The sequence below is a fragment of the Molossus molossus genome, unplaced genomic scaffold, assembly GCF_014108415.1.
Source record: "Molossus molossus isolate mMolMol1 unplaced genomic scaffold, mMolMol1.p scaffold_m16_p_21, whole genome shotgun sequence".
Classification (NCBI taxonomy): Eukaryota; Metazoa; Chordata; class Mammalia; order Chiroptera; family Molossidae; genus Molossus; species Molossus molossus.
In genome coordinates, this window is record NW_023425357.1 from 13,646,560 (window position 1) to 13,890,711 (window position 244,152).

The window sequence follows — 244,152 nt, forward strand, 5'->3', positions numbered from 1 at the left end:
TGGAAAGGTCACTGACTCCATTCCCAGTCAAGACATATACCCAGTGTATAGTAAATAGAAACAGGGACCCCTTCCCATACTCCAACTCCCCTTCCCATCCTGTAGGAAATATAGTGTAGGCCATCTGTAAGCGGACTATGAGACTTTGGGAACCCGATCAGAAGAAAGAACAAAGAGAAACTGCTTCTAGATGTGAACTTGGATTATAAACAGCTGGCGTTTTGATCTCATGCTCATCCCTGCACGCCCTGTTTTCCGTACTCTTTAAAAACCTTGTCTGGGAAAGTCTGGGTGGCAGTGAAACAACAGCACTGACTGGCCATCCCGGATGGGACTTAGCGGTTCGGCTCCACCAGTGGCAGCCAGTGCAGTGGTAAACTTCACTGGTTGCCCACCACCCATGTGCATGAAAGTCCTAATAAACCCATAAACCCATGTCTTTCACAACCAGTCCTCCAGGTTATTTCTTTGGAAGCCAAGAACAATATACTGAGGTTTTTGGGGACCTCAGCACTTGGTACAACACCCAGGTTGTGAGCTCAATCCCTGGTTGGGGTGTGTAACAGAGACAACCAATTGATGTTTCTCTCTCACATCAATGTTTCTTTCTCTCTCTCTCTCTCTCTCTCTCTCTCTCTCTCTCTCTCTGCCTTTCCCTTCCTCTCTCTAAAATCAATAAAACCATTAAAAAGAAAAAACCAGATAGATGGCAAGGTGGGTGGTGCCTGGGCACAGTGTACAAACCCATTAAACAAAATTGCCCTCTGCTTCCTAGCATTGATAAAGAACAAGGATTCACCCCACAGCACTGATTAATGGATTCAGCCAGTGTCCCCCTCCCCAGGGGGATCATCCATAAGCTGGCTAAACCCTAGGAGACGAAAGTTCAAACCCAAACTTCCCCCAGGGCTGTCCCAGCTCCTCTGTTAAAGGTCTTGGCATTTTCCGCCCTAGCTCAGCTTCAAGAGGTTATTATAAGAAGCGAGGCAGAAATGATTCCTTCAAAATACTGTACAAAGCAATTCAATTTTATTGAGGTCTTTATGTTCCAGAAACTGACCACATAGAGGCATAAGGCATGGTCCCTGCCCTTGAGGAGCTCACAGTCTAGTAAGACAGCAGCTGAAACAATTCCCACAAAGATGGAGGGGCAGGCCCAGCAGCCATCAGAGGAAGGAACCATTATTCACTCCGCCCACCATGTTCCAGGTTAGCTATGAGAAAGCTTATCATTGTCTCTCCCACCATCCCCGTGACAATTCTAACTACTCTGAAACCTAGTCACCAAAAGGACAAGGGAGAGACGATGAGGGGGATATTGCTGCCTCAAAAAGTTAGAACCCAGAAGGATATATACAATGGTAACTTTATTTCCCTAGGCCGCAAACCAGCGCAGCAGAAGAAGCTGGGGGTTCTGAGGTAAATTGGAAGAACGGGCTGGGCCAGCCCAGTCCAGTGGTGGGAAAGGGAGAAGAGGGTACCCAGGGCCAGGGAAGGAGGGCAGTAGGGAGGTTTCCAGGTGGAGAAGCTCATAGTAGGAAACCAGCAGCCACAGCCAACACAAGAGCCGCCAACCCAGCTGACGGAGCTGCAGAGCCTTTACTAGGGGTCCAGATTTTTGTGGGGTACTGCTCCTTATTACTACGGTCCTGGTGGCCAGCAGCACCTCCAGCCGAACTAGATTCCTCTTTTCTGGAGGTCTTGGGTTCTACTTCCTTTGGAAGAGTCTGGCTGGCGGAGGCTGGGGTGGATTTGGTAGTAGAGACAGGCGTGGTTGGGGCTTGGGTGGAAGTAGTAACACTGGTAGTTGGAGCCAGAGTGGTAGGCTGAGCGGCGGGCAGCAGAACAAGGGGCGGAATTCGAGGGGAGAAGTAGGTCTTGTTGCGGAGGTCTGAGTTACAGCGGGACCCCTTGCAACAGGAGCCACTGAGTGTGAACCCCGGGCCTGTCACCGCATCCCGGGTGCAGAACTCATTCTGGACGCAGCCCCGGACAGGCAAGGACACAGTCACATTAGCTGAAGGAGGAAGACACAGATAGGTCGGTGATTGAAGCCGGTGGGGGGTAGGCACAGCCCGAATGAAATTTGGAGGTTAAGAACCCTCAAAACAAGGGACAGAAGGGCTCTGGTTCCACTGATCCAAAGTCTCAACTCAGGCCCCACTTTGAGAAACACTGTCCAGGTCTTTGGCATATGATGGCTCACATTTCCCATAGTAGTTTGACAGGCTGAACTACAAGTCCAACAATGCCTTTGAAGAAAGGTTTGGACAGGGATACAACACCCTCACATGACCAAAGAAAACATCAAACGTCCCCTCCCTCCCTCCAGTCATTTACCACAGACCTCTCCCCCTAACATTACAAATATTTAGTCTGAGTCAGAACTACATCTCCCATAATACACCTGGCAAAGGATGGCGTTTGAAGAACTTCATCTCCCATGATTCCTTGAGGCAGAGGCCAGAAGGCTGAACCTCATCTCTAGTTTAGGAGGGCACCCTAACCCCTTGAGTTTTAAAGAGTTAGAAATAGATACCCCGCAATGCCCGGGTAGAAACTTGAGGGTTTAACTACATTTCCCATTAAACATGCCTGCATTCTGCACTTAGGCCTCTGTGGAAATGTATTTCCCCAAAAAACTAGGACAAAAAGCATCCCTCATCCCTATTCCCATGCTATGCTGGAGCTAGGACTGCATTTCTCACAACGCTCTAGAAACCAAGACAAGCACCTAGGCCCACAGCTCCCAGAATGCGCTGGAGGTGGGGAACCCTTTAGGGAAAGGGCTACCGTCGCCTAGGAGGCCTCAGAAAGGTTACAGCCCCGCGCTCCCGGGCGCGCTCACCTGCCGTCAGGGTGACGTTGCCATCGAAACAGCCGTTGTAGAAGCGGTCGCTGGCGTTGTAGCAGCTCACGACAGGCGGCGCCGTGCCCTGGCACTCCTCGCGGCTCAGCCCCACGCAGCTGTAGCACTCGGCCCCGTTGGGCTCGTACGCACTCTCATTACCTGCGAGGGGGCGGGTTGGAACGAAGGGGTCGAGAAGGTTCGGAAAGCGCACCTCCACCTGAGTTGGCTCCAGCCCATGTCTCCGCCCCTCGACCGACGCTAGTTCAGCCTCCAGCTCCGCCCACCCTGTGAACCCGCCCCTAGCGTCCAACCTCACAGGTGCCCACCGCAGTGAAGCCCCGCCCATTGCATCCTGGCCCCGCCCCAGAGCGTGGCCCCGCCCCCAGCCTTTCGCGTTTTCTCTGGTTCCAGCTGGAAAGTGGCTCAGGCCCCACACGGCTCCACCCCTGGGACTAGGGCTCCGCTCCCACCGACCTACGGGGATGAGCGCTCGTGTGGTGAGGTTGAGCTTGGCGTTGCAGCGGTCCTGGGAGCATTGCTGCAGCTGGATGAAAGCCAGAAGCCCGTAAAGGTCCAGTCCGCGGTCATTCTTGCCCGGGAGTCCCGAACCGCAGCCGCGCACTGCCACGGAGAATTGCCCGTGGACTGCGGAGAGGGAAGGGAGGGAGGTGAGAGGAGGTTAGGCCCTCAGAAAGAGCCGATCCGGAGGAAAGAATGACAAACGGAGGGGTGGAACTTCAAAATGCCCCATCCAAGGGGCTGCCAGGCTGACAGACACTGAACAGAATCGAGGGGGAGGGCTATAAGATGGGCGGAACCGCTGAAGGCAACCTCAGAAGGAACTGAGAGACTGCCAAAAAGGCACAGCATCGAAGGGGTGGGGCCTCCTGGGATCTGTGGCCTCAGACGGGTGGGATGTGGGTCAAAGCGTCGGAGACTCCGCCTAGGGAACCTAACAGACCTCTACAGAAATCTCCATCATCAAGCGCCCCACTGGATAGGGGAGGCTGAGTTGGGGAGGAAAACATTCTGGCAGGGACAGAAATGGATAGGGAGAGCTCAGGGTGGAGCAGAAATGGATAGAGTGTGCCCTGGAAGGGGACGAGGTCCCAGATCCCACCCTTCCTAGTTCACCCCATCCAGTTCTCAACTCTCAGCCCTTCACCCCTCTAAGCCTAACGTGTGTTGGTGTTGAAGGGTCTGGACCAGTCTGAAAGGGACGGATGGGGCTGCTTAGAGGGGTGTGACCAAGTTCAGAGGGAGGGGCGGAACTATAAGGAGGCGGGGCCTGACTGGAGGAGCTTAAAGGAGTGGGTACATGGATCAGGGCGCCCCACTCACTGGTCTCCAACGCCCCCACAGCCTCCGTGCAGACTTCTACGCCTGGTGCGCACTTCACGATCTTGGTCTTCTCCTTAGAGCATCCGTCATCTGCTCTCTGCACGCAGCTGTAGCACTCCAGGGCCTGAGCTCCTGGGGATGCAGAGCGGAGTAGAATAAGCAACCCCTGCTTAAGCCTTCCCACGAAGGAGAAACAGTCCTTCCCACGTCCTCTCTCCCCAGAACGCGACAGTCCTATTGCACATCCTTTGCCAGCGCAGGAATAAAGAAAATCTTCCCACAAATCTGGGATGGGATACATTGTCTTCCTTTCCTTCAAGACCCCCTGTGCCTACAGTGGGAGCATCTTTCCCACAGCGCCATATGCCAAGGTGGGGGAATCCCTGACCTGAAGCTCTGGGAGAACTCTGCCAAGGATGGGGAGTACCTTCCCACACCTCTCCGCTCAGGATAGGAGAATTTTCCCCACAGATGAGTAAGCTCATTGAGGCATCCCTTCCCACAAGCCCCCTCTAATCAGAGCAGGGGACCTTCCCACAGTCCCCCTCTACTCAGGTTGGAAGAGCTCCCACAGCCCCCCAGGGCAGGAATCTTTCCCACCGCCCCCTCTGTAGGGAGTGAGGGGACCTTCCTCCCTAGAGCCCCCACTCTGTCCACTTTGCTCCTCCATTCCCTCCCCACAGCAGACCCACCTTCTTCTTTTTTGTTTTTTAAGAGAGAGAGAGAGAAACATTGATTTCTTGATCTACTTATTTATGCATTCATTGGTTGATTCTTGTCTATGCCCTGACTGGGGATGGAACCCACAACCTTGGCATATGGGGACAACACTCTAACCAACTGAGCTACCCAGACCCACCTTGAAGCAGCAGCAGCAGCAGCCAACCTGTAGTCCAGATCACGGCCTGGGAGCTTGCTCTCCTGGCGGGGTCCATGATTCGATCCTGCTCCCTCGGCGTCCCCCCTCAGTGTGCCACCTCCCAACCCAGGTCCTCTTACCTGAGCTCAGGATGAGTAACCTCCCCCCAGGCAACCTTGCCCTTGCCCAACCAGGCCAAATCAGCGTCCGCTGTAGGGCGGGACACCCGCCCCTGGGTGCCTCACCCATAGTTGCCAAGGAGGGAAATGGCGGGAGTCCAGGTTTCCTCACAGTTCCCAGAAGAAAGTTTGTGTTTGGGGGTAGAAGAGAGAATGCTGAGGTTCACAGAGGGGTCTACTCAACACTTGGTACTCACTAAATATTTAATGAGTACCTACAGTGTGCCGGCTCTGGTCTGGGTGGCCTGGAGATTAAGACAGAAACACTGCCTGTTCTTACAGAGCTTGCAGTCTAATGGGGGAGACAGATATTCATCAAATAATCATACAAATAGTCATTCACCACGAGGACAATAAAGGAAGAAGTGGAGAAAGCTACAAGGAGGCATGGAGTCTAGAAGTGGAGGCCAGTCAGTGAAGCTTCCCTGAAGATGTCATTTGAGCTGTGGCCTCAAAGATATGGAGGATTTGGTTCATGAAGCAGGTCAGTATGGGGACAGAGAACATCGCAAAACAGAGGGAGCAGCAGATGCAAAGACCTAGAGGTGGGAAGTAGCATGAGCCATTCAGACTCAGAGGAGAGCAGTGCACCTGGAGCTCAGGGCATGAGGGAGAAGGGTAGACAGTGAGGCAGAAGCACCAGGCAGGGGCCAGGTCATTTAGGGCATTACAGGCCTTGAGAAGGGATTTGAATTAATTCTGAGAAAGGTGGAGAACTGTTGACAGGGTCTCAGTCAGCTGGGGACACAATCAGATTTACTTTCTAATATGATCAATCTGGGAAATAATGCAAATATTCAAGAAGTGAATGGAAAAAGAAAGAGTGGTTCACGAATCCTGTGGAATACTACACAGCAATGAAAAAGCCAATGAATGGCCTCAGCAACTTGGATGAATCTCAAAAACTTCACGTTGAGCTCAAGAAGCCTTAAACAAATAAAAAAAACATACCTTGTAACTTCATTTATATGAAGTTCTAGAACAGAAAAAACTAATAAGTGGTGAGAGAAATCACAGTAGGAGCTACCTTTGGCTGGGCATTGCCCCAAAATAAAATGGTGAGAAGCCACTACAATCTTCATCTGAGTGGTAGTTACACATGTGTATAACTATGTAAAGGATCACCAAGCTGTTTACTTACGCACTTCACTAAATGTAGATTATTATTAAAGAAAGAAAGGAAAAATGTTTCTGTGACTTCTGTGTAAAAAAGGAAAAGACTCTAGAAGCAGATAAAGAGAGGACCAGGGATCCAGTGAGAGAACTGGGCAGTTTTCCATAGAAGAAAGAGAAAGGCAGCTCCTGACAGCTGGTTAGGAGTTGGGTTGGTACTCACAGTGAGGTCATGGTGTTCTGTGACACACCAACCCAGACCACTGCCATCAGACAGGGCCACACTGACTGGAATGGAGCGAGACACAATCAGGACCATTGCTTCCCCGTGTCTGAACACAGAAACTAACGAGCACTAGCAAACCACAAAATGACTAAGCATCCCCATATGCTGGCTAATATATGTGACTGTTTATATATTATATGATATTATATCATATTATTTATTATATTATACTATACTATATTATATTATGTAATATGTTAAAGTTACAGCTTTACTCCTGCTTTCTCTTGGCTCATAGATAAGATTAATCTATAGCGGTAAAAATAGCAGCTGTGTTCATAAGATATTTTCTGTTCCCCAGATGTCTTTGGGCACCCCCATTCCCGACAATGACTAACACCTTAGTCACATAGGTTGGGTCATTTGGCATCATGCTGACAGAGAAAGTGAATGACTGCTTGTGGGGTCATTCAGCATTGGCCCCCATCTCTCTGCCTCCCAGACTTGGAATCCCAACCCCACTTATGGTTTGCTGTGTGACCCTGTGTTAAGTGTCTTCACCTCTCTGAGCCTCAGGTGTCTGTTTTATAATAAAGGAAGGAGTGTCTTTCATGGTGAAGTGAGGCAGTGGGCAAAGTATGAAGTCTGGAGTTTTAATCCTGCCTCTGCTATCCTCCTGCTGTGTGACCTCAAACAACTGTGTCTCCTTCCCTGAACTTCGGCTGCCTCCTTTGCCAATAGGTAAAAACCCCTATCTCTTGAGGAGTTCAGGGAGGCCAGCTGGTGATACTATAGTGTGCTCAGAAGCCGGAGGCCCTGCAGGCCCTAGCCGCGTGGGAGAGTTTCAGGGAGGAACCCCAACTGGCTGGACCAGAAGAACTAGAGTCTTGGGAGGGAATGGGACCCAGGGTGGGGAGCCTCTCTTGCTCAGGCCTGCCCAGATTCTGGGCGCTGACCCCCACCTGGTCCCAGACCAGAAAGCAGAGGGAGATTTGGATGTGGGGCCTCTGCTCAAACTGATCAGTGACTCTTCCCAGCTTTTCTCCTCAGAGCTCACTGCAGAGCTCACTGGATTTAGAATCCAGTTCCCGATGGATGCACAGAGGGTCAGTGTGGAGGCGGTCCCCAGCCCTGGAGGTCACTCCAGGGCCACAGACAAGCCTGGGGCCATATCCACTACAGTTTCCTGTCCCCTGGGACAGGGCAGGCACTGAGCCCAGTGACATTCCCTGCCTCAGACCCACTCCCTTTGGGATGTACTGTCTGGAATGTGTCAGAGAAGGGGTGGAGTCAGAGCTCAGTGCAAAATGAAAATATGGGGATCCAGTTCAAAAAATCAGGAATAAGTGCCATTATAAGCACTAAAATTAGAAATGCTTTCTTTTTATTTAATGTGATTTATTTATTTATTTATTTATTTATTTATGTTTAATCCTCACCCAAGGATATTTTTTTACATTTATTTTCTCAAACAGCAGGAAGGAGAGGAGGAAGAGAGAGAGAGAGAAACATTGTTATGAGAGACACATCAATTGGTTGCCACCCGCACAACCCCAACCGGCGCGGGGACGAACCACAACCGAGGTACCTGCCCTTGGTGGGAAGCAAACCCAGGACTCCTTGCTTCACAGGCCGACACTCTACCACTGAGCCATCATGGCCAGGGCTAGAAATGCTTTCTTCCACCATCTCTCCCCACCCCTCATGGTGTTTAATGTCATGTTCTGTTGGGTATAGGGATACTTGTGAGGTGAGCACAGACCCTCACAGGTGTCTAGAGACCCTGCCCCACACCTAGAGTGGCCTAGTGGTGGGTCCCCCTTCCACAGGTGTCCATTGCCATGTCCCACCCTGAGATGCCATAAGGCACAAGTGCCTGACTGTACATTCAGGCCCTGCTGAAGCTGAAGAGTGGCAGTGGTCACAGGGAGGGGAAAGCAGACTGAACCCACCCCCGGGAGGTAGGAGGTGGAGACTTGTCTCCAACACCCCCAACTTGTTCTACATATCCCTTCAGACTTCACTTACAAAACACAAATTCAAATACAAAGTTAAGACTTTCCAGACAGCAACCACAGAGCATTAATCCTGAGAGGGCTCTTTTGAGCACAAGAACATGTCAACTAATTACACTGGTCACATGCCATGAAGTTGACCCAGTAAGTGCCCAGTCTGCAGAGGGGCTGAATTGATCCAAGAATGCAGATGTCTTTCACCTGGAGGTGGGGGTCAAGGGGCACCTGAGGTCACTGAGGGCCTGGGATTAGAGTGTCGGCATTTCTGAAACTCAGAATTACCAATTCTGGATCCTCAAGGAATCCTGGGACAGGACAAACAGAGGGAGTCAGAGGGGCTGAATGCCTCATTCTAGAGAGCTGGGGGTAGGGGAGACCGTCTCCACACAGCGACAGCCTAGAGTAGTCACTGTGGGGAAACCCAGGGGACTGTGGAAGCCCAGAATAGACCCCTGGCACAGCCTAGGGAGCAGGGAGAGCTTCTTGAAGGAGGGACACCTTGGGTCAGACCTAAAGGATAACGTTATGTCTGCCTTGTTCACCATTGTCCCCAGTCTCAGCATCATTCTGACCAATTTATTCAACTATTAGATATTTCCTAAACACCTAGTTTGCACTAGGCCCTGTCCTGTGCGTGGAGGACTCAAGAGTGACCAAAACAGCCACAGTCCTTGCCTTCTGGGGTTCCCATCCAGCACGGAGACAGACTCCTCAGCAGTGATGTCCCAGAGCAGTCAAAGTTGTGATGAGTGATCAGAGCTGCAATAGGAAGCCCAGAGGAAACATCTAACTCAGCCACGAGAATCAGGGAAGGCTTTCTGGAGAAGGAAATAGCTGAGCTAAAACCCAAATGATGAGTAGAAATTGGATGGAGTGAGGAAAGGTGTCTAAGCAAGGGAACAGTATATACAAAGAACAAGAGGTGAGGTGAAAGGAAGTTTTGTGGTTTTTTTTTCACTTTCACAGAATGAAATGTGCCTTATGGTACTGGGGACCAGGACAGCCAGCCCTGGCTCTGCCCTCATGGAACTCCCAGTCTATAAGGACAAAATCCATCACCAGTGATAATGTAGGTGTTCAGGAATGGGACAGAGAGGAGACAGAGAGCTCAAAGGGGTGCCTGACCCGGCCTGGGCAGTCAGGAAGGGCTTCCCAACTAAGGCCTGAAGAATGAGGAGCTAGCTGGTTAAGGGCAGAGCAGAGGGCATAACGTGCCAAGGTCTGGAGGGCAGGAGCCCAGGAGCTCTAGTAATTGCTGAGAGCCCAGTCAAATAAAAAAGGGTGGAAGCAGGTGGTTCCACAAACTTTAAAAAAAAAATGTCAAAGGTTAAGGACGCGTGCTTCTTTCTCCACACCCCTCTCCCAGCCGTGGCCTTATTGTTGAAAGTCTCAACTTTCAAAGAGGGGAGAACCGGCTGTGGGACACTCGGCTCTCAGAGATACCTAGGTTCTGCCTAGGGGGCCCAGGGGCCCGAACGCCTGGGTTGGAAAAAAACCACCACCAGTTTTTCCTCCATGTTTAATTCGGTATCACAGGAGCGCCAATAAATAGTTCCTTCCCGCCCCCGCAATCTTCTTCCTGCCTCGGACAGGGCCCGGGGCTGGCTTCCCGGTGGGGGAAGGCACCTGCAGCCCAGAAAACACTGCGGCTCAGGCCAGCAGAGCCGCGGCACCTGCAGAGTTCCCGGTTGAGTTCCAAAGGGGCCGGCCCGGGATTCCCGGAAGTGGGCGTGGCCTCACAGGTCGTCCCCACCCCCAAGAGGGTGGGGCCGCTCAGGGCACATGGTTCTCGTCAGCTGCGGTCACGATGACGTCCATCCAAATGCGCATGGCCTCGGGGCTGGGTGCCACCATGTAGAAAAGGCGTTCATAGGTTTTGACGCAAAACGTCAGGCGAGGGTTGGGGCTCTGGGATAAGTGGGGGAGTGGAGGTGGTTAAGAGGGCACAGACGTTGGAACCCCAGCCTTGCTGCGTACACAAGCTGTATGGCATTGGACAAGTTACTGAGACTCTCTGAATCTGTTTCCCCACCTGCCTTCCTAAACAATGCTACCTACCTCACTGGGCTCTAAAGATTAAATGAATTAACACAAGAAGGGGCTTAGAATTTAGGGAGAGAGGACTTTAAAAGGAGGACCCATGTTTGTTTCTCCCTGCCTACTTTTTCCTATATCCGAAATGTAAGAATTCAAATTTCCTCCCTCCAAAATGTAGGTCTCCCTGGTTTGTAACTGGGGAAAGCTAGTGTGTTCTACAACCCATTTACTGAGTACTTCTTGCCAAACCCAAATTCAGTAAATCTCTTACATCCATTATCTGTCTTTAACCTTCTCACCTCTGAGGAAATGGGTTGAAGTGCGCCCATTCTGCAGGTAAGAAAACTAAGGCTGACTAAAGGAAGTCACTTCCCTGATGTCCCATCTGGGTGCTTTCCACACTATTTCTAAACATTGTACCAGTTGCCAACATTTACATTTCTGGCACTGCACTGTAATAAAAGTTCAAATTCCTAAGTCCTCTAGGGGACTCCTAGGTGTGACATGGGGTGCATTCCTATTTCGCAACTCTGGGCAGTAGCTGGAACCAGTCTCTCCTCTAGATGCTCCCAGGCTGCCCCAGCCCTCACCCACTTCATTCATCTCCAGCTTTGCCAAATTTTCACTCTAAATCTTTTACTCCAACAAAAGTAAAAGTGGCTGAGAGCCACAGACTGCACTCTTAATTTTTGGTCCCTGCAGTGAAATAACCTGTTGATACCCTGACAGTGGGGGCTGTGGGTGGTCATTCCTGGGAACTAGCTACGGCTTGACTGCAGGGACTCAGACCAGGACAGGGCAGGACTAAGCGGGGACTTCACCTTGAAAGCACAGCGTAGGTGGTCATAATAGACTTCCTCGATGGCCTGGAAGTAGATGACGCCTTTGAGCTTGGACTCTTCCTTATCTGACAGAGGAAATGGGGGAGAAACAAACTGTTGTCCATGTTACTAAGGCAAGCTTTCCACAGGAGGAAGCGGGTGAAGATCTGGACTCCTGGGTCCCAGGGAAAAAGGGAGCTGGGAGCCCAGAGACGTGGGTGTGTGTGTGGCAGGGTGGGGGTCACTGGGCCCAAGTCCTAAGATTGGGGTTGGAGTGAGGAACATGGTGACATTCTGAAGGCCCCTCAAGTACTGTGGTTGAAAGGCGAATGAATGGTGATGCTAAATGGGAAGCTGGTGTGGAGTCTGGACGAGACTAGAGAATGGGGTTGGATTCCCAGGTCCCTGAATGCCTTGGTCACTGACAAGGGAAGAGACTCAGGAGAGGTCAGACTCATTGATTCCCCTAGAGAAAAAGCAAGAGCGGCCCAGACTCCTGGGTGCTGGAGGTGGGGGAGGGCACTGAAAATGTGGGTTCTGGCTCCCCCTGGGTATCTTAGGACAATAGGTCTGGGGAGCCAGAACTGTACAAAACTGTTGTCCATGTTACTAAGGCAAGCTTTCCACAGGAGGAAGCGGGTGGAGATCTGGACTCCTGGGTCCCGGGGAAAAAGGGAGCTGGGAGCCCAGAGTGGGTTAGGAAGGAATAGGGGACCAAACTCCTGGACCCTGGGGGACGTGGAAAGTGGGAGCCTAGACTCCTGAGTCCTGGGGATCCAGATCCATGGGCCTAAGAGAGAAGGGGGTGGGGTCGGGACTCCTAGGTGTCTGGGGAGAAGGCCGCGGAGTGGACTCTCCCAGGGGTGTGGGGGCCCACAGCGGCCAGGCTGAGTGTACCTGCGTAGTAGGCCAGCCGGCGGGCCTGGCGGTCAAAGCAGAACCACCGCTTCCTCCAGGTCTTGATGCGGCCGCCCATCTTCACCAGGGGCCCACGGCAGCAGCCCCCAGACACCTGGACATGTGGGCAGCTTTCGGGGTTGTGGCCCCAGCGTTCCAGATGCTGCCTGAGATCCAAGACCCGCAGGCCAGGAGGGCGGGGTGGGAGTGTGGGCGGGGCCTGGGAGAGAAGAGAAGGGGCAGCTGACTACAGGGAGTCAGGAGGGCGTCCTGAAGCCTGGAGCCCGCAGGGTAGCTGGTCAGGGCAGCTCACATGCGAGGCCTGCTACAGCTTTTAAACAGTTATATTAACAATGAGGAGCCCTGGCTCTGGCTGGTTTGGCTCAGCGGTTGGAGCGTGGGCCTGTGGACTAAAGAATCACAGGTTCCATTCCTGGTCAACGGCACATACCTGGGTAAGGTTAGGTCTGGCCCTGTTCGGGTTGTGCGGGAGGCAACCAATGGATGTGTCTCTCTGTCTCTCTTCCTCTCACTCTATCTGAAGATAGATGGAAACATGTCCTCGGGTGAAGATTTAAAAAAATAATAATACAGTGAGGAGCCCTCGCCAGGTAGTTCAGTTGGTTAGAGCTTGGCCCCCATATGCCAAGGTAGCTGGTTTGATCCCCCCTCAGGGCACATACAAGAATCGACAAATGAATGCCTAAATAACTGGAACAACAAATGGATGTTTCCCTCTCTCTCTCTCTCTCTCTCTCTCTCCCCCTTCCTCTCTCTAAAACCAATCATCAATACAAATATATGTATATTTTTAAATGACGACCATGGAGATGAACCTGATAGCTTCATCTATTGACTATGAAACTGTCTGAGCTTTACCAGCATCAACTCCTTGACTCCCCACTGCCATCCCTGGAACAGGGTTACTATGAGCCCCATATTACAGATGAGCAAACTGAGGTACAAAAGATGAAGTAATCCACCTGAAGTCACCCAGAGCTTAGATGGCAGAGATGGGACTGTAACCCAGGGCTCCTTGACCTAAGAGCTCACCCTGAAACACCCGAGGTATGTCAGAGAGGTGAGGAACCCCTAGGACTGGGTCCCCAAAGTGGGACCCTCATGTACTGCCTCTGTAAAACAGGGACCAAATAGTAAGTGATCAGTAAATGAGAGCACCATTTCCATTATTGTTGTGATGAAATTAATGACTATTACCTGTGCTAAGCACTTGATAGGTATAATGGCTCTGCCCACTCAAACCCTCTTGGGGACTAAGTACATTATTATCCCCTTTTTTTTTTTTTTTTTTTTTTTTGATAGAGAGGAAGAGAAACACAAACTTGTTGTTCCTCTTATTTATGCATTCATTGGTTGATTCTTGTATGTGCCCTGACCAGGGATCAAACCCACAACCTTGGTGCATCGGGATGATGCTCTAACCAACTGAGCTACCCAGCCAGGGCCATTATCCCCATTTGAAAGATGTAGAAACCAGACTCAGAGAGGCTATCACTAAGCCCAAGTCATACAGCCAGAGCTGACCAGGACAGGACTCCCAGGCAGTGTCATCCTAGGTGGCCATGAAGGGGAGAATTAAATTAAGGCCATGAACGTGTCTACTGTTACTAGGCTCAGCTTGATCGTACCCACTCTTCCCGAATAATCCCTGCAAAAAATGGTCTGACCCCGTAGTCATGAGGCTCAGGGCATGCCTGAGGCCAGCGTGCAAGCAGACCCCCTGGGCGTCTGTTAAAATGCAAACTCAGATTCAGTCATTCCAGGTGGGGCCTCGGGTGGGGTGAGGCTCTGCAGTCTAACAAGCCCCAGGAACACTGATGCTGTTGGTCCACAGACCACACTTCGAGTATCGAGGGCTGAGAAGACTGAAGCGATGCCAGAGCCAGAAGGGATGAGAAACAAATGAGACTCATAGGATGGAGAGTGAACAGGACAAGAAGGGGGATGAGGAGGAGCAGGTGGAATGCACAAGAGGGGCAGAGACTGGGGCCTGGAAGCATGTGGGTCATATCACCAAATCCACACAGTAATACTACAGATCACCAACATGTAGGGAAGGTCCCCCAGTGCATCTGGCACTGTGCCAAGTGATCACAGTGATCACCTTGTTTCTTCTTCCAAACCACCCATATTGTCCCCCATTTGACAGATGAGGAAACTGAGGCTTTAGAGAAGTGGTGACTCACCCAGGTCACCCAGGTAGGACATGGTAGAGTCAACCCTGATCCAGGAGAGCAGGAAGAGCTTGAGACTCTCAGCTCCAACCCTGCCCACCCGTGTCACCTCCACGTGACCCCTACCCCACTCAGAGCCTCAGTTTCCTGCACTCGTCCTCAGGGGGGTGCTTCAAGGATGAGCTCCCTACTGTCAGTGTCTCCAACCCGGTGATTCTACATTTAGCACAAACCCAGAGATCCTAGTTAATAAATGATGCTGTTATGAAGCAGGGTGCTTCATTTTTAATGAGCTGATGACCCGAAGGTCTGCCACCGCTCCAGTTCTTTTACCTCCTGGCTCTCATCAGCACCTGACACGCACCTTATCTTACTGACTGATGCAGCTTTTTGTCTGTCCCCCGCCCCCCCCCCCAATAAATGCCAGCTTCCCGGAGGGCAGGGGTTGTCATTTTGGTCACTGCTGCCACTCAGGAGCCACTGCACCAGGGACACCCCATAAATATAGGTTGAAATGAATAATGAAAGCAGCAGTGGTCGGGAAAACAAAAAGCAGGTTGGGAATGATGTGCTCATTTTCAAGAAAAAGAAATTTACAAAATATGGTTTGATCAGTGTATATAAAAAAGTGTAAGAAGTCCAGCCAGTGTGGCTCAGTGGTTGAGCGTTGACCCCTGCACCAGGAGGTCGCCGGTTCAATTCCTGGTCAGGGCACATGCCCAGGTTGAGGACCAGATCCTCAGTGAGGGACATGCAGGAGGCGGTCAATCAATATTCTCTCTCATCATTGTTTCTGTCTCTCTCCCTCTCCCTTCCTCTCTCTCTAAAATCAATAAAGGGGGGAAAAAAGTGTAAGAAGATTTGAAGACTTTTTAACAAGAGAAAACATCTGCACCTCCAGAGGTGTGAAAGGGAGGAGGGCTCAAAGGTGACCTTCAGCCCTGGCCAGTTTGGCTCAGTGGTTGGAACGTCGGCCCACAGACCAGAGAGGCCCAAGTTCAGTTCCCGCTAAGGGCATGTACCTCAGTTGAAATTTGTCCCCAACCCCAGTTGGGGTCATGTGGGTGGCAACCAATTGATGTGTCTCTCTCACGTCAATGTTCCTTCCTCTCTCTTCTTCCTTCTCTCCCTCCTGCTCTATCTGAAGATAAATGCAAAAACATCCTCAGGTGAGGATAAAAAAAAAATTTTTTAAGGTGACCTTCACTTTCCCCACAGTGACATGTTCTTTGTAACACAAATGTATTCATGCTATTAACAGAGGTAAAAATAACATTTTAATATGGAGCCTGCCAGCTAAATCCAGAATGTGAGAAACTATACAGGGTAAAGAACTCAATTTCTTTCCATGAAAAAATTACATTAAAAAAAAAAAGTGGGGCCCTGGCCAAGTGGCTCAGTTGGTTGAAGCATTGTCCCATATACCAAAAGGTTGTGGGTTCGATCCCTGGTCAGGGCACACGCCTAGGTTTCGGGTTCAATCTCTGGTCTGGGCGTGTGCAGGAGGCAACAGATCAATGTCTCTCTCACTCTCCGCCCCCTTCCTCTTCCTCTCAAATCAATAAAAACATATCCTTGAGTGAGAATTAAAAAACAAAAACAGTGGAGAAAGAGGACTCTTAATCTGAAAGATTTGAGACATTTTTAAAAATGCATTGTGGCCCGGCTGGTGTGGCTCAGTGGTTGAGCGTCGACCCATGCACCAAGAGATCGCCTGTTTGATTCCCGGTCAGGGCACATGCCCAGGTTGTGGGCCCTATCTCCAATGTGGGGCAGGCAGGAGGTGGCCAATCGATGTTCTCTCTCATCAATGTTTCTATCTCTCTCTTCCTCTCTCTCTAAAAATCAATAAAAAGAAAAGAACCAAAAATAAACATATAAAACATTTTAAATAATGTTTTAAAGCCCCAGGATGTAGTTGCCCTCATTTTGCAGGAACTGCTGACATCGTCATCCACTTATAGAGGAGGAAACTGAGGCACAGAGAAGTGGAGCATGTTACCCAAGGACATGCTGTGTGGGTACAATCACAATGGGAACGGAAGCTACATCTTTTTAGTTCCCCTTCCCTTGCCAAGCCCAGGACACTTTTCTGTGCCACTGGAGAGAAAAGGGTGAGACAAGAAAGAGCAGAGGCCAGGAGGTGAAAAGGTGCAGGGGAAAGGGGGTGAGAGCAGGAGACTGACCATAATGGCAGGAACAGCGGGACCTGAGGAACCTTCTGTGCTCCTTCTCGTTCCTTCCTGTGGGTTCAGGATGGAGTCAGTGAAGATACTAACCAATAAGATCTGGGAGAAAAATGTACTGGACTCCCGGGCCTGAGGGAGGAGGGGCTAGGGGCCCGGACTCCCGGGCCTGAGGGCGAGGGGCTGGGGGCCCGGACTCCGGGGTCTGAGGGAGGAAGGGCTGGGGGCCCGGACTCCCGGGTCTGAGGGAGGAAGGGCTGGGGGCCCGGACTCCGGGGTCTGAGGGAGAAGGGGCTGGGGGCCTGGACTCCCAGGTCTGAGGGAGGAGGTGGGGCTGGATCTCCTGATCCTAACAGGAGGGCCTGGGGTCTCACCCTGGCCTTGAGCAGCCGCTCCCGCTCTGCCACGGCCTGCTGCAGGAGCCGCTCCATGCGGGCGATGTCTGGGTATAGTGCCCCACAGCTAGGAGGAGGGAACAGAGGCCAGGACAGGTTACAATGGCCCTGCCTCTTCCCCCCATCTTACCCCCTTCTCCCTGATGTCTCACCTGTTCCCAGAGCCACAGTTCAGCAGCTGATAGAGTGGGTGTCTCCCAGAGTCACTGGCTGCTGGTGGGAGGGCTGAGGCCTCCAGGGGTCCTGGGAGAGAAGAAGTGGGGTTAGGAGGCTGGGATTCTCCCTTGTCCAAGCTTTTTCCACCTCTCCCCCAACTGACATCCATGCCAAGTTCTTCTCTTCTGCACTGCAGGAAGGGGGGGGGGTGAGTGGGGATGGAGGTCCTCACCAGTACAATGGAGGGACAGAGGCCGGGACCCCCTCTGGCTCATTCTCTCTCCCCTCTTCCGGGACAGGCTTCCATTTCTCTGGAGGCCGATGGAGCCCTGAAAACACACAAGATGCTCAATCTCAACCAGAAGTCAGAGGACTGACTGACAAGTAAAACCACCATCTAACCGACACAGATCCAAAAGCTATATCCACATGATGCCGAGTGAGAGCTACCAGTCACAGGGGACCAGAGTTTCATGTTCAGAATGGGCAAATCCATAGAGACAGGAAGTAGATTAGTGGTTGCCGGGGTCCTGGGGGAAAGAGGAAACTGAGGGGTGATGGCTAAAGGGTACTGGGTTTCTTTGGGGGTAATGGACATGTCCTAAAGTTGTGATGGTTGCACAACTTTGTGAATATACTAAAAGCCACTGAATTATAGTCCTTAACTGGTGAAGTATATGGTGTGTGAATTATATTTTGATAAAACTATAAAGCAAAAACCCAGTGTGGAGATCATGTGGGAAACCCAGACACTCTCCCACAAATTAGGGGTCGGGGGTCTATTGGAACAACCTTAATGGAGGCCAGTTGGCTTTTTTAATTTAATTTTATTTTTTTTATTTTTTTATCCTCACCCGAGGATATTTTTCCATTTTTTTGTACAGATAGAGTGGGAGGAAGAGAGAGGAAGGGAGAGACAGAAACATCGACGTGAAGGGACACATCGAGTGGCTGCCACCCGCACAACCAACCAGGGCCGGGGACAAACTGCAACCAAAGTACATGCCCTTAGCGGGAACCGAACCCGGGTCTCTCCGGACCGTAGGCCGATGCTCTAACCGCTGAGCCAAACCGGCCAGGGCAATTTTATTTTATTTTTTAAACAAATGCATAAATCTTTGAGCCCTGGTTCCACTTGTAGGACTATATCCTATGGATAGACTCATACATGTGCAACATGACCTGAGGTCAAGGTTATTCTCCCAGAAGCCTGGAGACCACCATAGTACACATAGAAGGGGGCAGGGTAAATACACCAGGGACCTTCGACACCGTAAAAAATTCTGCAGCATATACAGTAAAGGGAGGGGATGCTCTCTATCCAGAGAGAAAAGAATCTTCAAGAAAAAAGCAAGTACGGAGCAATGTGAAGATGACGTGTCTATGCATGAAGAGAGGGAGAGTATAGACAGGACAGAATGTGTAAACACAAAATACCTCCAAGAAGTTACAAGAAATTGGTTCCCCTGGCCGCCCCCAGCAGACGATCTGAATGGATGGAAATAATAGTGGAGGAGCCTTTTCTCTGAAGACCCTCCCATGCCCTTTGAACTTTGAACAAGGGAAATGCTAGCTTTAAAAATATAAACATGGCCCTGGCCAGCTTGGCTCAGCGGTTAGAGTGTCGGCCTGCGGTCCAGAGAGACCCGGGTTCGGTTCCTGCTAAGGGCATGTACCTCGGTTGCAGTTTGTCCCCGGCCCTGGTTGGTCGTGCGGGTGGCAGCCACTCGATGTGTCCCTTTCATGTCGATGTTTCTCTCTCTTTCTCTCTGTTCCTTTCTCTCCCTCCCACTCTACCTGAACAAAAAATGGAAAAATGTCCTCGGGTGAGGATAAAAAAAAATAAAAAAAATATAAACATGACAATTGAATGCAACCTGTGTTTCTGGAGCAGAATACAAATGTTTTCTTTGGTTTTTGCTAGGAAAAAAAATTAGTAAGACAACTAACAAAATATGAGTAAGATCTGGGGGTTTTAATTGTATCATCTCAATGTTAGTTTCCTGAATTTGATCACTCTACTGCAGTTATGTATAAGAATGGCCTTGCCCTGGCCAGTTTGGCTCAGCAATTAGAGCATCGGCCTACAGACCAGAGTCCCGGGTTCAATTTTGGCCAGGGACATGTACCTCAGTTGCGGTTAGTCCCCAGGCCTAGTTAGGGTCGTGCGGGTGGCAACCAATTGGTGTCTCTCTCTCACATTGATGTTTCTTTCTCTCTCTCTCTCTCTCTCTCTCTCTCCCCCCCCCCCCCCAACTCTGTCTGAAGATAAATGTAAAAATATCCTCAGGTGAGGATTAAAGAAAAAAAGAAGAAAGAATGGCCTTGCCCTGGCAGGTTTTCTCAGTGATTAGAGCATTGGCACATGGACCCATGAGTCGCGGGTTCAATTCTGGTCAAGGGCACATACCTCAGTTCCGGTTTGTCCCTGGCCCTGGTCAGGTTGTGCGGGAGGCAACCAGGCAATGTGGCTCTATCACATCGATGTTTCTCTCTCTCCCTCCCTTCCATTCTATCTGATAATAAGTAGAAAAATATCCTCAGGTGAGGAATTAAAAAACAAAACAAAAAAAAGGAATGGCTTTGACCTGAGGTAATAATACAGAAGTATTTAGGTATAAAGGGAATCACACTTGAGAAAAGACTAAATTGTGTGTGTGTGCATGTGTGTGTGTGTGTAGAGACAGAGAAAGAATAATAAAGCAGATGTCAAATGTGGTAAAATGTTAATTACAGAATCTGAATGACAGCTACACAAGAATTCTTTCTACTATTTCTGTAATTTTTCTGTAACTCTTAAATTATTTCAAAATAAAACATTACCAAAAAGTAGCAATAAACATATATGAGGGCAATCAAGCTAAAAATCATTTTTTAAAGGCAAAAAATAGCAACAGCTCTGTAAGGATAATAAAGAATAAAAAGTTGCATAATTTGAGCACCAATAAGGATACTCACTGCTATAGATTGTAACTTATCAAATATATTTAATCCATAGTAGATGGATTAATAATAACAGTAAAGGAAAATCAACTTGGTTACTTTGGGAGGATGCAAGAGAACAACTTGATTTTGAAGACAGGTGAATAAAGTGAAACCAACAAGCATTTTCCTACAAAAATCCTACCCCTGGGTAACAAAATAGTAAATGAAGGTAAGCTCCTCTTTATAGAATTGTTTCAGTCATACAAATAAATGTATCATCAGAAATTGCTGGGAGCGAAGAGAATAGAGAATTATAAAAGAGGGTCACCTTCTGCCCAGCCAGGTGGCTCAGTTGGTTGGAGTGTTGTCCCAGTACATGAAAAAAAGGTTGTGGCCCTGGCCGGTTTGGCTCAGCGGTTAGAGCATCTGCCTGCGGACCAGAGAGGCCTGGGTTCGGTTCCCGCTAAGGGCACGTACCTCCGTTGCAGTTTTGTCCCCGGCCCCAGCTGGGGTCGTGTGGGTGGCGATCACTCAATGTGTCTCTCTCACATTGATGTCTCTCTCTCTCTTCTTCCCTCTCTCCCTCCCGCTCTATCTGAAAATAAATGCAAAAAAAGTGTCCTCGGGTGAGGATAAAAAAGAAAAAAAAAGGTTGTGGGTTCGATCCCTGGTAGGATTAAGTACAGAAGGCAACCAATCCATGTTTCTTTATTTCTTTCTCTCTCTCTCATCAATAAACATATCCTTGGGTGAGGATTAAAAGAGAGTCACCTTCCAACCAGGGACAGCCTTCTGAAGGACACTGACCCAAGGTCCACAGATAACAGTTGGCCAGGGAAGACTGAGTGAAGAGTGTTCCAGGTAGAAGAATCAGCAAGTGCAAAAGTCCTGAGACAGGAACAAGAATGGAGTATTGGCTGGTCATTGCTCTTGCACCTGAGCAGAATATTGGGGAGAGTGGTGGGAGGTGGACGGGGGCCAGATCATGCAGGGGCTGGTAGGTCATGGTGAGGAGGCCCAGAGGGCCACTGAAGGCCTTTTTTTATTATTATTCCTCACCTGAGAATATTTTTCTACTTATTATCAGATAGAGTGGGAGGGAGGGAGAGAGACAGAGGGTAACACTGAGAAACATCGATGTGATAGAGCCACATCAACTGATTGCCTCCTGCACCACCCGACCAGGGCCAGAGACCAACCGCAACCAAGGTACATGCCCCTGACCAGAGTCAAACCCGTGACTCTTTGGTCTGTAGGCTGACACTCTAACTGCTGAGCCAGACCGGCCAGGGCCACTGAAGGCTTTTAATGGGGAGGACTGAAGTAGGAGGGCTGTTGTGTGAGGAATAAATTGTTGGGAGACAAAAAACAAGATGAAGACATCAGTGAGAAAGCCAGTATAGGGTCACAAAAACCAGAAGTGGATAGAAGGATGCCCATAATTTTAATACCACTAATAATTGTAACCGTCATCAGAGTACCAGCAGCCCACATTCACTGAGCATCTTACTACGTGCCAGGCACCACACTAAGCCTTTAACCATTAACCAGTGGATGCTGTTATTATTCCCATTTTGCAGTGAAATAAACTGAGGCACAGATATGTATCACGGCTACTTGGATTCTGAAGGATATCTAGAAACCCTAGACTCCTAAAAGGTACAAGCCATGGAAACAGACAGATTTAGTTCAAACCTAGCTCTGCCACTTACTGGGTGTGACCTTGGCAGGCCATTTCTCTTCTCAGGCTAGACTTCCCTCTGTAAAGTAGGCGATGGCCCACTGCCCTGCCGTGGTTGATGCAAGGATTAAATGAGTGACCTCATGCAAAGTACGTGCAAGAGTGCCTGGGCAGCCCCCCACGTGACACCCAGGTGCCAGGTGGGTATGAGATCCACATCAGCAGATACAGGGTCCACCTGGCTTCATGTCCACAGGTGCCAATAACTCAGGAAACAACTCCATAGGAATGGACACAGCTTTCCACCTAGTATTTATAGATATGCAACTTATTTATAAGGGTCATATTTACTCTAAGTCGGTTGCCTGGCAACCCAGCTGATACTCCACCCTTATCAGGCTTCCAGGGAAACCAGATAGAAAGTTGATTTCTCAGACATTATCTCCTCACCCTTTACCCAGTTGCTAGGACCTACTTTTGGGGGTTCTTCTGAGCAAACAATGAAATGGTATGTTTTTACATATATAATTTCATGAATATATATTATATATAATATGTCAAGTTGCCAATACTTGACTATTTTTCACCTCCAAATAATTGCAATTCCATATGGTTTAAAGTAACTAAAAAAAGGTTTCAAGCCCTGGCCAGTTTGGCTCAGCGGTTGCATGTCGGCCTGCGGACCAGAGAGTCCTGGGTTCGGTTCCCGCTAGGGGCATGTACCACACACAAAAAAATAGGTTTCAAGTAGACCCCAGCCTACATTAATCTCTCAAAAGTGATTATTATTAATATTAATTAATAAGAAAGAACATAATACATTGTATATTATATTATGTGACATATATATTAGACACTATGATAATAATTAAGATTAATTAATGTTATCATTGTGTGTACAAAGACATACACACACACATGGATCTTTATAACAGCATTGCTAAAACTGCAAAAACTCAAATCACCATCCACAGAGGGAGGGTGGCTCAATTCCCCCATGTAGAATTGTGTCCAGGTCCTGGCCAGGCAGCTCAGTTGATAAGAGCTTGTCCCAATACACCAAGGATGTGAGTTCGATCCCTGGTCAGAGCACATACAAGAATCAACCAATGAATGTATACATAAGTAGAATAACGGATCAATGTTTCTCTCTGTCCCTTCCACTCTCTCTCTCTCTAAAATCAAATTTAAAAAAAGAAAAAGACAGCCCCGGCAGCATTACTCAGTTGATTGGAGCATCATCCTGTGCACCAAAGGGTTGTGGGTTCAATTCCCAGTCAGGGCACACGCCTGGATTGCAGGTTCATCCCCGGTTGGAGTGTGTAAGGGGGGCAGCTGATAGGTGTTTCTCTCTCTCTAAAATCATTTTAAAAATATCCTCAGATGAGGATTAAAAAAAAAAGACATAGCCCTGGCCGGTTTTGCTCAGTGGTTAGAGCATCGGCTGCAGTCCAGAGAGACCTGGGTTCGGTTCCCGCTAAGGGCATGTACCTCGGTTGCAGTTTGTCCCCGGCCCTGGTTGGGTCATGTGGGTGGCAACCACTCGATGTGTCCCTTTCACGTCGATGTTTCTCTCTCTCTCTCTCCCTCCCACTCTATCTGAACAAAATATCAAAAAATGTCCTCATGTGAGGATTAAAAAAAAAAAAAGACATAACAGAATCGTGTCCTCACGGAAGTCCAGAGTAGATAAGAGCATAGGCTCTGAAAACAGAGTGCCTGGGTTCAAATCCTAGCTCTGCCACATACTAGCTAGTTAAGTAACTTCACCTCTCTGCCTCAGTTTCTCTGCCTATAAAATGGAGACAAGAACCTGGTTCACAGAGTTTTTGCAAGACCAAATCAGTGAATCATATGAAGCATTTAAAACAGTGTCTGGCACACAATACAGACTCAGCAAATATCAACTGTCATTAGTATGGCTGTCACTATTCACGTTGTTATTATTAGTCATTCACAATGATGAATCAACTCTAAATGCATTGGTGCAAAGCAATCTCCACAATAGAGTAGTAAATTATAAAATAAAAGCCAACTCACAGCTCATATACACTTTTTTGCAAAAACAGTTTCATGATATAACAAGACCTACCAATTTCTAAGCGCTTACCACACAACTGAAACAAAACTTGTGGCCTGGCTTTCACCCCGCCGCAGGCACCACACTCCGCCACGGTCTACTCTACTTCGTTGAAAACAATCAGTAGCAACCTATTCAAAAACCTTTGTCCCATTAATAAGTGGGGACTCCCATGTGTTAGAAAATCTGGAAAGAAGGATCCTCAAGAAACAAGAAGTTGTGCTGCTTCTGGGGAGGAAGCTGTGGGCCGGTGGAGCGAGGAGAGGAGGTCTTCTTATCAATATGCCCTGTTTGTTTGTTTGTTTGTTTATTTATTTTAAATTTTTTATTAATTTATTTTTGTTACAGATGTTTCTCCTTTTTTTCCCCATTGACACCCTCCTCCCCATCCCCCCCACCCCATCCCCGGCTTTGTTGTCCGTGTCCATCGGTTATGCGTACATGCATATAAGTTCTGTGGTTTCTCTCTCCCCTCCCCCCACCACCCCCTCTTCTGAGGGTTGTCAGTCTGTACCCTACCTCCACGTCTCTGGGTCTACCCAATTCCCCAGACTGTTCTGTTCGTTATATTCCACAATTAAGTGAGATCACCTGATATTTCTTGCCCTGTATGTTTTAAAATTTACTCCTGCGCGCACATGTTCCCATTTCTCTAGGGGAGGGGTGGGGTGTTAGGCAGAAGGAAAAACATAACGCTGGAGACTGATAACACCAAAAATACCCCTTGATCAACCTTCCCTGTCCCCCATGGCAGAGAAAGCCACAGTGGGGGTTCTGGAGAAGCAGTGACCAGTGGGACGGGGTGGGGGTGGGGGCCCACCTGCAGGGAGCTGTGAACCGAGAAGAGGCAGGAAGAGGCGGAGGCGGCAGCATGCGCAGTGGGGTCCTGGAGCACCAGCAACTGGCGGTCTGTCTTCTGCGTGAACAGCAGCTACGGGAGAGGGTGGCAGTAATAGGGGCTGGAGAGACTGCAGAGGACCCATCAGTTCCAGGAGGCTCCGGCCAATGTCTGCAGTGCCAGCCCATTTCTCAGATGGAAAACAACAAAGGCCCAGAGTCACAAGAGGGCTGGACTGTGATTTTACTGACCAACCTCCCAGCATGAGTGAGGACTGTGGGCAGAGACTGCCTGTTCCCTGAGGAGGAGGAGGTGGGGTCCCCAACTCCCGAGTCCAAGGCCAAAAGGATTAGAGGCTGGGAATCCTGGATCCCAAGGGAGGAGTGTCTAAGCACCTGCATGAAATCCCCATACCTTAGTGAGGGCCTGGTTGGGCTCAGAGAAGTCTCCGCCAGGGCTTCCCTGAAGGCAATTAAGCTCGAGCAGTCGGCTCCGCTCCTAGGGGAAAGCAAGACATCACAGACTGCCACACCTCCGAGTGGGAATGGGCCACCCCAGCACGGAGAGGAGATGGGATGCCATGGGGCAAGTAGGACAGTAGGGCTGGAAGCCACTTACCTGTGTCAGGGCCTGAAGGGCCTCCTCCTTCTTCCGGCTCAGCCCCCGGCTCTCAGCTGCCATCTGCTCCCCTAGTGACTTCAGCTGCTCCTCCAACACCTGGATCCGGCGCTGCAGGGCATCCCCAGTGTCCTCATTACTCAGCTGCCACAGGGTCCCCAGCTGGCTCCCACAAAAGCAGCCTGGGGTTTGCTCCACCCCATAACAGAGACCCTGGGACCGGGGTGCCTGGGAGGGGCTGGTGGGGCTGAGAGTTAAGCTCCCTTCTTCCTTTGGGGGTCCAGAAGAGGGGATGGAGGATTCGATATATAGACAGAGACCAAGGGACACAGAGACCCAGAGGGAGTCACCAGAGAGAGAGAGAGAGAGAGAGAGAGGGAGAAAGGGATAGACAGAGAAACAAACCAGAATAGATACAAAAAAGAAGGATCCAGACAGGATCCCAAGATGACAGAGATGCAGAGAAAGAAGACAAGGCAGAAGCAGAGATGGACAGAAGCTGTGTGAGACAGAGGAAAGGCCTGGGGGCAGCATCTTTTTGGCCCAGGGTTTGACAGGCATAGAGTGTAGTGGTGAAGACTGAGTAGGTTCAGAGCTCCAGCCTTTACAAACTAAGTGACCTCGGAAAAGATGATGTGAATATCCTGACCTTCAGTTTCTCCATTTATAAAATGGGAAGAAATCAGATTGCCTCCTAGGATTGCTGTCAGGATTCCATGACTAAATACCCATGAAATGTTGCTGTGTGTCTGGCACACAGTAAGTGCTCAATAAATGCCAGCTAGTGTTGTTACTATTATGAAGAACATGACATGGGTAGGAAACAGAGAAAGGGCCAGACACGGAGTGGAAAAGACATAGGGTGATGTGAGGGACGCAGGCTTGTCTAGCCCAGCTTACTTTGTGCTGTGCCACACTGGCCTGAAGCTCCTGGACCTTGGAGTCCAGCACCCATGCTCCAGGGCTGTCCCGATGATCCTCCTCCTCCTGTCGGCTCTCCCGCTCCAATTGCTGGAACTCCAGGTCCTCATAGGCACGCTGGGCCGCATCCAGCTGTTCCCTAATCTGTTGGCAGAAATGCAACAGAACTGGAAGCCTGGAACCCTAGGGCTCAGGAGAGGAAGGGGCTGAGCCAGGACTCCTGGTCAAAGAGGGAAGAGGCACTGAGGGGCTAGACTTGAGTCCTGGGGGTTAGGGGACTCTGGGGATGAGGGGATTAAAGCCCTGTACTTCTGGGTCTTGATGGGGAAGGGACCTGGACACCGGGTCCCTGAGAGGGTCCACAGGGCCCTTACCTCCTGCACGCCCTGCAGAAGCCGCTCGTGCTGGTCTTCTGGCTGTGAGTCGAGCTGTCTCTGGGCCTCCTGTAGTCTCTGACGAAGGCCTTCCACGCGATCCCGCTCCTGGCTCAGCCGCCTCTGCTCCTGAAAGAAAAGCCAGGCTTTTAGCCTTCCCCTGAGCACAAAGGATGGACACAGAGGCCAGCAAGGGCCAGGCCTTGGGTTAGCTCCGTGAGGGCAGGGACCCCATGTGTCTGGTTCACTCTTGTACTGGCCTACCCAGAGAAGGCATCGTATAAACAGTTATTCAAGAAATGAATGAATGCAAAACATATCCATGCTGGATGACTGATACTGGGACCCAGAGTAGGGGCTGGGGGCGGGGCGGGTGGTTAGACATGGTCCCTGGGTTCCAGGGCAGAACACAGACAGTTACAGCCTGGGACAATCAAAGCAATGAAATGCAGAGACTATAAGAACCCAGAGTGGGGAGCAACTTCTATTGGGGTAATTCAAGGTTTCCTGGATGTAAGGATTTTAAGGTGACCCTCAAAAATCAGAGAGCATTTAGACCTAGGGAGATGAGGGGGCTGGAAGGGCATTTTGGACAGAGGGAATGGCATGTTGCAAATGCACCAAGAAGTTGAACAGTATGGGAAGTTTAGAGACAAACTCTGGTCAGGCAGGAAGAAGACGTGGTGGAGGGAAAGGGCAGTGGAAAGGCAGGCGCAGCTCATGTGGGTTTGGTCAACCAGGCTAAGGACCCCTTATCCTGGAGCAATGGGGAGCCATGGAAGGATTGAAAGGATGAAGTAGAACCTAGGTGTGGAATCATCCCTCTGGGAGATGGATTCTAGGGGTTGACACCAGCTCCTTCATGAGTCCTCCAAGTAATGAGGATGAGACCTACACTGGGCCTGGGGTGCAGGGTTGCAAAGGAGATAGACTCGAGACAGAGGATCAGGGAACAGAAAGGACAGGACAAGTTGATTGACAGGCTTGGGTGTGAAGGATAGGGAGGTGTGCAGAGCAAGGTCCAGGACTCTGGCCTGGTGACGGAAGGGAGAGCAAGATAGGGACAGTGTAGAAAAGGGAGCTGCTGAGATCAGCTTTGGTTATTGTGACAGAAGGGCCTGGACTCCTGGGTCTGAGGAAGGAAGAACTGGGGGGCCTGGACTCCTAGGTCTGAAGGAAGAGGAGGCTGGGGGCCTGGATTCCTGGGTCTGAGGAAGGAGGGGCTGGGAGCCTGGGTTTCTGGGTCTGAGGGAGGAGGGACTGGGGGCCTGGACTCCTGGGTCTGAGGGAGGAGGGGCTGGGAGCCTGGGTTTCTGGGTCTGAGGGAGGAGGGGCTGGGGGCCCAGACTCCTGGGTCCTGGGGGAGGAAGGTGCATCTAGGAACCAGTACATTAAGAAACAGGACACAGAGGTCTAGATTACAGGAGTGAAATCAGGGCTGGTAGAAATTAAGGCTTTTTGAAGGTGAACAAGGACCCAGGACCCAAACCAAGGAAGTTACAACATACAAGGAAAGGGCAAAGAGAAAAGCTGATAGAATTACAAAGTTACCATTTTCTAAGCTATAATGTTAACTGATCCAAGCAATGACCACCAATGGGTGGATGTTAAAGCCTTTAGGTAAGCGATTATTACGAAGGGATCAGAGTGACCTCACTGTGATCTTGACCACCAGAGATAACATCTCCCTGACCCAGTGCACTGGAAGCACTAAGCACATCTGAATCTGATCCAGCCTGTACTTCTAACCCACCACCTGCCGCAGGAAGAGGAACACAGCAAAGGAACACGGCCCACATCCTGACCATGGGCCAGAGGACTTGGTTTCTCTAGCACATAGTATGGAAAACAATAGGAGGTAGGGGCTATTAGAAATAAAACAACACACATAGGGCATTTCAACCCTTTTGGGGACCTGATTCAAACAGCCAACTGTTAAGTGGCTGTCAGGTGGCATTTTTGAGACAATCTGGAAACATGAAAACTGGAAATAAGACAATATTAAGAACTTCCTAATTCTTAAGGGATGATGATGATATGGTGATAATGTTTTTTAAAAGGGGTTCTTATTTAAAAGTAATAGGATGCCTGAGCTTTCAAAACTAGGGATAGGGACGCAAACTGAGGGACATGAAACAGGAATGGAAGTTAAGCACTGCTGAAGCTAGTGAATGCCACATGGCAGCCATCTGACTCTTCTATTTTTGTTGACTTCATGTTTTTCACGATATGACCTTAAAAGAGCAAAGAGAGCCCTGGCTGGTTTGGCTCAGCAGTTAGAGCGTCAGCCGGCGGACCAGAGAGTTCTCGGTTTGGTTCCCATGAAGGGCATGTACCTCAGTTGCAGTTTGTCCCCGGCCCTGGTTGGGGTTGTGTGGGTGGCAGCCAGTGGATGTGTCTCTCTCAGGTGGATGTTTCTCTCTATCTCTTCCCCTCCTCTCTCCCTCCCACTCTATCTGAAGATAAATGCAAAAATGTCCTCAGTGAAAAGAAAGAAGAAAGAAGAGAAGAAAGAAAGAAAAGAAAGAAGAAAGGAAGGAAAGGAAAGGAAAGAAGGAAGAGGAAGGAAGGAAGGAAGGAAGGAAGGAGGAAGAGAAAGAGAGAGAAGGAAGGGAGAAGAGAAGAGAAAGAGAAAGAGAGAGAGAGAAGAGAAGGGAGAGAGAGGGAAGAGGAGAAGAAAGAAAGAAAGAAAGAAAGAGAAAGAAAGAAAGAAAGAAGAAAGAAAGAAAGAAAGAAAGAAAGAAAGAAAGAAAGAAAAAGAAAAGAAAGAAAGAAAGTTAGTTTAACAAAGAGAGAGGGGCAAAGGAAGAGGCACCAGTGATTCAGGCCCCAAAATCATGGTCAGGGAGGCAGGAGGGAAATAAGGAGATGCACCTCTCCATCACCACCTCCCATCCCAGCCCAAGTATCCCCATTAAGGAAATAGGGGTAACCCTAATCCTAGGAGCCCCTGGTCCCAGGAGCCCCACCAGGAATATTCCTCCCACAAGAAAGGAAACTGATGATGAAGACCCAGCAGGACAAACAGACCTGTTCCCGCTGCTCCCGGCAGCACTGCCCCGTGTCCACCTGTTGCTGCTCCAGGAGCTCCCGGAGCTGCTCCTCCTCCCGCCGGGCGGCCACTCGCTCCCCAGCCAGCTCACCCCGCAGCAGGGCCACCTCCACCTCCATCTGCGGAGAGAATGCAAGGGCTGGGGCCTGGAGGTCTGGGGGAGGAGGCGGCTGGAATTGGATCCCGTAGGAGGAAAGGGCTTGGAGACTTCCCATGAGGTCTGCAGCCTCACCTCGATCCTCAGCTCCTTCCTCTGGCGCTGTAGCTCCTTCACTCGCTGCTCCATCAGGGCCACTCGAGTCAGTGCCTCCAGCTTCTGCCCTCGAAGCCGCTGCGCGGCGCCTCGTACCCCTTCCTTAGATTGGGAGGGTGTGTGGGGCGTGGCCGGGATCTGTACTGGAGGCGGGGCCTCCCCCTGAGATAAGAGAGGGTGTAGTCAGCTGTGGCCAGTTTGGCTCAGCGGTAGAGCTTCGGCCCACGGATCAATGGGCCACGGGTTCGATTCTGACCAAGGGCATGTACCTCGGTTGTGGTTCGTCCCAGCCCTCGTCGGGGTCGGGCGGGGTCGTGCAGGCGGCAACCAGTTGATGTGTCCCTCTCACCTCGATATTTTTCTCTCTCTCTCCCTGTCTTTCCCTCTCTTTCCCTCCTACTCTATCAGAAGATAAACAGAAAAATATCCTCAGGTGAAGATAAATAGAAAAATATCCTCGGGTGAGGATTAAAAAAAGAGAGAGGGTGTAGTCAAGTGGAGAGGCCTCACCTCTTGCAGTCACTAAATAGATCTGTTCCACCGGGCCTGTGTGGCTCAGTGGTTGAACACTGACCCATGCACCAAGAAGTCACCAGTTCGATTCCTGGTCAGGGCACATGCCCAGGTTGTGGGCCAAATCTACAGTGGAGGCATGTAGGAGGAGGCCAACTGATGTTCTCTCTCATTGATGTTCTCTCTCCCTCTCCCTTCCTCTCTCTCTAAAATAAATAAAAAAAAAATTTTTTGTTTTTATATAAATTTTTTGTTTTTATATAGATTTTTTGTCTGTTCCCCACCTCATACCCCCCTCAGTGGATCTTAATCAGCCTAACTCAACCACTGTGCTTTTATTCAAGGGAGAGTGTATGTCTGGTGACCACCCAAGAGGAGGCCCCAGGGTTTCGCAGTCCTGGGAGGGGATAAAGGAAGGTGTTTCTTTTTCTCTAACCAGGTCTTATCTCTGAGCGTCAAGTCCTGGTAGGCCCTGGATCTCCCCCTCTTTCTCCCCAGGTCTCTCTGAGTCTTTCCCCGTTTCTCTGGGCTTCGTCTCTCCCACTGAGTACCTGTCTTCTGTCTCTCATTTGCTACTTCTCTTTCTTCCTCGGAGTATCTCCCTCTCTCAAGGTTTCTGTCTCTATTTTTTGTTTCTCTGAGCATCCCTGCCCTGTTTCTGGGTTTCTGTCTCTAGATCAAGCTCTCTGAGTCTCTATCTCTGGGTCACTCTCTCTCTGGTCTTCCTGTGTCTCTTTCCCTTTTGAGTCTTTGCCTCTCGGTCTCCCTGCCTCTGGGATTCTGTCCATCTGGTCTCTATACCGGTCCTCCAGGTGTCTCTGTCTTTCACTGGGTCTGAGTCTCCCTGGCTCTGTGTCCGGGTCTTTGTTTCTCAGAAGTTTCCATATCTCTGGGGCTCTCTCCCTGTCTCCGGATCTCTATCTGATCTCTCCATGCCTGTCTCTCGCTGTCTCTGTCACCTGCTCTGGGATCCCCGGTGGCTCCCGCCCTCCTGGTCCCTCACCGCGTCGCGGCTGCTCTCAGTGCTGCTGCCTTCTCCCACTTCTTCCTCTTCTTCCGCCTGCTGCTCAGCTCCTCGGCCGCTCGGAAGCTCCGCCGGGACCTCGGAAGTCTCCTGCTGGCGGGGGTACTCGGGGTGCTCCCGGGGCTGGGAGGCCCCTTGGGGTTGAATCTTCTCATTGCATTCTGGGACCTGAGGCGGCGGGGTCCCCTCATCGGGGCTGCTAGGTGTCCCCATGACGGCGGCGCGCTCCTGCAAGGGGGGCGGGGCCCGGCGTTCCGGGGGCGGGGCCTGGCCGCGTGGGGGCGGGGCCCAAGAGGCCTTGGAGCTCCGCGGGACTGCTCCAAGGAGGCGAGGCCTACGAGTTCAAAGGATGGGACTGAGCGTTCCGGGAGGGCGTCCTGAGTTTTAAGAGGCAGGATTCGAGGGCTCCTAGGAGCCACGCCCCCGGAGGCGAGACCGAAATTTGAGTCCGGAGTCCTAGCACGCCCCCTATTGGTTTCTTGCTTCTATCCAGGTGTGGCGACTTGTACTCTCCCGGCAGCCCCCTCCACGATCCCTGAACCACCTTACAGCGACCCCGTCTCCTTCCCCCTCGGGGAGTCAGGAGTCCGGGCTCCCGCCCCCTGCTCTCCGAGCCTGGTAGACTTGGCTCTGACCCCAATGTAGGGAGCGGCACACCTGCCACCTCATCCAGGGACCCAGGAGTCGGGACTCCTAGTCTCCCAAGACAAACCAGGAGTCTGAGCCCTCAGCTCCTCCCGGGAACCAGATTCCCGAACTCCAGCCTCCTCCACCCCTGCAGACCCAGGAGGTCAAGTCTCCAGCTCCCTGCTGCCCGGCAGCCCGGATCCCCTCACCCGCTCAGGATTCGGCGCGCTCCGCTCTGCACTCTGGGCGCTGTCGTTTCTGCCTCCGAAACAGGTGGCTGGGGAAGAGGGAGGAGAGAGGCGGCTCTGTCCCCCTCCCCAGCAGCCCGGAAGTGGAGGGGGGAACACAACAGGTCCAACAGCTCCCGAGGGAGGAGGGAGCGACCAGCTTGCCCCGCCCGCGGCCTCTGCATCCGGGCATCCCGGCCCCACCGGCTCCACCCTCGGAAAACCCAGCCTTGCGACCCCTCACTCTGCCTCCAGCGCCCCCATCCCTGCCCCATGGAGGGCCAGGTGTCTTGAGCACATTTGTATAAACGCCTCTCTAATGCCCAGACCCTGGGAATACTTGAAAGGAAGAAGGGAATGCAGATAGGGGCCTCTCCCCTCTAATGAGCCCTTTAGAAGGGCCCCGACCGGTTCGGGGAGCTGGGCAAGGGGAGGGGGTGCCCTGAGCTGAGTCAGAGACCCGCCCAGAGACGGGGGAAGTGTGTTCCCCCCACTTTGCTATGGGGTGGAGGAGAGGTTAAAGGTGTGTCTGCCAGACCCTTTCCTCTCTGGGCAAAAACAGGAAAATAACTGGTGCATGAGAAACTATTATTGGATGTCAGGGGCTGTGCTAAAACTTTACACACGTTAATTTTAATTGCATTCTCACAGCAGTCTAGCGAGGAAAGGATGTCTATCTCCACTTTATAGTTGGGGAAACTGAGGCTGAGAGTGACAAGTGTGTCCAAAGTCTATCCATGTTATTGTCAGCATCCGATATGTTCTCTGGAAAGTCTAGGTTCTTAACCATTAGGCATACTGTCACTCCCAAGTCAGGAAGTGCCTGAAAGAGGGTTCCAAATGACAGCGACAGTAATAGTTAACATTCATCCTCATCTCCCAAGACTTTATGCTGTATCTATTACGGAAACTACTTTGGAGGCCACGCTGGTAGATGTTGTGGGTATGGGGGCTTAGGGTGTGGCTATCACTGGGACTTTGGGACAAATCAATGAGTATGATGATTAGGGTGGGCAGTGACATGGCTGCTGTCATTCACTGTGCTGACAAACGTTCTATGGCTTCTACTGAAAACCTTGACTGCTTAAAACAATTCCTCAGAGTCTCATCAGCTCAATTTCAAATGATAAGAAATCCTCTTCTTTTCACCCATAGTTTATAATGGATGATCACTTCTCCATTGCTGAGGAACCCTCCACTGCTTGTCACTATAGATACAGGGGTCAGTCTATGTCCATCACACATATCAGATTTCCTGGGCATCTTAAATAGCTGAGCGCTTGAATTGCAGAGGTCAATTCCCCATGTGGTTCCTCTTGCCAAATTTATTTTTAAGTCTAATATCAACTATTTCTCCTGTACCCCATCTTACAAGGCTAACAGTTTCACTTTTTCAATTTAAAAAATTTTAATCTTCCTTTAAAAAAAAAAAAAAAAGTGGTTAACACTGATGCCAAGCACCTCACACATATAGACTCATTTTATAGATAAGAAAATCGAGGCCTGGAGAAAAGAATGACCTTATCCTGGGTCTCATGGGGGGAAATGGCTCAAACTCAACATGGTGTTCTAATCTAAGGCACTGAGAAGCCCTGCCCCAGACATCTGTTCGTTTCTGCTCTTTTGAGTTAGAATATCTCCTCCTTTGGGCTCTCTGGCTCTGCACCTTGTCCCACTCTCTGGCCTCTCCAGGGACTAGAACTAACCCCCAGGCACCTCAGCCCAGAAGCCCAGCTGTTTCCCCAGAAAACAGACAGAAGTCAGATTCAGAGCAAGAAAAAATTTTTTTTTATTTAAGAAGCTTGAGGGCAGGTGAGGGAGGGGAAGAGAAGAGAGGTTCCAGTGGTAGTACTTTTCCCCTCACCCCACCTAGTGCATTTTTAATGGATATGAGCACCTGACAGAGATAATGTCAGGAAGGGGGGGTCTGGACCCCACAGCGCATGTTAGCTGGAACAGCCACATCTGAAAGTAAGAAACCAATGGTAAAACCAATGTGCCCCAGCAGGTGCCCTCTCCCCAAGCTTAAATGGAACCCAGAAATCCTAAGAGCTGTCTTCTTTGGGAAACTAGAGTTCTGGCCCTGAGCCTCCTCCTCCCTCAGACCCAGGGGTCCTGGCCCCCAGCTCTTCCTCCCTCAGACCCAGGAGTCCAGGCCCCCAGACCCTCTTCCCTCAGACCCAGGGGTCCAGGCTCCCAACTGCTCACCTATCTGCTGAGGCTTGGGCAAGTTCAGGTTGTCCATGACCTTGATGAACTCCTCACAGCTGAGGGTGAGCCGAGGGTTCAAAGTCTTCTCCTCCTCCACAGTGGACACTGTGAGCCCTAGAGGCCGAGAGGGGGAGGAATGTCCATCCTTCGGTGTCTCAGGCCTCCCAGGACTACATTTCCCAAGAGGCTTTGGGGTTCCTGGGAAGAATAAGCTTTTCCCAGAATGTTCCTGAAATTGCTTTCTCTCCTAAACGGGCAATCTGGGAAATGTAGTTTCTCACAGTTCCCTGGACTATAAATAGGTCCCAGGAAAATCTATGCCCTCCGGAATTCTAGGAATTGTGGTTTCTACATCCACACTCAGTACACATAAGCACTTGATTGTTTTGGCCAGAGGAATTTCTGGGAATTGTAGGCCCATGCCCCATGAGGATTACAGCAGTTTGGTGCTCCCTGTCAAATAGTAGTAAATTATTCCCATACCTCCTCTAGGAAGCCCTCACCATGGTAATCATGAGCAGGGTAGATCAGACAGTCTCCTGGGAGCGTAAAGATCTTTTCGTGGACCGAGCGGTACAAGGTCCTAGCACAGCCTGGGGAGGAAAAACTCAGAGATCAGACTGTTTTGGGAGTGGATACAGAGGAAAATAGGCGCCTCAGAGAGAAAAAGACAGAGAGAGATGGAGAGATAAGGGGAGAGGAAAGAGGAAGTAAGAGGCAGCCTGGGGACCTGGTTACCACTGCCAGCTCAACATGCCACGTCTTTCCCCTCCTCCAGTCTTGCTCTCCTCCCACAAGGCAGCTAATTCTTTCCAGTCTAGCCCTGGCCGGTTTTGCTCAGTGGTTAGGACATCAGCCCAAGGACCAAAGGGTCACAGGTTCAATTCCAGTCAAGGGCATGTACTTTGGTTGAGGTTCGTCCCCCGCCCTGGTTGGGTTAGTATGGGAAAACAACCAGTCGATGTGTCTCTCTCACATGGATGTTTCTCTCTCTCCCTCCCTCCCACTCTATCTGAAGATAGATGGAAAAGTATCCTTAGGTGAGGATTAAAAAAAAAATCTTATCAATCTACTGTCAACCTCACATTCACACACACACACACGCACGCACTCATTCAAAAGTCAGCAAAACCCTGAGATTCTGACTCTTCCTTCCCACAGCGAAACTCCAGCAGCTAAACCCCAAATGTAACACGGACCCCAAGCAATCAAAACACTGACTCTAACAATTTCCTAGCAGTCAAACTCCTGAATCTAACTCCACTTGCCCCCCACAGACACCTCCAGCAGCTAAACCCCTTATTGGGTTTTAAAATATGTCCACAAACTGACACTCCTCAAAATATAACACCAATTCCCTTGACCTTGACTTAGTGGTCTGGATTAAGGGAGTATCTAAAAAATAAGATATTGCAGAAATGACAGAGTTTAATTTAAGAAACTAGGTATTAAAAGAAATTAGGGCCCTGGCCAGTTTGGCTCAGCGGTTGAGCATCGTCCTGCGGACCAGAGAGTCTCGGGTTCGGTTCCCTCTAGGGGCACGTACGACAAAAAAAAGAAATTAGGGCTCTGGTTAGAGTGTCAGCCCTCAACCAGAGTCAAGGGTTCGATTCTGGTCAAAGGCATGTACCTGGGTTGCAGTTCAGTCCCTGGCCCTGGTCGGGGTTGTGTGGAACCTGTCTGTCTCTCTGTCTCTCTGTCTGTTTCTCTCTCTCCCTCTCTCCCCCACTCTGTCTGAATATAAATGGGAAAATATCCTTGGGTGAGGATTTATAAAAAAAAAATTAGGTCTCCTGCCCTGGCCGGTTTGGCTCAGCCATTAGAGCGTCAGTCTGTGGTCCGGAGAGACCCGGGTTCGGTTCCTGCTAAGGGCATGTACCTCGGTTGCAGTTTGTCCCCGGCCCTGGTTGGTCGTGTGGGTGGCAGCCACTCAATGTGTCCCTTTCACGTCGATGTTTCTCTCTCTCTATCTTTCTCTCACTCTACCTGAACAAAAAAGTGGAAAAATGTCCTCAGGTGAGGATAAAAAAAAAAAAATTAGGTCTCCTGATTGGGGAGAATCCAGCTGCCATGTTGTGACGACACTTGGCCCCACAAAGAGGTCCACGTGGACAGAGGTCCACGTGGGAAGGAACGGAGGCCTCCTGCCCACAGCCAGGGCCAGCTTGCCAGCCATGTGAGTGAGCCTCCAGGGAAATGGATCCCCCAGGCCCAGGCAACCCTTCAGATGACTGCAGCCCAGGCCCACAGCTTGACTGCAACCTCATGCAAGACCCTGAGTCAAAACCACCCAGCTATGCTGCTCCCAGAGTCCAGGCTCTCAGAAACTGTGTGAGATAATAAATGTTAATCATTGTTTTAAGCCACTCAGTTATGGGGTAATTTATTTCACAGCAATAGATAATTAACACACCCCTGAAGCTAACTGTCCCCTAACAGCTAAATTCCTCAATCTAACTGTTCTCTCATTAGCTAACCCTTGAATCTAACTCTCCCCCCAACTTCAGCAGCTAAACCTCCTAAAAGTTTAACACTCATTCATTCATTCTTGCAACTGATACTTAAAACCCTGACACACACATAACTATACTAAGATCTTGGGCTGAGGAAAGGGGCCTGTGACCTTGCTGGAAGTCCGTTCGCCCACACCCTCGGATGAGCAGGGCATCTCCAGTGAATGCCATGCTATGATCATTCAGGACGAAGGTGACACAGCCCGGGGTGTGGCCGGGGCTGGCCCGGGTCTCCAAGGCCTGGCAGGGAAAGAAAGTACAGACAGTCACCAAGAAGCCAATGGCTCTGCCCTTGTGGTGAAATTGATCCCAGGAGCCCCCACCTGACCCCAGGGTCACACCTAGATAACCTATTTTGTAAACAATTGAGTTAGATTTCCAGGCTCAAACTCCAAATGAATTAAAGGCAAGAAAATAAAACCATAAAACTGTGAGAGCTGCAAAAGTACAAATGAATCTATGCCCTCTGGTTAGGGTATAACATTCAAGTGTAATCCCTAAAAGTTGTAAATCATTAAGGAAAAGATCAATGGTTTGACTTTAAATCAATGTGAAGTTCTGCAATGTCAAAAACATCATAAACAAAACTTAAAAGGAACAAACAAGCTGAGGAATATATTTGTAACACATATACCACATGGTGGTCAGTATACTTCATATACAAACAGATCTTGCAAATCAATAAGAAAAAGAAAAGCATACTAATATAAATATAGAATATTAATCAATCATTAAGATAAAAGTTAATGATGATAGCCCTGGCCGGTTTGGCTCAGCGGTTAGAGTATCAGCCTGAGGACCAATGAGTTGCGGGTTCGATTCTGGTCAAGGGCATGTACCTCGGTTGTGGTGCGTCCCCGGCGCTGGTGGGGTGGAGGCAACCAGTCGATGTGTCTCTATCACATTGATGTTTCTCTCTCTCTCTCCCTCCCTCCCACTCTATCTGATAATAATTAGAAAAATATCCTTGGGTGAGCAATAAAAAAAAAAAAGTTAATGATGATATAAACAAATAATTACATGAAAAGATGTTTAATATCCAGTAAGTGCAAAAAGCAGGTTTCAAAGACACTTATATAGTGTCATCTTATTTAAGAATGTATTTATTAACTCTAAATATATATTTTGGAGGGACTTCCGGTCAAGACAGCGGCGTAGGTGAACGTGGTATCGCGTCCTCCCACAACCACATCAAAGTTACAACTAAACTACAGAACAACCATCATTCAAAACCGCCTGAAATCAAGCTGAATGGAAGTCCTACAACTACGGAATTAAATCAGCAGCCACATCCAGACTGGTAGGAGGGGCGGCGGCTCGACTGGCTGGTCCCACACCCACGTGTGGCGGATAAAAATCAGGAGGCTCCCTCAGCTGGGAAGGTCCTCCCTGAGGACTGAGGGGTCCCCGTCCCACACCAGGTGCCCCGCTCAGGGTTCCAGTGCCAGGAAGAGAAGTCCCCATAACTTCTGGCTGGAAAAACCAGCGAGAACTGAGGCTCAGGGAGGCTGAGGCGCTGGAGCCCCAGGCAGTTCCTTAAAGGGCCCGCGCACGGACTTATCGGACTCTCTCCCTCTAAGCTTGGAGGGGAGGCAGCTCGAGGGGCACCAGAGACACACAGGGAAGAACTGAGCTGTTTGGCACTGGAGCGAGGGCTGGAGAGGGGGCTTTCTCAGGGACAAACGTGCTGTCAGAGGCCTTTGTTCCTTTGGTGAGCCCTTCCCGGGGGCAGCAGACAGTCTCCATACCTGGGACTCCAGCAACTTGACTCACACTGGTAGCCCCACCCTGCTGACTCCCTGAGGCCCCGCCCCGCCCAACTTTCAGGCCCACCCAACTTTCAGGCCCACCCAACTTTCAGGCCCACCCAAGTGATGCCACTTGCTTAACCATAGGATGGGCTGGTCTTGGATCCTGCTTCAGGTTTTTCCTAAATTCTTTCAAACGAGCAGCATCTGGTCTCAGCGAGCCCCATACCTCTCGTTAAGTAATACACAGAAACAAACACAGGGAGGCAGCCAAAATGAGGAGACAAAGAAACAGGTCCCAAATGAAAGAACAGAACAAAACCCCAATAAAAGAACTAAGCGAAATGGAGATAAGCAACCTAACAGATACTGAGTTCAAAATACTGCTTATAAGGATGCTCAATGAACTTAGTGAGAACCTTAGTGAACTTAGGGAGGGCCTCAAGAGCATAAAAAAGGACCAGTTAGAAATCATGGATACACAGTTAGAATTGAAGGAGGCATTAACTGAAATAAAGAATAATTTACATACACAGCTTCAATAATAGAGTATGTAAGTCCAAGGAGCAAACCATCGATTTGGAATATAAGGAAGCAAAAAATCCCCAATCAGAACAGCAAAAAGAAAAAAGAATCCAAAAAAATGAGGATAGTGTAAGGAGCCTCTGGGACAACTTCAAGCATGCCAACATTCCCATCTTGGGGGTGCCAGAAGGAGAAGAGCGAGAACAAGAAATCGAAAACCTGTTTGAAACAATAATGGCAGAAAACTTTCCTAACTTGGAAACAGACATACAAGTCCAGGAAGCACAGAGAGTCCCAAACAAGATGAACCCCAATAGGCCCACACCAAGACACATCATCATCAAAATGCAAAAGGTTCAAGACAAAGAGAGAATCTTAAAAGCAGCAAGAGAAAGGCAGCTAGTTACCTACAAGGGGGTTCCCATTAGGCTGTCAGCTGATTTCTCAAAAGAAACTTTGCAGGCCAGAAGGGAGTGGCAAGAAATATTCAGAGTGATGAAAACCAAGAACCTACAACCAAAATTACTCTATCCTGCAAAGCTGTCCTTTAGAATCGATGGACATATAAAAACTTTCCCAGACAAGAGAAAGTTAAAGGAGTTCATCACTACCAAACCGTTATTATATGAAATGATGAAGGGTCTTTTTGAAGAAAAAGATAAAATGTATGAACAAACAAAATGGCAATGAATACATATCTATCAACAATGGAATCTACAAACATAATGAACAGGTAGAACAGAAACATTCTCATAGATACAGAGAACATTTTGTTGGTTGCCAGTTGGGAGGGGGGTTGGGGGAATGGGTGAAAAAGGTGAAGGGATTAAGAAGCACAAATTCATTGCTAGACTGACAAACCTCAAAGGGAAAGGGGCTGGGGGGGGGGGGGAATAAACCAAAGAACTTATATGCATAACCAATGGACACAGACAATAGTGTGGGAAAAGGTGGGAGGGGGGCGGGAGTGGGGAGGAGGGGTCAATGGGGGAAAAATGTGGAACATCTGTAATACATTTTACATCCAACAATAAAGATTTGGAAAAAAAAAATTTAAAAAAAAATAAAAGACATTAAACTCAAAAAAATATATATATATATATTTTGTTCTTTAGGCTTTTCCTATATTATCCTTTTTTATTTTTTTATTTATTGATTTGAGAGAGAGACAGAAACATCTATTTGTTATTCCATTTATTTATATGTTCATTGGTTGATCCTTGCATGTGTCCTGACCGGGGATCAAACCCACAACCTTGGCGTGTTGTGACGACACTAAACAATTAAGCTACCCAGCCAGTGCTTATATGAACCATTAAAAAAAAAAAAAGGGAACATATAACTTTATCATTAAAAATAAAACATAAAATTCGGATACACTAAGATCAACATCAAAAAACATTAAAATTCTGTAAATAAATATGGAAGGAGATTGTGTGTGTGTGTGTGTGTGTGTGTGTGTGTGTGTGTGTGTGTATAGTCTTGGGGTAGGAGTCCTGGCCAGTGTGGCTCAGTGGCTAGGGCATCGGCCCACGTACCGAAGGGCCACGGGTTCAATTCCCAGTCAAGGGCATGTACCTGGGTTACAGATTCGATCTGCGGTGTGTGCAGTTGGGGCACATGCAGGGGCAACCAACAACTTGAGACACATCAGTGTTTCTCGCCCCCACCCTTTCATGCTCTCTAAAAAAAATCAGTGGAAAAAATATGCATGGCCCCTGGACACAGACAATAGTGTGGTGAAGAGGGAGTAGGGTGAAGGGGGTCAATGGGGTAAAAAAGTGGGGATATTTGTAATACATTCAACATTAAAGATAAAAAAATTTTTTTATTTTTATTTTTATCCTCACCCGAGGACATTTTTCCATTTTTTGTTCAGGTAGAGTGGGGGGGGAGAGAGAGGAACAGAGAGAGAGAGAAACATCGATGTGAAAGGGACACATCGAGTGGCTGCCACCCACACAATCGACCAGGGCCGGGGACAAACTGCAACCGAGGTACATGCCCTTAGCGGGAACCGAACCCGGGTCTCTCAGGACCGCAGGCCGACGCTCCAACCGCTGAGCCAAACCGGCCAGGGCAAAGATAAAATTTTTTAAAAAATCAATGAAAACAATATCCTCAGGTGAGGATTAACAAATAATTAATTGATTAATTAATCTTGAGGTAGGAAAGGTTTTTCTAAGCACAATAGGAAATTCAGAGGCCATAAGGAAAAATAGTGACATATGTGGTCACATAGTTTATTTAACTTTACTATAGAAAAGAACAAAATCAGTTAAAAACCAAAAAAGAACCTCAGACACAAAATTAATTAGCAGCATGTATAAGAAAGTATAAAGTGTGAATAGCCATAATACATAAACAGCTCCCAAGTATCGATAAGAATCCCCAAAAGAAAATGGGCAAAAGAAAAAACAGGTAATTCATGGGAGAGAAAACAAATAGTCAAAACACATCTGAAAACCCTGGCTGGTGTTGGCTGAGTGTCAATTCCCAGTCAGGGCACATGCTCAGGTTTCAGGTGAGCCCTGGTAGGGGCTCTGCAGGAGGTAGCCAATTGATGTTTCTCACACTGATGTTCTCTCTCTCTCTCTCTCTCTCTCTCTCTCTCTCTCTCTCTCTCTCCCTCCCTTCCTTTCCTCTCTCTCTAAAATCAATAAAAACATATTTTAGAAAAATAAAACATCTAGCCTAGCCTGGACACTCAGTGGTTGAGCATCGACCCATGCACCAAGAGGTCACCAGTTCGATTCCCGGTCAGGGCACATGCCCAGGTTGTGGGCCAAATCCCCAGTGAGGGGCATGCAGGAGGCGGCCAGTCGATGTTTCTTTCTCTCTCTCCTCTGTTACTCTCTCTCTAAAATCAATAAAGAAAAATAAAACATCTAAAAAGATATTTGATTTCCCTTCAATGGGAGGGAGAGAGTTAAATCATAAAACCTTTATATTTACTTACCAGATTGGCAACTGTCAGTTACTTAGGGTGTTTGAGTAAAGCCCTTACATTTTCTGGGATGTGGGTACAACTCATTTGGCCATATTAGAGGGCAATTTAGCAGTGTCTATCATCTCAAAAGTGCATGCCTTCTGATCTCCCAAAGCCATTTCTAAGACTGACATGCAGAAATCCCCACACTCAATTCAGGGAAGCAATTGTCAGAGAAGAATTATTACCCTAATGATCTAATTTCTGAAACTACCTCCATAAGCTAAAGCCCATTCTTAAAAGGGATCTGTGCAAGCCCACAGCTCACTCACCTCGCAGTTCCCACGGCCCACACTGCCCCCTGGTGGCAAGTAAGTTCTCAGCTTCTTTTCTCTTGGTCCCTAAGTGTCTTCTTTTGCTCCATTCTTCAAAAGGATTTGATCTTGATATAATCATGCATTTTTATCTATGCTCTCTCAACTCAAAAACCCAAAACATCATTTTCCATTATAGTTAAATACTCTGAGCCTCCAACAGCTAAAACTTTTTAATAGATTTTTTTTTTTGAGAGAGAGAAAGGAAGAAAGGGAGAGAGAAAAAAGAATTGATGTGAAAGAGATACATTGATGGTTGCCTCTCGTTTGCGTCCAGACCAGGGATCAAACCCCCAACCTAGGTATGTGCCCTGACAAGAAATTGAACCCACGACCTTCTTGTGCACAGGACGATGCTCTAACCAACTGAGCCACACTGGCCGAGGCTAAATCTTCTTTCTTTTGTAGAAACAAAATAAGATGAAGTGATGGATGGATAGAGATGTAAGCTGTAAAATTTTTTTCAACTTGTCTGTATGCTTGAAATTTTTCATAAAATAGTAGGGGATAGAAGACTTGTTCCACATTCAAATATTTAATTCCAAATAAGAGGAAGCATGGAAATCCTTATGTGGACCATATGACGATCACCCGATTCCCTCTCTGTCCCAAATGACTAAATCAGAATCACAAAAGTGGGACCTGGGAAATCATTGTCTTGAGCAGCACCCCTCTCAATCAACACATTTAACAGGAAAGGCTAACTTTCTGAATCTACCACCTCTCATGGGAGATAAAATGTTCAAGTCTCAATAACTGCTTATTAAAACAGAAAATTCATTCTACAATGAAACCATCCAAAATTGGCCCCAAATGAGTGTAATATGTACAACCAAGTAAATAAAACTATTGGGCAGTTTCTACTAAAGTTAAACATACGTCAGTTCTGAGACCCAGCAAGTCCATTCCTTGGAACTGAGGGCAATGTCGACCAAGAGATTTGTACAAGAATCTTCAAAGCAGCACTATTCATAATAGCCCAAAACTGAAATCAGCCATCAAAAGGAAAATGGATAGATTGTCATAAATTCACACAATGAAATGCTCTACATCAGGTTTGGTGACCTATGGCTAGTGCACTAAATTGGGCCTGCCACCTGCTTTTGTAAGGTCTGAAAGCTAAGAATGGTTGTTACACTTTTTCATGGTTGAAAAAAAAAATTAAAGTAAGAATGATTATTTCATGACATGTGAAAATTATTGAAATTAAAATTGCAGTGGCCACAAATAGTTTTATTGGAACACAGCCATGCTTATTCATCTATGCATCGTCTATGGCTGCTTTCATACCAACAGGAGATTTGAGGAGTTACAACAGAGATCATGTGACCTGCAAATGGAAAATACTTACTATCTGGTCCTTTACAGAAAATGTCTGTCAACCCCTGCTATATAGCAACAGAAGGAAAGGGTCACACCCATATTCAACATTATGTACAGTGAAAAAAAGCCAGGCACAAAAGAGTACACACTGTACGATTCCTGGATAGAAGGTCCAGAACAAGCAGAACTAATGTAGAATTAAGACAGAAGAATGATCCTTTGGCGGGGTGTCAATGATCAGAAAGAGGAACAAGGAAGACTTCTGGGGTGCTGGACATGTTTTGTATCTGAATCTGGGAGGAGGATACTCAAGTGTAAACATGTAAAAATTTATCAGGCTGCACAGGTAAATATGTGCACTATGTACTATATTATATGTATGTTACAATTCAATTCTACAAAGTAGTAGGAGGAAAATAAGGGAGAGAAAAAACTGTGCCCATCTCCAAATGTGTACGAAGAACTCAGGTGAGCCCGGCAGGTGTGACTCAGCCCGTGGATTGAGCGTCATCTCGTGCACCAGAAGACTGCTGACTCAGTTCCTGATGCACATGATTGGTGCTTCTCTCTCTTCTCCCTTTCCCTTCCTCTCTCTCTAAAATCAATTAAAACACTTTTTTTTTTTTAATCCTCACCCGAGGACATTTTTCCATTCTTTATTCAGACAGAGCAGGAGGGAGAGAGAAACATCGACGTGAAAGGAACACATCGAGTGGTTGCCACCCGCATGACCCAACCAGGGCCGGGGACAAACTGCAACCGAAGTACATGCCCCTATCGGGAACCAAACCCAGGTCTCTCTGGACCACAGGCCGATGCCCTAACCGCTGAGCCAAACTGGCCAGGGCTAAAAACAAATTTTTTTAAAAAAGAACTTAGGTGAAAACCAAACAAAATGCTGAATATTCATAACGACAAATAACAACAGGTGTTGGCAAGGATATGGAGGAACTGGAACTCATTCACTGCTGGTGGGAACATAAAATGGTACAGACATGTTGGATAACAGTCTGGCATTTCCTCAAACTTTAAATATAGAGTTATCATATGATCCAGCAGTTCCATCCTAGGTATATACCCAAAGAAAGTGAAAACACACATCCAAACAAAAACTTGTATATGAATATTCCGAGCAGCATTATTGAAAATAGCCAAAAAATGGAAGTAACTAAAATGTCTATCAACTAATGAAAGGATATATAAAATGTGGTATATCCATACAATGAAATATTATTTAGCAATAAAAAGAAACGAGCCCTGGCCAGTGTGACTCAGTTGGTGGGAGCATCATTCTGTATACCGAATAGTTTGGGGTTCAGTTCCCAGTTAGGACACATACCTAGGTTGCAGGTTCAATCCCTGGTTGGCACATGTATGGAAGGCAATCAATCAATGTTCTCTCTCACATCAATACTCCCCCTCTTCCTTCTCCTCTCTATAAAATCAATAAGCATATCCTCAATGAGGATTAAAAAAAAGAAAAGAAATGAAACGCCGATATATGCTACATGTTTGTTTGTTTTTTAATCCTCACCTGAGGACATGCTTTTATTGATTTTTAGAGAGAAATGTAGGGAGAGGGAGAGAGAAACATCAGTCAGTCACCTCCTATACATACTCCTACTTGGGATAATACTCGAAACTTGGGTATGTGCCCTGACCAAGAATCCAACAGGTGACCTTTTTGTGCACAGGATGACACTCAACCAACTGAGCCACACTGGCCAGGGCTATGCTACAACATTGGTGAATCTTAAAAACATTATGATCAGCCCTAGGTGGTTTGGCTCAGCGGTTAGAGCGTCGGCCCATGGACCAATGAGTCGCGGGTTCGATTCCAGTCAAGGGCATGTACCTTGGTTGCAGTTTATCCCCGGCCCTGGTCAGGTCGTGTGGGAGGCAACCAGTTGATGTGATAGAGCCACATCCATGTTTCTCTCTGTCTCTCTCTCCCTCCCTCCCACTCTATATCCTCAGGTGAGGAATTAAAAAAAAAGTTTAAAAAAATAAACATTATAGCCCTGGCCAGTTTGGCTCAGCAGTTGGAGCATCGGCCTGTGGTACAGAGAGGCCCGGGTTCGGTTCCCGCTATGGGCACGTACCTCAGTTGCAGTTTGTCCCCGGCCCTGGTTGGTCGTGTGGGTGGTAGCCACTCGATGTGTCCCTTCACATCGATGTTTCTCTCTCTCTCTCTTCCTCTTTCTCCCTCCCGCTCTATCTGAACAAAAAATGGAAAAATGTCCTCGGGTGAGGATAAAAAAAATAAAATAAAAACAATAGTTCTTGCCCTGGCCAGTTTGGCTTAGCGTTTGAGCCTCAGCCTGCAGACCAGAGAGTCCCGGGTTCGGTTCCCACTAGGGACACGTACCACAAAAAAAAACATTATAATTAGTGACAGAAGCCAGTCACAAAAGGCCACATATTGTATGATTCCATTTCTACGAAATGTCCAAAATAGGTAAATCTATAGACAGAAAGTAGATTAGTGGTTGCCTAAGGCTATAGGAATGAAAGAGGGAAGAGACTGGGTTGACAGCTACTGGGTATGGGGTTTCTTTTTGGAGTGATGATGAGCTTAACAACAGGCTCATCTGGACTCAAAATCTGACCATTTCTAACTCTTCTAAACCCAAGAAATGCATTTTAGCACCTGACTCCTGTGTAGAGTTTACATAAATGTACAATGCATTTTTTTTATTTTTTATTTTTATTATTATTTTTTTTATCCTCACCCGAGGACAGTTTTCCATTTTTTTGTTCAGATAGAGTGGGTGGGAGAGAGAGAGAGAAACATCGACGTCAGTGAAAGGGACACATCGAGTGGCTGCCTCCTGCATGACCCAACCAGGGCGGGGGGCGGGGAGGGGGACTGCAACTGAGGTTCATGCCCTTAGTGGGAACCGAACCTGGGTCTCTCAGGACCTCAGGCTGACACTCTAATCACTGAGCCAAACCGGCCAGGGATACAACGCATTTTTTTTACCTGCTTTCAGCAAAAGGCTTAAAGCAAAGAGTCTGTAATAATTGTAGCTAAATCCTCTGATCCCACACACACACCCCTCATTTCTGCTTAATGCTCTGACTCAAACTATGCCCATTTAGCAAAATTCTCTAAGCCAGAGGCTGAGTCCTCACCCTGTTACCTGACATCCTGTCTCCAATGTCAGCCAAACTCTCTATATCTTTAGCAACTCTGATCAGAAAAAAGCCCTGCCAGTTCTCTCTCTGAGGGCAACTCCCCCCAGTGCCCTCCCCTCCCCTCCACATTGCCCTGGGTTGAAATTCTGGCCAGAAACCTGCTGATTATGCCTGGGCAGTGACAGGAAAGGCAGGTAGAAACCTTTAAATCATTCTGGTGTGAGGCAATAGCAGGGCTGGGGCCAGGGTGAGGCAAGACAAGTAGACAGTGCCTGAGGCACAACATTTAAGGAGGCAAGTTCACCAGAAAGTGCTGACTTTTTTAAAAAATTTATTAACTTGAGAGACAGAAACATCTAGTTGTTGTTTCGCTTATTTATACATTCATTGGTTGATTCTTGTATGTGCCCTGACCCGGGATCAAACCCGAAACCTTGGTGTATCCGGAAGACACTCTAACCAACTGAGCTACCCAGCCAGGGCTGGAAGGTGCTGACCTTAAGAGTGAATGCCTCATTAAAGGTTGCGCCCTAGGTGCCTCCCTGGCCTCACCCTAGTCCTGACCCTGGGCAAAGGGATGCTACTTCCTCCAACAGTGGCTCTCAGAAGACAGGGCTGGGTCTCTCCCTCAGCCCTGGTCTTAGCATTGCAGCCCTCAATCAACTTTGATGAAGTTGCCAGGCCAAAGGAGCTGCTCCAAATCTGTATGAAACTCTGAAAGTGCTGTTGACTTAAGGGGATCGGCCAGAGCACGCCTTCCCAGAGCCTCTTGCCCTAGTGCCCCACCTGCGTTAACTGCACCCTTCTTCCAGAGGCAAGAACTCAGGGGTAAGGAACTCAGGCCTGAGACCTCTCCTACCCCAGGACTGAGGAGCCCAGGCCCCCAGCTCCCTCTTCCCTTAAGCTCAAGAAGTCCAGGCTACCACCCTCTCGAGGACCCAGTATCCAACTCACGAAGCATCCAACTCACGAAGCGCCCGAAGTGGATGGACTGTCCATCCTCTAGGTGCAGGTCCGCTTGGGCCCCACTGAGGCGGGAGATGACAGACTGGCAGCCAGGGAGTAGGGACCGGAGCAGCCCCGAGCCTGTAATGTGGTCGGCGTGGCAGTGGGTGTTCACTGGGAGACAGAGGAGGCCAGGTCCAGGAGGGCACAGGGGGGACGCAGGATTTCCAGCCCCAGCCCCAGCCCCGCCTCCCCCCGGCCGGGAGTCCGGCCCAGACTGACCAGCATACAGCAGCCGCAGCCCCAGTTCCTTGACCAGCTTGGCGTCCCGAGTCGCGGTCTCCAGAACCGGGTCGATCAGAATGGCCTCTCGGGACTCTCTGTCACCCAGGAGGTACGTGTAGGTGCAGCTCTTGGGCTCAAACATCTGGGAAGGCGGGGGGTGGGCAGGTGAGAGCACAGAACCAGACCCTCACTCACTGGGGACCTGGGAGTCCAGGCCTCAACTCGACTCGACTCGCTTCCTAAGATCCAAAAGCAGAAACCCCAGCCACTTCCTCCCCCTGGGTCAGGAGTCCGAGAACCCAGCAACTACATTCGAACCGAGGAGGCCCCGCTTCCCAATACTCCCAGCGCCCCATTCGGTGAAGAACCCAGGAACCCGGCCAGGGTCTCCCAGATCTCTCCCGATTCCAAGGGCCCAGGGCCCGCTGCCCGCCCGCCTGCGCTCACCTGCCGGAGGAGGACCGGGGCTCCAGCCCGGCTGTGCTGGCTCAGCTGCCGCACGGCGACCCTCAGAGCCGCGCTCGCCATCGCGCCCGCGGCCGGATGGGGACCGAGTCCAGGCCAGCGCCCTTTGAGGCCGGGGCACCCCGCCGACCCAGGGGGCAGGGCGAGTGCCAGGCCCGCCTCAACCCGGAGGCCGGCGCAGAGGCGGGGCCGCCTTAAAGGAGCCGTGTACGCGGGGGCGGGGCCGGGGCCGCGCTAAAGGGGACCCGGTCACTGGGGGAGGGGGAAACCTGGGCAGGGCGGGGCGGCACAGTGGGGTTGGAGGCGGGGAGGAGACATCGGAGACCCAGATGGCTGAGAACCCTTGTAACAGGGAGACATTCAAAGGGCGAGGGAGAGGCGCTGGGAGAAGCACATGGGGGGTGGGGAGCAGAAACCCAACAAGAAGCCCCAATACACTCATAGCCCTGGGGCTATTTTATAGGAAAAGCGGGTAAGACGATGGTTGGCTCCTCATTGTAAGAAAGAACAAGATAGCTATTTGGTCCAGTCACTTGAGAAACTGTCAGGTGGGTGCGTGGTTCTAAAAACAACATTTGATTCCATTAAAGTTTATTTACTTATTTTAAAAAATTTTTAATTGATTGATTTGAGATAAAGAGGAAGAGAAAGAGACAGGGAGCTCGATTTGTTGTTCCATTTATTTATGCATTCACTGGTTGATTCTTGTATGCGCCCTGACCAGGGAACACACCTGCAGTCCTAGTGTATGGGGTCCCAGGCCCTAACCAACTGAGCTACTGGGCCAGGGCCTAAAGTTTATTTTTAAATTGCTAAGTATTTTTTCAGGAATGTTTATTTCTTCCCAGGAAGAAGTCATGTTTTAAAGATGATTCTGCATTATATCTTGTCAAATCAAGATATAATGGGGTAATTTGACTTCTGTTGGGATGTGAACCTCTGAAAGCGTCTTTTGAGGATCTAGAATTGAGAAACTGTGCTATGCAGCCAGAGACTGTCAGAAAGTTTGCTCTTTGGAATCATATCAGTAGTGAGAATGGGACATTCCACTCTTGTCTGGAGGGTCTAAGTCACTTTGCCACAGAGAAGCAGTCGCCATTCCCAGCCAAGGTGCAGGGCTTCAGCGGAACGGTTTCTGGCAACTACAGTTGAGTCTTGAATCACACAGGTTTGGATTGCGTGGGTCCACTTATACATGAATTTTTCTCAATAAATATATTGGAATTTTTTTTGGAGATTGTGATAATTTTACAAAAAATTCACAAACTGCATAGCCTAGAAATATGAAAAATTTTAAGAAAAAGTTAGGGATGTCATGAATGCCTAAAATTATGTATGTCTTTTCCTTATGATTTTCTTAATAATATCTTCTTTTATCCATAGCTTACTTTATTGTAAGAATACAGTATGTAATACATGTAACATACAAAATTTGTGTTAACTGAATGTTTATGTTATCAGTAAGACTTCCTGCAACAGTAAGCTATTGGTAGTTAAGTTTTTGGGGTGTCAAAAGTTATACAAGGATTTTTGACTGCATGGGGGTTGGGCACCCTAACCCCTGGTTTGTCTGAGTGTCAACTGTACTTGCCACATTTCAGACCAGGCCCCACATTAATTCCTTTACATAAGGCCTGTTTTGCCTTGAGCCTATCAAACTTTGTTTCATTTAAATTTAATGTAAATGCCATTTTTTCTAAAAATCCTATAACTCTCTTTCCCTGAGTTTGGGGTGACAGCCAATGCTCCCTCCGCAGTCCTCTCTCCTTAGTTACAGCAAGTCAATCAAACTGAACTTTGCTGATTCCTAGTGTATTCCTGGTGCTCTTCATTAGGGGAGAGACTCAGAAAACTCTCAAAGACAAGGAAGATGCTCAGAGGCTTGAAAAAGACACTCAAAGCCCTGGCAGGTTTGGGTCAGTGGTTAGATAATTGGCCTGCAGACCAATGAGTCTCAGGTTCGGATTCAATTCTGGTCAAGGGCACATATCTTGGTTGCGGTTCGTCCCAGGCTGGTCGTGCAAGACGCAACCAGTCAGTCTGTCACATCTATGTTTCTCTCTCTCCCTCCCTCCCACTCTATCTGAAGATAAATAGAAAAATATCTTTGGGTGAGGGTTTTAAAAAAGAAAGAGAAACACTCAAAGACACCAAAGAGAGAGACTTGGAAAGACTTTCAGAGATACATGGATATAGAATTGAAATGGGATGTTCATCAAGGAAATATGGTCACAGCCCTGGTCGGTTTTGCTCAGCGGTTAGAGCATCGGCCTGTGGTCCAGAGAGACCAGGGTTCGGTTCCCGCTAAGGGCACGTACCTCGGTTGCAGTTTGTCCCGGCCCTGGTTGGGTTGTGTGGGTGGTGGCCACTCGATGTGTCCCTTTCATGTTGACTTTTCTTTCTCTCTCTCTTCCTCTCTCTCCCTCCCACTCTATCTCAACAGAGAATGGAGAGATGTCCTCAGGTGAAGATAAAAAATAAATAAATAAATAAATAAATAAATAAATAAATAAATACAGATGGAAAGATATATTGGGACATTAGAGCAGAGGGAAATATGCAGAAAGAGGGAGAGAATCTCTCAGATCTGGGAGACACCCAGAGAGAAGAGAATGGGGCAGAAAGAAAAGCTCAGAGTCAAGGAGAGAATTTTGCTCATTTATTCCTCATGTTGAGGTCTCCTGCATTCCTGGCCCAAGATGGGTGAAGCTGGGGACCCAGAGGTGAGTCCTCAGTCTGGTTGGGGAGAGAGGTACAAACATCAGGGTTAAAACAAGGGGAGGTACAAGGATTTCCAGGAGCTCAGGGGTGGAAGGGACCAGGAAAAAGGGGACCTTCAGGCACTCTTTACAGTGAGGGGCCCCCCAAATAAGACCTCCTCACCTCTGGGGCACCCATTCCTGATGATTTTGCAGAATTGTTAGACCGTTAACCTGTTCCTTGAAGGTACGCACACCCTTTGGGCTTTTCACAGGGTCAGCTGTGAGATGTTCTAAGAGTTAGAAACTTTGGCATCATCCTTCCCAGCTTTGCTACCCTGGGCTCAAAACTCACCTTGTTCTGGGAATTTTCTCATCTGTAAAATGGGGTTAAAAATAATTCCTCCTTCACTATGAAGATTCAATGAGTTCACACATGTAAAGAGTTTGGGACAGCACCTGGCACAGAACAAGCTCTCATTGGCAGCTGGTTACCATTATTTCATCATCATCCTTGACTTCTTCCTCACCTTGCCACCTCCTCCCAATTCGTCATTAGGCCCTGTTGAGTTAACCTCTCCAATCAAGCTGATTTTCCAGTATCACGCCCTCTGCCACAGTCAAAAGGCAGTATAAATGCAAATTACCTGGATTCCAGGGCCAGGCTGCAGGGGTTCAAATCCAGACTTTGTGTGACCTTGAATAAGTGACATCCCCACCCCATTTCTTCTTCTGCAGAATGAGGATAATGGTATCCCCTCCTCTTAAAAAGCTACTGTGGGATTAAATGAATGAATGCATATAAATCCCTCAGAATAGTTTCTGGTATGTAAAAAGTGCTAACTAAATGCTGATAATTTATATTATAACTAATATGTAACAGCTGCCTCACTGGATTCTGGCTCTCACTCTGCCTCCCTCCAATCTATTTTCGCTGCAGCAACCAGAGTGCGCCTTTAAAAATGTCACTGGCACAGCTACTGTGGTTCATCAGTGGATTAACTATTGTCCCATGAAATGAGAGGTCCTGGTCAGGGCACATGCCCCGGTTATGGGCTCAATCGCCAGTAGGGGGCGTGCAGGAGGCAGCCAATTGATGTTTCTCAGGTCAATGTTTCTCTCTATCCCTTTCTCCCTCTCTAAAAAAAATTTTTTTTTCAATAAAAACATAAAAAATGTCAATGAAAAAGAAACTGAAGAGTAACACGACACAAATGTAACATGTGGATCTTGTTTAGATCCTGATTTAAACAAAGCAAGTGTAATAAAAAGACATTTATGGGTCATGATGTCTGGCATATAGCTTCAAAATCATCTGGGAGGAGTGGGTGGGGAGAAATGAAACAACTTTGGCCATGACTGAGTAATATTGATGCTGGACAATTCTGTTATTAATGCAGAGAAAAGATCTATTATTCTCTTGAATTCTCTGAATGTTTGAAATAAAGTATAACATGTGCTTGGAAAAGGAAAGAAAAGGATACACAGTTGACCCTTAAACAATGCAGGTTTGAATTGTGGGGTCCTCTTTCAATTGACCTGCTCAGTTCAAACTCACATGAGACCATGGGGGAAATTTAAATACTTGTGTATTATATGATAACATAGAAACAACTCTGAAATTTGAAAGGTGTGATAATGATTTTGTGGTTATATTTAAAAGAGAGAGTTCTTATTTTTTTAGAGACACAGACTAAAGTTTTTCCGGGTGCATTATCTTGAATTTGCTTCAGAATAATTCATTGGGCCCTGGCAGGTTTGGCTCAGTGGTTACAGCGTCGGCCCACAGACCAGAAAGACCCAGGTTTGGTTCCCACTAAGGGCTCGGTTGCAGTTTGTCCCCAGCCCAGTTGGGGTCGTGTGGTTGGCAACCACTCAATGTGTCTCTCTCACATCAATGTTTCTCTCTCTCTTCCTCCCTTTCCTCCCTCCCTCTCTCCCTCCTGCTCTATCTGAAGATAAATGCCAAAAAGTCCTCGAGTGAGGATTAAAAAATAAAATAAAATAAAATAATAATAATAATAATAATTCATTGGGCTCAAGGAGGGGTATTGAGAGGATGATGAAACAAATTTGGCCATGTTAAACCTGGGTGATGGGTATGTGGGAGTTAATTACACTATTTCCCTCCCTCTCCTTTTGGGTATGTTTGAAATTTTCCATAACCTAAAAATATGGTTAAAGAAAACCTAAACTAGTTTATGTCACTTTCTGTGTTTAAAACCCTCCCTTGGTTTCCCATTCAACTTAGGCCTCTTGTGAATTTTTTGACCTCAGGTTCTTCATTTTCCCCATCATTTTACCATCTTATTACAGAAGGTTTCTGGCTGTTAATTCTTTCAAGCATTCATTTGACACAGATTTATTGAACACCTAATATGTGCTAAGCCCTGTTCTGGATGCTTGGGACAGAGAAATGAACAAGATAGACAAGTTGTCCATCTTAACAGAGCATATATTCTAGAAGACAGGTATACAATGTTAATTGCATACACGGGGAACAAGACAACACTGTAAGGGGGGGAAGGGGACTCCATGAGATAGGGTGGGCAGGGGAGGCCATCTGCAGTGGTAATATTTGGGCTGAGATCTGGGGGGAGGGGGCGGTCAGCAAGCAAATTGAAGGAGGAAGGGCCTTCGGGACAGAGGACACAGCTAGTGCAAAGGCCCTGAGGTAGGACTGACCATAGTATATACAAGGACTGGAAGGTTAGTGAGTCTGGAGCATAGCATGACAGGATACAGCGCCCTGAATACAGCTCACCCCTTCCCACCTTGAGGTCTGTTCACTTGTGCCTGGACAACTCTGGCTCTGTCATGACCTATTTTAATGCACAGTCAATGTTCTTTCTCACATTGATGTTTCTATCTCTCGCTCCCTCCCCCTTCCTATTTCTCTCTAAAATCAGTAAAGAAAAAAAAAATTTGTTTAATATTGGTAACATTTATTGGGCACCATAGGTATTGTTCTAAATACTTTCCAATGATTACTGAATTTAATCCTAACAACCTTGGATTGTATAGATGAGAAACTGAGTGCCAGAAAAATGAAGTGCCTTGCCCAAGGTCACTCAGCTAGAAAGTGGCGGAGGCAAGATTTCCAAACCATTTACTCAAGCACTCTTGCTCCAGAGCCCAAATAACTCCTCGAAGTAACTCCCACAGTTCCCAGGGTTCACCAGACCGCGTGGTTGAAGAACCACCCATGCAGGGGATTTCTATGGGCACTTCACGGTCATTACTTTCCTGGGTGGAAAGGTGCCCCGTCACTGCTCGCGGAAGGATGCAGCATGCCAACCCAGGAGTGGCACCAAGAGCTTCAGGCTCTCTGGCAACACCGGCCTGGTAACCTTGCGACCAGTGGTGCCCTTCTTCCCCCTCCCCTGGGTCATGCCATTGGGGTGGGAGGGGCAGAGAATCTTGAATTACCCAATGGCGAAGGGTGCCGGGGCGCTATGCAAATAAGGTGTCTTTTATTGGGCGTCAGCTCTGCCCCGGAAACCGCCCCGCCCCGCCCCGCCCCGCCCCGCCCGTCCTTCTCCGGGAATTAGTCAGACTTATTGCAAATGCTTTGAAGGGTGGAAGGGGCATCCGGCTCTTGAAACTACCTCCGAAGACCGAACTCAGGATCCTAGCGGAATGTTCGAAAAGAAGAGGGGCACAGAAAAGGGAAGGTGCCTGTGCTGGGCGCTGTCTCATTGAGGTCTAAGCACAGCTTCTCCGTGTTAGCACGTACTTGACTCCAGTCAGCCACCGTAGACCCTGCAAACCTCTGTACACTTTCCTACTGTTCTTCCGTAGCTTTGTGCTTGCAGCCCTCCTTCCATTCTGTCTCCCCCACTGCAGCCTCGCCGGCTGCGACTGCGCTTGCGTACTGACGCCCCCACGAGCACGGCGTGGGAGAAGGGGATGGAAATGAGGCTGGACCCAGCCGCTTTTGAGCGCTCCCTGCCCTCCCCTACCGTTGCTGGGTGCACGGCGGGCGGTGGAATTTCGCCGCGTCCGAGGGCTGCGTGGCTGCGGCCACGGCCACCGCTGGAGGGACCCGGAGCCCCGCCCCCGGGGAGGTGCGGTCCGCAGGTGAGAGTGCTGAGGTCCTGGCCCAGACGCCTGGGTCTTGGGGAAATGGATTAGGGTTAGGACGCTAGGATCTCCCGGAGTGGGGTCGTTTGGGGTGCTGATGCATTGGTTCCGGGGGAACTGCATTAGTGACTGAGCCTTGGGAGGGTGTACTGGTCCGAATGAGGTTCACTAGGATTCCCTGGATCGCAACACACGCCACATTCTTTTTGTGTCTTCCTCCAGGTCTCCCCTCTATCCTCCATGGCCCCAGCTCCGCGCCGAGGATGAAATTTAGCAACAAGGAAGAAATTTAGCTGTGCAGGTGGCGTCAATGGACTGAGATTAAACCAAAAGGTAAAGCTATCTCTTCGCTGTGAAATTCCGCCCGAGCTCTTAGGCCCCTCCCCTGGGAAAGTTGCAAAAGACCCACCCACTGAGTTCTTAGGTCCCTCTCCTGGGTCTGAGCTACAGAGCGGCCGACTTGGGGTCTTATTTGTGGAACTCCGCCCATTCTCTTCGTATGTACCCTGCCTGGGAAGTCCTGGTAGGGGAGATTCCGCCTACTCTGGACACAGGCCCCACCCGCCCGGCAGGAACGCTGAGTCCAAGTTGTAGAGGCCCAACTACTCGGCTCCTAGGCTCCAACCCTGGGTCTAAGTTTCAAAGGGAATGCCTTTGCGACAGATTCTCGTAGCCCTCCCATTGTGCTCTTAGGCTCCTCCTTCCAGCAATTCCCACCCCAGCTTTAGGATCCCAGACAGAAGTAGAGCCAGCTCCTAAACTACTCATTTCATCCCTGATTTTAGACCCTCGAGTCCTATCTCAATTAGTCTGATAGTCACCAGAGATGCCCCTCCCCATCCCTAGACCCTCCTTTAGGTTTCTGGGTCAGCAAGATGCTGGAGCGAGATGCAGAGTCCGCGGCTGAGGCCACTAATTCTAGTCCTGCAGGCAAGGAACCAGTGACCAGAGGAGGTGAGAGCGGTCATTCCCGTGGGTGGGAGGCACTCTCCAGGAATTGGGGCTAAGAGAATCACATTTTAAGAATATCTCAGGGTGAAAGTTCGAGGGCCTGAGGGTGATGACAATTTGGGATCCAAAAAAAAATGTGACGTTCTGGGGAATCCTCCTGGTTGGCTTTCGGGGACCCTTAGTGACCATTTCTAGGGCTCAGGAAATGACAGGAGGGACAGGGAGGATGACATGCGGGATTTAAGTGTGATCACTTGGGAAGATACCAGAAGTCGACACCGAAGGAGCTTTTGGCAAAGCCTTAACTTTGGGGATCCAGGTAGGTAATGCTTTGGAATCCCTAGGATGATGGATGGCAGGGGTTGGAGAGCAGGAACATGCCATTTGAGGTGCCCAGATATGCTCTACAATGAAAGTTGGGGTGGGGGACCTGGCCTACATTTAGGGTGTTGGCTGCTGCCAGGAGCCCACCAGCCCTCCTGTCCCCTAGCTTCTCACCAGGGTTCATCCAAGAAGCCCCTCCAGTCAGCTCCAGGGCCTGCTGCATCCACAGGGGCACCGTCTCAACCCCGTCGGCGACCCCCACCCCAACGCCCACATCGATGCCCTGACTGTGACAAGGCCTTCTCGTACCCGTCCAAGCTGGCCACACACCGGTTGGCACATGGTGGTGCCCGCCCCCACCCATGCCCCGATTGCCCCAAGGCCTTCTCCTACCCTTCCAAGCTGGCAGCCCACCGCCTCACGCACAGCGGTGCCCGCCCACACCCATGCCCGCACTGCCCAAAGGCCTTTGGCCACCGTTCCAAGCTGGCAGCCCACCTCTGGACCCACGCGCCCGCCCGCCCCTACCCGTGTCCTGACTGCTCCAAGTCCTTCTGCTACCCCTCCAAACTGGCTGCCCACCGACACACGCACCATGCCACAGATGCTCGCCCCTATCCTTGCCCACACTGCCCCAAGGCTTTTTCATTTCCCTCAAAACTGGCCGCGCATCGCCTATGTCACGACCCCCCCCACCGCGCCCGGTAGCCAGGCCACGGCCCGGCATCACTGCTCCAGCTGTGGCCAGGCCTTTGGCCAGAGACGCCTCCTGCTCCTTCATCAGCGCAGCCGTCACCACCAGGCTGAAAGTCAGGGGGAGCGGGAATGAGCCCTCCCCTCAGCTCACTGGCCCCCTCTGCTGCCAGCTCCAGTAAATAAAGAGGTAGTATTTATAAACCAAGCTCAATGACTTGCCTCTTCTAGCTGGCAAGAAGATTGGCCCCTCATACTGGGCTCTAACTTAAAAGGTGGAGGAACTCTTTGCTCACCCATTTTGGGGAGGGAAGGTGTCACCCATGGAGTTAACTGGCCCCAAATCATGGACCTGGAGCTGTGGTGTGAAAGAATTGGCTCTGGTATTTCCCCACTGTTCATTTGGCAAAGGTAAAAAGTCTGCTAGCATCATGGGTTGGTGAAGAGTGTGGGGAAATAGACTCTCCTTATTGTAAGTTAAATTGGTGCCTCCATTTTTGCCATTTGACTGTATCTATAAAATACTTAAATGCACACTTGCTGTGTCAACTGTTCCACTGCCAGAAATTTATCCTATAAATAAACCCAAACTTGTGAACAAGGCCTAAGGGCAAGGATGTTCACTGCAGTGTGGTGGTTGTGCCCAAAGATCGAAAACTACCCAAATGTTCATCAATCAGAGACCAGCTAATTAATTACAATACAGCCATAGAATGGAAGATGTAACTGTAAGGGGGGGGGGGGGGAAGTCAGCTTTATATGTACTGATATGGAAAGATTCCCAAAATATTATAAATGATAAAAGCAAGAACAGGGGGTATACTACTGATAGTATAAAAAAAATTTTAAGCTCTAGCTTTAGAGCCAGCCCTGACCCACAACATAGGAGCCAAGGGGCCTTGAACAAGCTTTGTCACTTCTCTGGACTCAGAAGCCTTATCTATAAAATGGGAGTGTTATAAGGCCCTTGTAAGGGCACAAGCAAGCATCATCTCAGGCGAAGTCAGTTCCTTTCTTGAAACCAGTTTCTCCCACTGTAAAATCAGATGATCAAGCTAACATCGGACTGCTCTTCATTCTATACATTAAGCACCTACTGTGTGTCAGGACCTGCACAGGGTATTAGGGACACTGCAGTCTAGTGAGGGAAGTGGGCACTAATCAAATAGTGGCCAAAAAAAAAAAGTAAAGAAGCTAAGTCCGTTTTTGAAGAACATGTAGGGGAGCCTTGGTCCTTGGTCCTGACATGTGTCAACCCCCACCTATAGACCAGGGATTGGCAGACTTTTTCTGTAAAGGGCCAGACAGTATATATTTTTTAGGTTTTATAGGCCATACATCATCTGCCACAGCTAAAACTTTGTTTTAGCGCAAAAGCGGCCATACACATTATGATACGTTAATGAATCTGTGGGTGGGTTCAATGAAGCTTTACAAAAATAGCAGGTGAGCTGGATTTTGCCTATGCACTGCAGTTTGCTGACTCCTGTTGTAGATGAGTGGGGAGAGGACAGGCTAATCTGTGAGTGAGCTGAGATAGAAAAAAAAAATGAAATGGGACCCCATGGTGGGCAAAATAATGGTCCCCCAAAATTGTCCTCATCCTAATCCCCAGAACCTGTATGTTAGTTTACACAAGGCAGAATGGACTTTGCAGATGTGATTAAAGGTTTTGAGATGGGATGATTATCCTGATTATTCCAGTGGGTCAAGTGTAATCACAAGGGTTCTTATATGGGAAAAGGAAACAGACGAGTCAGGGAAGGAGATGTGACAATGGACACAGATTGGAGTAATGTGCGGCCACGAGTCAAGGAATTTGGCAGCCTCTAGTCTAGAGGCTAGAAAAATCAAGAAAATGACTTTCCCTTAGAGCCTCTAGAAGGAAGCCAGGCCTGCCACCACCGTAATTTTGGCCCAGAGACTGATTTTGGACTGCTGACCTCCAGAACTATAAGAAAATAAATGTGTATTGTTTAAAGTCCTTATGCTTATGGTAATTTGTTACAGCAGCAATAGAAAACTAATGCAGATCCCTACCTCACACCATACACAAAAATAAATGTCTAGAGAGTTAAGATCTAAATTTGAAGCACAAAAGTAAAACATTTAGATGGAAATAGAGGAAAATATCTTAGTAACCTCAGAGGTAGAGAAAGTATCTTTAAGACACAAAAGGAGCAAATTATAGAGGAAAAGACTGGTAAATTTGACCATAAACACATCAAGTTAGAAATATGATACAGCATGATAAGAGTGTATACCTAGCATATACTATTATATAAAGGTTAGGAAAGGCCTTCTTGAGCAGATAGTGTTTGAACTGAGACCTGAAAGCTGTGGAAGATGAACTGAGAGATGGTTTGTGGTATCTCCAGCATAAGAGGTAAAAGGAAATGTACAAGCTGCTTGACTGCAGGCTACTCAGCAAGATCTGGAGGGAGGGCTGGGAATGGGTAAGGATTTAGGTCCCTCCACCAAACCTGACAGCATGACTTGTATTCATGTATACATACAGATCTGTCCAAGAAGAGTTCTTCCAAAGCAACCACACCACCATCAAAGGTTCAAGGGAAAATGCATTTGATCTGGTCCCACCTTACCTTGTACAGATGGGGAAACCGATGCCACAAGATGAGACTGGCCAGCAACCAAACAATGAGGGGGTAGTGCTGAGTCAGGGTGGATCCTGGCTCTGTTGACACCCTGCCGCTCCTTGTACATGTCCTGCCTGAAGGTCTTTGCACTTGCTTTTCCCCTGCCTGGAACGGTTTCCTGAGACATTCCCTTCCAAGTTCCTACAGAAGGGGAAGTCCTCTGAGACACCATCTCCTATGACTCTCTAAATACCTCCACCTTGCCCTAGCACTCATCACTGTGTAACACTGCCCTGCTTTCTCTGCTCTCACAGCACTTATCACTGTCACACACTGCAACACGCTCTCTCCCCTAGCAGAATGTCAGCCCAGGAGGGTGAGGACTTGTGTCTCTTTTTTCACACTGTAGCCCCAGTGTCTCTTTTACAGTGGGTCTAGTACACAGAACAATGACCTCCCAAAGATGTCCACATCCTAATCCCTGGAACCTATGAATATGGAATGTGGCAAAGGAGATTTAAGGTAGAAGAAATTAAGGTTGCTAATTGGCTGACCTTAAAACAGAGATTATAAAAGATTATCCATGTGGGCTTCATGTAATCACAAGAGTCTTTAAATATGGAAGAAAAAGAAAGAAGAGTCAGTGTCAGAGTGATGATGCAGGAGAAAGACGCACCTGGCCTTTGCTGCCTTTGACTATGGCAGGGGAATGGAATATGAGCAGTTGCTAAAAGCTGGAAAAGCCAAGAAAGCAGTCTCCCCTAGAGCCTTCAGAAGGAACACAGGCCAGCCTACACCATTTTTTTTTAAATCCTTACCCAAGGACATTTTTGCATTTATCTTCAGATAGACCAGGAGGGAGATAGGGAGGAAGAGAAACATCGATGTTAGAGAGATATATTGAGTGGTTGCCACTTGCACAACCCCAACCAGGCCAGGGACAAACTGCAACCAAGGTACGTGCCCTTAGCAGGAACTGAACCCGGGAGTCTATGGTCCGTGGGCTGACACTCTAATCGCCAAGCCAAACCAGCCAGGGCTATACCATGATTTTTTTTTTCTTTATTGAGTTTTAGAGAGAAAGGGAGAAATAGAAACATTGATGAGAGAGAACATCGATTGGCTGCCTCCTGCATGCCCCCCACTGGGGATTGGGCCCACAACCTGGGCACATGCCCTGGACCAGGAACCAAACTGGTGACCTCCTAGTGCATAGATCGATGCTCAGCCACTGAGCCACACTGGCCGGGCTACACCGTGATTTTTTAACTGAGTGAGATGCCTATCAGACTTCAGACCATTTCTGCTGTTTTAAGACATTTTTTGTAGTAATTTCTTAAAGCAACAGTAAGAACTGATAGAGTGAGTGATCAGTTCATGTGTGAATGAATGAAAATGAATGAGTGGATGTAGAATCTAATACTACCTTCATCTTACAGATGAAAAAGCAAAGGTCAAGAAAGGAAAAGGATTGAGACTGATGGCCCTTGGTTAGTTGATGGGGCAAAAGCTGGGAAAGGGCTTGGAATGTCCAAGAATCTTAAAAGATTACCCTAAGGGAAGATCTCAAACCAGATAACCCAACCCTTTGAGCTGCCCAAACCCCTTCCTGACTCCTCACCCCCAGGGAAAGTCCAAGTTTCTCTGCCTGGCGCTGACAGCCCTGTCCTTTGTGCTTCCTGTAGTGGTGGAAATGTTCTCTGTGATATCCAGTGCAGTGGCCACTGAGCACTGAAATAGGGCCAGCGTGACAGAGGAAGTGAATTTCCTTTCATTTCAATGTAATTTAAATAGCCACCCGTGGCCCGGCCAGTATGGCTCAGTGGTTGAAGCGTCAATGCATGCACCAAGAGGTTGCTGGTTCAATTCCAGGTCAGGGCACATGCCCAGGTTGTGGGCCAAATCCCCAGTGAGGGGCATGCAGGAGCCAGCCAATCAATGTTCTCGCTCATTGATGTTTCTCTCTCTCTCCCTCTCTAAAATCAGAAAAGAAGAAAAAAAAATTTTTAATAAGTAAATATCCACCTGCATCCATTGGCTACTGACTGTGCCCTTTCCAGCCAGATCTGCCCCTGAAGCCTCTTCACCAAGGGTGGCAATGCTCTTTCAACTCCACCCAGACACCAGGCTAGTTCCCACTTCCGAGCCTTTGCCCATGCCATGGCCCCCGCCTAGGCCACCACCCCATCATCTAACACCCAGCTCAGCTCCCACCTTAAATGTGGTAGAGCCTTGAAGTGGTTCAGGATTTGGGTGGGTTGATTAAAATGCCCTTTCCGCCATTCTACCTCCCAAATGAAGTGATGTAAAACCATGCTGTGACAGTTCAAGAGCTACTTCTGAAAGCTCTGTAGAAAAGAAGACATCCCTGGCAGGGGAGCTGAGACTTTAAGAGAAAGGCACACCTCATGAGCATCCAGACTTCCAGCCCTGGACCCACAGAGAGACAACCAAGATGCAAGAACAGGCTCAGAGAGTCAGAATCAGCTGAGTGTTCGATTCCTGATTCCCTGGCATCTGCCGCAAGGCTGAGGGGCTAGAGAGAAGTGAAAAAGAGTTCCTTCCCTACCAGAGCCCTCATAAAGAGCCCCTCATTCTCTCCAGGACCCCAGGACAGGAGTCTCAGGCAGCCCAGAGACCTGGCCCTCAGAGGGGAAGCAAAAACCAAAATAAGACAAACAGCTAGGAGCCTCTTGGTTCTGGAAGACTCCCGAGTGAGACAGGCAGTGGCTGCAAACCAAGTCAGTTTATTAAACGTGTGTGTACGTGCGCGCATGCGTGAAGCACATAGTTCAGGCGTGGGGCACCACCCCATAGAGCTGGTGCGGAAGTAACTTCTGCTTCTCGTTACAACTATAGATCCACCGAGGGCGGACGAACACTAGGGAGGGGTTGTCCATCAAGGCCTGCAAGGTGGGCAGAGGACACATGTGAGAAAGGAGGCGATAGAGGGGATTCAGGGGCAGGCTGGGTTTCCCTTTCCCTGCCCCTCTGGACTCACCTCCTCAAAGCTGGGGTCCCACTCCTGTGCCGTGATCACAAACTGGACTCGGTCGCTCATATAGTCCTCAAGCTCCCTGGCGAAAGAAGAAAAGAGGCGGAGAATTGGTGTTTCCTCTGCTGACATCCCACTCCCCAGCCATTCTCAAAGGCTGTCCTCTCCTATCCCCACCTATGTTCCCTAGAGGCAGTCTAGGGGTCCTCCATGTCCCACAGTCTAACAACCACAATACCGACAACTCCCACTGTCACTAATCCTTTCAGAAAGGTGGCAAGGGGCCTCACTTTAGAGACGAGAAAGCCGAGGGGAGGCTATGTAGCAGGGCTGGCACTGAACTCCATGGCCTCTGCCCATCCTTCAGGGTATGCCCCTTCCCCATCCTCCCAACTGCCTGCCTTCCCACAACCTACCACACCCCTACCCCAGCCCCAGAGACTGACCCATTGAAGGCTGTGACATAGCGGCTGAGTTTCCTCCGCTCGTCCCCAGGGAACTCTCCGTACAGGAAGAAGTGTTTGCCCTGGAAAAAGTCTGGGGAGATGGTGGAAGAGCCAAGGTGAGGCCCTGGAGTGCCAAGGCACTAGCCAGGAGCCATAGAACACAAGACAGGAGGGCCCGGGCCGTGGCTGGACAGGAGTGTTCACACACACCTGGCAGGGCAAGGACAAGCAGCGGTTTCCAGCCAGGCCCCGCAGAGCCTTCTGGGGAACTTGGCTTTTTTGTTGTTTTATTTTTTATCTTTATTGCTTTTTAGAGAGAAAAGAAGGGAGGGGAAGAGGGAGACAGAAACATCAACAAAAGAGAACATCAACTGGCTGCCTCCTGCATGCCCCCCACTGGGGATCAGGCCCACAACCTGGGTATGTGCCCTGACCAGGAATTGAACTGGCGACCTCTTGGTGCATGGGTCGACGTTCAACCACTGAGCCACACTGGCCGGGCTTGTCTCTCTCCCTCTCCCTTTTTCTCTCTTTAAAAATCAATAAAGAGCCCTGGCCAGTTTGGCTCAGTGGTTGGAGCGTCGGCCTGCGGTCCAGGGAGACCCGGGTTTGGTTCCCGCTAAGGGCATGTACTTCGGCTGCAGTTTGTCCCCGGCCCTGGTTGGTCGTGCGGGTGGCAGCCACTCGATGTGTCCCTTTCGCATCGATGTTTCTCTCTCTCTCTCTTCCTCTCTCTCCCTCCTGCTCTATCTGAACAAAAAATGGAAAAATGTCCTAGGGTGAGGATAAAAAAAAATAAAAAATAAAATATTAAAAAAAAAATCAATAAAGAATTAAAAAAATAAAACAACAAAAAAGCTTGTTGTTTCCTTTAATGGTAAAAGATACAATTCCAATGACTGTATTGTTTCTTACATGATTCCCAATTCCCTAGCACCTGCCACCACAGGGCCAATGGGCCAAGGAGAAGTGACAAAGAGTTCCTTCCCTACCAGAGCCCTGAGAGAGAGTCCCTCGTTCTCTCCAGTTACAAACAGGCTGTTGCCACTTAATGAGCTTGGCCAGGTCCGAAACTAATGAACTGGCCACTTCTTCACCTGGTTTGTCTCATTCCTTTACAACTAGGCTCTGACCTTTAGGATGGCTCTCTTCAGTCCATTTTAACCTGGCTTTCCAAGCCATCAATTCACTGGCTTTGGCCAGTGATTTGGGCCATCAATTTGTACTTTGTACTTTGGCCAAAGTTCTTTCCTGCCCATCACCCATGAGGAACAAGGAGAAATAGCTTTTTCCAGTGGCCGCTACACCTCACCTCCACTAAACCCTGAGGTATCTGGCTTCTCCTTCCATTCTCCATTGGCAAACATTCATGTCTGGGGTGACAAACAACAATGCCAACACCACCCAGGTCCCAACATAGATCAGCACTCACATCATCTGTGTGCCCCATCCCACACCAAAACTGACTAGGGGTGTGGGGATGCTAGGCAACTGCAGATTTTTATTTTTATTTATTGATTTTAGAGAGAGAGGAAGGGAGAGGAAGAGAGAGACAGAAACATCAATGAGAGAGAACATCGACTGGTCACCTCCTGTATGCCCCCCACTGGGGATCAGGCCCACAGCCTGGGCATGTGCCCTGACCAGGAATCAAACCGGCGACTTCCTGGTGCATGGGCCAATGCTCAACCACTGAACCACACTGGCCAGACCATCTGCAGATTTTAAACAGCCCCCCACCAGGTGATCAAAGCCCAGGGTGGAGGTTAAGGTCTGACATGAGGGAGGAGCCATTCAGCATGAAGTCAAAGTCAGAAGGGGGACAAAGAAGGAAGGGGAGGGAAGAGGGCTAAGAGAACAAAGAGGTGGCAAAGGCAGGGAATGGCAGGGAGACCAGCAGCAATCCCAGGCTAGCTGGAGCAAGTCACAGCTGAGAACTGAGAGGAACAGATCCCACTCCAGGAGGGAGGGAGGGAGGGGTTTCCTACCTGGGAGTTCAGGAACTGGCAGGTTGGGAGACTCTGGGGGACCCTCATTGTCTGTGTTCTCATCTGTGGATCCTGCATATGGGTCCTCGCCATTCTCCCCCTGGCCAGGGGGCTGCCTTTGTTCTTTCTGCTCTGCTACCCTGGGGAGCCAAGAGGGGTGGGAGGTTAGGGCATGTAGATCAGATCCCCTATACCCAAGGCCAGGCCCACCCTGACCCTTCAGCTCCAAGGCTACCTTCTCAGCTCATCTTCAGTGTCCCCAGAATCATCTGCTCCACTGCCCTGTCCTTCTGCAAGTGGAAGCTTAGTCAACTTTAGGCGACTGCCCTGTTTTCTAGAAAGACTGGCAACCCTCTGCTCAGTCCCATGCAGGCATCCCAAACCCCCACACTTCAATAGCCCCCCAGATCCAGTTATGGGGGGGCCCAGCTCCCTCCTCCCTCAGACCCAGGAGTCCAGGCTCCCAGCCCCTCTTCCTCCAGACCCAGGATTTTAGGTCCCCAGCCCCTCCTCCCTAAGGCTCTGACCTGACCACCCCTCCTCGATGTGGGTATCTTCCTGGGACTCTGGTGAGGCTGGTTTGGTCTCTTCTGGAGTTGAGGGTTTCTGAGGTGAGCTGGATCCTACTGCCTGATGGGGCTTGGTTTTGGTCTGGGGTTGCTGAGGAGGGAGGGTGGGTCAGTGAGCAGGAAAGAAGCAGGATAGGTAGGAGTATGTGAGAGGAGGTATGCCCACAGGAGGTAAGAGTAGAGACTTTGGGGACCACAACAGATCCATGTCCTCCTCCCGCTACACCCTCCCACACCCAGGCAAGGGGCAGCACACCTTTTGGGGAAGCTTGGGGGCTTCATCCCCGCTGCTGCCACTGTGATGGCCCTCCTCGTCCTCACTGCTAGATTCTGGCCCTACCATGAGGTACCTGGTGGAGGAATCGGGCCTCAGACAAACAGCATGTTGTTGTGTCCTCAGGGCCTGTAGGGAAGGTGCTCAGGAGCAGCAGCCACTAGCATTTACTGAATACCCTCTCCCAGCCTGCCCCTCTTCCCTGCTCTGGAAGGCCCACTGACCCCCAGTCACCCAGCCACTCCAGTCACCCACACAGGAGACCTGAGCACTCCTTGGCTGCCCAACCCTCTTAAGAGGAAGAAATGCCCCATTTCAGAAAGAAAAAAAAAATCAAAAATAATTTTCCCCTTTGAGAATCAATCAGTTTCTCATTGGGAGAATGCTTACCAATTAAAGGAAACTCCTCAAAAACAAATACATTTTTAAGGCCATAGCATTGTATTCCTGGTCCTTAAGTTGCTGACATTCCAGGAAAAGGCCCCTCCTGGTTCGAATAACAGCAGCTAACACTTATATGGGACTTCCTATGTGCCAAGCACTATTCTAAACACTTGACAAACATGGAGTCACAGAATCCTGAGATGGGTGGTGTGTTAGCCCCATTTTACAGATGACGAAATGAAGGCACAAAGAGATGAACTAATCCCAGGGCAAAGTACGAAGCAGAAGCAAATGAATGTGTTGGCTTTACTTTCCTGGTATGCACGTGGAGACCCTTCACACAATTTGATTTTTCCAAAGCTGGTGGAACACTGTTCAGGTAAGTTACACTCACCGGAAAGCAGTGGCTCATGGGAAATTCAGAGAATTTAAAGTGTCGCAGTTGATTAAAGAATCAATGGTAGGTTTACTAAGCTTTTTCTTTAAAATGCTTGGAACTAAAATATTTTAAAAACTCAATTTGTGCCCTGGCCAGTTTGGCTCAGCGGTTAGAGCATCGGCCTGAGGTCCAGAGAGACCTGGGTTCGGTTCCCGCTAAGGGCATGTACCTCGGTTGCAGTTTGTCCCCGGCCCTGGTTGGGTCATGTGGGAGGCAGCTACTCGACGTGTCCCTTTCACGTCGATGTTTCTCTCTCTCTCTCTCTCTCCCCCACTCTATCTGAACAAAAAAATGGAAAAATGTCCTCGGGTGAGGATAAAAAAAAACAAACAAACTCAATTTGTAATTATTGTGGGGAAAGCCATTCCCCTGGAATCTTCTTTCTGTCATCATTTTAAAATATAAAGTGCTTTCTGAATCTTTTCTTCATTTTTTGGTCACAACCCAGTTGCAAATCCAACACTGTTTTGTTGCCTTTTCTTCCACATACACATTCACCTCTCCCAGGCAGACAATGATCCAAACGCAGTTCTTCTGTCCCTAAAGAGACCCCCAACCCATCCCATTCCTATCCCCAAAGTCCCAGCCTCCTCCAGGTCCCACCTGTAGCCTTGCCTGGACACTCCAGCCCTCACAACAGAGCCTGCCCTTGCCCCTCTCAAGCTTTCCATAGTTCTCTGCTGCTCACAGAGGATAGAACTTTGGAGCCAAGTGGGTCTTAGAATTTTGAATTTTTCAGATTTTAGAGAGGCAAATGCCAGGTATACAGATTATTATATATCATCCCCCTGGGGGGAAGAAGAAGTGCCCTATAAATCAAACCCATGAATATTTCTGTAATACACATGATGACACATTGCTAGAATAAAAATCATATATATAGCCTCGAATCAGCTCAGGATGATCGTGCAGCCAAGTGAGCTTGTACTTAATCCAGAAAAACACTTTTGCCTTCCAGAGATGTATGAATTCTTGAGCTACAGTTGTGGGGTCTGTGGAGCTAGATGGAGCCCAGCCCCCAGGCCAGGCACTAGAAGTCCTTCCTGAGCTGACCCCACCATTTCCCAGCCTCTACCTGCACCTCTCCCCCAATAAAGGTAGTCTCTCTCTCTCTGCCCTAGCCAGTGTGGCTCAGTGCTTAGAGCATCAGTCCGAGGACCAGAGTCGCAGGTTCGATTCCAGTCAAGGACACATATCTCCACTGTGGTTCGGTCCCCAGCCCTGGTCGGGGTCATGAGGGAGGCAGCCAGTCGATGTGTCCCTATCACATCGATGTTTCTCTCTCTTTCCCTCTCTCCCCCTCCCACTCTATCTGAAGATAAATAGAAAAATATCCTTGGGTGAGGATTAAAAAGAAAAGATAGTCTCTCAAATATAGCAGGCACAGCCCCAATTCTGAACACACTCAGGTCTGTCTGTTCTCCTATGGAATATAACTCAAGTCTCCCTTCCAGTCCATGTGCCTCCAAACTGACCCTGCCCTTCCCCAGCTCCAAAGCCTTCCATCGCTCCTGCTGTCCCAGCCTCAATTTCCTGCCACTTCCTACCTCCCATGGCAAGCAGAGCCCCACATGCACCTCCTCTGGGCGGACACCAGGCTGACCTCAACTTTGGCTCCTCTGCCCAGCAGGCTCTCTGCCTCTGTTCAGCCTGGTAAACCTACTCTTGTCCTTGAAGTCCCCTATGCACTGCGGTCTCTCCTTGAGCCTTCCTCCATACTGTTTTATAACAAGTCTGGCCCCTCATCAATGTGAGAGGTCTTGTCAAAGGCAGGACCTGACGTCTTGGTGCCCAGCATTGCACAGGCCAGCCTGGCACCAAGCAGGGGCTTCAGAGGCTTGCTTTAAATGAATCTAAATAGGCCCCAACACTCCAGTCTCCGCCCCTGAGCCTTTGCACGTGCTGTTTCTCTAGCCTGCAATGCCCTCCTCCTTCTCTACTAAGCAGACTTCACAAAGCCCTCTGTAAACCCCCAGGCAAATCCTCTCTCCTCCTCCACATCTCCCAGACCATGCCCTTCCTTCTCTCAGAAGTCAGCTGACTCTGGGCTGGGCCCACCTGTGTTCTCCACTAGTAGGCCCCCAGTCTGATTTCTCTCCAGATCCCTAGTACTGCCCAGCACAAGGATAAGGGGCAGGTTTTGTATGTGTATACATGTGTACATGTGTGTACCACAGGTGTGCAGTGAGGTCTCACCTCCGGGAGGGCAGCCGCTGACGCATGCGGTGACAGTCCAGCACCCACTCTTTACGCACAATGCGACCTCCGAGGCCTAGGACCTGGCCATACTTGGGAGTATTGGCAAAGGCACAGCTGTGGGGAGCAGAAAGGAGGGTGTCAGTCAGGTGTGATCTGAGGGGTGAAGGGGAAGAGAGAGACAAGGAGGACAGAGAGAGGGAGAAGGATAGTTGAGTAAGAGAGAAAACGAAACAGATATGGGAGAAACAAAAAAGACAGGGAGATGGAGGGAAAGATATAAAAATCAGAGAGAAAAGGAGGCAGAGGATACATACAAAGAGCTGAAGAGACAGACTGCGACAGAGACAAAGACACACACAGGCAGAGAGGCAGAGAGACAGAAAGCAAGATGGAGGAGACAGAGAGATGGAGGAGAAGCAGCAGGGAGGTGGGAAGGAGGAGGTCACAGGCCTACATAAGGTGGGTGCTGTCTGGAGTCCAGTCTGGCCGATACTTGGCCCCCAGCTCTAGGGCCTTGTCCCGGAGCTCCGAGCGGAAGGGGTTCTGGAAGCCACTTAGCACCACCACCACACCCTTAAGGATGTTTCCTAGCTCCTGCGGGCCAGCTCGGGGTCTCCTGTGCTCGGAGCCTTCTCCTCGGGGCTTCCCTGGCACTGCCCCCCGTGCTGGGGCAGGCACTGAGGCAGTGGTTGGAGTACAGGTAGGTGCTGGCACTGCAGAAGCCAAAGAGCAGGTTCAGTTAGCATGGGCCCCTCCTCCCTCAGATCCGGAGTCCCAGCCCCCAGTCCCCTCCACCTCTAGGACGTAGGAGCACAGGCCTCTGTGGGAACAAGTAATCCAATTTGCTCACATTTGGGTTTCTTGCGGGCAGGTGGTGAGGGCTGGGCTGATGGTTTGCTGGGGGTCTTCCTTTCTTCTTGATTCAAATCCAACTTCCTCTTCCCTTTGGGGGACTCTTGAGGCTGTTGGGGGGTGAGAAGAAATGAGGCCTCTAGCTCCCCTCCTCCTTCTCCACCCATCAAGCGATGATCTCACCATGGAGGTGTTGCCTACTGCCTTGGAGGCTGGAGAGGCTGAGGAGGTGGCACTAGAGGCCTGCAGTGTGGCAGCTGCATAGCTTGGTCCTGCTGGGTCACTGGCTGTGGCTACAGAGGGAGAAAATGGAACCAAGATGAGAAGGCTGGGCCCTCGGACCCTTCAGTTCCTATCCATGTACATAGAGAGGTGTTCCAGAAACCCAGCAGTGCTCCAGAAGGCAAGGTCCTCAGCCTCCTCCTCCCTCAGACCCAGGAGAACAGGCCCCTGGTCTCCTCCTCCTTCAGACCCAGGAATCTAGGTCCCAACCCGGTACTCACTCAGGAGTCAGGTTTTCTACACTTACCAGTGGATGTCTTATTGATGCGGCTGAAGAAGAGGGCCCCCGGTCTCAGGGAGCTAGCACCCTCATCCTCCTCCTTCACGCGGAACTGGCCAAGCTTGGTCACCTTCTAAGGTCCCGCAAGGTCAGTGCAATGGGCGTGGACTGTTGGCAGGTGGGGGAGAAGAGGCAGGGAGAGGCTCTGGGTGGAGCGGGTAATGCTTACCTGGGGTGAGGCCTCTACTTCATCTTTGTTTGGAGGGCTATGAAACCGTACAAAACTCAGGCCATACGGGGAGTCCTGGGAAAGGAGGGGTGGGAGTCAGGGAGTTTGGCCAAGGACCAAAGCCTGGCCCTAAGTCCCTTTAACTTAGGGAAACCCCTCTCTGGCTCTTTCCTCATCTAGGGAGATACTTGTATGATAATGTCAAAAATAATAACATCCAACTGTTATGGAGCCCTAACTCTGGGTCGGCATGGCTCTAAGCCCCTTTAATCTGATAAGCAGTGGGCAAAGGCTGCTGGGTGTCTAAGAGAATCCACTCCCACACACCCAAATTATTGCCTGTGGAATGGGAGGGAGTTCTGTGTGCCACTTCTAGAACACAGAAATGCTGTAGGCTCTTTGCCCCTCTGCCAGCTAGATGCAGAGCCATAAGAAGGAAGGAGCCTGGGTCCCTGGATAATCAGTCTAACACCCCCTAGGACAGTTCCATGGGTAAGGATACCTCTACTGTGTGGTGTCATTACCACTGGGTCTTGTTACCACAGCTTGGCATCCTAACTCATAGCAACCCTATAAGGATCGGGAAGCTGAGGCCAGAAAGGTTAAGTCACTTGTCTAAGGTCACACAGCTAAGAAGTGGTATAACCAGTCTTAAACCCAGCATCTGATTCCATTCTCTCAATATTAACTCCTAGGCCTGCTCTCCTAGACCGCCTCTCTAACAAGTCAGCTGTCCTCCTCCTCCATTTCCCCTCTGAGGGCCTGTAGTTCACCTGTCCTAGACACCATCCAGGAAACAAAGCCTCACATGAGGGCGAACTCAAACCCATATCAGGGAAAGCTTCCTCATAGTCCCATGGGGATACCAGCTGTCCAGTCTCTCCAGCCCTCTGTGCTTCAATACTGGCCCCTCAGCTCTCTCCTTGCCCAGGACCAAGGACCCTGCACCCCCAGCTCCGACCCTAGGTACCTTGCTGTAGGGCTGGCTGCAAACAATTTTGACTCGGTCCCAGCGCTTCTCAGCTGCTCCCCGAACCAACTTGTCAGGCCCAAAAATGCGAACACGGTTGGGGTTGGAGCCACTGCGGCTCTCGGAAGGGGACATGAAAGACGAGGTAACCAAAAGGACCTGGAAGAGGGCACAACAAATGAGAATCAGGGCTGGCTGGTTTAAATGACCTGCCTCAAGGTCTCTAGACTCCTCTTGTTTCTGGGCCTCCAATCAGTCCTTCTCTAGAGGAATCCTTCTACATCTGGATCTGGATGATCTTAAATTCTTGCACAGAGCCTTCCATATCTGGCCATATGGTGGGCTACACAGCCTAAGGAACGAACCTTCCTAGCAGAGAAGATTCACGATGATTGGCACAGTATTCAAACACCTTTTGGAAATGCACAGGTGGGTTAGTAGAAAGGCAAGCAGAATTATCAGAGGCCAGACATGAGAGAGCTGTGCCAGTTATTAAGTGATTCTCGCAGCTCAAACCCACCCAGTTGGGCCTGAACATTTCTGTTTCTCCAGCTGCTCCTTATTGAGCTCTGCCAACAGGGGGAGCTACAGAGAGGTTGCAAGGCTGCAGGAGAGAGGCAGGATCTGGTCCTTGTTGCAGATCCTGTGAGCATGACCCCAGGTACACGCTGCTTCTGCAGCAGCTCCTTCTAGGGGCAGCGGGTGAATCCAGTTTGCAGCCTTCTAGCTCTTGCAGAACCAGCCTCATCCAGCCCCTCTCAGAGACACCAGTGCCAGACAATGAGCACCCCCTCCTCAGGGTCTGAGTTTCAGCTCTATGGAACCCCACCTCCAACTTCTAAACATCCACATTTCAATCATCCCTTCCTTTTCCTTTTGTTCTCTCAACCCTAGGCGTGGCAGCTGCTCCCTGCACTTGCTTCTTCTTCTTCTTCATACCTCAGGTCTTCTTGCCTCATCAGTTACTAATTCTGTTAAATTCTCTCATGTGATTTCAGTCTCCTGGCAGGACCATGACTGATACAGTAGGTGGCACTGATGTAGTGTTTGCCTAGTGCTGTCCCTGGGTGGCACACAGAGCTTGATTTTAAAAGGCTCTCGGGGGTGGTGGCAAAGGGGAACAGAAGTCCAAGTCTGGGAAAAACATTATCTCACAAAGTCTGCATATATTGAAAATATCAAACACAATATAGAAGTATCTTTAATCATTTAAAGAAATAAATGGACCTGGCCAGGCAGCTCAGTTGGTTAGAGAGCCACTCCAAAATGTCAAGGTTGTGGGTTCAATCCTCAGTCAGGACACATACAAGAATCAACCAATGAATATATAAATAAATGGAACAACAATTTGATGTCTCCCCCTCCCCCTTCCTCTCTCTCTCTAAAATCAATACATTAAAAAAAAATTTTTTTTAAAGAAAGAAATGGACGGTATGGTGAAGGAACAAATAATAATCAAAACTGACCAGGCAATTCTGAAAAAGAATCAAATAGTTCACACCCAACACTAAGGGGTGAACCATGGCTGACCCAAACAATCTAATTCCTTCTGCCTATAGCTGGTCCAACAATGTACACATGACCCACTTCTGGCCAATGTGAGATTAAGAGAGAGGCTCTGGGGGCTTCTGAGGAAGGTTTTTCCTTCCTCATTAAAGAGAAACAGAGGATGGAAAAGAACCACTGAATTTCTGCCATTCCAGTTTCTCCAATTCCTGCTTTGGATGCTACTAAGTGATGGATGAAGCAGCAGCAATAATTGCAGCCATGAGGGCAAGCACTCTTTGTTGAGTTTCCAGATCAACTCTGGGTCTGCCCAATGCTAGACTTCCCTCCTAAGGAAACAATAGTCTTACTCAGTGAGCCAATTTTAGTTCAGTATATTCTGTTACTTAGTCTCTTTCTAACTGACAAGCTGTGAAATTAGAAACAAGAGCCTTTTGCTGAGAAAAACAGACTACAACTATATGTCTCTTTGTGCTCAACTCAGATTATGAAAAGAGAACAACAAAGACAAAAAAAATTATACAGAAGAAAAACCGTTTCTTTGGCCTTGGCTATAATTATTAAATGGCCTGATTTTGAGCCAAATTTATCATCTAGTGACTAAAATTAGAGGCAATGCAAAATGGTTGGTAGCTGCTACCCACACTAAGAGGTAAACTTCCTCTGAATATACTCTCCTCCTTTCCTTGTAATGAGAAAACTACTCGTTATCACTGTTTTACTACCCAACACTGTCTTTAAGGTTCCAGGATTAAACCTTTACTCTCTAGATGTGTTAACCTCAAAAGCTTATGAATCTCCTTTGTGGAATTTGAATGGGGGGAAAAGAACATGTTGATTTTGTAGAAAATGGTATTACCTATGACAAGGTGTGCCTTACACTTGATTTGTACAGCAGGTCCTCAAATAACATTGTCTTATTAGAATGTCAATGAGATGTCATAGGAACTCAATTCTCATCTATATCAATTAGCCTGTGGTAAAATTGGTTGTTACAATGTCGTTTCATTTAAGTCAAAGAACTTACTGACTATGTTAAGTGAGAATTTACTGCATGTGACATCAACGTTGACCAACCCTGCTCTGCCCTTTTTCCTTTTCTTCCTTGGCTCTTCTAGCCCTATCTAATCTCTGGGCAGAAGCTGACATTGTAAGCCCAGTCTTTATTTCAGACTTGGCACAGGTGTATTCAGACTTTGAAAAGATAAAGCCTTGAGCTAGCCATTCCATTTTGTTAAACAGATAAGAGGGTGAATAATAAACATTCACCTACCAGATGTGAAAATTTTTAACTAAAAACACTTATTCTGTTTTCATCATTATAAAGTCAAATGCTGATCTAAATTTGTTTGCCAAAAAGAATTTTTTTTTAATAGTCCCAAAGACCGTTAACTTTGTTAAAATACATATATATATATATTTTTAATCCTCACCTGAGGACATTTTTCCTTTTTTTAAATTCAGATAGAGTGGGAGGGAGAGAAAGAGAGAGAAACATCAATGTGAAAGGGACACATCGAGTGGCTGCCACCTGCACGACCAACCAGGGCTGGGGACAAACTGCAACCGAAGTACATGCCCTTAGCGGGAACCGAACCCGGGTCTCTCTGGACCGCAAGCTGACGCTCTAACCGCTGAGCCAAACCGGCCAGGGCAAACTTTGTTAAAATATTTAAACAAAGAGACCATTAGACTGGGTGACTATAGTGCCTTAGGGAGCCCATGTAAACAAATTAAAATCTAAGCCAGGGTCAGTGCACTCAAAACTCAGACAAAGGAAATGCAAAAACTAATCAGACAGCCAATTAAAATTTTCAGATCTGAGAAAATAAAACTCAACAACTACCATGCAGTCGAAATAACTAGATTTTACCAAATAAGGCAACTGTTTAAGCTACAGCCAATTAAATAATGTCTTTGCTTTACTTCTATGTTTCTCTATAAAAACCTCTGCTCTAGCCCATAGAGCAACCCTAACCATTTTCAGTTTTGGCATCCTAATTCAAATAATTTGCTCAAAAAGACTCTTCAAAATTAAAGTGCCTCAGTTTACCTTTTTACATTTCATATAATCTTGAGAATAAGAATGCAAATTAAAGGAAAATATCATTTATTAAAATCTACCTGGTAGAACAGAAAAGGCACTTGATAAAATTCAACACACATTCATGAAAAAAACCTCTAAACCTCTACTTTTCTAAAGTAGGTTTAGAAAAAAATGTCCTCAACCTAACAAAGGACATGTATAAACAAATCTACAGCTGACATCATATTTAATGGTGAAAGATTCAACACTTTCCTCCAAGGATCAGGAACAAGACCAGGATGCCCACTCTCAGGACTTCTATTTAACACTGTGTTAGAGATACTAATCAGTGTGATAAGATGAGAAAAAGGGGGTTGGGAGCATAAAGATTGAAAAGGAGGAACACTTTTTATTTACAGACAGTTATGACTAGAAAATCCCAACAGACCTACACAAATCTCAAGGGATTCCCCTATAAGAATTAAGAGTGAATTTATCAAGGTCACAAGATACAAGGTCAATACACAAAAAATCAGTTGTATTTTTATTATACTATCAACAACTGGAAATTTTTTAATAGTATCAATCATTTAGGAAAGTATCAATAATAGATGCTAAAACTAGTGAGTACAATTTAAGAAGTAACAAGATATTTATATAGTCTCAAAGTATTTCTTCACATGATACTTATTAATTACAAAGGACAAAACAGTAACTTTGCAGTGGAGAAACCAGGCCCATACAACCTTAACCAAATGATCGGTTAATATCATCAGCAATAAAGCAAGTAGCATGTGCCTCACAATCCGATGCACTAAGAACACAACATCGCTTCTGTGGTATACTGGCCCAAAGTGTCTAACCTCAATTTAATCATGAGGAAACATCAAACGTTTCCCACAATGAGTGATGTTTTACAAAATCCCCTGACCTCCACTCTTCAAAAACGTCAATGGCATGAAATACAATGATAGTCACAGGAACTGTTCCCAGTGAAAGGAAACAAAGGAGATGTGACAAATCAATGCAATTCATGATTCTGAATTTTCTTTTTCTTTTTCTTATTTTATTATTTTTTATTAATTAAAATTTTTTTTGAATTACCATTTACATTCAATATTAGTTTGTATTAGTTTCAGGTGTGCAGCATAGTGGTTAGATGATCATGTACTTTACAAAGTATACCCCCTGATATTTCCAGTACCCACCCGGCACTATACATAGTTACCAGAATATTATTGACTATATTCCCTAAGCTGTACTTCCAATTTTCTTTTGCTATAAAGACCATTATTGGAACAATGAAGAAAGTCTGATTAAGGTTTGAGATCAGATGACAGAATACTAAACTAATGATAATTTCCTAACCTTGATAAATGTACTGAGATTAAGTAAGAAAATGTCTGTTTTTACTGGAATGGGATAAAGGGATAAAGGGACATCACGTACACAACTTACTTTCAGTTAAATAAAAAAAATATATAAAATGAAAATGGCACGGCCAGTGTGGCTCAGTGGTTGAGTGTTGACCCATGTACCAAGAGGTCGCTGGTTTGATTCCCAGTCAGGGCACATGACCAGGTTGTGGGCCAGATCCCCAGTAGGGGGCATGCAGGAGGTGGCCAATCAGTGTTCTCCCTCATTGATGTTTCTATCTCTATTTTTCTCTCTCTCTAAAATCAATGAAGAAAAAATAAATAAATATGGATAGCTCTGGTTGGTATGGCTCAGCTGGCTGGGCATCGTCCCATGCACCAAAAGGCTGCCAGTTCAATTCCTGGCCAGGGCACATGCCCATGTTTTGGGTTTGATCCCCAGTAGGGGATGTGCCGGAGGCAGCCAATACCGATCAACATTTCACTTTCACATCAATATTTCTCTTTCTCTCTCTCCCTCTCCCTTTCTCTCTCACTAAAAAATTAATAAAAGTATTTTTTAAATAAATAAATAAAAATAGATAAATATGTACAGTAGTCTCTCTTACCATGGGGGAAACATTACAAGATTCCTAGTGGATGCCTGTAACCTTGGATAGTACTGAACCCTATATATAGTAGTTTTTCTATATATACATACCTATGATAAAGTTTAATTTGGTTTTCTATTTGTTTTTATTGTTGAAAGTATTACAGATGTCCCTCCTTTATTCTCCAACACCCTCCTCCCCACTCCTGCCCCCTCCACCCCCTGCCTTCACCACACTGTTGTTTTGTGTCCACTGGTTATGCATATACGCACATCAGTTCTTTGGTTTATCTCTTCTCTCCCCCCAGTACCCCTTCCCTCTGAGGTTTGTCAGTCTGATAAAGTTTAATTTATAAACTAGGCACAGTAAGAGATTAACAACTAATATAAAATTGAGTAATTATAATATACTAAACAGAGTAATATATTTAATACAATAAAAGTTATGTGAATGGCTTTGGAGTCATTATTAAGTAAAATAAAGATTACTTGAACACAGTACTGCAGTACCATGACAGTTGATCTGATAACCCAGAGGGCTACTAAGTGACTAACAGGCAGATAGCGTATTCAGCATGGAAACACCAGATAAAGGGATGTTCGTGTCCCTAACAGGACAGTTTGAAATTTCATCAAGCTACTCAAAGCAGCCCACAATTTAAAACTTATTAATTGTTTGGAATTTTCCATTTAATATTTTCAGACTGAAGTTGACTGAGGTTAACTGAAACCACAGAAAGTGAAACGAGGATAAGTGATGACGACTGTAAATATATATTAACTCTTGGGGAATCTGAGTGATGAGAATATGGGAGTCCTTTGTATTACTTTTGCAACTTTACTGTAGGTGTGAAAGTTACTGAGAAGCTGGTTTTATAATTCACATGGAAATAAATGCAAAGGATCTAGAATAACCAACAGAATCTTTAAGATTAAAGTTGGGACTTCCGGTCAAGATGGCGGCATAGAAAAAAAAAAAAAAAGATTAAAGTTGGAAGTCCAACACAATTTGCTTTCAATTAAGATAGTGTGGTGGTACTTGCATTAAGATAAACATACATATCAATGGAATAGAATAGAGAGGACAGAAAAAATCCATATATATATAATCAATTAATTGTCAACAAAAGAATCAAAACAATTCAATGTGAAAAGGGAAGTATTTAAAAAAAAATTTTTTTCTTTATTGATTTTAGAGAGAAAGGAAGGGAGAGAGAGAGAGAGAGAGAAACATCGATGAGAGAGAACATCAACTGGCTGCCTCCTACATGCCTACCACTGGGGATTTAGCCTACAAACTGGGCATGTGCCCTAACCGGGAATCGAACAGGCAACCTCTTGGTGCGTGGGTCAATGTTCAACCACTGAACCACACAAGCCAGACATGGAAGCATTTTTTTAAAAAAGGACTTTCTAGAAACAAAAAACACAGAGGAAAAATGCACCTCATCCCCTACTTCATACAATATACAAAAAAAATTCATTTGCAATAGATCAGAGATCTAAGCATACAAATGAAAAATACAAAGCTTCTAGAAGACAATCCAGGAGACAGTGAAAGGTAGAATAATGCCTCCCCACCAAAGATGTCTACATTCTAAACCTTGGAACCTGTGAATATGACAAAATAGACTTTGCAGATGCATTAAGGATCTTAAAATAGGGAAATTACCCTGGATTTTCCAGGTGAGTCCAGTGTCATCACAAAGGTCTTTATAAAAAAGACAGGTACGCCCTGGCCGGTTTTGCTCAGTGGTTAGAGCATCAGTCCAACCAAAGAGTCACAGGTTCCATTCTGGTCAAGGGCATGTACCTCAGTTGCAGTTTGATCCCTAGCCCTGGTTGGGATTGTGTGGGAAGCAACCAGTCCATGTGTCTCTCTCACATCGATGTTTCTCTCTCTCTCCCTCTTGCTCCCTCCCTCCTACTCTATCTGAAAATCGATGGAAAAATATCCTTGGGTGAAAATTAAAAAAGAAAAGATGGAGGCAGAAAAGTCAGAGTCAGAGAAGAGATGAAGAAGCAGATGTTAGAGTAATGTGATTGCTGGCTTAGAAGATGGAGGAAGGGGCCAAGAGCCAAGAAATGCAGACGGCCTCTAGAAGCTGGAATAGGTAAGGAAATAAATTCTCCTCTGGAGCCTCCAGAAGAAATGTAGCCCTGCCATCACCTTGAGTTTAGCCCAGTGAGAATGATGTTAGACTACTACCTATAGAACCATAAGATAATAAATTTGTGTTGTTTTAAGCCACTGACTTTTGATTATTTGTTACAGCAGCAATAGGAAACTAATACAGGGACCACTGTCATTACTTTGGGACAGGCAAATATCTTTTATAGGACACAAAAGGTACTAAGTATTTTTTAAAAAAACAACCTAGATAGATTGGACTTCATCAGAAGCACTGTAATGGAAAGGCAAGTCATAGACCTGGGGAAAAATCTGCAACACACATATCTGGAAAAAGAGACTGAAAATAATACAGGGTTAACACCCTTTACAAAAAGACAAACAATCTAATAAAAAACAAGGAAAAGACTCAAAAGACACTTCATAAAATAAGATAAATGAATGGCTAATAAGTACACGAAAGGTTACACAATGTCATAACTTGTTGGGAAAATGCATATGAAAGCCATAATAAAAAATAACACTACAGCCCTGGCCAGTTTGGCTTAGCGGTAGAGCATCAGCCTGCTGACCAAATAGTTGCGGGTAAATTCAGGCCAAGGGCACATACCTCGGTTGCGGTTCGTCCCTTGCCCTGGTCGGGGTCATGGAGAAGGCAACCAATCGATGTGTCCCTCTCACATCAATGTTTCTCTTTCTCTCTCTGTCCCTCTCTCTCCCCCCTCTCACTCTATCTGAAGATATCTGAGAAAATATTCTTGGGTGAGAATTAAAAAACGAATAATAAGAACAACACTACAGCCCGGCTGCTGCAACTCAGTGGATTGAGCATTGTCCCATGGACTGAGAGGTCTTGGTTCGATTCCCAGTCAGGGCACATGCCCAGTTGCAGGCTTGACCCCCAGTAGGGAGTGTGCAGGAAGCAGCCGATCAATGTTTCTCTCTCACACCAATGTTGCTATCTCTCTCTCCCTTCTTCTCTCTCAAAAAATCAATAAAAACGTATTAAAAAGAAATACTACATGCCATCTGAATGACTGAAATTTAGAAAATTAAGAAGACTGGCAATATCAACCGCTGAAGGGAATATAAAACAGTACAACCATTGTGGAAAACTCAATTTCTAAAAAGGTTAAAACATAATCTACCCTAAGACCCTGCAAGTCCACTCCTAGGTATTTACCCAAAATAAATCTCAGAAAGAAGCTTGTACAAGAATGTTCTAGCAGCCCAGCCAGTGTGTCTTAGTGGTTGAGCGTTGACCCATGCACCAAGAGGTCACCGGTTCAATTCTTGGTCAGGGCATATACCCAAGTTGTGAGCCTGACCAGTGAGGGGCATGCAGGAGGCAGCCAATCGATATTCTCTCTCCCTCTCCTTTCCTCTCTCTCTAAATATCAATAAAGAAAAAAAATTAAAAATAAAGTGTTCCAGCAGCATTGTTCATAAGTCAAAAAGTAGCAACAGATGTCCATGAATAAGAAAGAGAATGGAAAAACAATTGTGGTCTATGCTTACAGTGGAATATGACAGCAATAAAGTGGAACAGCCCTGGCTGGTGTGGCTTGGTTGGATTCTATCCTGTGCACCAGAAGGTCATGGGTTCAATTCCCATCAGGGTACATGCCCAGGTTTTGGGCTCAATCCCTGGAGAGGGTGCCGCAGGAGGCGGCCAATCAATGTACTCTCAGTGATGTTTCTCTCCCTTCTTGTCTCTCTAAAAACCACAAATTATTCTAAAAACTAAATAAATAAAGTAGAACAGACTACTGACATAGTCACAATGTGGAAGAATCTCAAAAACAGTAGGCTGAGTGAAAGAAGCCAGCCACAAAAAAGTACATACTGTGAGATTCCATTTATATGAAATTCTAGGACAGGCAAAACTAATCTACAGTGACAGAAAGGAAGTCGGAGGTTGCCTGAGCTGGGGGAAGGGGACAGAGTGGGGAGGGAGGAGTGATTATTAAGGGACACAAGAGAACTTTCGGTGATGCTGGCAGTGCTCTGTGTCTTGAATTGGTGGACAATCCCACAGATGTACACATTTGTCAAAGACTCTTTGACCTCTACATAAAGATCTGTGCATTGTATTATATGCAAAATATACCACAATTAAAAACAATTTCTCACTGCAAGAAAAAAAATGTATCTTGTAGAAAACTGGTTTGTTCACTTAAAACTATAAACTCTCTTTGTCACAGTAGGTCTATTTTTACCCCAAAACATTTTGTTGATTAACTAGTTGGCTAACTATGATCTCATCAATCCAGCTCTAATAAATTCAACCAGAAAAAAAAAAGGATTGTGCCAAATTCTAAAAATATTCGTAATAGAGCAAAAGGCATTCCTTCTTGTAAACATTTGTTGCAAATCAAGTGACTAACAGAGGCATCCCACACAATGCAAAATCTCAATTTGCAGGGACATCTGTGAGAGCCCAGGGGTGGGGCTGGGTAAAGCGGTTTTGCTTTCAAGCAGTGATTGAATCTTAGAACATGTGCCCCCGGTTGTTTATGCCAACATAGTGCAAACTGGGTCTTCTCCCAGCTGTGCACAATTTATCACCTGTCTCCTCTGTACATGGGCTCCCCCAGAGGGCAGCAGTCAGTGTGACTCATGTTTGCCCCGCCTGGCACCCAGGGAGCCCCAGGGGAAGTGGTGATGGGGCATCTGGGGCAGGAATTAGCCTGAGGCCCATAGTAAGATCCTGCTTACCTCATAGTCTTGCTCCCCAGCCCCTCCGGCTGAGCTGCCCACCAGCACCTCCACAAAGGCTGAGCCATCATTCCCGATGTGCATGCTGTGTATCTGTTCCTCCTTCTCCAACTGCAAGAGACAGAAAGCCCACTGTCAGTGCCTACTCTGCCCGGGGGCTCGCTGTGAGACCTCAGGAGTGGGATGACCCACATCTGAGCCACCATCTCTCTCTGCAATGTCAACTCTGTGACAGTGGGTGGCCAGTACTGAGTGGTGCCACCTTGTCTCCTGCATGCATCACAGAACCTGAGCTCAAAAAATATTCACTGATTGCATAAACCCCCACACCCACTTCCCTGATTCTTCCATACTCCTGCCAGATCAATTTATAACCTGCTGCCAGGGAGCTCTCCTCGGTAGCACCTGCCAGAGTTATCCACCCCTAATCACACAGGATTCTGAGAAAGTTCCCTAAGGGTAGAGCCCCAGTCTGGTTTTCTCACCACTGCACCCTGGGTTCAAATTCTAGTTCTGCCGAACACTAGCTATATGGCCTCTAACCTTGTAAAGTATCAGTTTCTTCATCTATAAAATGGGAATGAGCCCTGGCCAGTTTGGCTCAGCGGTTGGAGTGTCGGCCTGCGGACCAGAGAGTCCTGGGTTCAGTTCCCGCTAGGGGCACGTACCAAAAAAAAAAAAAAAAAATTAAAATGGGGATGATAACCATATCCATGCAGGTAAATACTATGGCTACAGGGCCCGGAATATAATAGGCATTCTATCACTGTCAGTCAGGAGGCATTATTAGTCATTGCTCAATAATGATTTATCAATTTCTTTTTTTTTTATCCTCACCCAAGGACATTTTTGCATTTATCTTCAGATAGAGCAGGAAGGAGAGAGGGAGGAAGAGAAAGAGAAAAACATCCATGTGAAAGAGACACATCGAGTGGTTGCCACCCACACAACCCCAATCGGGGCTGGGGACAAACCACAACCAAGGCATGTGCCCTTAGCAGGAACCGAACCTGGGTGTCTCTGGTCTGTGGGCTAACACTCTAACCGCTGAGCCAAACCAGCCAATAATCATTTATCAAAAGAGAAAGAGCTACTTGTAGGAAGGCTTCCCCAACGGACCTGCCACCCCCTTCTGACAATTAAGGGTGCAGAAAGCCATGTGGGGGTGGAAGGCAGTTGGGAACAGCCAAAGCAAGTCTCCTGCTTTCTAGTTAGGGGATCCTATATTTGGATCCTAGAATGACAAGTTATTCCAACCCTCAAAGGCACCTAGTCCACCAACCTATAATGCCCCCACTGCCGGGATCATCTGATGCTCCAATCTGCTCTGTCACCTCCCAGTCAGAAGGTCACCTCGACATCGCCTGCACACGGCTACACACAGGAGCATCCCTACATGGAAGGAATTAGTGTGACTGGGAGTGAGGCAAGTCTGGGTTCAGATCCAGCTCTGCCATGTCCAAGTGTGCAACCCTGGGTGAGGTACAACCACTTTGAGAGGCAACTAACTCACGTGTGAAGGGGAGGGTCCCCATAATATCCCTCCTTCTGAAGGGAGCTGAGATGACACCGATAATAACAACCATAACAACAGTTGCAGGGAACATATAAGTGCCCACAATGTGCTAGACACATAATGCATGCACCTTCTCTTCTCACAATGGCTTTTCAAGGCAGGGCTGTTTATAATCTCCATTTTACACGTGAGCAAATGGAAGCAGGAAGTGGTTATGTAACTTCTCTACGGTCACACAGCTGGTAAGCAGCAGAGCTGGGATGGGAGCCCAGGCAGTCTGGCCAGAGTTGGTGCGGGCTACTTCGCCAAGGGGCAGGTGTGCTGGAGAGAGAGGCAGTGATGAGGGAAGAGCCTTCCCAAGGCTGAGCCGTGCTGGCTCCTGGTTAATCTGCCTGTCTCCACCGCTGCTCCCAGCTCAGAGCCCTGCATGGGTGTGTGGTGCTGCCCAGGCACACAAGCCTCTGCCTGAATTCTTGGCCTCCTGCCATGCATGATGGCCCTCCTCCAGCCATGCCGCCTTCCTTGTCCTGAGAACAGGCTAGCACCTTTCCACCTCAGGGCTTTTGCACCTGTCATCCCTCTGCCTAGATTTATCCTTCCCCAAACCTTCTCATGGCTGGCTCTCTCCATCCCTCAGGTCTCTGCTCAGATGTCACCTCTTCAGACCAACCAAAGTAGCCTCCCTCATCTCCTACCAGGTATTTCTCTATCCCCTAACCCTGCTTTATTTTTCTTCATTATCACCACTTGATATTATATAGTAATATTTTTATTTGTATTTGTCTAGCATCTGTCTAGCTGACCAGACTTTTAAGCTCCATGAGAGCAGGGACAACATGAGTCATCACCAACTGTGTCCCCGATACCAAGAACAGTGTCTGATCCTTCCTAGCTCTACTTACTTACTGCTGTGTGATCCTGGATCAAATTGTTTCATGTCACCCCTTCGGCCTCAGTTCCCTAACCTATAAAATGAGGACAGCAACAACTTCTACTTCATACAGTTGTTACTGTTGAATATTCAAATGAGAAATACACACGAAGCCCCTTGAATAATGCCTGCCACAGAGCAAGCACTCCATAAATGTCAGTTGATCCTACTATCACAAGAAGCCTTCAATGCATTCCTGATGAATAAACATATGGACAGGAAGCCCCCAGTGACATCTGCTGAAGAAACAAATGCCCTGAGTTGTAATTCTGACTCTACTCTCCCTGACCAAGTGGCTTTGGTGAGTTGTTTGCCTCAGTGTCCTCTGTCACAAAATAACTACCATGGCTAATATTTCTGGATTCTCACTGTGTGCCAGGTGCTTGGTATATTAGTTTCCTGCTGCTGCTATAACAAATTACCACAAACTTCCTAGCTAAAAACAACACGTCACAGATCTGGAGGTCTGAAGCCTGAAATTTGGTTTCAATGACCTAAAATCAAGGTGTTAGCAGGGCTGTGTTCCTTCAGGAGATTCTAGGAGAGAGGCATTTCCTTGCCTTGCTCCTACTGGTGACCTGTATCCTTGGCATGTAGCCCCTACAAAGGTAGTAATGTCATCACTGTAACCTCTGCTTCCATCATCACATCTTCTTCTGACTCTGGTTCTCCTGCTTCTCTCTTTCCCTTGTAAGGATCCTAATTATATTGCCCTCTCCTGCCCCAAATAATCCAGGTTAATCTCAGCATCTCAAGATCCTTAACTTGATCACATCCATAAAGTTCCTTCTGCCATGTAAACTGACATATTCATAGGTCTGAAGATTACAATGTGAACATCTTTCAGGAGACCAGTATTCTGCCTACCACAGTTGGCAAAGCTCTTCCTGAGCCAGGCATCACTGAATCCTGACAACTACTTTAGGAGGAAGGGTCTGTTACTATCCCATTTTAAAGATGGGGAAACTAAGCCTCAGTTTAAATAAGCAGCTCACATGTCACACAGAACTATGACTGGCAGAGAAATTTGGGCCCAACTTTCTGACTATACCCAACACTCCTCAACTCACCTATTTCAATCCTTCAGGTAAAAACGCAACATCTTTACCTCTCCCACAATATGAAGCACCAGGCCCTATATTTAGTAGGATACATATCTTTGTATTTTAAATGAATGTCTTATAACTACTTCTATAGACTCCCTTGCATTTATTTATATATATACACACACATGTATTTATGTGTATATATGTGCATACATTTATACATATACACACACACATTCTTTTTTCCTTTTTAACCACATAGTTAGCTTAAAACAACACACATTTATTATCTCAGTTTCTGTAGATCAAAAATCCAATACAGCATGACTAGATTCTCAACTCAGGTTTTCACAGGGCGAAATCAGAGTGCTGGCTGAGTGTGATTCTCATCTGGGGCTCAGGGTCCTCTTCCAAGAGGACTGGCTATAGGCAGAATTCATTTCCTTGTGGTTGAAGGACTGAGGTTTCCATTCCTTGCTGACAGTCAAGGTACTACTCTCAGTTCCTAGAGGCCACCTGCATTCCTAGCCACATGGTCCCACAGGCCACTCAGAGCATGGATGCTTGCTGCTTCTTCCAGGTCAGCCAGAGTGTGTTTCTCTGGCTTCCTCTTCTGTTCTTTCTTCTTTTTAACAAATAAAAAATTCCTGATAAAAATGTTTATACATGGAAACTCAAATGTCCACTGACTTGTGAATGGATACACATTGTATGGTCTATCCAAACAATGGAATATTACTCAGCTGTAAAAAGGAACGAAGCACTGACACATGCTACCATGAAGGAGCCTCAAAAACATTATGCTCAGTGAGAGAAGCCAGTCACAAAAGGCCACATATTGTATGATCCTATTTTTATGAAATGTCCAGAATAGGCAAATCCATAGAGAAAAAATGTAGATCAGTGGTTGTCAGGGGCAACCTGGGGAGTGGGGAATAGGGAATGACTGACTATGGAGTTTCTTTTTGCGGTGATAAAAATATCCTGAATTAGTGGTGATGACTGCAGAACGTTGTCAGTATACCAAAAACTACTGAATTGTACACTTCAAATTGTTAAAATGGTGAATTTTATGTTATGTGAATTTTATCTCAGAAAAAGTGTGTTCATTGTCAGCTGTTAGGAAAAGGGCTTAAACACAAGATAACTGTCATCTGTGCCAGGTTTGTGTGCACCTTTCTTAGGACGACACAATTCATGACAATAAAACAAAGAGCACATGGAAGATTTGCAAACTTCCTGAGACATCTTGTAAATATTGTTCCACATCCATGAAAGGCAATATTATACATCATTTTTTTTCCTTTATTGATTTTAGAGAGAGGGGAAGGGAGAGGGAGAGACAGAAACATCAGTGACAGAGAACATTGATTAGCTGCCTCCTGCATGCCCCGCACTGGGGACTGGGCCCACAACCTGGGCATATGCCCTGACTGGGAATCAAACCAGCAACCTCTTGGTGCATGGGTTGATGCTCAACCACTGAGCCACACCAGCTGGGCCATCATTTAAAAGAATAAAGTAAAGGCCCTGGCCATGTGGCTCAGTTGGTTGAACGTTGTCCTGTGCACCAAAAGGTTACCAGAGGTTGCCAGTATGATTCCCGGTCAGGGCACATACCCAGGTTGCGGGTTTGATACTCAGTTGAGGTGCATACAGGGAGGCAACCAATCAATGTTTCTTTCTCACATTAATGTTTCTCTTTCTCGCTCTCCTTTCCTCTCTCTAAAATCAATTTTAAAAATATTTTTAAATAGCCCTGGACAGTTTGGCTCAGCAGTTACAGCGTCGGCCTGCGGTCCAGAGAGACCCGGGTTCGGTTCCCGCTAAGGGCACGTATTTCGGTTGCAGTTTGTCCCCAGCCTTGGTTGGGTCGTGCGGGTGACAACCACTCGATGTGTCCCTTTCACGTCCATGTTTCTCTGTCTCTCTCTCCCTCCCACTCTATCTGAACAAAATATGGAAAAATGTCCTCGGGTAAGGATTAAAAAAATACATAGCCCTGGCCGGTTTGGCTCAGCGGTTGGAGTGTTGGCCTGCTGTCTAGAGAGACCCGCGTTCGGTTCCCGCTAAGGGCATGTACCTCGGTTGCAGTTTGTCCCCGGCCCTGGTTGGTCGTGCGGGTGGCAGCCACTCGATGTGTCCCTTCACATCAATGTTTCTCTCTCTCTCTTCCTCTCTCTCCCTCCGGCTCTATCTGAACAAAAAATGGAAAAATGTCCTCGGGTGAGGATAAAAAAAAATATATATATATATATATATTTTTTTTTTAAATAAATTAATTTAATTATATTAAAATAAATAAACTATTCTTTAAAAGAATAAAAGAATAAGGTAGATTTTATGCAATCGCAATGGATCTCCAAGATATATTGTTATTTGAAAAAATACTATGTAATTTTAAAAGGGGATGAGGGCCCTGGCTGGTCCCAGCCATCCCCTCTGGCCCAGGAGAAGTTAGCAAAGAAACACCCCTTCTGGGAGCAGGTGATAGGTTGGCAACAGAGAATCCTGTAATCATGGCAAACAAAAATGGCGTGTGAGGCTATCAAGAGCAGTGGGCTGAACACTGCGTGATAATACCCAGATGCTGCATAGTATTGTTGGAAGGGAAATACCGAAAGGTAGAAAAAAACACAGACTGGTCTGTATATCTTGATATCCAGAAATGTCACCCTCATCACTTGCTTGTAAAGAACCAAAATTAGCATTCATTGAATATGGAGTCACCCTGCATACTGGCAACTGCCAAAAGCAATCAGATTTTCCAAAGGATCTCTGCAATAAGTTAACTACTGCAATGCTACTTGCTCATACAATTGCCCCTTGCAGTTTATTCTCAACACAGAAATCAGGATTCTGTGAAAACCTAAGTCAAATTCTGTTTCTTTTCTGCTCAGAGCTCTTCAGTGGCTCCCGTCTCACCCAGAATAAAAACTTAAGCCCTTACAATAGCTTTCAGGTCTTAAGTGTCATGGGGCCCTCCACCCCCACTCTATTAGCTCATCTCCAACTTTTCTCCCCCTGGCTAACTCCATTCCACCCACATAGGCCTCCCAGCTGTTACTCTGAGAGGCCAGACATCAGTCTGCCTAGGAGCCTGTGTGTCTTCCCCAGAAATCTGCATAGTTCTCATCATAGCTCACTCTGCTCAAATGTCACCTCAGGGAGGCCTTCCCTGACTCCCTATTTAAATAAAAATCTCTTGCCATTGCCTCCTGCCCCAGCTGAGGCATTCTCCATTGCTCTGAACTGTTTGGTTTTCTTCCACAGCACTCGTCAGCTGACTTACGTTTTACTTTTGACTCTCCCCACGAACATGAAAGCTCCACAAGACTGACATATTTCTGTCTTATGCTGTCCACTGCGATATGACCCCCATATCTAAAACAACTTGGTCTACAGAAGGTGCTTCATAAATAATTATCCAATGAATGAATGAATAAATAAATAAATCTACCTACTCTTGAATCTGTAAGTCCTATCCCTGTACTATACCTGACTCCAGCTCTGTGTCTGATCCCTAACTGCTCTGTGGATGCCGCCCCTTGACTATCCCAAAGTCATATCAAATCTGGACATGCCATCTAGACATATCACCTTCTCAAGATGCCCCTCTCTGGTTTCCCATTTCAGTGACAACAGCACTATATCCCTCAGTCTCCCAGGTCAGAGAACCCTGTTCCTCGTTCTGTCCCCTCTGGTTCTCTTGGCCCCATGTCCTGTGCCTTCTGCTTTCAGTCTCTCTGCTCCCATTACAACTGAGGTACAGAATGGTATGTGATTCTCCTGGGGTCACAGAACATTTTCCTGGGATCGTAAGAGAGCCAAGCAGAATCATCACTCAGTAAAACACAAATCCCTCCCTTTACACAAACATCTACATGTTGACAGAGCACTTCTGCAGACATTATGTCACCTAATTATCACAATAACCCTGGGCTTGAATCTCATTTTTCCCAACGGACAGTTGAGAAAACAGGTTCAGAGAAGTGAAACAATTTGCCTGAGGTCATAGAGTAAGAGGTAGCTGGGGCATTGAACCCAAGTCCCCAGACTAAATTGTCAGCACCCTGTATCTCCCTCAGTTGAAAAAATGTGATCTAGACAAGCTGTCTAAGCTCCCTGGGCCTCCATTTCTCACCTGTAAAATGGGGATAATAATAGACTCTGAGTCATGGGGTATTTATGAGGATACAATGCATACACCCAAATATGGTGTTTCGAATGATGACCAGCAGTTGGTACACTGAATAAATGTTAGCTATCACTATTATTACTATGTTAGAAACTTATGAAACCTCTGAACTCCTAAAAACATTCAGAAAATCTTATAGGTCTGTATATTTTTTCCTAGAAAGAGAATCTTCAGTTTCTCTCCTATTCTCAAAAGGATTTGTGACCTAAATTTTTTTCAGAAATATTGGGCAAGAGAGAGACCAAGAATATATTCCGTATCAAACACAATCATGTAAGCCTTGAGCCTAATATCCCCCTACCCCAAACACCTCAAAAGCAAGAAATAAGGCCCAAATCAAGAAAACCAGTGTGAGAACGCAAAGCAGTATGACAGAGCAATTAAGAGCACCAACACTCAGTTGTGGATTCAAGTGTCAGCACTGCCATTTATTATTGGTGATAAAGGCCCCTACATCACACTGCCCTGGTAAAGAGCAAGATCATGCGGGTGAAACACCAAGGCCAGTACCTGGCAAAGAGCAGATGCTTAAAACACACTTAGCTGCCCTGGCCGGCTTTGCTCAGTGGTTAGAACATTGGCCCACAGATCAAAGAGTCTTGGGTTCGATTCCAGTCAAGGGCACATACCTCAGTTGCGATTCTTGTGGTTCAGCCCTGGCCCTGGTCGGATCATGAGGGAGGCAACCAGTCTATGAGTCTCTCTCACATATGTTTCTCTCTCTCTCTCTCTGCCTCCCACTCTGCCTGATGATAAATGTAAAAATATCCTCGGGTGAGGATTAAAAAAATAAAATAAAAAAACACACTTAGCTCTCTTCTCCCACCAGTTTCTGTTCCCTGACGGGAATAGCCTGTCTGGAATACTGTAATCATCTCAGGTCAAACCACCCTTTTCTGTTTGCCTCCCTCCATTTCACAGGGCTGTGGTGCAGATAAGGCTGTGGTGCATACTCAAAAATAACCAGGCCAGCATTGCAGAAATGGTAGTTTAGACTGGCCACTTTGCCTCTCCCCTCCCTAAACTTCAGTTTCCCAATCTTTAAAATGGGATTGATTGGCTTATATGATCTCCTGAGATAGCCCTGAGCAAGTCCGACTTTAGAAAGCAGGATACAGCCTGGCCAGTGTGGTTCAGTGGATTGGGCATGGTCCCATAGACTGAGAGGTCCCAGCTGGATTCCCAGTCAGGGTACATGCCTGGGTTTTGGGCTCAATCCCCAGTGGGGGGTGTACAGAAGGCAGCCGATTGATGTTTCTCTCTCACATCAATGTTTCTATTTCTCTCTCCCTTCCTCTGTCTAAAAATAAATAAATAAAATCTATTTTTAAAAAAAGAAATCAACGGTTGCAGTTTGTCCCCTGCCCTGGTTGAGTCGTGAGGGTGGCAACCACTTGATGTGTCCCTTTCACGTCGATGGTTCTTTCTCTCTCTCCCACTCTATCTGAACAAAATATCGAGAAAAAAAATGTCCTTGAATGAGGATAAAAAAAAGAAAAAGCAGGATACATAGTTATAATTCACTCTCTTCCAGCTGAGGAAACTGAGACCCAGAAAGTAGAAGGAACCTACCCAGCCACATGCTAATTCCAATGGTCATTCCTGGCCTAGTCCTTGGATCACCTTTCTTCTCTGCTAAGGGGCACAGCAATCACACTGCCCATTTTCCAGGTAAGGAAGCTGAGATCCAGAGGGAAAATGCCTCACCCAATGCCAGTTGATTCAAGAACAGAGTCTGGGTCTCCAGACTCCTCCTAAGAAGGAAGTAGGGGAAGGGCAGGATCACCTGGAGCACCACAGAGATGGTCTTCTCGCCTGCCTTGGCTGCCCGCCATTTTCGGTAAGTGTCCGCCTTGAGAAGGTTTTCTGCACAGTGGGTCTGGAGATAAGAATGGGAAAGGAAAAGTTAGGGTACCGAGATGACAGGTTCCCCCAGCTCTCGGATTATTCCTTTGAGTCCTCCCAAACCCTCTGCGATCCCCAGCTTTAAGTGTCCCTGTTAATTCACACACACACACACACACACACACACACACACACACACACTTTGCCTTGAGTCACCTACAACACTTTCCCCTGGAAATTCATCTATGAGTTCTCCAAGGAAGCTTCCCATTCCTCCTTTCTCTCCGGAACTTCCACAGACGCCCGGAAGTCCCCCCATTTCGCATCTCTCTCAGAATTCCTTTATAACCTCCTGGAAATTCCCCCCATGACCCTCCTTAGACTTCCATGAAGTTTACACTGCAGAAGTTCTCGTGGAGCCCCCTCAGGAATTCCTTTATGTCTTCCAACCTCCCTCACCCCAGTCCCTCACCGAGTCCTGGCTACTGCAGGACACCACGTGGCGGAGGCGGATCTCCGGCATGTCAACGTCGTGGGCTTCGCGGGACCCGAAGGATGAAGGAGGGTCCGAGTTTGAGGGACGGGAAGGGGGTGCGCCCTGCGCGCGCTCAAGTGCGCAAGCGCGCGAGACTCGGGCCTTTCAAACCGCGGCGCGCCGGAGCTCGCGTCGACTGGGCGCATGCCCAGTCGAGCCTCTCGGGAGCAGCGTGGAGCTGAGTTCCCTAGCAACGAGCTTTTCCTCTAGGCCCGCCTCTCTCTGGCCCTATCACTCTCTAGCCCCTCCTCCCGGTGATGGCCACATCCCGCTTTCCAGGCGCCTAGCAACAGGAGCGGCCTACAGGATTGGTCCCTAGAAGAAGTTAGTCATTCTCATTGGACAACGCAGTCACCGCCCAAAATGAAGCCTAGAAACCTGGAGGACGGCAAACCTGAGTGGACTTTTGCGGGGAGCCTGGAGCCTACCGCAGAAGGATCCTCTCCACTGGTTCTGCAACTACACTCTTCCCCCGCTAGCTTCTCACCACACACACTGGAAAAAAATCTCAGCTATCTCTCAGGGTTATGCCTGAGGCCAGGAGAGAGTGGGTCAAGAATCTAAATAAAACACAAAGCACGAGCCCAAACCAGACACACACACCCAGCCTAGAGCGCTTCCACCCATGCCTCAGTTTCCCAGTGTGACCTGTGGGCATCTGTTTCCTACCACGCCCGTCCTTGCCCATTGACAGGCAACCTCTCTGTTCGGTCCCCGCGAGACCCAGAGGTACAGCCCCAGGCGGGTAGGGACTGGAGACAGCTCGAACACAAAACAGAGAATATGAACCAAGCCCGTGAAGAAGGGAAGGGAGACAAGGCTCCTGGGCCCCCGCAGAACAAGCCTGGACATGCTGGGCGCTCCCAGGTAAGGCCCCACCCACGCAGGATGCCTCCTTGAGAAGAGAGAGAAGGGAGCGGGCATCTCAGTCCTTGCAGCCGCTCTACACCTACAGGGAATGAAGTGACCCGACTTTGACCTTGGGCTTCAAGCCAGAAAATAAAAAGGGGAGGAGAATGTGAGAAAACAGGAAAGTGCCCCTCTGGGTACTGATCAAAGAGGGGGCTGGAGACCCAGACTCCTGGGGTCCCTGTGGAGGAGGGGGCTGGGCACAAGTCGCCCATGTTCCTTTTGTTTTCTGGTCCCACCTCCCCAACCCGAAGCCGCAGAGGCCAGCCCTGAGATCTTACCTCAACTATTTCTCACCCCAGGGTGAAGGTGGGTCCAGACCCGCCCCTCCTCAGCTTCCTATAAGTGCTGGGAACCAGGGACTGCTGGGTCACACACCATGAAGCCCTCCATGCCACCGAGTACCTTCCTGCTGGCTTTCACACTGCTCTGCACCCTGCTGGGTCTTGGTAAGTGACCAGAGGCTTGGACTCCAGGGATCCTCAGGAAAGAGAGGACCAGGAGAGAGCATTCAGTAAGGTCTTCCAGAGGGCAAGAGGTGGTGTCCTGGGAATTCAGGTTTATGTCGAAGGCAGAGGCTAAAGAAAGAGAAAGATTGGGGCCCCAAGAGAGGAAAAGGTCTAAAGGCTCTTGTGATTGGATCTCTGAGAAAGGAAGGGGCATGGTGGGCTCTGAGTCCTTTGTCCCTCAGGAGGGGGTCTCAAAATAAGACATTTAAATGCTAGAAAATCAGATGAGATCGCGATGAAAAAGGGAAATTAAAAATAAAAACAAAAAAACTGGAGGGAGCCCGGCTGATGTGGCTCAGTGGTTGGGTGTCGAACCATGTACCAGGAGGTCGTTGGTTCGATTCCCGGTCAGGGCAAATGCCCAGGTTGAGGGCCCGATTCCCAATGGAGGGCATCCAGGAGGCGGCCAATTGATGTTCTCTCTCATCAGTGTTTCTATCTCTCCCTCACCCTTCCTCTCTCTCTAAAATCAATAAAGAAAAACAATTTTAAAAAAACTGAGAGGAGCCCTGGCCGGTTTGGCTCAGCGGTTAGAGCGTCGGCCTGCGGTCCGGAGAGACCCGGGTTCGGTCCCCGCTAAGGGCACATACCATGGTTGCAGTTTGTCCCCAGCCCTGGTCGGTTGTGCGGGTGGCAACCACTCGATGTGTTCCTTTCACATCGATGTTTCTCTCTCTCTCTCTCTCTGTTCCTCTCCCTCCCTCCCACTCTACCTGAACAAAAAATGGAAAAATGTCCTCGGGTGAGGATAAATAAATAAATAAATAAATAAACTGAGAGGAGAGGGGGAGATTTCTTTTTTTCCTGGACTCTAGGGAGATCAAGCCCCTAGCCCCTCCTTCTTAAGGCAGGAGTTCAGGCAAGCCCCACCTTTCCCAGGTCCCAGGGGTCTGGGCCCCCAGCTGCCCCTCTCTCAGAATCAAGGAGCCCATGCCTTCAGCCCTCCTGGTCCTCACTCTCCCTTCTTGAACTGGGATGCAGACCTCAGATTCAGGTACCCCTGCCTGAGCTTCTACTCTAAGACCTACACATGGTTCCTAGCAGAAGGAGGATCCCACATCCAAGAACCAGCTGGACCTGAAGCTTCACAAAAGTCCATGGAAACCTCCAGGACCCCCCCTCCCTGTCCCCGAGCTTTCTTAGAGGACCCTAGCGTCTAAAGTCCCCAACCTTGTAATTAGGTAAACAGGCTCCGTGGTGGAGTCGCTTCCCGCCCCAGGAAGCAGCTTCGCTGGCATCACTAGCGCGTCCCTGTCAGCGCGCTGGACAGTTCCCAGACAGCGGTCAATGCCCCACCCAAGAACAGGGAGACGCCGTCCCACCTTCCTCAGACCCAAAAGCCCGTCCCTTCCCCCGACCGCATCTGCGTGGTCCCTAGACCACACCACCCTGGACTACAGCCTGGCCCTCTGCACTGCAGGGTGCCCGTTAAGCTGCGAGGTGTGTAGGGGCTCCGGGCCCACGTGCAGCGGAAAAATGAAGACTTGCGAGGCCGGCAAGGACGCCTGCGTGGTCATCGTGGGGGAGTCGAGCACCAGTATGAGCGCGCGGCGTCAAACCCTGGGGAAGAGGGTTGCGAAGGGAGGGACCATCACGGTGGTGGGCGGGCAAGGGGGAGGAGAATATTGTCTCGAGGTGGATGAAGGCAAGTGAATTCAGTGGAGCTCTAGAAAGCATTGTTGTCAGGAATTTCTGAAAATGAGACTCTCCGAAGGGGGCGGGCAGGTAGAGGAGAAGAAAGAGGCTGGGGTGGGTTGGGAGGAATGTGATCAAGCTGGACACTGGGGGCAGGAGGGAAAGACAGACTACCCCAGGGATCGTGGGTGTAGTGCGGGCTGGAAGAGACTGTTCCTAACAAGAGAAGGAGAGATGATGTTGGGGTAGGAGGAGAGGAAAAAAGGGGACCACAGCAGAGAGGAGAGAGAAGATAATCCCGCAGCATGAAGTAGAGATGGGGCAATGGGGAGGCTGGTGAGTAGAATGGAAGAGGAAGGGATTACTTAAGTGGAAGGGACCATCCCAGACCTGAGAAAGAATGGGGGAAATGGAGAGCAATGGAAGAGACCACAGGGGTGAGGAGGGATGTGGGGCATGATGTAGAGATGAAGGTTGTGACAGCAAGTGAAGAACAACCTAAAGTATCGGAAGGAGCCATCCCGGCAGGAGGGGGTGTGTATGGAAGGTGGGGTAGAATACTGCAGGCCACCCTACTTACCTAGCCAGCATTGGCAGGTGGGGGAAGGACCTGAAAGGCTTGAAGAGACACCCACCACCTGATATAGGAGGGAGATACAGACGCTGGGGGGGGGGGGGTGCTGAGAGGAAAAAGCCATCCTTTGGTGGAGTGAAGAGCAGGAAACACTTGGATTGGGTTGGAAGAGACCACACGTGGGGAAGGGGAAGGCAGTGGAGCCTGGAAGAGACCACTTAAGGCAAAACCTGGGGGTAGCCAAAGAGAGTGCTGAGAGGCCATCAGTTGGAGGTCTGGGGAGTGACCATGGGGAAAACTGGAAGAGACCACTTAGACAGAGAGGGATATGGACATTGCAGGGTGGTGGTGTGGGCCAGCATCCCACAGTTTGTTGGAAGTAGGTCCCAAACCTGTGAAGGCTGGAAGAGAGTATCTTACACAGGCATAGGCAACCTGGGAAAGCACTATCCAGAGGACCTTTAGGGGGTGGCCATGGTGTGGGGGTGGGGTGGAAGGGACCGTATTAAGCAGACCTGGGCTTGGCAATGGAGAACATCACCAATGGCTGCCTAGGGGCTATAGCAGTGAGGTGGGGGGTAGGGAGAGCTACCTAATAAACCACTGTACCCTAGGCACAGAGGAGGTACAGCTTTAAGGGGGCTGGAAAAGCCCATCCTAGACAGTCATGAGGTGGGGAAGCTGTGGGGTTGGGAGAGACCCCAGGTGGGGGTCAACACCACCCAAACCCTCCCCTCCTGTCCCCCATCCTGCAGAGGGTCGCCACTCAGTGAACACCTACAAGGCCTGCATGAAGTTCAGCGACTGCTACTCAGGTTTTGTATCCACTACCATGGGCCCCAAGGACTACATGGTGTCCAACACATACTGCTGCCAGAGTGACGGCTGCAACCATGGCTCGGTGTCCCGTAAGTGCCAACTCAGCCGCGCCTGCGGAGTCCCTTCCAGCCGGCCCCCTGTGTGTGCCCTCACCCGCCACTGATCTGTGCGCTGTAACATTGGGCAAGCACCTTGCCGCTGAGTCTGTTTTCACTCCTGTAAATGTAGTGTCCATTAGCAATAGCCGTTATTGTGAGGTTGGGGGAAGGGTCTAAACATCTCTCTGCACCTTGTACTCCACCCTCTTCCCCAGCTCCCCAGAACAACCGTACTGAGAATGGCCTCCAGTGTCCTGCCTGCATCGTACCCTTCCATGAGACATGCCCTGGGACCGAGGCAGCCCGCTGTGTTGGCCAGGAAACCCACTGCATCTACTTCGCTGGCGATGTGCAGGCTGGTGAGGGCACCTGGATCTCTGGAGGAGGGCACAGGGGCCTCAGAACTGGAAGAGTCTCTAAGTTCTGGGGCAGATGGTGGTCCCGGAGAATTGGGTGAGGAGGTGGCAGGACCACGATTCCTAGGTCCTGAGGAAAGATGGGTTGGGGGCTCAGACTCCATTCTGGAATCCTCCTCCCAGGTATCATCAACACCAGGTTTGCCACTCGAGGCTGTGCTACAGAGAGTGCCTGCAACACCAAGCCTGGGGCCGAGGTGCCCTCAGCCTCCTATCTCTACTTCCTCCGCCGAGCAGACTGCCTTCCAGCCCCTCAGACCACAGGCAGGGCGGAGTGAAGAACTGAGAAATGTGTGCTTGAGGTCCCCATTTGTCCTCAGCCTGCAGCTGCCTGTGTGCCTATAAATGAAACAGATCAATGAACAAGCCTGAGTCTTTGTGACGTGATGCATCTTGAGGAGGTGTCGCAGTAAGCTGGGGGCTCAACCCTTGGGAACCTCCTCTTTGCAAGGAAAAGAGGGAAAAACTCTACCTTTTATTAAGGGATTACTCCTTGCTGGCCCCCTGTGCTAAATGTTTTCCATGCTGTACCTCATTTCATAATCACAGCAACTGTAAAGTTGGTATTATTATCCCCATTTCACAGATGAACAAACTGAGGCACAAACTGTGATGTTATTTGCCTTGGGTCAAACTGCTAGGGAGGATCAGATTCCAGAGTCCATGATCACAGATCACCTCTTCTGAGTAACCTTCCCCTCATTGTGCCTGTTTTCATGTTGGCAAAATGTGGATATTAATAGTTATAACCTCATAGAGTTGGAGGAGTGAAATGGAAAAAAAAAAAAAAAAAAGAACACATTTAGTGCAGTGCCCAGCACTTTTAAGACAGTGTTGCTTCTGGAGACCATATGTCTGAGTAAATAATAAATAGTAATAGCTGCCACTTACTGAATGGCCATTAGTCAAGACAGACTAGACTATGCTACAGTAACAAAGGAGCCCCTAATCTCAGTGGTTTAAAACAACAAAGCTGTATTAGTCAACCCGTGCAGTAATGCTGTGTGACAAAGGATCTCCAAACAGACTTATAACAACAAGCATTGTTAAAGGGTTTGTGGGTGGCTGGGTGGTTAATTTGGCTTCTGGTTAATTTGGCTCTAGTGTTGGGAGGAGGGCTCAAATTCTCCTCCTTGGGGTCCCACAATCTTCTAGGATCAGTGGCTCCCTGGCAGATCACAGGAGCACAAAAGCCAAGTGCACTGAAGGCCCTGCTGAGGTCAGTTCTGCTAACATTCCATCGAGTAAATCATAGTCAAAGCCCCACTCGGGGAGCAGGGAAATATCCTCCCCCTCCAGTGCGAGGGAGAAGAATGGTATTTGCTGAACAAGTACCCACTCACAAAAGGTCGAGTCTTCTTTCACCTACGTTTGGCACTGTCCACAGGTGTTTTGCTCATCATCATAAAGTAACCACCAACTGGAACATTGCCATTTCTGTGCACAGGAAAGAGCCCAGGAGTCTCACATGGGTGATCAAATGTGACTCAGAAGTGACTTGACACAAATCATCTCATGGAGCTGGTCATATGGCCCCATCAAATCTCATGGGGGCCAGGAAGTGCAACTCTATCCTATGACATGGACATGTTTCATAAATAGTATGAATGACCACTATTGCCTCTTAGGGTCACTTTCTCATTTTATCTTCACAACAACTCCAAGTGATAGGCACTATTATTCTCATTCCTGTTTTCAGGAAAATAATCTGAGGTCAGAGAAGGGATGCCACAGTGGGGGTTGCATAGCTAAAAAGGGGCAGAGCGTAAGATTTTATTACTGGGTCACGTGGAGGGGGAAGAGAGACCACATCACAGAGAGCAGGAACAAGCCTGAATTAGTAGTTATCTTTGGCTACATAACAAACCACTCTAACACTTAGTGGCTTAGAACAATCACCTTTTATTTTGCTCATGATTTTATGGTTCTGCAATGTGGTCTGGGATGGTTCTTCTGCTGGTCCCTGCTAAGTTCAGTTGCCTGTCTGCTAGGCAGCTGTTTCAGAGGGTTAGCAGACTGTGGGGTTGGAATGTCAAGGCTGACTGGGCCACATTTCATATCACCCAGCAGATTAGCTGGGGCTTCCTGACACACTTCCCAAGCCTCTGCTCGCATCATGTTTCCTATTGTCACAGTGGCCAAGCAAACCAATGGCCAGGTCTAGAATCAGAATGAGAAGGGACTATCCAAGGGCATGGCTACAGAGAAGCTGGACAAATTGGAGGCATTAATGGGTCAGGCTGGTTCCATATCTAAGATGCTTTACCATCACAAGCCCCCAAAGTCAAAACAGTCACTGGTCCACCCCAACTCCCAGGGAGGTAAAACTCAGATATAAAGTATCTTGATTCCAGCCCAAGGAAGTCTTTCCTGTACAGAACCCCTATTTCTTCCCCTCCCTAAGGAGTCCCCACCTTGGCCCCTTCTTCCTTCAGTCCCAGTAGTCTTAACCCTAGCCCCTTTCTCCCTTAGACCCAGGAGTCCAGTTCCAGTTAAAATCCCAAGTATCTTTTCCCCCCTTCAAATCCCAAAAGAACAGACACAGAATGGCATTTCTACTCATTTTTATTCACTCCTCCAAAAAGCACCACAGACGAGCCACACCCTTTCATGGTTCTCCATCCCAATGGACACAAGTCCCTCCATCATTATCCAGAAATGTAGGAAACTCGGCTAAGGTGCTGAGATTACTTTGTTGCTCAGGTTCTCTGCCTATTCTGGCAGATGGCAATGCCAAAATTCATCATAAATGTCCTTGAATTCTTGCCTTCGAGGGTCTTCCAGCCTGGAGATGCCACGCAGACACACCCTAATAGCAGCTAGTGGATCTGTCCACAAGGGAGGCTCAGTCTTTCTGCTTGGATGCTCCCAGAGACAGATGCCTCACTAGCAACCTTATGCTTCCAGTCTAAAATAAATGTCAATGCCATCAAAAGTCGTGATTTAGAAGGCAACCATTCCAAAAGGTGACACTCAATAGTACCAATATACAACTATATACAGTAACACAACCAGCACTCCCCAACGGCAGAGACACATGCAAACAAAACTGGGTCTTGCTCTCTCATATATGATCTCTGGCATGATTCCCATTGGCATAAGGGCAGAGGAAATTTGGAGCAGGGGAGCAGAGAGCAGAGATGTCAGACAGGACCAAAAGAAATGGTGTGGCAGAAAAAGAGGTGCCCAGACTAGAATCATCATGGGGTTTCCTGGAACCTAGGATGTGTGGGCAAGGGCAACCAGATTACCCCTGGAGTTCCCAGTGTGCCAGGCTTCTCGGGAGGGGCTGCAGTAAGTTGACATGTGAGAGAATGTATGTACCTAGGCATACACTGAATTCTCACAATAACCCTGTGAGGTAAATACCATTTGCTGAGTGACCTGTCCAAGGTCACTCCCAAAGTCAGCAGGACTGTCTGACCCTAGAGCTCCGCTAACAGAACTGCATCCCTTAAGGCTGAGAGGTTTGATAAGGCCTGGAGCCATTCCGTAGAGCCAAATGCTTTCTCCCCATCTTGGCCATCTCAACTTGGATGGGGAAAATTGTGCCAACGGTGGGAGTTCAAGCTGGAGATGGGGAAGCCAGCCTTCAAGTATCTGTGCCTCAGGTTAGTTAGCCTTATCTTCAGCTGTCAAAGGAAATGGGAGCTAGGAAGTAGTTATGGTTGTCATCCAGCACTTTCATTTCACAGACGAAAAAATAAGGCACTGATCCAAGTCACCCATAGTGACAATGGCACAGCTGTGCTTGCCATGCAGGTCCCCTGACCTCTCAGATAGGCACTTTCTCTTCCATTAGATGCTTATTTCTCCCATCTCAATCCTTTTCCCTGTCTGGTGGCAAGAAGCTGACAATCTATATTCCAGCCCTAGTTCTGCCATTGACTAATGAATTAAAATATTAAATATTTACTAAGCACCTACTGTGCCAAGCACTAATCTAGGTGATATAAGACAGACAAGGGGATAATAGCTAAGTAGGTAAATAAATAAATAACTTTCTACACTAACAGTTGGTACAAGGAAAATTAACCAGCCAAGATGAATGATGGGGGGTGTGAGCTACTTCAGTTAGAGTAGTCAGGGAAGGCCTCTCTGAGGGGACATTTGAGCTGAGATTTGACTGACAGAAAGCCACTCATAGAAATCTTGGGGGAAGAGCATTCTAGGCAGAATGAACAGCAAGTGCCAAGGTCCTGAGGCAGGACCCCAGGTGGCCTACTCAAGCATCAGAAGGAAGATCTAGCAAGCTAGCTGGGGAATGGGGTAGGGCAGAGTGTGAGAACAGGCAGGGGCCAGACCACATAGGACTTTGCTGTGTGCTACTGGGTCTAGAGCCTGTCCTCTCTGAGCTTTGCTCTCTCCAGCTATCATAAAAGAGATCCTACTGGATGGCCTCTCAGGACCCCCCCTTGCTGTTTTTGCCACTGAGGAATTCTGTGACCTGTGGCTGCTCCTCCACATGTAGGTGGCAGCCTAGAATATTCCAAGCATTGTGGTTTCTGCCTTTGCCTCACTCATAGCACATTCCCACAGGCTGGAACACCTGCCCAGCTGTCCTTTGGGTCCCTTGCTCACTGCGACACTCTCTGTATACACCAAGGGAGCCAACACAGAAATGTCTGGATTAGTGAAGCAGTACAGCTGCTTCTCCAAAAAAGCAGGTGTATAAAATACCAAGGCCAGAAAGGGTTCAGGTTTAATGACAACAGAAACCAAAAAAGTAGAAACCACTAAAGGAGAGTGGGACAGAGGAACAGACTCTCCAGAGAGCTCCCATATCACTCAGCACCCGTGAAATGGGAGCAGCCTTATCCCTTCCCAGTCCAAGTCACACAGAGAGGGGCAGTTTCAGGGACCCAAATCCATTAGGGATTTGCAGGAGATACCTCTGAGGTATGGGTTTCCGGCCCTTCCATACCTAGGCCTCATTCCTGGTGTCTGGCTACTCCCAGAGCCCACCATGCCCCCCTTACCTCCTCCCCTCATTTTTGTGTTACCATCCTCCCCACAACAGCTGGAGCCCCCCTCCCCCACCAGGAGCAAACATTGGACATCTCTCTACTCCCCAAAACAGACTGAAGAGTTTCTAGCTCTGTCACAGCCCCGTTCCCTCCTCTAGATGCAGACCTCCCACCAACTAGGAATTAAGAACCAATGTCCACAGTCCTCTTGGGAGCCAGGAGTCCGAGACTTCAGAGACTGCCCCTGCCCCCATGAAGGTTCAAAGTCCCCTGCTTCTTGAGGACCTGAGAGGCTGTGTGCAGACCTATTCTCTCTAGAAAACCTAGACCCTATATCCCTTCATAGCTCATAAGTCCAAGAGTTCCAGCTCCCTGGAGTACCCAGACCCTTTCCTCCATTCTGGAATCCCCAGTATGATGGAGACATCCTTCATCAGGAATCAGGCCTTCCATTCCCCCAATCCCTGGAGGACTAGATGTCTAATACATCCAGTATCTACTCCTTTGGAAACTAAGATAATACCCCCTTCCAGAAATCCACCCTCAACTCCCTTCAGGACACAAGTCTAGGGGTACTGTCCCATGATCCCGAGAGAAATGAGAGGAGTACTGACCTCTGATTTTATTCCCCTTCAAGACCCAGGAATCCGGGTAACTAGAAGTCACATATCCCAGCAAGCAGCAAGTCTCATCTCTCTGAAGCACCAGGATTCTGAGTGGCAATACAAAGCTCTGTTCTTTCAGATGCCCAGACATCCCATGCCAGAGTCTGGACCCCCAAACTCCATTCTTCTAAACTGGACTTAGAGTAGCCAAGTAGCCAGGTCGCGGAGACCCGGGAAGCCCTGGCCTTCATTCCAACTCTCACTGAGCAGACGCATGGGGTGCCAGCACTGCCTCTGCGTCAGCCAGCATCTCGTCCAGCGCCTGCAGCAGGACACCATGGGCTGCACGGTAGCCCAGACCACCAGTGGCTGCTGCGCCACCTGCGGGCCACAGGAAAGAGAGTGCACCCAGCGCTGCACCCCCCGCAGTGCCCTCACCCGCCCATGCACCCAGCCTCGCCTCCACTTCAGCACGTGTCACCGGGCCAGGGAAGCGTGTCCGCTCTGCCAGCTCCCCCGGAGCCAAGCCCAGTATGCGTTCCCGCCTGGCCAGTGCTGCGGGTTCAAGCCCCAGCGCCCGCCTCCATTCTGCCAGCTGACCTCGCAGAAGTGCCACATCACAGGCCCAGCCAAGCCCAGGTATTGGTGCTGCTGCTGCGGCCAGGCTAGCCAGCAGAGCTGGCCGCCATGCCCCAGACCGCAGTGCTGCAGCCTTGGTTCGGGCCTCACGTGGGGACGTGGGTGGCAGCGCCAGCAGCAGCGCTCCTGCCTGGGCTGGGGGAAGCGCACGCCGCAGCCACTGGCAGAGCCCAGGGAGTCCGCCTCGCCGCAGAGGGAAAACTGGCGGCAGTGCCTCCTCCAGCACCTCCCAGGTCTCATCCTCCGGGCTCCAGGCAGCTGCACGCTCTGTGTCCCCACTGTCCGATTGCTTCGCATTGACACCAACCTGCTGTAAACTCTCCCTGCCCGCTTTTTCTGAATCTCCCACTTCGCCCGCTTTCTGTGGCCCAGTGCTGTGTTTCTCCCTTCCTTCTCTGCGTGCATCCTCCAACCCCCCTCCGCCTGCGTTCTCTAAGCTCTCCCCGCTGGGCTTCTCTGCCTTTTCCTCTTCTTCCAGAGATTGCGGGTCCTCGCCCTCGCCGTCTGTTCGCACGCAGACGAGGGGGGCATCCGGTAGCACCAAGGGCCGTACCTGGGCCCAATCCTCCTCAGTGGGAGCCCCAGGGGTGACAAGAATGAGGGCGTCATAGTGGGTGGGGTGCGGGGCGGCAGCTGTGGCTGCAGAGCCCAGAGGCACGGTCCAGAGCACCACATTGGGGCGCTCTGGGGCAGGATAGGGTGTGGGCCCAGCAGGCAAAGAAGCAGGCACAGCACCTGGGTCCCAGGGATCCAACCCAAGCAGCATGTCCAGCACAAAGCCCATGTCAGCGGTGCCAGCTATGGCCAGGTCCAGCCGCGCACTACCCAGTCGCTCCAGGCCAGCACGAACCCAGGACAGTGCTGCTTCCAGGCCTCCAGTCTCAAAGGCCTCACGCACAGCTTCCAGCTCAGCTGCTCCCAGCACCTCAAAGCCATCCTGAGCTGGTGGCAGGAGCCTGTAGGGACACGAAGGGATAGGGTCAAGGGCAGAAGAGGGGCTTAAGCCCAGGAGATCTGGGATAGGAAGATAGGACTGAATGGACTATGATGACAAGGGTGGTAGGTACTTCATGAATAATCTTGAGTGAGGAAGGGGCAGGAAAGGGAGGGAGGCAGTTAATGGGCCAGCAAATAGAAATCAGGGCTATGAAGAAAAGGGAGAGGGTTAAATCAGGGCTGGGTTGGCTTGAATAAAGTTAGGTTTCCAACAGAGCCTAAAACTGGACACAGCTAAATCTTCCCTGGCACAGAGTCTTTGGGGGCAAGGTTCTTCTTAGGGACTGCAAGGTTAAGAAAAGGCTGTGCTACACAGGGCAAAACACACACAGGTGGGGTCTGGGGCAAAGACAGAATCGTGACTGTATTGTGAACTAAACGAAAATGTAGCACTATTCACTACTTGACATGGGCAAGGTCACCAAGAAGGCTCTTTCCTGACACTGGTGTAAGGAGGGGAATAAAGACCAGGGGAGAAACCTCATCTACTAGTTTTCACAAAGGAGACATGGCTAAAGAAAATAGATGAGCAGTGGGCCTGGAGAAGAGGCTGCCCCGCCCCAAGCCTCATCTGACTCTATGAAATGAGGCAGCTGGGGTTGGGATAAAAAATTCAGGAGGGGCTCTGGCTGATTTGGCTCAGCGGTTAGAGCGTTGGCCGGCGGTCCAGAGGGACCGGGGTTCGGTTCCCGCTAAGGGCACGTACCTCGGCTGCAGTTTGTCCCCGGCCCTGGTTGGTTGTGCGGGTGGCAGCCACTCAATGTGTCCCTTTCACATCGATGTTTCTCTCTTCCTCTCTCCCTCCCACTCTATCTGAACAATAAATGGAAAAATGTTCTCAGGTGAGGATAAAAAAAAAAAAAAAGAAGAAAGAAAAAGAAAAAGATATTTTAAAAAAAGGGCAGCGCCCTGGCCGGTTTAGCTCAGCGGTTAGAGCGTCGGCCTGCGGTCCTGAGAGACCCGGGTTCGGTTCCCGCTAAGGGCGCGTACCTCGGTTGCAGTTTGTCCCCTGCCCTGGTCGGTTGTGCGGGTGGCAGCCACTCGATGTGTTCCTTTCACATCGATGTTTCTCTCTCTCTCTCTCTCTCTTCCTCTCTCTCCCTCCCACTCTACCTGAACAAAAAATGGAAAAATGTCCTCGGGTGAGGATTAAAAAAAAAAAAAAAAAAAAAGGGCAGTGGGGCCTTGGCTGGTTTGGCTCAGCGGTTAGAGCATTGGCCCGTGGATCGAAGGATCTCAGGTTCAATTCCTGGTCAAGGGCACGTACTTTGGGTTGCAGGTTTGATCCCTGGCCCAGTGGGGGAGTTAACCAATTGATGTGCCTCTCACATCAATGTTTTTCTCTCTCTCTCTCTCCCTTCCACTCTATCTGAAGAGCAATGGAAAATATCCTCGGGTGAGAATAAAAAGGAAAAGAAAGGCAGTAGGGAAGGGTCCCCAGAAATAATGAAGCTCATTGAAGGTGTGGCTTTGGGGCGAGTGTGGTCATCTGAGAAAGAAGCTGTTGGGAAGAATGAGGAAGATGTGAGACAAGTCTTCTGGTAAAATCTTCGTGAGGATCACAAGCTTGTAAGAGTCAGGCCTTCTTCAAACTTTTGCCTTGGGGCAGTATTTGGGTGATAGGTCCCAGCCTCTTCTAGAATTCTTATTAGGAAGTGGGATTTCTGACCTCAGAGCACTCTCAGGAGGTGGGACCTGGATGACAGTTCTGTACCTCCAGTTGACTCTTGCCTAGGGCGGGGCCTATCTGACAGAAGAGGGTCAAGCACCCAGCGCTTGCTTGGTTGGAGCATTGCTGATCTCAAAACCTTCGCTGAGGGGGAGGGACCTGGATTCGGGAGCAGGGCCTCCCGCAGATATCCCATTAAGGCTGGTCCTCAAACTCTCTGGGGTGGGGTCTGAAAGCCTTAAAAATAGTACCTCCGGGGGTGATGTCTAGACTAAAGGACCAAGCCTCCCTAATCCACCCTGAAAATGCTGCGCTCACCTCTGCAGCGCCTCTGCCTGGCTCTGCAGCGTCGCCCTCAGGCGCTCCAGTTCCTTGCAGCTATCGCTGCTGCTGCTACTGCAGTCGGCCTGCAGCACGTAGAGAGGCACGGTTCCCAACCCCGCACTGTCCAGCAGGGCCGCTGTCTCATCCCGGGCCTGGGCTTCATTCTGTGAATCCTCAGGACGGAGGTTCCGCACAGCCAGCAGCGGGGTCCCTCGGGCCAGTGCGGCCCGCGCTGCCTCCCCCAGTGCTGGGGCCAAAGGCTCCACATTCCCCTCGAGGCCGGGCAGCACCAGTACCAGCACGTTAGCCTCCGCTGCCCAGGGCCCTGGTGCTGCGGGTGGGCAACTCAGCTCACCCAGGAAGAGGCCTGGGCCTGCAGCTCTCAGGCTGGGGATCCCAGGGTCTGGTCGTCCATCGGGGATCTCCACCACTTCCACACCCTTGTTGCACAGCTCTGCAATCAGTGCGGATTTTCCCGAGCCCGGAGGCCCCAGGAACAAGGCAGTCACATCACCCCGCGGTAGAGGCATAGCTGGAAAGCAAGCGATGGGGAAGATCGGGGTCAGGGAACACCCAGCTGTTTTCTTTCCTAGTCACCCCACTCTGGTCCTAGACTTCAGTCCTCCACCCTGTCCCCTTCATTCATTCTCGGGTATCCCAGGGACCTAGAAATCCGGCGCCTTAGACCCTATTCCCCAGCCCGGTCCGATCCTCTTTATGGATGTTTCTCTTTCTCCTTCAAAAACTGAGAGCCTCCTCCCTCAGGGACATATTTGTTTTTATCCCCCACTCCTCCCTTCCAAATCACTAACCGAGCACACTGGCGGGCTCCGTTGACGGTGGCCGGTCGGCCGCCGAGAAGCCCCGCCCCTAGCGTCGGACTGAGGTGGGCTGAAGACGCTGGAGCGCCGGGATTTGGGGACGTCCAGATGCGTTCCTGGAGCTCTAACCTGACGTCACTCTTTTCAGGAGGCGGTATGTCTTGGAAGTGCGATCTCAGGGACACAGCCCTTCCCGGCGCCTGCGCAGAATGGCCCCAGGGAGCCTGCTCCCCAACTCCGGCTGCCGCAGGACCTTGAACAATAAGGAAGGCAGCGCGCATGCGTACCAGGAGCGCCTAGCACACCTGCGCAGTGAGTTTAGGTCTGTACGGAAAGGGTGACTCGCAACGTCATCTTAACGCACCCTAGTGCAGAGAAGGACCCCTTCCATTATTTTCAGGGCCGAGTGGGCACGACTGTATTACTGCCGGATGGCAATCCGGGCTCTCGGCTTCGAGGGGCCATCAGATGAAAGAGCGTGGAAACCACCGGGACCTTACACTCGGTGGGCCCAACCCTGCCTCCCTCCGGCTGATGGCGCTGTGACGAGCAACTGACAGGCGCAGCGACAGGCAGCCTTCTGCTGTTTTGGAGAAAAGCGGAGGCCTGGGCTACCAGCCTGGGGAGGGGAGCCTAGGGCGGTGCTTGAGGCAGCCGGACACAGCACCTGAAAGCGCGCGTAGGAGGCGGGGGCTCTGGGTGGAACAAGTTACGGATGTCAGGAAAGGCTGTCTACTGGGAAGAGGCAGGCTACATTGTGGGTACCACTACCTGCCTCAAGATGTGTGGGAGAGACGGGGATGAGGATGGTGCCAGAGGTCAAGGGTTCCACACTCTGAGTTCAGGGAGCTAGTTTGATGTGGGTCTTGGGTCTCACACAGGTGAGATGACTCTAAGGTTGAGTCACAAACCCAGGGAGTCGAATCTTTTGGGAGGGTTGAAGTTTCTCTAGTGAATGCTCCATTAGGTTAGAGTTTAAGGAGGTGGTGTCTCGCAGGGGTCCAAGGCTGGCAAAGAGAGCCTCTATATCAAAGGTCATAGGATTAGCGGGCTAAGGCTGGCAATAGGTGAGTGACAAATTTTGATTTACTCTTCTATCATGCGTCCTCCTCTCTTGACCAGAGGGGTCCTAGTCACCATGGAGGACCCACTTCCCGAAGAGACCATGGAGCAGCAGGATTCATCCAAGGCGAGCAGTCCCCGCCGTACAGGAGGCAACATCTGTGAGTACCACTGGCCAGAGGGTGGGGTGCAGGAACTGATGCTAAAGGATTTCTATAGCATTTCAGTGACTGGGAGCTGCCCTACCAGGAATTACCACTCCCCATCTTTACCCTTATTAGCTAGCTCAGATGTACTCACCTTGCTCTGTTCACATAAGTATGAATGGGATGCAGCTCAGAGGGACAAAGTGGCATCCAGAGAGGCATGGGGTGGGAGATGTGGCTGGGAAACAGCAGAGACTGTAAGAGGAACCCCAAGGTTCCAGTTCCAACTCTTCCCCAGACTTTCAGTGCTACTTGGGCCTTGGTTTCCCTAGCTGTGAAAAAGGGCTGCCATTACCCACCTCTACTTACCTCACAGGGCTGTTCTGGGGATTAGCCACAAAGCAGAAAGTTTGAGGGTAATAAAGGTAGCCAATTTGACATAATACCAATAGCTCCTACTGAATGTTTACTACACTCATCTCATTCAGTCCTAACACCCTATGAAATTGGTTATTTTCACATTCAGATGAGGGAACTGAGGCAAAGAGAAGTTAAGTATCTGTAACAATGACAGCCACAGTGTCAGTGCCTTCTAGTCAAAGACCCCCAGGAACATGCCCGAAGTCAACAAGTCAGTTTATTGCTCACTGTACTGAGAAAGCACACACATTATAGTGGCACCATGGGGCATTTCAGTAATAGTGTCACAAAGGACTGATTATAGGATTGGGGTTTGTGATTTGGGGGAGGGTTAAAGGAAGAGGGGTTTTGCTTTGGATTGGATGGTGCCAGGAGCAGAGCAATTCTATGGTTGGCGATCTTAATAAATCTTACCTAGGCCCCGGACAGTTTGGCTCAGCAGTTAAGAGCATCATCCTGCAGACCGAAGGGTCTCAGGTTTGATTCCCGGTCAAGAGCACTTACCTGGGTTGCAGGTTCAATCCCTGGCCCAGTGGGAGTTGTGCAGGAGGCAACCAATCGAAGTGTCTCTCTCGCATTGATGTTTCTCTTTCTTCCTCTCCCTCCCTCCCGCTCTCTCTAAAAATCAATGGGAAAATATCCTCAAATGAGGATTAACAAAAAACAAAAAACAACAACAACAACAACAAAACCCAGCTTACCTAGAAGGCAGAGAAATGAAGCAAGGCACAGCTATGATTTGTAAAGCAGCAGCAGCTACTTGTATCAGCCAGGACAGGGGGGTGTTTGGTCATTTTTGTGGTTTGGACAGGTTAAAGTTTTGTCTTTATTCAAATGCTATTATGGCATAGTTTTGTTGCTTGTCAGTGTGGCCTTGTCTGATGATGTTCTGTGAAATTGTTTATATTAAACAGAATGCCAAAGCCTAGCTGTGAGTGCCAGGCCAGCTCCCGGCTGTGGGGCTGTTTTTCTCCATCTCAAGAGTAATAATTGCAAACCACTGTATAAAGTGTTCTAAGCACTTTATATAAGTTCATGTATTTATTGCTTACAAAGCCCTATGAGGTAGAAACTGATATGGTTATGACTCCATTTTCCAGACAAGGAAACTGTTGTACCTGCCTGGGAAGTAGGAGAGCCAGTCTGGCTCCAGAGGCTGTGCTCTAGTCACACAGCTGTACTGAAAGGAAAGACTCCCTGGGTTCCAGTCCTGACTCCTCCATTTCATTTCCTAACCTCATGACTGGACAAGTTGCCTAACTTTTCTGAGCCTCAGTCTGCTCATCCATAAAACAGATCAATAATAATTTGCCTGTACTGGTGCTGTCCAGCCCTGGCATGCAGACTGGCACACAGTAAGCACTGAATGTTAATTGTTGGCATGATTCTGGGGCTTGGGAGAGGTCCTGGAGACTCTTGCTGGCCTCCCCCGACTTCTCCCCACATCCCTCAGGCCATCTGAGGGCCCTGCAGTGCACCCGCTGCCTCATCACCTTCGCCAATCCCAAGTTCCAGGAGCGTCACATGAAGCGGGAGCACCCAGCGGACTTCGTGGCCCAGAAGCTGCAGGGGGCTCTCTTCATCTGCTTCACCTGCGCCCGCTCCTTCCTCTCCTCCAAGGCCCTGACAGCCCACCAGCGCAGCCACAGTCCTGCCACCACGCCCTCCCTGCCAGTTGCACCCACCATTGCCCAGCCCACCTTTCCCTGCCCTGACTGCGGCAAGACCTTTGGGCAGGCCACTTCTCTGAGGCGGCACCGCCAGGTGCATGAGGCCCACTCCACTCCTGGCCCCTTCGCCTGCACTGAGTGTGGTCAGGACTTTGCCCAAGAAGCTGGGCTGCATCAACACTATATCCGGCATGCCCGTGGGGAGCTCTGAATGCAGCTTCAGCCCTCCCCAGGGCAGTGGGGGCTCTGTGGCTGGTGGGACCCACCTCGGATATGGGATGGACCCTTGGAGGAATTTGCTTCCCTCCCTGGAAAGGCAAAGGGCTCCTGATAATAGCCCCTAGAAGATGCTCTTTAGAGCTTCAGTCTTTGAAGGACAGAAAGACCTTCGGGGAAACAGTGAAATCAGACAATAGTGAGATCTTTCATTTAAAAAAAAAATAAGAGGGAAAATTATTTGTATCTCCCTCATTTCCAATTAAATAGTTTGAAATCACAAGTAGCTGCAGATTGTGTAATCACCTTTAATTCTTCCCAGATGGATGCCATTTGCTGTAGGAGCAAATTGCCCTGGATTTTTGCCTGAATGGGGGCAGGGAAAGTGAGGTGTTGCTGGCCTGTAATGCCACCAGATGGGTCCGAGACATAGAGCAGCTCTGGCCTTTAGGGACGGGCAGCAAAGTTAAGAGTTGTACTGAGTGAGGTGGGGGTTGCAGTTCAAGTCCTTGTCTCCTCCACACCCTCTGCCAGCCTTTCCCACTCAAGGGGCCATGGCATTGGGTGACTTTGCTTCTTTCAACCCTGATAATTGACCATTTAAATAATCTTATGTACCGTTCTGGTCATGGAATATTTTTTATACGTGTAGGTCAGATGGCATGAATAAATTAACAGAAATAATATCTAAAAACAGAAGTGCTCTACACTAAGATATCTAAACAACGAACTCTGGCTTTTCAGCAGGAATTTGCAGAGTACATAAGAACAACACGAGCAGGGGTAGTTCAGGGCAGAGCCAGCCTGGCCCTGTGAAGAAACTGGTTTGGAATCAAACAGAGATACCTTCTGTTTACTGTTGTATTTGGCCAACATTAGGAAATTTCCCATTAGAATCCTATTTTCAGCGCTTGAAAAGCCCACCCATGGCTGAGTCTCACCAGGCCAGTTTTACTCCCTTGCATTACCTGCCCTGCCTCTAGAGACAATGGTTGATGCCCTGTATAAAATAATCATTTAAACTGAGGATGTTTTTAAAACCCACAGGTGGGATGGATTTGGTAGTGACTGACAGCTGTTTCCCAATTTTTAGCTAGGCATATGGTGGCTACAAAGACCTCATTCCCCAGATTCCCTCGCTGCTACCTGTGGCTGTGTAACTGAGTTCTGGCTAAATTCCTGGGCAGAGTCTTCAAGCTTCAGAAAGGGATGTGCCTTTCCTCCACCTTCCTGCCTGGAATGTGGACATGGTATCCAGCCATCCTGGACCATGAAAGCAACAGGTGGAATGGCAGAGCAGCAAGATAGCAGGAGTTTGGGTCCCTGGTCAACTTCATACAACAGAGCCATCATATCAGCCCTAGAACACCCACTTCCCTATTGTCATGAAAGAGAGAAATAAGCCTCTACCTTGTTTAAGCTGCCATTTGCTTGGGTCTCTGTCACAAACAGCGTAATTTATAGCTTAAGGCAGGGGTCTGCAAACTATGGCCAAATCCAGCTTGCCTCCTGGTTTTGCAAATAAAGTTTTACTGTAAAATAGTCATGCTCACTCATTTACATATTGTATATGGCTGTTTTCACAGAGGACAGCAGATTCGAGAAGGCGCAACAATCATATGGCCCACAAAGCCTAAAATAGTTACCATATAGTCCATTACAGTAGAAGTTTGCCCTGAGAAATACTACTTGTATCAGGGTTGTGTGTGTGTAGGATTTGGGGCACGGCTAGCTGGTGTAGATCTCTTTGCTGGGGTGACTTAGGGAGAAACTGGTTTGGAGTCAGTTGGCCATCACTTTTTTCTAAGATACCAACTTCACCAAAGCCAAGCATTTCCTCTGGCACCTGGTGAAAGCCCAGAAGTTTCATACCACCCCCACAGCAGTCCCCTCCCCCAAACATAAGGATCTAATCCCACATGCTCTCCCAAGATAGATAGCTGCCTGCCCAAGTACACCCTTGGCTTCCTGTTCTCTCTACACTCTCCAGATGTCATAGATTCACAAGACTTTAAATAGTGTAACTGGTGACTCCCAAATCTTTATATCTTCAGCCCAAATCCCAGATTCCCCTTCATGAGATACCGCCACCTAGATGACAAAGGGGAGTTGCAAACTTAAAATGGGTCACCATGACACCTGTAGCCCCTACCTCTACCACAACTGCCAACATATTAGCAAACTGTGAACTCTACTTCTAAATTGCTGAAGAATCAGATTACTTCTCTCCCAGCCCTACTCTCTTAACTGCCCCCTTCCAGGCTCTACTACAGCCCACCAGTGTGTATGTAAATCAGTTTACATCACTTCTCATTTAAAACCCTCCAAAGGCATCCCATAAAGAACTTCTGAAGGCCTTACCCACAAAACCTAACAATGACAGCCCCAGCCCACTGAGCAATCTCAACTCCCAGCCACACAGGCCAGTTTGGCTTCTGCCTCAGGGCCTTTGCACTTGCTGTTCCCTCTGCCTGGAGTGCTTACCTAGAACTTTGCAAGGCCTCCTTATTCAGGTCTCAACATGGGGCACCTCCTCAGAGGTCCTCGACCTGATTGGCTGAAGTAGCACCTCCAACCCTTAATTATGCTGATTTAATTTCTTCCCAGCACTCTCCAACAGCTGGAATTATCCCACATGTTTATTTCATTATCTGTGTCCTTATGTTGGAATCCAAACTCCTGAGGGCAAGTGTCATGCCTTCCTCATTTCTTCATCCCTAGCACTTAGGACAGTGTTTGCCTCCAGCCTGCCTTAGAGAGCTGGTTTCCTTGAAGTTCTGCCCATGAGAGGTATGGGTAGAAGAAGGCAGGAAGAAGGGGAAAGTGCCTCACCTTGCTTTGTGTAAGGAACCTCTCTATACTCACACAGGCACTATACCCCTCTGGAGGTTTAAGCACCAGCAGCATGGTACCTCACCACTGGCCCCTGCACCAGCCATACGTGGCCTGTCCTTCAAGCACCTATTGGGTTCTGGGCATCTCACCTCTCTTTCTGTATCCCAATCCTAGAGGTGGGAGCTTCTTGCAGACCCATTTCTTGGTTATCTCACTTTTTTATATTTGTGCTCCCAGCCTTCTAACACCTGTGTGACTAATTCCCTGTACTAAATCCTCTCTTTGGAATTCCCAGCTTCTTTCCATACTCTGGATCTCAAGGAATGGGATGACCCCAATGGCACCACACTGGGTCTCTAGATTCCCAGGCTCTCTTGATCCTTAGGAATTTTTGCTGACAAATGGATAATTCTCTACATCTGTGCTTAGAAAGAAAGCCCTATCTTAGGGCAGAAGAGGGCTTACACATGCTGCCCCAGGAAATAAAATCCATCCATGTTGTTTTGATGAGCTGTGCATTCCTGCTTTGACGATGTTGAGATTCAGTAATGCTAAACTACAGTGGGTATAAAAGCCTCAGTGGATAAATGTCAGGTTCTGAGATTCAGAGCTTCTAGGATGAAAAGTATGGGCTTTGAAAGATGCTTTGGTCAGTGTGGCTGAGCAGTGTAATTCAGTTGGTTGGAGCATTGTCCTGTACACCAAAGATGGCAGCTTCAATTCCCAGTCAGGGCACATATCCAGGTTACAGGTTTGATACCTACCTGGTAGGGGCACATGGGAGAGGCAACCGATAGATATTTCTCTCTCTCTCTCTCCCTCCCTTCCTTCCTCTCTCTAAAAATCAATTAAAAAAAAAAGAGAAAGAGCCCTGGTCAGTTTGGCTCAGCAGTTACAGCATCGACCGTGAACCAGAGAGTCCCAGGTTCGGTTCCCACTCAGGGCACGTACCTCAGTTGCAGTTTGTCCCCATCCGGTTGGGGTCGTGTGGGTGGCAACCACTCCATGTGTCTCTCTCACGTGGATGTTTCTCTCTCCCTCTACCCCTCCTGCTCTGTCTGAAGATAAATGCAAAAAAAAAAAAAGAGACAGATGCTTTGGTCTAACATCCTGTAACAGGCATCAAATGCAAATATTCTTTGGGCCAAGCAGGTAACATAAATCAATGAAGCAAGCAAGCAAGCGGGTGTGAAGGGTCCAGATATCAGATGATGGGGACTGGGCATGAGGCAGGGAATGCCCCATGTTAACATGAGGTGACCCTTACTCAGCTCTATCAAATTATTGCCCCATGGGATTATGGGTTCAGCAAGCTAGATCTCACAATTTTTCAAGAGAAGCCGGAAACCTCCATTTCTTTATGAAATCCATGCCTCCCCCCCACCCCCCTTTTAAATCCTTACAGTTTCATTGATTTTTAGAGAGGGGAAGGGAAAAAGAAAGGGGGATTAAAACAACATCGATGTGAGAGAGAAACATCAATCAGTTGCCTCCTGCATATGTCTCAACAAGGGCTGGGGATTGAACCTACAACTTTTTGGTGAACAGGATGATGCTCCTACCAACTCAGCCATACCAGCTAGGTCAAATCTGCTCCATTTGTAAATGTTGGTAACCAATGTGATTAAAAAACCTCAGTAATTCAGTGGAGACCAAATACACTCCTGCAAGTCAGACAGTGGCTGGGAACAGCCAGCCTGCCATTTCTGGTGTGTGGCTTCATGGCTAAGAATGCGTGCCCTGCACCTAGTTGTCTGGAATCAAACCTGGGTTTTGTTAGTTACTAGCTGTGACCTCTAGCAAAAACTCAATGTCTCTGTGACCCAGTCGTAGTTGCTGATTATGATAGCAGACCCTATGCCTCTAAGGATTATGAGTATGACTCAGACTCAAAGAGAAAGTCAAAGTCAGTATAATGGTCTACATGGCCTCGTCCTCTGCCCCTCTCTGACCGTGTCTTCCCTGCCTTCCTCGGCAATAGCCTCTTGGCCCTGTGCACTCTACCACAAACATCCCAAGTAGGATCTGTGCTGTGCTGTTCCTACAGACAGCCACAGACTCACTCCTTCCCCTCCTCTAGGTCTCTGCTCTGATGTCACCTTCTTAGTGAAGCTTTCCTCACCATCCTATTTGGAACTACTTCACACACACACACACACACACACACACACACCTCCCTACCTCCCCCCTTCCCTTTTCCTTCACAGCACTTACTACCTTCTATACATTTATATTTTACTTAAATATCTAAGTGTCTGTCGTCTTCCCCAGTATAATATAACTTCCACAAAGGCAGTGATCTTTGTTCATCATTCTACCCCCAGCTTCCCAAATAGTGCCTGCATCTCATAAGTGCTCAAATCATTGTTGAATGGATGAGTAAATAAATAATAGTCCCTACCTCATAAGAATCCGAGGCGATTGTCCATATAAAGCGCTTAGCCCAGGGCCTGGTCCACTGTGAGCGATGACTTAATGATGGCCATTACGGTAATTCAGGTTCTATTCTCGAAGGTTCTTAGTTGCCAAGCTTCTATGAGTTAACACACGTAAAGCGCCTTAGAACAGGGCTTGGCACACAGTAAATGCTCAGTAAATGGTAGCTATCATTATCATTATAATTAGGCTTCTGTTTTCAAAGCAGCTTTGGTGCCAAACTTCTGTGAATTAGTACTTCCCATCTCAGAGCAAGAGCCAAAGTTTAGACAAGGCTGTAAGGAGCTGGCTGTCTGCTCCCCTCCAAACTCATCCCTCCAGCTCTGCCCCCCTTCCCTCTGCTCCAACGCCTTCCTGATCAGGACAGACTCCTGCCTCCTCCCACCTGGAAGGTTCCTCCCATGGCTCCTTCCCTCCCTCCTTCAGGTCTGTCACCTCCTCAGAGAGGACTATACTATTTAAAATTGCAACCCCCTTCCAGAACTCTTCTCCCTTCCCAGCTTTATTTTTCATCATCACCCAGCATATGCTACATCTTACTTGTTTACTGTCTGTCCCCACCAGTGGCCCCTTTCCACCCCCATAAGCTCCTTGAGTACAGGGATTTGATTTTATTCACAGGCATATTCCTAATGCTTAACACACAGGTCCCCTCAAAGCTGTTTGTGAAATGAATTAATGGATTACAGTCCCTACCTCAGAGTTATTCTAAGGACCTGATGATCTCATGCAAATAAAATACAGAATTCTGTAAGTGCTAGGAAAATGGCAACTGATTATAATTAAGGTTCTATTTTTGTAAGTTCCTAGATGCACAACATATATAAAGCTCTTGGACCAGCACTTGGCACCCAGGAAGCGCTTAGGAAGTGTAGTTATAATTATAATGAAAGTCTTCTTTGTGAAGGTTCTTAGGCAAAGTGGCAGAGAACACGAGCTGTCCTCTACAAACCATTTTCTGCTTTCTGGGCACTTGGCTTGGCCACCTTTCCCAGACCTTTCCCTTGAAGTGAGCTGTGGCCACATGACTAATTTCTCAGCAAAGGAACGTAAATGGAAGCAGTATCCGCCACTTCTGGGCTAGGGCTTATGGCCACTCAGCCATGACCATATGGATGACAACAGGCTTATGAGATGATCTGGGTCCCCAAATCACTAGATGGAGAAGGTTGCTTGCCTATCTAAAATACCCACCCTGGACTATTATGTGAGCAAGAAACAAAATTCTATTGTATTTGAGCCTGTACATCATGGAGTCTAAGAGCAAATACATGGAAACCACATTAAACATACAGTATTTAGTAAATGTTAATTATCTAGGCAAACATTGATCCTACAGTTCACCCAAGAAGGAGCCCAAGGGGATGAGGGGCAGACAGATGCCCAGGCGCATGCCTCACACACGGAGCATAAACACACATACACATACACACACAAACACCAAACACACGCTGGACTGACACACACAGAATTTGGCTTTTATTCTGGCCTTCACACATACTGCTAAGACAACACAGATAGGCAGTACCACATCCCCCCAGACCATTTCAACCACCCAATTTCTTCAGTCCCCTCCCCCCCACCCTTTCTGCCAAGCTCCCTGGGTGTGGGGCTATGCCTACACCTCACCCCGGGCATGCAGCATGAAGTGCCCATGCAGCTCCCCGAGGTTGTCGAAAGAATCCTCGCATTCCGTGCAGTGGTAGGTGCCCTCCTCATCCTCCTCCTCGTCCTCGTCCTCCTCCCTCCCAGTGGGCTGGCCCTCCCCAGCCTGAGGTGGCTCTTCCTCTTCCTCCCCAAGCACCCTGCCTTCAGGGGCTGGCGCTTCCTGGGGGGCTGTAGCGGGACAGCAGAGCCGGCAGGGTGGGGTGCCTGGTGGGGCCTCCCCAAGGGGTGAGCGGCCACAGAGCTGGCAGGGCTGGGCTGGGGGGCCCGGGGGCTGTGCTGCACGGGGGGCCCGGCGGGATGGGCCACCCCGGCCCCCACCCAGGCGCTGCTTCACCTTGTAGCCAGGGTCATATTCAGGGTCATCAGTGGTCTCCTCTTCCTCCTCCTCCTCATCTTCTTCCTCTTCGGAGTCTGGCTCTGAGAGTGTGTATTCGGAGTCAGAGGAATGCTCAGGGCCTGTAGGGGACAGTGGGGAAAAACAGCGGCATCAAAGGACAGAGGGCTGTGCCTGGGTAGCTGTCCCCTCCCTAAGCCCCATTTAGGCTTGACACCAGCTACAGAGAATGACCTGAGAACAATCCTGCCCTTCCCCACAGATGGCTGCCCATTGCATAGAATAGGGCCTGGCACACAGCAGGTGCTCAGTGTCTGCGTGTTCAGCCAATGAATGTCTTGCAAGAACTGCATCTTAGGAGGTTAATAAGGTTAATAAGGTTAAAATAGCAGTAAAATTAGGAATAGTAAAAATAACAGCAACAGCAGCAGTGTGCATTGCTTTTGGAAGAGCCTTACTCTCATGTATTAACTCACCTAATTCTTACAGCAACCTTGTGAGAGAGGCACTGTTATTATTCCTAAGTGACAAATGGGGAAACTGAGGCATAGAGCAGTCAGGCCTCCAGTCACACAGCTCTACCAGGAAAAGCTAAATATGGGTGCTTGCCTATGCCAGATCATTTTAGAGACAAACATTTGAACCAGTATTTAAGCAAATTAAAACACACAGTAAGTATGTGTGTACTTTTTTTTTTTTATCCTCACCCAAGAACATTTTTCCATTTTTTGTTCAGAGAGAGTGGGAGAGAGGAAGAGGAAGAGAGAGAGAGAGAGAGAGAGAGAGAAATATCAATGTGAAAGGTACACATTGAGTGGCTGCCACCTGCACAACCCAACCAGGTCCGGGGACAAACTGCAACCGAGATACGTGCCCCTAGTGGGAACCAAACCCAGGTCTCTCTGGACCGCAGGCCGACTATCTAACCGCTGAGCCAAACTTGCCGGGGCTATATGTACTTTGATACATGTGACTTTATATATAGTCATGTGCTGCTTAATGAAAGGAATACGTTCTGAGAATGCATCATTTGGTGATTCTGTTGTGCAAACATTGCAGAAACCACTTACACAAATCTAGACCATCTAGCCTACTATATACCTAGGGTATTGCCCTGTGGGGAGGAAAAATAATTTCCCTCTACCCTTCTAGGTTCTTGGCTGTAACAAAGACAGACCCCCTGTATGCATGGAAGAGACTCAGGAAAACTGAGTTGCTCAACAAAATGACTAAAGCCACCACCTTACATACCTTCCTCAGTTGAAGACAAAGATACTGGGGGTAGGAGGAGTCAGCTATGGCAGATTACCAGAAAGAGCAATAACCAAGAGTAAGGTTATGCAGATTTACATCCCTGTATTCCCTCACAGATTAAAGTTTCTAGAGATAAAGTCATCCCCCCTCCAGGTACTTGAAGGAGACACCCTTACAAATGTAAATGTCTTTTACAAAGTATAACTTCCACTTGGTTTTGATTCTCCTGACTGCTGTTTCTGAGGGGGAAAAAAAACCAGCCTAAAATAATCGTTATGCTAAATAGACCTACAGGGGGTCAACTGAAAAATCCTCCTTACAAATGAGCCCAAGCAGTTCAAACCCTCCTTGTTCAAGGGTTAACTGTATTTGGGGGTGACAAATTCTGTCCCCCTATAGCTCCTAAGCTACACACCTGTACAGCATGTTGTACTGAACACAATGTTTACAGTAGGTAACTGTAACACACTGGTATTTGTGTAATGTGCTGTGTGACGCCATTAAGATGGCTACATCACTAGGCAATAGGAATTTTTCAGCTCCATTATGGGACCACTACAGCACATGTGTTCAGTTTTTGACCAGAATGTCATTATGTGCCACATGACTACACACACACACACACACACACACACACACACACCTAGTTAAGTGAATTAAAAGATTTATGTGTAACCATAGACATATGACTATGATTTCGTGCATATGAAGGACATGCCTAGGACAAGTTTAAGTTAAAAAAAAAAATTTAAGTTCATGCATAGGAAGAGGTGACATCAGCAGTTGTCTGAGGGGTGCACACACAAGCCATGGTCCAGGAGAGAGCAGTCCCCACTTTGGTAGCAGTGTGGGAAATGCTTCTTTAGGTGCAGTGGCAGGAACGTGCCGAAAGTAGGACTGCAACAGTGCCCTGCGTTCATGCTGGCCCCCTCCCCAGTCGTCCCTGGAAGCCCAGAGGGACCCTATTACAACTGAGCAGCCACAAGGGTTCCTCACTGTTCCTCCACACCCCAGACATGTACCCGCCCAAGGGCCTGGAGGCTTGCCAGCCTTTCTGGAGATGGATTAAGGTTTGCTCCTGCCTTTCTGCCACACTTCTGCTCAAGTGTGACCTACTTAGTGATACCCCGGTCACTCTAACTAGCAATCCCTCCCCAGCACGCCCTATGCCCCTAACTCGGCTTATTTTCTCCTCAACTTATTTTATACAACATCTAGTTGTGTGTTTATTGCTTGTCCCCAAAGCAGGGGATTTGTCTGGTTCATTGCTTGGGTGGCCCCAAGGTCCTGGTCTCCCTCTCTCCTCCAGGCCATTGCCTCTTTCTCCCAACTGGAGCCACCTTTTCCATTTCTAGCAGCAAACTCCTGCTCTTCTTTAAGGCTCCAGCTCACCTTCTCTGTGAGGTCCTCCCTGACTCCCCAGGCAGTCAGTGTTTCTCTCCTCTGGGCCCTCCTAACACAATCTGACCACCTAATCAGTGACTGTCTGGGATTGGAGACTCCTGGAGGCAGGATGACCCAGCATCTTGTCCCTATGTACCCAGCAATGCTGAGCCTGAGTCAGCCTTAGGAGACATTTGCTCAATGTGCAAAACACAGTAAACATCTCTGACCTTGGGATAGGGCCCCACCCCTCTTTATCCTCCCACCTCTGACTTCACACCACCTACCCTCCAGGGTCTTCAATGCCCACTATGACTTCATGCAGTTGGCCTGTGAAAGGCAATCAGGTGGTCATCTAGAGCTACCAGGTCTTTCATGTCCACTGTGACTTCCAGGACCACAAGCCCTTTTGCACCCACCATGCCTTCTCCACCTATAAGATCCTCCAAGCCCAGCAAGTCTCTGGCATTCACTGGACCCTCGATGCCCACAGTGTCTCCCAAGCCTTCTCCCTCCTTGAAGACCACTAAATCAGCAATGCCCAACAGCTCTTCAGTGCCCAGCAAGCCGTCAACAGCTCCCAACTCAGTCACAAGCCCCAGCAGTTCCAAGTCCACCAAATGGGAAAGTACAAAGACAGCCCCTTCTAACCAGCCCAGCAGCAGGTCCCAAGTCCACAGCAGAACGAGAACACCCAGCAAGGCCAGCACCGATACCAGGGCCAGCACTGACACCAGGGCCAGCAAAGCCAACAAGTCTGGAGGGGTAAGACACCACCACCGAAAGGGCACACACAGCCGAGGCAGAGCTCCTGGCAGAAGGGGAAGCCAAAATTCCAAAAGGTCACCCAGCAGGGCCAGCACTCCCAGCAGGATGAGAACTCAGGGTGCCAAACAAAGTACACCCAGCAGGGTAAGAACTACTTCCCAGCAAAAACAGAGTGGGAAGAAAACTTATAGCCGGCCTAGAAACAACCACCGGGAAAGGAGTGAGAGCCAGTCTAGAAATATGAGCAGAGAGATGAATTCTAGCCCACCAGGAACTTCAGGTGTGGAGAATAATTCCAGGCTGGCTGTGACCCCCAGTAGAGCAAAGAGTTATAGCCCCACCATAACTCCTTGGAAAGAGATAGGTTTACTCTTATCTTTGAGGAGGGTAAAGAGTCAGAGTCAAATGATTACCCTGAGCAGGGAACAGAGTTACAGCCCAAATGAAATGTCCAGTATGGCTAAGAGTTACAACCAGGGTAGTGCACCCAGCAGGACTCGAAGTCATAGCCAGTCTAGCACCCCTAGCAGGACCCGAAGTCATAGCCGGTCTAGAACACCCAGAAGGGCAAGAAGTCGCAGTCGGAAGCGGACCCACAGCAGAATGAGAAGTCAAAGTTGGAAGAGAAATCATAGTACGGCAAGAAGTCATACCTGGAAGGAAACACCCAGCCAGATGAGAAGACATAGCCAGTCTAGAACCCACAGCAAGGAAAAAGGTCAATACCAATCTAGAACCCTCAGAAGAGAAAGTCACAGCCAGTCTAGAAGCCCCAGCAAGGAGAGAGATAACAGACGATCTAGAACCCCCAGCAAGGAGATAAATCACAGACAATCTAGAAGCCCCAGAAAGGAGAGATATCACAGCCGATACAGAAGCTCCAGTAAGGAAAAAGATCACAGCAGGCCTAGAAGCTCCAGCAAGGAAAGAGATCACAGCCAAACTAGAGCCTCCAGAAAAGAGAGATATCACAACCACTCTAGAAGCTCCAGCAAGGAAAGAGATCTCAGCCAAACTAGAACACCCAGAAAAGAGAGATATCACAGCCAATCTAGAAGCTCCAACAAGGAAAGAGAGCACAGCCAAACTAGAACACCCAGAAGAGAGAGAGATCACAGCCAATCTAGAAGCTCCAACAAGGAAAGAGATCTCAGCCAAACTAGGACCCCCAGAAAAGAGAGATATCACAGCCGATCTAGAAGCTCCAGCAAGGAAAGAGATCTCAGCCGAACTAGAACCCCCAGAAAAGAGAGATATCACAGCCGATCTCGAAGCTCCAGCAAGGAAAGAGATCTCAGCCGAACTAGAACCCCCAGAAAAGAAAGAGATCACAGCCGATCTAGAAGCTCCAGCAAGGAAAGAGATCACAGCCGATCTAGAAGCTCCAGCAAGGAAAGAAATCGCAACCAAACTAGAACCCCCAGAAAAGAGAGACAGCACAACCGATCTAGAAGCTCCAGCAAGGAAAGAGATCTCAGCCGAACTAGAACCCCCAGAAAAGAGAGATATCACAGCCGATCTAGAAGCTCCAGCAAGGAAAGAGATCACAACCAAATCAGAGCCTCCAGAAAAGAGAGAGATCACAACCAATCTAGAAGCTCCAGCAAGGAAAGAGAGCACAGCCGAACTAGAACCCCTAGAAAAGAGAGACACCACAGCCGATCTCGAAGCTCCAGCAAGGAAAGAGATCTCAGCCGAACTAGAACCCCCAGGAAAGAGAGACACCACAGCCGATCTCGAAGCTCCAGCAAGGAAAGAGATCTCAGCCGAAATAGAACCCCCAGAAAAGAGAGACACCACAGCCGATCTCGAAGCTCCAGCAAGGAAAGAGATCTCAGCCGAACTAGAACCCCCAGAAAAGAGAGAGATCACAGACTATTTAGAACCTTCAGCAAGGAAAGAGATCATAGTCAATCTAGAAGCTCCAGCAAGGAACAAGATCACAGCCAAACAAGAACCCCCAGAATGGAGAGAGCTCACAGCCAATCTAGGACCCCCAGAAAGGAGAGAGGTCGCAGTCGATCTAGAACCCCCAGAAAGGAGAGTGATCACAGCCGAGCTAGAACCCCCAGCAAGGGGAGCAGTAACAGCCAATCTACAACCCCTGGAAGTATCAGCTGGAAGGGATCCCCTAGCAGGGTACTAAGTCCCAGTCAGAATAGAACACTTAGTGTGACAAGAAGCAATTCCCCTTCAAGATTTCTCCCAAGCCAGGATGATATTCAAGCCAACATCACCACCTCTAAAGCCACCTCACCTGGAGAGAGGTCCTCCTCATCTTCTTCCAAGCTGGCGTAGCCCCCAGTTTCAGCTGGCTCACGAGTCTCTGTCATGGCCAGAGGAGGGGACAGGAGACAGGAGCAGAGCAGCAGCTAGGCAGCGTCCCTCCCTGGCCAGCTCTCCACAGCTATACCTTGGCCACAAGTTCTCTAATGCAGGATGTTAGCAGGTAGAGGGATGCTGGAGGGAGAAAGGAAAGGCCTGTGGTGACTCAATAAATTTTTACATAGCATCCGCCTCCCCAGACTCAGCTGTGTGCTCAGTGATGGGGAGAAGGCAAAGGACCCCAACTCTGCCCCTGATTGCTTACTGGGCCTTGACTGCAGGCCCTGCCCCTATGTAGACCTTAATTTCCCCCTATGGGCCACAAAACTGTCTGTGGTTCTTATTCAGTGGGGTGGGGAAGGATAACATTTCAAATATTTTAAGGTTAGTACTAGCAAGGGCATGAATCAGAACTGAGATTGGGACATGGTCCTATGCTAGGCATTAATCAGTTAGTTGCTGGATTCTAGGAAAGTCTGGGGTTGGGGGAGGATCCAAAGTGGCAATTAGGGGTACTGATTACTTGGTGTAGTGGTGATACACCAACCAGTCTAGAAGTATTTAAATATTTAAACAACTGGTATGGCTGCGCTAGTCTGTGAATGTCAGCCCTAGTTCTATATCAATTTACACCTTGGCAAGATAATATCTAAGTTTGAATCCTAAATCTGCCATATTCTAACTGTACAGCTTTAAGCAACGGCCTTAACTTCTCTAGCCTGTTTCCTTCTCAATACAGAAAGGGCTTCCAGGACTTAACTCATGTACTCTTCATAACTGTGTTGAAACAGATTATCTCCTTTGTACAGATGAAAAAACTGACAGAGAGGATTAACAAGCAGTCCAAAGTCACACCAACTGGTAGGTACATGAGCTAGGATTTGAAGCCACATCATCCTACCTCTCAAAAAATGATCCTTCAGCTGAAAATATTTTTCGAAGATTCAGTAGGTTCATTCATATAAACTGCTGTGTATGTCAGGTATTCCATTAATAGTGGCTGTTACTACTCCCACTCCCGACTCTATAAACCCCAGCCAATCCAGACTTCTCCCTCTCCCTGAGCATACTAGGACTTTTCACACCTGTGGGTCTTAGCAAATCCTGCTGTTCTTGTTTAGAATGTCCTCCTTCCCTCTTGTCAGCTTGGAGAACTACTCACCCTCCGAAGCTCACCTTAAACACAAGAACCTCTGTACTTCTTCCCAGCTCAAATATTACCTCTGCCTCTACCAAGAAGCCTTCTCTTAACTCCTCTCCTTTCTCTCCCTCTTCACCAATACCTCCCTACACACACACACACACACACACATCACTTCTTTGTCTTCCACTGCACTTCCTAACAGGGAGGGCCAGGCAGAGCAAGTCAGTGAAGGTGCTGGCAGCCTCAGCTACACCTCTTATATGCCAAGGCCTGTGCGGGGTACTAGGAATACAATGGTGGAAAATACACATTCCTTCAGAGTCTAGAGGTCAAGTTTAATGCCAGGGACTAAGCAGAAAAAGATCAGGATTGACTCTAAAGGAGGCTGGGGCATGGGAGGGCTCGCATTAACTGCAAGGGAGTTTTTCAGACACCTGGATATGAGCTTTAAGGACAGAGAAGATTCACAATTGGCAGAGAACAGATCTCAAAATACCCTATTGCCTCATTTGATTTGGGAATTCTACTTTATGTCAGGATAAGGTTGCCAGACTTAGTCAATAAAAACAGACGATGCCCAGTTAAATTAGAATTTCGGATAGCCTAGCCGGTGTGGCTCAGTGGTTGAGCATGGACCCATGCACCGAGAGGTCGCCCGTTTGATTCCCGGTCAAGGCACATGCCTAGGTTGTGGGCCAAATCCCCAGTGGGGGGCATGCAAAAGGCTGCCAATCGATGTTCTCTCTCATCAATGTTTCTATCTCTAAATTCAATAAAGAAAAAAAAAATTTTTAATTGAATTTCAGATAAACAACTAATTATTTAATATACATAGGATGTGCCCTGGCCGGTTTGGCTCAGCGGTTAGAGCGTCGACCTGCGGTCCTGAGAGATCCAGGTTCGGTTCCCGCTAAGGGCGCGTACCGTGGTTGCAGTTTGTCCCCGGCCCTGGTCAGTCGTGCGGATGGCAGCCACTCGATGTGTTCCTTTCACGTCGAAGTTTCTCTCTCTCTCTGTTCCTCTCTCTCCCTCCCACTCTACCTGAACAAAAGATGGAAAAATGTCCTCAGGTGAGGATAAAAAAAATATATATGTATATATATATACACACACACACACATAGGATGTGTCATGCAATATTTGGGACGTACATTTGTTTATCTGTTATCAACTGGCAAGACTACACACCAGGGACAATCAGGACTTCCTATGAGATTACCTGGAGACATGCTTACCAGGCTAACCTACCCTTCCCCAGGTCCACATCACACAAAGACCTTTCTAGGCTATTCCAGAGGTCGGGTGGAGGCATTCCTTGGTGCACAAGTCCCATTCCTAAATGACTATGGCGGCAGGCTGGCTCCCATGACTTTGGAGGGGCATAAATGAGAATACTTCATACCACGTGGAGGAGACCCCACAATGTTCTGAGCCTATAGCAATAAATTCCCAAGATACCCAGCAAGAACATTAATAGGCACCCCTTCCCACAGTGCTGGGGTAAGTAGGCCAGAGCAAAACGTTATACGGGTCAATAAAAACCATTCCCCACAATGCCCTGCGGCAATTCTTCCCAGGATGCCTCAGGCCTGTAATGACCACCTTCCAAGGTGCTCTGCATTGAATCACTCCAAGTTTCCAAAATGCTTGCTAAGTGGAGGGTGTGTGACAAAAGGGACCGGTTCCCCGCAAGAAGCTAGGGTAAACCTTCCCAGAATGCACCAGGCCTGTATCGACTAGCGGACCGACTCCCACACGTTTAGGGCAGGGCGTCCTGTTTTTCCAGGATGTGCCCGGTTGGCACGGAGCCCCGTTGGGGGAGAAAAGGTAGCCTATGTCTCGCCCTCAGGCCATCACGGCCCAAGACCGCTGCCGGCTCCTCCGTGACTGGAGCCGTCACTCCCATCATGCAGTGGTGCCGTAGCGCCCGCTTCCCAGCATGCCCCGCGCACCTCATCCCGGACACTCACCGGCGAGGGCGGCCCCCGCTCCGGCTCAGCGGCAGCGGCAGAGGCGGCTGCGGCGGCTGCACGCCCGGGCTCGGCGCCTGCGCTACAAGTAGGGTAGGAAGGAGCGCGAGGGGCGTGAAGAGCCTAGGGCGCTTGCGCGCCGAGATGGACCATTCCTGGCGCACAGTGTGAAGAGGGGCTATCCGAGTAAGGCCGTCGTCGAGGCCCACGCAGGGGGTTCCGGGCTTTGCCCCTCGTTGTCCGGGTTTACTTGGTACAGTCCGCAGCCGGACTGAACAAGAACTGCAGCGCTCGCGCGTGCATGTGCGTAGCAGGAACGCGCTTTAAAGATGAGATGCGCTGGGGGAGGGGGAATTCCAGTTCGGCGGGGTTCTTAGACCTGAGGCCAGTTTATTTGCATAATCTTACCACGGGACAATGGGAGTCCTCGGACACCAAAAGGAGTGATTTGCATTTTCCCCGGAGAGGCCGTACTCCAGAGCGCAGTGATTAGCATATGTGGGCTGGGGGGCGCGCCTGAGCAAAGCGCGTGCGCAGTGGGACTGCGGACTAGTGTGAAGCAGGTATCCTTGGATTAGTGGGGATCAGTTTGCATCCTAAGAGGCGGCTCAAGGGCCGGGACCCTTACCAACCCTCACAATCCTCCATCCCCAACCAGGATAAATATTTACTGCTCTTTTATGTGTCAGGCCCTGTGCTAGCAGGCACTCTGGTTTCTTCATGACGCCTCAAATCAAAGGAAGGCGATCCACATCCACACATAATCAAGAACCACAACCCAGAATTAACAGACTTGGAAAGAGTGGAGGGTAGGAAGCTGTGAGGGTCAGAGGAGGTGCCTGCCCCAGCCTCAGAAGGCTTCCAGGAGTTGATGATCTTTAAGCCAAGGATTAATAGAAGCCAAATGGAATGAGAGTCACTCTGGCAGAGGAAACAGTTAAGGGCAGAGGTCTAGAGAAAAAAAATTTTTTTTAAGTAGTACATGATTTGATTGCGGAAGTGAAAACAGATAGTATGCCTGGAGAGGGGAAAGGCTCCTACAGGTGATGTTGATTTGAGTTCAGACTTTATGCTGAAGGTATTGTAGGTGTCCAGACTGCCTGGAAGTAATTCACATTCCAGTTTAAGACTCTCCAATGGGATCCCATTATGCTTAGAAAAAAAACCAAACTCTTTATCATGGTCTAGAGGGGATATACACATGGCCTGATCCTACATCTCTGACCTCACCTACCTACCTCTCTCTTTATCCCTTCCTGACTAATTCCTCTTCCCATCAAACACCTCAATCTTTATTATCTCAGGTCTTTGCCCTTGCTGTTCCCTGTGCCTGAAAATGCTTTTCCCTCTAATCTTCTAATAGCTGCTCTTGTGCTTACCATTCATATCTTGGCACAGATGTCAATCTGAGAGGTATTCCCTGTTTTTTTTCTAAAATAGCACCTCCATATTTGCTTTAGAGAAGTGAATGGGATTGTGGATAAGGCAGAATTGGCTGTGAGTTGGCTTTTGAAGCTGAGGTTAAGGATACATGAACTTCATTGTCCTGTTCTGCCTACGTTTTTGTGTTTGAAGTTTTCCATAATAAGTTAAAATAACATAGTACTCCACATCTCCTTCCTCTGCATTTTATCTTTTTTTTTTAATTTTTTTTTTTTATCCTCACCTGAAGACATTTTTGCATTTATCTTCAGATAGAGCGGGAGGAAGAGAGAGAAACATCGATGTGAGAGAGACACATCTAGTGGTTGCCACCCACACGATCCCAACCAGGCCCGGGGACAAACTGCAACCGAGGTACGTGCCCTTAGTGGGAACCGAACACAGGACTCTGGTCTGCAGGCCAACGCTCTAACCACTGAGAAACTGGCCAGGGCTGCATTTTATCTTAATGGCAGCCTGAAGTTAAGTTCTTTTTTCCTTGTGAAAGCTTCATGAGGGTAAAAGTGGAATCACCCTTTTTCATTTTGGGGCCTCAGTACTTGAATAGGATCATGTTTCAGATTAGTGCTAAGCTGTCTGGAACACCAAATATTTGCCTGTTTTATTCACCATAGCACCTCTAGACCTTTCAGCAGCACCTGGTACAAAGTAAGAGGTATATATATATATATATATATATAGTTAATCTTCACTTCAATTTTTTCTTTTTTCTTTTTTTTGGAGAGAGGAAGGGAGGGAAAGGAGGGAGAAGGGGAGAGAGAAAGAAAGAAAGAAATCAATTGACTGCCTCCTGCATGCACCCTGACCTGGGCCTGGGATCGAACCTGCAACCCAGGCACCTAGCCTTGACTGGGAATCAAACCCGAGACCCTTTGGTTCGCTGGCCGCTGCTCCAGCCACTGAACCACACTGGCCAGGGCTAATCTAAAATTAGAATCACTCCTCTGGCTGGTGTGGCTCACTGGTTGAGCATCGACCCATGCACCAAGAGGTCGCCAGTTCAGTTCCCCAGTCAGGGCACATGCCCAGGTTGTGGGCCCAATCCCCAGTGGATGGTTAGGGGGGCGTGCCGGAGGTGGCCAGTTGGTGTTCTCTCTCATTAATGTTTTTATCTCTCTCTCCTTCTCCTTTCCTCTCTCTAAAAATTAATAAAGGGAAAAAAATTAAAAATAAATAAAATTAGAATCACTCATTTAAAATTTAGAGAAATGAATGGAAGGCCTAGAGTACCAGGCTATGGGGCTTTGACTTGATCTAGAGGTGATAGGGAGATAAAGTAAGGTTCTGAGAAAGGCAGGATCAGGGTGAGATGTGACTAACTGAAAGCTGCCCTGGTGCCTGATGTCTGGGGTGGGGGTAAGTCGGGGGAAGGGTCCAGGTCAAGGTGTGGGGGTAGGGTAGCTCAGTCGTTACCAAAGAGATATGACTCTTATTTGGCTGAAGAAGTGTCTAGGAAAAAACAAACAAATCCTCTCTAGGAGGGTCAAGGTGCCATTGGTGAGGAAAAGACCTTCTCTTGGCCTATATGGTTCACCAGTGACTCCTCTCCCTCTCACCTCCCTTAGTGCAGTTTCCCTCCCAACATAGTGCAGCTCTGGGCAGAGGGACAGAACACACAACCACCCCAAACATGTGTTCTCTCCTCGGTTTAATGGTGGTTAGTGGGATTGCCAAACCCCCTTCCCATTCCCCTCCCTGCCCCATACAAAATGTTGTGTGTTGTTGTTGGTTTTTTTTAAAACAAGAAAAAGGGGGGCAAAAGCCAGGAATGGGGGAGGGGGGCATAATCTGATATTTTCATACAGATTTTTGATTTTTTTAATATATTATATATAAAACCATAGAGACCAACGCACCCCCCCCCCTTAAACTCCTTTCCCCCTCCCTGGGGGGCCTGGAGGAGAGATGGGGAAGGCCCCCCCAGGAGTGGGTGGACAGAGAGACAAATATAGGTGGGACAGATGGGAGGGAGGAGGTGGAGGGAAGGGAAGCTGGAACCTGGGGAAGGGGGATTGGAGAAAAGGGCCAGGGCTGTCTCCCTCCCCTCCTCCATCAAAGTTATGACACAAAGACACAGAATCCCTATTTCCACACCCTCCCCCCCTTTACCCCCACCGTGCAAACATGGCTTTGCAAAGAGGTGCCCAGAGCTCTGTGGAACTCCTACAATGGCTGGCATGAGGTCTAGGACCCCCAAAGAAATCTGTGTTTCCCTTCCCTGCCCACCCCACCCTTCCCAAAATCTGATCCCCTCCCCATAAGACCTGGTTCTGCAGCCTAGGGGCCCTAGTCTTCCCCCAGTTATATTCCCCCAACCCAATCCCTACCGCCCTCCCTGGACTTGGGGGATCTGGACCTTTGGCCCCTGCCCCCTGGGGGACCCAGACCTCTGGGACCTTGCTTCTGGCCCTTGCAGAGACCCAGGCATCTGACACCCCCATCCCTGCCCAAACGTCTGAGGTGTTAGTGGTGGGGGGAGATGCCCACCATCCCAGACTCTGGTAAATGTCTTTGCAGCTGGCAGTGGGGTGGACCCCAACCCAGGCCAGGCTCAGGCCTGGGGTAGAGATGGGGTCAGATGAAGAATTCTTCTTTCCTCTTGTGTCCGTCACTGCCATTGAGGAAGGCTTCTCTTGCTTCTCCCTGCTCATCCAAACCACTGGCCTCGTGGGTCAGATAGGAGCCTGAGTGGTGACAGACCCCCGGGCAGAGGACACATATATGTGGACCCAAGAGTTGGACAGAAATACAAGGGAAGAAGGAGACAGACAAGACAGGTATCAGACGAAGGATGAAGGAGAAACAGAACACAGGGAGAGGGAATCAAGACCGGGGAATAGCAAAATGGGCAGAGAAAGAGGTAAAGCAGAATTAGGAAGACGTCAAAATTTCACAGAAAGATCAACCCTTAACTGTTCTCTTGGTGATATCCCCTTACTCTGTTCCCAACGAATCCAGCAGTTAGGAAGACAAATTGTTTAATTCAAACCCACGGCCTTAATTCAGCTTCAGCGTTTCACCCCTTTTAGTCCTGGGCGAAAACACTGCCCCTTTTGGCCTCTAGTCCCGCTAGGTTTCGAATCCTGGGGTCTGGGCTCTGCCCTCTCTCAAACTTAGGCTGTAGGACCCGCCCCCTTACCAATCCCACCCCTCGCTAAATTCAGACTCTGCCCCACTCACCCTTCTGCCGTACTGAGCACCAGACCATGCCCACCAGCACACATATGATCAGAAACACCAGTAGTGCCAGGATGCCGCCCACAATGGCGTAGGGCACCGACGTCTGAGCCTCTACCACCGCACCCGGGTCTGCCAGAGAAAGGGGGCGCAGGACCAAATCATCAGAGGACGGTCCCAGCTCCGCCCTTTCCGCCCATCACCTCTAACCGCGCTCCTTTACGTGCCACCCCCCTCAAATTACTGCCACCTGGCTGGCCTTTCTCATGGCTTCCCTCTTTCCAGATGCTCCACTTCTTCAAGGACTGCGTGTTGGTTTGTACACTGCCCCACTGGCCCCTGAGCCATTTTAACACCTGCTCTGCCTCCTTTCCTCCCCCCCCCCCCCCCATTTCTTCTCCCATGGAACCTCAGGTCCAAGGCCATATCTTGTCTAAAACGCTCCCGGTATGTAAAGCGAGGGCCCAAATTTTTCCAAAATCCCTGCACACTGTCATTTGCTAGGGGCCATTCCAACCACTTTATATATTTAACTCATATAATCTTCACAAACCTTTAGATAGGTGCTATTGACCATTTCCTCTTTACCTATGAGGAAACTAAGGCGCAGATTATGTCACCCGCAATAGGATGTTGCAGAGCCGAACCTGAACCCAGGTAGTCAGTCTATAGGCCCCAGAACTGTAAGAACTTTGTGGACTGTTAATCCCCTGTAATCACTTTGCACTGGCCCCGCCCACCCAGGACTAGGCAGGGATCTGGGCGGCCCCGCCCCCCCAGGCCCGCAGCAGCCTATACTCACCGTACACCACGAGCACATAGAGCGCCCTCGCGTGACCGTGCTTGTTCGACGTCTCGCAAGTGTAGGTTCCATTATCTGCTGACACCAGGCCTGGCAGTGTAAGCGTCTCTCCGACCGCCTCGGCCCGCTCCGGCAAAGACTCATTCCCACGGTTCCAGCGGATCTGATTTGGCCTGGAGGGCCGGAGGAGTACAGTGAGAGTTAGGGACGCAGAAGCCAGCACCCAATTCTGACTTCTCAGGAATCTACGTATGCAGCATTTCCAAATAAGAGGGTCCCTACTAGTCCTTCCCTTCCAGCAATCTCAGGCCCCAGAACTCACCTGGGGTTCCCCGTTACAGCACATGTCAGCACCAGCGTGTCTCCCTCCCTCACCACAGCTTGGGAGGCATGGATACGGGCTGTGGGGGAGTCTGTAGGCAAAAGTGAGATGGGAGAGTGGTTGTCAGGGCCATCACGTGGGGTTAGGAACACTCCTGGGGTCAGGCAGCTGGCGTTGGGATCCCCCCACCCGCACAGGGTCGCTGCCCGCCAGGCACTTACACTGCACGTCCAGCACGTACTGCGTCTGCTTGCTGTGTCCCGAGGGCAGCGCCTGGTTCTGCGCCTCGCAGATGACGATACCGCCGTCATCCTTGCGGTCCACACGAAACCTCACTGTGCTCTTCACGTTCCACACCTTGCCATTTTCCTTGCTGCTGCTCACACCTGCCACGCCCCAAGCCGACATTTTCAGTCCAGGATTCCAATTAGCCAGGGAGGAAGTAGTCCCCAACCTCCAACCAATCCCAAAGCAGTAGTTATTTGCTAAACTACACTCCTAAGCCACGGGACTTGCCTCTAGTCTTTCAAACCATGACCCTCCCTGAACCAAGCCCACAATCCCTCGTGCCTCTTCCCAAAGTCCCTCTTTCACTCCACGTCCTCTCATCTATCAGTTTATTCAATAGCTGCTTATTGCGCGCGTGGCTGAAGTCTGCCTGACCTTCTCCAAGCCCCGCCCACACACAAATATGCCTTTCATAAGCCCCGCCTCTTCTCAAGTCCTGCTCTACGCTGGCACCTCCCAAACCCCTCTACCGACTGTCAGTAATACCTTTCAGCTCCTTGCGGTCGCGGTACCAGCGCAGGACCGCGATCGGGCGGGACCGAGGAACCAGACAGCTGAGCTCCACCTCGCCGCCCTCCACTGCCTGCTCCCGGACTTCCACCACGGGATTTTCTGGGGCCACTGCCACAGGGAGAAAGGGGTTAGAGGGTATGTCAGGGGAGGCATCCAGATGGGTTCAAAGTGACCTGGATGTGGAATTCCAGGGATCAAAGGGAACACTGATCAAATACAGAGACAGAGGTCAGGAAAACTAGCCATATTGCCTGGGCCCAGATGTCCAGAAGGTTAAAAACAGCCAGGATCGGGTCTCAGGATAAGGGATAAACAGGGGAAAGGAGGAGGGGATGGGTTAGAGGAGGGGGAGGTGGTTACCCAATACAGTGAGCGTGGCAATCTGGTGGTGGGTGTCCTCCGTGTAGAGCTGGCAGAAGTAGCCCCCCTCATCTTCCAGGCGGGCATCTGAGAGCCGGATTCGCACCCTGCGAGGGGAGAACTCCTCAAGCTGGAAACGCTCATCCTTCAGGGCTAGAGTGAGTGAACCAGGAGTGAACCTGGGGAATCTTGGCCTCAGGAGTTCCACCCTTCCTCCAAGAGCTTAGAGTCCAGCTCTCTGCCTTTTTTCTCCAGCCATACATAAGTGCCTAAGGTGCCCACCTGGTCATTCCCTTGGCGACCCAGGATGATTCAGGCCCTCCCACCTACAGGAGTAGGAGTCCAAACCCCTAGCTCCCTGCTACGTGAGGACCCAGGAGTCCAGGTCCCTAGCCCCTTCCTCCCTCAGTCCCAAGAGTCCAGAGCCTCAGCTCTGCCCTCTTTCAGGTCACAGGAATCAGGTCCCAGCCCTCCTCCTTCAAGACTCAGGATTTTGACCCCAGCACTCACCGCGGGTGCCATTGAAGAAGAGGGTCTGCCGGGCTGGATTCTGAATGACAACTATGGACCCATCATATTGGTGCAGGCGGCAGGTTATCTCGGCCACCCCACCCTCAGCCACTGTCACATTCTCTGTCTGTACTTCCTGTCCTGCCCCTGGACCAATAGGCAGAGAGACAGGATAGGAGATTCATTGAGGGCTGCAATTCGATCTTTTCTCTCTCCCTCTGTTCCTCTCCCATCCAAACCTCCAATCCTTCTCCTTCCCCTCACATTCAGTTTACTACATCCAACATTTCCTGCAGGCTGGAGTCCAGGAGATAGACTCTGATGGGGGCTGCACAGGGCACACCAGATGCCCAGAGGAAAGGGAGACCAAGACTGCTTAGGGACTTCCCCAAAGTGGCCAGAGGTGACCTTTGAAAATGGTTCTCTGTTCACTTGACCCAGGAAACCTCACAAAACCATGCAAATCAAGAGGTTAAAATCTTCATGTTCACTTTAAGAACAGTCATAAAACTGCCCAGGCCATCAAGAGTATGCACATTTGAAAAGTCACCAAGTATCTGAAGGATGTCACTTTACAGAAGCAGTGTATGCCATTCAGTCATTACAGTGGTGGGATTGGTAAGTGTGTGCAGGCCAAACAGCAGGGATGGATGCAGGGTCAGTGGCCCAAAAAGAACGTTGAATTTTTGCTGCACATGCTTAAAAATGCAGAAAGTGATGCTGAACTTAAGTGTTTAGAAGTAGGTTCTCTGGTCATTGAGCACATCCAGGTGAACCAAGTTCCCAAGATGCAGCACAGAACTTAACAGAGCTCATGGGCAGGTTAATCCACACATGTGCTCTCCCTGTCACATGGAGAGGGTCTTATAGAAAACCAGAAGGTTCCTAAACCAGAAGAGGAGGTTGCAGAGAAAGAAAAGATATCCCAGGAGAAACAGAGGACGCAAAAACGTATGGCCTGGAAGTAAACAGCATAAAATAAATACTAATAAAAGTTAAAAGTTAAAGAAAAAAGAAAAAGACAGCCTAGAGAGATGGGTGACTATAGAAGGTTCTGGAAGAAAACTCTTTTGCACCCAGATCTTGAGCTCACCAGGTGTAGGAAATTACTATATGTTCATTGAACCCCCACCTTTCACACCTGGGCACATGTTGTAGCTTGTCTGCAGAGATGGCTACAATACTCTTCCCATCCCTGTACATGCTCTTTGTAAGGTGATTTGCTGCTCCGCTCATTAAAGAGGCACTAAGACCCTGAGAATCTGGGCATGCCTTGTGACTTGCTTTGACCAACAGAATTTGCTAGAAGTGATATTACATGAGTTCTGCAGCCTAGGCATCAAGAGACCTTGCAGTTTCAGCTCATGCCCTCTTGTTGCCCTGAGACAGTCAAGTGATGATGCCCAGACTAGTTTCCTTGAGGATGAGAGACTGCATGGAGAGAGAAGCCCAGCCAATAGCCAGCACCAACCACCAGTCACATGAGTGAGGCCATCCTGGACCATCCAGCCTCAGTGAGACACCAGGTGACTGCAGCCACATGAGTGACCCCAACTGTGACCAAGAGAAGAACTACCTAATTGATCCAGTCCAAATTGCTGACCCCAGAGTTGTGAGCAAATAACGATTGTTTAAAGCCACTAAGTTTTAGTCCAGCTGGTGTGGCTCAGTGGTTGAGTATTGACCCATGCACCAAGAGGTCGCTAGTTCGATTCCTGGTCAAGACACACGCTCAGGTTGTGGGCCCAATCCCTGGTGGGGGGCATGCAGGAGGCGGCCAATCGATGTTTTCTCTTATTGATGTTTCTCTCTCTCCCTCTCACTTCCTCTCTGTCTAAAATCAGTAAAGGGAAAAATAATAAAAATAAAGCCACTAAGTTTTAGGTGGGCTGTTACAGCCCAAAAGTTAACTGGTACAACACATGATTAGGCTACATTTCTCAGGGTCCCTTGTACTTAGGTGGCACCATGTGACTGACTATGGAACGTAGGTAGAAGACAGAAGCACCTCTTCTAGACTGGCTCATCTCACTCTCACCCTTTTTAAAAAATATATATTTTTATTAATTTTTAGAGAGAGAGGAAGGGAGAAGAAGACAGAGATAGAAACATCAATGAGAGAGATGCATCAGTTGGCTGCCTCCTGCATGCCCCCACTGGGGATCAAACCTGCAACCTGAGCATGTGTCCTGACGGGGAATGGAACCGGTAACTTCTTGGTCCATGGGTGGATGCTCAACCACTAAGCCACACCGGCTGGGCTTACTCACACCCTTCTTAATGGCCAAATGGAGAGGGCACCAGGGAGCCTAGAGGAAGACAGGATCACACACTGGAAGCCTGGGGCCCTGACTCACTGCCCCCTGTGACTTGTCTCCACAGAACTGTAATGTGAGCAAGGAATACACTTTTTTGTAAAGCCACTGAGATTTCAGGACTGTTTGTTACAGAAGTTAACCCACCTTGATTAACCCAGCAGAGGAACAAGTTAGGCGATTAGTAAGGGGGTGTTTCCAGCAAGGAAACTGCCTGGAATAAAGCTCAAAGCTGAGGTTAATCAGCAGCAGCATCACCATCATTATTGTCACTGCCATCTTCAAAATAACAAACACAATAGCTACTGTTTATTAGGCACTTGCTGTGCCAGGCTCTGTGCTAAGGGCATTACCTATATAATTTCCATTTAATCATCACAATATCTGAATAAGGTAAGCACTATTATCAATCTCCAGTTTTCTTCCAATTCCCATTTTATAGATGAGAAAATCAGTCCAGAGACCTTGCTCAAGGTCACAGCTCGAGAGTGGCAGAGCCAGGACCTGCATCCAGATCTCTGGTTTTTCTGCATCCTAGATCCACATCCACTCCTGGCTGTCTGGGTGCAAAGTGTCCAGCACTGGTGAGGAGTTGGGGGGGGGTGTTAGTGGAGGGCCTCAAATGCCAAGCTAGGAGACTAGTTTCTATCCTGAAGGCTAGTGGAAGTTTTGAAACAGGAAAGAGCCATGATCACATCTAGTTATTTACCTTTAAATGTTGGATAATTATCGCTTCATGTCTCTTGCAATCTGTCTCATTCATTCATTTGAGTATTTCCTGAGCAGTGGGTAGGTTTTCTAGGACTGGATGCCCAGAGATGAATCAGATGAGGTCCCTATCCTGGAAGGCCTTTCAAAATTTATGGGGATGTAGACAAATCACTGTAATATCCCATCTAAAGTGTTATGTTCCCTGTAAAAAGGGTAGGTAACCTCATTTGGGAACTGAGGGGTGGAAAAGATCAATTCCAGGGGATGAAGGCAGAGATAGCTAGCTTTCTACCCTGACATCCATGCTTCCCTTTCTCCTTAGCAAAAGAACCCTGATTGTATTTTATGGTTGCCCTATGCCTAGCAGAAAGATATATTTCCCAGACTTTCTTGCATCTAAGTGAGTTTTGTCCAATTGAAAAAATGTCAAGTGGTAATTTGGGGAGGATTTCCTAAAAGGGGGGACAAGTCCCTTGTCCAGCAGGCCACCTTTGTGCTGCTTGGAACTAGGATGTGATGCCTGGAGTTCTGGCAGCCATATTGCACTATGAGGACAAGGGCAGTAGGGATGGTGGAACCAAGAGCTGGAAGATACCTGCACCTCTGGTGATGGTGTAGAGCAGCTATAAAAGCTCTGTATGCTACTTCTGGACTTATTTTATATTTCAGTATAACTTGTGTTTTCGAGCCACTATTAGTGGTTTACTTAGTACCTCTTGGAATACTAAGCTTAACATGTCCAATCCAAATGTTTTCCTCTTCCAATTTTCTCAATCTCAGTAAATGTTACAACCATCCATCTGGTAGCTCGGGTCAAAAACCTAGAAATCACAGAAGTTCTCACCCTTTCCCTTACCTCTAACATCTTTTCCATGAGCAAGATCTATCCATTCTACTTCCAAAACATATCCCATATCTATTCACCTTTGTCTACCTCTTCTACCATAACCCTAGTCCAATGACACCATTTCTTACTTGAACCTTTTTGTCTTTCAAAGATTTTTAATTGATCTTTAGAGAGAGGGGAAGGGAAAGGAAGAGAAAGAGAGAAACACTGATGTGAGAGCAAGACATCAACCAGCTGCCTCCTGCAGAACCCCCACCAGGGATCAAGCCTGCAACCCAGATGTGTGCCCTGACCAGGAATTGAGCCAGCAACCTTTCAGCGCACGAGACGATGCCCAACCAACTGAGCTACCCTGGCCAGGGCTCTTACTTGAAACTTTAAGAGCTACTCATGGTCCTTCTTGCTTCCATGCCTGCTTCTTGCCAGGCCATTCTCCACACAGCAGCTAGATGGATTTTCCAAAAAGTTAAATCAGTCACCTCTCTGCTCAAAACCCTTCCACAGCTGCCCACTACATTTAGAATACAATCTAGACTCACTCTCTGAGCCTTCGTGGTGCTTTGTGGCCTGGCCCCTGTCTGGCTGCCTGCAGTTCCAATCACCCTCACTTCATTACAGCCTCACTGGCCTTGATATCTTTCAAACATGCTGAGCTTGTTACCACCTCAGGGCTTTTGCACTTACTCTTTCCTTTGCCTGGAATGTTCTTTCTCCTTTATCACCCCAGGAAAGCCGCCTATTTTCATTCGGGTCTCTGCTCATGTGAACACCTCTTCAGAGTGACTTTCTCTCACTCCTCATCCCTTCACCTCCAGAACACTTTCTATATCATCACCACTGTTTTATTTCCTCTATGGAAATTTCGCTGAAATTATTTTATTAATTTGCTCACTTGTTTATTGTCTGTCTTCCATCACTAGATAGAGACCCATGAAGCAGGGATATAAACCATTGGATTTACTGCTGTACCATTTGTGCCTAGAAGTATGCCTGGCACTTGATAAATGTCTGGGAGATTGATGAATGAATGACATGTGTCAGGCAGGATCTCATTTCAGCCTCACAACAACTTCGTGACACCACTATTCTCATCTTAAACAATTGGGTTGATCCCCGCTGGACCACTTGCCATCTGTGTGACCTTGGGCAAGTGCCTTAACCTTTCTGAACCTCAGATGCCACACCTGTAAAATGGGAATGAAGCCAGTGCCTGCCTCACAGGGATTAGCCCGGTGCCTTGAGCTCAGGGAGCCCTCTGCAAAACTGCTCTTATTATAACCTCCAGAAACTTGCCCATACACACAGAAACTGGCCTGCCTGCTTATTTTGGCACTTAAAAAAACAACACAAAAACATTTTGAAGCCTATCCATGGATCCTGTACCTCAGGGCTAGCCTAATGCTAGCCCCCCATTTTACAGATGTGGAGAATGAGGCTCAGGGGTCCCAGGCTACTCAGTGGCAGAAACTCAACATCTCCGGAGAGCCATCAGGACCTCTGGATCTGCCCCCTCAAATTTATCTCCTGCTCTCTGCTTGAGGGTGCATATGGGGTGAGGGTGGGGGGCTTTTGTCTTATTCCCTCCCCCTCCTGAAGACTCAGTAACCAACAGTGTCTGTGCCTGGAATATTAATGTCCAGGAGCTTTTGTTTCGGGGTTGGGGGGTGGTGAGGCGGGACTTTCTGGTCAGAGAGGGGTTGAGCTTTGGGGACTAGGGCACTGGCCCTTTAAAATGTGTTGACAATCTGGAGTCATCATGGGGATGGTGCCTGGAAAAGAGACGGGAGGGTTTGGGAAAGAATGTCTGAGCAGGTGACATGTAGAGATCCAGAATCCAGCACTGTGCTCCCTCAGACCCAGGAATCCAGCCCCAACTGCCTCGCCTCCCAGGATCCAGGAGTCCAGGCTCACAGCGCCCTCTTCCATCAGGATCCAGGAGTCTGGGTTCTCAGCATCCTCCTCCCTCAAACCCAGGAGTCTGGGCCTTCAGCCCCCTCCTCCTTCAGGACCCAGGAGCCAGGGGTCCAGAGCATACAGCTGGTGGATGTTTCCACGGAAACTAAGCAGGGTAGGGGAGCACTTCCTGGGTCCTGAGTCAGCGAATACCCAAGGGAGTCTCAAGGTCACAGTTCCAGGAAGGTCACTGACACCCCCTCCCTACCCGCTCCCCAGAAAGCTCATGGCATCATGCCTCCTTCCCCCACTTCCTCCCCTAGGGAGGTGGTACATCCCTACGTCCTGATTGAACCCCCCCTCAGCCCCCCATCAATGGCGGAGTCCGAACATCCTTACACAAAGCATCAATTCTTCCCCAGCTCAGCCTTGTGAAGGCGCCTGTATTCGCAGGACCTAGGCATCAGGGTCCCAGCCCCTCCTCCCTCAGAAACCTGCAGTGGGACCCCCAGCCCCTTCCTCTCTCAGGACTCAGGAATCTGTACCCTTACCCCTCCCTCTCTCAAGACCTAAGAGTATGGACCCCCAGATCCCTTCTCTCTCAGAACCCAGGAGTCCAGGCTACCAGCCTCTCCTCCCTCAGAACCAGGAGTCCAAGACCCCAGCCCCTTCCTCCCTCGGACAGTCATGCCCAGGACCCCAGCCCCCCCCCTCTGACACACATGTCCAGGACCCCAGCCCCCTCCTCCCTCTGACACACATGCCCAGGACCCCAGCCCCCCCCCCTCTGACACACATGTCCAGGACCCCAGCCCCCTCCTCCCTCTGACACACATGTCCAGGACCCAGCCCCCTCCTCCCTCTGACACACATGTCCAGGACCCCAGCCCCCTCCTCCCCCTGACACACATGTCTAGGACCCCAGCCCTCTCCTACCTCAGACCCAGGAGTCTAAGCCCCCAGCCCCCCCACTCCTCCCTCAGACCCAGGAGCCAGGCCTCTAGCCCCCTCCTCTCTCGGAAACTTTTGACTCCAGGTCTACAGTCCTCAACTCCCAGAACCACAGTCCCGCCGTCTCCCAGCACTCTTATCTGGGGACCAAGCATCAGGTGGGGGCATAGGGGTGAGTCAGCAGCCTCACACACAAAGTCTCCCCTGTGGCCCCCACGTTCCTGGGATGTTCAGAACTCCCTGGATTCCGGGCCTCAGGCCCAGCCAGGGGTGGGGGAGTCCTCTGGAGTTTCCCCCTGGGTGGGGGGTCAGGAGAGGAATTTCTACTCCGGGAAGAGTGCAAGCCTGCACTGAGTGCTCACTGTCCTATCCTCCACCCCCAGTGTCCACTATTCACCCCCCTCCTAGAAGAGCCCAGGCTCTGCTGTGCCCTCTTGCCCTACTGGGTGCCCGCGGAGGAGCCTTGGTGCCTACTTCCCAGAGGACCTAGGGACCTGGGATCTGCACAGGCAGAAACCAGTGGGTGCTTGGGTCCTGGTGCCACAGGCCATTGGGCACTGGCGAGTCTGACTGTCTCCAAGTTCCCCCCACCCCACCCAGAGAGAGAAAGCTGTCTTTGTGTTCCCCAAGACGGGGACAGGCCAGGCTCGCACGACATTAACCCACCCAGGCCCCAGCCCTGCTATGTCTAAGGTCTTGGAATCCTTTGCACAATCTGACCCCAGCTACAGGGACTCAGGCATCCAGCTCATGGGTGGGTGAGGGTCAGTGACAGAAAATTCCCAAGACCTGTACCCGGGGCTGACTCACATTGTGGGGGAAGCCCCCCTTGTTCTCAGAGTAGCTGGTCAGAACTTTAGAAGGGAAAAGTGAGTCACTTGGGAGGAAAACATTTTTTGGGATCAACAAGCTCCCCTTTCACAAAGCCCCCCAACTCTTAACAGCCTCTCTATCTTTTCTTTGTATCTGGATATCTGTTTCCTCAGCGCCTTTCTGTTCCAATTTCTGGCCTGTGCTTCTCTCTGTCTGCCTGTGTGCATCTCTAGGCAGACAACCCATCTCTCTTTCTCACTTCCTACCCTGGACCCTTCTTTCTATTGGCATAAATCTCATCATCTTCTGCTATTCGTGGCAGATGAGTGAGCCAGGAAAGAGGGAATGCGTTTTTAAAAGGACAAAAATGAACGCCATCTCCCATCCCCACTCCTGTTGGCTGGGCAAGGTGAGAGAGGAAGGAGGGTAACTAGAAGGGAAATGTGGGGACCATGCACACACCCTGAAATCTAGTCGCCAAAGTCATTCAGAAACATCCAATGAAAAGGAAGGCAGGCAGGGCCCTCTGAGATCATGTATTCCAGCTCCCTAACCCTGTGCTTTGCAGAAGGAGAAAGAGAGACTCAGGGAGAGACAGGAGCTGATACAAAATTACACCAGAGAGGCCTGGTTCTTGGGTTCTCAGCCCAGAGTGCTTCCCATGACACCAGCTCTCTCCCAACTTGTAAAGCCCCATGATTTAGAGAAAGTTTACAGAAAGGATTAGAATACCAGGATGCAGTAACTTTAAACAAGGAACACACCAGCAAAGCTACCTCCCAGAAGTGCTGGATAAAAGATTCTTGCCCTGAGTAGGTGGTTATCTTAGGCTATCTTCTGATTCGGAGACTCCAAAGTCCCACAGTTCTAAGTTGTCAAGATTCTAGGTGTCAGAGATGTCAAGATTCAGGATCTTCAAGCGGCCAAGATTTCAGAATTTTAAAGATGTCAAGATTCTAAAGATTTTGGGATTCTGGAATCCTAAAGATGTCAATGTTCTAAAATAACCTCAGGTTCTTTACTTACTAGATTCACTGGTTCTAGGATTCTATTAGGCTGGTTTTTAGAGCCTAAAATATGAAGAAAGGAAAATAAAATTGGATGGAAATGTAGCTAAGGTACCAGAGTGCTCATCTGGGAAATTGTGGCATGTCTATCACAAAGAAAGGATGTAATGGTGCACGTTCTAAAGTGATGGCAGAAGACTATAGAGGAAAACAAGGTAGAAGGTGAAAGGTCAGCTTTGCCCCTCACCTTGTCAGGGGTTCAAGCTGGAGTTCCTTCCCTTTCAGATCACTGAGTTCAACATCCATACTTTACAGAGAGTGAAACTGAGCCCTAGAGAGAGGAGGGTGCTTGCCATCAGCTGCTGTGGCAAATGGCAAGAGTCAGGATTTACACCCAGGCCCCCAGCCCTGTACCATCTGGTTATACTCCTCTCCCAAATCTCCACAGAACCTCTAGCCCTCCCATTCCTGCCCAGCCACCTCCCAAAGCTCCGTTCCTCCCAAGACTGGTTTTACCCACCAGGGAGAAGGTGGCCTGTGGCAAGTTCGAGGCACACAGTGTGAAAGTGTGAGTGTGTGGGTGACATTTCCTGACCTTGTCCCCAGTTTCAGGGTCACCCTATCTTGGAGGTCTCCAGCTTTTCTCAGAGTGTGTTAAAGGTATATGGACGGCTCCCTGGCTTCTCTGTAAGTCATGGCCTGGGTATGTGAATGGGTGGAGAGGGGCAGCATTTGGGAGGCATTTACTGAATTCACGAATGTGCCCACATGCGGAGGTTCACCACACAATTCTCCCCCCGCCTTACATGTCCCCTGGGCCCTTTAGGGTGTCCTGCCTGACTCAATTCCTCTCCAGCAGCACATAGTGATAGAGAGATGGAGGGATGTAGAATGGAGATGGGGATCTCAGGATGAGGTTGTTAGGATAGAGAGGGGAGGCAGAGAGACAAGGGACAGAGAGACAGTGGGACAGATAGAGGGGAATAGAGTAGGGGGAATGAGAGAGATAAGTGACAGAGGGGGCTAGAGAAACAGAAATGACAGAAAGATAGGGGACAGAGAAACAAGAGGATGGGACAGATGGGGGACAGAGAAAAAAGGACAGAAACAAGGGTGACAACGAGACAGGGGCAGAGAGAGAGAGCAGAAATACAGAGGTACAGGAAAGGGGGAATAGAGAGGATAATGGGGGACAGAGTGACCCACTAAAAAGGAACAGAGACCAAGCGACAGAGGTGGGGGGACAAAGACAGGATAGAGAGGTGGGGGAGAGGGAGGCAAGGAGAAAGGGGGACAGACAGAGGGAGGGACAGGACTTTGGGACAGGGGATAGAGGACAAGGGTAGGGGGACAAGGAGAGAGATTAAGGGAATCAGAGACAGGAGGACAGAGGGACACAGAGAACGGACAGAAGGACAGTAGGACTGGCCCGGGGAAGGCGGGCTGGGGAGTGGGGGGTGGTCTCGGGCCCTTTGTCCCCACTGGGATCGGGGCCTGTGCGGGGTGGGGGAGCTGCGGCACGGCGGCCCGGGCCCGCGCCCCCTCCCCCGCTCGCGGCTCCAGGCTCCCGACCCGCGCTGCGCTTTGTCCCGGGGAGGGGGCCCGAACCGGCCCCGCGCGCATTGTTCGGCCTCTGCGGCCCCGCGGCGGCCCGGCTGTCAACGCGGCGCGCACCCCGCCCCGACCCGACCGTCCGGCCCCGGCCCCCGACCCTACCTGGCCCCGCCGCGGCCGCCCACAGCAGCAGCAGCGGCCACTGGAAGCGCCGGGCCCGGCCCATGGTGCCGCCGCCGCCGCCACCGCCGCTCGCTCCCGGCCCGGCACCTGCACCTCCCGCGCCGTCCGCCCCGCCCCCGCCCCGCCCCCGCCCCGCCCCTACCCTCCCGGAGGCGGGGCTCCAGGGCCGGGGCGGGGCCTGTCTGGGGATTGATGGGGGGAGATGGTGAGACCCCGGCAGGCTGCAAGGCACCGGGTGGGAGAGGACACCGGCAGGGAGGCGGTGGCGGGGTGGGGTGCAGTGCCCAGAGGCTGGGGAGATTCGTCCGGGCGGAGCGAGTGCGCGGGACAGGGCTGGGTGAGGGCAGAGGAGGTGGGTGTTGAGCCAAGAAGTGAGTGTTGTAGGTGTGCAAAGGTAAGAGCATGGTGTGAAAGTGTTCGTGTGTGAGGATGAGTGTGCACGTGAAAGGTGAGAGTGTGAAGGTGTTGGAAGGCTGTGGGAAGGGGCGGGCGGCTGGTGTGTGGGCGTAAGGAGGCGAGGGGCGTAATTGTACGTGTGAAGGTTAGCGTGTGTGTGCGGGTGTGTAAAGGGGAGAGTGCTGTGTGAGGAGAGGGTGTGAGCATTGAGGGAGGGAGCGTGTTTCGTGGGAAAGGTGAGTATGACGAGTGTTCTGTGGACAGGTGAGTGAAGGTGAAGGTGTCACATGACGTGCTGTGAGCTGAACCACCTTGGGAGGAAAGGCAGAAGCTTCGTGTTTGGGCAGATCCAGGACTTCCCAGGGCAGGGCTGGGTTGGGCTGGGCTCGGCTTGGGTCAGATCCCACCCTCCCTCCTGTCCCGACCGGAAACCCCGTGTTTCCGTATCAAGCCTGAGTCCTGAGAAGGAGGAAGCAGCTCCTATGATGCCTCCCAAGCCCTAGTGTCCAGCTACCCCACCCCACTTCCCTACTTTCCTGCCCATCTCTCTTGGTGTCCTCGTGTCTTTCCGTGTGCCCTTCCCACTTCTCTCTTCATCTTTGGTGTTGACTCACCCCTGCAGACTTGGGTCTCTTCTCTCTCCTGGGGTGTGGGTCTCCCTGATCCCACTTCTGTGAGACCTTGTAGACCTGGTGCAGGATTACCACACGTAGGACTCAAAAAGAGTGAAAAACCATGAAAGGTAGAAGACCTCAACCTCTCCCATGCCTGTTGACAATTAGGTAAACTGAGACATGACAACTATGAAAATCCTTGCTTGTTATTTCCATCACTACCGAGCTATTCTATACATGGGCCCACCAAGGGACTTCAGCTCCAGACACCCTTTCTGTCCTCAGTGCCCAGCTCCCAGCATCCTCTCTGTCCTTTGCACCAAATCCCCCATCAACCTCTGTGTATCCCCAGGACCATAGCTCTGAGTGATTCCCTTCCTTTTCCATTTTCAGTCTACCCTTCTGTAAATTGGGGAAAGAGGTGGTCAGGCTGGATCATTTCTTTTTTTTTTTTTTTTTATCCTCACCCGAGGACATTTTCCATTTTTTGTTCAGATAGAGTGGGAGGGAGAGAGAGGAACAGAGAGAGAGAGAGAGAAACATCGATGTGAAAGAGACACATCGAGTGGCTGCCACCCGCAGGACCAACCAGGGCTGGGGACAAACTGCAACTGAGGTACGCGCCCTTAGCGGGAACCGAACCCGGGTCTCTCAGGACCGCAGGCCGACGCTCTAACCGCTGAGTCAAACCGGCCAGGGCCAGGCTGGATCATTTCTAACTCTCCCAGGGCTACGTGGGAGAGAGGTGTCTAACCTGGGTTTGGTTAGAGGGTAGCTAATAGTTGTCTTTGTCTCCAAGAACCTATAGGTCTCCTTGCCCATGGATCTCACCAATCTCTCTTGCTCCAGCTGCAGGAAACCCTGTGAGATGTTTTGGTTCTCATCCCACCATTTCTTCCATCTGAGGATATCATGAGAGTGGGTATCCTGTTGCCATCCTACTCCAGGACACTTTATTAGGATTTTAATGCAAGTGATAGCAAGTCTAACCCAACTGGCTTAAGAGAAAGAGAATCATTTCACATAGAAAAATAGTCTTGCCCTGGCCTGGCCAGTTTGGCTCAGCGGTTAGAGCATAGGCCCGAGGACCAGAGAGACCTGGGTTCGGTTCTTGCTAAGAGCAGTTTGTCCCTGGCCCCGGTTGGGGTTGTGTGGGTGGCGGCCAGTCGATGTGTCTCTCTCACATTGGTGTTTCTCTTTCTCTCTTCCTCCCTCTCTCCCTCCCGCTTTATCTGAAGATAAATGCAAAAATGTCCTCGGATGAGGACAAAAAAATAATCTTGGATGTGACTGTCTTCAGCATGGTCTGTCCATCTCAGTCCTAAGGATAAATGTTTCCCCTAATGTTGCAGGATGGCTGGTAAATACCCCTGGGGCTTCACTTTCCTTCACATTTGGGAAGGACAGAGAGAGAAAAAGACAGAAAAATAGACTGAGAGACCCTAAGGTGGGAAGAGAGAGGGGAGAGAAGAGCTCCCACAGGAAAGAGGTGAAATATTTTTCCCCAGTAGCCCCTAGAAAAACCTTTCATTGTGTCTCATTGGTCCAGATGATGCTACCTGCTATCGCTGAACCAGTATCAATGGCCAGGGGTTGATATTACACTGATTTATATTAGACATGAGCCAAAGGCCCCCCCTGCCCCCCAGGCCAGAGGTAAAATCAGCTTTCTCAAGCAGAAATGATACTGGGGATACAGATGCTGCACCTGCTATTTAGGGGGGAGGGGAAAGAAATGGGCTACACACCCTGGGTTGACTGTTCCTGATCCAAATTAAACCCCATCAGAGTCTGCCTGCTAAAAATTTAGGACCAGGATTCAGTAGTTCTTAGTACTTGACATTTCAAGGCCATCTTTGGCTACTATGTGTGAAGCAAATGAAGGCAGTCTATGGAGAGACAGAAAAATAAAGTGGAAGCCAACAAGGGAAGCCACACATTCAGAGAGAGAGAGAGAGAGTGACAGAGAGATTTTGCAAAAGGGAGACAACCTTAATTTCACACATAGCTTTTCAATTCTGTTTCCTGTCCCTGGTGAGGCCCAGAGACCTAGCTCTTGCCTGGATTCTAAACTTCTAATAACTTTGTCATTTTTGCTTAAGTCAGCTTAAATAGCTTTTACTTCTTGCAACTGAGATTCCTGAACAATGTCTTAGAAGCCAGTAACAATGAGGTCCTGATTACAATCTCTGGTATAGAACATTATGAGAAATTTACTCTTAGCCTCAAAATCTGCTATAGGGCATCATAGGAGATATAATCATTGCCTCCAACCTCTGCCATTGGGTCTCATGGGAGATGCAGTCCTAGCCTCAGTTCCTGCTGAAAGGCACCATGGGAAATGTGGTGCTAACCTCCCATCTCTGCTGTAGGGCACCATGGTGGATATAATTCTAGCCTGCAGTTTCTGTCATAGGGAGTCATGGCAAAGGTGAAATTATCCTCAATTTAAATTATGGAGCATTCAGAAAATGTCATCTTGGCCTCATCTCTGCTGTAGGACATGATGGGAGTTGGTGTCCTCCCCCAGTTTTGTGGTAAGATACCATAGAAGGCATAGTCTTTTTTTTTCTTTGTTCCCTCCTTCTTTTCTACATCAACCATGTCCCAGACACTATTCTAGGTACTGGGAAGACAGTAGTGAGCAAACAAATGACTGTTCCAGTTAACCATTGCAGTGTAACAAAATAACCCCAAACCCAGTGGTGTAAAACCACAACCTTTTTATTTTATGACTCTGTGGGTCAGGCATTTCAGCAAGGCTCATCAGGATCCGTGCATGTCTGCTTCACAAAAGACAGGGGCCAAAATGGGCTGGCCTGAACAGCTGGAGATGGAGGAGATGGTTTACCAGGGCCATATATCTGAAACCTTGGTTCTGGCTATTAAGTGGCAGTGTGGGTTGAAAGTGTCCCCTCAAAATATATGTTGAGTAGTCCTAACCCTCAGGATCTATGAATGTGACCTTATTTGTAAATAGGATCTTTGCAGATGTGATTAAGTTAAGATGAGGTCATACTAGATTAGGGTGGGCCCCTAAATCCGTGACTGGTGTCCTTATAAGGAAAGAGAGCTGGAGACACGGCCACATTCGCGGACACAGCCACATTCACAGACACAGCCACATGACGGCACAGGCAGAGTTTGGAGTGATGTAGCTATAAGCCAAGGAACTCCAAGGACTGTCGGCAGCACCAGAAGCTGGGAAGAGGCTTTAGAAGGAGCATGGCTCTACCAGCACCTACATTGTGGACTTCTAGCATCCAGAACTCTGAGAGAATAAATTCCTGTTGTTTGAAGCCACCCAGTTTGTCATTTTGTAGGATTTATTACAGCAGCCCCAGGAAACACAGACAGCTGGGTTTCCTGCTTCTCTGGCACACGATGTCTACTTGGGGTGCGATGTCCAGGGGAGCTCCTTCGCCCACTTGTGTGGCGCCTGGGCTGAGATGGCTGGGACACCTGCGGCTCTCCCTCCATATGGCATCCATGCATGAGCAGCTTGGGCGTCCTCGTAGCACAGCAGTCTCAGTGCAGGAGGACTGTCATGTGGCAGCTGGCTTCCCACAACCAGACAGGTCCTGAAAGCCTGGTCCCAGAACATGGCTAGGCATACCTTCCACCACACTCTATTGGTCAAAGCAGTCAAAAAGCCACTCATGTTCAAGAGGGAGAGAAACAGACCCCATCTCTTTAAGCCCCACCATGATAGTTGGGGAGATGTGATTTGAGGCGGTCCTAAAAAGAAACCCTGCTCACCTTGCTCCAAAGACCATGAAAGGTGATTTACGTCTTTCTTCATTTGCCATAGGGCCCCATGTCATTTTGTCTCTATGGGTTTGCCTCAGCGAACCATGGAAAACATGAGCTCTTCAATAGCGTGCTCCAAGAGTGCCACTGGCCCTGGCTGGTTTGGCTCAGCAGTAGAGCATCAGCCCGCGGACCAATGAGTCGTGGGTTCGATTCCGGTCAAGGGCACATACCTCGGATGTGGTTCATCCCCGGCCCTGGTTGGGGTTGTGTGGGAGGCAACCAGTCGATGTGTCCCTCTCATGTTGATGTTTCTCTCGCTCTCCCTCTCTTCCTTTCTCTCCCTCCCACTCTATCTGAACAAAAATGGAAAAATATCCTTGGGTGAGGATTAAAAAAAAAAGAGTGCCACTGAAATGGCAGTTCTGCAGTTTTGTCAGTGAGTCTGAGGGTATCCTAGAGCCCAGCCTTTATCTCCTGGCCCCAGAGCATCAGGGGAAATGTAGTCCAGTTCTTGTTCCTCGCTGCAGTGCATCAAGGGAGGTTATCTCCCATACATCCATCACAGAGCCCGCAGGAAATGCGGATATGTCTCCATTGGACAACACAGTAGTCTTGACCTTTGGAGTTTGGGAGAAGAGACTGGAAAGTTAGAGCTTAGGTGGGTAAGTTAGAAGGTTGCATTTGGAGTCCAGAAATAGATGTGGAGGTGACTTAGGGTGGAAGCCCACAAAGGACTGCTCCCAACGTGGAGGCCTTGACCTCCTGGGTCCTACCAGGAGATCCCTAATTCCAGGAGCCCGAGGAAGGGTGCCCTCATGCATCCTTCGAAAGACCGATGCTATGAAGAAGAGACAACCTGGCCCTGCTCGTTGGTATAAAAATATTTATATAAGTATAAAATATTAAATAAAACAAATATTAATTAATAATAACAATAGCGCCAACAATATTAGTAATAAGAACTCTTCTGCTGGCTCACAGCCTTCTTCCAGCTTTTCTCCTCTGGTTGTCATAATTCTGTGAGACAGGTGTCTTCACAGCGGGGAACACTGAGGCCCAGAGGAAACAGCACACTGGTCGGAAGTCACACAGCAAGTCTGCAGACCTGGAAGCTGAGGGAAGGGCAAAGGGGTCCCCTGATCCAGCCAGGGCAGGGAGAGTGTGAGGTTCAGGTTCAGAGGAGAGTTCCTCCCCATAGTCTCACAGTCGTAAGTAGGATGATGCTGAGGCTGAGGTGGGCAGGGCCAGGCCGGGGGGCGCCCCCCTTTCGGGACTGCACGTCTTTGTTTGGGTCATTACATCCATTTCCAGTACAGCAGGAGACGTTGGCATGGTGCAATCTGAAGGCTTCAGCCACATGGAGGCCTTGGCACCAAGAAGGTGCTGCACAGCCTCTTACTGTATAGTATGGGTTCCCTGGCCCTGAGGAGGGAGAAAACTGTGTGAGACTCCCAGCTCCTGGGCCTGAGCTTCTCACTAGGTGACGAGCCACCTCGTGGTGGATGCCACCTGGAAAAAGCAGAAATTCTAAGTGTGGTACAGGGGATCTGTGACGTCAAAATTATTCTCATAATAACGCCAAAACATCACTTGGCTTTTTTTGCTATCCTGAGCTTACAATGGGGTTTTCCAGAACCACCAGCACATGTGGTCGTGCAACAGACTGAATGCACAAGCAGATATGCGGATCCAGCTGTCTTCTGTTAAGCCAGACAGTAAAGAGAGTTGCAAAAGTGTAGAACAATGCCAGTCCTCTCATCCAATTTTTTCATTTTGGAAAATCTAGTCTTTGTTTTCCCCATAAAAACATGTTCACGTGCAATGAGTTTTTAAATTGTTATTTTAAAATATATTAATACATCATAAAAATTTCTCAGTTTTAATTTCTAATGCAATAAATATCTTATAGATATAACTGACATAAACAATAATTTTTAAGGGAGTGAAGAAATCTGAAGACCAAAAAGTTTGAGAACTACTGGAACAGAGACCTTCCCAGGATGTCACAGGATGGAAACCCAGGGTGTCCATAGGAAGTCCCACCCCCGAAAAAGGCCACATTTCTATGGCTGAAATATCTGTTTCCTAATGGGCAAGTCCTAATTTCTTACTACAATTTGCACCCTGCTGAAGGAAGTCCCATAGGAAGATCCACCTCAATTAAGTCTCGCTAAACTGGAAGTTAAGTTCTTGCAGACCACCCCCCACTCCATTAAGTATCCCCTCCCAACCTCCCAAAGGGCCTCACCTTCAGTGCCTGTGGCTTCCAGACATTGATTCATGGGGCCTCGACAGGCAATGAGGAAGGTCTTGTCGGAGGAACATCCATCGGTGCTGTTCCCCTGACAGCTGTAACACTGGAGGCCATTCAGTGGCAAGTTTTGAAGCTCCAGGACTTGGGAGAAGACAAGAGAACAACGAAATTAGGACTGGGTTGGGGTGTAGGGAGAGGTGTCCTTATTCCTTGCATGGACTCTCATCTCTCAGCCTGAGAAGATGGCATGAAGCCCCCTCGTGGTAGACATTGGAATGGCACTCTCTTGCGCGGTTCTTGGGGACCTGTGGGGGAAATCCCAACTCTTAGGTCCCTAGAGTCCTGGCCTGACCAGCTGGTAAGCATCTGGGTAAGATCAAACAGTCCCTATCCTCACAGAACTTACATGTTAGAGTGAGACTGTCCCATGTGTTACTAGCCACATGTGGTTGCATCTACATTAGAATTAATTAATAATAATGAAATAAAATTCAAAATTCGGTTCACATGTCAACTGTTTCACAGCCATTTGTGGGACTGGCAACCATATTGCACAGTAAAGATAAGAACATTTCCCTCACTGTGGAACTCTGTGGAACAATACCATTTCATAGAGACAGAGTAACACGAGGGATCTAGATTATACTGAAGGGGAGGGACAGGGAATGTTTCACTGAGGATGATACTTTAAAGCTGAGACCCGAATGATAAACAGTCAGTCAGGTGAACTCTTCAGGGAGATGTGTTCCTAGTGGAGGGTGCTGTGTGTGCAAAGGCCATGAGGCAGGGCAGCGTTTGGCAGTTGTAGAAACTAAATCAAGACCATGAGGCAAGTTGGTGATGAATAGCGTGGCCTTTGGATTTTATTCCAAGAGCAAGGGGAAGTTGTTAAAGTGCTTAAGGAAGGAGAGTGACAAGATCTCATTTACATGTTTTGTTATTGTTAATTCTCACCTGAGTATATTTTTTTCATTGATTTTTAAAGAAAGATGAAGGGAGAGAGAGAAAGAGAAACAAAGACATCGATGTGAAAGAGACTCTGATTGGTTGCCTCCCTCATGCCCCTGGCTGGGGCCAGAGATAGAACCTGCAACCCAGGTATGTCCCCTTGACCAGGAATTGAACCTGCAACACTTCGGTGTGCCGGCCAGCGCTCTAACCACTAAGCAATACCTGCCAGGGCTCATTTACATTTTTTAAATATCTCTCTTGCTGCTGTGTTGAACATTGGCTGTAGGGTGTCAGGGGGATCAAGATCAGAGAGGAGGTTATTTCAACAATCTAAGTGAGAGGTTATTGCAACAGGGTGGTGAGCAGTAGAAGGATTCAAGAGGCTGTAGGAACCACCAAATGTGGGTCTTGGTGAAGGTTTGATAGACTCACTGAATTCCCACAAATCCTTCTTTGAGAAAGGAGCACTATGTCCACCTTTCAGAGGAAGAAATGGAGACCTAGAGAGGAGGGGTTTGCCTGCAAGAGACTGGCAATGTCCTTGAGTGCACCGCCCCATCCTGGATCTCCGGCCCCTTACCTGGTCCCTTATTGCATTTGGTGGTGTTGCAGCAGCGCAGGAAGTGCAAGGTGTGGTTGTTGTGAAAGCCAGTGGGGCCTGGGCAGCCAGGAAGGTTGCCACAGCCTCTCAAGTTGCGCTCATTCTTTAGACTCCCTGTGTGGGGCAGAGGAGAGAGGTCAGATTGTTGATGAAGGGCTGACCCTGGATTTGCCCACTGCAGCAGTCATCTGTCCATTCTCTGCTCCACCCTTCATTATAGGACCCTCATTTCTTTTTTTATTTTATTTATTTATTTATTTTTTAGTCCTCACCCGACGGCATTTTTCCATGTTTTGTTCAGATAGAGTGGGAGGGAGAGAGAGAGAGAGAAACATCGATGCGAAAGGGACACATCGAGTGGCTGCCACCTGCATGACCAACCAGGGCCGGGGACAAACTGCAATCGAGGTACATGCCCTTAGCGGGAACCGAACCCGGGTCTCTCTAGACCGCAGGCCGACGCTCTAACCGCTGAGCCAAACCGGCCAGGGCCCTCATTTCTTTCTTTCTTTTTTTTTTTAATCCTCACCCGAGGACATTTTTCCATTTTTTGTACAGATAGAGTGGGAGGGAGAGAGAGGAAGGGAGAGAGAGAGAGAAACATCGACGTGAAGGGACACATCGAGTGGCTGCCACCCGCACGACCAACCAGGGCCGGGGACAAACTGCAACCGAAGTACGTGCCCTTAGCGGGAACCGAACCCGGGTCTCTCTGTACCGCAGGCCGACGCTTTAACCGCTGAGCCAAACTGGCCAGGGCCCTCATTTCTATTTTTTTAAATATTTTTTTTTCTTTATTGATTTTAGATAGGAAGAGAAAGATAGAAACATTGATGAGAGAGAACATTGATTGGTCACCTCCTGCATGTAACCTCACTGGGGATCGGACCCACAACCGGGGCATATGCCCTCATCAGGAATCGAACCGGCGACCTCTTGGTGTATGGGTCGATGCTCAACCATTGAGCCACACTGGCCAGGCAGGACCCTCATTTCTTTAGGGCAGCCATATATCTAGCCAAAGACACATTTTCTAGCCTCGGTAACTAGAGTCATGTGGCTAAGTTCTGGTCAATGTGATGTAAGTAGAAAGTTTAATGGGACTTCCAGAAAGAAGAACCCTTACAAAAGGAGAGGTTCTCTTTTTTGCCCCTTCTTTTAATCTTCCTTCTTCTTCTTCTTCTTTTTCTTTTTTTAAAATCCTCACCAGAGGACATGCTTAGAGAGAGGAAGAGAGAGAAAGAAAAGCATCGATGTGACAGAGAAACATTGACCGGTTGCCTTCTGTACTCTCCCCAACTGGGGGTCAAACCCGCAACCCATGTGTGTGCCCTGACCAGGAATCAAACTGGCAACCATTCGGTGCATGGGGCATGTTCAATCAACTGAGCCACTCTGGCTGAGCTCAACTTCCTTCTTCCTGGAACTTGGACATGAGGCCTGGAATTCTGGCAGCTATTTGGAACTATGAGGCAATCTTGAGAATGGCAGCAATATGTAAGAAATGAGAAAGCATCTGGGTTCCAGGTGACGGTGGAACTGCCTTTGTGGCCCTGTACTTCCTATCACTGGATTTTTGTGTGTGAGAGAGAACTGTGTACCTTGCTTAAATCCCTGCTATTTGGGGATTCACGTGCAGCCTTGGGAAGGAGCGAAGCAAGGAGGAGGAGTTTCTGGCAGGTTAGGGCTCACCTTCCAGGGTCACCACCTCTAGGCACTGTTCTCTAGGGTTGCGGCATTGGAGGCTCCTGTCCCAGCCCCTCTCACAGCTCAGGTCTGAAGAGGCACAGGAAATACATTCGAGGTAACGGTTTCGGCTTCGGGGAAAGGCGGGAGTCCGGCCTGATTGGGGGAGGCAGGAGGGGGAGTCAATGGGGAGAGTCCTGGAGATCCAGCTCCTTATCTCACTCTTCAGCCAGTCATCAAACCTTGGTCATTCTGAATCTTTCTAGAACCCATTCCCTCCTTTCTAGTCCCATGACCAGGTCCAGCTCAGACCTTCTTCAATACCAGCTTCCTTCCTGGTCTCCCAGTTTCCATTGTCTCCCACCCTAGCCCTAGTGCATCCTACGTGGCCCTAAAAGGATATTTCTAATATTCACCTCTGACCCTGTCTCTTCTCTGCTCAAAACCTTTCCATGGCTCCCCAGTGCCTTCAGCATAAAATCCACGATTCTCAGTGTGGCATTCATGGCCCATCAAAAACTGGGTCCTGGCTACCTCTCCTGCCTCATCTCACTCCACTAGCCCCTCACACTCTACTCCACACATCTTCTCTCAGCCCCCAGATATACATGCAGACACATCTAGCCTTTGCATCTGCTGTTCCCCTGCTATCTACTTTCCGTCCATTCTTCAGGCGTCATCTTCTCCAATTTCACAACCTCCCCAAGATGCCCTCCCTGACCTTTTAGGCTGGATCAGGTACCTCTCTGGACTCCCCAATCCCAGCCCTGCTTGCTCTGGGTCATTTCTGTCTAGTGACTGGCTTGTTTCCCTCAGTAGACTCTGAGCCCCAGGGGGGTAGAGCCAAAGGTGTCCTCATCACTACTGTGTCCCAACACCACCCAGCAGAAGGCCTGGTCCAGAGAAGATATTGAATAAATATTTATTGAATGAATGAATGAATGAATGAATGAATGAACAATTACTTAAAACCTTTCTATTGTTCCTTGTGGTATCCAGTCTTCAAGACAGCCCCCAGTGATCCCTGCTTCCTGGTATTTATACCCTTATGTAGTCCTTTCCCATAAAGAACAGGGCTGACCTCTGTAACCAAAGGGATACTGTAGGAATGACGGTGCGTGATTTCTGTGCTAGACTGTAAAAGACATTGCAACTTTTTCCCAGCTCTCTCTTGGATTACTTGCTCTGGAGGAAGCCAGCTGCCAGGTTGTAAGGACACTCAGTCAGCCCCATGGCAAGGTGATGGGAACTGAGGCTTTGCCAAAGCCAAGGAAGTGGATCATCCACGTGAGTGAAGCTACACTGGGCGCCTTCAGAGGACTGCAGCTCATCTGTCATCTCACTACAACCACATGAAAGATCCAGAACCATCTAGCCAAGCCACTCCTGGATTCTTGATGTTCAGAAACTTTGTGAAATAATGCATGCTTATCTTTGTTTTAAATTTCGGAGCAATCTGTAATGCTGCAATAGATACTTAATACACTGCCCAAGTGTGTCGGGGAATCAAAGCTTCACTTGATTGATCTGTGATAACTTTGCTACTCCTATGAACCTTCCAGGTCAGGCCAAGCGAAGGAGTTACTTTCCTTGGATACACCAGTCATTTCTGTGCCCAGGCCTTAGCTCACACCATCCCCAAGCCTAGCATGCCTAGCCAGTCCTGACCCCAGATATCCGAGTTGAGTTTGGGCCAAGTCTTAGAGAAATGAGAGGGCTGTCTCAGCCAACACCCTCTACTGGCAAGCCAGCAGCTGTGATTAGGTACACCAATTACACCAAAGGCCAAATCTCCCCCATCCTCAGAGAAAAGTAACTAAAAGGCCAATATCCCATGTCATCTCACATGAAATTCCATAAAAATGAACACACAAATTGCCATCATTGCAAAATAGCTGTCTCATACCGCCCATGGGTCTCCTTTGGGGGCTCTTCTGATCTCATTCTTCTAAATGTGGGTGATCCTCAAGGCTCTGCCTCAGGCCCTTTTCATTCGTCATGGTGCACACTCTTTCCCATGGGGATGTTACCTATTAGACACGGCTTCATTTCTGCCTACCTGCTGGGAACTCATAAATATCTCTCCAGGCAAGATTTCACTTTGAGCTCCACACCCAATACCCAATTGCCTCCTGAAGACCCCAGGGCTAGCCCTCAAACACCCAAATCTCTACATGCCCCAAATGAAACTCTCCATCTTCTCCCCAGACCTGCTCCTTCTCCTGAATTCCACATCTCTGAGATGGCCCCATCAGTCCTCTAGGGCAGAAACTTAGCCAACTCCTTGATTCTCCACATCTAAGTATCAATCCGGATATTCTACTGCCCTGTTTCTAGTTCTTTAATCCTTTTGCTGTGCTGTTTCTGATCGCTATTGAGCATAGCTATCACGTTTTAATTTCAGTCATTGTTCTAGATTTCTTGTTTGACTCTTTTAAAAATGGATTCCAGATTTCTGCTAAAACTTATTCTTTCCTCTATTTTCTTGACTATATTGATCATAGGTATTGTAAAGTTCCCTGTCTAATAACTCCAATATCTGAATCATTATGAGTCTGTTTCTATTGTTGGATTTTCCTCTTGGTTTCTGGTCAATTGGTCCTTTTTATTTTTTTCAGGCTACATTGTGAGTTTCGATTAGATGCCAGACATTATAGATGAAAATTTGTAAAGGCTCTAAATGATGTATCTTCTTCTAAAGAAGGTTAGGTTTTCTTTCTGCTGAAGACTGGAAGTAGGCATTTTTAGGACTGGTCGATTTCAGTTTTGCCCCTACTCCTAGGGTGTGGTCTCAGAAAAAGCTTGAGATGGTTACCAAGGCCTCTCTTGCCAACTTGGCACCTGGGGTCTCCCCAGCATCCTATGACTGCTGGAATCCTTGCTCAGATTTGTAGTTTCTCAGATACTATTTTCTGCTTACTTTCTTGGAGTCACCTTACGCATGTACAGCTTGCCAAAGACTGAACGAAGTCATTTACAGATTTGAGGACTCCCTTCTCTGGCTTTTGCCTCTCATTTTCTAGACACTCTAACAGCCCCAGACTCCACTTCTGTCTTCTTGGTCTAGTGATGATCTCTCACTGTGTGGTTTTTACTTCTCCTCCACAGTAGCAAATTGGAAAGTACACTCAACGAAAAGCCCAGCTTGTCTGTGGAACTCACCTTCTGTGCTTCCCTGTTTCAAAGATTGTAGCCCCTCAACGTCTCCTCTTCATCTACTGTCCTCCAGTGAATTCAAATAACTATTCATAATCTATCCAGCTTCCACAGCTGCCATTGGCAGGGGGTTAGTCTTATACAATCGGCTCTATAGTAACCAGAATTACAAAGCCACTGCCATGTCTAACCTATCACTAATTCTTGCTCATCTACTGGTGAAGAGCTGCAAAATCCATCCACTTCTCTCCATCTGCAGGGCTGACACTCTAATGCAGCCACCTTCATCTTCACTTGGACAACCTCATCCACCTCCAAGTTGGTCTCCCCTTCCCTATATTCCCTCCATCACCACACCCCTCCATCATCACATCCCTCCATCACAGTTTCCCTCCATCATCACATCCTTCTATCATGATCTCCCACCATTCCCTGGATGAAGTCTATACTCCTCACCACAGCCTAGAAGGCCCTGTGTAATATGACCCTGCCAATTTCACCAGTTCATCTCACCCCATTTTTCCCTTTCCTCCAGCCATACTACTTCCACCCACCTCTGGGCCTTTGCATCTATTGCTCCCTTTGCCTGGAAAACCCTTTCCACTGTCTTTTTAACAATCTGACTCCTACTCACCCTCAAGATCCAGCTTAGCTATTGCTTCCTGTAGGAAACCTTCTCTGACCTGAGTCGAGTATCTCCTCGAGGGTCCCACAGCCCTTTCTTTTCACTCATCCCAGCCCTGATCACTCTGGCCTCTGTTTCCTCCATCACAGCCCTGACAATTCTGGATTGTGCTTCCCCATGACATCTCTGACCCTCTGATCTGTTTTCCCTATTATGGTTCTGACCTGTGCTTCCCCTATCCCAGCTCTGATTACGCTCAGCAGTCAGCAGTGTCTGGTGATGGGCCTCTCACACCCTCCCCCCTCCACTGGACTGTGAGCTCTGTGGAGTCAGGGCCTAAGGCTGTCTGGGTCATAGGTATGTCCCAGTGTCACTTATGTACAGGATGTGGTTTAACCAACTATTCTAATCACCACATGCAGGGTAAGATGGCATTAGAAATGGGGCTGACCAAGTGCCCATCAATAGATGAATGGATAAAAAAGCTGTGGTACATTTACACAATGGAATACTATGCAGCTATAAAAAAGAAGGATCTATTACCCTTTGAGAAGACATGGAGGGACCTGGAGAGTATTATGTTAAGCAAAATAAGCCAGTCAGAGAAAGACAAGTATCACAAGATCTCACTTATTTGTGGTATATAATGAACAAAATAAGCTGATAAACAAAACACATCCAGAGACATGGAAGTAGGGAACAGACTGACAAACCTCAGAGGGAAGGGGGGGGGGCAGGGAGGGAAGAGATAAACCAAAGAACTTACATGTATATATGCATAACCAATGGTCACAGACAAAAATCTGGTGAAGGCAGGGGGAGATGGGAGCGAGGAGGAGGGTGTCAAAGGGAGGGGAAAGGAGGAAATCTGTAATACAACAATAAAGATAATAGAAACAAACAGAGAAAGAAAGAAAGAAAGAAAGAAAGAAAGAAAGAAAGAAAGAAAGAAAGAGAGAAAGAGAGAAAGAAAGAAAGGAAGGAAGAGAAAGAGAGGAAGGAAGGAAGGAAGGAAGGAAGGAAGGAAGGAAGGAAGGAAGGAAGGAAGGAAGGAAGGAAGGGAGGAAGGGAGGGAGCTGCTAGAGGCATGTCAGTCATTAAATTATGGAATTGCTAGCTGCTGCTCCAAGCTCTCTGGTGGATCCCTGACTACTCTCAACTTTTTCTTTAAAATCCTCGTCCCCAAGATCCATCAGCTAAAGGAGCAACACCAGGCCCAGCACAGGGCCTCCAGGGGCCTCTTCCAATTGATCAATGTCTTTTGCACTGACCAATATTGTTAAATATTTTGAATACTATCTCTTATCAGAAGCATTACTGAGATCCAATTATTAGGGTTTTCCTTAAGCACATCTAACCGAGAAAGGAAGCCAATGTTCCCTCTCTTGTCACTTTATCACTTCCTTGAAAATGAGCATCTGATTCAGTTCCCACAAATAGATAAAAGTTTGCAGTCAGGATGGATGAAGAACAAGAAAAAAACAGTATAAACAGGCTCTCAACTTACTGACAGCATTGTGATTGAACTGGCCTTAACCAATTTCCTTCTTCATTAGGGCCAGACAGAGGAATCTCTGCCTCACCCTCTCCCTTCCTTCCCCATCCTTTCTCTCCTGTAGGAACTTGGGGATTGGAATCTTTCTGAGTCTTTTTTTAAAACTGACCAAAGCCTAGAGCCACAAACTCAATCCAGTTTCTTTCTTTTTTTAAAATATGTTTTTATTGATTTTTTTTAGAGAGGTAGGGAGAGGACGAGATAGAAACATCGATGTGAGAAACATCGATTGGCTGTCTCCTGCACACCCCCTACTGGGGATGGAGCCCGAAATCTGGGCATGTGCTCTGAACAGGAATTGAACCAGGGACAACTCAGTTCATGGGACAACATTCAATCCACTGAGCCATACCAGCTGGGCTCAACACAAGTTTCTTCACATTCTTTTCCACTGCTCAAGTCAAGGACCATCTGTTCTAGGGAACTTTCTGAGCCCACTGCAGTCTGTAATCCTTCCTCTTTGACTTCCCTTAAGAATTCTGAGTCTCTTGTATCTCTGGTCTTTATATCCTGGTCCCTTAGCATCTATTGTTCGAACAATCTCTGTCCCATGGAAAAGGTTAGATGACAAATCATCAGTGAGATACTTTATCTACCTCTTGAGTAGGTGTATGTGTGTGTAGCTTTGTAAGGGCAGGTATTGCATCTTATACTTAAGAACCATAAAAACAAACATTTATGAGATGGGATAGAGTTAGGGAAGAGGATGAGTTTGTGGGTGGATTGGGGACAGTTTGAGATGAAATGGAGTAGAGTGAAGGATGGGGTTAGAGATGTGTTTGGAATAAGGATGAATTTAAGTTGGTGTTAAGGGTAAGGTGAATTTGGGGATGAGACTGGAGGTGAAGTTGAGTTGGGGTTGGTTCTGGAGTAAGGCATGGAGATGAGGTTGGGGTGGCATAAGATTGATGATAGGATTGGAATGACAATGGGGTTGAGTTGGAGACAGTTTGGGGTTAGGCATGGCAAGGGCTGTCCTACTCACCAGGGTTGGGCCGGTTGCACAAATCTGATCCACACATGATCTCTGTCAGGGTGATAATCTTCATGCCTGTCCGATAGCTCATGGTCCTATTGGTCTTCTCTGAGTGGGCACAGCCTGTCTCCACCACCTCCAACTCTTCATCTTCTGTGAGGAATGTATCTTTGTCACCCTAGAGGCTCTCCTGAGCCCAACCAGCCTCTAACATTCCTGGTCTTAAGGTCACCCACTCCTGTGGCTGAACCCCAGGCCTCTACTTTTGTTTGGGTCCAACTCTGTCTTCTCTAGAGTTATCCCCCCTCTCCTCCCTACCCCTCACAGGGAGCCTACTCTCTCTCAATGACAACACTGTCATTGGGACCTTCTAGATCCATCTACCTCTCCTTCCTGGCTCAGTGATCTTAGCAGGGAGAAAATTTTAATAGAAAATTTTAAAGAAAAATGCTTTAAGCTTACCCCAAAGTATAAGACAATGATATAATAAATACTGTGTATTCATCATCCAACTTTATAAAATATTAGCATTTTGCTATATTTGTTTCAGATATATATATATATATATATATATAAAACTAAACTTAAAAGATACAGTGAAAGCCTTCTACTAGCCCCCCTCCCCTCCCCTATCACATTCCCCTATGCCCTGTCCAGAGCCAATCACTGGTGTAGGTAATTCTCACACATTCTATGCATAACAACATACACTGTTGTTTTACATATTTCACACTTTATATTTAAAGGTATCGTACTCTGCAACATGCTTTTTTTCTCTCTCAACTTGATGTTTTTGAGATGTATCCACATTAATACCCACGGCTCTAGTTTCTTCATTTAAACTGCTGTGTAGTATTTCATTATGTGATTACACCTTAATTTTCTCCTCTGCTGCTGAGTGACTTTGGGGTGTTTCCAATTTTCCATATCACAAACATTACTGCTATGAACGTTCTTATACATGTGTCCCTGGGCACATGCAGCCAAGGTTCTTTGGTGTTTCTATATTCCTAGTTAAAATGCTGGCCTTAGGGTACTCTAATCTCCGTCTACACTAGACATTGCCAAATCACTCTGTGGGGTAGATGCACCATTTAACACCCTAAAAGCAAGGTCAGCAGCTCCACATCCTCATCAACCCCAGCATTATCAGATTTTTAAATACTTGTCAATCTGGTGGGCGTGAAACAGGGTCTCCTTTTGTTTTTGTTTGCATTTCCCTCCCTGATAGCTGTTGGACAAGGTTTCTTGGTCACTTGCATTTCCTGTGGCGCTGGAGTAGGGGAGCTTACCTTCCCATATGTTCAAGACGGTAGTCCTGCAGAGATCCTGGCCAGGGGCACACTCTTCCACCTGGCAATTCCCATTCCTCTCACACCGCATGCACCGCAGAGCCCAGGTGGCTGGGGGGAGAGGGAGGAGACACCAGGAGAGTTCATTAGAGCTCTGCGCCAGGACCCTCGCTCTCGCCCTCGGATGTCCCAGTACCAGGACCAAATCTCCAAGCCCTGTGCACTCAGGTTCGTGCTCCACATTCTGTCAGCTCCTGGGTTCGGGCCAGCTGCAATTCTAGTTTATCTCTGGCTCAATGTTCTATCTCGGCACCGCTTTCCTAAGATTCTATATCCCTAAAGTCTTCCTCTCGTTCTTTTCCCCTTGAAATCTGTCCCCGTGCGGGTCCTATCCTAAAAGTCCTATCTCCACGCTCTTTGTCCCTCCGGACAGTCAAGCTCTGCTCCCACACCCCGCTGACCCTCAGTCTACTCCGTCAGATCTCCTAGGGGCCTTCCAGCCTCAATCGACTCGGAGGATCTTTACGTTCTATCTCTGTACCCCCTGCTCTTTACTAACTATACCTTCCCCCCCACATACACACTCTCTTCCCCAGGTTCTTCCCCCTTCAAAACCTCTCCCCAACGTCATCTCCCGCCCAACAGCCCACTCGGAAGTTCTAACCCGGTCCATCAGCCCTCTGGGGAGATTCTAACCCAGCTATGCAGTAGCATGCACTGAGGCCTCCGGGTGGTTCTCTCCCCTCCCACTAGTTCCTCCCCGAGGTTCTCTCCCCGCCCACTGGCTCCTCCCCGAGGTTCTCTCCCTGCCCACTAGCTCCTCCCGGAGGTTCGCTCCCTGCCCACTAGCTCCTCCCCGAGTTTTTCTCCCCGCCCACTGGCTCCTCCCAGAGGTTCTCTTCCTGCCCACTAGCTCCTCCCGGAGGTTCTCTCCCCGCCCACTAGTTCCTCCCCGAGGTTCTCTCCCCGCCCACTGGCTCCTCCCCGAGGTTCTCTCCCCTCCCACTAGTTCCTCCCCGAGGTTCTCTCCCCGCCCACTGGCTCCTCCCCGAAGTTCGCTCCCTGCTCACTGGCTCCTCCCCGAGTTTCTCTCCCCGCCCACTGGCTCCTCCCCGAGGTTCTCTCCCCGCCCACTGGCTCCTCCCCGAGGTTCTCTCCCCGCCCACTAGCTCCTCCCCGAGGTTCTCTCCCCGCCCACTAGCTCCTCCCGGAGGTTATAGCTCCGCAGGCTAGTGCCCCCCAACCCTACCCCGGGGTTCTAAGGCCTATTCGCCCTCCTCCAGGCCTCCCCTGTGGGTCCCTGCCCGCCAGCCCCTAGTTCGGAATCCTCCATCATTACTCATTGTTGGTCTCCAACCGTCGGGGGAACTTTGCCAGTTATTCATTGCCAAAATACTCCTCAATCCCAAACAACCCCTTCCTACCCGGCTGTGACTCAGTTCCTTCTCTATTTCCTCTAGTTTTTTCAACCATTTCCCTTACATTTTTCGGGGGAAGCAGGTTGAGAGGGTCCTCGAGAGACAAGCCTTAGGTCCCTAGCTTCTGCCTCCGTGCCGCTGGGCCCTTTTTGGACCTTGTGTAAAACGCCTATGTTGGTGGGCTGGGAGTCGACAGAGTGGATAGAGCAGTGGGACGCCCTTGCGGGGTCAGAGTCCCACCTACTCAAGAACTGAATGTGTGACGTCGGGCCAGTTACTTAACCTCTCTGTGCCTCAGTTTCCTTCTGGTTAAAACATAGTTCCGCCCACCAGTGTGGCTCAGTGGATTGACCGTGGTCTTGTGGATTGATTCTGGTCAGGGCACATGTCTGGGTTGAGAGCTCAGTCCCCAGCAGGGGGCGTGCAGGAGGCAGCCAATGTATGTTTCGCTCTCACAATGGAGGCTTCTCTCTCTCTAAAAAATCAATAATAAAAAAAATGCTTGGCATTAAAAAAAAAAAAAAAAGATCAGCCTGCCCAGAGTGAAATGACAAGGAAGGAGCTTCGAAGGAGGCCTGAAATCAAGAGCTCACTCACCAAACGGTGGCTGTTGTTAAAAGCCTTCGCTCAACTAGTAATCCCCGAGTACCTACTGGGTGTTAGCTACTGTGCCGCCTGAAGCTACAGATAGCAAGAGAACTATTGTTTGAGTGGAAAGAGCTGTGGCCTGAGCTCCCCTTCTCCTTCAACTCACCAGACTACGAGTCCCCCTCCTCTCCTGTCCCCTCCCTTTGCTGCCGCCAGATCCAGTTCCCTGAGCAGGTGTTGGGGACCCAGTCCCTACCTGGAATGCAGGTTTGAATCAACAGCAGCAGTCGCAGCAACCCCGAGACGCCCATGTCAGGCAGCGGCCCCTGTCCGCGGCCTTCCTGCACTTCTGAGTCGGGCCCCTGGAAGGAGACAGTTTTGTGGTCCCGGGGGCTCCTCCCAGATGTTTTGTGAAAGAGCGAGTCAGCCTTAAAGGCATGGGCGCCCCACCTCCTTCCCCACGTCACCCCCTGCCAAACTTCCTTTACCAGGGAGTGGCCAGCCGGAGTAGGGGGCTGGCTCAGCTCTGACTCACATGACCATCCATGGTCACAGCTCTGTCCCCAGACCACTGGGGTGCAAATTCCAGTCCCCCCTCTTCAGGCTCTGGAATTTTGGGCAAGGGATCTCACTTCTCGTCTTAAAATTTGTCCCGATGGGAAATTCGTGGCTAATTACCAGATAATATAGGATTCTTGTTAGTTTTGTTAGGAGGAAAATTGGTATTGTGATTATGTGGGAAAATGTCTTTATCATTTAGAGATGAATGCTGGAATATTTGGGCTTGAAATAATATAGCATCTCTAATTTACTTCAAAACACTTTAGCCAAAAAGTACATAGTGCTGTTATGACAATGGTTTTGTGGTTATGTGGGGAAATTGTTCTTAATTTTTATAGCTCACTGAAATATTTAGAGGTTAATGTCATTGATGTTTGCATTCAATATACTTTAGGAAAAAAGAAAAGCAAAATAGCAAACTATTTGTATCAATTAGATCAAAGTAATTTATATGTCCTTCTGTCTTTTTTTCTGTGTGTTTGTAAAGATTCATAATAATTTTTGTAATTGGTTGATGTTAGAGAGAAGGGGGAAGAGGGGGAAGAGAGAGAAACTTCTATTTGTTTTTCCACTTATTTAGGTATTCATTGGTTGATTCTTGTATGTGCCCTGAAGGGATTGAATCCTCAACCTTGGAGTATCAGTATGACGCTCTAACCAACTGAGTCACCTTGCAGGGCAATACTTTTTTTTTTTTCCTGAGTAAAATAAAATGCAAAAGATAAAATCATCTCTCCCGTTTCAAGATGCTTCTGACCAATCAGAGCAATTTAATGTAGATGAGATCTCTGAACAGTTGCTGGCCCACATGGAGAGCTCAACAAATTTCTTCATTATTTACTAAGTGCCAGGCACTGGTCCAGGACTGGGTCACAGGAGAAAACAAAGTCCCTGCCCTTGTGACAGAGGGGAGTTAGATATGTGTTATCTAATCTATGGCTGTCGGGCAGTGATGAAATGGAGAAAAACAAGCCAGGTTGAAGAAGGAGCAAGGTACAAGTGAGGAGTGGTCAGTTAAGTGGGGGTGATCCAGGAGGGCTTCCCTGAGCAGCTGGCATTTGAGCAGAGACTGAATGTGTGAGGGAAGAAGTTGGGCAATTGGTCTAGAATTGAATTCCAGGGAGAGGAAACAGCCAGTGCAAAGGCCCTGAGGGGGGAAGGGGGTGTGCCTGATGATCTAGGAATAGCACAGAGGCCAGTGTGGTTGAAATAGAATAGGAAGGGAGAGAATAATAGGCAATGAGTTAACTCTACCACTATACTAATGATGAAACTATTGTTATCCTTATTCACTGGAGCCTTATGCTAGTGATTTAAAGGTAAGGTAGAAAAGTTCCAAAGAAACCCTCTGCTAAGATGCAATATATCCTAGTGATTAAGAGTGTGCAGGCTGGCGCTAGACTCTGAGGGTTCAAATTCCACCTACATACTAACTAGCTTTGTGGTTTTGGGCAGGTTTCTTAACCTCCCTGTGCCTCAAGCTCCTTATCTGGAAAGGAGAACTAACAAGTGCCTCCCTCTCAGGACTGATGTGCTAGGGACATAAAAGAATGCACCCAAGGTGCTTGCCATGGCTCCTGGTGCATAGTAGGTGCTCGATAAGAAACTATAACTGTCACTAGTATTGTTGCACCCATCTCTAGACTCTGGTCCTAGTTTCCTGTCTTTGGTGTGGGAAGGGAAGACACCTCATGAGTCTGAGGCCAGTGGTTGTCATGCTTATAACTCCCTAGCTAGCCTCAATATCAATAGATAGCCTCTTTTCTTTTTTTTTTCTTTCTTTTTTTTTTTATCCTCACCCGAGGACATTTTCCCATTTTTTGTTCAGATAGAGTGGGAGGGAGAGAGAGAGAGAGAGAAACATTGACGTGAAAGGGACACATTGAGTGGCTGCCACCCGCACGACCAACCAGGGCCGGGGACAAACTGCAACCGAGGAACATGCCCTTAGCAGGAACTGAACCCGGGTCTCTCCGGACCGCAGGCTGACGCTCTAACTGCTGAGCCAAACCGGCCAGGGCAATAGCCTCTTTTCTGAACCTCAGTTTCCTCTTGTGGGTCCCTCTTTGGGTTTACATGAAACTGAATGAGACATTAGTGTGCATGAGGCAGGGAAATAGAAAGTTGAGGTGTTGGTCCAGGCAGGCTTGAGATCCAGCTCCCGAGTGACTATGGGCAGGTGGTCCATGGGTCCCTTTCTTCTCCCAGCTGAGACATGGGTCTGGGGAGGGTGAAAGGGAGGCATCTCTTAGTGAAAGAAAAGCTCAGGTTTGGGTGTCACAAAAAGCTGTGTGGCCCTGGTCGGTTTGACTCAGTGGTTAGAGCGTCGGCCCGCGGACCAGAGAGTCCTGGGTTCAGTTCCCGCTAAGGGCACGTACTTTGCTTGCAGTTTGTCCCCGGCCCGGTTGGGGTTGTGTGGGTGGCAGCCAGTCCAGGTGTCTCTTTCACATCGATGTTTCTCTCTCTCTCTCTTCCTCCCTCCCTCCCTCCCTGCTCTGTCTGAAGATGAATGCAAAAATGTCCTCAGGTGAGGATTTAAAAAAAAGAGAGAGAAGCTGTGTGGTCTGCAATGACCACTTTCTGGCCAGATGACCTCAGCACTCTCTGACACAATTTCCTCTTTTATTTAAAGAATGGGGAATTATCTTGGACTCCACTCATCCCCTCCTCAGACTGCTCTGGTCTCACCAAATCTGTTTCTCTCCTTCTGTGTCTCCCTGTCTGTCTTTTGTCATCTCTCTGCTTCATTCTTTCTCTGTCGCTGTCTCTCTCCATATTTGTCTCTCTGTCACTCTCTCTGTATCCCTCTCTCTCTTTCTGTCTCTTTCTGTCTCTCTGTCTCTCTCTGACTCGTTCTCTCTGTCTCTCCCTCAAGTGAACACCGGTGAGTTTCAGTCATGAGCTAGGGGAGGGAGCAGGCAGGGGGCCTGGCTGTGCACAATCCCAGAAAACCGGCAGGAATGTCCTTCCTCCTGGTGACTCACAGGGGCCTCTCCCGATCCCGTCTGCTTGCGGGGTTCTGGGTGAGGCTCACAGGTTTCGAGGACTTCCTGGGCTGAGAAGAGGAGAGTCCCCTGCAGAGACAGAGAGGGAGCGAGACAGAGACATAGAGAGGGAGAGGCAGTGAGAGAGAGAGAGCTAGACATGGGGGAGAGAAGAGGAAAGAGTAGGAGAGGCCACAGACAGACTAACTCAGGGGAAATCATAGAGATGACAGAACAGCGAATGAGAGTCAAGGACAGAGACCGTGAGAAACAGAGGGACACAGAGACGGAGATGGACAGAGGGAGTGAGAGAGAATGACACCAACTGCCTTCAAGGAGAGAAAAGTGGAGACACTGAGAGGCACTGTGCATGTGTGAGTGCACGCGTGTGTGAGTGCACGTGTGTGTGAGTGCATGTGTGTGTGAGTGCACGTGTGTGAGTGCACGCGTGTGTGAGTGCACACGTGTGTGAGTGCATGTGTGGGACCCCCTCAGCCTCTTGCCACCAGCCTGAGGAAGTGACTGCCTCTGGCCTGGGCTGAAGCTGGGGCATGCTGTAGCCATCGCCTCCCCAACTCCAGGCCTAGCAGGCAACATTGATGTCCCCTCTCAGGGTCTCCTTTTCCCTTGGCAAAGACCAGGGTGACAGAAGAGGAGTCACCCTAGGGAGTGAAAGAGCTGGGAAACCCCTGGAATCCACACCCCTCTGCCCCCATTTTGCAGACATAGAAACTGAAACTCAATCGTCCTTTTTATGGAGTGCCTGTGCTAGGCTGGGCGCTGTGCTGAGCGCTTGTTCTAAAGACCTTGGTCAAGCCTCACAGTCTCCTAGTTCACAGTTGAGGACACTGAGGTTTAGAGAGGTGTGGTCGTCTGAATGGTGGCACTCGAAGATATCCAGGTCCTGAACACTGGAACCTGCGCATGCGATTAAGTCGAGGATTTTAAGATGGGGGCGTTATCCTAATGACCTGGGTGGGCCCTAAATGTAATCACAAGTGTCCTTATAGAGGGAAGCAGGTGGACATTTGATGTAGACAGAAGCAGAGGAAAACAGGGTCAGAGAGAGACAGCAATGTGCTGCTGGCCTTGAAGATGGAGGAAGGGGTCAAGGACATAGGAATAAAAGGGGTGCGGCTCTCTGGACTGGAGAAGGAAAGAGACCACTGTACCCCTAGCATCTCCAGAGGGAATGCTGCCTATTGTAAGAGAATTCATTTCTGTTGTTTTAAAGCTACTAAGCCCTGGCCGGTTTGGCTCGGCGGTTGGAGTGTTAGCCTGCGGTCCGAAGAGACCCGGGTTCGGTTCCTGCTAAGGGCGCATATTTCAGTTGCAGTTTGTCCCCGGTCCTGGTTGGGTTGTGCGGGTGGCGACCACTTGATGTGTCCTTTTCACGTCAATGTTTCTCTCTCTCTCTCTATCTCTTCCTCTCTCCCTCCCACTCTATCTGAACGAAAAATGGAAAAATATCCTCGGGTGAGGATAAAAATAAATAAATAAAGGGTTTACAAAATAAATAAATAAAGCCACTAAGTTTGTGGTAATTTGTGGCAACAACAATAAGAAACTAATACAAGTGGCTGAGTCACTTGCCTAGGATGACTTGGAAGTATAAAGTCAGGATGATTTGGACCCGAGCAGTCTGGCACTGCCATCCATGCTTGGAAGTATCAGGCTGAGGGTTGCTGTTTCTGAGGGGACAAATGCCAGGAGCTAGAAGCCCCCAGCCTCTTTCTATCCCTCCTCCACCAATCTGCTTTGCCATGCCTCTCTCTGGCTTCATGGGGTTCAGGTGACTTGGGGAGAAGAAGGGATCCAGGAAAGAAAAAAATTGCAGAGTTTATGCAAAGAACAGTTTCCCTGCTTCTAGCACTTTGCAGCTCAGGTTCCACCAGAGTAGAAACAATTATTTCAATTCAAGGGCTGATGTTACTAATATATGAAGAGCTGCGCCCAGCTGGTGCAGCTCAGTGGTTGAGCGTTGACTCATGCACCAGGAGGTCTGGGTTCAATTTCCGGTCAGGGCACATGCCCAGGCTGTGGGCCAGATCCCCAGTGGGGGGCATGCAGGTGGCGGCCAATCGATGTTCTCTCTCATCGATATTCCTATCTCTCTCTCTCCTCCTTTCCTCTCTCTCTGAAATCAATAAAGAAAAAAAATTAAAAAAAAAAAAAAAGAGCTCCTGTTAGGGGTTGAATTGTGCTCTACCCTCCCGAAAGAGAGAGAGAGAGAGAGAGAGAGAGAGAGAGAGAAGAAAGAAAGAAAGAAAGAAAGAAAGAAAGAAAGAAAGAAAGAAAGAAAAGTCCTGAGTTTCATTACTCAGAATGTGACCTTATTTGGAAATAGTGTTGTTGCTGATGTAATTGGTTAAGATGAACTCACAGTGGAGTAGGGTGTGAGCCCTACTGCAAAGGAAGTGGTGTTTTTTCTAAGAAGACAGCCATGTGAGGACAGAGGCATGGAAGAAGACCACGCGGTGATGAAAGCAGAGATTGGAGTTGTGCGGCTACAAGCCAAGGAATGCCCAGGATTGGTGGCTGGCAAGAGGCAAGGAAGAATAAAGCACAGTCCGGTTGACACCTTTGAGACAGGCCAGTAAGCCAGGACAAGTGGAACAGGGAAACTGAGATAGACAGCTGCGCAAACTGACAGCCATTTACAACACATACAGAAGGTCACCTCCCTAGAAATACCATCTAGGCCTCTGTTGTATTTCAGGTCCAGACCCAGAAAAGCAGCAAAGCCAGGTAGGAGACACCGGACCAGCTGTAATGACTAATGACCCCTGCCCTGACACTGGCCAATCAGTGAGGACCGCGACCCTGAAGGAGCACAGCTAGGAAACTGATGAACACTCTGTTGAAACCCTCCCCTGAGACGCCCCCCTAAGGTTCCCATCTGCCAGAGAGAAAGAAAAGCCTCAAGACAAAGGACCAAGGACATGCTCTTCTTCCCAGGAGCTCGCTCCTGCCCCCCTGCATTCCCCGCAGGCATGTGTCTCCTAAACTCTAAAGGACCACAGGAGGCTTGCAATCAGGGCACCAATGGGCGGCAGCAGTTCATCCCAGACATACCCCCTGAACCTGTCCCCAGCCCCCTTTTCTCTGCCATCTCCGTGAGCCCAAGCAGACCAGCCTAGGCTCATTTCCCCTTTCTTGTTTCACTGTCTCTCGCTTTAATAAACGCCCTCTAAAATTCACCTGGACTCGTGTTGTGAAACTTTTTCTGCCCGAAGTCAAGAACCCACACACTGCTGGCCCGGCCCTAAGCAAACCCACCAAGGGCCACCTTTCCGCTAACACCTTGATTCTGGACTTCCAGCCTCCAGATTGTGAGACCATACATTTCTGTTGCTTTAAGCCACCCAGTTTGTGACACGATTGCAGCAGTCCCAGGAAACTCACACAGCTGCTATGAATCAATAAAAAATTAGCAAAGGACAAAAGAGGAAGGACACATGACTCTTCTAAAAGTGGCACTTAAACCCCATGTGCGTCAGTTAGCTTTTGCTGTGTTAAACAGCACCCCAACATTTAGTGACTGAAAAACAACAATTATGCCTCCAGATTCTGTGGGTTGGCTGGGCCCAGGATGGTCTTGGGTGGCCTCACGCAAAGGTCCTCCGCTGGGCTGGCTGGGACGCCCGGAGCCTCTCTCTGAACGCTTTCGCATGCTACAGGAGGCAAGTTCACTCACACAGCAGCTAAAATGTCCCTGGCAGCAAGAAATTTAGAAGTGAATCTGTAAATGTCCCTGAGTCACAGGTTCAGAATGTTTGCAACATCACTTCTGCCACATTCCGTTGGTCGGGGTTCTGAGACTGGCTCAGGGGGTTGAGGAGAGGGAAATGAACCCCATCTCTTGCTGGAAGGAGCTGCACAGAATTCATGGCCATTTGTATCTCCCCACACCACTTTCATCTACAGATTGACAAAAATAAAACAGTTCAATGGTACTTGGAATTGGCCAATCTCTGGGGAGACAGACACTCCCTTTCACTGAGTATCAGTTGGTACAACCCCATGAAGGGTCATTTTGCAATTGCTTTCGAAACTACAAATTTAGAAAAAGCTCTAGACATAGCAAAACCACTTATACTCGGGGGGGAACTTGGTGCATATATGAAATGGTACAGGCACAGTTTTTCATTGCAACATAGTTTGTAATACTAAGTGGTGGGAAAATACCTAACTGTTGAAGAGGTATATCTGTCCAACAGAAAAAAGCAAGAGGAAACTGTGTAATTCAGGTAATGTTATTTGCAAATGGAAAAATTGAGGGGCACAATAGTGTGTAGGGTACACTGCAGTTTGTGCATAAGAGGTGTGAATGCCCATATTTGCTTATACATGCATTAAATAATGCCTCTGATGTCACCTTGTGTTCAATTAAGGGTAGGAAAATGTCCCTTGCCTGCCTCCCTGTCCTTCATACTCTTTACCCCAAAAGCCTCATGTTTGTGTAGATTGTGGCCTGTTTACCCAGCCTGAGTTATCAGCTAACCTTTCAGGAGACTGGATTCTTCTAGTCACAAAGCACCAGGAGCCGCTCCCTATTCCCCAATGCCAGACTCCAGATTGGGGGACCTGCTCTTCCTTCTCCCCAATCTTCTCCCTGCCAAAGCACCCACCAGGAAAAGCCACCCACAGGCTCTTACCTTTTTCCCTTAGGATTAACACCTTCCGAAGCAAGTTCCTTGACTGTACACACTGATTGGGGCCCCCGCCCTGGAGGCTGGGAAGCATGACAGGCCGGTGGAGTCACCTTGGACTGGTCCTTTCTCTTGCCCACCCCAGCTCGAATGGCCTGCTGCTAGGCAATGAGGATGATACAGGGCACCTACTGTTCTCAAAGCTCTACACACATCAACTCACTTCCTAATTGCCTTGTTTGACAAATGAGGAAACTGAGGCTCAGGTGGCTGAAATGTCCACCCAAGGCCATCCAGTTTCAAGAGGCAGAAATGAAACTTGAACCCAGGCCACATGGCTCCATTCTCTTCTGGATGGCGTGTGGTTTCCCTGAAGCCTGAGCATTAGTACCAATCCCCCCAACACTAACTGTAGGCCCTAAAGAATGCCAAGGTAGTGGATGGACACAATGAAACCTGTTACATCTCAAAGGAGAGGCAGGGGGTGAGGGGGCTCAAAGATCATAAATCAGCAACTCTGATAGAGACCAAGCTTTAGGGCCAGAAAGCCCTCTGTAGTGGAGATAGACCTTATTTCCACTGGGCATCTGCACAAATCAAGGCTGCCCAGCCAGAGGCAGGGAGGGGCAGGAGAGCAATGCAGGCCTCATGGCCGGGAGGGTGTTGGGGGGCTGTCTTTCCTCTCCTTTCTTGGTGAAGCCCAGTGATCAAGTCATAGAGGCTTGGGTTCAAACTCTGGCTGTGTCAACATCCTCACTCTGTGGTCTTGGGAAAAGAACCTGAGTTTCCTTTTCTGTAAAACAGGAAACTCCGGGCTGATGTGCCATTTGTTAAAATATTGAGATTTGGTTGGTGAAAATTCGCTACCCAACACCCTGAGTGCCTCCAGTTGGCATTTTCTAGCAACTGAAAGGGAAACCTCAGGTGAGTGGAGGCCACCAGGATGCTTTTCTAGCAATCTGGCAGAGTTGTTACTGTGCATGGCCTGGGCGATACTGACTGATGGGCATTTTTTTTTTTTTTATCCTCACTCGAGGACACTTTTCCATTTTTTGTTCAGGTAGAGTGGGAGGGAGAGAGAGGAAGAGAGAGAGAGAGAGAAAAACATCGACATGAAAGGAACACATAGAGTGGCTGCCACCTGCATGACCAACCAACCCCGGGGACAAACTGCAACTGAGGTACGCACCCTTAGCGGGAACCGAACCCGAGTCTCTCTGGACTGCAGGCCGATGATCTAACCGCTGAGCCAAACCGGCCAGGGCGATAAGCAAATATTTTGAATATCCCTCCTGGTGTTAATATTGGCTTTTAAGACTTTGGTAAAGAGTCGGTGAGTTAACGTCCCTCTGGAATGACCAGGCAACCTGTTAATAATAGTAATAATAATAACAACATGCCCATCCACCTTCTTTGGCTTCACTGAGTAGCCCGGGGCTTCTCCCATATGCCTCTCAGAACTCAGTTTCCCCATCTCCATGATCCCTCAGCCCCTCCCCCACCAGGTGTCTCAGTGGGCCAGGGTGGTGGGTGGGGCTGCTATCTCCCCAGCCTATTTGCTCTCCCTCCGTATGGGGCTGCCACCCTAGCCAAGGACCTTGAATAAAAGGCCAGGGCACCCGTGTCCTGCTTCCTCCTCTCTGGCCTGGATCATGCTCCGGCTCCTCCCTGCTTTGGTGCTCCTTGGAGCACTGTCCACCCCAGCAGGTGGGTGCATTTTGTGGGGTCCCTCGGAGAGCTCAGGTGGGCCCACCATCACATGGGTGGTGGGAATCGGGCTTCTGAGACTGAGCCCCAGGTGCCCCCCACCTTTGCTTTTTGTCTCCCAGAGGCAGCTGAAGGGAGTGTCTGGGAGCACGATTCTGGAGCCAGGCTGCCTGGGTTCAAATTCTGCCTCTGACACTTCTTAAGTGTGTGACCTTGGGCAAGCCACTTCACCTCTCTGTGCTTCATTTCCCATCTATGAAATGAGGGTGCTAATGACCCTGCTTCAGAGGGGCCGTTGGGGGCATTCATTGAATTGATATGTTTGAGGAGCTTTTTAAGAGCTTAGACTAGTATCAGGCCACATGTGGTCCTGTCTGAAGGGGAGCTCTTATTCATAGTCAGAAGCAATTATTAACGTTCCTTTACCTTGTCTTCTCCTCTGCCCTTTCGGTTCTAAATCTGCCACCACTGGCCCAGGTTGGGAATTAAACAGCCTAGAACCCAGCCAGGATCTCACTGTGTGATCTTGGGTGAGACTCTAAGTCCATGTGGCTTCAATTTCTTCTTCTGTAAGAAGGTGTGGGACAAGGGCAGCCGTTTCTGCTTCCTAGGGACTTGAGACTTCTTGGGAGCGTCTCAGGGCCTCTCTGGAGGTCAAGAGGAAGGCTGACTGGAGAGAGGCGATTCTCCCCAGCCCAGCCTAAGAAGGGGAATTCCACTCATATCTGTTTCCTTGTGGGCTTTGGAGGAAGGTGTTGTTCAGGGAGAATTCCACAGCGAGCATGGGTGGGTTAGGTGGAGACTGCCCGCGGCTCCAGCTTGGCGATGCTGATTCCCACCTCCAAACCTGTGCCCACACTGTTTCACCTCCCCCGCCCCAGAAGCCTTTTGCACACCTCCAGGAATATGTTTCTTGATCTTCTCCCAACAATCCTCCCCACCACTCCCAGCCCTTAGTCCTGTTCTTGAATCGTGTGCGTGTGCGTGTGCGTGTGTGTGTGTGTGTGTGTGTTCTTCCTCCTCTCTCTTTCTCCAACCTCAGGTCTGATCACTCCTCTCTCCCCACAGGGACCTCCAAGAGGTGTCCAGCCTGCTCTTCGTTGGGAGACTGCCAAGAAATCACTTGTCCTTCCACCAATGACTCCTGTTTGCTCAGCCTGCTGCAGCTGGGTGAGGATGGGACAGGGCTGGGCAGAGAGGATGGTTAAAGTGGGTGGGCAGGGGTCGGAGGGAAAAGGCATGGGTAAGCCACCCTGGGACTGGAGATTCCAGACTTTGCTTCATAGCTCAGCTCAATACCACTGGGGTCAGGGGAAGGGGGGTGGTTCTCAACACCAGTTGAAGTCCCAGATTCACCTCTGGGGATTTCTTCAGAGGGGGCAGAGGTCTGGGAGGGTTTAGGCATCTCTAATCTCCCCTCCTCAACCTCTATCCTTAGAAAATGGGAATTTCATCAAGAATGGATCATGCATGGCCCCTCAGGAATGCCAAGAAGGTGTCTACGCCCTGACCTATGCCGCCAACTTGAGTCTCAGCACAGCCTGTTGTGACCACGACTGCAGCAAGTTTGCACAACCAGGTTTGTCACACAGCCGGGTGGGGTGTCACGGCAACTTGGCCTCAGTTTCAAGCTCTGCCTGGCTAGTTGGAGCAAAGAAAACCTCAGTTTTCTCATTTGGTAAATGGGTGTGAACTAAGTTTGGCAACGGGTGCATCCACCACAAAGCTGGCATGTAGCTGGCACTCCATAAATTGTAGCTGTGCTTACGGAGTCATTGGGGGCTGGAGAGAAGCCCCAGGCTCTTAGTTCTCCTGAGGAGAGGGGCTCCTGTGAAGGTGAGTTAAGCAGAACAAGCAATGTTACGGGCGGTCACAGGCCCAGGGAGGGCAAGGCCAGCGAGGCGCCCAGGGCGCACAATATAAGGAGGCGCCCACTCTCAGTGCACTGACTCTTCACTTGCACGACCTTGACCGTGAGTGCCTCCTCGCTGGATTCACTCTAGACCTGGCCCTGAGTAGTGATCAAGATTACTTGTTGTGGCTGGGTGACTTCTCCAAAGAAGGAATGTGCATTTGGCTGGGGTAGCAACAGGGAGATCCCAGACAGCTCCGCACTCCAGGCTACTAGCCATCCATTCAAACTATTGGGATGTCCCTCCTCCTAAACTGTGCACCTCAACCAAAAAGACAGCCACGTCCAAGTCGAGAGGTGGGCATTCCATTCAGAATATGAAATGTCAGTTATGATTTAAAATTGCTTTGAAGAAAACTCCTATGAATAAAAAGGGATCAAAGGGACTAACTTGAAATACTTCAAGCAACTGTTTTTTATTTTTAAATCCTCACCCAAGGATATGTTTTTAGTGATTTTAGAAAGAGAGGAAGGGGGAAAGAGAGAGAGAGGGAGGAACACTGATGTGAGAGAGAAACATTGATCGGCTGCCTCCTGTACGCTCCCCAACCAGGGATCAAACCTGCAATCTAGGTATATGCCCTGACTAGAATTAAACCTGCAACCTTTTTGGTGCACAGGACAATACTCAACCAACTGAGCTGCCTGGCCAGGGCTTGAGTAATTGTTTTTTGGTAGAGGATCGATACAAGCACTGTCCAATAGAAATATGTTAGCTATATAAGTAATAAAAGTTTTCCCAGTAGCCACATTAAAAATTGTTACAAAGAGCCCAGCTGGAATGGCTCAGTTGATTGAGCACCAAAGGGCTGCCAGTTCGATTCCCCATTGGGGTCCATGCCTGGGTTGCAGGTTTAATCCTCTGCCAGTGCCCATATGGGAGGCAGCCCGTCGATGTTTCTTGCTCACATCGATATTTCCCTCTCTCTCTCTCTCAGCATGTCCTCGGGTGAGGATTAAAAAAAAGTTACAATGAAACGGGTGAAATTAATTTTAACAATACATTTCATTTAATGCAACATACCTAAAGTATTATTTCAACACATATATAATCAAGACAACATTATTAATGAGATTTTTTTACATTCTTTTTTCAAACTAAGCTTCTGAAATGAGGGTGTATCTTATACTCACAGTGCATTGCTTAAGGAACCAGCCACATTTCAAGGGCTCAGTAGCCACATGTGGACAGTGGCCATGTATTAGCCCGAACAGTTCATAGTTATGGTTCTTTTTTAGTCTGATTTTCTGTATTTGCCAATATTTCTACATAACCCCACATTAAAATGCTTTGTGACTTAATTTGACTCCTGAAAAATATGCTTGAACAGCTTCCTCTTTAATGTCTCGGATCTCTAAGAAAGCTCTCAAAATTAGTCAGATGGTGGAGAGGCTGGAAGTCACAGTCCCATCCCACTCTTTTGCAGAATACCACACTATCTTAACACCTAACATAACAGGATCGCTTTTAATCCCTTTTGGAAGGTGAGGTCCTTAAGTGCAGGCTCTTGTCTATGTGGTCAGTGCTATCTCTCCAGAACAGGGCCACAGTACTACTCAAGAACACAGTAGGCACTCAAGAAATGTTTGTAGAATGAATGAAAGGACACTTAGGAGTCAGTATAAAGGTTCGTTTAGGACAAAGGAACAGTGTGGGGCAGTCCCACCCATGGCTCTGTTTGCTGTTCCTTGGAATAAGTCTTCAGGGGCTAGAAGGAGGGGACTGAGACCAAGCTGGTCCCACTTTGGAGGAAAACGTTCTAGATTATGGTGGGTGGAGGCAGCAAGAACAGAGGGCTGGTGGGGGAAGGAAAGGTGTTTCCCACCCTGACTATACCCACTCCCACCAGAGGAAGAGCCCAAAGCCCAGCCCAATGGGGTGAAATGTCATTACTGTTCTGGGGATAAGTCGGCTCCGTGTGACTCCCTTTCGGTTATGAACTGCACTGGCTACCAGACTGCATGTGTCACCCTCAAAGGGACCTGGAATAAAGGTAAGGGCTCCCTTCTGAAGGTCATTTGCATGGTGAGCCTCCCTCCTACCTGTACAAATAAGTGTTGAGGTTCATTTGCATGTGTTCCGGTTATTTATTGCTATGTAACAAATCATTTGTAAATGCAGTAGCTTAAAACAACAACATTTTATTAACTCATAATGGGGTAGGAATCCATTAAGGGCTCAGCTAGACAGTTCTGGGTCTCTCACGTGGTTGCAGTCAGAAGGTGGCTGGAGCTAGAGCTGCAGGGCTGAGGGCAACTAGGGGCTTGCTGAGCATCTCTGTGACACAGAGACTCAGGGGCCTTTCCAGCTGGTCTCTCCTCATTGGTTAGTTTGGGCTTCCTTACATCATGGCTGCCACCATCTTTGCATGGTGGCTGAAGACTTCAAGAGCTAGTATTCCAGCAAACCAAGTAGCAGCTGCATGGTTTTTGACAGCTTAGCCTTGGAAGTCACATCATGTCCCTTCTACCATGTTTTATTGGTTGAAACAGTCACAAAAGTCCATTTAGTTTCAAGGGAGGAGGCGCAGAAACTTACCTCTAGACGTCTCAAAGAATTTGCAGATGTTTTTTTAAAAATCCCCACTATGTGTTTGCGAATGGTTGGAGCAGAGGGTTTTTGAGCGAAAGGCTTAGAATAGAACCACACTGACCAGAGGATACACTGAATATGAAGCCAATAAAGTGACAGAGAGAAGTGGCCTGGGCTTCTGCTCCTGACAGCATGGTGGACTAGGTCCTTTGAAAGGTTTTCTTGCTACAAACAGTGGCACATTGGGAGGCTGGGGAGGGTGAGCAGGAGTGGTGGGGGTGGTCCACCTGGCTGGGAGGAGTGCTTTATCACTGCCCTTGTTTAGAAATGCCAGTATATAGTGATGATAAAAAGCAGATTGACTTTTAGTTGGCTGTATATTTTTGTATTAATTTATTTTTGTTACAGAGGTTTCTCCTTTTTCCTTCCTAGACACCCTCCTCCCGATCCCATCCCCCACCTCCTTAGTTGACTTTATTATTGTTTTTGTGTTTTTTTTTATCCTCACCCGAGGACATTTTCCCATTTTTTTGTTCAGGTAGAGTGGGAGGGAGAGAAAGGAACAGAGAGAGAGAGAGAGAGAAACATCGATGTGAAAGGAACACATAGAGTGGCTGCCACCCGCACGATCGACCAGGGCCGGGGACAAACTGCAACCGAGGTACGCGCCCTTAGCGGGAACCGAACCCGGGTCTCTCAGGACCGCAGGCCGACGCTCTAACCGCTGAGCCAAACCGGCCAGGGCTTATTATTGTTTTTAAATGCTTCACAGACTATACACTTCCTTATAGCCTACTCCCAGGAGAGATTGCTCCCACTACCCATCTTCCTTGGTATGCCTCTGTTTATAGATGAACTGGAAGCTGTAAAAAAAATATTTTTCCATGCTTTTGGGGGCTTATAGGAAGTTAGGGAAATTTCCAAGGGTCTAACAAAATAAGAATGTTAACAGATTCTTATTAACAGCAGTGAGCAAACAGGGAAGGGCACAGTGGCCCTGAGAGAAAATATTTTTATCCTCCTTATCCAGAGAAAATGCTGATAACAGTCTGCTTTGGGTGCTGAGCTCTTAGGTTAGCAGCATAGTTGGAAGCTGACCCTTAGACTCCCATATATGCCAGGAACCTTGGAAGGAGGCTGAAATGATCCCAGGTATCACCTCCTCGTTCTCAGTATAAGCCAAAGAAAGTCCTCTCCAGAGAAAAGCCACCAGGACTTCCACAGATCAACACCAACCAAATATGAACTCACAGTCAGAGCTCATGAAATGTACAAGGAAACAAGCCACCATGAGCGATAGCAGAAGCAATGAACAACAGAAGTGGACCCACGAGGAAGCCAACTATTGTAATTATCAGCTCCAGAACAGAACTATAGGTGATATATTTGAAGGAATAAAGTTAGAATCACAAGAACGAGCAGGCAATGAGAGGTTGTAAGAAACGACCAGGCATATTTGAAAATGAATTGTATAGAACTATCAAGAGAGACAGAGAAAGATAGACACGAAGGTGGGAGGTTCAGGCTCTGAGTCCCCGCTGAAGCTCCCCCCTGTTTCTGTAGGGGGCCCCACAATTCTGAAGGGCTGTGCTACACCAGAGTTATGCAGACTGCCTGTGAACACCACCCTGGGCCCGGAAGAATATGGTTTTCATCTCACAACCCAACCTGAATGCGACTACAAGGCTCCTCCCACCCAACCAGGTACTTTGAACCTTGATTTCCAGAGACCCTACCCTCTCTGCCCTCCCTGGATCCCACTTGTCCTTCCCAATCCTGTATCTTCCCAGGATACACCCTCCCCTGACACACACCACCTGACACACCCAGAAGCAGAAAATTCCATTGGCACATATCCACACATCCACAAACATCCACATTTATATCCTGGCACCCACAACAGACCCCTAGAGGAGCATGCATTTCCAACCACACATCCTGTTGTGTAAGTGAGATTAGAGATCTAAACTTGGTTTAAATAAGAAATCTGACCGTCTCTTCCTTCCTGTTTTCACTTTCTTGCATGTGAAACAAGACACTTGCCAACAGTCTCCTTTTGGCTTAACAAAGAACACTGACAATACATTTTGTCTTCCAGAAAAGAGAGATGCTAATTGAGATAGTACTTACAAGGGCGACAGCTTTCTAAGTGAGACAGCTGAACAGAATTACACACGTTTCAGAGATGAGAAAGGAACTTTTCAAACCTGGGTAGGGCAGCATTTCTTCAATTCCAGGGACACAGTAGACACTTTTGCTAGAAATCCCCGGGCAAGAACGGTTTTGTGAAACAGATATTTTTGCTGAATCTTCAGGCAAAGAGGGAATATTCTTACTTATGCTTTCTCAGATTCCCAGCTGCTAGGAGTTTTACTTTTCAAAACTAAGCAGTGATGCCCTGGCTGGTTTGGCTTAGCGGTTAGAGCGTTGGCCTGCGGTCCAGAGAGACCCGGGTTCAGTTCCCGCTAAGGGCACATACCTCGGTTGCAGTTTGTCCCCGGCCCTGGTTGGTCCTGCGGGTGGCAGCCACTCGATGTGTCTCTTTCACATCGATGTTTCTCTCTCTCTCTCTCTCTCTCTCTCTCTCTCTCTCTCTCTCTCTCTCTCTCTCTCTTCCTCTCTCTCCCTCCCCCTGTATCTGAACAAAAAATGGAAAAATGTCCTTGGGTGAGGATGAAAAAAAAAACCTAAGCAGTGAATTAAATTACTGATCACATTGAGGTGGGGGGGATGTAGATATGGGAGCTCAGAATTTACAACATGGAAAGGAAAACAGGCAAAATAGAATTACTAACAACTGGAACACAGGCCATGACATTTTTTCATATACAATTTCTCTCTCTTTCTCTCTTTCTTTCTTTCTTTCTTTCTTTCTTTCTTTCTTTCTTTCTTTCTTTCTTTCTTTCTTTCTTTTGTTAATACTCACCTAAGGATATTTTTCCATTGATTTTTAGAGTGGAAGGGAGGGAGGGAGAGAGAAAGAGAGAGCAAAACATCAATGTGAGAGAAACACATTGATTGGTTGCCTCCCGCATGACCCCAACCAGGGCTGGGGATCGAACTCTGCAAACCAGATATGTGCCCTTGACCTGAAATTGAACCCACGACCCTTCAGTCAGACACTCCAGCCTTTGAGCCAAACCGGCCAGGGCTCATACACAATTTCTACGGACACATAACATATCCATGCAGGGACACATTGCTTGTTAGATCCACACATGTGGACTGGGAAAGAGGTACAAACACACAAATATATAAAAGCACAACATATCCACAGACACACTGAAACACGTTACCATCCACAAACATTAACATCCGTACACTGCCTTATATATCCAAGCACCCCAAGTCTTGCTGGAAACACAGACACATCCAGACACACACACATGCACACACATACACAAAACTAGTCTTACACACATGCACATAAAAACCTGCTTTCTTCGCACAGGTATACATATACACACCTGCTGGCGCAGGCACCCATGGAGGCACACACACAAAATCCCATCCTCCCACAGACAGTTCCAGAACACACAGACAGAGTGCAACATAGGCACGCACAACCACGTGTGCACAGAGAGAGACAGGCCTGCATGCTTCTACACACAAACTGCATCATGGCAGACGTGCACACACACGGTGTAGCTGCACACTCACAGGAACACACCGAGGTGCCCAGAAATGTATACACACACACACACACACACACACACACACAGGTTCTTCTCCAGCAGCTCATCTTCCTCTCTTCCCAGGTCCCCATGCAACTCCGACCCACACCAACGTTAAAGTCACCACCTGTTTCACCTGCTCAGACAGCCACCATTGCAACGCTTTCTCCTGCCCGCCAGATAGGAACTACTGCCTCCAAATGGCAGGCATCCTGGGTGAGTATCCCCCCGGGGAAAGGATTGGGGGGCGGAAGTGGGGCCTGAGGCACAGCACCCCTCTCCTTGCCCTCTCATGTCTGCTACCTTTACTGCAGCCACAGTAGCCTTTTCCTGGCCACGGAGGACAGAGGCCGGGGCAAGAGAGGATGTGAGTTTAAAATCTGATGCCACATTTGTTTAGCTATTTATTGCTGAATAATAAATCGACTCATAACATAGTAGCTTGACAAACAAAACAGAAAAACACTCATAGATACAGAGAACAAATTGGTGGTTGTCAGATAGGAGGGAGGTGGTGGGGCTGGGTGAAAAAGATGCAGGGATTAAGAAGTACAAATTGCCGCCCTGGCCGGTTTGGCTCATCGGTTGGAGCATTGGCCTGTGGTCCAGAGAGACCCGGGTTCGGTTCCCGCTAAGTACCTCGGTTGCAGTTTGTCCCCGGCCCTGGTTGGTCGTGCGGGTGGCAGCCACTCAATGTGTCCCTTTCACGTCGATGTTTCTCTCTCTCTCTCTGTCCCTCCCACTCTATCTGAACAAAAAATGGAAAAATGTCCTCAGGTGAGGATAAAAAAAGAAGTACAAATTGCCAGTTATTAAAATAGTCACGGGGATGTAAAGTACAGCATAGGGAAGATAGTCAATAACATTGTAATAACTACGTATGGTGTCAGACAGGCACTAGGCTTATTGGGGTGATCACTGTAAGTTATATAAATGTCTAATCACTCTGTTGTACCCCTGAAACTAATATGATATTGTATGTCAAATGTAATTGAAAAATAGTTTGATCCCAGGTTTCGGCACCAAAAACAGAAAACAAACAAACAAAAGTAGTGACTTAACCACAGAAGGACAAATACTGTATGATTTCATTTATATGAAGATCTAGAGTAGTCAAAATCATGGAAAAAGAAAATAGAATGCTGGGGGAGGAAAAAATGGGTTGTTTGATGGGTAAAGCATTTAATTTTGCAAAATGAAGTTCTAGAGATCTGTTTCACAACAATGCGAATATAGTTAACACTACTGAACTGTACACTTAAAAATGGTTAAGACAGTACATTTTATATTATGTAGTTTTTTTTTAACCCCAATTTTTAAAAACTTCATGGCTTAAAACAACAATTTATGTTTCCCATCATTCTTTGGGTTGCCTGGACTCAGCTGGGCAGTTCTTCCGCTCCAGGAAGTGGAGGCTGAGGCCACACATGTGTCTGCATTCATCTGGGAACTCAACTAGGGCTGGAACATTCAAGTCAGCCTCTCACCTTCCGGGCCATCACTCCAAGTGGTCCCTCATCGGTCTGTAGCCTAGTTGAGCTTCCTTACAGTATGGTGGCTGGCTTCCTAGAAGGAAGAAATGAAAACCAGCGGCCTCTTAAGAGTTAAGCCCAGCCCTGGCTGGTTTGGCTCAGCAGTTAGAGCGTCGGCCTGGGGTCCAGAGAGACCTGGGTTCAGTTCCCGCTAAGGGCATGTACCTCGGTTGCAGTTTGTCCCCAGCACTGGTTGGTCGTGCGGGTGGCAACCATTCGATGTGGCCCTTTCACATCGATGTTTTTCTCTCTCTCTCTCTTCCTCTCTCTCCCACTCTATCTGAACAAAAAATGAAAAATGTCCTCGGGTGAGGATAAAAAAAAAAAGAGTCAAGCCCAGAACTGGCACAGTGTCACTTCTGCCATAGTTTATGGATCAGAGCCAGTCATGAGGCCAGCTCAGATTTAACGGGTGAGGAAACAGATTCCGCCTCTTGATGCACAAGTGGTAAGGTCATGTTGCAAAAAAGTGTGTGGGGTAGGAGACACAGTGTGGCCATCTTGATATCTACTGCAACATTCTGAGCAGGGGGCACCCTAAGTCTTCTGTCCATCTGCCCCATAAAGAGAAAATCTGGACATTTCTGTAAATGGGAAGAGGAACTGAACTAGAAATCAGACTTTCTTTGGTATAAATTCCAAGATGCACAGAAATAGTATAAATAGGAATTCTAGAAGTATAAATAACAATAATAAGGATAATGCACCAGGCTGGGCATTTTGGGGGGCGTAGAGAAGTTTCTGGCTAAGGGCATGCTCAAAGACAGGTTGTGGAGACCGCAGTTACAGAGCTACCTGGTCATTGAAACCCTAAGGGGAGAAGGCAGGGGAAGGAGGGCTTTCTGAACTGTGTCTTGATGAACAATGACAGGCTTTGTGCATATCAGGGATGATCTCAGACAAAGTGACACACAGCAATGACACCCAGAGGGACTTGGGGGGCTCAATTAAGTAGTGGCTAGTGATTTCTCTTCCTCACACATCTGCCCCCAAATCTCTCCAGGCTTAGGGGAAGGTGACTCTGTTTCCTGGAGAAATGGTTCCTGCGTGGCTTCCAAGGACTGCAAATTTGACAACTCCATCTCTGCCCTGACCTACAGAATAGGTTTTGGCTTCTGGGTCAACACCACCTGTTGTCAAGGCGACTGCCAGGAGCCCACTCCTCTCGGTATGCTACCACCAGAAAGCAGTCAGATGGGTGGCTAAGGAGGTGGTTGGGTGACTGGAGGAGAATTTGCCCTGGGTTGAAGAAGGCAGATAGGTGGGAGCATCACCTAACCCCCATTCCATAAGGCACCCTGACCCAGCTCAGTGGGAAAGCCCATTATAGTCGTTCTCCTGTGGTAGAGCCCATGAGTGTAGAGAGTCCTGAGAGGTCCTGAGAGTCCTCCCGAACCACCACCCTTCTCTATACAGCAACTCTGCCGGCCTCACATACCCTGAGCAAGTTCCTGTGTCCTACTTGTGCTGACAGCTACCCAGGGCTCTGCAATTCCTCCTTGTACATGCAGTGTCCCAGTGACGAGACTGAATGTGTCCAGCTGGACCTGGTGTCTGAAAAAGGTAATGTGTGTGTATGAGTGTGCACACTGCTTTTGCATGAGCATGCCTGAGTTTGGCGTCTACCTCTATCATTTACTCTGTGTGACCCAAGATAAGTGACTTCATCTCTTTGAGCCTCAGTTTTCTCTTCTGGTAAATGGGAGTGGTGGAAGCACACCTCACAGTGTTTTGTGAGGATAAAGTGAGTTCATGAAAGAGGCAATAGAGCAGAAGGCATAAAGCAAGACTCTGGGGCCAGGTTGCCTGGGGTCAAATCCCGAATCTACACCACTTATGAGTTGGGTGGTCCTGGGCTTGTGACTTTGCCTCTCTGTGCCTCAATTTCCCATCTGAAAAAGAGGATAATTATAGTTCCTAATTCATAAGACTGTTGTGAGAATTAGGAAAGATAATTCATACAACTTCTAGATGAGCATTGTCCTACAGAAATATAATGTGAACCACAAGTATAATTAAAATGTTTCTAGTAACCACATTAAAAAAGTACAAAGTAACAGGTGAAATTAACTTAATAATCTTTTTTTTTTTTTTTATTCTCACTCAAGGATATTTTTTCTTTGGTTCAGATAGAGTAGGAGGGAGAGAGAGAGTGAGAAACATCGACGTGAAAGGGACACATCGAGTGGTTGCCACCCGCACGACCCAACCAGAGCAGGGACAAACTGCAGCCGAGGTACGTGCCCTTAGAGGGAACTGAACCGGGGTCTCTCTGGACCGCAGGCCGACGCTCTAACCGCTGAGCCAAACCGGCCAGGGCAACTTAATAATCTATTTTATTTAACTCACTATATACCACAGTTATCATGTCAACATGCAACCAATATAGGAAATGACAAATGAGATAACTCTTCATTCATTCTTTCCTACAAAGCCTTTGAAATCTGGTGTGGATTTTACACTCACGGCACCTTTCAGCTCAAACCAGCCACATCTCAGGTGCTCAAAGCCACATGTCACCAGTGGCTACTATATTGAACAGTATAATTCTAGAACATAGCAAGTGTGATATATGGCATTTCAGCAAATCTAAGAGGATATCGATGGATAGACAGGAAGTCAGCTCTACTCAGAGATGTCAAAATGAATGTGTGGGTAGGTGGTGGGATGTTCCTCTTGGAACTGATGGAATTCAATGTCAGTGGTCGTGACTGTTATGTGTGAACAAGGCTAATGTGAAGTGGACAGACCTTCAATTAGGGACTGAATCTGCGGAGGAACTTGAGTTTGTAAGCACAGTTGTGTGTGTGTGTGTGTGTGTGTGTGTGTTTCCTGGGCAGGGATGTCATGTCAGTGGACAGGGTGCATGGGTGTGTTTGTGTTGATTGTATGTGGGCCTCTGGGGGCATCAGGAGAGCTGCATGTGATTGAGATATGTGTGCATGTGGGTACGTGTGGGTTGCTGGGAGTGAGGGTGGATCTGAGACAAAGTCTCACAAATACGGCTCTTCAAAGAATTATATTCCAGTTCAGGACGAAATGAGACAAAGACAGACCATGCTGTGTGTGAGGCTTACATTTATTTTTAACTTTTGTATTATAGAAAAGTTCAAAGATAAGTAAAAAAGGGAACAGTTTAGTAAACCCCCATATACTCTTCACCCAACTCCAGTCAGTATCCACTCGTGGCCAGTCCTGTTGCATCCCCATATTATTTTGAACAGAAACTCAGATATCCTATCACTTCAACCATAAGGATTTCCATCCATAACCCTAAAAGGTAAGGACTGAAAAATAACCTACAGTTGTGGTGAGGTGTTTTTTGTTGGTAAAATAAGACTATTTCACTTTTCTATCCCCCATCAAGTCCTCAATAAACTGGTTATATTTGCATATTGGAATTTATATGTAAGTAGAATACCATATTATTTTTTATTATATTATATGGCTCTGAAGAAGCAAAGGAAATCATCTGGAAAGCTGTACACGAAGCCACCTGGAGGGTGGTGTGAAACGAGTGGCCCCCAGGTGTCAGTTTTATTAACATTGAACACACGGAAAAGAACACCTGTAGCACGCATGTAAGGCATCAAGAAGAACAATGAAAGGGAGCCCTGGCCAGGCCCCAGGTCAGGGGTCAGAGCATTCCTGGTGTTTCCCAAAAGGCTCCGATTGGAGGGCTTCCTTCCCATGTTTCCTATTTGATGTGACCGTTTTGTTTTGTTTTCTTTTTTTTAAGTTTGTGTCCTAACATATGGTCTATCTTTGAGAATTCTTTTTTTCTTTAAAAAAAATTTTTTTTTCTTTATTGATTTTAGAGGGGGAGAGAGAGAAGAGAAACATTGCTTGGCCGCCTCCTGCATGCCCCCCCCCCCCCCCCCCGGGGATCGCGCCCACAACCTGGGCATGTGCCCTGGCGGGGAATCCAACCAGCGACCCCTCGGTGCGCGGGTCGACGCGCAACCACTGAGCCGCACGGGGCATGTGACGCGTGTTCTTTTTCGAAACTTCAGCAAGACTCTGACCTGGAGAACCAGGCGACTCGGAGGGGCTGGAGGGAGTTTCCCAGGGATTTACTTAGTCAGAGAAACCCGGAAGCTTGGGGCCGGGGATGCCCGCTGCAGCGGGTGACGCGTACGTGAGCACGAGAGCGTGTGCAGGTGACACCTGCCAGCCGCAGCCTCACGTCCCCTGCCCACCCCGTCTCCACAGGCGGCCGGAACCTGACCGTGCGCGGCTGCGGATCTCGCGACCTGTGCGGCGACCCGGCGGGGACAACGGGGCTCTGGGCGCTCCCCGGCCACCGGCTGGCCGGCCCGCCCGACTGCAGCTCCAGCCAACGCGCCGTCATCGACTCCAAGTGCCACTCGGGAGCGGCGCCTGGCCTCCGCCTCGCCCTGCCGGTGCTGGTGGCCCAGCTGGCGGCCACGGCACTCTCCTGAGCAATCCCTGGCCCACCCTCGCCCACGTCGCCCACCCTCGCCCGAGAGTACCCTCTTGTCCGCTCGTCGCTAGATGGCGCCCTGGCTCCCCTCTGCGGGGACATTTCTAGGGGCCTGGAGCTTCTGGTGAGAAAGTCAAGAAGGGGTGAGCCTCCTCCCTCAGGCTAGGGCTTCCCCAGGGCTGGTCCTCTTCTTCACACCAGGGCCGCAAAGGCTATATTTCCCCGCTCAGACGAGGCTGATTTTTTCTTCCTCAGATTAGAGACGCCTCTCTAGTTACACATTCTCCTCCACACTGGGAACCTCAAAGACTAGGCCTCCTTCCTCCAAGGGGGGCATCTCCACACCAGGCTACTCCCACAGACAAGGGCTGTGTCTTTGCTCCCCGACACTGGGAAACAACTCCTCCTCTTTAGGGTCTAGCAAAGGCCTGGGCAGCCAGGTGGGGCTTGAGGACCAAATACACCCCCTACACAGGCTTTTACAGCAACCTAGCCCACCTCCAGTACGGTCCCCTCGGTCCCCTCTGTCTGGGTTCAGCCTCTGCAAGGTCACCAAATCTGAATGAATCTCATCGCACAAGCTGAGTGGTTTGGGTTTCCGTTTTTGGTGGTGGCAGCTTCAAACAGGCCCTGAGGCCAGGCCTCTCTAGGGCTGGGGATTCTGAGACCTAAGGGGACCTGCAGATGACAATGTCTGGGAGCCAAGGTGGGCATAAGATCAAGTGCTCAGTCTGGTGTGAGCGTCATTTTAGAGCCAGGATTGAACCCAAAGGATTGAACAGAGAAGTAAGAACATGGAGCTCACAGGAGGCAGAAGGCCAGGAACCATTCCGCTGGAAGTAATGGAAAGTCCAACTAAGAGAACTGAAACAATTCACGTAGCATCCATTTGACAAATATTTACTGATTGCATTTATCAATCAAGCACAGTTCTAGACACTGGGGGTACATAGTAAAAAAAAAAAAATTCTCTGCTCTCAGGAAGTTATGTTTCAGTGGGGGAGAAAGATAATAAACATCACATACAATATACCAGATGGTGATAAGTGCTGTGGAGAAAACGGTGCAGGGAGGAGAACCGGGGAGTGCTGGGACAGGGGTGCACTTTATATGGGGTCTCCAGAAGGTGACATCTGAGTAAAGACCCAAAAGGAATGAGGGAAAGGGCCATGCAGATGGCTGGGGCGGGGAGGGGTAGCATTCCAGAAGGAGGGAACTGCAAACAAAGGCCCGAGGCAGGAGCAGTAAAGACCAGCTAATTCTGTACAGCAAAACAGAATGGAGGTAGGAGGCTCAGGGGTTATTAACTGAGCAGTTCAAAGGAGTCATCCACAACCTACCTGCTGCTCTGCCCTCCTCAGCATGCTGGTGTTTGCATGATGATAGCTGTAGTTCTGTTACGGGCTATAAGAAGCTAGGAAAATTCCAGGGCAGGGGGAATATGGGAAGTGAGACAAGAAAATTAAATAAGGCTGAATAGTTTGGCAGCCTTCAGCCAGCTTGTATATAGCAAGAAGGCTTCAGGCAGCCTTCACCTTATCTTCCCCCAACCAAGGATGCTTGATGTCTCCAAAGAATGCAAGGGGGGCGGGGGGACGAAAGGGGAGAGGAGGAGGAATCTTAATGCAACTTGAGAATACATAGCTTAAATCACCCTGAAACTAACTAAAAGACAGCAGGGAGGAGGAAGGAGGAGAAGGAAGAGTACAGTGTTATCTCATCCCACTGTTATCCGTGGAAGTGGTGTCCGCCCAGGGGAGTGGGGGATCCCTTTCTCCACTGGGTGCTGGTGTTCGGGTTCTTGTGATATCTCGAGAAAAAGAATTTTCTAAGACTCGCACAGGAGAATGAGTGATCTTTATTTGTATGAAGTTACATCCCTCGGTTTCTAAAGTCCCAGTTCCCTTAAATCAGTCCTGGAAAATATGCAGCTGGGGTTTCAGCAGAGCTAGAAGCAAAGCCAGCATCCAGGGTTTTCATTCCATGGTGAAGTTAAGTCCAGTGTAGCATCAGGCTAATCACAGTCCATCAGTCCATTGTGTGTGGGGTCCACATGGCCGTGAGCCATGTAGGTAACTGCAGGAGCATGAGAACCCTACAAGCCAGGAGTCAGGTGCCAGCAGCAAAAGAGAAAAAAAGGGGGGTGGGGAGAACTCCCTTTGTTCAGGAGCTTAAGTATCTAAGATTTTGTGCCCTTGCGGTGGTAACACCTATTCTGGCCAATGACTTGCTCTCAGGTGTGATTGACAGGCAAGTACCTTTCCACATCACCCAGACCTAACTGGGCATGCATCTATTGTTCAGTCCCTTCCCCCAGTGATCTGCAGGAAACAGACCTGGAGAGTGTTAAACTGCAGCTTTCTGGCAAAGCTGTACAAATGGCATGCCTATATTATCTGGCCCTCCCTTTGCTCTTTTCCTGTTAATTAATAACCAGGTTATACAACAGTATCACTACTGTTTAAACAAAAAAGCCAATAGTCTCAGGATTTACTTGCCAGGTGCTCTTCAGAAATTCTGAGAAAGCTATTACAAAGTAAAAGGGAGGGAGACCTTCAGAGTTAACCTGTACCAGGATATCTAAGAGAAGAACTTTAAAATCTATAAACAGAAAAGTATATAAGGCAACCCTCTCACCACTACCACCACTGTACTCGCTCTTCAGATTAGCTGAGAGCCCACTGATACTTCATGCCGGGTGATAGATTTACTTGTCTTGCTTCTCTAATAAATTTGCATGCTTTACTTTCTTAATACATTCACTTTAACACAACACAATTATCTGGAGTCACTCATTTGAGTTCATTCCTGTGAGCAAGACAAGAATCAAGGTGGGGACAGCCCTCTCCCTCTGACTCAGAGAGAGGGCTGCCTGATAACACCTCTCTGGTGTCTGTGAGAGGTGCTTGTAACAGTTCCAGCACCATGACCTCATACAACCATATCCAAAGTTGGAAGAGGTGGCCTCAGTCCTTATCTTTTCAGAAACCCCATCTCCCAGCATACTTCCCTCATGTTTCACTGGCCAGGACTGAGTGGCCAATCCCTGACAAGGTAATGCATTGTCCTGATTGACTTCATCTCATCAAGATTCAGTCCCTGGGGCTGAGAGAGGCCCAGCCTCTCAGAAGATATGTGACTGCCTCAGAGTCTGGACAAAACAGGGTTCTATTCGCAAAGAAAAAAAGGACCAATAAGGATCAGTTAGGACCAAAAAAAGCACTTTAGGTATTTCAACAGAAGGAATTGCATACAGGGAATGGCTTGCATTGTGTTGGAAGGGCTGGGGGAAAAGAAGAGAAGGGAGGGAGCTGGAGAGGAAGAAACGGGGGTGCTTTCCAGTTACTGGGGCTCTGTAACAAATCATCCCAACACTTGGTGGCACAAAGCAATCAGGGAGGCCCTGGCCAGTTTGACTCAGCGCTTAGAGCATCGGCCTGCGGGTTTGGTTTCCGCTAAGGGCACATACCTCGGTTGCAGTTTGTTCGTGGCCCTGGTTGGTCGTGCGGGTGGCAGCCACTCAATGTGTCCTTTTCACATTGATGTTTCTCTCTCTCTCTCTTCCTCTCTCTCCCTCCCACTCTATCTGAACAAAAAATAGAAAAATGTCCTCAGGTGAGGATAAAAAACAAACAAAGCAATCTGGTTCCCGCTGATAGAGTTGACGGAAGAGTTGGTATGGCCACAGAAATCGGAATAGTACACGTGGACAGCTCCTTAGAAGGAAACAGCAGTCTTCACTATTATTATTGGGGAAAAGTGTCCTTTGGGTCATGCTGTCAGGATATGTGTTCCACTCCCAAAACCTCTTTCTGCTACCTAACAAGGCCTCTGGCAGGAGGATGCCTGCCCTAAGGTGAGGGTGCAGAGGAGCCTAGGGTGGCTGTGGAGGGGGCAGAAAAAGGCAGGGGCTATTTCTGTGAGACTAGAGGCCCCAGGGATTTGGCCAGGAAATGATCTATCCCCGCTGAGCAGGCAGGTGCTCAGGAAATGCTTGCAGCGGAAACTGGATTTAATGCCCATGACCCAGAGTCTGCAGGGAGAGAAAGGGACTTTGAGGGCAGGGTGAAGCTAACCTGGGCAGAGAATTTAATTTTATTGTACATTTCTAATTTTCTGTAAGGGCATAAAATGTGAGCACATTTTTCAAGTTAAAAACTTCAATTATTTAAAACATACAGAAACAAGTGAAAGATGGAAAACATCAGACCAGCTCAAATCCCCAGCAGCCCCTTCCCTGACCACATCTCCTTGCCTCTCTCCTCGCCTGACATAACTTCTACCCTAAACATGAGATTTGTAATTTTGCTACATACACATGTGCTTTGAATTTTTAAAGTCTTTTCCCTTTTCCTTTCTTCTCCTCTTCTTCTTTTCTCCCCTAAAGACTCTCCCTGGGGACCCCTACCCCAGGAATGGCATGTTAACAACCTCCTATATCTCCTCTGGTTATTTCCCAACTCAACCCCATATACACATTTGATACATATATATGTGTAGATATATGCATATAGATGTATTTATATCAATATATATGTAGTTATATATGTCTACCTATATACATATGTATATATACATATGTCATTGTTACAGGAAAGGGGACCTGGCCCTGAGCTGGTCTGCCTAGGACCAGCAGGTGGTGTGTGGGTTCTTGACTTCAAGTCCAGGTGATTATGAGGACACATTTATTAAAGCTGGGGACAGTAAAACAAGGAAGAGCTTAGCATAGAATATGCTAGAATACTGAAGTTGAAAAAATATCTTAAAATTATCTAAAGAGTATATTTAAACTATTTTGAGTTAAAATGTTTTATTTATATCGAAACAGAGTGTTGTAATTTTATTTTGGCACAAGTTAATTAAAAATTATTTAACACTGCTCTGGCTGGTGTGGCTCGGTGGTTGAGCATTGTCTCATGCACCAAAAGGCTGCTAGTTTGATTCCTGGTCAGGGCACATGCCTGGGTTGTGGGCTTGATCCCCAGTAGGGGGCATGCAGGAGGCAGTCGATCAATGTTTCTCTCTCTTCCTCTCCATTCCTGTTTCTCTAAAATCAATAAAAGCATATTTTTAAAAGTATTTAATATTATTATTTAGTCAAGAGAAACTGTCAAGCATGAAAATCCTCTTGATTGAAAGTAATATTGATGAGTTTGTTTCCATCAAAGCCAGAAGGGCACGTTTTTCCTTTTGTTTCAGACATCAACACTGGTCTTTATTTAAAATTTTGAGATTTTGTTCATTGAAATATCATGTATTTTTGCATTAATTTTTATTTTTAAAATGCATTACATTAAAATATCATTTATTGAAGGTTTTTTAATTTTTGTTGTTGTTGTTGTTGTTGTTATTGTTTTTTGCCCCCTTTAATTTTGTTCCAAGGCAGTGTCTCGCTTTTTGGCTCTGGTCTGGCCCCTGTTCTGATCAAATTGTATCACTGAGTGCAGAAGCATCTCCACCTCATTCCTGGCTCAAAATGCCTTTGATCCCTCTCAGGTAACAGGTGAATAAATCTTTCTAGAATTCACTCCCTCATTACTCTGCTCCAGCCACACCAGCCACTATGACCTCCCCAGACACACCAGGCTCAGTTCTGTCTCAGGACCTTTGCACTTCTATGCTGTCTGCCTGGACTGCTCTTCCCCCTGATGTCCACATGGCTTGTTTCCTTACCTCATTCAGATCTCTGCTCAAATGGAATGTCACTTTCTCATATGGATCTTCCCAGAATATTCTATTAAAAACAATACACTCCCTCCCCAAAATCATTTGGCTATTTAGTGGCCTAAAACAATGATTTATTATTTCTCAAAAGTCTGTGGGTTGGTTGGGCTCTGCAGGATGGTTCTTCTACCCCCAGGTACTGTTGGCTGGGGACACTCTGTGGCTGCATTCAGTTGGAGCTCTGCTGGGGCTGGAATGTTCTAGGTGGCTTCTGTCTCTCCACGGGGTCTCTCCAGCAGGGTAGTGGGACCGCTACATGGTAGGTCGGGGCTTTGAGACGGAGAAAGCAGAAGCTGCCACTTCTTAAGGCCTGGGCTTGGAAATTCCAGAATGTCACTTCTACTACATTCTGCTGATCAAAGCAAGTCACAAAACCAGCTCAGATTCAAGGGGAGAGAACAGAGACTACCCCCTCTTGATGGGAAGAGTGGCCTGTGCCCACAGAGATGGGAGAAATTGTCAGTGGCCATAGCTATAGGCAATCTACCAGCCCCATCCCATCCCTTACCCCTGCTTTTTTGTTTTTCTTTTTCCTTATCACTATGTGACACTATCTTCTTTTTGTCTCTTTATCTTTCAAAAATATAAGCTCCATGCCCTGGCCGGTTTGGCTCAGCGGTTAGAGCGTTGGCCCGCGGACCAGAGAGACCTGGGTTCGGTTCCTGCTAAGGGCACGTATTTTGGTTGCAGTTTGTCCCTGGCTGCGGCTGGGGCCATGTGGGTGGCAGCCAGTCGATGTGTCTCTTTCACACTGATGTTTCTCTCTCTCTCTTCCTCCTTCTCTCCCTCCGCTCTATCTGAAAATAAATGCAAAAATGTCCTCAGGTGAGGATAAAACACACACACACACACACACACACACCCAGGTATGTGCCCTTGACTGGGAATCAAACCCGAAACCCTACCGGGTGTAAGCCTATGCTCTAACCACTTAGACACCGGCCAAGGCAAGATTTTCCATAGACACTGAAACAGAACAGGGAGGAAGGGCGGATTAGGAGTGGGCAAGAGAACCAGGGATAGAAGGGGATGCAGAGAGGATGGGGAGGTCTTGGTCCCAGGTGTATCTCCAGCCTCAGCCAGCACAGGGCCTAGCACACAGCAGGTGATCAAAAAGTATGTGTCCAATGAATGGACTTTCTCCAAAAAGCCTTCACTGACTCCCCTTTCCCCTGAGCCAGGGATCCCCTCTGAGTAACTCCATCCCTACCTTACCCACAGTGGCTCATCACTCAGTCACTCGCTGCCCAGTCACAAATGTCAATCAACAGGCTCTTGGCACTCAATAAGCACATGTTACATCAGCTCCCTTCCTGGAGGAGAAAGCTATCTCCATCCTTGCTGTGTTCCCAACCCGGCAGACACAGAGTGGACACTCAGGAAATGCCTTCGCTGAATCTGAGATGCTACTTTCCCACATTTCAGCAATTTTGAAATCAGGAAGAGTCACACTGATGGTGCCTTACTGTCAGCCCAGCAGTCATGGTGGCAGAACCACCTGGATGTGAAAACGGAGCGGCTTTTAATAGCATCGTGGCCGTTCCCGATGGCACAGAGGACATGTAGCATGGGAAAGCATGGAGGCCAAGGTGACTCCAGTCACGCTCCGTATGGCTTCAGGAACAGCTCAGCCAACTCTGTATTTGATAGATGACGAAGATCTGCATTTTCTGAGTCTACAAAGAGCTCTCCCAGTAGGCGTGAAGGAGGAAACATCGTGCCAGCTTTCATTGGCAGTATTGTTTTCCCTTGTTAGCGGGACGGACACGGATGTATCTGACGAGAACAGCACCTCTGACTTGATCACAGAGGGAACCTGTGGGAGAAATGGATGGATAAACGTGTTCCTCTCATGTCTCTCCACCTTCCTCTCTATTTTACTCTCAGCTCCTGGGTTTTATGTCTGTCTTAGGTGACATGTGGAAAAGCAGAATTTTGTCCCAGTTACATGAGTTGCTCCATCCACCTGATGGGCTCACACGGCGCCTGGTGCGCGGTGAATGTGCGGTAAGTGAACACTCTGCCTCTGTCGGTGATTGTGTCAGCCGCCCCGTGAGGTCTGTAAGAGGGACAGGTAGGACTCGCATCTCTGGACCAGTGCAGGGACTGGGCTCAGGTCAGTTGTGAACAAGTGTTTATGGAATGACCAAATAGTTGAGTAAATTATTGGGTAACTCAGGGTCTTCACACAGGGTAGACCTCTGGGCGTGGAAGGCAACTCCCTAGCAGGCCATGAGGCTCACTCCTACTCATCCTTCAGATCTCAGCTCAGGGGCCCTCTCCTCCAAGAAGCCCTCCGTGATCCCCACGCTGGGTCAGGTGATTCCTTTGTGCTCCCACAGTTCTCTGGGATCCCCCATTCCAGTCCTACCTGCTCTGGGTCCTCACTGTCTGGAGATGGATCTGACTTCCTCGCTGGACTCTGAGTTTTGTGGGGGCAGACCCTGGAGCTGTCTTGGTCATTGCTGTGTTCCCAGCACCCAGCCCAGGACACGGCCTGGGAAGATACCAAATGTTGATGAGTGAGAAGGGGGGAGGAAGCTTGGCAGGTGGGCAAGGGTGCAGCTTCTCTGGCTGGCACTCAGGAGCTGGGAGAAGTGGCCCAGGCACTGGAGCAGAATGAATGGGGGTCATGAAGGAATGCAGTAGTTTTCACAGGACAGTCTGTACATGTTGTCTGCGTGTAACTGAGTCTCCTCTGGTCTGCGTCTGTCTCTGCCTGTGTGTGTGGTTTGTGAGGCTTGTTCACCTGACTTCTGCTTTTCTGTAGTGAGTCTGTATTGGAGGGACTTTCCTCTTGGGCCAGGCGTGCGTGTCTGTGGATTTGGGGGAGGAGTCTTGGTCTGCGTGGTGTCTGGGAGTGTCTGAGAATGTTTTTCAATCTGGTGCGTCTGTGTCTGTCAATGAGAATGCGAACGAGTCTGTGGCTGCTGGGCTGCATTTCCGGACTGCGTGCTCAGCAGCCAACTCTTCCCCTTCTCCTCTGTTGTTCTCAGAAGCTCCTTTGCAGAACCAAATTTCAGATTTAAGAAAACCCTTTGGCCCTGGCCGGTTTGGCTCAGTGGTTAGAGCGTCGGCCTGCGGTCCAGAGAGACCCGGGTTCGGTTCCCGCTAAGGGCTCGTGCCTCAGTTGCGGTTTGTCCCCCTTCCTGGTTGGGTCCTGTGGGAGGCAGCCACTCGATGGGTCCCTTTCAAGTCGATATTTCTCTTTCTCTCTCTCTCCCACTCCAAAAATGGAAAAATGTCCTTGGGTGAGGATAAAAAAGAAAGAAAGAAAGAGAGAAAGAAGAAAGAAGAAGAAAGAAGAGAAAGAAAGAAAGAAAGAAAGAAAGAAAGAAAGAAAGAAAGAAAGAAAGAAAGAAAGCCCTTTGCCTCTAGCTCCATCCCAGGAAGTGGGGGTGGGAGAGAGCCCAGGCGCCTGGCCTGGGCAGAGAGGAGGCCAGGAGGGGACACAGTGTGCAGACAGGTGCGAAAGAACTGGAGGGTTGAAGGGAGGTTTGGCAGCTGTAGAGACAAAGGCTGCAGCTGAGATGAGCTGGTGTCCTCAGTGGCCTGGGGTTCCTGAGTCTTGGTCTCTAGACCTTCAGCTCCTTCCCTGTATGTGTCACGGTCCCCACCCCTTGATCCCCATCTCAGGCTCTGTATCTTTCACTTTTTCTTTTTTAATGTTTTTATTGATTTTTTTTTTTTTTTTTTTTAGAGAGAGAGGAAGGGAGAAATGGAAACATCGATGTGAGAGAGAAACATTGATTGGCTGCCTCCTGCACACTCCCTACTGGGGATCAAACCCGCAACCCAGGCATGTGCCCTGACAGGGAATCAAACCAGGACCTCTCAGTCCATGGGGCAACGCTCGATCCACTGAGCCGCACGGCCAGGCTCTTTCATGATTTCTGTGACTGGTGCCTCTGCCACTCTCTCTGGTCCTTCCTGACATGGTCCCTCATCCATTGTGTCTTCCTGCCTGAACCTCCTTCATTTCTTAACTTGGGGAGTCCTTTCCCCCACCCTAACTCCCCCTTTCTCCGGGGGCCTTTGTCTCCCCCTCTGTCACATCTCTCCCTACTTCCATCTCCTTCTTGGTCACACTGATGCTATTTAAAGGGTCGTGAGGAAGCAGAGGAGGGAGAGCAGAGCAGAGAAAGGCACCCTGGAGTCAGCGCCTGAGCTGGGATGTGAAGGACAGGCGAGGGGTGGGGGAGGTAGGAGAGGATGTGAAAACTCCAGGGAAGGAGGAGGCCAGGAGCAGGAAGACTGGATACCAGGTGCTGAATTGGGGTGTGGATGTTGCCGTCATGAGCCGTGAGTCCTGGCCAGGGCCAGGCAGGGCTACTGACAGTGACCATGTCGGTGGTTTCAGCGCTGGTTCTCCCCAGCGCTTTCTGTCCTCCTAGCAGGGCTGGCTAAGCTAAATATCCACCCTCCCCGCAGGTGGGTAGGTGAGTAGATGGTGCAAAGCAGGGAAAATGAGTGATTTGTTTCGGGAACAAAGTCCCCAGATGGAGGAGAGAAGGAGGGTGGGGTGCTGAGCAGAGCTGGGCCCTCAAATCAGGGCCTTTGTCCTGGGCGTGATGGAGACCAGGGACAGGTTTTGAACAGTCTTGGTGTTAGAAAGATCTCTTTCTGGGTCCCTTGTGGGGGACTAAGGGCCCAGTGTGACTGACTGGTGGCCCCATGACCAGCTAGGGGTGGGGTCCCTGCCCCATGGTGGAACCCCACCCCATGACATCACTGTCCCATTATTGCACAAGGACTGGTTGACTAATAAGCAGCTTGCTATTATGGGTCTTAGCAACAGGGTCTGACCTTGGGCTAACGGGAGGAGACCCCACCAGTGGGGAGAGTGAGAGGGGAGAGGGAGAGCCTACAGGGCAGGTGAGCATCCCCAGGGCAGGGTTCTCCGGCGGGGTCTTGTGGGTGTGGCCTCCACTCCCAACCCCAGCTTCCTTGGACCTTCCTGCCCCTTGCAGCTGGGACCTGTCCCAGGCTCCCAGTCTCCACACCCTGAGATGGGGGAGGGGGACAGGGCGAGGGAGGAAGTGGACATAGCACAGGGGAAATGACCCCACCTGGGATGGGGGTCAGATCTGGTGGGAACAATGCAATAAGGACAAGTTTCTGTGGGGTTGGGGGTGGAGGTGAGGACAGGGGCGGCCAAGGAGATAAGGGGGAGGCAAAGACATGGGCCTGAAGGCAGAGCAGCTCTCACAGGATGAAGGTAGCCAGGAACCTGGGTTCGAATCCTGGTGGTGGCTCTGAGCAGAGACATCACTTGTCTGGTCTGAGCCTCAGTCCCTGTCCATCTACTAGGAACAGTGACCTCAGACGTGGTTGTCTCTCCCAAGGTTCTCTGAAGAGTCTTAGTCAGTGAGGAGGTGTATTTTAGAGGTGATGGACCAGAAGAAAGGGTGACTGGGAAGAGGGAGGGTCAGGGAAGCTCCCAGGTGAGGAGGAGGAGATCTGAGAAGAGACCATATGATGGGCCCCAGGGTATGGGAGGGGATCTGGCCTGGCAAGGCCAGTCATCGCAGGGCTGGGTATTCAGTGAGGAGGATCTCCAGGTGCCTGGGCACTGCCCCATCCGGGCTGCTTCCATCAGCTAAATCCAAGAATGCCCTCAAAGTTAGCCTAGGGATACACACATGGGGCTCACGAGCGTCACAGCAGCCCTGCGAGGCAGATACAGCAGCTGAGGCTCAGAGAGGGCAAGGACTTGCTCAAAGTCACACAGCTAGAAACATTAATGACAATAACAACGATGACGATGCTGATAACCAACCTCCTGCTCTGTGCCAGGCATGATTTTAAATGCTTTCTATGTACTAACTCATTGAAGTCTCAACAACCCTGGGAAGTGATTTGCTATTAGTACAGTTATCCTCGTCCTACAGATGAGGAAACTGAGGCAGAGAGTTAAGTAACTTGCCCCAAACCACTCAGCAAGTATGTGGCAGAGCCAGGATTCGATCCCAGGGTGTGGGAGCCCTTCACCCTCACTTTGCACTGCTTATAGTGACCAGTAGTGGCAAAAGCACAGCCCCTGTCCTTGACTGGACCCAGGAGCTGGGCTTAAGCTCTTTTCTTGGCAGGCCTGGCTACATAATCAGCGGGCCCAGAACAAAAGAAAAATGCAAGGCTCATGGTTCAAATATATATTTTTTTGGTACATGACCTTAAACCCGGGACTCTCTGGTCCACAGGCCAACACTGCAACCGCTGAGCCAAATCAGTCAGGGCCCATGGTTCAAATATTAGTAGGAATTTCAATCATTGTTAGCAGATAAGCACTAAGTCAAGAGATGGGCCTTTAAGTGCGAGGTCTTATGTGACTGAACAGGTCACAGCTGCCCATACAACTGTCCTGTTCCTAGATTATCCTGAAGACTACTTAGTGCCTGGGGAGGAAGGTCAATCATTATGCCCAGTACCCAGAGAAGCAAAGAGGCTCAGACAGGTGCCTCATTTTTCCCCAGGGCACACAGCAAGTTAGTGGTAGAGATGGGATGTGAACCTGGGCCTTAAAAGCCCCTAATTCCTGTCAAAAATGCTCCCCCCACCCCGGGTTTTTGAGAAGGAGAGGGCTGTGGAGTACCAGAGGGGCTTCCTTCATATCGTGTTTCTTTCTCTCCCTGCTCCACACAAGACCCAAGAGGTGTAAAAGTCTCCTTTCTCCCCCCCCCCCCAGACACCGAGGACCTCTGGTCCTGTGACTCTCCCATCCCCTGCGCCCTCTGAACCCCTGGTCACCATGGCTACTTCGAAGTGCCCTGGGGAGGAGGAGACCACCATCCTCATGGCCAAAGAAGAGCTGGAGGCCCTGCGCTCGGCCTTCGAGTCTGGTGACATCCCCCAGGCCGCCTCTCGCCTCCGGGAGCTGCTGGCCTCCTCGGAGAGCACCCGCCTGGAAGTGGGTGTCACAGGCGAGTCGGGTGCTGGCAAATCATCCCTCATCAATGCCCTTCGTGGCCTGGGGGCTGAGGACCCTGGAGCAGCTCTCACAGGTGTTGTGGAGACCACGATGCACCCCTCGTCCTACCCGCACCCACAGTTTCCTGACGTGACCCTGTGGGACCTGCCTGGGGCTGGCTGTCCGGGTTGCCCCGCTGACAAGTACCTGAAGCAGGTGGACTTTGGCCACTATGACTTCTTCCTGCTGGTCTCCCCCCGCCGCTGTGGGGCCGTGGAGACCCGGCTGGCCTCCGAGATCCTGCGCCAGGGCAAGAAGTTCTACTTCGTGCGCACCAAGGTGGATGAGGACCTGGCGGCCACACGTACTCAGCGGCCCTCGGGCTTCAGCGAGACCATGATCCTACAGGAGATCCGCGACCACTGTGCCGAGCGGCTGCGGGCGGTTGGTGTGACCGACCCCAGAATCTTCCTCGTGTCCAACCTGTGGCCAGCCCGCTACGACTTCCCGTTGCTGCTGTCCACCTGGGAGCATGACCTGCCCGCCCACCGGCGCCACGCTGGCCTGCTGTCGCTGCCCGACATCTCGCTGGAGGCTCTGCAGAAGAAGAAGGACATGCTCCAGGAGCAGGTGCTCAAGACGGCCCTGGTGTCAGGCGTCATCCAGGCCCTGCCCGTGCCCGGGCTGGCAGCCGCCTACGACGATGCCCTGCTCATCCGCTCACTGCGTGGCTATCACCGCAGCTTTGGCCTGGACGACGACTCGCTGGCCAAGCTGGCCGAGCAGGTGGGCAAACAGGCAGGTGACCTGCGCTCGGTCATTCGCTCCCCTCTGGCCAACGAGGTCTCACCTGAGACTGTCCTGCGGCTCTACTCACAGTCGTCCGATGGCGCCATGAGGGTGGCCCGGGCCTTCGAGAAGGGAATCCCCGTGTTCGGGACGCTGGTGGCCGGTGGCATCAGCTTCGGCACTGTCTACACCATGCTCCAGGGCTGCCTCAATGAGATGGCTGAAGATGCCCAGCGGGTCCGCATCAAGGCCCTGGAGGAGGTGGATTCCCAGCCTGAGCTCAGCTTGGAGGCGGCTGGTGACGGTGGTGTGGAAAAGCGTGGAGCCGGGGAGGGAGGTGGCGAGGAAGCCCCGCTCTCCACCCGTCGGAAGGTCGGCCTCCTTCTCAAGTACATTCTGGACAGCTGGAAGAAGCGTGACTTGGAAGAGAAATAAAAATGCAGCCCCTACCCCCCGCCTCACCCACCCGACAAGCTTTAACAAAGCCAAACAAATGAAAAAGGCCAGTGTGGTGACTATGAGAGCTGCGGTTGCTGAGGGGCAGGGTGCAGAGGGGCTGAGGGTGACAAGGCATGCCATCTCGGTGGGGCGGGGTGGGGAGGGGTAAGAGAGAGGCAAGTGGGCCCAAGTTGAAGAGGGATACACTGAACTGGGATAGGAATTGATCCTGCGGGGAGGGGAATTCAAGGTGTGGGTGTGGGCCAAGGGCTCCTTGCTGGTATCTCTCCCCCTAGTCCCTGAGTGACTAAGGGGGTTTTGTGGGGCAACAGGGCAGCCCAGCCTGGATGCAAGACTGGAGGAGCCAACTGTCAGCCTATGTGGGTGGCTGAGTGGGGATCAGGGCTTAAGGTACTTATTTTGGTTGTAATGTCATATTCTTTTCTGAGAACCCTAGTGTCCTAAAGGTCTCCTCTGGAGGGGGGAGGGGCAGCCAATCGGTGCCCAGGATCCGCACAATGGTGCCTAGCAACTGGGTTAAGCAGAAGTGAGCAGATGGGCATCCTGGGCCAGCCCTGCAGCCTGTGAGTGATGGCGGGCTGGGTGGCAGGCAGAGGGGAGCCACATGGGCCCTGGAAGGTGGTGAGAGGGCTGGTGGGCAGTTTCTCTGAGCACCAAAGGAGAGGAGGCAGAGGGCACAACTGTGCCACCCAGAACAGTTGTTTCAGAAAGATGGCAAGTGTGCCTGAGTGTGACTGTATGTGGCAATAAGTGTGCTGGTGTGTCTGTCGGGGAGGAACCCTTGAGTCTCCATGATTTCGATGCTGTGGGTATAAGGTTGAGAGTAGTTTGCTGAAACTGGGGTTGCCTGTCTCTGCATTGTGTGTATGTGTGTGTGTGTGTGTGTGTGTGTGAGAGAGAGAGAGAGAGAGAGAGAGAATACTGGGATTGTGCTGAAAGGCGGTGGGTCTGAGTGACGGCGACTGTGTTGGGATCTGAAAGTTGCACGTGTCTGTGAGTGACGGGACGTGAAACATACTGGGTGCGCGTACCTGTCTGGACCAGGCGGCCCAGTGAAACCAAACTCCTCAGCCAAGTCAAGGATCACATGTTTAAAAAATTGAAGAACTACCAGACTAGGGAGTCTGGGACAAGCAAGACAGGTTGCCTGGGGCTTCTGCGGGCTTGGACAAGGGCCAGGAAAGGGTTGGATTTAGGTGCAGAGAAGGGCGAGTTCCAGGAATTCACGGAAGGCTCTGGAGGCTGTGTACAAGGCCAGTGGCAAAGGGGGGACTGTGGTGCAGGGAGGTGGCTTCACCCTCAGGTGCTCACAAATACTCCCAGTAGACTTTCCAGGACCTAGTGCTGATGCTTCTTGCCTCATTTGGGGACTTCAAATTACCCCTGACCCTAGGAAACATTTCCCGACTCAGAAGGTCTGCTTTCACCTGGACGATGAAAGGGGTGCCGACTGTCTTGGCCGAAGAGCTCTCTGCTTTGCAAAAGGGTTTCTCTGTTTCCGGAGGCCTCCCTCTTCATTGGCTCTGCCAGGATTACTGGGGTTCACGTGGGCCCTTCTGCATCAAAAGGGGTGCGGGGGATCATAGTAGGGAAATCCCAGACCCCAGATGCACAAGACAGATGGTCTTTTCCAAATCCATTCTCAAGGCACGGTCTACATCCCTATACCTGTGGGCCCTCAGACATCATCCTAAACACAGGACTCACTGCCCCAGGTGCATGGGATGGACAGGAGGGCATGAGGAGTGAGTGTTCTGACCGCACTGGGCCCAAGGTTGAGAGACAGAATGGGTTACTTTGGTCTCCAACTAGTCACCGTGTCCTGGCCCTTCTGCCTCCATCTTTCCATCCCTCACCCCCCATCTCAACCCTCTCAGCCTCCTTTCCAGCTCAGGCCTCACCACTCCAGCCAGCTCCTGCCCTAGCCACTTTCTTGCCTCATCTCCCAAGCTCTAGTCTCATTTCCTGTAAGGTCACAGAAGGACGCTAATGTCCTCTCCCTCCCCCGCTCAAACTCTTTCCATGGCTACCCACAGATAAATATCAAGCTCAGCCCGATGTTCCAAGCCCCTCCCAAGCTGGCCCCCGCCTGAACCTCATCAACAGTAAGGCCTCTGGTCTTCCTGAAACAGCAGAGCTGGGAGGGCTCTGAGGAGTCATCTCTCCATTCCACAGGTGAGGAAGTTGACACCCCACCCCTCACAGGTGGAGAAAATAAAGGCTGCAGAGGGGACATGACTAGCTCTGCATCACTTGGCAAGTCCCTGGCATAGCAGGGGCTAGGTGCAGCCATGCAATTCCACATGTCAGTGCTGGCAGCCCCATCCAGTCTGAGTGGGGACTCCGAGTCCCGGAGGCAGGACGAGGCAGGCCTAGGTGTGCACGTGGTTCTTGCAGATGGGTACTCAAGCCAGGCAGTGAGGTGGGCAATGCTTCCACAAATGCACCAGATCCCTTGGGTCTCTCTTCCCGGTTCAGCACCCAAAGAGGTCCTGGCACATAGTGGGTGCTGAATTGTGCAAGGATCAGGGGGTTTTGCAAGGTTCAAGGATCAAAAGGAAACACAAGAAGAAAGCACCAGAGGGAGCTGGTCCATGTCCTGGCTCTGGTACCGGCTGTAAGACATTTGGCAAGGGACTTTTATCACCCTGAGCCCATCTCCTACTCTGTAAAATAGGGACTTGGTGAAATGATGTATATGGTTAGAACAGTGGCCAGCCCAGAGTAAACATTCAACTATTAGCCATGATGAGGGTTCTAGCTCTTAATCACTGACTTATATTGTTGATCACAGTGCCTGGTGCAGGGTTCATGCCCCCAAGTTATTGAAGAACTGGAATCTAGGATCAGAAGACCTCAGTCAGTCCCATTCCCACCCCCCACACACTAGCTGGAGGCCTTGGGCAAGTTATGTATCACTGCTGAATGTGGATAGTAAGGGGATCTAGCTCTTTTTCTGGCTCTTGAGGAATTTATAATACTCCAGCAGGAGATCCTGGCAATGATGAATAAATGTTAACTAAAATAAAGCATTTAGCACTCGTCCTGGCATATTGTTACACTCTCAGTACTATTATTGGTGATGCTGTCAATGCCTTGGGCTTGCTGAGGGCTGGAGAAGAGAGGGCAACTCAGGGTGAACACAGTCCCTTCTTACCTGTCCTGCCAAAGGTCAACAAGTCTTGAAGACGTAGAGCTGGGGGTCAGGCAGCCCATGGCAAGGAACATCTTCCAGTCAGGCCTCAGCCAGTCCAAGATACTGGAGCTATCAAAGGACACCAGGGCTCTGAAGGAGGCCTTTGAGGCGGGGAACCTGCCAGCAGTGGCCGCCAGGTTGCAGGCCACACTTCATTCGCTGGAGAATGTCAGGCTGGACATTGGCATTACTGGGGGAACAGGCTCAGGCAAGTCAACCTTTGTCAACGCCATCCGGGGGCTGGGAGATGAGGACCCCAACTCAGCCAGCACGGGTGTGGTGGAAATGGCCGTGGAGCCCACACCATACCCTCACCCCAAGTACCCCAACATCGTCATCTGGGACCTGCCAGGCATAGGCGCGCCCACTTTCCAGGTTGACAAATACTTCCAGCGGGTGCTGGTGGACCGTTACGACTTCTTCATCATCATCACCTCGGAGAGCTTTGCTGCCAATCATGCCCGGCTGGCCCTCGGGCTCCTACAGCAGGGCAAGGGCTTCTACTTCATTCGCTCCAAGGTGGATGTGGACATGGCTGCGTCACGCAGCCGCCGCCCCAGAACCTTCTCCGAGGAGTGTGTGCTCAGCCAGATCCGGGACGACTGTTGGCAGCGACTGGAAGGTTAGGTGCCTGCTCCAGGGGGCCTGGGTGGGTGGATTCTTGAGGGATTGCCCACCCCTTCCCCTTCATCTTCCAGCTGAAATCGAGTGGGAAAACAGGTCACCTAAGGTCACACTCTGAGGTTGAAGGAGGCCCCACAGTGAAATGTTTCCATCTGTGTTGTGTGCTGGTCTCAGCCCATCAATAACCAACGCTGTGGCTGGATCAGCCCTCTCTGTTCTTATGGTGGCTTGACTTTCAGCAGTAACTATCAGGGAAACATTGAGAGGATACAGGTCTATTACTTGCAGGACCTGGAAATTACACAGCACTCCTGGGGCCACACAGTGAGGTTGAGGTCACAGGTAGAGAGAGAGAGAATGGGCTTGGGGGTGCTGCTTTTATTGGGGTTGAGTGTCACGGCCTAGGGTTCTGGGGTCTCTCTTTATTGGTGAATTTAAAATATAAGAGTAGTAATTTACAGTGTAGGAAGAGGAAACAAACAAGTAGTCCAAATGGTTAGATACTGAAACCAAGTTCTCTAAAACAAAGGCGTCTCCAGGGGGGAGGCAACTTGGCTCTCTGGGCTGGAGGTTGATTCAAGAAAGCCCTCTTTGAAATTGGACGCCTCACAATCAAAGCTTAATTCAGGCACTTGTATTACCAAAAAAGCCAGTGTCAGGCCTTCTACTACATTTCCTGAGAGCTGGCACTTCTCAGACACAGGTGACAGAGACTGATCACTTGCATTAAGGAAAAACAGACTATGTATTGGCCTGTGTACTGATTACCCAGTAAGAGCAGTGCAAGGGCTATGCACCCATGCGGATGCTGGCACCTATCACTGATGGCACCTGAGGGCTCGGCACAGGCACCATTTTCATGAACTCAGTTCACCACCACATCCCTAGGAAGTAGGTACAATGATCACATTCTACAGACCAGAGTGGTTTGGTAACTTGCTCAAGGCCACACAGGTAGCAAGGCTCCTATCTGAACTCAGGCAGCCCAGCTCCAGGGCCCACACTCTTAAGCCACAGACTGTAGATTCATGGAAGTGCTTGAGCCCAGGCAGCTGTCAGGACACCATGGCTGTCCTGGTGTGGAAACCACTGAACAGTGCTCTTATCTCCTGCAGCGGAGGGCCTGGAGGACCCCAAAGTCTTCCTGCTTTCCATGTTTGAGTTGGGCAAGTATGACTTCCACCTGCTGGAGGAGTCGATGGTGAATGATGTAGAGAGCCACAAGCGGCATGCGCTCCTGGTGGCCCTGCCCAACATCTCGAAGCCCATCCTAGAGAAGAAGGTGGCCTCACTGCGGCAGCACATCTGGTTGGTGGCCACAGTGGCCTGTGGCGTCAACCCGAGTCCTGTGCCAGGAGTACAGGACGTGGCATGCAACCTCCACCGGCTCATCCACTCCCTGGAAGGCTACCGCTGCAGCCTTGGCCTGGACGAGGACTCCCTTATGAAGCTGGCTGAGCAGACAGGCCAGCCCCTGCACAGATTCCTAGAGGCAGTACAGGGCCTGAAGACCAAGGTCACCAAGGAGCTGGTGGTGGACCTGCTGGGCCAGGCCTCCAAAGACGCCTCTGCTTTCACCCAGGAGCTCCTCAGTGTGCCTGTCCTGGGCGCCCTGGCCACCTGTGGCATCTCCTTTGCCACTGTCTACCAGATGCTCCGCTTGTCTCTAGATGTGGCAGCTGAGGATGCCCAGACCGTGCTGATGCAGAACTTCCTCGACAACTGTGACCACAAACTCTCAGATAATTTCAATCCGTAATCCCAGCCCTCAGCCCAGGCCAGATGGAGGTGGAAGCAAAGGGCTGAGAGGACACAGGCTCCGATTGTCCCCAGGCTGGGTGGTGTGGGGATGCAAAGAACATCAAGGTCCAACTCTCCTGACTCAGCCCATGTGCTGTCTTGTGCTTTTGTGCCCTGGGTCTTATGCCCTCTTGGTCCATTGCCCCCACCTTCCCCACTCTAGCAACACCCTCCCCATCAACTAGCAGTCTACCTGGGAAGTAGGGGGAGGGGATGGGACAAGAGCTTAGTTGTCTACCTGAAGAAGGCCATTAGGTGTATCTGGGCTGTGCAGACTGGGGCGATGGTGCAAAGGATGCAGAAACATTTCTATAAGAGGGCAGTGCATGTCACAGCTCTGAAGGGCCCTGGGAATCATTAAGGGAGGTTCCTACTTAAGGTCTGTCAGTGAGTGGCACGGCCAGAGCCTGCTCTGGGTCTCACACCTCCCAGACTTCAGCCCTCTCTTGAGAGCTGCAGACCCCCTGCTTGTGGCCAGACCTTCTTTGGCCTCTGAGTGCTTTTTTCTGCCCCACCCTGTTCAGCTGTGCTTTTTCCTTGAAAGACTCGACTCCTTTGACACGGACACCAGGACTCTACGGGTCCACCCAAGGGTAGGAGGAAGCCAAGGAGACAAAAAAAGTGGCATGGGGCGGTGGTAGAAAGATGAGACTCAGCTGGATAGACTAGAACAGACTGCTTTATGGAAGGGTGGCATGATTTGACAGGACTAGATGGGTGGGGTGGCCAAATTCAGAGACATACTTTGGGAAACACTAAGATTATGTACCGTATTTAACGGAACGGAGAGAGGGTGATTGAACTGTATGGTGTATTTAACTGGGGGGTAGGTCTGGATTTAAATTAAAGGTAGGGACCATTTTTTAAAGTAAGAGTAGATGAGGTTTATAGGGGAAGGAAGCCACCATATTTAACCAACAGTAGGCCTCATATGCAAGGGTCAAGTCTGAGTATTTGAACAAGGGTAGAAGCAGCTTCAACCAAGGAAAAGTACTACATTTAACCAACTGTATCTAACGAGGAACACGGTCTATTGTTAACCACGTATTACATTAGGCATTGTATTTAGGCATTTTAGCAGCGGCAGGCATTGTCTTCAAGTGAGAGCAGACGACGTAAGGGTAGTCACTGTATTTTATTATCCATAACCCAGAGACAAGAGGCTTGATGTCACCCAGGAAACAGAGCACCCCTTTCTGAGGGCTTCTTCCTTAACTGAAAATGGTCTTCGTTTGCTCCCCAATAACTCTATGACCAATACTGAATGAGTCCCTGTGGGAAATTAATTCAGGCTCCAGTGGGTGGTCAAGGGTAATCTGCCCACAAGGGTTGGGACCCAAATGTGCCCTGCTTCCAGGACAGCATGCAGGGGAGAGAGGAGGAGCACCAGAACAGGTTTGCACGACTCTTATTTGAACCACCAGATCTGCTTCGATAAACAGATCCCTAGTCTGGGCCTCACCTTCCAGGAAAGGATTGGGAGTCAGGAACGAGGGACCTATTGCGCCTGTCCCTGCAGAGGGAGGTCAAGATGGAGCCTGTACTTCTTGGTGACCATTCAGACTCCTCCCACCACCTATCCCTGTGGGGGACTGAGGATGGGCTGCCCTGTCCCAGGTTGGGGGTAGGATCTCAACCCCCTGAACAACGCTCCACTGAGAGTGGGGGGCCTGGCCCTGAACACTTCTTGTCTCCAGACGAGGAAGTCACAGTTCCTCATCCATCAGGCCTGCTGTCACTCTCCACCTCGCTGGAGGGGGGAGGATGTACGCGCTCCATTGCCATCCACTGGGGATCCAGAAGGGGGTTCCCTGCATGACACTCCTCCCTTTGGTCTCAGGCCAGCAGACGGCTGTACTCTGCCAGGGCAGAAGACTTTTTCACCCCGTCCCAGATCCGGGCAGCATAATGGAACCTGTGAGAGGAGGTCAACAGTCAAGAGTTGCCCTGGCTGGTGCCCCACCCAGCCTTGGGCCACATATGACCTGTGGTGTAAGCCTCCTCAACTGGGCTACAGGGGAGATGTCAATGCTGATGGGAGGTGGCCCTGATTTCTTAACTGCCATCATGGTAAGTGAAGCTGAAGGTCCAGGACCTAGACTAAAACCTCAGCCCCCACCTCTGAGTCCAAACTCCTCCAACTCCACTCAGTGTTGGCCTATGTGGGGAGGTTCTATCTCTACCTCCCTCCAGAGTCTTGTGATGATCAGCTGCCTAACCCCCAAATTCTCCCCTCCACAGTGGGCCCTGGTTGGACCAATGGGAGGAGCAGAGCTCCAGCCCACCTGGCCCTGCCCTTACCTGTGTGCCTTCCTGCTGCTGTGTTACTCCCTGCCCCTTCCCACAGCCAATGGCAAACAGACCCAGGGAACCAAGACAGAGGCTGCACCAAGCTGAGCTATTTCTTTTTCAAATTTGTTTCTGGTTTCCTCTCCTACGAGGATATGCTTTCAGCACTCAGGTCCTCAAAACAAATTTTCTTTAAGCTTGACTGGGCTAACTGGTCCTACTCTTCACAATCAAATGACACCTAACCACAGGCGTGTGACACTTCTCTCTCAACCTAAATTTTCCCACTAGTAAAACCAGTGACAAAACCTACATTCCACTGGCTAATTAAGAGGATTGAAAATCACACTAAACAATGAAGGATGTAAGACAGCAAGCAACAAATGAACAAACAAACAAAATAAGCCCATAGACACAGACAACAGTATGGGAGTGACCAGAGGGGAAGGGGGTGCGGGGAGGATGGAGAAGGTTGAAGGGGTCAAATATCTGGCAACAGAAGACTAGACTTTAGGTGGTGAGCACACAGTGCAAGATACAGTTGCTGTATCACAGAATTGCACTACCCTTAAAATTTAGATAATACTATTAACCAACGCTATACCATTAAATTTAATTAAATAAAAAACTAAAATAAAGTTAACCCTAACCCAACCTTATAATTATAACCCTAACCCTCTTAACCTAACTCTCTAACCATCTAACACTAACCTCAACCCTCTAACACTAACCTCAACGATTCAGCACTAAACCTAACATTAACCCTGACAGCCTAACGCGAACCCCAATACTAACACTAATCCTAAACCCTAAACTTTAAACCCTACACATAAATCCTACATCTTCAACAATAACCCTAATGCTACCTCTAAAACTAATTCTACCCTAACCACTAAACCTAACCCTAAACTCTGCCCTAAACCCTAACCCTGACTTTAATTTTAACTTTAACCCTAAAAAACAAAACACTAAATGCAACAGCACATCCCCTGGCATGGAAGAGGCACTTATAAGATGGTAGCAATTATCAATGTTTTAGAAAAGAAAATTGCCCTGGCCAGTTTGGCTCAGCGGTTGGAGCGTCGGCCTGCAGACCAGAAAGTCCCGGGTTTGGTTCCTGCTAGGGGCATGTACCAAAAAAATAAATAAAAAAAAAATTGAACGTGATGACAGAGCTCTGAGAACATCCTCTGTTTGCATGAGTGTAGGCGGGGGGCACCTTACACTGACATCCCCACCAAGAGCACTCACCAGTTTTTCTCGGTGAGGATTGTGTGTGACAGCTGTGGCCTGGCCATGGACATCACTTGGCTCCGGAGCTTGCTCACCAAGGACTGGAAACTGGGGTGGCCACGGTACCCAGGGAGTAGGGAGAAGAGTGGGCTGGAGCCAGGTCCTGGAAAGTTGAGGTGGGAGGATAAGGGACCTTCTTCTCAGTTGACCAGCATCCTGGACTTCCGGGAACACCTGAGTTCATCCCCTTCCCAGGTCTTCATATACTCTCATGATTCTGAAAAACGCTCCCAAGAAAGGGTCCAAGCACCCAAGGGACAGGCCAGTCTCCCCTCACACCAGGATGGATCTGTCACCCCCAGACCAGGGCAGACTGTGTCTCCCCCTAACAAAGGTGAACCCATGTCCACCTCCAGACCAAGGAAGCACCTGTCTCCCCGTGGCCTACTGCCTTGAGGGGGAACCATACCTGCTCTTGGTGGGTTTTCATTCTCCGATTCGCTGTCCATAAAGGGCATCAGGAACAGGTTGACCTCAGAGTCCAGGAAGTCAGGGGGGAGACCAGGGAAGATGTTGCACTGTAACATGGACAGAGTACCTGGAGAAGAGAACCTATGAGCCTGCAGGTACCATACTGCCAGGGGAGGGAGGAGGGGGTACGTGTAAGATGGTCAAGCTGGGATCAGAAGACCAGTGTGGGGATCAAGGCCAGGAGGCGGGATCAGGAGTCAGGAGGCCAGCTTGGGAGTGGCTCGGGGACGCTCACCCTTGTAGCGTAAGTGGGAGTGAGCCATGAGCTGGTCGATCATCAGGTGCATCTGCCGCAGCTTTCTAGGACAGAAGTCCTCCCGGCGAGCTTTGTTCTGTAAAAACACTGGGGTAACGGGGAGACAGGGCCCTGTGAGGCTCGGTCATATGCACTCCCCCTTCTCACCCCGAAGATCTGCCTTTACCCCCGATTTTAAATCACTTGTAAACATGTATCTGACATGTTCACTTTAGCGCCAGGCTCTGAGAGATCATGGGGACCCAGAGATGAGTCGGATATGGTTTCTGCCCATAAAGATAGAAAAGACAGAAGACGATGATGGCTACATGACTAGGAGTATTTCAGAAAGTGGCACCAGGGGCTTGGCAAGGCCAGAGAATTAGGCAAGACCCTGCCTAGGGTGTCCAAGATGAACTAGATCTCTGCAGAAAAGCAGGGCATCAACAAAGCAGGCGGAGGAGCAGCAATGTGGGGCCACACAGGGCCACAACGGGAGCACGGAGGCATGAGGCCACTCAGTCAATCCAACACTCACTTCCTGAGCCCTGTGCTCGGAGATGCCAGAGACCCAGAAATGGGCAGAATTGGGTCCTGTCCCTAAGAGGCTCCCATTCTGATCAAAAAGCTGGACATGAACTCGGGGTCATGCCCTCAGTAGCAGCTAATTCTTTGTTCCCTCCTCCTAGTTCCCCACTTCCTGAGTGTCCCTGGTTTTTCTCCTCTTTCTTCCCTCTACCTACCCCGCTTGCCCCCAGAAAACCTCTTACCCAGATGAGGGTAGTACTCAGTGCCTTCATCGGAGCCTGATGAGCTGCTGGATTCGTGGCTGGGGGATGGGGTGGAAGGCTTCACCATTTCTGCTGTCTGGAGAAACCTTGGGATTTGGGGTGAGAGACTGGCTGAAGTTCTGGCACTGGCACCCCATATCCCACAGCCTGGAGGATGTCACATACACACCAGATTTCTTACATAATTTTAGGGAATTGAGACACGCATCCATGGATTTATATCACCTCCATACATTTTTTATGAGTTTATGCTATTATATTTTGAAGCATTTTAAGTTCATAGCAAAATTGAGTGGAAAGTACAGGCATTCCCACAGACCCTCGCCCCACTCCCCAGCCTCCTTGCTATCAACATTCTTATGAACCTACACTGACACGTCATTATCGCCCCAAGTCCAAGATTCACATTAGAGGTCCTTCTTGGTGTGGTTTACTCTTTGGGTTTTGATAAGCATGACATGTATCCACTGTTATATTATCACGCAGAGTGTAAGTAGTTTCGCTACCCTAAATATCCTCTGTGCTCCACCTAGTCATCCCTCCCTCCCCCTAAGCCCTGAACCATGGATCTTTTTATTGTCTCCATAATTTTGCCTTTTACAAAATGCCATATAGTTGGGATCACACAGTATGGAGACTTTTCAGATTGGCTTCCTTCACTTAGTAATATGCGCATTTAAAATTCCTCCATGCCTGTTCATGGCCTGATAGCTCATTTCTTTTTAGCTCTGGATAATATTCCCATGTCCGAATGTACCAGTTAATTATTTTTTTTAATCCTCACCCGAGGACATTTTTTGCATTTATTGTCAGATAGAGCAGGAGGGAAAGAGGGAGGAAGAGAGAGAAACATCAACGTGAGAGAGACAAATCGACTTGTTGCCACCCACACGACCCTAACTGGGCCGGGGACAAACCGCTAACAAGGTACGTGCCCTTAGTGGGAATTGAACCGGGACTCTCTGGTCCGCAGGCCGACGCTCTAACCACTGAGCCAAACTGGCCAGGGCTGTACCATTTATCCACTCACCCCTGAAGGACATCTTGGTTGCCTCTAAGTTTTGAATAAAACTGCTATAAATATCTGTGTGAAGGTTTTTGTGTGGACATAAGTTTTTGGTTAAGTTTACAGTGTATACTACTTTTAGATAATGTCTCCAAACATGTAAAAATAAATACATTAAGCTGTTATCAGAGATAAGGAATAATGAGACATGGTAAAATGATGGCCATTTTACACACACACACACGTTCTCCACAATTCTAAAGGGCTCATCTACCCTGAGAAGCCCACCTTTAGACTCTGGCTTAAAAACAAAGCTCTCCCACTTGCCAGCCTCTGACCCCATAGCCCCACCAGAAAGTAAATTCCACAGAGCAGTCTGTTTTCTATTTAGTTCACACCTGTATCCCCAGTACCCAGAACAGCAAATGGCATACGAATGTTCAATGTTATTTGTCATGTGAATGAATTCCAATGAACAACGGTGGTAGGAGAGGAGGTTTCAGAATTAAGTCACTTAGATCTAATCACAACAGCCGGCTCCCCAGCAAGTCTTTCCTTACTTCTGATCAGACCCACAGCTCACGCCCACCCAGGGTTACTAACCCAAACAGAAAGCTCCCATTTAGCCCTGACCAGGTAGCTCAGTTGACTGGAGCATCATCCTTGATACACCAAAGTTGCAGGTTCCATCCCCAGTCAGGGCACATACAAGAATCAACCAATGAATGCGTAAGTGGAAAACAAATTAATGTATCTGCCTGTCTCTCTCTCTCTCTAAAATCACTAAGTAAAAACCAACTTCCATATAACTTTATCGGTTGTTCACTATGTACCAGGCACTAAGCTGAATGCTTTAAATTCTTTTAACTCACTTAATTTGCATAAAAGTTTTATCTGCAGGACTGTGAAAAAAGAAGCCACTTCTAATGGGATTGGGGAGTCAAACCCAGGGCTGCCTGACTCGGAGACATCTGCTTCCTTCAGCTCAGCTCTCCCCTCCCCAGAGCTCCCTTTCCTCCCTTCTTCCTAGGCCCTGTGCCCAGGGCTCCCGGCCTCCCCTCGGCTATCTGCTGGGGCCTGAGGCCAAGCAGAACCCTTGTGCCCATAGGTTCTGAGCCAGTTCTAGCTGGGGGCATTTCTGGAATCTCCAGCTGCTTTAGGCAGGGTTCCTGCCAGATCCTGACTCCCTCCCTCCCTTTTCCTGCCTGCAGGGTACCAACAGGATGGGACTTATGCCTGCAGGAGATGGACAAGACTCTAAGGACCAGACAAGACAGCTCCTTCTGGTACTCATTCAACAAATTTGTATTAAATATCTACCCTGTGCCAGGCACTGAGTGCGGCACTGGGGACTCTGTCCTCCTCGTCAGCCCTCCCTCCTCCTAACCCCTGGCAACCACGGAGCTTCCATTGTAATGGGGGAGACAGACCATAAAGAGATCTACACTATCCTGTCAGGGGTGGTAAATGCAGTGAAGGAAAACACAGCAGGCCAAGCAGGGAGGGGAACAGGGTGCTAAGTGAAAAGGCCATGAGGGAGGGCCTCTGAGATCTGTGGAAGAGCGTTTCTGGTGAGGGAAGTGGAGTGCAGAGGGCCCAAGCTGCAGGAGGAACAAACACGAGAGTACTATGCTTTAATGAGGGCGGGAGGGAAAGTGGTGGGAGAGAGGGCCAGCGAGGTGATGGGAACATATTGTGTAGGGCCCAGTGGGCCAGGCACAGGAAGGACTTTGGATCTTGCTGAGTGATATGTAAAGTCAGTGAAGGGTGGTAAATGTACGTGTGTGTGAAGGAGAGTTAGGTGGTGGTGACCCATTCCACTACATTTTGAAGGGGTCCCTGTGGCTGCTGTGTGGAACCTGTGATACCTGGGCAGGTGGCTGGGTCTCTGAGCCCTGTCTCATGGCCGGCTCCCTCTCCCACCAGCCCCTTACCTGTACAGACTGAGGTCCGTGAACCAGTCCTGGACAACAATCACCACGTGGCAGACCGTGAAGAGGAAGGCAGCAATCTGGAGTGACTGAGAGTGGATAGCAAGGGACAACAGAAATGAAGGTCCTCTCTGCCCAGAGAGGGTCCCTGATCCCAGATTCAGCTGAGGGGGCAGCAGAGTAAAGGCCTCAGAGCCTTTAAGCACCTACTGAGACCAGACTGTGCTGTCACTTCCCTCATAGGCCATCCCTAAACCGGGCAAAGTAGGAATGATCACTCCCACTTTCAGAGGCAGATCCTAAGGCTTGAAGGGGGAGGACGCGGGAAATGACTTTGAGGGGTAGAGCCAGTCAGGCCTGGCTCTGCCCCTCAGCGTTGTCCTCTCCTACAGCCAGGGCTCCGATGAAGCAGAAAAAAGGTCAACCCATATCCAGATACCTGTCACAGACCTTGCAAGGAAGGGTAGGGCCTCCCCCTGGGCCTGGCTCGGCTCCCTCACCTGCATCTCAACGTAGGTGTGGGGAAGATTGTACTCTGGAGGCAGCTTGCGGTCATTGTTGATGAGATGGTCCAAGATGGAGGGGCTCAGGATAGGCTGGAGCAAGAAAGAGAAAAAACAAATCAGGGAAGGGCACGGGGTCAGCATTGTAGGGGTCATGGCTACCCAAGTCCCACATGTTGAAGGCAAATACATCGCCTCTCTCGGGACAAAATAAGGTCAGAAATACAAGCAAACAGCTTCTCATTAGTACAGTGCTAGTCAGCAAGAGGCAGAAGGGAAGTTTCATAGCAGATGCACTTTCCCCAGCTCTTACAAATCACCACCGTTGCCTGGTCAATGATGCTCAATTGAGCATCCTCCCATGGACTGAGATCCGGTTCGATTCCCAGTCACCACACATGCCCAGGTTATGGGCTCGATTCCCAGTTGAGGGCGTGTAGGAGGCAGCTGATCAATGCATCTCTCTCACATCAACGTTTCTCTCTTTCCCTTCCTCTCTTTAAAAAAAATCAATAAAAACATTAAAAAAAAAAATCACCAACGCTCTCAAGTGCCTCACACCCAAACAGGAGAGAGCTCCTAGTACTAATAAATTTAACATTTACTTGAATGAGTCATGTCCTTTCAAGACCCTTTTGTTGTGAGTTGTTTCAAACACTTTCGAGACTTTACTAAGATAATTACTTAGGTCAAAAATCAATTAAGTATAAACATTGGTGAGGATTTAAAAATTACATCAGTGGGTGTAAAAGAATCAGTGGTGAGCTCATCAAATTTTTCTTAAAGGAACATACGATTAAAAAACTTTAAGAGGTAAATTAGCTTTATAGTCTATCACCTTCTTATTGTAGTGAGTGGAATAAAGAGGCTTTTCCAACTGCTCATTTTCTAAAACTCTAAACACTGCAGTGTTCTATTCTGTCTTGTCAAACGTCTGTTCTGTCCCTAAATGGGCCAGCCTACATACTGTTCAGTTCACTTCTAGGTCTCCATGGTCCTTGCAGAGAGCCTGGCACACAGGTCTCAGGCCACATTTACAGAAGGTTTTCCACTCTCCATGTTACAGGGCCCCTCCCGAAAGCGCTCCAGGAAGGTGGGGAGAGGGAACACTGCATAAGAACCAGACTGATAAATCACACGCTGCGATGGCAGCTGCACATGGGCACTAGTGGGCGCTCAGAGAAGGGAAGGCTTCCGGGAGGAGGCAACACCCCAGCGGTATCTTCAGGGAGAAGGCATTAGCCAAGCAAAATGACGAGGGCAGAGAGAGTACTCTTATGACAACAGTGACAGCTAAGAGTACTGAGCACCTATTTCATGTCAGGTACCCTTTACTTGTGTTAATGCACTGAAACCTCACAAAAACATTTCAGGTCAAGGAAGAGGATGTGGAAAGCCCAAAGGGGAATGAGACCATGGTGAGGCCTGTGGTATGTGTGGCAGGGGGGGTGACTAAACTAGAGATGGGAAGCTAGAGGGTCTGGAGGAGGCAAGTCACACAAGCCCCAAATGCCAGGCTAAGGAACAAGGACTTGCTTAAGAGCAAGCGAGAAGCTAAGGAAAGCTGCCATTGAAATACATGACAGGTCACTACTAAAGGCAGTGATGAAGCCAGAACGCTCAGCACGTGGCAGGTCCTGTGCCAAGCACTGTGCCTGGATTGTTCCACTGAATCCTTGCTGCAATCTGAGGTTGAGTATGCTTATCATCCCCATTTACAGATGAAGAAACTGAGAGGGGGGTGTAAAATGTACCTAAAGTCACCCAGCTGGTAAGAATTAAAGGCATGATCTGGACACAGACTGATTCCAGGACACACACTTTTAACTGCTATGCTAGAAGATTCTTTAGGCTACTATGTACACATAAAGGGGAACAGAGGGGGGCAAAGTCTGACATGAGACTAAGGGCCAAAAGAAACAACTTGCCCAAGGGCGCCTAGTATGTTCTTGGTTTGGATGGAGCCACATGCAATCCAAGCAGGGTGCTGGCTTAAAAATATTCTGGGATGGAGCTGAATAGGGCATGCAGCAGGGTGGGGCAAGTGGAGGTCAGCACCTGCGTGTCCAGGAAAACAATCCGCTCTTGGGTAATAAAGAAGTCGATGCCACTGGTCTGGTTGCCCCCTCGTTCCTTCATTTCGGTGCTCTGGGCCCGGAAAACATATGCCCTGTGGAGGAGCAGGTGGGGAGCGTTAGTCTGGTTCTGGGCTTTGATACCTCTAGTGTGCCTGTGAAATCCACAAGTGCAACATGGGTCCCTGCCTGCCCATGCTCTTCCATCATGGCCTCTGCTCTCAGGGTGGCGGCTATATTTTATACTATATGACTCCACCCCCATCCATAAGTAGATTTGTTAAATCCAGTAGACTGAGGTGTTCAAGAGCAGGGACTAGGACTGACTCCTGGGATTCAAATCCCAGCTCTGCCTCTTCCTGGCTATGTGGCTTTAGCAGATTCCTTGATTACTTCTTCCTTGGTTTCCTCATCTGTAAAATGGGGATAACAATAGTCTAAACCTCTTAGGTTACTGTGAGGCTAATATATGTAAAGCCCTTAGAGAAGAGTGCCTTATATAAACTAATTTATAATTGCTAGCCATTAATTACTAAGTGTACTTGCTCTCTGCCAGGCACTGATAATTCTCCACAGTGAGAGGTTGTTTGACGTCTTGGTTCCCAGTTCTCCCCCGCCAAGTGTCTCATTTCTACCTGTGCTGGAGGCTGAGGGTATGACAGCAGAGCTGGCAGAGCTGGGCCTTGCCCTAAACCACTGAGCTGAACTTGGTCACTCTGTGACTTAGACAAAGCAATTTTGTCTTTTTCAATTTGTAAAATGATAGTAATACCTGTCTCAAAGGGTAACGGCCACCTCACTGAGATGCTCAGTATGTCATATGTCATAGAGCAGATATCTTCCCACTTAACAAACACTGTACTGAAGACCTCCTATATGCCAGATACCGGGATATAGCAGTGAACAAGAAAGACAAAGTCTCCGCTTCCAATGGAGCTTCTGGTCTAGCTTACAAGTCAACAGAAATCTGTAACTGCAGGAGTTAGGAAATGGTGTGTGGCATTCTAAGCGGGAACAAGTTTGTCTATGGAGTGGGTAAAGATTGCCCTAAGAGGCAAATAATGCTGCTGAGGGTGAGAGAGAAAGGGGGAGCTAACTAAGCAACTTTAATTAACTTAAAGGGGGAGGTGGGGAGAGATGAAGGATGGAAGCAAAGACTAACCTAGGCAGGAGGCAGGTGGCCTGTATAAGGATCAGAGCAGTGTAGAAAGAACAGAGAGAACAATGGGGGCTGGAAATGAGAAGAGGGTACACAGGCCCTGGAGGGGCACGGTGAGGAGCTGGGGCTTTGGTCCACGAGCCTGGAGAAGCTTCTGAAGAGATTTAAGTAGAGGAGTGACAGGACTGGATTTGGATTTTGGAAACCCTCCCTTCTGCTGCTGTGTGGTGAGGACTGTAGGGTGGGAAGAATGGAGAACAACTGACAAGCCCAGGACTCTGGGCCTCCCTTGTCTCTCTGACCTGATGTCTGACTCCCCTTCTTGTTCTCTGCTCCAGCTCTGGGGCCTCCATGCCATTCTGCACACACGCCAGGTACTCTCCCAACTCAGAGGCTCGCACATGCCATCCCTCTGACTGGAATGCTTTACCTCCTCCAAGTCTCAAATTTTTCTCAAATGCCCCCTCAGTGAAGGATTCCCTAACCACTCAACACTGCCTCCCTATAATCCTTCCTATTTTATTATCATCTTCTAACATGCCCAATAATGTATTCAGTTTACTATCTCTCCCATTAAAAATGTAAGTCCCACAAAGACAAATAGTTTTGCCAGTTCTGTTTACTCTGGAATTCCCAGCACTGAGAATAGTGCCTGGTGCACAGTAAACACTCAATAAATACTTGCTGAATTGAACAAAAGTTGGGAGACCAGTTAGGAGACTTCTTGGCATCCTCCAGGGGAGATGTCGGTGGCTTGGACCAGAGAGGTGAAAATGGAGCAAGAGAGAAGCAGATGAATTCTGAAGTAATTAGGTGAAACTTACAAGATCTGATGACAAAAGTTGGTACCAAAGTCCACCTTTGCCACAAGCTGACAGGGCTCAAAAAGACAAGCGAGACCATTCTGGCTCAGAAATCTGAACTGAGTCTTAGGGACATTCTGCTAGGTGGGGTGGAAACTGAGACATGAGCCTGCTATCCGAGAACTGGAGCTGTTCCAAAGCAGAGCCACGTCATGCTGAAGTCATGAGTGAGTAGAGAGGGATGGAGCTGACTGGGAGGCAGGGGAACCTCACAGCTCCGGTTCTAGTGGGTATGTGTTCTTACAACAGTGGTCCTTAACCTGTTCTGGGTCTGCATCAGCCCCCCACTGAGATCTGGTGGAAACTATGGACCCTTTCCCTGAAAGAAACCCCTGACTGCAGATGTGTGTTAAATTCTACATTTACTATTAGGGTGTTGTTCATGGATCGTCTGACGCTCATCTGTAGAGTGCAGACTAATATCATCACCTGTTTATTATTCTTTTTATTAAAAATTTTTTAATGGTTTTCTTGACTTTTTTTTAGAAAGCTAGAGGGAGAGATAGACACATCAATGACAGAAGCATCAACATCGATTGGCTGCCTCCTGCATGCCTCCTACTGGGGATCAAGCCCACAACTCAGGTATGTGCCCTGACTGGGAATTGAACCAGTGACCTCTTAGTGCACAGGTCGATGCTCAACTACTCAGCAACACAAGCCGGGCTCACCTGCTTTATTAAAACAAACAAAAAGCAAAACTATTTTTTTGAGATAGACTGTGTATGTCCCCTACTCCCTAACCCCTGTCTTTCATTTTTCTTTTTTTATCCTAACCCAAGGACACTTTTGCATTTATCTTTAGATAGAGTGGGAGGGAAGAGAGAGACAGAGAAACAGCGATGTGAGAGAGACATATCAACTGGTTGCCACCCACACTATCCCAACTGGGGTCGGGGACAAACTGGAACAAAGGCACATGCCCTTAGAGGGAACCGAACCCAGGACTCCCTGGTCCACGGGCTGACGCTCTAACCGCTGAGCCAAACCGGCCAATCTGCCTTTCTTCCTTTACTTCTCTGCCCTCAGTTTTCGACCCTAGTTTTTAAGTTTCTTCCTCCACCTCATTCTTTATCTTCATGATCATACCCTGTCCTTACTCAAGAATGCAGTACTGGGGGAAGCAGGATGGGGGGGGAAAGGAGGGTCATCTGCAATACTTTCAACAATACAGATAAATTAAAAAAGAAAAATAACACAGCACTGAGAGTGGTCTAAAACCCATGCCCTTCCATCCAGATTTCTCTCACATTCTAGTTCCCAGGCCAAATTAGACACATCTGTGAGCATTTGCTCTGTGCCAGTCTCTTGATAGTTTTTGCCTTCCTGATCTTACCTCAAAAACCCACTTTACAGAGAAAGTGAGATACTGGGAGATGAAGTAACCTGCCCAAGATCAACCACTGCAGGGCTGAGACTGAGGTGGGCCTCAACCCAGACAAATGAGTAAATCATCCCACTTCCTGGCTGGGCTCTGTATCACTTCCTGGGGCAAGTCAGGGAGGGAGGAACAGGACTGGTTACCTTAGATTTACACAAAAATTTAGTCTAGCCCCTATTTGCCCTCATCTGATAAAGACACTGAGGCTAAGAGAGGCGAAACAACTCCTCAGAGACCTTTGGTAATACTACTAGCAACACCCAGGTCCACCCTCCCCTGTTTCAGGTGGGTGCCCACCTCCCTCCTGGCCCCCCACACTCCTACCTGATGCCCCCTCACCTCTGGTCCTCCTCAGGAGTGTTGGCTGACAACAACGACATGACCATGGACTTGCCTGTCCCCTGGAGGCCCAGGACACCAACCACCAACACATCAGTCTGATCCAACAGGTACTGTGGGAAGATGCAGGAATGCAACCCTCATTAATCTGTTAGCTGCTAGAGTGGAAATGAGATGAGGGGGCCCCAGGCTTCCATGGCTTGCTCATCTGCCTTATCAGAAATGAAGAAAAAATTCTTGTCCTCAATTGGGCAAAGGGGTGTGCGTGTGTAGTGGGGTATGTGGAATATTTGGGGCACAAAGAACAGCATCTATGAGAGTTCCAAGGTAGGAAAGAAGAGCCTGGCATGGTCAAGAAGCTAACAGGAAGTCAGTGTGACTAGAACACAGTGGGGAAAAGGGAAGCCTGGCCTTCGGGAAGAGAAGGGGAGAGGCAGAGGAACGAAAGGACAGGTTGAAGAAGATAGGACTTGGTAACTGAGGGCTATCAGAGCTGACTCCTGGGAGGCTCTCTGCTCAGTCAGGTTGGGAAAACATGGGGAAGGAAGCATGAGAAAGGGAGCAGCATGCAGGAATACGGGATCAGTTCATCCTGGCTCTTTCTGTGGGAATTAAATCCTGGAAACTGGTGAGACCTTCAACTCTGGTGAAAGTCAACTCTGCTGACTTTTACCACCAGGGGGCATAAGAGACATTACTCAAAGAAAAGGATTAGAGCAGGTCCTTGAAAAGCATCATTTTGTTACAAGGTTAATGAGGGGAGTGGGGGTCAATTCCCAGCAGGGATTGTGTCTGTGTGGAGTTTGCATGTTTTCTCTGTCTGCATGGGTTTTCTCTTGGGACTCTGGTTTCCTCCCACATCCCAGGGATGTGCACATTACTGGTGTGTCTAAACTGTCCCAGTCTGAGTGAGTGTGGGTGTTTAGTAGCCCTTTGAAAGGGCTCCTGTCTATGGTGGGTTCTCACCTGGTACTCTGAGCTACAGAATAGGCGTACCCATGACCCTGAACCAGAATAAGCAGGTTGGAAAATAATTATCTGATTTATTTTTATTAATCTTTGACTTTCTTAAGATTAATAAAAATTTATTGCAATATTTAATATTAGAAGTATTTTGGGTCTTTAGAAGTTTGATGATGTTTCTGTAACCAGAAATATGTCATACGAACTTAACTCTTGTTTATATCAATTAGTTAAGGCTAAAATTGATTTTGTTATAAGTCACTTTCTTCAAGTGAAAGTTTCTGAGAACCTATCAGGGATGTTAAGTGAGGACTCACTGTATGTCCTCAACTGTGGCTACTGCTCCTCAGAATTACCTGGAGAGCTTAAATTTTTTTTTAAAAAGAAGCAATCCTGGGCCTAACTCCAGACACATCAAAGCAGCACATGTAGGACTATCCCTGTTCCATTTGGTAGACACTGACCACATGTAGCTATTTAAATTAAAATTAAACAAAACTAAAAATCCAATTCCTCAGTTGTACTAACCACATACTAGGGTATGTGGATAAGTGCTCAACAGCCACATACAAGGATAAGGGCTACCATACTAGATAACACAAACACAGAATATCTTCAGCACTGCAGAGTTCTACTTGCCAGTGCTAAAGGGGAGGGCCTGGACACTGGCTCCTTTCAAAACAAAAACAGCCCTGGCCAGTTTTGCTCAGCGGTTAGAGCATCGGCCTGTGGTCCCGAGAGACCCGGGTTCGGTTCCCGCTAAGGGCACATACCTCAGTTGCAGTTTGTCCCCAGCCCTGGTTGGGTTGTGTGGGTGGCAACCACTCAATGTGTCCCTTTCACATCGATGTTTCTCTCTCTCTCTCTCCCTCCTACTCTATCTGAACAAAATATCAAAGAATGTCCTCGGGTGAAGATAAAAATAAATAAATAAATAAATAAATAAATAAATAAATAAACTCCCCAGCTGATATCAGTGTGAGAGAGGACACACAGAGGTGGCAGGGTCCGGTATTAGATGGGCCTGGCATGTTGCCCTAATAAGTCCAAGCTGTTGGGGAAGGAGGGACACACCAAGATGAATCTGAATTGGATCCTGATCTGACAGGTCTCAGGGGTGGGGTGAGCAGAAGAAAGGAAATGAAGACTAGGAGACTGGAGGTAGGTATGTCACCCCAGGAAATGGGACGACTAAAGTATAGCAGCAGTCACTGGGATGGAGGGGGTACCTCTGGGGATTAATATTCAAACCAGTTAACGCTAGTATAACAGGTTTCCACTGATTAGGAGGGAAACTGAAGCGGGGTCCAGGAGGCGCCTGCTGTGGGATGGCGCAGGAGATCCCTGGGCATCTAGGTGGCTGTGGGAGCACCTGTTAGCCAACCATTATCAAAGTGGTTCAGTACTTTACCAACCAGTACAGCTAAGATAGTGAAGCTACTGAAATTCAGCCCTGGCAGTAACAGCTTTCGGATCCATTCCCTCAGTGCTGCAACTGCCTGAAAGCTGTCCGTCTGGTGTTGCCCACCAGGAGGCTGGAGGTAGGGAGTGAGGAGGTGAGGGTGTGGGACCTGGGGAAACTCAAGCATGGAGAGAACCCTCCTCCCAGTACCTCAATGGCACTGTCACACCAATTCATCTGGTCATCCACCAACTTAATGCTGTGCTTCATACGCTCTGGGGGCAGTAGTTTGGCCTGGCCCACGACAGCTGGAAACACAAAGCAAGAGACAGAGGACGCAGTGAGGGTCTGTGTGAGGGGGCTCCAGCTCCCAACCAGATTCTGTTCAGCCCCAACTCACGGTCCATGACTGCTGGTGCGGCAGTGCCCATGCCCCTGTTCTGGATCTGGTACACAGGCTGTGTGGGTCTCTGCCCTTCCTTCTCCCCCTTGGGCGGCACAGGGGCTGCAGGGGGTGGTGGGGTGGTACCCTCGGGGGCTGAGGCATTTGTTGTGGCCGCAGGCCCTTTCCCTTCTTCCCGTGGTTTCATGAGGACGATGGGCTTCTCAAGAGGGGCTGGGGCAGGTGGGGCAGCAGGGGCCGCTGGAGGTGGTGGCTGCTTTGACTATGAGTGAGAAGGTTCCAGTCAGTGGGAGATGGGTGCCCCAACTGCTCCCAGATTCCCCTTCCCAAGATTCTTCCCTGCTCACCCGCTCTGCTGGAGGTTTTGAGAGGATGATGGGGGTTTTCTGCATGACGGATGCACTTGTCTCTTCGCTGCCTTCCTGTGGTGAAGGAAGGCGGTTACTCCACTAGCTCGCCTAGATACTACTCTGAAAGCCTGTATGTGCCAGGTACTATTCTAAATGTCTTCACACATTAACTCCCTCAATCCTACCAACAACCCTGTGAGACAGATATTATTATCTCCACTTTACAAATGAAGCAATTGAGGCACAGAGAGATGAACTGGCTGGCCCAAGGTCACACAGCCTTATAATAAGCAATGGAGACAGAATTTGAACCCAGACAGCCTGACTCCAGAACCCATGCTATCAGCAGTTCCGTCCAGCTGCCTCTGCTAGACAAGCCAGAAGGAAGGAACAAGGACTATGGAGCTCGACAGATCTTGGTTCAGATCTGGCCCTTCCACTTGTTGTGTGAATTTGGATGAGGAACCACCCTCACTTAGGTCTGTTTCCTCATCTGGTGAATCTATTATGAGTCTGAAAGAAGACAGAATTCATAAACTGTCCATGTGGCATCTAACACATGGCAGGTGCTCACTATATGAGAGCTGCTGGTAGCACCTGCTATTCTGACCCTTTCCTCCTCAGCCCTGCTCCTGTACTGGCCAAGCCCATGCAGTGATTCCCACATCTTGCCCTCTTAATGCCTCTTCTGACTCACCCCCAATCTGCTTGAGAAAGGGGAGACCTGAGTTTGAGTCCTGTTCTTTCTCTGGTTTCTTTTTCTTTTCTTTCTGGTTTCTTGATTAAACCCTCACTGGGTCTGTTTCTTCTCCCACATATTGAAGATTCTTATTTAAATCCTGCTCTCTTCACTGGCCTCTGGTGAAGAGAAAAACAAACGATGATATGAAAGTGTTTTTGGAAAGAACAGTTGTGAAAGAACTGTTGGAGGAAAGGCTTTGGGCTTCTAGGAGGCCAGGGAGTGTGACAGGTGAGAAGGTCCAGGGAGGAATGGATGATACCGATACCTGGGGCTGAGGCTGAGGCTGTGAGGATGGAGATGATTGATAGATTTATTCAGGAGACACAATGTGCAGCACTGATGCCTGACTGGCATGGGGTGGTGGGAGGGAGGTGTCAGGATGAGGCCCAGTGGGTTGTCATTGGTAATGGTAGGAGATAAGGCAAAAGATGCTGAGGTCAGCAGGGGACATGAAGGATATGGAGTCCACTGGCCAGCTAGGAGGCTGCCAGAGCTCAGTAGCCAAGTCAGAGACAAAGTCAAGATTTGGGAGGTGTTTGTCCAGGGACTGAAGCTGAAGGTGTAGGAAGATGGTAACATTTCCAGGAAGATGTGTGTGGTAGAAGGAGAGACTGAGTTCGACACAAGGGAAGAAAGAAGCAAGACACCAGCTCCCTGTGAATAAAGTAATCTTCATCTTTGCAGTATTATGACTCAGAAACTGGTCTCAATTGTTACCTTCTTCCATCCCACCAAGCAGGTCTCAGAGGTGGAGAGGGCCCTGAGAAAGAAACCAGGGGCAAATTCTGGCAGTAAGTCATCTAAACACAGGAGAAGAGCAAGGCAGGGCCTGGGTCCACACCAAAGCTTCAATTCCCAGTCCAGGACACTGTAGCAGGCAGACGATGCTGCACTTAAGGTTCAACAGGATTTGGGTTTGAGTCATGGCACCAAGCGTACAATGACTTTGGGCAAGTCCCTTTTCCTCTGAGGCTCCTTTTCCTCCTTAGTGAAAATCACTTCCATCACAGGTTCTATTTCAAGGAGTAGCTGTAAGGGTTCAGGAAGACCCAAAGGATATAAACCATTTTGCACAGTGTCAGCACACTGTATACAGCTCAATAAATAGAAACAGTTGTTATTGTCTCAAACTCTCCAATGCCAATTTCATTCAGTGAAATCCAAAGTTCTTTCCATGGCCTACTAGGTCCTACAGATCTAGCCCCAGTACCTCTGACTTCATCATTCTATCTTTCTCTCCTTCTTTATCCACTGCAGCCACACCAGCCTCCTGGCTTAAGCACACCAGATATAGACCTCAGGCCTGTGCATTTGCTGTTCTATCTAGAATGCTCTTCACTCTGATTTTTACCAGTGCTTGTTCTTCACCTCATTCAAGTCTCTGCTCAAGCCTTCTCTGACCACCTCATCTAAGATAGCTCCCTTTATCACTCTCTACTCTCTTACTCCTTGAGGACAGTTGGTTTTGTTCACAGATATATCCAGAGCATCCAGATTAGCACCTGGCACATGGCAGGTGCTCAATAAACATCAGTGGAATGAGTAGATACAGAAACACTGTTCTTGGGACTAGAAACTCACCCGTCTCTCTCTTTCCCATGGTGCAATGTAGTCCCTCTCCCGACCACCAGGCCCAGAGAGATTCTGGGGGCCACCAGGGCCAGGCTCTTTCCATCGTCGCCGCCTCTCTATACCGTAGAGCCCAGGTTGACTGTGACCAGACTCAGACATGGTTGCCTACAGAGAAAAAGAGGTCAATTCCAGGGTGAAGAGAGTCTCTTCCCATTCTACTTGGTTCACCCTGGACTATAAGAAGACACTTCCTTTCAAGAGAGCTCTGTAGCTGTGGCAGTGACTGCCAAATGGCTCCCAATACCCATTCTTCACTTCAAAAAATTAAAATAAAGCCCTCAGTTCTGAGCTGTGCATATGACTATCCAGAATAGCCCTGGCCGGTTTGGCTCAGCGGTTAGAGCGCCGGCCTGCGGTCCTGAGAGACCCGGGTTCGGTTCCCGCTAAGGGCGCGTACCTTGGTTGCAGTTTGTCCCCGGCCCTGGTCGGTTGTGCGGGTGGCAGCCACTCGATGTGTTCCTTTCACGTCGATGTTTCTCTCTCTCTCTCTGTTCCTCTCTCTTCCTCCCACTCTACCTGAACAAAAAATGGAAAAATGTCCTCGGGTGAGGATAAAAAAATAAAAAAAAAGAAACAAAAAGCTAAATATTAAAAAAAAAAAAAAAAAAAAAATTCAGAATATACTGCTCAGCCTAGTTTGCAGTTGGGTATGTCCACATGACTAAGTTCTTTCTGGCCAATGATGATACAAGAAGTGTATTTTGGCAGCTTTCAGAAACCTTCCTTCACAGATGCTGGGCCATGCCTTTTGCTTATTCCTCCTCCAGGCTGGAAGGAATGTGTGTGTGGAGGCTGGGGCTCAAGCAGCCATCTTGGACTGGGAGGCAACTTAATGGAAGGAATGCATGATAGAACAAGGTACAAGATTTGGGGGTTACCTATTAACTTTGAATTGCCTACCTCAAGATTCAGTGAGAAACAAATACACTTCTCTTACTTGTAACCAAAATTATTCCCAACTATTAATTGCTTTGTCCAAACATAAGTATAAATCAAGAGGCGAGGTCATATAAAAATGGGACATTCTCACCATGGCTGGGTGGCTCAGTTGGTTAGAGTATCGTCCCGTACACACCAAAAGGTTACGGGTTCAATTCCTAATCAAGGCACATACTAGGCTATGGGTTTGATCCCATCAGGGAGCGTATGGGAGGCAACAGATCGATGTTTCTCTTTCTCCCTTCCTCTCTTTCTAAAAATCAATGAAAAAGATAGTAAAAATGGGATATTCTCTGCCCGGCTGGTATGGCTCAGTGGTTGAGCATCGACCCACGCACCAAGAGGTCGCCGGTTCGATTCCCAGTCAGGGCACATGCCCAGGTTGTGGGCCTGATCCCCAGTGTGGGGGCATGCAGGAAGCAGCCAATCGATGTTCTCTCTCACTGATGTTTCTATCTTTCTCTCCCTCTCCCTTCCTCGTTCTCTAAATATCAATAAAGAAAAAAAAAGGGGGGGGGACATTCTCCTTTCCAGAATGCTGCAAGGCATTTCCTTACAAATCAGTAATACGATCTCAGTGAAACAACTACTCTTGATTAACCACTACTGGCCTATGTGGGGTGTGGCTCCAGCATTCACAGGCCTATTTTCATCTGGTGTCTCTTTACATTGTAGCATCTGTTTACCTTCTATTCCTGGTGGTTCATCATCCATTACACTCCAAGGTCTCACCAGTGTTTATATTATAAAATGTAGACACCTATATGACCTACTCCCTACCACTTAAGTATCTGTTTACAGACTTTCCCCAGGTGTTTGCACATTGTTTTAGGGAAGTCTCTGGAGTGCTTGTCTGTCTGTTTATAGGACTATATAAGGCCATCTGCTAGTGCTCTTGGGTCAAGTTGGCAAAGTGCAGCCTATGTACAGAATCTGGTCTGCCTTGTTTTTGTAAATAAGGTTTTAATGGAATACAGCCATCAGTTTACAAATTGTCTATGGCTGCCTTCTTGATTTAATGGCAGAGATGAGATGAGACAGAGACAGTATGGCACGCAGTCTAAAATAATTACTCCCCAGCCCTTTACAGAAAGAGTTTGCCAACTCTTGCTTAGCTAGCTCTTAAGTGCCTGTTAAATCATTTGATGAATTCCCTCCAATCCTATCCCAGTACAAAGTGCTATTAACAGGTCCCCATGAGAGACTCTTCTTCTAGAACTGAAGTATCTGTTTATAGGATGCAGGAGTAATTTTGCTAGCCAAATAGGGGCCTGTCTAGCTCCTCTCAATGCTTTGTGCGACCCCTTCCCCAGCCACAAGCTAGACTGAAGACAGGGGGGAGGACAAGGCCTGTTTACAAATGTTTATGGAAGTTATTCATTCAGAGCTTAAATGACTGTTTACAATCTTAGTAGGAGATTCCCCTCAGAACTTGGGACTCCTTCCTTTCTCCCCTTGCAATTAAGTATCTGTTTACACATTTTTCTGGGGAATTCTGCAGTGCTTAAATGTCTGTTTTCACGCCAAAAATGTCTGTTTTCACGCCTCAGTGGGAATTCTGTCCCAGCACTAAAGTGTTTACATACCTAAGAGGGCCCCCTTCCCATACAAACAAGTGTCCACTTGCATGTTATTCTGGAAACCTCCACAGTATTTGAATCTATTTAACAGCCACTATGGGGAGGGGTGTTCCCCAGAATAAGAGGAGTCCATCTACATGCAATTTGATGTTGTTCCCAAGCTCCTTGGGGGATTCCCTCCAAACCATATAAAGCCCATCTATTTAAGTGTCTTTTGACAGAATTCTATGGTGACCTCCCAGAAACTAAGTTTAATTACACACTTCTTCCGAGGGACCCCCTCAGTACTTACACATCGCTCCACACACCCCGTTTGGGAGTCTCCCAGAATCTAAGTGTCTATCCTAACTCCTTATTTACGCCCACCCTAACGGAGCACGGAAGAGTCTACATGATTTTCTAAGGACTCTAGCACCTAAACTTATGTACAGGGTCCTAGATGGGGCGGCCTCCAGAACGGACGGGTCTGTACATTCTTCAGGAGACTTCCCAGATGCAGGCCTGTGTGCCCAGGCCTCCTACGAGGAACGCTAGCACGTCAGCGTCTATTTACACAGTATCGGAAGGTGTCTGGAGTCCCTCCCTGGTATTTAAGGGTCTGTCTGCAGGCCCTTTGCGAGGGTACTCCCCCAACTTAAGTTTCTGGAAGGACCTTCGCATACTTTATAACCAGTTCACAGGCCCTCCCTAAAAGGATGTCCCAGATCAGGTTAATGTCTACTCCCCACCCCACTCCCACCGAGGAGGCATTTAGTGAGCTGCTCTTGGCTCGGTACTCAAGTCCACACACTGGCGGGCGTCCGAACAACAGTTAAACGGTCGAAAAGGGGGCGGGCCCTGAAGCGCACCCCGCCGGTGCACGTGCCTCGCGCGGGCACGTAGGCTCCTTACCTAAGGCAGCTGCTGATTGGTTCGTAGCACGCGACGCACCTTCCCCGTGACGGGAGTCGGGTGGGGAGGGTCCACGAGCAGGCACCCGCCTGTAAATGGCGTCTGGGGGGGCAGGAGCGTGGGGGAGAGAAAAAGAGAACGGGTACCGGTCATTCCGGAACCGGCCTGAGCATGCCGGAAGCAGCACCCACAGAAGATCCGCCCGAAGGAGGAAAAGGAGGAGGAGCTATCGCGGGGGCAAGCTGAGCTCAGGTCCCGCGAGCGTGAGCGGCTAGCTGAGCATGCGTCGTTGGAGGTGGTTGGCCTCAACACGCATGCGGATTCCGGAGGGCAGGCGGGAGGGCGCGGCGACTCCGCCTTAGTGCGCGTGCGCGTCGGTGGGGCTGGAGTGGGTGTGTAAGAGAGGAGGGAGAGCGGGCGGCTCCGGAGGTTTCAGGTTCGAACCCTGCCTCCTCAGTGTTTTTGGCGGGATGTGGTGGGGTGGGGCGGCAGGGAGGAATTTCAGCTTCCTGGATGAAGTTTGTGCTGAGAACACAGTAATGAATCCGTCCGGGAGTGTGCCCTGGGAGAGAGTGCACCCTCATTCGGTAGAGGGAGACAGCTAGAGGTTTAAGGCACTTAGGGAAGGGTGCAGGTCCGGATCCTGAACGGCGGACAAGGGCACTACAGGTGGAAGGAATCCCGGGAGAAAGGTGCAGACTCAGTTCCCCCAAGGTGGGAGGTGAGGCAACAGGGATAGGTAGGTCAGAACCCTAAGAGGACCTAGAGGGAGGGAACAGGACCATTTAAATTCCTCCCAGGCCTCGGTGGAAGAGGGATCCAGTCAAGGGTCGAAGATTCCAAAGCTCCGTGAAGAGCGCATGCGCAGGCCAAATTGGCTAGGGCGGTTGATTCCCCAAAGGAATGCAAGCTTGTTCAAGAGAAGAGACTTGTGAATATATTCATATATGATAGGTGAATGGAGGGAACTACCATTTTCATTTGAAATCTTACTCAAAATTTTAAAAATTATGTTTGAACAGGGAACACGTACATTCTGACAAAATTCAAGCAGCCCGTGGGGTACACAATAAAAGTAGTCTTCTGCTCTGATATTCCATTCCTAAAGCTCAAGTTCCCAGTTTCTTTCTGGAGCTACTGTAATAGCATAGCAATGTAGTTAAGAGTTTGATCCTGGGTTCCGCTGACCTTGGCCAAGTTCCTTAAACTTCTCTGCCTTCTTTGTCCCATTTCTAAAGTGGAGGTGACAATACCTATGATGTAATTGGCAGAGTTAAGTGGGTGAAAGTGCACAGAACAGTGCCTGGTGCATAGTAACACTATATGTTGTCCTTATTTTGTGATTTATGATGTTAATAATTGATAGTGATCAATATTGAGTTGCCTTCTTTCCAAGCCTCATCCCTGCTGCCATTTTCTCAGCACTGGTACTTGGTAGAACCATTTCTCCAGGCTGCCAGGGGCTGGGTGAAAACACCCATCACACAGTTGAGAGTCCTGTTGTTTATGGATTCTCCAGGAGATTGTGGGTGTTTAGGGAAGACAGACATGACAGACCATCTTTATATTATGTCTGTCAATGTCCTTTTTTAGCATCTTCATCTTAAATCATATCTGTTTTTCTTACCTGAATTTTTCAACCCCAGCTCATCCTTCATGCCACTTTCACACCTGGACAATCCTTAGAGGTGGAAATGACTTAAGGGAAAATAAGAACCCTGGCACTGACCATGGATGGGCCCACTGTGTACCAGGCGCTATTTTATATATATATATATGTGACTATAGCATCCCCCCACCCCCCTATTTAACAGATGCAGAAAATGAGTCTGAAAAAGAAGAAGGGCATTACTGAAGAACTAAAGCCAATAAACAGCAAGCCTGTCTCACTCTAAGGCAAGCCAAATTTTTTTCTTTCCCTGGCACCAGGCAGCCTGCCTAGTGGTGAGTCAGTCAAGTACCCAAAGGGTGCTTGCATTCCAAACTTTTGCTCTTACAAACATTTGCTATAGTTTATGTCCAAGTACATCTGATTGTATGTATGTGATAGTATTATCAGTAGAATATCTTGTTTGAAGTAGAACTACTGGGTCAAAGGATAGATATTTTGGGAATTTTGACAGTCACTGCCAAATGCTCTATCTCTTAATTCATTTCTCTGTTAATTTCATTCATTCGTATATTGAATGAATTATGGAACTCTAGCCATCTGCCAGACCTGGCTGTAGGTTGGAGATCCTATAGTGAATAGGACAGAGCACCTGCCCTTTGGGAGCAGATATTATTGTGGGGTAGATGATGTTAGGTAAAAGATGCTTGGAAGAAACGAAAATTAGGATAAGGGAATTGAGAGTTGACAGTGATCACAGAGTGTGACAGGTGGTCAGGGAAGGCCGCTCTGAGGAGGTGACATTGGAGCAAAAGGTAAGGAAATGAGCCATATGAAGATACTGAAGAGCAGGAAGTGGAAAGATTGGAGTGGGCCTGGCTATTTAAGGATTGTTAGGGTGACCAGAGTGGCTGGAGCAGAGCAAGGGAAAGAGATGGAGTATTGTTTACGGATGGAGATATAGAGAGAAACTAGGTTATATAGAATCATGCAGGCTATGGTAAGGCTTTGGAATTAACTTCCAAGTGTAACAGGAAGCCATTGGAGATCTGTGAGCAAGGACCAGTGTGTTGTGATATATGTTTCATAAAGATTTCTCTAGTGAACACCAAAAATTAGTAACAGTGGTTGCCTGTGGAGGTGAGGGTTACAGACAGATGTGGATCAGAGTTGTGAGGAAGACTTGTTAAAATTTTTATGTTTTTGAACCCTGTGACCATTATCTTCGGAAAAAAGTTAAATAAAAGCAGCCCTGGCTGGTTTGGCTCAGCGGTTAGAGCGTCAGCCTGTGGTCTAGAGAGACCCGGGTTCGGTTCCTGCTAAGGGCATGTACCTCGGTTGCAGTTTGTCCCCGGCCCTGGTTGGGTCATGTGGGTGGCAGCCACTCGATGTGTCCCTTTCACATCGATGTTTCTATCTCTCTCTCTCCCTGCCGCTCCATCTGAACAAAAAATGAAAAAAACGTCCTTGGGTGAGGATTAAAAAAAAATGCTGGTTGCTTTGAGGAGAATGGCCTGCAGCTGGGCAGGGATGGAAACAGGAGATGAGGAAGCTGATGTCCCTGCCTGGGCAAGAGATGATGGTGACTCAGGGAGAGGGTTGTGTGAAAGGAAGCATGAATCAGGGATGACTTACAGGGTATCCTAAAGGTTTTGGAACTGACCAACTTGATGAAAAGTGATTCTTTTTATCGAGATGGGGAGGAGTAGTCTTGTGTGTGTGTGTGTGTGCTTATTTTATTTTTATTTTTGTTACAGATGTTTCTCCTTTTTTACCCCGTTGACACCCTCCTCCCCACCCCCCCACCCCGTCCCTGGCTTTGTTGTCTATGTCCATTGGTTATGCATACATGCATATAAGTTCTGTGGTTTATCTCTTCCCTCCCCCCACCACCCCCTCTTCTGAGGGTTGTCAGTCTGCACCCTACTTCCACATCTCTGGATCTACCCTATACCTCAGACTGTTATGTTTATTATATTCCACAAATAAGTGAGATCAGGTGGTATTTGTCTTTTTCTCCTTGGCTTGTTTCACAATGGATAACACTTTCCAGGTCCCTCCATGTCGTCTCAAAGGATAAGAGATCTTTCTTTCCTACAGCTGCATAGTATCCATTGTGTATATGTACCACACCTTTTTTATCCATTCGTCTACTGATGGACACTTGGGCTGTTTCCAGATCTTAGCTATTGTAAATAGTGCTGCTATGAACATGGGGGTACATATATTCTTTCTGATTGGTGTTTCAGGCTTCTTAGGGTATATTCCTAGAAGTGGGATCACTGGGTCAAATGGCAGTTCAATTTTTAATTTTTTGAAGAAACACCATAGTGTTTTCCATAGTGGCTGTACCAGTCTGCATTCCCACCAGCAGTGTACTAGAGTCCCCTTTTCTCCACATCCTCACCAACACTTGTTTGATGATTTGTTGATGGTGGACATTCTAACAGGTGTGAGGTGATACCTCATTGTTGTTTTAATTTGCATCTCTCTGATGATTAGTGATGTTGAGCATTTCTTCATATGTCTCTTAGCCATTTGTATGTCCTCTTTGGAGAGGTGTCTATTTAGTGCCTCTGCCCATTTTTAAATTGGGTTCTTTGTCTTCCTTTTGTTGAGTTGTATGAGTACTCTATATATTTTGGAAATTAACCCCTTATGTGATATATCATTGGCAATGATGCTCTCCCATACAATGGGTTTCCTTTCCATTTTGATGGTTGTGTCTTTTGCTGTGCAGAAACTTTTTAGTTGATGTAGTCCCATGTGTTCATTTTTTCCTTTGTTTCTGTTGCCTTTGGTGATATATCAGTGAAAATTCTGCTGCGTATGATGTCTGAAATTTTGTTGCCTACATTTTCTTCTAGGATTTTTATGGATTCACGGGTCACATTTAAGTCTTTTATCCATTTTGAGTTTATTTTTGTGTATGGTATAAGTTGATGGTCTAGTTTCATTTTTTTGCATGTAGCTGTCCAGTTTTCCCAACGCCATTTATTAAAGAGGCTGTCTTTACTCCATTGTATGCTCTTGCCTCCTTTGTTAAATATTAATTGAGCATAATGTCTTGGGTCCATTTCTGGGTTCTCTTTTCTGTTCCATGTGTCTATATGCCTGTTCTTGTGCCAGTACCCAGCTGTTTTGATTACATTAGCTTTGTAGTATAAGCCAATATCTGGTATTGTGATCCCACCTACTCTGTCTTTCTTTTTCAAGATTGCTGTCGCTATTTTGGGGTCTTTTTTGGTTCCTTATGAACTTTTGAAGTATTTGTTCTAGTTATGTGAAATATGTCATTGGTATTTTGATGGGGATTGCATTGAATCTATAGATTGCTTGGGGTGTTATGGACATTTTAATGAAGTTAATTCTTCCAACCCATGAACAAGGTATGTGCTTCCACTTTTTTATATCTTCCTCTATTTCTTTTTTCAATGTCCTGTAGTTTTCTGCAAATAGGTCCTTTACTTATTTGGTTAAGTTTATTTCTAGGTATCTTAATTTTTTTGCCGTGATGGTAAATGGGATTGTTTTTTCAGTTTTTCTTTCTGTGAGTTCATCATTGGTGTATAAGAATGCCGTTGAGCCCTGGCCAGTTTGGCTCAGTGGTTAGAGCGTCAGCCTGCGGTCCGAAGAGACGCAGGTTCAGTTCCTGCTAAGGGCATGTACCTTGGTTGCAGTTTGTCCCCGGCCCTGTTTGGGTCGTGTGGGTAACCCATTCATTGTTTAATAACATGCTATTTAACCTCCATGTGTTCAAATGTCTTTGCACATTCTTGTTGCAATTGATTTCTAGTATCATGCCATTGTGATCTGAGAAGATGCTTGATATGATTTCAATCTTCTTGAACTTGTAGAGATTTAGTTTGTGTCCTAACATGTGGTTTATCTTTGAGAATGTCCCATGTGCACTTGAGAAGAATGTGAATTCTGTAGTTTTGGCGTGTAATTCTCTGTGGATATTTATTAAATCCATTTGGTCTAGTGTTTCATTAAGAGTCTCTGTTTCCTTGCTAATTTATTTTCTAGAGGATCTATCCAGTGATGTCAGCTGGGTGTTGAAGTCCCCTGCTATGATTGTATTGCTGTCGATTTCTCTTTTGAAGTCCTCCAGAAGATTTTTAATATATTTTGGTGCTCTTATATTGGGTGCGTATATGTTTATTAAGGTTATATTTTCCTGTTGGATAGCTCCTTTCAGTATTATGTAGTGGCCTTCTTTGTCTCTACTTATAGTCTTCATTTTGAAATCTATTTTATCAGTTATGAGTATTGCAACCCCAGCTTTTTTTTCCTTTCCGTTTGCTTGGAAGATTTTTTTTCCATCCCTTCACTTTCAACCTATATGAGTCTTTTGTTGTGAGGTGGGTCTCTTGTAAACAACATATAGATGAGTCATGCTTTCTTATCCAATCAGATACTCTGTGTCTTTTTATCGAAGCAGTCAATCTATTTACATTTAAGGTGATTATTGATATGTACTTATTTATTGCCATTTTTGTTTAGTGCGGTTATATTTTTCTTCCTATTCTACTAATTACAGCAGTCCTTTTAACATTTCTTGCAGTGCTGGTTTGGTGCTAATATATTCCCTTTGCCTTTTTTTGTCTGGAAAGCTCTTTATTTGACCTTCTATTTTGAATGATAGCCTTGCTGGGTAGAGTAGTGTTGGATTCAGATCCTTGTTTTTCATGACCTTGATTACTTCATGCCATTCCCTTCTGGCCTGTAGTGTTTCTGTTGAGAAGTCAGCTGAGAGCCCTATGAGGGTTCCTTTGTAGGTAACCTGTTGCTTATCTCTTGCTGCTTTTAGGATTCTCTCTTTGTCTTTAATTTTTGGCATTTTAATTACTATGTGTCTTGGTGTGGGCCTGTTTGGGTTCTTCTTAGTTTGGGTTCTCTGTGCTTCTTGAACTTGAATGCCTTCTTCCTTCACCAAATTAGGGAAGTTTTCTGTCACTATTTCTTCAAATATATTCTCTAACCCTTGCTCATTTTCTTCTTCTTTGGGGACTCCTATGATGTGAATATTATTACGATTTCAGTTGTCCCACAGTTCTCTTAAGCTGTCTTCCTGTTTTTAAATTGTTTTTTCCTTTTGGTTTTCTGATTGGTTGATTTTTTTCTACCCTGTCTTCTAATTCACTGATCCGGTCCTCAGCTTCCTCTACTCTGCTGTTTACACCTTCCAATGTGTTCTTTATTTCTGCTATGTCATTCTTCATTTCTTCTTGGTGGTTTTTAATTTCCAATTGGTTGATTTTCAACATTTCTATGTCTGTACTCATGGTGTTGATGTCCTTACTCATGCTGTTGAGCTTCCTCAAGATCATGGCTCTGATTCTAGCTCTGTTAACTTGCTTAACTGTGCCTCATTTATCTCGTCTTCTTCATTTGGCATTTGTTTCACCATTTTGGCTATCACAGTGGGCTTTGGAGCCTGCCGAATTATCCCTGTGGGTATTGGAATTCTGCTATTTGTGGCTCCCTCTCCTGGGTTTGGATGATCGTGGGAGGACCCACATTAAACACCACTCTCAAGTCTTATTTTCCTGGGTAGAGTTGCAAGCCCAGGAATGGTTCAGTTATCCTCTAGCTTTTTGCCTGGAGGCTATTAGTCGGGGTTACTTGAAGAGCCTTGGGTTCTCAGTTGAATGAAAAACTCCCTCAGGTGCTCAGCGTAAGGGGATTTCCTGAGGGTGGGGCAGATGCTGGTTGTTAATGAGCCTCAATTTGCATTTCAGTGGCCCACAGGGTGGGGTTGAATCTCTGAGGGAGGGGCCTCTGCCTCTCCCCAGAGCCCTGGGAAGGAGTAAGATGGCCACAGTCCTGTGTGGCCGCAAGTCAACATAAGCTCTGAGTGCCCTCCAAATCCCAAGTGTCCCCACACCATTCCAGTCCAATCTGCTGGAGCCTCAGGTGAGTGGCTATGGCTATTTTAGCATCTGTCCCGGCTCTGTGCTGTGGAGCCACCTGGGAGTATAACCCCAAGGGCCCTGCTCATAGCTAAGACCCCAGCTCTCCATGGGCTCCCAGCCCCGCTCTAGTGCCTCCGCAATCTTACCAGGATCAAGTCAGTGTCCCTGGTTATATGGTCCTTGCAAGCTGCTTTTCTGTTGCTTTTTCCCAAGGATTTGCCTTTATTTTAGTTGTAATTCCAGTTTGGTCCTGGGAGACGGTCTGCATAGCTTCCATTCACTCTGCCGCCATTTTGGAATCGGGAGGAGTAGTCTTGATGGGAAATCCACAGCCTTTGAACTTCTTTTCTTTTTTTGCCTTTGAACTTCTTAACTCTGAGATACACATTGGATATCAAGTACGTGTTTATAGTTTGGGGGAGAAGCCAGGGTTTGTAGATACATAATTTTTACTGACTTTTAAAAAACATATACAAAAGTGTTAGGGTAAAGAACACCCACATATCCATTACTCAATATTGACTGTCACCTATATTTTACTTGTCTTGTCTTGTTTCTTCTATTTCCCCCTCCCACATAAAAGCACACTTTTTCCGGCTTTTTTTTAAGAAAATCTCAGATATCCCATCATTCTATCAATAACTACAGTATGCTAAATTTTGGAGCTCTCAATTTAGAGGTGATATTTAAAGCCCTGAATTTTTCTGAAACCATCCAGACTGAGTGGATAGAAAGACAAAGACCAGGCTGTGGGGCCTCCCACATTTGGGGACAGGGAGAGAACCAGCATCCTAGAGAGTAGCTGAGAGTAAGCAGGAGCATCAGAAGAGGTGATACTCTGGTGCCAAGGGAACAAAAGTTTCCAAAGATGCTTGACTAGAGAGCAGAGATACAACGCAGTAGCTGCAAGTGGATGTGGGGTCCACAATGAAAACAAAGGGCTTTTTTATGCCCCAGTCTGATTATGTTATGAAAACTTTTCAATAGCATAATATAGATTCTAGATGTTTACAAGTACTTATTTTTCTTTTTCTTTCTTTCTTTTTTCTTTTTTTTTGTTTGTGTGTGTGAGGTGTAACTTAAATGTAAACTGCATAAAAGGCACAGATTTTAAGGATATATATATATCTTTGGATTTTTTAGTAAATATATATACAACTTATGTAACCACTGACATTTCCAGATACCCAAAAATTGCCCCGTGTGCCTTTTCCCTGTCCATTCCCCCACTCCAGAAGCAACCACTGAGCCGATACCAGTCATTATAGATTAGTTGTGCCTTCTCTTGAACTTCATAGAAATGAAACCTTATAGCAGGTCTTCTGTGCATCTGGCTCCTTAACTCGCTATGTCTATGAAAGTCTTCCATGATACATGTAATAGGATTTCACTCTATAAGAACTTCTGAAGCATTTCCTACTGGTTATTTTTCATGCTGGTTATTTCACAATATCTAAAATAAAGACTGAATTTCAATTCCAGATGTTTTGCAGTTTGGTGAATACGTAGTGAACTTTAAGGATAATGGAGGCTCTAAAGTGCTTAGAGTTACAGTGGGATGTTTTTAAGATGAGAGAAATTGTGGCATGTTTATATGCTGATTGGAGTGACAGAAGGAAATGGAAGAGAGTTGGGAAGCAGGTCCTGAAAGAGGTGAGAGGGGGTGCAGACAGGGTGGAGAGAGGGGTTGGAATGGAACTGAAGAAGGGCCAGTTCATCCTGGTAAAAGAAAGGAGAGTCTTACTATTTGACATCCCTCCAAACTAAAAACCAATCCCCTGATTTTTTTTATGTTGGCAGCTATTCCACACAGTGTTAAACATCAAAACAGGTCTTTGAACTTCCAGTCTGATGTCAATGTAGATAATACAGCTTCCTTTATGGACCCAATAAAGAACTGGATAAATACTGGTGATGGTTGTTCTAAGTGGGTGGGCAAGAGGGAAAGAAGAGGGCAGTTAATGCAGAGAATGTTTGGGAAGCTCATGGCGGGTGTGGGTGTGATACTGTGATTTATAATAAATATGTATTTGGTCTTCCTCCTGTTTCTGGCACAGAACTCTCAAAACCCATGGACTTTTTCTGTGATGAGAGTGAAAAGGGTATCTTTTGCTATGGTAATGAGGTGACTTTTGGAAAGCACTTAGGTAACCTAAGAACAGGGGATGGTTGCTGGGGGACCCAACCATATGATTATAGTGTTGGAATTTTTAGTCCCACAATCCATCCACCCCACATCCTGGGAGTGGAGAGGGGCTAGAGGTTGAATCAATTGCTAAATGGTCAATGATTTAATCAACTATGACTATGTAATTAAGCCTCCATTAAAAGAAGAAGGGGGAGGGGGAGGGGGAGGTGGTTGTTGTTAAGAGAGCTTCTGGTAGGTTACCACTTAGAGATGGCAGGGTAGTCCATGCTCAGAGTATGGAAGCTCCAAGCCCTTTCCCCTTACATTGTCCTTTGCATCTCTTCCATCTGGCTGTTCCTGGTTACATCCTTTATAATAAGCTGGTGATCTAGTAAGTAAAGTGTTTCTCTGGGTTTCTTAAGCTACTCTAGCAAATCAGTTGAACTGAAGGGAAGGGGTTATTGGAACCTCTGATCTATAGCCAGTCAGAAACATAGGTAACAACCTGGACTTGCGATTGGTGGCTGAAGTGGAAGGACAGTTGTGGGACTGAACCCTTATCCTATGGAATCTGACTCCAAGTAGATAGTATCAGAGTAGTTTCATATGGTTGACGTAAGAAATGTCCAGACCTGTAGAGAATTTTTTTATGAGTTTATTTGAGCCAAACTGACGACAATTGCTGGGAAGCAAAATCTCAATGGATTGAGAAGCTGCTCCTGAGAATGGCAGTTTTGCAGTTTACTTTATACATTACAGTAAAAAAAAAAAAAAAAAAAAAAGAGATGTAAAGAGAGTTGTGTGAAATTCATTGGTGGTAGATTAGGGAGGTGGGAGAAAGCAAAGCAGAAGAAATCTCTGAGATTGGGTAAAGAGTAAACCAGAGAGACAAATACTTCTTTTATATTGGTGGATACAAGATAGTTAACTATTAACATTTACAGCACATAGAGATGGTATGCAGATAATGAGATTACAATGAGGGATTCTGGGCTCTGGTGGGTATTTGTGTCCTGAGGGGTCTGGAAAAAAGGGGATTCCTTTGACATTTCAAAGGTATATTATGGTAGATGCAAAAAGACAATAGACAGGCTCAGTTAAGGCAAAAATTTACCTTTGTCAAGGAAGATACTGGCCTAGGACATGACTGCCTACCGTGACTCACTTTTAGTTAGGAAGTTTTCATTTGAGACCATCCTATGTGGTTACTTTTGAATGCTATGTGGGCCACCTCTGAGCTTGTCCAGGTTAGTTTGTGACCCCTTTTTTGTCTACAATATTCAACAAAATCTCACTGTGTTATTCATGTAGGACTCCCAGCTGGTGTCCAAGAATTGCTTGCTGTGAGGGAAAAACCCATAAGTGGGAACTGGTTGCACAGCAGTCAGTAGTCAGGAAGGGAGGGAGCTGGAGTAGGGAGGGGAGCAGCACCTAAAGAGCCCCCCAGTAAGGCCTGTGGATGTATTAACACAATGGAACACTGTCCTGCAAAAGAATGAGTAGCCTGGATGGATTGTAGCCACTGTGGAGCCCAAGAAGTAAATACTGAGGATGGAGGAGGGTATTGGATGGGACAGGAGAGCTTTTAGGGGGCTGGAAACTTCCAGCTTGATCTGAATGGTGGCTACTCAGGTGAATGCATTTGTAAAAATTTACTGTGAATGCATTTAAAACTTGTGTAGTTTATGTAAAATGGATCTTAATAAAAGGAAAAATGAGGTAGGCTTAGGAGCTAGATTGACAGAGGGCAAGTGGGAGCCATGGAAGGGTTTTGAGCAAGGGCAGGGCCCAGCCAGGTCTGAGTATTATTAGAAAGGCCCTCAAGGGTGAGGGAGTCCATGGAAGGGGAGAGGCCAGAGCTTGGCCCCCACCTCAGCTCCTGGCTGGTGTTCTAACCCTGGTAAGCCTCCACTCCTCTCTGGACCCTCTTTTTCCCACCCAGTCCTCTTGTGGGAGTTCAGGCAAAACAGAGTAGGAGAGGGAAGTAGCCAAAAATCACCCTGAGACTGAACTTGAGGACAGAGCCCTCTGACTCATGCCTGCAGTCCCAGCTCTGGCGCAGGGCCTTCAGGAAGTGCTGGGTTGTGTGAGAATGCAAAATCTGCCAAAGGAAGGGGGGGCATCAGGACCTGCACCCACAGAAGAGAAAGAGGGTGCAGGTAGGCAGGGGCAGACCCAGGATAATTCAGAACTGGGATCTCTCACATGTTCTTTTAGTTTTTTAGTCAAAAAGCTCCTTCTAAATCAGTTTCTACCTTGTCTCAATGGAAACCAACATGTGGGAGAAGGTGAGGGGCTTTGGTACACCCTAGAGATGCAGTGCGCTTATTCAGTGGTACTCACTAAGGCCCTACACATGGCATTGAAGACACAATAGTGAACAAAAATGAAAATGTGGTGTGGTTTTTAGAACAGACCAGTTGGCTATGCACTGGGGCTCTGAGCCAGGCTGCTTGGGTCAAATCCCAGCTCCCCCACCTCTTTGCTGTGGCTTTGGGCAGCTTGCTTAATCTGTTCTCTCATCTATAAAATAGGACCAACAGGACCCACTTTGCCTCCTTTTGTAGAGATTTTGTAAGATCAGTTATACAAAGGGCTTAACATGGTGCTTGGCTCAATAAATATTGTGATAGAGACAAGTTTATGGGGCTATAGGAGCTTTAGAGAGGGCATCCTAGAGGAGGGGACATCTAAGCCGAGGCCTAAAGGAAGAGTAGGAAGGAGTTTGCCAGCTGAAGGGGGGTAGGGGTGGGGGTACCAAGAAACAGTGGTCTGGGAGGAATGAGTTTGGCAGGGGACCTGGTGACACTGTAAGTAGGGCTTCCTACAGGGGGAGGCTGTTGGAAATATCTTCAGAGGTTCCATCTACTTCCTGTCTCGTTTGCTCCCCAGGTGGGTTGGTGGTGAGGAAGGGCAGTCTGGCAGTGGGTGGTGCAGGCCCCAGTTTAGCAGGGCCGAGGGGTGAGGCTGCCTGTGGACTTGAAGGGAAATCCAAAGATAGCTCAGCAGAGGAGGATGACTCGCTGCCTAGGCTTCCCCGAAATTGGAAACGAGGATGAATCAGCCTCTCAAAGGGAAATGAAGCCAGGAAGGAGACCTGGGTTCGAGCCCCAAGGCCACTCTG

At 48.7% G+C, this 244,152-nt stretch overlaps 15 protein-coding genes and 1 pseudogene across 24 annotated transcripts; 7 read left to right on the forward strand and 9 right to left on the reverse strand.

Moving 5' to 3' along the window:
- Positions 1-1,043: 1,043 nt before the first annotated feature.
- Positions 1,044-5,149, reverse strand: LYPD3 (LY6/PLAUR domain containing 3). The gene is made up of 5 exons (XM_036275382.1): positions 5,052-5,149; positions 4,193-4,324; positions 3,326-3,496; positions 2,849-3,010; positions 1,044-2,017 (listed from the first exon to the last, which is right to left on the reverse strand). The coding sequence occupies exons 1-5, from the start codon at positions 5,125-5,127 to the stop codon at positions 1,530-1,532; spliced, it is 1,029 nt and encodes a 342-aa protein (XP_036131275.1). The 5' UTR covers positions 5,128-5,149; the 3' UTR covers positions 1,044-1,529.
- A 5,012-nt stretch (positions 5,150-10,161) lies between these two features.
- Positions 10,162-31,763, reverse strand: PHLDB3 (pleckstrin homology like domain family B member 3). The gene is made up of 15 exons (XM_036275443.1): positions 31,530-31,763; positions 29,993-30,175; positions 29,739-29,879; positions 26,709-26,837; positions 26,314-26,478; positions 25,414-25,524; positions 25,210-25,293; positions 24,778-24,888; positions 17,504-17,600; positions 17,268-17,358; positions 17,095-17,182; positions 16,721-16,777; positions 12,340-12,559; positions 11,443-11,528; positions 10,162-10,492 (listed from the first exon to the last, which is right to left on the reverse strand). The coding sequence occupies exons 1-15, from the start codon at positions 31,761-31,763 to the stop codon at positions 10,358-10,360; spliced, it is 1,932 nt and encodes a 643-aa protein (XP_036131336.1). The 3' UTR covers positions 10,162-10,357.
- Positions 31,764-34,181: 2,418 nt separating this feature from the next.
- Positions 34,182-48,970, reverse strand: ETHE1 (ETHE1 persulfide dioxygenase). 4 transcript variants are annotated; one of them, XM_036275847.1, is made up of 7 exons: positions 48,843-48,970; positions 48,393-48,537; positions 48,136-48,251; positions 37,239-37,368; positions 35,119-35,208; positions 34,613-34,729; positions 34,182-34,369 (listed from the first exon to the last, which is right to left on the reverse strand). In XM_036275847.1, exons 1-7 carry the CDS (start codon positions 48,921-48,923, stop codon positions 34,317-34,319), a joined length of 732 nt encoding a protein of 243 aa, XP_036131740.1. In that variant the 5' UTR covers positions 48,924-48,970; the 3' UTR covers positions 34,182-34,316. The 4 variants fall into 4 exon arrangements, with proteins under 4 accessions (XP_036131740.1, XP_036131739.1, XP_036131741.1 ...); XM_036275846.1 differs by having other exon boundaries at positions 48,136-48,284; positions 48,843-48,967; XM_036275848.1 differs by lacking the exon at positions 37,239-37,368 and having other exon boundaries at positions 48,120-48,284.
- Positions 48,971-55,665: 6,695 nt separating this feature from the next.
- On the forward strand, positions 55,666-58,291 carry ZNF575 (zinc finger protein 575). The gene is given in 4 exon segments (XM_036275459.1): positions 55,666-55,975; positions 56,489-56,596; positions 57,084-57,604; positions 57,606-58,291. Coding segments are annotated over 3 exon segments (741 nt in total). The 5' UTR covers positions 55,666-55,975; positions 56,489-56,517; the 3' UTR covers positions 57,747-58,291.
- Positions 58,292-62,934: 4,643 nt separating this feature from the next.
- Positions 62,935-92,548, reverse strand: XRCC1 (X-ray repair cross complementing 1). 3 transcript variants are annotated; one of them, XM_036275738.1, is made up of 17 exons: positions 92,409-92,548; positions 91,878-91,970; positions 82,401-82,511; positions 72,055-72,213; positions 71,085-71,159; positions 70,883-70,988; positions 70,537-70,646; positions 70,352-70,463; positions 69,956-70,214; positions 69,499-69,615; positions 66,462-66,555; positions 66,164-66,296; positions 65,872-65,926; positions 65,637-65,776; positions 63,649-63,739; positions 63,209-63,284; positions 62,935-63,113 (listed from the first exon to the last, which is right to left on the reverse strand). In XM_036275738.1, exons 1-17 carry the CDS (start codon positions 92,457-92,459, stop codon positions 63,000-63,002), a joined length of 1,896 nt encoding a protein of 631 aa, XP_036131631.1. In that variant the 5' UTR covers positions 92,460-92,548; the 3' UTR covers positions 62,935-62,999. The 3 variants fall into 3 exon arrangements, with proteins under 3 accessions (XP_036131631.1, XP_036131632.1, XP_036131633.1); XM_036275739.1 differs by lacking the exon at positions 82,401-82,511 and having other exon boundaries at positions 92,409-92,519; XM_036275740.1 differs by lacking the exons at positions 62,935-63,113; positions 63,649-63,739 and having other exon boundaries at positions 63,214-63,284; positions 92,409-92,519.
- Positions 92,549-93,759: 1,211 nt separating this feature from the next.
- Positions 93,760-97,709, forward strand: LOC118639553 (phospholipase A2 inhibitor and LY6/PLAUR domain containing). The gene is made up of 5 exons (XM_036276046.1): positions 93,760-93,829; positions 95,310-95,426; positions 96,854-97,006; positions 97,231-97,374; positions 97,555-97,709. Exons 1-5 carry the CDS (start codon positions 93,760-93,762, stop codon positions 97,707-97,709), a joined length of 639 nt encoding a protein of 212 aa, XP_036131939.1.
- A 4,738-nt stretch (positions 97,710-102,447) lies between these two features.
- Positions 102,448-118,352, reverse strand: IRGQ (immunity related GTPase Q). 2 transcript variants are annotated; one of them, XM_036275166.1, is made up of 5 exons: positions 118,240-118,352; positions 116,203-116,334; positions 107,582-107,705; positions 106,626-107,163; positions 102,448-104,598 (listed from the first exon to the last, which is right to left on the reverse strand). In XM_036275166.1, exons 4-5 carry the CDS (start codon positions 107,159-107,161, stop codon positions 103,263-103,265), a joined length of 1,872 nt encoding a protein of 623 aa, XP_036131059.1. In that variant the 5' UTR covers positions 107,162-107,163; positions 107,582-107,705; positions 116,203-116,334; positions 118,240-118,352; the 3' UTR covers positions 102,448-103,262. The 2 variants fall into 2 exon arrangements, with proteins under 2 accessions (XP_036131059.1, XP_036131058.1); XM_036275165.1 differs by having other exon boundaries at positions 107,444-107,705.
- On the forward strand, positions 108,052-111,943 carry ZNF576 (zinc finger protein 576). Of its 2 annotated transcripts, none has more exons than XM_036275168.1 (3): positions 108,052-108,209; positions 108,575-108,675; positions 110,534-111,943. In XM_036275168.1, the coding sequence occupies exons 2-3, from the start codon at positions 108,591-108,593 to the stop codon at positions 110,959-110,961; spliced, it is 513 nt and encodes a 170-aa protein (XP_036131061.1). In that variant the 5' UTR covers positions 108,052-108,209; positions 108,575-108,590; the 3' UTR covers positions 110,962-111,943. The 2 variants fall into 2 exon arrangements, with proteins under 2 accessions (XP_036131061.1, XP_036131062.1); XM_036275169.1 differs by having other exon boundaries at positions 108,052-108,131.
- Positions 117,703-127,155, reverse strand: ZNF428 (zinc finger protein 428). The gene is made up of 3 exons (XM_036275167.1): positions 127,084-127,155; positions 123,902-124,104; positions 117,703-118,361 (listed from the first exon to the last, which is right to left on the reverse strand). The coding sequence occupies exons 2-3, from the start codon at positions 123,975-123,977 to the stop codon at positions 117,856-117,858; spliced, it is 582 nt and encodes a 193-aa protein (XP_036131060.1). The 5' UTR covers positions 123,978-124,104; positions 127,084-127,155; the 3' UTR covers positions 117,703-117,855.
- SRRM5 (serine/arginine repetitive matrix 5) lies at positions 121,297-123,943 on the forward strand. The gene is made up of 3 exons (XM_036275164.1): positions 121,297-122,395; positions 122,966-123,331; positions 123,440-123,943. The coding sequence occupies exons 1-3, from the start codon at positions 121,297-121,299 to the stop codon at positions 123,940-123,942; spliced, it is 1,968 nt and encodes a 655-aa protein (XP_036131057.1). The 3' UTR covers position 123,943.
- A 3,004-nt stretch (positions 127,156-130,159) lies between the features above and the next one.
- CADM4 (cell adhesion molecule 4) lies at positions 130,160-144,869 on the reverse strand. Its single transcript, XM_036275110.1, has 9 exons — positions 144,752-144,869; positions 134,499-134,645; positions 133,989-134,141; positions 133,602-133,736; positions 133,049-133,213; positions 132,828-132,918; positions 132,506-132,678; positions 131,707-131,835; positions 130,160-131,210 (listed from the first exon to the last, which is right to left on the reverse strand). The coding sequence occupies exons 1-9, from the start codon at positions 144,813-144,815 to the stop codon at positions 131,101-131,103; spliced, it is 1,167 nt and encodes a 388-aa protein (XP_036131003.1). The 5' UTR covers positions 144,816-144,869; the 3' UTR covers positions 130,160-131,100.
- A 5,540-nt stretch (positions 144,870-150,409) lies between these two features.
- On the reverse strand, positions 150,410-165,054 carry PLAUR (plasminogen activator, urokinase receptor). Of its 2 annotated transcripts, none has more exons than XM_036275972.1 (7): positions 164,894-165,054; positions 162,632-162,742; positions 161,349-161,489; positions 155,034-155,183; positions 153,321-153,455; positions 151,784-151,930; positions 150,410-150,957 (listed from the first exon to the last, which is right to left on the reverse strand). In XM_036275972.1, exons 1-7 carry the CDS (start codon positions 164,946-164,948, stop codon positions 150,710-150,712), a joined length of 987 nt encoding a protein of 328 aa, XP_036131865.1. In that variant the 5' UTR covers positions 164,949-165,054; the 3' UTR covers positions 150,410-150,709. The 2 variants fall into 2 exon arrangements, with proteins under 2 accessions (XP_036131865.1, XP_036131864.1); XM_036275971.1 differs by having other exon boundaries at positions 161,349-161,492.
- A 10,687-nt stretch (positions 165,055-175,741) lies between these two features.
- Positions 175,742-188,634, forward strand: LOC118638925. The gene is made up of 8 exons (XM_036275069.1): positions 175,742-175,750; positions 175,943-176,120; positions 178,304-178,447; positions 180,550-180,690; positions 182,745-182,876; positions 185,196-185,360; positions 185,609-185,755; positions 188,405-188,634. The coding sequence occupies exons 1-8, from the start codon at positions 175,742-175,744 to the stop codon at positions 188,632-188,634; spliced, it is 1,146 nt and encodes a 381-aa protein (XP_036130962.1).
- Positions 188,635-199,186: 10,552 nt separating this feature from the next.
- Positions 199,187-202,546, forward strand: IRGC (immunity related GTPase cinema). The gene is made up of 2 exons (XM_036275762.1): positions 199,187-199,235; positions 201,046-202,546. The coding sequence occupies exon 2, from the start codon at positions 201,109-201,111 to the stop codon at positions 202,489-202,491; it is 1,383 nt and encodes a 460-aa protein (XP_036131655.1). The 5' UTR covers positions 199,187-199,235; positions 201,046-201,108; the 3' UTR covers positions 202,492-202,546.
- A 2,981-nt stretch (positions 202,547-205,527) lies between these two features.
- Positions 205,528-206,413, forward strand: LOC118638255 (annotated as a pseudogene).
- A 2,839-nt stretch (positions 206,414-209,252) lies between these two features.
- On the reverse strand, positions 209,253-231,561 carry SMG9 (SMG9 nonsense mediated mRNA decay factor). Of its 2 annotated transcripts, XM_036275933.1 has the most exons (14): positions 231,374-231,561; positions 227,913-228,068; positions 225,587-225,661; positions 225,237-225,501; positions 225,047-225,144; positions 222,472-222,584; positions 218,713-218,824; positions 216,652-216,747; positions 216,155-216,240; positions 213,194-213,300; positions 212,424-212,531; positions 212,127-212,255; positions 211,676-211,820; positions 209,532-210,050 (listed from the first exon to the last, which is right to left on the reverse strand). In XM_036275933.1, the coding sequence occupies exons 2-14, from the start codon at positions 228,060-228,062 to the stop codon at positions 209,972-209,974; spliced, it is 1,563 nt and encodes a 520-aa protein (XP_036131826.1). In that variant the 5' UTR covers positions 228,063-228,068; positions 231,374-231,561; the 3' UTR covers positions 209,532-209,971. The 2 variants fall into 2 exon arrangements, with proteins under 2 accessions (XP_036131827.1, XP_036131826.1); XM_036275934.1 differs by lacking the exon at positions 231,374-231,561 and having other exon boundaries at positions 209,253-210,050; positions 225,587-225,657; positions 227,913-227,963.
- Positions 231,562-244,152: the final 12,591 nt, after the last annotated feature.

What these genes read in the sequence shown, in the direction of transcription:
- LYPD3 (XM_036275382.1), bottom strand. Translation starts at nt 5,127, where the DNA reads ATGGACCCCGCCAGGAGAGCAAGCTCCCAGGCCGTGATCTGGACTACA. An exon ending in ACGAGCGCTCATCCCCGTAG is followed by an intron (nt 3,011 to 3,325) that starts GTCGGTGGGAGC and finishes GCCCCCTCGCAG; the next exon opens with GTAATGAGAGTGCGTACGAG. An exon ending in CAACGTCACCCTGACGGCAG is followed by an intron (nt 2,018 to 2,848) that starts GTGAGCGCGCCC and finishes TTCCTCCTTCAG; the next exon opens with CTAATGTGACTGTGTCCTTG.
- PHLDB3 (XM_036275443.1), bottom strand. Translation starts at nt 31,763, where the DNA reads ATGGGGACACCTAGCAGCCCCGATGAGGGGACCCCGCCGCCTCAGGTC. An exon ending in CCAGTGTGGCACAGCACAAA is followed by an intron (nt 25,525 to 26,313) that starts GTAAGCTGGGCT and finishes GATGCCCTGCAG; the next exon opens with CGCCGGATCCAGGTGTTGGA. An exon ending in ACCTACGCTGTGCTTTCAAG is followed by an intron (nt 10,493 to 11,442) that starts GTGAAGTCCCCG and finishes CACTTATCCCAG; the next exon opens with AGCCCCAACCCTCGCCTGAC.
- ETHE1 (XM_036275846.1), bottom strand. Translation starts at nt 48,923, where the DNA reads ATGGCGAGCGCGGCTCTGAGGGTCGCCGTGCGGCAGCTGAGCCAGCAC. An exon ending in GCTGCGGCTGCTGTATGCTG is followed by an intron (nt 48,285 to 48,392) that starts GTCAGTCTGGGC and finishes TCTGTCTCCCAG; the next exon opens with TGAACACCCACTGCCACGCC. An exon ending in GCGAACGGACTTCCAGCAAG is followed by an intron (nt 35,209 to 37,238) that starts GTCACAGGCCCC and finishes TTTCCTCCCCAG; the next exon opens with GCTGTGCTAGGACCTTGTAC.
- XRCC1 (XM_036275738.1), bottom strand. Translation starts at nt 92,459, where the DNA reads ATGCCGGAGATCCGCCTCCGCCACGTGGTGTCCTGCAGTAGCCAGGAC. An exon ending in TGCCCGCAAGAAACCCAAAT is followed by an intron (nt 70,215 to 70,351) that starts GTGAGCAAATTG and finishes TGGCTTCTGCAG; the next exon opens with TGCCAGCACCTACCTGTACT. An exon ending in TATGTCACAGCCTTCAATGG is followed by an intron (nt 63,285 to 63,648) that starts GTCAGTCTCTGG and finishes TTCTTTCGCCAG; the next exon opens with GGAGCTTGAGGACTATATGA.
- LOC118639553 (XM_036276046.1), top strand. Translation starts at nt 93,760, where the DNA reads ATGAAGCCCTCCATGCCACCGAGTACCTTCCTGCTGGCTTTCACACTG. An exon ending in CAACCATGGCTCGGTGTCCC is followed by an intron (nt 97,007 to 97,230) that starts GTAAGTGCCAAC and finishes CCTCTTCCCCAG; the next exon opens with CTCCCCAGAACAACCGTACT. An exon ending in CGCTGGCGATGTGCAGGCTG is followed by an intron (nt 97,375 to 97,554) that starts GTGAGGGCACCT and finishes TCCTCCTCCCAG; the next exon opens with GTATCATCAACACCAGGTTT.
- IRGQ (XM_036275166.1), bottom strand. Translation starts at nt 107,161, where the DNA reads ATGCCTCTACCGCGGGGTGATGTGACTGCCTTGTTCCTGGGGCCTCCG. An exon ending in CAGGCAGAGGCGCTGCAGAG is followed by an intron (nt 104,599 to 106,625) that starts GTGAGCGCAGCA and finishes GTGTCCCTACAG; the next exon opens with GCTCCTGCCACCAGCTCAGG.
- ZNF576 (XM_036275168.1), top strand. Translation starts at nt 108,591, where the DNA reads ATGGAGGACCCACTTCCCGAAGAGACCATGGAGCAGCAGGATTCATCC. An exon ending in CCGTACAGGAGGCAACATCT is followed by an intron (nt 108,676 to 110,533) that starts GTGAGTACCACT and finishes CACATCCCTCAG; the next exon opens with GCCATCTGAGGGCCCTGCAG.
- SRRM5 (XM_036275164.1), top strand. Translation starts at nt 121,297, where the DNA reads ATGCCTTCTCCACCTATAAGATCCTCCAAGCCCAGCAAGTCTCTGGCA. An exon ending in TAGAACCCTCAGAAGAGAAA is followed by an intron (nt 122,396 to 122,965) that starts GTCACAGCCAGT and finishes CCCCCAGAAAAG; the next exon opens with AAAGAGATCACAGCCGATCT. An exon ending in AAGCTCCAGCAAGGAAAGAG is followed by an intron (nt 123,332 to 123,439) that starts ATCTCAGCCGAA and finishes GAAAAGAGAGAC; the next exon opens with ACCACAGCCGATCTCGAAGC.
- ZNF428 (XM_036275167.1), bottom strand. Translation starts at nt 123,977, where the DNA reads ATGACAGAGACTCGTGAGCCAGCTGAAACTGGGGGCTACGCCAGCTTG. An exon ending in TGAGGAGGACCTCTCTCCAG is followed by an intron (nt 118,362 to 123,901) that starts GTGAGGTGGCTT and finishes TGTCCCCTACAG; the next exon opens with GCCCTGAGCATTCCTCTGAC.
- CADM4 (XM_036275110.1), bottom strand. Translation starts at nt 144,815, where the DNA reads ATGGGCCGGGCCCGGCGCTTCCAGTGGCCGCTGCTGCTGCTGTGGGCG. An exon ending in TGCCACGCTCACTGTATTGG is followed by an intron (nt 133,737 to 133,988) that starts GTAACCACCTCC and finishes TCCCTGTGGCAG; the next exon opens with TGGCCCCAGAAAATCCCGTG. An exon ending in GTGCTCAGTACGGCAGAAGG is followed by an intron (nt 131,211 to 131,706) that starts GTGAGTGGGGCA and finishes GTCACCACTCAG; the next exon opens with GCTCCTATCTGACCCACGAG.
- PLAUR (XM_036275971.1), bottom strand. Translation starts at nt 164,948, where the DNA reads ATGGGCGTCTCGGGGTTGCTGCGACTGCTGCTGTTGATTCAAACCTGC. An exon ending in CGTCTTGAACATATGGGAAG is followed by an intron (nt 161,493 to 162,631) that starts GTAAGCTCCCCT and finishes CATTCCTCACAG; the next exon opens with AAGATGAAGAGTTGGAGGTG. An exon ending in GGAAGCCACAGGCACTGAAG is followed by an intron (nt 150,958 to 151,783) that starts GTGAGGCCCTTT and finishes CTCCCTCCTCAG; the next exon opens with GGCCAGGGAACCCATACTAT.
- LOC118638925 (XM_036275069.1), top strand. An exon ending in CAAAGGGACCTGGAATAAAG is followed by an intron (nt 178,448 to 180,549) that starts GTAAGGGCTCCC and finishes CTGTTTCTGTAG; the next exon opens with GGGGCCCCACAATTCTGAAG. An exon ending in CCAAATGGCAGGCATCCTGG is followed by an intron (nt 182,877 to 185,195) that starts GTGAGTATCCCC and finishes AAATCTCTCCAG; the next exon opens with GCTTAGGGGAAGGTGACTCT.
- IRGC (XM_036275762.1), top strand. Translation starts at nt 201,109, where the DNA reads ATGGCTACTTCGAAGTGCCCTGGGGAGGAGGAGACCACCATCCTCATG.
- SMG9 (XM_036275933.1), bottom strand. Translation starts at nt 228,062, where the DNA reads ATGTCTGAGTCTGGTCACAGTCAACCTGGGCTCTACGGTATAGAGAGG. An exon ending in CGCACCAGCAGTCATGGACC is followed by an intron (nt 225,145 to 225,236) that starts GTGAGTTGGGGC and finishes TTGTGTTTCCAG; the next exon opens with CTGTCGTGGGCCAGGCCAAA. An exon ending in TTGTTTTCCTGGACACGCAG is followed by an intron (nt 216,748 to 218,712) that starts GTGCTGACCTCC and finishes TTCTTGCTCCAG; the next exon opens with CCTATCCTGAGCCCCTCCAT.